Genomic DNA, 268,171 nt, shown 5'->3' on the forward strand with positions numbered 1-268,171 from the left:
ACCAGGGTTGGAGTTTTTGAGCTAACAAATATGGTAGGAAATACGTGAAGTTTTTAATTAAGGATAAAATGGCCACATACCTGAATAAATAGAAAATAATTAGATGTTGTTAGCATGAATTTTCAAGTGCACAACCTTCAATGTGTTTTTAATGAGATGCATGCATTGCTGGCTAGGCCAGCACTTGTTGCTATTCCCTCATTGGCTGGAGAAGAAGGTGGTAAAATGTCTTCTTGAACTGCTGATGAACTGAGAACCCATTCCTCATGGTGGAGATAGACTCACAATTAGGGAAGAACTTCCAGGAATTCAGTCAAACACCATGATATTATCTGTCCAAGTCAGGTTGGTGTTGGCTTGGAGGAGAACTTGCCAGTACTGAAATTCTGATACATCTGCTGCCCATGTCCTTCTAGATAGTAAAGGTTGTGGGTTTTGCAGTACTGTTGAAACAGCCTTAGTGAGGTACTGCTGTGCATTTTGTAGCTGATACACAGCTGCTATTATGCATCAATGGTGAATGGCAAACATCAGGATTGTTTGACAACAGATATATTAAAGTCAGTTGTAGTCAGAAAGTAACAAAATAAGGAAAACGCTGGAGACTCAACTCTTTTCTGTAAAGGAAACTCTGCTGCACCAGTCAAGTCTAAAATAGACAGACAGGAGGCTGGAAGTGGGGAGGTAAAGTGGTGAAGTGGGTATAGGTGAAGACAGGTAGAAGGTACGACCTGGTTGGTCAACGGGAGGAATGGTGGTTGGGAGGAGTGGAAGGGAGGGAGAAGAACTGGAAAGGGAGGTTATTTAAAATTGGAGAACTCTGGGCTGTAAGCTACCCAGGCGGAAGATGGGTGTTGTTCCTCCAATTGCACTGTGGTTCGTTTTGGCAACGGAGGAGGCCAAGGATACTGATGTTGGCGGGGGGGGGGGGGGGGGGGGGGGGGGGCAGAACTGAAGTTGAAGTGGGCGGTTTCTGAGAGGTCCAGCCGGCCCCTACGGACCCGGCTGCAATGCTCGGTGAACCTGGATGGAGGTGAGGGGGGTGGTGTACTGACAGACTTTGCATCCTTTCCGATTGCAGAAGAATGTACCTGGGGGCTCAGTTGGTGGGGGAGGGGGCGGGGTCGGTTGTTGGGAAGAGTACACCAAGGACTGTCGAAGGGAACAGTCCTTGTGGAAGGCAAGAGGGCCGGGAAGGGGAAGATGTTCTTGGTGGTGGGGTCTGGCTGAAGTTGGCAGAAGTATTCGCCATATTCGTTGCACCACCTCCATTCCATGTTCCACCACTCCAAACACCCCTACTCCCAATGCAATAAAGCCAGAGGCCCCCTTGTCCTCACTTACCATCCCACTAGTCTCCATATCCAATGCATCATCTTTAAACACCTCCGCCAACTCCAACTAGATCCCACCACCATGAACATCTTCCCCTCCCAACTGATTTTTGCCTTCCACAAGGACCATTCCCTTCAACAGTCCTTGGTTTGCACCACTCTCCCTACCGACTCCTCCGAAGCCCCAGGTACCTTCCCCTGCAATCGGAAAAGATGCAAAATCTGCCAGTACACCACCCGCCTCACCTCCATTCAGGTTCACTGAGCATTGCGGCCGGGTCCGCAGGGGCCGATTGGACCTCCCAGTCACTGCCCATTTCAATTCCCCCAACCACTCCCTTTCTGACATGACCATCCCTGGCCTCCTCCATTGCCAAAATGAATCACAGTGCAAATTGGAGGAACAGCACCTCATCTTCTGCCTGGGCAGCCTTCGGCCCAGAGAAGTCAACACTGAGTTCTCCAATTTCAAATAACCTCCCTCCCATCCCCGACTCCTTTCCCAGCCCCTCGCCATCCCTTCTAATGCACCCTGCCACCAAACAAATTCATTCCTCCCATTGACCAACCAGGTCATACTGCCCACCTGTGTTCACCTATCCCCACTTCACCACCCTGCCCCCTTCCGCCCCCTTTATCTGCAGATCCCCCTACACCCAATCCCAGTCCTTAAGAAGGGTTACACCACAAACGTCAACTTCTCTACCTCCTCATGCTGCCTGGCTTGCTGTGTTCTTCCAGCCTCCTGCCTGTCTATTTTGGATTCCAGCATGTGCAGATTTTTCATCTCGCACCAGTCAAGTCTAGCAGTGTTCAGGCTCTGACCAAGAGGATGCCTTGACTCAGTGGGAACATATTTGATACCATGTTTTGGAATGATGTGGAAGTGCTGTTGTTGGACTGGGGTAGACAAAGTTAAAAATCACACAACATCCAGGTTATAGACAACAGATTTATTTGGAAGCACTGGCTTTCAGAACGCTGCTCCTTCATCACATAGCTTGAGGAGCAGAACTCCGAAAGCCAGTGATTCCAAATAAACCTGTTGGACGATAACCTGGTGTTGTGATTTTTATCTTTTGGAGTAACAGAGTCACATGCTGTCTCCTCCTTCAGTCACTTTGCTAATATCATTCAATCAGTCAACGCCAATGCTGAGATGTTGTACTGTACAATCAGTGTATCTAAACCTAAGCTGGTCAAGGCCATCCTCCAAGATCAATATATCTTGTCCTTAACAAAAGCTCAACAGATTTGGACAAGGGGGCTTTTGCCCGAAACGTCAATTTTCCTACTCCTCGGATGCTGCCTGACCTGCTGTGCTTTTCTAGCACTACTCTAGATTAGAGTAGACTCTGGTTTCCAGCATCTGCAGTCCTGATTTTTACCTAGATTTGCACAAGCTCCAGTCACTGAAGCAGCAGTTCATTGGAACAGTTGGATAGAAAACCACAAGATTTGCACGAAGGACTTCAACAAGGTGTTTTTGGTCAATTTTGAGTCAATGCTGACATTTTTAATAAATTTGGTTTTTTTTAGATTTTGTTTTAGATCTGGCATTTTTCTCATCTTACCTGCACCCTCATCTTACCATCTCATTTTACCTGCACCAACAGCAGTTTTGTCATTAAATCACACTTAGCTTCAACTCTTTTTATTTTTCACCTCACATCTGCACTTTAATAGTCTTTTATAGCTTCAGCTTCTTTATGCTCTGTTGACTAAGAATACTGACTATTTCTTTCTCCATTGTTGCTTGCTGAGTGTTTTCAGCAGTTTCTGTTTGCTTCGGTTTTGTTGTATCCTTAGTATTGTGGTTTGTTACAGGGCTTCTGCTGGGACAAAGCTTGACAATAATAATCAAAAAGCTGTCAACCTTATCTGAAAATGCTCCACAGTGTAACTGTTACGTGTAAAGGTTTTAAAGGTAAATTTGAGTTGAAATTAGAAGGATAGAATTTGCACAAGGCAGTCATTAACTAATAGAACGGCACAAGCCAAGTGCTGGAAAATGAGATGAGAATTGATGGATACTTGATGATTCGTCTGAATAAGATAGACCAAAGAGACTTTTTTCGTCCTGTAAAAACTGTTTTGCTTGGAGCAGAGAAGCATTTTCACTTTTCCTTGCTACCCTTTAATCTTTCATATCTTTATGGATTTAAACTATTTTCATTAATCCATTGTGGAGTACAAATTATAGAGGAGAAGGTGAGGACTGCAGATGCTGGAGATCAGAGCTGAAAATGCGTTGCTGGAAAAGCGCAGCAGGTCAGGCAGCATCCAAGGAGCAGGAGAATCGACGTTTCGGGCATGAGCCCTTCTTCAGGAATGAGGAAAGTGTGTCCAGCAGGCTAAGATAAAAGGTAGGGAGGAGGGACTTGGGGGAGGGGTGTTGGAAATGCGATAGGTGGAAGGAGGTTAAGGTTGTGACCCATTGTCTCAACCTGCTCCTGCCCCACCGAACTCATCTCTGCATACCTCGACATGGTCCTGTCCCCCTTAGTCCAAGAACTCCCCGCCTACGTTTGGGACACGACCCACGGCCTCAACCTCCTCCATGATTTTCGCTTCCCCGGTCCCCAACGCCTTATCTTCACCATGGACATCCAGTCCCTGTACACCTCCATCCCCCATCATGAAGGACTCAAAGCCCTCCGCTTCTTCCTTTCCCGCTGTACCAACCAGTACCCTTCTACTGACACCCTCCTTTGACTGACTGAACTGGTCTCTAAAGAAGGAGGCCATCTAGTGTGTTCTATGGTGGAACTGGTCCTCCTGGGAGCAGATACGGCGGAGGCGGAGAAATTGGGAATACGGGATGGCATTTTTGCAAGAGATAGGGTGGGAAGAGGTGTAATCCAGGTAGCTATGGGAGTCGGTGGGTTTGTAAAAAATGTCAGTGTCAAGTCGGTCGTCACTAATGGAGATGGAGAGGTCCAGGAAGGGGAGCGAGGTGTCAGAGATAGTCCAGGTAAATTTAAGGACAGGGTGGAATGTGTTGGTGAAGTTGATGAATTGCTCAACCTCCTCGCGGGAGCACGAGGTGGCACCAATGCAGTCATCAATGTAGCGGAGGAAGAGGTGGGGAGTGTTGCCGGTGTAATTACGGAAGATCAACTGTTCTACATAGCCAACAAAGAGACAGGCATAGCTGGGGCCCATACGTGTGCCCATGGCTACGCCTTTGGTCTGGAGGAAGTGGGAGGATTCAAAGGAGAAATTGTTAAGGGTGAGGACCAGTTCGGCCAAACGAATGAGAGTGTCAGTGGAAGGGTACTGTTGGTGACGTCTGGAGAGGAAAAAATGGAGGGCTTGGAGGCCCTGGTCATGGCGAATGGAGGTGTAGAGGGATTGGATATCCATGGTGAAGATAAGGCATTGGGGGCCAGGGAAACGGAAGTCTTGGAGGAGGTGGAGGGCGTGGGTGGTGTCTCGAACGTATGTGGGGAGTTCCTGGACTAGGGGGGATAGGACAGTGTCAAGGTAGGTAGAGATGAGTTCAGTGGGGCAGGAGCATGCTGAGACAATGGGTCGGCCAGGGTGGTCAGGCTTGTGGATCTTGGGAAGGAGGTAGAACCGGGCAGTGCGGGGTTCCCGGACTATGAGGTTGGAAGCTGTGGGTGGGAGATCTCCTGAGGTGATGAGGTTCTGTATGGTCTGGGAGATGATGGTTTGGTGATGGGGGGTGGGGTCATGGTCGAGGGAGCAGTAGGAAGAGGTGTCCTCGAGTTGGCGTTTCACTTCAGCAGTGTAGAGGTCAGTGCGCCAGACTACCACTGCGTCCCCTTTATCCACTGGCTTGATGGTGAGGTTGGGATTGGAGCAGAGGGATTGGAGGGCTGCGCGTTGTGAGGGTGAGAGGTTGGAGTGGGGGAGGGGGGAACGACAGGTTGAGGCGGTTAATGTCCCGGTGGCAGTTGGAAATGAAGAGGTCGAGGGCAGGTAATAGGCCAGTGCGGGGTGTCCAGGTGGATGCAGTGTGTTGGAGGTGGGCGAAGGGGTCCTCGGAAGGTGGGCGGTAGCCCTGATTGTGAAAGTAAGCTTGGAGGCGGAGGCGACGGAAGAATTGTTCGATGTAACGTCGTGTATTAAATTCATTGATGCGTGGACGGAGGGGGATGAAGGTGAGTCGTCCCGCCACCCCACAAACCTTCGCATCAACCAAATCATCCGCCGACATTTCCGCCACCTCCAAAAAGACCCTACCACCAGGGATATATTTCCCTCCCCACCCCTTTCCGCCTTCCGCAAAGACCGTTCCTTCCGTGACTACCTGGTCAGGTCCACACCCCCCCTACGACCCACCCTCCCATTCTGGCACTTTCCCCTGCCACCGCAGGAACTGTAAAACCTGTGCCCACATCTCCTCCCTCACCTCTATCCAAGGCCCTAAAGGAGCCTTCCACATCCATCAAAGTTTCACCTGCACATCCACCAATATCATTTATTGTATCCGTTGCTCCCGATGCGGTCTCCTCTACATTGGGGAGACTGGGCGCCTCCTAGCAGAGAGCTTTAGGGAACATCTCCGAGACACCCGCACCAATCAACCAAACTGCCCCGTGGCCCAACATTTCAACTCCCCCTCCCACTCTGCCGAGGACATGGAGGTCCTGGGCCTCCTTCACCGCCACTCCCTCACCACCAGACGCCTGGAGGAAGAACGCCTCATCTTCCGCCTCGGAACACTTCAACCCCGGGGCATCAATGTGCAACAGCTTCCTCATTTCCCCTTCCCCCACCTCATCCTAGTTTCAAACTTCCAGCTCAGTAACTGTCTCCTTGACTTGTCCGACCTGCCTATCTTCTTTTCCACCTATCCACTCCACCCTCTCCTGTTGACCTATCACCTTCATCCCCTCCCCCACTCACCCATTGTCCTCTATGCTACTCTCTCCCCACCCCCACCCTCCTCTAGCTTATCTCTCCATGTTTCAGGCTCACTGCCTTTATTCCTGATGAAGGGCTTTTGCCCGAAACGTCGATTTCGCTGCTCGTTGGATGCTGCCTGAACTGCTGTGCTCTTCCAACACTACTAATCCAAATTATAACCAATTTGTGTAATACCAGAAGGACAGGTATTTGATGAGTTAGAATCCAGCACACCTGGCTCCAGGTGAGGGCGAGGCGTCGGCGGGATGGCGTCAGACCTCAGCAACGTCACACAACCCCAATTGGACACCTGTGACGATTGCAATCCTGAATAAGGGATCACTGTTAGCTCTGATTTTTTTTCCACAGATGCTGCTGAGACCTACCTAATCTTGCAGCAATTTATGTTTTTGTTTCTGATTTCCAGCATCGGCAGCTCTTTCCGTTTTTTGTGACGCCCCCATCACCCAAACACGGTTGACGTGGTGACGTCACGTAAATGCAACGTCGTGAATCCCCGCACCTCTGCGCGGTGACGTCATACACCTGAAACGTCCTTTGGCTCCACCCAACCCCCACCAACTCTGCGCGGTACCGGCACGTATCGGCGACGTCATTTTGATTCCACCCCCCCTCCGTATGATGACGTAGACAACCACCTGAGGAAGGAGCAGCGATCGGAAAGTTACTGCTTTCAAACAAACCTGTTGGGCTATAACTTGGTGTTGTGTGACTTTTAACTTTGTACGCCCCAGTCCAATACCGGCATCTCCGAATCGTAGTTTATCGGTGACCTCACGTATCACCCCCCCCCCTTGTTGCAACAACGTCACGTCTCGGAGGCATCACACGAGCCTCTGTGCGGTGACGTCAGGTATCTTCGACGTCACATTGAACTCCGCCCCGCTGTGACGCGGGGTGGCCTGTGATGTCAGAGGGCACAGCCGCGTCAGCCGGGACGATGGTCGAACTGAGCCGGTGTCCGAGCGGAAGGTGGAAGGTGTGGTGAGACTACGGAGCCGCTCCGGTCCGACAGCAATGGTGCTACTCTTGACTCTCCTGCTGCAGTGGGGGTTGGCTCGCGCTGCTGGTAAGGCCTCTTTTAGGAAGCCGTCGGGCTGTAAGGTGTCCCTCGGTATGTCTCAGACAGCGGACAGGTAGCATCCCAGCAGCTGGTCATTATCCAACTGGTCCGAGGATCACATCTGATCACCTCGGGGCCTGGTTCACACCCTGTATTCCCTGCGATCGTAAACGCCATGGGAACAAGCTAACACCTCGGATATATAATACTCCTTATGACGTTATACAGTGGAATTCGGTCGTATATCCTAACAGAATGGCTGATAGAATTTTAGATTGGTGAAAATTCCCGTCTCCTTGGGCAAACTACTACTTTCCTGAGGTAAAAACAATGACTGCAGATGCTGGAAACCAGACTCTGGATTAGTGGTGCTGGAAGAGCACAGCAGTTCAGGCAGCATCCGAGGAGCAGTAAAATCGACGTTTCGGGCAAAAGCTCCTCATCAGGAATAAAGCAGTGAGCCTGAAGGGTGGAGAGATAAGCTGGTGGAGGGTGGGGAGAAAGTAGCATAGAGTACAGTAGATGAGTGGGGGAGGGGATGAAGGTGATGGGTCGGGGGGTGGGGGGAGGGGAGAGTGGTTAGGTGAAAAAGAAGATAGACAGGTAGGACAAGTCATGGGGACAGTGCTGAGCTGGAAGTTGGGAACTCTGGTGAGGTGGGGGAAGGGGAAATGAGGAAACTGGTGAAGTGATGTCTCAATTTTACTGCTCCTTAGATGCTGCCTGAAATGCTGTACTCTTCCAGCACCACTAATCCAGATACTACTTTGCTGATACCTTTGCCTAAATTGTGGAATTCCTAAAATAGAAGTGAATACAAAAGCAAAATGTGCTGGAAATTTGATATTAAAACAAAAGAAACCCTCGACGATCAAGTCAGAAAAGCAAAGTTGTGTTTCCAGATCTCCTGAATTTTTTTTTTCTCCATAGATGGTGCCTTGTGAGTTTTCCAGCATTTTTGTTTTTAGCTACAATAGAGCTACATAAACTTCAATCAAAGCTTAGCTGTTTAACTGCTGAGTTTTGGAAAAATTGAATGAAAATTTGCTCTTCAGTGCAAACGTTTTTATGTTTTGCTGCATTTAAAATAATTGGAAAGTTTTTCTGATGAATCTATAATTTAGGTAGTAATCTGCAATCCTTCAGACAGGGTTTGTAAAAAATGGTGACCTTAGATGAAAACCGATTTGAATAATAAACTTGTTTGAACTTTCCCTTCTTCAGCCATTGAGTGGTGTTTCTCCAACCCATGTCTAACTCTGCTGCAATTTCATCTTTGATCTTTTTCAATTCAGTTCCTGTTTGATCAGACTACTTAAACTGCAGTTGTCAAATGTATGTTCTCAATGGCTATGACTGTGTTATGTTGTCCATTCTTGTTGTTATGGACCAGTCTGTAGCATTTAACACCAGTGAAGGCACCAACCTCTTCCAACACCTTTGTTGTCCAGCCATTATGACTACCTTCCCCATTGTTCAACTCTTACTCCTGTCCAGGACAACCTGAAATGTCTTCAGTCAAATGCTGGGGAATTCAAAGTCATTGTCTTTAGACTAAAACTGGAAAATGCTGGAAATAGGCAGCAAGTAAGGCAGAATCAGTGGTGATGAATTGAATTGACATTTCATGTTCAAAAATTGAAATTGCTGAGTTTCTCCAGTAATTTCTGTTTTCAGATTTCCAGCATTTGCAGTTCTGTTTTGTTTTGACATTTCAGGTTAATTACTGTTCATCAGAACTGCTTTCAAAACTTTGATGTATGATCATTGACCTGAAATGGATGATGGGTGAATAGGATTCTTAACTCGTGCCAAATCCTATTCACCCATCATCCTTATACTCACTGCCCATGTTGGCTTTCAGTCAGTGGTTTGATTTTGTTATTTTCATCCTTGAGTTCAATTTCCAGCAACACCCATCTCCTTTCTTCTCTTAAAGCCTTCGCCAACTCTGTAAGCCAGCTGGGATGTATGTTTTTCTAACTCTAGCTTCTTGTGTATTCCACTTACTTAGTCTTTCCATTGGTGGTTCAGCCTTCAGCCATCTTGATCCAGTACTCAGGAATATCCTCCTCAAATCTCTGCTTGCCACCTCTTTGATTTTTTATTTTTTGTATTTCTCCAGAATGGGGGAAAACACCCGAGTGGTCAGTGACAAGCACTGCCCTTCAAACCAAAAGGCAATGCTATGTGAAGCTCCTCTGTTAATTTTTTTTTTCCTCTTGCTTATTTTTCCCCAGCACCCATGGTGTGTGTGTGCAGTTGTGAGACACAGTCAAAAGACACAAAGTGCACGAATCTTTATTCAATTTCCACCACCAGGAAGATAGGAAAAACGCCAGAGTGGCTCGTGACAAGCACTGCCCTTCAAACCACAGGGCAATGCTGCGTGATCAAAACAGTGAAGGGGAGGGTAGGGACTAAATCAAAATAGCCACCTCTTTGATCAAACATTTAGCTATGTTTTTATTGGTTCCATCTTTGATACTATATTTATGTCTCATTGTGCCTCCTGAAGATCCTTAGAATGTTTTGCTATTTTAAATGACAACTTGTATTTATATGGCATATAGTGCAGGTTTTTATAAGAGCTATCCAGCGTCTACCCCCCTGCTTTTTCCCTTAACAGTTTTTCCTTTTCAAGTATCTAATTCCCTTATAGAAATTACTGTTCGTAGAGTCATAGACATGTACAGCATGGAAACAGACCCTTCAGTTCAACTCCTCCATTCAGAACAGATATCCTAAACTAGTCTAGCCCTTGGACCATATCCCTCTAAAATCTGAATAATTTTCAATACATTCCAGATCATAATAAATTGAAAGATGTTCATATAATTGTTGGTTTTTGTATTATGTGTTAGTTAAGTCTACCACTTGCTCTGAGGGTAATATTGTATGAAGATAGCTGGCCAAAGCATTGGGGAGCAAAATGCTGTCTAAGGGGAGGAGGTGCAGAATAGAGAAGTTATGTGCAATTTTTTAATTGGAGGGAATATGGCATTCTTTTCAATTAAATGTGAGGGACCCTAAATGATATGCTGTCAATGTAAGGAAACAATTAGAAAAAATTCTAAGGGACAGAATTAATCTCCAATTGGATATGCAAGGAATCATCAAGAATACTCAGCATAGCATTGTAAGGGGCGGATCATGACTAACAAATTTGGTTGAATTTTTTTGAGTGACTAAGAGTGCTGATGTGGGTAGTATAATTGATCTCAGTAAGGGGTTGACAAGGTGTTGCAGGGTAGACTATAAATTAGGCATGAACGTAGGAGGTATGATTGATAAAGTTCATAGGTGATACAAAAATAGTTTCTGTGGGAAATTGTGAGGAGGAAAGCTTTAGACTACAGATTGATATAGTTAAGCTGGTCAGATGGACCTAACAGTGGCAATGGAATTTCAGCTTAAAAAGTGTGAAGTGAGTCATTTTGAGAGGACAACAAGGGAAGGTGATGCACGTTGACTGGTAAGACCTTAGAAAGTACAGAGAATCAGAGGGACTTTGGTGTGCATGTTCTTAGATCCTCGCAGACAGCAGTTCAGGAAGGTAATGTGATTAAGAAAGGACATAAATACCTACCGTTTATTAGTCAAAGCATTGAATACAAGAGAAAGGAGGTTATAATGGAACTGGGGATAATGTTAGTTAGGACACAGCTGGAATACTGTATAGTTCTGGATGGGACAAAACAAAGAACTGTAGATATGTCAACAAGATGGTGGTGGAGTAGGGTTCTAAGTGCAATTTTTTTTTTTTGCTTACCTCTTGTCCTGAGCTCAGATTGCACAGCAGCTAGCATGGACTTGAGGTGCCTCGTGCGGATCATGTGGCCAGTGGCGAGTGGGCCCCTGCTTACCTTTTCAGTCTGTGCACAAGACCTGGCATTGGATTTTGCAGAGGTGAAAGATGGTGCCTGAGGATTGGTGACTGCATTGTTAGTTGGGTCTGACGCTGGCGGCAGCGAAGCAGTGGTGAAGGGCATCACAGTGACTTTGAGGTGGGTTAGCGATGTGACTCTGATGTTGGTTAGTCTGACGCAGGTGGTGACAAGGCAGTGGCAGAGGAGCATCAGCCCAGCAGTGAACAATAGTGTCTGAAGAATGGCGACTTCAGTATCTGGTATAGGTGGCGGCAAGATGGTGGAGAAGGGACGGTATCATTGTTGATGAGTTGGCTCAGAACAGATGGACTTTCCTTAAGCTACATCTTTCTATTTTATTTTCTCATTCTTAAAACTGGTCAAAATGTCCCCGGATCATGGTGACAGAGGAAAGGCTTTTCAAATGTTTTGCTGTTTTTCTCACTAAAATACATGTGACAATAAAACCATTGATTCATACTGATAATCTGAAAATAAGTTAGAAATTTCTGGAGAAGCTGAGCAGATAGGGCAGTGTCTAAGATGAGAAAACAATGACCCTATTTCAGAACTGATAGCATCAAGAAGAAACTGGTATTTACACTAATGACAGGGGGTGGCAAGGGGAGAGGATTGAGCGGACTGGAGACAGAGGGGAAAAAAGAAAATAAAGCACAGAGGGATTTTTGAACAGTAAGCTAGGCAAGAAGAAAAGCGAAATAGGTGATGATGGAGTCTATTACTGGGTGAAAATGGATTGGCTGTGCTGAAAGCAGCCCATGTCATGACAGAACCTGGGTATGGGGATGGGGATGGGTAAAATTGAGGTGTTCAGGCGATAAAATGATTGAACTCAATATTGAGTCCTGAAGGTTGCAAAGTCCCTAAGCGGAAGATGACGTATGCATCCTCCAGTTTGTGCTGACCGTTGCTGGAGCACTGATGCAGGCATAAGACAGATATGCAAATACAGTAGTGTTTGGAAATGGCAGGCAACTGGAAGTTTAGGTCATTTTTATAGAATTAATGTAATCAAAAACTGAAAAGGGGAGGTGAGGATATGGTTATTGTAATCCATGTCAGACACACGAATGAACAGAGAAGAAGACAATTAGATGAGTGTCAAGCGTTAGGAGCTAAATTGAAAAGCAGGATTTCTGAGGTAGTATATCATCTTCATTTATCCATTTCTCAGCTGTTGAACTGCATAGACATATTCAACAATGAGTCAACATCTGGTGATTCGATTGCTCATCAGCTGTGCAACAGGAAGTCTTCTGTGTGTCTCTCAAAGAATTACTACAGAAACCTAACAATCGAAGAATTAGGAGCAAGAGAAAAATGCAAATTAATAGTTAATATGAATGATCAGAGATTGGATATAGTCATAGAAAAAAGATTAAATTAAAGCAGTATCTGTTTTCAATCGTTCGCTCAGTGGTTGGCCAGGGTCAGGACACAATTCCAGTCTTGGGTAACTGTCTGGAATTTGCACCATCTCCCCATGTCTGTGTGGCTTTCAGCTGAGTGCTTCAGTTTCCTACCACAGTTGAAAGATGTGCAGGTTAGGTGGGTTGGTCATACAAAATTGCCCCTCGTGTCCAGGGATGTGTAGGTTAGGTGGATAAGCTGTAGTAGATTTAGGGTAATGGGATTTTGGGGGGAGTGTGTTGCTGGATCAGGGTGGAATGCTCTTCAGAAAGTTGGGGCAGACTAAATGAGGTAAATGGCCTCTTTCTGCAATACAGGGATGTTGTGATTCTATGAATTGTAGAAGGTCCAGATGTAATCAGGATTGCTGATATATGGCTATGTAGCAGACATAGTTGAAAACTAAGTATTTTAGGACATGCCATACTTTGGTTCTTTACAGGAAGTTTAGTTCCAATAACATAGGGAAGAAAGGCTTGCATTTTTTTGTACTGTTGGATGCCCCTCAGCATTTTATGGCTGATTATGTACTTATGAAGTATAGTCATCATAAGAATGTAACAAACTGAGAAGCCACTTTGTGCATAGCAAGCTTCCGCAAGCAGCTTCTGCACCAGTGAACCTCTTTGTGATTCTTATTCACTGATAAATATTGGCTGAGATACTGCAGATAGTTCCATGCTATGGAAAAGTTTTACTGCAGCTATACAGTGCCTTGCTGAGATCATGTGCAGAACAGTGACTGCAGTTTTGGTCTCCATATTTGAAGAAAAATGCAATTTTTTTGAATGGATTTCAAATAAGTTCCATTCATTCAACACATATCTGGAATGAAGGACTTATGACAGATTGGGCCTTTACCCATTGGAGCCTAATGGAAAGAGTGGTGACCGAATTTCAAATAAAAGATGCTGAGGAGATTTCCTGTTATGAGGAAGACTAGAGCTACGCGACACAGTTTATGAATAAGAGGTCTCCGTTTTGTTGTGGTAAATTGCCACAAGTTACCTTCAATTTGGCTACTTATTAAGAAATCTTACAGGCAATCAAGTACTGAAATAGTGATTTGAACTTGATTGCATGTAGCGACCAAAATAAGAGCCCTGAAGTAAACACATTAAGTCTCACAACCCAACTTGGTTATTAACCCGTTAATGCTGGAACTTGGTCAGATTCCACCAACAGTGTGTCTCTGGAAGTATCCGGGTTCGATCCTTGGATGGTATTGTTCTTTGAAGTTCTGCTACTGATTTATTCTAGTGAGGGATTCTTGTAAAATTTTCTCTCTTCCAAGTTTGTATTGTGATAATATTGATTCATCCTCAACATTGATTGCATTTCTAGAGACTTCAGGTCTGTAGCTTGCTTTCTTATCAGAAGTAGCTTCTTTGTTCCTGGCCTTAACTGGCCATTTGAAGGCACAGCCCTCCTACAGTTACTCCGTAAATTCTTCTGCAGGGCAATCCTTGTCCTTTTATGGCAATAAAGCACCCAGTTTATCAAGCAGGTGTCAAAGCAGTTTCTTTCATGTAGCTTCCACTCCATCTTTATCCAGACATGGCTGATTTCTTTCAATTCCTATATAAGTTTGTTCTTGATCCTTAACAGCTTATCTCAAGCACAGTCATGGCTGTTTCTTTCTACGTTTAACAGTTTTCTTTTGTTGATTCATTCAATCCACAAACAGTTATTAAACTTCTGAAATCCTTAACTCAGGGAGCATTTTTTTGTTCCCTGAGTATCGTTAGTCTAAGTTCTCTCCTGCAGAAAATATTTGAGGCTGGGTCATTGAGTCTGTTCAAGGCTGAGTTGGGTTTTTGGTCAGGAATGGAAAGTTATGGGGCAACCAGGGAAAGTGGAGTTAAGACCGCAACCAAATATGGTACAATACAGCCACAACACTCATTTTCTGCAGGGGTTTGATTGGCCTCACAAGCCTGACATTTCAATCAGTGTCAGGTATAGGCAAGATGAGCAAGCCAGATAGCTTTTAATGACATTTAGTAGTTTTACAGTTACTAGTCAAAACATTGCATTTCAGATTTACTAATTAATTTAAACTTACCCAGATGTTCTGGTGGGTTTGCAAATGTTTGTGGGATGTTAATCCAGGCCTTTTATGAGTGTAGTAACATTACCACAGGTGTTGTTTTTATGCTATTTAAAAGAAATACACTGAAGCCTAGAAGTATGAGAATTGAGATGACTGCTATCAGGCCAGGAAGATATTAAGAGCAGAGCTAGGTCATTGTATCTGCTCTGCCTGATGACCATTGCTGATAAGTTTCTCAATCCAATTTCCCTACCTTCTCCCCTAACCATCGATCCCCTTACCAAACAATTAAATATCTCTGCAATAATTTTTCTCAATGCCTAGGCCTGCATTGCCTTCTGTGGCAATGAGTTCCACAGATTCACTACCCTCTGGCTTAAGAAATTTCTCTTCCTCTCAGTTCTAAAGGGTTGACTCTTCACTATGAGGCTTGGATCCCTGCCTGTCCCAGAAGTGGTAACATCTTCTCCATGTGCAGGGTTCTCAGTAATCTGTAAGTTTTGATCAATACCCCTCATTTTTCTAAACTTTGAATGCAGATCCATTATCCTGAACCACTTCTCATATGACAAGCCCTTCATTCTTGTGGTTATTTTTGTAAAAAGGGAGAGTTGATCTGGATAGAAACAAAGACTTGAGGGTAACATGATAGAGTTTTTAAAGTTCTAAATGGATTTGAAAGCATTTCCTTTGGTGAGGGGTAATCTAAAGCTAGCAGCTAGAAATGCATGATAATTAATCCAGAGAGGGAAAGGGAAACGTTTACTTCGTCAATATCTAGGTTAGAGTCATTGATTGTGGAACCTGTCTCTCAGTGGTTGAGGCAAACAGCTTGGATGCGTTCAGAGTAAATGGAGTGAGCGCATATAAGAAAAATGGAGTAGAAGGGTTTGGAGGGATATGGGCCAGGTGCTGGCAGGTGGAACTAGATTGGGTTGGGATATCTTGTCGGCATGGACGCGTTGGACCAAAGGGTCTGTTTCCATGCTGTTCATCTCTATAACTCTATAATTGTATGTTGAAAGGCTGAGAGGAGGCACATAAAATGTGGGGAGAGCCTTGGCATATTAGCACCTATGCAGGACTTGTTGGCCAAATGGTTAATTTTGTGCTTTTTTTTTGTCAATGAAATGCTTGATAATGCCCTATATAATTTGAAATACCTCTAAATTCTCACCATACTTTTGTTTGCTCTGAAGAGAACAGCCCTAACTACTTGAATCTCTCCATTTAACTGAAGCATCACTCTGAATATCCTCTGCACCCTCTTCAGTAGTCTGAAATCTTTTATGAAGTGTGCATAGAATTAGGCAATACTTTAGTTGAGGTTTAACATCTGACTTATTAATGTTCATCTAAATTTTTGTGATGAACAAGAGTGAGGGTAGGGCAGATTAGGGATAGTGGAGGGAACTTGTGCCTGGAGTCACAGGAGGTAGTGGAGGTCCTTAATGAATACTTTGCTTCAGTATTCTCTACTGAGAGGGACATTCTTGTTTGTAAGGACTGCTTGAAACCAGCTGATCTGCTCGAACAGGTTGATGTTAAGGAGGATGTGCTGAAAGTTTTGAGAAACATAAAGAAAGATAAGTCCCCTAGGTCAGATGGGATATACCTTAGATTACTACAGGAAGTGAAGGGAGACATTGCTGCATCTTTGGCGGTGATCTTTGTGTCCCCACTGTCCACTGCAGTAGTGCCAGATGATTGGAGGGTGACAAATGTTATTCCCTTGTTCAAGAAAGGGAATGGGCATAATCCTGTGAATTACAGAACTGTCAGTTGTATGTCTGTGGTGGGCAGATTATTGAAGAGGATTCTGAGTGACAGGATTAATGATTACTTTGAAAGCCATAGTTTGATTAGAGGTAGTCAGCATGGCTATATGAGGGGCAAGTCATGCCTCATAAGCCTTATTGAATTCTTTTAGGGTGTGACAAAAAACATCGATGAAGGTAGAACAGTGGATGTGGCATACATGGGTTTTAATCAATGAGGTAAAAACAATGCAGATGCTGGAAACCAGATTCTGGATTAGTAGTGCTGGAAGAGCACAGCAGTTCAGGCAGCATCCAAGTAGCTTCGAAATCGACGTTTCGGGCAAAAGCCCTTCATCAGGATGAACGGCTTTTGCCCAAAACGTCGATTTTGAAGCTACTTGGATGCTGCCTGAACTGCTGTGCTCTTCCAGCACCACTAATCCAGTACATGGGGATTAACAAGGTGTTTGATAAGGTTCTCTGTGGAAGGCTCATTCTGAAAGTAAGGAGGCATCGGACACAGGTTTGGCTGTCTGGATAGACAGTTGGCTGGCCCAGAGAAGACAGAGGGTGGTAGTAGGTGGAAAGTATTCAACCTGGAGCTCGGTGACCAGTGGTGTTCTGCAAGGATCTGTTCTGGGACCTCTGCCTTTTTGTGATTTTTATAAACAACTTGGACGAGGAAGTGTAAAGGAGTTTAGTAAGTTTGCTAATGTCATGAAGGTTGGTGGAATGGTAGATAGTGTGAAGGGTTGTAGGTTGTAATGGGACATTGACAGGATGCAGAACTGGGCTGATATGTGGCAGATGGAGTTCAGCCTAGAAAAGTGTGAAGTGATTAATTTTGGAAGGTCGCCTTTGAATGCAGTATACAGGGTTAAAGGCAGAAATCTTGACAGTGTGGAAGAACAGAGGCATCTTGGGGTCCCTCAAAGTTGCCACCCAAGTTTATAGAGTTGTTAAAAAGGCGTTTGGTGTGTTGGCTTTCATTAGCAGAGGGGTTGAGTTTAAGATCTGCGAAGTTATGCTGCAGCTCTATAGGCCCCTGATTAGACCACACTTGGAATATTGTGTTCAGTTCTGATCGCCTCATTATAGGAAGGATGTGGAAGCTTTAGAGAAGGTGCAGGGGAGATTTACCAGAATGCTGCCTTGGACTGAGGGCATGTCTTATGAGGAAAGGTTCAGGGAGCTAGGCCTTTTCTTATTGGAGCGAAGAAGGGTGAGAGGCAACTTAATAGAAATGTACAAGACCATGAGAGGCATAGATAGAGTGAATAATCAGAGATTTCTTTCCCAGTGTAGACATGGCTATCACAAAGGGCCGTAAAATGATTGGAGGAACCTTTAGGGACGATGTCAGAGGTAGGTTCTTTCCATAAAGAATTGTGTGTGCATGGAATGTACTGCCAACGGTGGGGGTAGAGTCAGATAAGTTAGTGACATTTAAGCGACTCTTGGATTGGCACAAGGATGATAATAATGTGAAGGGTATGTAGGTTAGTTCATTTTAGAGTAGGATAAAAGATTGGAACAGCATCAAGGGCTGAAGGGCCTGTACTGTGTTGTACTATCCTCTATTCTATACCTTTGTGACTTATGTGCCTTTTGCAACTACTTTGTAATGGCCATGTTGGTTTCTCCTGGCACCTTTGCAGATCTAGGAATGTGATTCTCCAGGTCTTTTGCTTTCTCCCCCCCCCCGGCCTCCAACTTTTACTTAAATGATGCTGTTTACCTTTTATTACCTCCTCTTATGAGGTAATAAAACTGTATTTTACGTTGAATTGTATTTGTGTTTCTGCCTTTTGGTGTCTTTTATATTTTTCATGGCTTTGGTCTACTGAGTTGGTGAGTCATGAAAGTTAAAGAATACTTTGAGCACAATAAATGCAGAAAGCATAAATTCTTGGGGCAAGTAATTTATAAAAATAATCACTTGCTGACTGCTTAATTCATTAAGTGCTACAAATGATGGATGACTTTTTGATGAACTAATAAAAATTGCTATCCCTGTAGCTGTGATGCAGTGCTTCTGTTAAATTGAAGGATATGATGTTTTTATAATAACATCAATATCACATAATGCATTATATTTGATTTATCTTCAGTGTTTTCAGTTTAGCCCTTTCCTAATCAACTTAAAGAAATGGTCTCATTTAAAGCTATTTGTTAAATGGGTACAGCTGTGCTTTAACTTAGTCTGCCTCTTTCCAACAACACAGTCTAAGTGAAAAGAGCACAAGCCTTCTGTCTCTTCAGGCTGTTCTACACAGGCAATGCTGAGAGTAATGATTCCTCAGCAAACTTGTTGTATTGTACTAGGTTCATACTAGTTTACTGTCGAGAATATAGTGCTGGAAAAGCACAGCAGCTATCTGACCTGCTGTGCTTTTCCAGCATTACACTCTTGACTCTGATTTCCAGCACCTACAGTCCTCACTTTTTCCTCATACTAGTTTACTCCTGAACTTGTTTTACACTTCATGAAGGTACTTGACCCTGAGAAGTACAAGTATGAAATATATACATTGTTGTGAGGCTTAGAGATGTGACGGACAAGCTATGTATTTTTCCATGTAAGGTATGGACTATTAACTGTGATGACTATGGAAAGATCTGGATTGTGAGGGCAAGTGAATTAGAATTAGAGACCCTACAGTCTGGAAACAGGCCCTTCAGTCCAACGTGTTCACAATGCCCCCCCAGACACACCCAGACCCATTACCCTACATTTCCCTTGACTAATGCGGCTCATGTCCACATCCCTGAACATATTGGAAATTTAGCTTGGCCCATTCACCTAACCTGTGCATCTATGGACTGAGAGGAAACTGGAACACCCGGAGGAAATCCACACAGAAACTGTGAGAATGTGCAAACTCCACACAGACAATTGCCTGAGGCTGGAATTGAACCCAGGTCCCTGGCACTGTGAGGCAGCAGTGTTAGCCACTGATCCACCGCACGCTGGAAGGATGAAGATAAATTCAGTTTTTTTTGTTTTTAAGTTACTTAAGGGAAGACTTGATTTGAAGTTCAAGCCTTCTGCGTACTTGGCATAACTGACTTTCGATTGGAATTAAGCTACTTAACAAAATTAGTTTAATGTGGTTTAGGACATGTGATGAAATTGTTTAAAAACCTCAAATGCTTGTGAAAACTCACTGACTTACCTGTAAATAGAACTTCTACTGCATAGCAGTTTTCAATATACATTGCACAGCAGATGACAAAGGTCATGGATGGTCTGAGGGGAAAAATTCAAAATTCATTGGAAAACGAAACTCCTTGAAAGAGATAGGTAGTGAGGATTTTTAAAGAACTGACAGAGTTGGGAGCTTGTCGAACATGCAAGGATTGGGAAGGATTGAAGATAAAGGAATACTTGCAGAAAATATACTCAGGTCAGGAATCATCCATGGAGAAAGAAGTTAGCATTTCAAGTCTGTGATCTTTCATAGAACAGAAAAGTTTTAAGGTGTAATGGTTTTCAAGCAAATACGGGAAAGGAAGTGAGGCATGAAGGCAAAAAGATAAAGAGAGTTCTGGAGAAACTGTTCTGTTCGTTATTCATCTATGTTAGCATTAAGTAATTCCCACAAAACCAAGTAAATGCTGAGACTAAAGCATGAATTTAAATGTGCTCCAAGATCTTTAAAATTTTAGGTAAGTTAAGAATTGCATCTTTCTATTTAAAAAAATACATATCCAATCACTGTGCCTGTGTTGCGAAAATATTTGCTGGAGATTTAAAACAAGAACAAAATGCTGGAAACACTCAACAGATGTCACAGCATCTACAAAGAGAGGACCCTTTATTATTTTGAATTCAAAATGACTTATTTGGAACTGAAAAGGGCAAAATGATGCTTTTATGCTCTTGACAAAAGTGGAGGAGGACCAAATGGAACAGATAGTGAGTATGCATTGCGTAAAAGAGAGTGCTAATGAAAAAGGGTGATTATAGCTGAAGAATGCGTTTTATTTATGGTAGAAAATAGGACAGTTATGCTAGGAGCAAGCCCATGCAAACAAGACACTGGTGAGGGACAAGATGTGTAATCAAAATGGAAAACCGTGTTGATGGTCTGAAGTTAATGAACTTGATATTGAGCCTGAAGGCTGTAAAGTGTCTTAAGAAGAAAGTGAGGTGCAGTCTACAATTAATTTTGTCAACATAGAGGCCACACATTAGTGAAAACAAACAGTAGACTAGATTGACAGAAGTGCAAGAAAATTGCTGCTTCACCTGGCAGATGAATCCTTCAGGTGATTGGGATGTAGAATTGATTTGGGTGGCGAAGAGGAATAGTAGGGGAAGAAGTCACTAGTGTGAATGGGTTTACAGGCCTCCCAGCAATAATCACAATGTGGGGCAAAGCATACAAGAAGAAATGTTGGGTGCTTATGATCAAGGGGTGTGAGGAATCATGGGGACGTCAAATAAAATTGGCAGTAGTAAGCTGAGTGAGGAATTCAAAAAAGGCTTTGAGAGAGTTTCTTGGATGAACATATCTTGGAACAAACCAGAGTTGATAATATTAGACTAGGTATTGTGTATTGTGACAGGGTTAATTAAAGACATCACAGTTAAAGAGCCCCTAAGATACAGTGATAACAATATGGTTGAAGTTTATATCTGGTTTGACAGAAGACAAGTGTTTTAAACTTCTTAATGTCAACCATGTGGACTTGCAAGCTGAATTGAGCTGCTAGGCTATGGAATAGGTCAATAGAGACACTGGCAGACTTTCAGATCGATATATCACAACACTGGAACAAATGTATTCCTACTATAAAGACAGGTTTTAAAAGGAATGAATCTTTCCAATGCCCAACAAAATCAGGAACCAGCGCCAGTAATGTCACTGATGTATTGGAGAAGAAATTTAGAGAGCCGGTTGCAATGGGTGTTCATTATTTGGAGGGGAAATTGGCAGTGTTAGCCATGCTCAGTGATAGAACTGTTCCAAGTCAGAAGATTTTAACAGCAGTCTCACTGCTGATGCTGTTATGTTATATTGAGGGAATGTTGCCATGTTATAGGTGATTTTTTTTTAACCTACCAGATGTTAAATCAAGGCCTTGTCTGCCTCCTTGGACCAAATATAAAATGTTTAATGGTACTGTTTTGAAGAAGTTCTCCCTAGTATCCTCACGAATATTTATCCCACAAACGATATCACTTAAAGTTTTATTATCTTAGTGCAATTAAAAGTAGACAATCATTTGTAGGACCTTACTGTATTCAAATTGTTTGCAAAATTTCCTACACTGCAATATGAATGCATGCCACTTGTATTGTGAAACATTTTGGGACCTTTTTGAGGTTGTGAAAGGTGTTGTGTAATTGCAGCATTTTCCTTTGGTACTCTGTCCATTTATTACTTTTGTCCATGTAGGTAATAGATGTCTGGGGGTTAGTTAGTTGGCTTGACAGCTGGTTTACGATGCAAGGTGAGCAACAGGTCACTTTCCAGACTGGTGAGGTTACCATGAAGGATTCTTCTCGACCTCTCCATTAGTTCTCTCTTCGTAATGAGAGAGCAACGCAATAGTCTAGTAAAATTATAGCAGCTCTACCTTAGTTGTAGATTTGGGAGCCAAATAAATCTTGTGATTTCTGCAGTTCAGCCTGTAGATTCATCACTGTCGTCTGGTACACCTGTGATAGAGAATAAGTGTTTAAACTGGTGAATAGATGTTGATCCAGTACAATGTCCTTTTTCATAAATTGTTCAATTTATTTGTGTATATATATAATCTGTTTACTTTGTCTTATCAGGTCCAACTTACATATCTGAATATTACTCTCAAACTCCTCAAAAACTTTCCTTGTACAGCTGGTATGGAAATGCACGTCTGTTTGTCTTCCAAGTGCCAGAAAATACAGTGCTCTTGAAGTGGATTTTGCAAGCCTCGAAAGGAAAAGGGCCAGAGTGCCAAAATACTAACATTACTGTGTATGTGGACTTTTACAAATTTGGATGAGTAAAAAGCTTTAAAAGAACCAAACAGCTCCGTAACCATTGAGTGTAAGGATAAAATTCAGAGTACAGTAAGAAAGTAAATAGCAATATATCTTATTAGTAATTACATGGATGAATAACTTCAGACAACTGCCTAGAAACTTAATTATTCTATTGTCGATGCAGCTTAAAACATGTTTTAAAAATAAAATTTGCTTTATAGTCAGTCTATTGGCAAATATGGATAATCTATGGTTAATTCTTGTATGGCCTTTTTGGTCTAATTTGCTATTTTTCTTTTCAGTCATTTTCGGGCAGGCGCCCCACCAGTAATCAATCCATTACAAACCAAGTTTGGAATAGACACGGTTGTTCTTCCTTCATTCAACCTCACTATCCCATTGACATCTGCAGTGCAGAGTAGTACGACTTTAAATATTTCTAATCCTGTTTCGGGTGATTGGTTTGTAGCTGCACATCTACCAAAAGATGATGGTAAAATTGAAGTGAAGGTAAAAAAATGTATTAATTAATGATGTTGAACCCTTACCTGAAAAAATGTCTGATTGCCCTTTTTTTGCCACTTTAAAAATGCTTAATACATCACTGCTTATGGATTTCTCACTAACCATTCTACTAAAATGATTTCCCTCTGCATTGTGTTTTAACATTAAAACTTGTTCTTTTTCTGTTTATTCTTATTGCAAAGATTTTTGAGGATGCTGTGTGTTGATTTGTCACGTTGTGCTTCTTCAAAACTAGCCTGTTTAATAACTAATGTTATATGGCAATCATTCTGCAGCTTTTTGCTATTGATTTGTAATGCCAACATTTTGATTTTTGGAATTAAGCACTTACCTAATTTTCTGAACACCCAAATGTATTTCTTGACCATACAAGACTACTGTTTCTTGATTTGTTGAAGTAAAGCTGAAGTGCTGAATACAGAGTTATTTATATGTTGTATATTGTATGAATATAGATGTATGTTCCTGCATTTTAGCAGTACCTGCATTTATTATCCACCCCTAGTTGTTACTTGACCACATTGAGAGAGATTAGAATTGCCTGTAGACCAGACTAGCAGGTTTTGATCACTAATGGAAATCTGACAGCTTGTGCTGAATTTAATTTCACTTTTATTTCGAGAATTTTGGACCTGTATTCTCTAGTTTATTAGTCCGGGTCGCTGGATTACTGGTTCAGTAGTCTAACAGTTTGCTGATGCATATAATTATTGATGCTTGAGTACATTGGATTTATGGGTATATCCATTTGATCTTTCTCCCAGGGCTTCTCGACTAAATGTTCCTACATATTTCAACCTCAGATGCTTGTTCAACGATTGATTAATGTGCCTGTTCTTGAACCAAGCACTTCACTTACACTGATGCTTTCTTCTGTTGATCAGGTTTCACACTTGAAGTAAGTCCCAGTCGGTATTCTTAAAAGATTACTTAAAATGCATTGAGTTGTGTATAAAAACGAAATCTATTTTGGCTCTCCTCAGAATTTTTATTCCTGAGCACACTGTGGAACTGACCATTCATCTTAAAAACTGTGCTGTCGACACACGACCAGTGGAGTCTTGTCCTGTCTTCCTGTTAATAGGATCAAATGCATTACCTAACTCACACTTGAAGATTGTAAATTGCAGTGGAAGTTTAGTTTGCAGAGAAACACTGGATTCTCCACCATGGATGAAATGGATGCAACTCACTGTTCAAAGTAGCAACCCGAACTGGACCATCACCTTTGAGATTGAAACTTATTTAACAGGTGTGTTTTGTAATTGATAAATTCTGTGTTAGTGAGGTACAGACTATTGTAAAAGGAAATAACTTTCAGTTCCAATAATTCCCAATAAATTTATGGCTCAATTATTCTGAATGAAGGCACATTTAATGCTGCAACATGTACTGCAAAAAATTGTATCTTGGCCTGATCTGACAAGATTATCACCTACTATTAACTGAGATTGCTTAAATTCAGTTCACTCTGAACTTTTGCAAACAGCATTTATTTTAGCTGGATTTGAATTAAAGTATTTAACTCGCTGAATTTTCTAGTCCCCACCAAATATATTTTGTATGTACAACAACCTCTATTCACATAACACCTTTTTAATGTAGACATTTCAGTGAGATTTCTCGGGGTAAAAACGCATTCATTGACAAAGGATGGAATATTAAGAAAATCAAATCTTTAATGTAAAAGTGGGTTTTATTGGAAAAAAGGATGTGTTAGAGTTTGAGTGGAGGAAATTTTGGAAGTTGAGGCCTTTGTGGCTTAAAGTGTAGATGAAAAAATGAGGGAGAGAAGAGGGATGCAGCATATTGGAATTGGTAAAAATGAGTAGTTCTGAAGTTGGGGTTGGCCTTTAGACGTCTGAAGTTATAAGAGATGGATAAGATTCACAACCAGAAATAAGAATTAGAACTTTGAATTTGAAGAATTGGGGTAAACAGACTAAGTGTGAGCTGGACTTTGTGAGAGATAGGACTAGATATTGTATGCAGGAGAAAGTGAGGACTGCAGATGCTGGAGATCAGAGCTGAAAATGTGTTGCTGGAAAAGCGCAGCAGGTCAGGCAGCATCCAAGGAGCAGGAGAATCAACATTTCGGGTATGAGCCCTTCTTCAAGATATTGTATGCACCAAAGTATGCAGAGAACGGTGGAAATGCTAGGTTAATTCAGCATTAAAATAATTCAGCCTAAGCATAGTAAAGGAGTGTATGTAAGGTTGGGAGGGATATGATGCTACAGATGTGAAACTAGTTTTTCTTTAAACAAAGATTGTGCTCAGTTGCTAATTGAGTTTGCTAGCATTAGAAACTGTTTGAATCAATCTGAAGTAATGGTCAAGAGAGTAATAGAATTATTGCCAAAGTTACTAAATTTCCGTTCTGAACGGAGTGGGGGTGAAGACAATGTCTTGGTCTTTATTAACATTTACTTTTTGTGACTGTGAGGAGTCTTGTGGGTATCATCAGCAAATCCTGGAATAATGCAACTAAGATGATGAATTTTCAGGAATTGTGGTAGAATATCAGTTCTCATCAAATTTGTGGTAAAATATTTTAGCACCACGTTATTCCTTTTTACTAATCTCTATTCAAGTAAAATTTGTTTACGTACCAATAACCTACTTACTTTTTGAGAGGATCGATTGCTCAAGTTTGAACACTTTGCTGTTGCATCACACTACTTTTGAACTAACTGCAGACATTCTAGCATAGGATGTACTCTTCTGACTTGCAAAATGAACTTTATTTTGCTGGTTCTTTTTTTCAAAACAAGGCATTCCAGAGAATAAGAATGTTTACATTTTGAAAAGACATTAAATATAAGATTTGAATCTTCTATCTCTTACAGTATGTGAACCTGTCAATGCTGGATCCTTTCTTACTTTGTTTAATAACTTCACTCTATCGAGCAATGATACAGTCATCAAAAATCCAGATATGTTGGGAGTGTACGTAAAACCAAATAACACTGAACTAAATAGCAGTGGCATATCATGTTTTCGTAATCAGCCAGTTCTTCGAGAAGATGTGGATGTTGTCTCTGTGAGATTTTTTGTTTTGAATGGACCGGATACTCCTGTGACCTCTGAATATCCAATAATTCTTCTGCTGAACTTGAATACAGGAAGGGACAACGGTGGAACCATCATGTTGAATTTGCAATTAAACAAGGTATAGTTTTATATTTGAGAGTACCTTCTGCATATGACATTTTGGGGTGTCATATCAGGCTAATTATGTTCAATACTAAATTTGAACCTAATGTTGCATTTGCATCAATACCTGTAATGAATGTATTCTACTATGTTCTTCAGTTTCCCTGAATAATAGAGACTTTGGTAAAGTTTATTTTATAGTCTGAATGAGAAGTGCTGGCCCTTTTTTTTTCTCTCCGAAGTTAGCTGTTCCTGGAGACACAATCCGAGAGAGAAGGAGAAAGCTCATTTTGTTGAGCTACAACTTCCTGCCAATATAGTACTGAAACTAATACTGCCCAGGTAGTCCTGCAGCACCATTAGGTTAGCTTCATCATTGAAATACATAAAGTTGCTGTATTTGCATGGTCATTCCAAGCTAAAGAGTTAAGTATTTTTTAAATGCAGTCTAAGTAACCTTGAGTCAGAGACATTAGGGACATTTAAGCGGCTTTTGGATAGGCATGGAATATAGTACAATGTAGGGTACATGGGTTAGTTTGATCTTAGAGTAGGATAAGAGGTCGACACAATATCGAGGTCCAAAGGGCCTGTACTGTGCTGTACTGTTCTATGTTCTTTGTTCTGTATAAATATGTGCTAAGTATTCATGATGTTAGCCACTTCTTTGGCATTAAAATTAGCTATTACTAGTCTGGTGTCTTATTTGTTCTGAGTTCACTTGTTAGAAATTTCAAGATTTTTATTACTTTGCTTTTCAATATTGCTTTCCTTCCTGCTATTTTATTGTTGATTTGATTATTAAATTCATCAACTTGAATTTACACTTCTTTCACAGTCCTTGTAATATTCATTTCACAATTCTTCACTCTGGTTATGCAGATGCACAGTTCCTTGTCCTGTTTGCTCAGGAGTCTGATGTCCTTGATATAATAATCTTCCTTTACATTTTCAACCACTTGGCCCACTTGTTCCAGTAAACTGTTGCTTTACAATTAAGCAGACTTTGAATAATTTAAATATTTGTTTAAGACTTTTACCCTTACGTTCCCTTTAAACAATGTTGACTGACGTTTTGCAATCTGCCTAGGGTCCTTTGCGCCATTTCCATACTTTAACTTGATTAGTGCTTAAAGCTTCCGTTTGTACTATTTCATTGATGAAACATTTCCCTTCAAAAATGTGACCTAATCCAAACTTTCGTATTATACTGAGATTAAAAATTCATATTTGAATTATTGGTCACAATGTCTGCATCTGAGTACTGGGATTTGAAAAAGAATTTTAAAAATGGATTACTTATCAGGTGTGTCAGCACCTGTGGAAATGTTGAAATTTTGGATTCTAACTCTCCCTCAGAACCAGCTTTCCCTGTCCTCTTTTAGATTTCCAGCATTTTTTTTTGTTTTTTCATACTGTAACAAAAAATGTGAAATATTGTTATTTTTGATATTCAACTCACTAACTCATAAATTGATGACTTATTGAAGTTTATTCAGCAACTAACAAGCTCTTTAACAAGATTTTATTGTAGTTTAAATAATCTCAACGATGTTGACTTTATTACCTTGTTACTCCAGGAGGTGATCACAAGTTTGGTATAAAGATGTTTCCATCTGTTCTGGATTTACTTTCTGCCTGTCCCTAGTTATGTCATCTGATCCTATTTTGTTACTAAACTTTGAAGTAACTTTTAAGTTTCCCTTGTCAGCCTTTTAATTTTTTATATGTAAATGACATTCTTTATTAACAGTCTTTTTTTCACACAGTGGTGCATACCCATTGTATTGAGATCAGTCTTATTCTGATATTTAATATCTGAAAGTACTAGGACATATTTCCAGCTATACCCTGTGTTCATATTTTGTTCTTTGTAGAAGTAAATGGCTTATTATTGAGGGACGAGTAAGAAAATTGTTTCCAATCTTTTAGACTTCGTTATCCAATGAAAATGCAACCGTGTTTGCCTGTTTAAGTGCTGGGTCTCCTGTGATGTCCCTAGATGTCAATTCCCGAAGCTGCGGAGAAGGTACACATTAATTCACAAATGCAATGAAATTCCAAAAATTATCTAATGTACTTTGTTTTTGTTTTGAACTTAGAGTAAATTTTCCTTGATTGAAAATCTAACTTTAGAAATGAATGAAGCTCTCTGAAAATTATATAAATGTCTTGTCAAGTTTATATTGCTTTTAGTTGCTTCAGTGCTGCTTGTGCAAAACTTGAGTCTGAAAAGCATTTGCTTTGTTCTTTTGCGTTTCCTTACTTTGTTTATATTAGCTTGTGACATGTTTTAAAATTTTATTTTCAATATTATGATTTTTCTTCCTTTTTAATGCAAGTTGAGCAACTGAACATTATAGGATGCATTTTCATCTTTTGCATTCCGGCATATGGAGTTTTTGATCAAAAATAAAAATTTACCTGACTTCAGCTATAGAAAACCTTTTCACTCTTTCAATGCCCCTGATTCTGTCAATGTCCAGACATACACTAGACACTGCCAACAGGTAGACTGTGTACCTTTTGTTTTGTTGTGGAATTTGTGGGACCTTGGGCATTCCACTCTTGTGTCTTGCCTCAAGCCTCCCTCTGCTTCATTCCAGAACTCTGGCTGCTCTATTGGTGGTGCTTCCTGTTGCCTGAACTGCAAAATTTTATCAATTTTTCTTCAGTTTCCACCCTTCAGTTCCTTGACTACAATTCCTTTCACCCCACTCATGCAAGAACTGTGCTCCATTCACCAGGTATAGATCCATTGCATTTGTTGTCACAATGCCATCTTTCTTACCAATCCTTCAAATTTGTCTATCATATCCCAAACCCTCTCCATTCCATTTACTGCAGTTATTTTATCACTTCTTCCACTCCAGAATAATTCTCCAGTCCTATTCTACATGCCTTTAATCCACCAGCCTTTGTCATTTCGATCATTTGAAGCACATTTTTCTTTTCAAAGGAGCATTATGGAAAGATTATTCTCTTTGCAGTTCAATGATCACTCATGCTTTACACTTTCTTCCCTTCCTATACAAGTGCGGGAGATGCAACTCTTGCTCTTATATCTCTTCTCTTCCCAAAATCATAAATGCTGTTTCCATGTCAAATAGTCATTTACCAGTACTACTTCCAAGTTAGAAAACTGTAGTTGCTGCTTAGTGTAGTGTATCGCACTGGCGAGATCAAATATAGCTTGGATGAGCGCTTTTCATTGTATTTCTCCACCCACTGCCATTCTGACCTCTTTGTCTTTGGTCATCTACATTCTTCTTCAGAAGCTTGAAGATTAACACTACTACTACTTTTTACTAGTGGGCACAGCTTATCCATTCTTGGTTCGACTTCAGTGCCTTGATTGCAGTGCCGTCCACCCAAATCTTGTAAGAACTGTTCTCAGTTCTCCAGGTTTCTTTGTCCATTGCATTTGTTCTCCAGTTTTTGTATCCATTTGGCGACCTATGTGCTAAGTGGAAAAATTGGTTTTCTAATTGAGGGCAGATTAATATGATTTGTTTTATGGTCTGAAGTTCATGACACCAGTTGCATTTCCAGTTGTTGAGCTGATGGCCACATAGGCAATGCCCAATGTGAATCCAGTTGCGTACTTTACTCAGAGGAGACAGGGACCAGTTTATAGTCCTCCAGATGCAACATTGAATTTCACTATTTTGGATCATAACCACCCTACCTCTTCTTTTTTGGGCAATTGATGTTATTGACAATTGGGCTGTTGTCAGTCAAAGCTTTTCTGCTTCTTTACTTGTCTTGGGAAGGTGCCCTTTTGCCTTGTGTCATTATACATTTCTCCTGTTCTCACCTCCTCACTTCCTTGCCTGTATATTTGCTTAAAATTTATGATGTTTCTAATTTCTTGTTCTGATGCAAAGTTTTTGGCTTAAAAGATTAACGCTATTTCTTCACAGGTGCTTCCTGATAAGCTGAGTATTTGCAGTACTTTGTTTTTATTTCAGTGTTCCAACAACTTATGTTTGTTGTAACCAGAGTTTATCATTGAAGTAATCGCCATGGGCCTGGTTTAGCTCAGTTTTTGCATTCTAAAGGTGAAAAGTGACACGGACACTAAATTCAGGGGAGAACCTTCCCTGGCATTTCTGTTTAAGTCCTAGAAATGAGACTGTAATGGACTTATAGAATATGCATATATTTCTTTTTCAATGTGTATGATGTCTGGTTATCAAGGATCCAGGTTCTGAAGTTTTTTTTTCAGGCTAGAAGGATCTTGGGCTAAATACATATTTCAGTAAACTAGGAATAAAGTTTAATTCACTTTTTCTATATGGAAAGCTACCAAGTATGTAGGAAAGTTCAACTTAATAGCTTTTTTCCCGGATAGACTTTTTAAAAAATCCCCATAAACAAAAATCCATATCTGACTCATTTTGCATGCTATATCTGTGTGCTGTTTACATTGGTTAGTTCAATTTACTTTCTATGATTATTCCTGTTTAAAAATGGAACCTAACCTGAGCATTGATCACCTGAAGACTTTTGACATTTTTATAAAATGATATAAAAATTGATTTAAAACGCATTACTTGTTATTTATTGCGAAAGTGCTCTGAGCTGTTCTGAAAACTTAGATCTTCAGGATTCCCATATCATTATAAGAAGTATAGATAGAGTTAATTGGTATTTGCCTTCTCCCTAGGATGGGGGATTTCAAGACTAGGGGGCACATTTTTAAGTGAGAGAAAACAGATTTAAAAAGGACATGAGAGGCAGTTTTTTTTTACAAAGGGTGGTTCATGTGTGGAATGAACTTCCTAAGGAAGTCGTGGATGTCGGTACAATAACAATGTTTAAAAGATATTTGGATGAGTACGTGAATAGGAAAGGTTGAAGGGACGTAGGCCAGGAGCAGGCAGGTAGGACTGGTTTAGTTTGCGATTAAGTTCGGCATGCTCTAGTTGGACTGAAGGGTCTGTTTCTGTGTTGTATGACTGTATGCCTGTGATTGTGTGGAAGAATATTTGCTTCTGTTTTGAAACGAAATGTATAATTTCCGAAGACAAAATTCACTGGCTGCCATACATTTTATATTCAAACTTGTATATTAAAGACATGTTTTTCATATTTTGGTTTTATATTTCATGGTATATGCTTTTCATTTCAAAGCTTTATCTTGGGGATACTTGCTTAAAATGAATTCTTCCGTATTATCAAGATCCCTTCAAGTTCCTTACCCAGAAACTGATCATTGGTATCTCACTTTGCAAATCCTTTGCTCCAGTCATAAAAGGTGAGATCATTGTTGATGATAAGGTAATAAATTTAAAATCAGTAGTTTTTAATTGATTTAAATAAATGACGTGTATGTTTGTCTAAATTTGTTCAGTCAGATAGAGGTAAATTGAATAGATTTGTCTAGAATAATATAAAATTCCTGCCACCAGAAAGTAAGAGGAATCAGATTTTGTTATTCTCCAGGTTGTCTGAAGATGTATGAGAATGCTTTTTTAATAACTTTTTGGAATGCAAATTCTGTTGTAATGAAGGCAAAAATGACAGTTGTTTTCACAAAATGGTAGAGCTACAACTATCAATGAAATAAATTTACCAGATAATCTGGTTTCAGTGGCATTTATTGATAAATGAAGGCTGACCAAGACAAGTCTCTGTATTTTTCAAATAGTGCTAATGACCTGAAACCTGTCTCCCTTTCTGCCACCACCTCCGGCACTGGACATCAACTGATGGATCCTGGCTCTGAGTCGACCAGCGGGGTCCCAGCTCGTCTTCTGACGTGCCACCAGAGATGGAGGGGGACTAGAAACAGAGGCAATTGATTTCAAAAGGCAGTTGAAGGAAGTAAATTTGCAAGACTAGGGATAGACGAGAGGAATTGCTCTGACTTGATTGACCAAATGACTACTTTTGTGTCATAATGATCGAGATCCATTGGATATATGGTCTTTTATGTTCATTTCAGAGAACAAACACCATTTAAAAATTTATCCCAAAATCTGTGCCTCCATCAGTGCAGTCGTCTGCAGTATTTCATTGAAATGTCAACGTAAATGTTGTACCTTTGGGTTCAGGCTTGAACACACACCATCTAACTCTGGCATGAGTCCGACCATTGAGCTGAGGTGTGTGAGTGACAAATTATGAAGTATTTTAAGTATGGATTAGACCGATTTCTTCTGGAAAAGATTGAAAAACAGAGTTACAGAGTTATTTGGTAAGAAAGGTGGGTAGGTCAGTAAGTTGTCAAGTGGCCGTAAAAAGTCTGCACAGGGATTCATATAAATTTGGTCAGTTGGAAGGTGGATGGACTATGAAGTGCAAAAAGTGCATACTTCTGCTTTTGTGGGAAGAACAGCTCATGTGGCAGGTTCTGCTGCATGCTCATGGCATCATCATTATCTTTTCAGCTTGGTAATTTTTTATTGTCTTGACCTCCTGGGGGAGACCGGGGCCCTGTGTATCCCCCCCCCTCCCAACCTCCATGTCGAGTGGCACGTTACAAGACCCAGGGCCAGGATCTGTCAGTTGATGTTCAGTGTCGGAGAAGGTGCAGGACTCACATGACCATCTGCAGTTTGGAATCTGTGGTGCTGGTGATGGCAGAAAAGGAGCACGTTGCCAGGACCCCAAGAATGTTGTTGGACAGTGTCGATGACTGGATGAGCAGAGCGGGAAAGATGAACTTTTGAAACTGTTTCAATTTTAGTAATATCAATTTAACTTATTCTGTATTTTACCATTTATATAATTTATTCAGTAATTTATTCTGCAATCCAAGATGGCTCAGAACATGGCAACATTATCTACTTGGTAAAAGTGACAATATTAAATAAATCTAAATCTAAAATCTGAGAACAGAAAAACTGTATTAGGTACAAATGGATCTGTGTGCCTTGAAACATAAAGTTAGCATGCAGCTATAAAGGTGTAATCAGCATAGTCCCAGAGGACCATGGGACTGCTCTCTCATTTTAGAGAGACATTTAGTGGTGAGTGTAGCTTGGGGCTAACCATGCCTCAGTCAAGGACAAGGCTGAGAAGGGGGGATCTTCATGGTGACTATGGGAATCGAACTTGCACTGTTGACATCACTATGCATTGCTTGAAATGCAACTGAACATTTCAAAATTCTGCAGTGTGTGAACTACATTTGATAGGCCCACAAACACAGAATAGTAAGACAAATTCAGCTAAAACTGATGATTCAAAAAAAAACTGAACATTTCCAAACCAGGAAACCACTGCTATTGTTTTAAGTTTAACAGTTTTATAAACTTGATTGATAAAGTAACACAAATCATACTGATCTTCATGATTACTCTAGCTGAAATTTTTTTTCATGAAACAGGGAAAGGAAAAAAGTAATTTTTGTATCCACTGCTGTACCTGAATATATAATCACATTTTATTATCTTTTAGCAATCAAACCTGTGGCAAGGTTTCTGCTCTGGTAACTGTATCAGCTATTTTGAATCCCTGTGTTGGGGATTGTGGTGTATATGGAGAGTGCAGACTTCTTCAAGCTCATGGATATCTTTATGCTGCATGTGTTTGCAAAGCCGGTAAGTTTAACTCCTGTAGAAGAAGAGAGTGGGTCACTAATACTGAAGCTAAAAACTGCGGCAATTTTGGACTAGTAATTCCATGGCCTTTCACTGAAAATCAAAATCCTCCTTTCCTTAGCCTTTAAAACTGATATTATATTGTCCATTAGAAAATGCTTATTTCAAACTTTGTGCAATCCACTTTTGGCTTGTGCATTAAAATTCTAGTTTATTATTATTTTGTAACTTGGTGTCTCAGGATTTGTACTTCGTTTTGACAGATCACTGACCAAGTAGCTCCCTGTCCAAGATACCTGGTCAAAACTGCCTCATTCCAGTAAAATGTTATTCTTGACTTATGGATTCCGTCTCTTCATTCGCCATTTTCTAAAACTTTGTTAATTTAACAAGTGAATGTAACTGGAAAACCACCATTTCTACCAATACAAAATTGCTATGCAATCCCTCCTGAAAATTACTACTAAATATGTGATCAATCCTCCTTTTGATAAATTTAATTTGGCAATTATCTTTGGGAGTGTGCTAAACTTAATTCTATTAATGAAATATAATTTTTAACTTGAATTTTAAAAAATATTCTGTTATGCGTTTTTGTTTAAATTTGTTGAGTTGCTGGCATTTTGAAGGTGAGTAAAGTGCTTTTAGTACAGCAAGAGGAAGCTACAGCAATACACCAATTTGCCAAAATTGCTCAGGTGCAGGACATCCTCAAGTCATCTATAAATTGCTCTGTTGAACAGGCTGCCTATCTATTCTCTGGCTATTATGTATTGCGAATCTCTCTTGATGCGTTCTGTGCCAGCAGCATAGCAATGCACCATGATTGTAACTGATTAGCAAAGACAGATGGGTATGTGTAGCTATTGATGGTAGATTTACATCTGCAGCAGTGAGTGATATTTGCAAAATCTTTAAATGATTTTAGTATGCATGTATGTTATAATTATGAAACTTTATATGAAGCTGTATTTTGTATTAGTCTATGCAGTACTGCTTGCTATACTGCTTTTGTTCATGCATTGTCCATGCTTTATTATTCCTTTTGTGCAGAATAATAATATTTTTCTCATTTATAACTTCCTTAGGCTGGAATGGATGGAGCTGTACAGATGATACCAATGCTCAGTCATATAGCCGGCAATTGCTGGCAACACTCTTGTTGAGTTTGAGTAATCTCATGTTCATCCCACCGATTGTGGTTGCTGTACATCGCTATTATTTTGTAGAAGCTTCCGTGTATTTCTTCACCATGTTTTTTTCAACGGTAAACTGAAGCATTTAAGTTCCTCACTCTTAATAAATCTTAATTTCCAATTGATAGATGTGTTCAATATAATTTGTTTAAATGTTGCCTTTATTGTGATTACATTATAGGGGGTCAGTCCTACAGCAGGAAGATATTACTTCTGTAACCAGCATCTGACATTTGCCTTTGGAAAGTAGTGTCCATCAATGTGCTGCCCCAACTTTTAAATTTGTTAACAGAACGAGAGAGTTGCTCCTCCTTAATTGCACTTGAGACTATATGAAACCACCACCTTGAATTGCTACAGTCAGGGTTGTGTAAGCACACCTACCTCCAGTTTAATATCCAGAGCTTTAACTTCATGAGGATAATGGAATGATAATTTCTAAGTCAATCCAAGTCAACAATGTATGATGTGAGAGAACTTGAGTTAGTGATGTTCCCTTGGCCTTGCTGTCCTTGTCCTTCAAATTGACAGAGGCTACTGGTTTAGAAAGTGCTGTGACAAAATCTTTGTGGGGTGGCACAGTAGCTCATTGTTTAGCATTGCTGCCTCACAGTACCATCGTTCCAGCCTCTGGTCTGTGTGGAGTGTGCAATTTTTCCAGTCTCCATGGGTTTCCTCTGGTTGCTCTAGTTTCTTCCCATTGTCCAAAGATGTGCAGGCTAGGTGGATTGGCCATGCTAAAATTGCCTGTAGTATCCAGGGATATGCAGACTGAGTGGATTAGCCATGGGAAAGGTAGGAGTTTAAGGTGGGTTTGGTGGTGGGTTTGAGTGGCTCTTTAGAGGGAAGGTGTGGACTTGATGGGTCAAATGGCCTGCTTCCACACTAGGGATTCTATAATTCTTAATGAGTTGCTACAGTTGTCTTCTAATGGTGCACATAAAGATCTTTAAATATGTAAATGAGGGGAATCAATGATTATGGTAAAGGATGTGGTGCTAGTCAAGTAGACAGTTATATCCTGGATGATGTTGAGCTACTTGAGTGTTGCTGGTGCTGCATTCAATCAATGTAGCCTTATAGCTTGTAGCTGGTGTTAAAGTTTTGGGGATTCCTTGCTGTGGAACACCTAACCTCTAAGCTGTTCTTGTCATCACAATAATTATGTTATTTTATTTGGGGATTGTATTATTAAATAAGGACTGTTTTCTGATTTGGAGCTCAATTTTTGCTGTTGAATATGTCATCTTAGATCATCCATCATCCTATCATAATTCATCCATATCATCATATTATGTGCTGCCTGGCCTGTATGTTTTCAGCACTTTCAGTTCAAGTATAATATTTCCAGCATCCATAGTATTTTGCCATTTTATTAATTACACCCTCTGCACTCATTGAAACTTCCCCAAAAAGGCACCTGAAAAGTCCATTTTCTATGCCAGTATTACTTTCAAACCTCTAAACTTGTGATTTGGGTGAATATGACATGAGCCTCCCCTTTCGTCAGCTAATCTTCACTGGGCTGTAGTGAACTCTTCTTTTTCTGAACTAAGCAACATGTCTACTTTGTTAAACTAATATAAAGTTAATGAAAAGTTAAGAGGTTTGAAAGTAATACTGGCAAGATACAGATTTTAACAGGTTTATACAAGGAATGGGTGGGAAGTCCAGCACTATGTCAAACTAGAGTTGGCATGAGAGTGTCTATATTGTGATATACTGATCATGACAACTAAATGGTATTAGTGAGTTGGACTTGTGGGGGCTTTTCCTGTCTATCATTTTGATATGTCAGGTTATAAATCAATCGTGTAGTGAGAGTTTTGGATAAAAGTATCTTATTTTGTTCACAGATGAGACAAATGAATGTTTGAATTCTGTAAAAATCCACCTTCTTTCATGGTTACTTCTGTTAGTAGCCTAGAGATAACCAGGTTTAATTAATTCTATTTCATACACTTATCATGGTGGAATTTTATCTTGAGACTCTGGAGTTCTGGTCTAGGACCATGTCAATAAGGCTACTGTATCTGTTCTGTGTTTATAAAGAAATAATAAAATGGTGTGAAGAAACTGCTGTTTAAAGTGTATTATTAGAGTGACAAATTTTGAACCACCTAATGAATGACAATTTTAAAAATTATTCCTTACAGTTTTATCATGCATGCGATCAACCTGGAATTGCTGTCATGTGCATTATGGAGTATGACACACTGCAATACTGTGATTTCCTTGGTTCGGTTGTATCTGTGTGGATTACAATTCTGTGTATGGCGAGGTTAAGATCCCTCCTTAAATATGTAAGTATTAACAATGAATTTTCATAGGGGTAGTTTTTGGAATTTTTTGACCATTTTTGATGTTTTAAGTGTATTAAAGCTTAGCTGTTCAAGACTATTTTGAAAAAAACTGAAGAGTGTATGAATTAATAATACTAATGAAATAGTATTGTTTTCCCATGGGCAATGACAAATAAGCAGCTGCTTATTTGTAAGTCACCAAATACATGCTTAGTTTGTCTTCAGAGAGATTGAAGAAGCAAAAGGCATGACCGTTCACCTCAGATCCCAAGGGGATGTTATTTTCACGTGCCTGGATGGCTTGTATGAGCAAGTGTATGATAATGCTGTAAAATTAAGCTATTTTTGTTCTCTTACTGAAGTAATTAAATACCACTTGAGGGAGTAACTGCAACAAACTTCAAAGAAATGAAACTTTGATCCTGGAAATTCTTCAAAAGTGTAGTTCAATTATTTAGGTTAGCAATGATATCTTAATATTAAATATTTCATTTTAAATGTGATACATTTACACTATACTTTTTATTATTAAAGGTACTTTTTATTCTTGGATCCTTATTGATTGCCATGTCAATGCAACTGGACCGCCGTGGTCTTTGGAACTTATTGGGCCCATGCCTTGTTGCCCTGTGCATCATGATAACTGCATGGGTGAGCATAAAAGTACATAATAAGTGGCTGTTTTAACTTGTATCATGCACAAACCCGAGTATAAACTACTACATGTGGACTCGTGTCAGTGAATGAATAAGCAAGACCCTGCAGTAATTTTGTTCCAAAAGATCTTATGACTTGCAAACCAGGCTATTCCCTGACCCTTACCTCTGATCATATTCTCGATTGTCATATTGATGTCCTAACAACCTGCTTCATAAATGGTGAATCTGTACCCTTTTCTAAAAACCCTCTGCCAACCTGTAGTTTCCACCACCAACTCCATCCAAACTGCTATTGTGATGGTGTTGTCTTCATTTCCATATAATTCTAAGCCAGGATGGTGAGTGACTTGGAGGTGGTAGTATTTCTATATAGTTGGAAGTGGCCTTGGGTTTGGAAGATGGTGTCCAAATTTCACCTTTGGTGAATCTCTACTGTCCATCTTGAAGATACTCCACACTGCTGCTACTGAATATCAGTGATAGGGGGAATAGATGCTTGTGAATGTGGTGCCATTCAAGTAGACTGCTTTTTCCTGGATGGTGTCAAACTTCTCGAGTGTTGTTGAAGTTGCACCTATCCAGCCAAGTGAGGAGTATCCATCACAATCCAGAAATTCACCAAAGATCCTTAGACAGCACCTTCCAAACCTACGACTACTTCCATCTAGTAGGACAATGGCAGTAGGTACTTGGGAACACCATCACCTGCAAGTTCCCTTCCAAGCCACTCACCATCCTGACTTAGAAATATAACACCGTTCCTTCACAGTTGTTGGGTTAAAATCCTGGAATTCCCTCCTTACTAGCATTGTGGGTCAACCCACCGCAAGTGGACTGTGGTGATTCAAGAAGGCAGCTCAACACCACCTTAAGGGCAAATAGGGATGGGCTATCAATGCTGGCCAGCCAATGATGCCCAAGTCCCGCAAATGAATTTTTAAAAAAAATTCTGCCTTGTTAGATGGTGGACACCAGGAGGTGAGTTATTTTCATTTTTCTAGCCTTTGACCTGCTCTTGTGGTCATGGTATTTATGTGGATCGTCCATTTGAGATTATGATCAGTGGTAACCCCCTGGTTATTGAGAGTGCTGACATTGCCATTGAATATCATGGGGTAATAGTTAGATTGTGGTCATACATGGTCATTGCCTGGTGTTTGAGTGGTGCAAATATTATTTATCACTTTTCAACCCAAGTCTAGATGTTGTCCAAGTCTTGTTGAATTTGAACATGGACTGCTTCAGTACGTGAGGAGACTCAAATGGTGCAGAACTTTGTGCAACTATTTAGCCAAATCAACTGCTGGAATCTTCAATTTCTTTTTCATCTACAAACACAACTACTTAATTGCTTTTGCTCAGTTTCCAATATCCAGTGCTCCACAAACCTCAGCTTTTACAACATACTGCAACATGTATCCTGTTTTGTACTGTCCTTAAAACACGAAAAACCTATCTCTTTACTTTTGGCTATTCTTTCTAATCTTTCCTCTTTTGTATTGACATCTGTTTATTCTTGTTCTTCAAAACACCTTGCAATATTTTTACACTGAAAGCAAGTTATTTCAGTTATTCAAAAGGCATTTCATATTTTTGCATATTTACCTTATAATATTGAATAGATGCAGGTGATAGTTTTAATTTCCCACTACCCTTAGGGATTCTAAGAAAGACATTTACCATTTGCTTTCAGGTAATATCAGTTCTGTCACAAAAACAGAAACTATTGGAGAAACTCAGCAGGTTAGGCAGCATATTTGGAGATGTTAACTTTGCTTTCTCTCCACAGATGCTGACAGACCTGCTGAGTTTCTGCCGCAGTTTGTTTTTGCTTTTTTAGATTTCCAGGAGTTCTTTGTTTAATGATATCAGTTTTTCCTTCTTTGCTAGATTTTATCTAGAAATGAATCTAGGTACAAATTTTGTTGTGCGAAAGTGAGGACTGTAGATGTTGGAGATTAGAATCGAGCGTGTGGTGCTGGAAAAGCGCAGCAGATCAGGCAGCATCTGAGAAGCAGGAGAGTTGACGTTTCGGCAAAAGCCCTTCATCAGGAATTCCTGATGACAAATTTTATTCGACAAAGCAAGATTTAATTTTACAGTTAGATAGTTACCAGCAAATCAATAATTTTGTTTTGTTCTTTCAGGTGTTTCGTGGCGTGAAGCGACGCCATTGCTATCCTCCAACATGGAAACGCTGGGTGTTTTTCTTGTTACCAGGAATAGGTGCAGCGTTAATTGCTATTGCTGTGTATGGATTTCTGGAAACTAAGGAGAACTACTACTATACACATAGCATTTGGCATATTCTCGTAGCAGGAAGTGTGGTATTTTTGTTGCCACCAGGTAAAAAACACATAAACCTCTGGATTTGGAAGCAGAAATTTACATGCGGATACCAGCTTTGCTCTGATGTAAAAGAAGACTTGTACATTGTTTGTTGAATTAAGCTAGTTTAGATAGACGAACCTAATCTGAGTAAACAGATTATTTTTATACAAAATATCTAATATGGGTGAGCGTCTTCTTGAGTTTCTGTATTGCGCTTTAAAATAATTGATTTTAGAAAAAGACCACGAAACACTGTAAAGTTAAGTGACATCTACTTCAAACTTATTAAGATTTTATCTGCTGAGAGATCCTATGCAAATTTGATAACTAAAGAAATGGACGTTGAACTTTTTTAACAACAACTGATGCATTTATTTTGTCTTTAATTTAACTTGACCTTAATTTTAGTTTCTGTTGCTCAGGCTAGAGTAAATAGGTCCAAAGTGGTTATAGCACTGAAGGGAGATCATTCACCCAAATGGTGATTGGTGGCAATCCAAAGCTTATTTTTGTTTAACCAGAATGGCACAAGAAATTTTATGATAAACATTTAAAGGACAACTGCATTTAAATTATGACAAGTGATTTGTTGCCCTAATTAATGGGCCAGTTTATTTGTGCGTGACTTTTGCTACACTACTCCACTTTTTTTTTTAGAAATGAAGCATCGTTCCTGAAATTGGTTGATCAATTTAGGAACAAAATGTCCTGATGTATCTTTGCATGGATTTAGTTTCTGATGGCTGTCTGGCTAAATTTTGTCCAGTAAGGCATGGTTACAAAGATGCCAAGAATATTCCAAGTGTGATTGATGATGTGTTTCGAGTTGTCTGAGCTGGCAATGGTTTGCTACACTTGACCTCCATGTTCTATATTCCTATTGAGGATTGATTGAGCCAGACTTAAGTACCTCTGACAACCTATGCTTTGGTTTGTATATGTAGTATACAAAGTTCCAGAAATACTCAGGTTAGGCAGCATTTGTAGGGAGAGATATAATATAACATTTCATGTTGATGTCCTTTTACCTCACGCACTTTGAAATTACAATGTTCTCCTTTTGCATGTAGTCATTTGATGGAGTTATTAGGGAGTTTAAAATGTTCATGAAACTAAGTTGCCTATAGTATATAATAGTAGAAAATTGCAAGCTTTGAATGGAGATGAGTGACTTCCATTGCAATTGTAAGATTTTGTTTTCATATTTAATTGGAACAACTAGGAAACTTGCATGTAAAAGTAAGAATAGTTTTTTTTTAAAAATTGGATTTTCTTGAATACAGTTGCAAATGTGAGGAATTTTTCAGCAGATGCTTTAGATTTTGGCAGTAATAGATACCCACCTTGATAGAAACCACCTTGCAGCTGATTTGTGTTTAATCAAATTCTAATTAAGGAACTGCCACCACATTGCAACTTCACCAATATTAGTACTCAGCTGAAGTATTGTTCACAACTGAGTATTAAAGACAAACAAGATTGGTTGATAGACTATTAGATAAATTGGGGAAACTCAGTCCTATTGTCTGAGTAGTTAAATGTGCATATTTATATTTAATGTCATGCAGTAGCACTTACCAAAGGCTTGTCATCAAGTTATGCAAATAACTTAATGATTTAACTCTTAGAAAATGGGCTTGAAGGGCTAGAATCCAAGATGATTGATGAAAATCTTTATTTCCTCAAGTGTTTTCAGACCATGCAGGATTTTCTTGATTTTAGTCTCTGGTCTATGATCACTTTTCTGTAGTATAAAATCAATATTTAGCCAGTTAGATCTCATGGTATAATTGTTGCTGAATGAATGTATTCCGTAAGAGAATTGTTTTGCTCTGCACCATTATCTTGTGTTAACAAGTAAACATATACACCATTTTGTCTTGGAAAAGGTGCTAAATCCTTATACTATCTAGTATATTTTCAAATGTTGATTTTGTAAAAGCCTGACACATTGTGGGGTATAACTGGGTCTTCTCGATAAACTTACCCACATTTGCGTTGAAGGAAGGATCATCGAGGCAAGATAGATTTTCTGGTTTGAAATACTTTTGTGCTAAAATTGAACGTAGAAAATCTAAGGAGGATAAAAATGTCCAGTTCTTCAAAACAAAACCATCATGCTTGTTCTATGGATACTGCAATGATACTTATATGCATAGTTAAAGGATATCTGTTTCAGTTGTTGGTTTTGTCTGACACTTGGTGGACAAAAATTAAAACCTTTCTTTGGTTTCATTCTCCTGTTAACATGGAAAATGTCTTGATTTCCAAAAAAACATGCAACATTTTAAAAACAAATGCAGGCATTTGTCCTCATATGAGCCTTGTAATTTTATTGGAAACATTCCTCATGCCTGACATATTTTGTCTTTATCTAAAATCCTTTTCAATTATTGGTGAGTAACAGTATGCTAAAATAATTGAGTTCCTTACAAATGTTCATCTATAATAAGCCTAAATTAATTACATTGCCAGAGATAGAATCCTCTTCACCAGCGTCTATGCTCTGTAATCTAGTTCATGATTTCATATTAGGTCACCTTTGTTTCCTGAGCCATACTTCATGTTTTTTCACCATCACCTTCAAAATAACATAGTGCTTCATATTACTAATTGTCTCTCAAATTCACAGAATGGATTTTAAAAACTAAAGATACTTGAAATGTTGTACTTTACTGTGGTTTTGATGCTAGTTTAATTATTACGGTAATCATAATAGTTGATCTACTTTTTAGAACTGTGGACTAGAATATGCAACCAGTTGCAGAAGTTGCTACTTTTAATTCAGCAAGGTGAAAAAAACCAGCTTTTTAAAAAAAATGTTCTTAAGGAACAATGGAGATTATGTGGAGATATGTTATAATGATATATTGTATGTATATTATGATAAAGATTCTATGTAAATTGTGGGTGGAAAAGGTTTCTTATTAAGCTGTCTTAATTTATTCTGATATATAACACATATTTTATTACATTAAAAATAAATCTAATGCATATAACGCTGTGCACAGTTAGGTTGCCTTTAATGGGAATATATATATTTTGGAGTAATTTATTTTGGTTTAAAGTTGTGCATGAACATGATTTAATGGTGGAAGCTTTCTATCATGTAATTTATAAAATAAAATGCCAGCTTGTAATAAATCTTATTTTGAAACCGAAATATGATAATATTTTAATGGATTTACTAAAATTTTAAATATGCTCTTGTTTTGAGGTGGATTAATAGCTAAAACAATTGAGAAGTCAACTTCCAATCAGGCCATATTCACAGCAGGTAGGAACAAGAAAGGGCAGAAACAGCCCTGTTGGGGGGCATCCAATCTGTAAGAAAGCAAACTTTCAGATATTAAAGTTGATAGTGCTTTGGGGAGGCAGTATATGGAAAATTTGAAGACATTGTTTTAACAGACGAGTGTACATTTATTAAAAGACTGGATTAGTGTGTTTAAATCATGTTTGCCTTCCCATAAAACATACACAGAAGTAGGCCATTTGGTCCATCTACTCTGTCCTGCGATACAGTGAGATCTAGGCTGATCTGATAATCCTCATTGCCATTTTCCTGCCTTCTCCCCATAACGCTTCATTCCCTCACTGATTAAAAATCTGTGTCTAAGCCTTGCATATTCTTAATGACTCATCTTCTACTTTTCTCTGCAGGAAAGAATTCAACAGATTCATTGCCCTCCTCATTCTCCAATTTCCTCCTCATCTCTGTTTTAAATATGCAATCCTTTCTGCTGAGATTCTGGTCCTTGATCCTCTCAAATGGTTTAACCTCTTTGCACCTATCCTATCAAGCCCCCTAAGCACCTTTTTATGTTTCAATATGGTAATTTCTCATTCTTCTAAATCAAATGAGAACTGGCCCAACTTCCTCCCAATCTCACTTCAGAAGACAATATCTCCATATCTGGGGTCAACCTAGTAAATCTTCAGTGGACCGCCTCCAGCGACAACTCACTTTTCTTCAATAATGGGATCGAAACCATTTATGGTATTTTAGGTATAGTCTGACTAGTGAGGTAAAAACAATGACTGCAGATGCTGGAAACCAGATTCTGGATTAGTGGTATTGGAAGAGCACAGCAGTTCAGGCAGCATCCAAGTAGCTTCGAAATCGACGTTTCGGGCAAAAGCCCTTCATCAGGAATAAAGGCAGTGAGCCTGAAGCGTGGAGAGATAAGCTAGAGGAGAGTGGGGGTGGGGAGAAAGTAGCATAGAGTAGGAAATGACCTGGGAGTTGCAGTGGGAAAGGGACTCCCTGAGATTCTTGAAGAGAGAGGAGGAAAATTTCTTCAAGGCAGGCATCCTTGCAAGAGGATTTGCAGTAGGGTTAAAATCAACGAGGTAAAAACAATGACTGCAGATGCTGGAAACCAGATTCGTGGATTAGTGGTGCTGGAAGCATCTGCAGCCATTGTTTTTACCTCATTGATTTTAACCCTACTGCGAATCCTCTTACAAGGATGCCTGCCGTAAAGAAGTTTTCCTCCTCTCTCTACAAGAATCTCAGGGAGTCCCTTTCCCGCTGCAACTCTCAGGTCATTTCCTACTCTATGCTACTTTCTCCCCACCCCCACCCTCCTCTAGCTTATCTCTCCACACTTCAGGCTCACTGCCTTTATTCCTGATGAAGGGCTTTTGCCCGAAACGTCGATTTCGAAGCTACTTGGATGCTGCCTGAACTGCTGGTCTGACTAGTGCCTTGCATACTTTTAGCAAGACTTCTCTATTTTCATACTTCATGCTCTTTGAAATAACATGCTATTTAAGCATCCTGTTATCTGCTGAACTTGTGTGCTTGCATTTTGTGATTCATGGACAAGGACTTCCAAATCCCTTTGTGCTGCAGCTTCTTGCAGCCTTTTTCCAATTTAATAATATTCCACTTCTCTATTTTTCCTGCCAAAGTGTATAACTTCATATTTAACTACATTATATTCCATAAGCCAAATTTTTACCCATTCTGTGTCCCCTGTATAATCTGTCATCCTCACCACGTGTCATCCTCGCCATTTGTCTTCCCACCAATTTTTGCCATATGCACACTTGACAGTAGTACACTCACTTCACTATTCCAGGTTATTAATGTATATGATAAATAATTGTGGCTGAAGCATTGATCCTTGTGACTCTTCACTAATTACAGGTTTCCCTCTTGAAAACGATTCCTCTTTGAACTCTGTCTTCTAAGAGTCATCCAATCCTCTTATTAGTGCTGATATGCTACTTCCAACATCATGGACTCTTAAAATAGTCTCATATGTGGTATCTTGCCTTATGCCTTTTCTAAATACAAATATGTTACATCTACTGATTCACCGTTATCCTATTTGTTACTTCTTCAAAGAATTCTAAGAAGTTTCAGGCATGGCTTTCAATTCAAGAAGCTATGCCGACTTTGAATAATTATATTTCTGAATGTTCTGCTATTATTATCTTTTATAAATGGCTATTAATTTCCCAATGATGGATGGTAAGCTAACTGGCTTGTGGTTAGTTGTTTCTCTTTTTTGACTCCCTTTTTGTATAAGGCTTACATTTTTACATTAGTACATTTTACATGTTAGTTTTCCTCATCTATGGATTCTTGGAAGATTATTAACAATGCATCCATTACATCTGTAGCTACTTTCTTTCTTATCCTAGGGTGGAACATATTATTGTGGTGCTGGAAAAGCGCAGCAGGTCAGGCAGCAGCAGAGGAACAGGAGAATTGACGTTTTGGGTATAAGCCCTTCATCAGGAATATAGTAGGGTGGGTGGGGAGGAAGGATTTGAGAGATAAATAGGAGAGTCGGGGTGGAGGTAAGATAGCTGGGAAGGTGATGGGTAGATGGAGGTTTTGGGGTGATGGTGATAGATTGGAGGGGAGGGTGGAGCTGATAGGCAGGAAGGAAGATGGACAAGTAGGACAGTTCAAGGGTAGTGCCGAGTTGAAGGGTTGCATCTGGGGTGAGATGGGAGTGGGAGATGAGAAAACTGGTGAAGTCGATATTGATGCCGTGTGGTTGGAGAGTCTCGAGGTGGAAGATGAGGCATTCTTCCTCCAGGGGTCAGGTGGCTTGGATTTGAGTGGAAGAGGCCCAGTACTTGCATATCCTTGGCAGAGTGGGAGGAAGAGTTGAAGTGGCAGCCACAGAGCAGTGCGATTGTTTGGTGCGTGTGTCCCAGAGATGTTCCCTGAAACATTCCGTTTGTTGGCATCCTGTCTCCCCAATGTAGAGCAGATCATGTTAAGAGCAACGGGCACTGATGAGATGTTTTGATAAGCAGGAAAATCTCTGCCGAATGTGGAAGGATCCTTTTGGTCCTGCAAGGATTGGAGGGTGGATTGGTGGGGGACGTGGACCTAACGTGGAGTCGAGGTGGGGGGGGGGGGGGGGGGAATGGTCTCCATGGAATGCTGATAGGTGTGGGGAGGGAAATATGTCTCTGGTGGTGAGGTCTGATTTTAGGTGGTGGAAATGTCAGAGGATAATGCGTTGTATCTGGAGATTAGTGGGGTGGAAGATGAGGACTGGAGTGGGGGTGATGTTGTGTCTTGTTGCGGTTGGAGGGATGGGGTTCCCCTGGTAATTTTCTTTGTCTTAATGTATAGCTTTTGTTAGAAGCCTATAGAGTTCTTCCATCCATGTGGATTTTGCATTGTCTGATCAAAATCATTTCTTGCTATTCTACATATTCTGTCTTGTTTTAAAATACCTACCCAACTGTGTGCTTTTATTCCCCACTAACCATAGTCTGGATATCATTAACTCCAGTTGTAACAATGGGATAAACTCAATGATATATTATTACAGCAAAATACTCTGCAAAAGAAGCTATACCATAGTCTCAACCATAAGTTTACATTGACCTGTCCAAGAATCACCTTTATACCTTTCCATACAGTCTCTGAGAATGTCCAATGTCCAGCAAATGAGCAGTTTGATCACTGATGGGTATCACAAATGTGTCAGCTAGTTTGATAAGTTGATCTTTTAACATTTCTCCCCAGAGAGAGGCTTATTGATTGGACCCTTTTAACAAATGTTTATGTCAGCTTTGCTTGTTCAGGCTTCTCATAAGCTTTCATTTATTCACTCAAACCTGGATGTCACTGACTGAACCAGCATTTATAACAAATCCTTTGTTGCTCTTGAGAAGGTGGTGCTTAGCGGCTGCCTTGAACTGCTGTAGGTAGAACCATAATGCCTTTGAGGAGGGAATTCCTGTACATTGATCCTGTAACAATGAAGGATTGGCAACATATTTTCAAGTCAAGATGGTGAGTGGCTTGAAAGGGGACTTGCAAGTGGTGATATTGCCATGTATCTGCTACCGTTATTCTTTTCAATGGAAGTGGCTGTGGGTTTGGAAGTTGGTGGCTGCGGGTTTGGAAGGTTGGTGTCTAAGAAGCGAATTGGTGAATTTCTGCAGTGAATCTTGTATATGTAGTACACAATGCTGCTCTCCTCACTGTCAGTGGAGGGAGCAGATATTTCTGACATGGTGCCAATCAAGTTAGGCTGCTTTTTCCTGGACGGTGTCACTGGAGTTGCACCCATCCAGGCAACTGGAGAGTATTCCCTAAAACCCCTGGTTTGACCCTTGTAGATGTTGGGCAGGTGAGTTATTCCTAGTCCCTCAGTTGCTCATGTAACCACCTGTATGAATAGCTATTTATATGGATAGTCCAGTTCAGTTTCTGGTCAGTGATATCCCCCGGGATGTGAATTGGGGGGTTCAGTGATGATAAAGGGAGTCATACAGCATAGAAATAGACCTGCCATGTCTATGCTGACCAAGAAGCACTAAACTATGATAATCCCTTATACCTGTACTTAGTCCATTGCCTACTATGACCTGGCATTTGAAGTGCTTGTCCAGGAGATGCTTAAATGTTGCAAGAGCACCTGCTCCACCACCCCCTCAGACAGCATATTCTGTATTTCTACCATCCTGTGTGATTTTGTTTTTCCCTCTGGTCCCCTGTAAACCACTTACTCCTCACCTTGAACTTGTGCTCTCTGGTCTTAGATATCAGTCATGGGGAGAATGGCTCTAATGGTCTAATCTATTTATGCCTCTCATAAGTGTAAGAGGCAATGGTCTAATGGGATTATTGCTCGACTACTGTGTCAGAAACTCAGCCGACATTCCGGGGACCTGTGTTCAAAACCTGCCATGGTCGATAGGAGGATTTGAATTCAATTAAGTATATGGAATTAAGGGTCTAATGATGACTATTGTCGATTATCTGGTTCACTAATGTCTTTTAGGGAACAAAATCTGCCATCCTCACCTAGCCTGACCTATTTGTTATTCCAGACCCACAGTAATGGGGTTGACTCTTAATTGCCCAACGAGCAATAAATGCTGGCCAAGCCAGAGAGACCCACGTCTCATGAGTAAAAATAAAAGAAAACTGCTTACATTGATCAGATCTACCCTCTATTTTTGTCTTTGCAGAAAACTAATCCACCCTATCCAGTTTTCATGGGGTAAACCTTTCTGCTTAATTTAAACCAGCAACACAGAAAAGACTTATACTGTGCAACAATTTGTGAAAATTCGAGAGGCCACAAACTGTTTAAAGTAAAAATCAACAACTTTATTTCTTAAAGCATAACAGAGAATAATTAACTAACAACTATTTATAACTCCGTCCTCTAACCTATCTTTTACTTTTCCTTCTACAATACTAGTCCGATAAAACCCCCGATTAAGATTTACCAAAATTCAACTGTTCAAAACCAGCCAGATTTCTTCTTCTTGGGGATTTCTGTTTCACAGGTTATTGATCGCTAAAGGTACCTTTTTATGGGAGCTTTTTTTTGGGCAGTCTGTACACGCTGGTGGCTTGGCAGTCCTCCAATGAACTGTTCAAGTTTTCCCGGCCTTATACCCCCTAAGCATCGGGTTGTGTCATTGGCTTTTAAGATTGTCAATATGCTAAATTCAAAACCTTATTGGAGTTTGGTATTTTTCGGGGTATAATTTAAACTGATTGGCCTAATTCAAATCTCTTTTGTTTCCAGGCAACCAGCTACCCTAGCTACTGGACCGAAAGGTTACATTTTGTCTTGTACAGAATACTTAGTGCTATCAGGTAGTTCTGCTAGCTTTTAACTGTCTTCAAGGAACAGTTTTAACAATCTTTAAACACATGACCCTAACATACCGATAACTTTAATCTAAGTTCGCCTTAACTTCAAAACATTAAATAAATACAAATCTCATCTAAACTTTATCATTTAAATCTGCGATAATGCATCTGTGATTACATTCTTATGACCTGCAACATGTATGATTTTTAAGACTTGAATAAAATGGTTTCCTATTCTTGTCTTTAAAGCGTTCTAAGATGTAAGAGAATTGTGATCCGTGTACACAACCGTCTTGGACACATTGTTCATGACATACACATTAAAATGTTGTAAGGCCAGTACTAAACTTCAATAATTCTTATCGATTGTGGAGTATTGCCTTTTGGTGGATGTGGATCTTCTTCAAAAAGTAACCAACTGGCAGTTCAATCTCATCCTCCCCTTCCTGTAGGAGTACAGCACCAACGCCTATGTCACGAGCATTGAAGGCGACTTTAAAAGGTTTTGAAATGTTTGGAGTAGCTAAAACTGGTTTGGTGGTTTTCAAATGGTTGAATGCTTCCTGGCACGGTTCTGTCCGCCGAAACATTGTGTTCTTCAGTAAATCGGTTAACGGTGCCATTACACTGCTGAAGTTTAGAACAAACTTCTGGTAGAATCCGCTGAGTCCTAAGAATTGAAGCGCCTCTTTCTTCGGTGTTGGTCATGGAAATTCTTCGATGGTCTTTGTCTTTGCGTTCCATAACGTCAACCTTCCATGACCAATGTTATGTCCCAAGAATGTCATCCCTGCTTTTGCGAATCCTGTTATATTTAAGTTTATCACCAGTTTTGCTTCTCGTAGTTGTTCAAAGAACTCTGCCAACTGTGATCTTTCAAGGACTTACTATAGATCACTAGGTCATCCAAATAGTCTGCACAGTTTGTTTACCCAGCTATAACTCTGGTCATGAGTCTTTGGAATGTGCTGGATGTATTCTTCATTCCAAAGAGCATCACTTTAAAGTGATATAGCCCATTTGGGATTACAAATGCAGAAATTTCTTTCGCCATCTCTGGTAAAGGTACCTGCCAGTAACCACACATTAAGTCCAACTTGGTGATGTAACTGGCTTGTCCGACTTTCTCTATACAGTCCTCCAATCTAGAAATTGTTTGAGTCCGATTTTGTAACTGAGTTGACCTTTCAATAATCCAAGCAGAATTGTTGAGTCCTGTCCGGTTTGGGAACTAAAAGGGTCGGCGAACTCCACTTGCTCTGGTTAAGGTCGATAATGTCCTAGTTGAGCATGGCCTCCACCTCCATCTGAACCTGTCTGGCTTTGAAAGGATTAAGCCGATAAGGGTGTTGTTTTATGGGAACAGTGTTCTCTATTTCTACTTCATGTACAATAGCATTAGTCCTCCCCATCTGATTCTTACATTTGTCCTTGTACTGCAGTAACAAAACTTTCAACTACGTTCTATGTTCCTGCGGCAGTTTACTAACCTATCTCACTCGTCAAGGGCTTCTTCATTTTTTAAAATCTATTATGAGGCACATCAAAATCCACATAATCTGGATTTGATTCCTCACTCTGAGGGGTAGTAACTAACACCTGTTTCTCCAGTTCTTCCGCTCTAGTATAATACAGTTTCAACATGTTCACATGACATCAATACCTTTTTTTTCTATCTGGCATCTTTCTGAGAGAGTTCTCCTGACTCAACTTTTTCACAATTTGGTAGAGACCACTAACGCTGGCTTTGAAGGGACCTCCCATCAGTGGTAGCAGTACTAACACATCATCCCCTTGGGAAAATGTCCAATTCTGAGAGCTTCTATCTGCCACCTGCTTCATTTTATACTGTGCCCTGTTTAGGTGCTGTTTAGCTAACTCACCTACTTGATCTAATCTCTCCCTCACCTCCAGTACATAATCTAACTGGGAGATGTTCAACTTTGGTCTGTCGATTTTTCTTCAATTAATTTGAAAGGACCTCTCGCTACGTGCCCAAATATTCATTTGAAGGGAGTGAACTGAGTAAATTCATTTGGGGCATCTCTAATGGCAAACAATATGAATGAGATACCTTTATCCCAGTCATTTGGGTAATCCTGACAGTATGTTCTCAACATGGTCTTCAGGGTCTGATGCTGCCTTTCTAAAGCTCCCCGAGATTCAGGATGATACACACTGGGTTTAAAGTACTGTATACCTAAGCTATCCAGAACTTCCTTAAACAGTCTAGCAGTAAAATCTGACCCTTGGACTGACTAAATCTCTCTGGGTAACCCTTACTATGTGAAGAAAACTACTTACTCCTCTACTACCCTTTTTGCCTTTATATTCTGTAATGGAATCTACTCTGGGAATCTGGTAGACATATCCATTATGGTTAACAAGTACTGGTTCCCAATTTTAAGTTCCCTCCCAAGATCTACACAATCAATTATAACCCGCATGAAAGGTTCTTCAAATATGGGAATTGACAACAAAGGTGCTGATTTTATTACCATTTGTGGCTTGCCTACCGTTTGGCATGTATGACACATTTGGCAAATGTTAACCACATCCTTGTGCATTCCAGGCCAATAAAATGTTTTTGCACCTTAGCCTGAGTCTTTCATACCCCTAGGTGACCTCCTCCTACAGGTAGTTTATGTGCTCCCTGTAACAACACTCCTCTGTATGCTTCTGGCATTGCAATTTGATGCACTTTGGTCCATTTCTCCTCTGCATCAACCTCCCGTGGTCTTCGTTTCAGTCTTAGGATTCTATCTTTCAAATAATAATCCTCTGGAATATCCTCTGCCTCTTTTTTGGAGTACCCATTCAGATAGGTGTCTTTTATGGTCTTGTCTTGCTTTTTTTTGCATGTCTCTTAGCCTTTCAAGACTAAACACTTCTGTCTGACCTCTGCAAGTTTTTCCTGTACCATTACGTCAAACAGGGTATCTGCTAACTGAACCTCAACTCCTTCATCTTTCTCTTTTTACTTTTTGCTTTGTGCTGTGACTTGTCAACATGCAGACTGGGAAAATACCAGGATATTTCTGTTTTAACTCCTCAGTTTCTTGATCTTCCTTGGGCTTCTCCATAACAAGGGGTGACACTCCCATCTTGGATCCTGCCAAATAATTCTCAACAACAAACTGAATTCCTGGACCTGACACGCTGTCAGTCACTCCCACTGTAACTTCCCCAGTCTTAAGTTGGCACTCCAACCTCATCTTACATAGGGGGATGCTAAATTTCTGTCCCTCTATCCCACAAATTACCACAGTCATGGGTTACAGATCAGAAAGGGTGCATATTCGCTTATCCCTTACTATCGGCATTTGGTTAGATCCTGTATCTCTCAAAACTATAACTTCTTGTCCTTCTCTCCCTTTTTCTTTCTGAGTAACCTTTACCCACAGAGGCAAATTCTTTGTAGAGATCAGGTACTAACTCCATACCCAGTCCCTGCCTCGGCTGTGCACTCTCCTGCAGCTTCTCAGTTCTTCTTGGAATCTGCTTTACCACCTTCACTAATGCCACTAGCTTAGCTTCTTTTACCACATCTTTTCCCACAGTGCCTTTTTTTAACGACCAGCACTGTGACTTTACATGTCCCACTTTACCAGAGTGGAAAAACCTGAGGTCTTACACCTCCTTTCCACCTTCTTGGGCTTCTTTTTTATCCTGTGGCATATTCTTACCAGTGCTCTCAACTCCTTGCTTTTTAGTCTAGGATCTTCCCTTCCCCCAACTTCTATCCCTCACAGGATGAAATTATGGCTGGAAGCTTGTCATATGCATCATCATGTATTCATCTGCTAATTCTGCTGCCCTTCTCCCTGCCTGAAGTTTCTGTTCCTCCACGTGAATTATTAGAATCTCTGGAAGTGGATTTTTAAACTCCTTCAGCAGAATAATCTCTCTTAGAGCCTCAAAGGTCTTATCTATATTTAAAGCACAAACCCATTGATCAAAATGACTGTTTGTTTAATTCTTTCGAACTCAACACAAATCTGACCTGTTTCCTCCTTTGTGTTTCTGAACCATGCTCTATATGCTTCTGGTACCAATTCATAAGCATTTAAAATAGCCTGTTTAACCTCTTCATAAACTCTTGACCCCTCATCTGACAGTGTGGCCTGACTAGCTCTGCCTACCAGTTTAATCTGAACTAGCATTCCCCATAAATCCTCGGACCATTCCATCTGCCTAGCCAATTTTTCAGATGTAATAAAGAAGGCTTCAACATCTTTTTCATCAAAATGTGGTAAGAGCTTTGACATATTGTATACATTACCAGCTTCTATTTTAATCTCCATCCTGTTGACTTGGCTGACTAAGTTGCAATTTCTCAAATTCAAATTCTCATTTCTTGCTCAGCTAAGAACCTTCTCTCGCGCTCTCGCGCTCTTTCTCTCGCGCGCTGTTTGTTCTGTCTCACTTTGCTCAGCCAAGAACCCCCCCTCTCTTTCTCTTTCCTCCTCACTTTCTTCTCTCTCACTTTGTTTATCTTCTAACTCCATTTGCCTAAATTGTAATGTAAGTTTTTCTACGTCTACTGCACTTACCTGTTTCTCTGACACACCTAAGTGTTTGAATAACTCACTTTTGTCCTTGGTTAAACTCAAATCTAACTTATTTGGTAATTCTAAAAGTATGGCATTTTTCTTTCCTTCTTAACTTGCTTGGCAAATTTGAGAATCATCAAATCCCAGAACCTCTTTAGCAATATTAAGAGCCATTTCTCTCACTTTTAATTTAATCAGCCACAAGTCACCGAAATTAAACAAATTGTCTCCCCTACATTTTATTTAAAGATTTAGGACACTAACCTGCAAGTGTTTAAATCTGCTGGGATTTTTCGTATACCCAAATCTATTCAAATCTGTCTAAACCTGTTCAAATTCCAAATCCAAGGCCCAAACTGTTCAAATCATGGACAAGAGCTGCCAAACCATTCAACTCCCAGCAATGAGCCCTCAAACTGTTATGTCATGGGTTAAATCCTCCTACTTGTTTTCTGTGTTGCTGGTTTAAATTATGTATCCCGTGTGAAACTTCGAGAGGCCAAGAACTATTTAAAGTAAACATTAACAACTTTATTTCTTAAAGCATAACAGAGAATAATTAACTAACAACTATTTATAACTCCTTTCTCTAACCTATCTTTTACTTGCCCTTCTACAATACTGGTCCAATAAACCCCCCCCCCCATTAAGATTTACCAAAAATTCAAATTTTCAAAACCAGCCAGTTTTCTTTTTCTTGGGGATTTCTTTTTCACTGGTTACTGATCGCTAAAGGCACCTTTTTAAGAGAGTTTTTTTTATTGGGCAGTCTGTACATGCTGGTGGCTTGGCAGTTCTCCTCTCAACTGTTTAAGCTTTCCCAGTCTTATACCCGCTAAGCACCAGATTGTGTCATTGAATTTTAAGATTGTCAATATACTAAATTCAAACCTGATTGGAGTTTGGTATTTTTTTGGGGTATAATTTAAACTGATTTGGCCTAATTCAAATCTGTGTTGTCGTTTCCAGGCAACCAGCTACCCTAGCTACTGGACCAAAAGGTTACAGTATATCTTGTTCAGAACACTTGGTGCTGCTAGCTTTTAACTCTCTTGAAGGAACGGTACAGACATATCTTCATAACACCAGTCTCTCCTTATAATTGACACCTTATCCCAGGCAACATCCTGGTGAATCTCATGTATTCTAATCTTTGTCATGATATTCTATTTTTAAATTGACTCATTTTGGTAGCTCTTTGACCTCTAAGTCAAGTCCCTTTTTTATTGATTTGTGAAGTAGGAATTCCACTGGTAAGGCTAAGGTGTATTGCCCATTCCTAATTATCCTTAAAAAGGGGCTGTGAGATGCTTTCTTGACCTACTACAGTAAAGTATCGCTACTACTCAGCTATTTGTTGTTAGCTAAGAACATCTGGAATTCTGATCTAGTGTTGGTAATTTACAGTCCACGGAGATTGAACCTCAAGGGCGGTTAGGTTAAGTTATCTCTTCTACCGGGTGCTGTCTCGGTCCTGGGAGTATGTGACTGGGACAGTATAGAGAAAGCTTTACTCTTTATCTAATAGTGTACCTGTCCTAAGAGTGTTTGGTGTGGACAGTGTCCAGACAGCTTTGCTTTTTTGGTTTAAAAGAATAGAGGAAGATTAACGTTCAGTTTACAAGAATCGAATGAGCGTTATCCTGTGCAGTCCCAGTTTTGGGAATGTTGATGGTGGCAATGCCAGAGGAGCTTTACTTATACATTCAGATTTAGAATAGAAGGAGCTTTTAATTTTCAGTTTAAAAGAGTAGATTGTTTCTTATTTGAAATGGTCATTGCCTGACATTTGTGGGATGTGAATTTATTCACTACTATTTAATCCAAACCTGGATAATGTCCAGAACTTGCTGTATTTGGACATGCTTTAGTGTCTGCGGATTTGTGAACGGTACTGAATATTGTCTTTGTGTCTGCAACTGTATGACGCATACTTATTTAACTGAAATAACCCACATTATCACACCTGCTCGCTATATCAGTTTTTAAACAGAACTTCAGCCAGACAAGACATTCTGTGACAGTTCAGTTGTCACTGTGACATTACAGTACTTGATTTAAACACATGCACACATTTCTTCAGCAGGACACAGAAGCACATTAAAAGCAGTGATCTTTCTATCATTAGATTATCACCAGGCTTCATTTTTTTTTTCTTGTTTTATTTCATTTCATCTCTGAAATTTTAGGTTAATATCTATACCTACCACTCAGTCCTTTCAATATTTAGATCCCAGCTTTAATATCCTTGTAATCATGTGTCTGTAAAGACTGAGATTATATTCATGAACCTCTTTATGTGCTATCAGTTAATTTATGTTGTTACAAATGCTACCTACATTGAAGTGAAGAGCCATTTTTCCCTTTTGGCCTTATTTGTTGCCGTTCCATTTTATGGTCGACAACTCTGTCCCTTCCAGTCCCATTCTGGGTATCATTTGCTGACTACCTGCCCTGAAATGCCACCAGATCCTTCAGACTCTCTTTCCCTCCCCTCCCTGTTTAGTTTCAAGCCTTCTGTATAGCCCTAGTTACTTGATTTGCCAGGAGACTGGTCGCGGCAGGGTACAAACAAAGCCCATTCCCTTCTGTCCCAGTACTGGTAGTTGTGTTGCACGAATTGAAGCTGACGAAATGGGGAGGTGTGAGGTAATATGACAGTTGTAGTGAATTCATTCATTAAAGGAACAGACTATCCTCTAAACTGGATCGAGTGACTTGTGGTACGTTGCCTGCCTGGTACCATCACAAATTACCTTGAGAATGTTGCAGTGGGAAGGCAAGGTCTAGTTGTTGGGATTCGTGCTAGGAGCAGCAGCATAGAGTTGCAAGAAACCTGATTTAGAGAGTATCAGGAACTAAGAGCTAAATTAAAGAACTGGATGTCAATGGTTGTATTTTGCACTCCACTGACACCAGTACTGGGACAGGATGGGACGATACTACTCTTATAAACTACAACCCATGCCCTAGCAGAATGGATCAGTAGTGGCCACTGGGAATTTAAACTAGTAAATGATGTGGAGGGATTAGTTAGAAAAAAATATGAACGTAGTAGTTGAATACAAGTGAAATTTAAGAGAGAAGAATTAGAGTCAGAAACTGTGCTTCAGTTACCACAGGAGAAGAAAACTTAGGTGTAAATTGATTAAACGGAGATTGAAATAAGCAATAGAAATAAGACATTAGAACAGGTTAAGGTTTATGGTTAAACTAAGTGATCTTTTTGGAAATATGCAGAACACAAGGCGATAGTTGAATTGCAAGTTCAACTTGGGAGGGTACGACATGGTCACTGTCATTGAGCCATTGTTGCATTGTCAGCCAGGACTGGGGACTAAATATGCCAGGATAGAAAAGATGAGAAAATAATACGTGGGGTGGAGTAGCCTTAGTAATTATGGATGAAATCACTTGCAAGGTAAGAGGGGATATAGTGAGAAGTAAGCAGATGGTATAGATTAGGATAAGCAAACATGCCAGAAAGGTGGAGGATTATTGCAAGTGTCTGGAATGGTTTTCTGCAGCAATGCATCCTCAGACTAACAAAGCATTTTGAGTTTAGAGATGAACAAAGAACAGATTTAATTAACAGCCTAATGTTGCCTGAATATTTATCTAGTAGTGTTAATTCAAATTCAATATACTTGAAAGAATGAAATGTGAAACAGTTGAGGTTTAAGATTTGGGTAGAACTGATTTCACTGTGATGAGCAGGTACTGTCCATAATAAACTAGACAAAATGAAAGATCGGAAAGCCTTTTTGAGAAAGAACTTGATGGGTTTCAGAATCAATGAGTAACGCGAAGGGCCAAGTACTCAACCCTTGTCCCATGTGGCAATTTAAACAAAGATGACTGAAAGATGCGTAAACTAAAAGACAAAGTATAGAAGAATGGGGGAAGCAAAGCACATATCCTACAAATAAGCAAGGTACCCTATGAGCTAAAAGGTATAAAGAGGCTATATGTAAAACTTGAAAGGGTGTCAAAAACAGTGCAAGCAAAATTATGTTAGGAAAAAGCTGGACATCTGTGAATAGTTCTTAGTGAAGCGACCAAATTTACTGGAACAGTACCAGGATTCCAAGAGTTAACTTGTCATGAGATTTTAAAGAAATTAGAGTACTTTTGCCTGGGATTTAGAAGTTTGAGAAGTGATTTGATCTAAGTTTTCATAGTATTAAAGATAATGGGTATGTAGGGAGAAACGTAACTATGAACGGACCGAGTGCAGTCCTACAAAGGTGGCTAACAGAGAAACATTTCTGGAGAACCATATAGTCATGTTGAAGCCTTTCAAGATTTTGAAGATGAGGAGGGACAATGTATTCAGACTGTTAGAATCTTGAATTTGAGATTTGTTTTTGCTTATAGTGATTTAATATAGCAGAGAAGTAGATCTGATTGGACTGATTCAAATACAGATTTGAAACAATGATGATTACAGATATGGCGGCACAGCTTGTTCAAGGATGTTGGAGAGTGAAGGGAGTTTGAAGATAGTGATTGTGGGGACATATTGGTCGATGTTTTGAGGTAATGGTGATTATTAGGATTTTGAAACTCAGTGGGTCAGTACGTGAGTCCAGAATAATTTATGTTATCTACTCTTATGGGAGGTCAGTTGGGAAGATCAACAAAATGGGTTTGGGGGCCAGGCATTGTGTTCCCTATTCAGCTGGGAGAGGGTATGGGAAAAATAAAGAAACCAGAGAAGAATGGAAAATCAATGACATCACCACAGGAAAAAACATCAACCCAAACGTATAAATAGAAAGCAAGAATCATGTACCCTGCTTCGCCTGAGGCCCACTAAAGATGTTACCTAGTAGGGTGATGAAACATCTGGAAATGAACCTCCCATCTCAGCGAGCAAACCTACATCCAGAACCTCAACCTAAGCTACAAATCTTCTCAAAACTCGCTAAGACCTATGGGTGTAATATGCTGAAAATGGGAAACGAATGCCATCCGACAGAGTGCTACCCGCGAACAGCTGTACTTTCTGCACAAATACCTAAGAAAACAGGTACTACCTAATTGTCTTAAACACAAACCTCCCATTAACATATGCTAGCCAAAAGAATAGCAGAGCAAAACAGCCCCAGAAAGCTTAGAGAAATGATTAATGATGCCCACAACAGACTCCATAAATACAACCGGGAAATTTTGCACCAAAGCTCTTTACTCATTCATGCAACAGACCATGAATGGACAGACAAGTACAACAAGCCATAGATATTAGACAGTGACAAACACAGAAAATGAAAAGACTAGACCTGCAGAAGAAACTAGACAAACTTGCACAAAGTGACAACACTGAAGCATGGATAAAAAATTTATCTGATCGACCCTTAACAAACACTGAAAAAGCCGTCTTAGTAAGAGGATGAAAGTACAACTGCCAGGATGCGGACAAGAAAGATTTCTTAGCAGCATTAGAAACAACACTAAAAGGCAACCAACTCTCAGAAAAAACCCAGCAAGCTATCAGACAGATAGTCGCATCAACATTAAGCAGAAAAAAAAGGAAGGAAACACACTCAACACACGGGAAAGCACTGGAAAGACTTAAAAAAACATTGTTATCCTACCTGCAGACCAAGGACGCTTGACAGTCATACTAAATCGAAGAGATTACATTGAAAAAGTGAGCGTGCTACTTTCAGATACCAACACTTTCCAACAAGTGGATAGACCCAACCTATAACTAGAGAACCAAATTCACAGCCTTACTCAAAAAAACTTCAGAAATCTGGAGAAATAAATAAGACCGACTTCCAAAAATGAAAACTAACGGATCCAACACACCATGCTACTATGGATTACCCAAAATTCACAAAACTGGAGCCTCCCTCAGACTTATGGTCTTGCCATCTGGAACCCAACTTACAGATTAGCCAAGGAGCTACACCAAAGACTAAAATGCTTAGTAGAAGGCTCACGCCACTCCACCCAAGAATTCCTGAAGACCATCAAAGACATTAAGATAGAAGAGGATGAAATAATGGTCTCCTTTTGATGTAACAGCCCTGCTTACATCAAACAACATTAACCTGGCCAAGGAAACGCTAACTACACTATTAGAAGACGCATACTCCAAATACCACTAACTTCATCAGCAAGTACAGTATCGTCAAGCTACTGGACCTGTGCCTTACCAGACACTTCACCTTTAACAACAAAACCTACAGACAAATCAATGGAACACCCATGGGATTGCCGATATCTGGGTTCTTAGTAGAGGCAGTAATGCAGAGACTCGAACAAACAGCTCTACCATCCCAACCTTCTGGGTCTGCTACGTGGATGACACCTTTGTCATCACTAAACGAAGCAAATTAGAGGAAACCTTCAAGACCATTAATGATATCCTTGCTGGCATAAAATTCACTAAAGAGGAGGAAAACAACAACAAACTGCCATTCCTAGATGTCACGGTAGAGTGAACAGCTAATGGGCAGCTTCAAACCAGCGTCTACAGGAAAACAACACATACGGACCAAGTATTGAACCACAGAAGCAAATCATCCCAACACTCATAAACGAAGCTGCATCAGAACATTATTCTAACGAGCCACCACACACTGCAGCACAGAGGAACGACACAGAGCAGCAGAAGATCACCTATACCATGTATTCAAAAAGAATGGCTACCCAATGAACACAGTCCGCCGATTTCTCAGCAACAAATTCTAACAAGCAGACAAAACATGTTCAGAAACCCGAGCCACTCTTCCCCCAACATCAAAGGCATCTCTGAAATAACTGCCAGACTACTCAGACCCCTTGGCATCATGGTAGCTCAAACCCACCAACACACTAAAACAACAGCTAATGAACTTGAAAGACCCTATACAAACAACAAGCAAAAGTAATGTCATTTACAAAATACCGTGCAAGCGTTGTAACAAACACTACATTGGGCAAACAGGCAGAAAAATAGCCAGCAGGATACATGAACACCAACTAGCCACAAAATGACATGAGTACTGGTGGTCAGGATGATGGAATTAAGGTAGAAATTTGTGCTGAGTTGTTAGTGCAGATATTTTTCTTTCATCCCTATTTAACAATCAAAGCCTCAACTTGAACAAGAGAAAGTATTTCAGGCTCTCTTGGACAGTAAATAACAAATATTGTAAAGGAGATTCTGAAAAACAATGATCGCAGGTGGTGAAGGTGCCAGAAGAGTAGTTGAAGTACAGAGGAAGGTGTGTTAATATTTTATCTTTTCTCAATTTGAGAATGTTCTGAGCACATTACAGCCAATCAAAGTAGTACTTTTAATATTTGATCATGATTTGTAATATAGGAAATGTATATGTAGGCCTCCATACCATCGCTAAGGCAGTATCCACAATTGGAGAGGCTTCAATATGAGGCAAAGTATACCTGCCATCGTCCTGCGGGTTGTTGTGGACAGAAAGGAAGTGTTTGCTGTTGGTGGCTTGATTGATTGGGCAATGTCAAGTAGGATGACTGGAATGAAGAGTAAGGTGGTGAGGTTGCCTCCTAGCTTATGGGGAATTGAGAAAGAAGAGAATGTTTGTTTGATTTCTTTTGTCCATAAGAAAACAGCAGACAAGACTTGACAAGACTTTAGAGAATGCCAAGTATGGCAATATGGCTTATTTAAAAGGAATTCAAGTCTGAAACTGTAGCAATGGAATGCTGAGGTAGAGAATTAGTGAGAGATTGGAATAGAGCTTCGTCAGAGTGGACAAAGTAAACACGTGAATGAAGTTAAAGGTGGCATGATTGGGTGATAGGGAGGGAAACTGATCAGAATGGCAACATAGGATAGATTTTTCCTTTGGCTATGTAAGAGTGCAATTAAAACAGGAAAGATAAAAAGAGCCAGAATTTGAAGGGGATGTCATGCTCAGTTTGAGCATGCAACCAACTCCTGAATATTAGCAGATGTATTGTTAATTATTAATTGATAAAATCCAAAAATGCTTAAACATTCTTTTGGTCTCGATGTACCTGAGTAACTACAAAATTCACCAACATTTAATAAGTGTGAATGGAGTTATCCACTTGGTTAATCAAAGGTATTGCATTGGCAATTACACATTGAATTGTTAACCCAAAAACATACTAGTTATATCAGGAAATTTTATATATATACGGTATAGCTATCAATGGTATGTTTTTTCAATATTAAAGTAATAAAATACATTTGGTTGTTTTGCGTGGGGAAGGCTACTCACAATTGCTTTACAGTTCTGATGATTTCCATTTCTATGTCTTCATAGCAATTGCTCGTAATTACCTGCATAATTGTCTAAACTCCATAAGTCGTCATCTGGTTCACACTGTGAGTATTCGAGCTATGTGGAAGAAGAGGGCCCTAGGTTTGATTCATGGACAGTAATGGGAATTCTGCAATTTGTGTCAGTGTTTCCAGCTTATTAGTAAACTCTATTAATGATTATTTAATGGTTTCTGCTGAATTGGATATATATGGATATTAGGTGAGGATAGTCTTGGGCATATCTAAGATGTTTCAAGGATTCATTAATCTGCTAGTAACCACTGAGATCAACATGTAACATGGCCACTTTGACAACATTTTGGAGGACAGTGACTGACAGTCATGGAATCTTTTCCCAGGAAGCAAGGCCCCTTTACTTTTGGAAGATGGAGAATGCTTAGTGTTTCTAAAATATGATCATTTCTCTGTAATAGAAAATCGGTTGTATCCTTTTCTGAGAAAAAAAATAAAAGACTGCTGCCTGAAAATTGGAAGGCAAACATTCCACGATATACATTTACTCAAATATGTGAAGATCTAAAATCAAAGGTTTGGTAGTATTTTAAAAATACCTTTTGGATCCTTCCATTCCTTTTATTCTGTCGTATATCAATTCCTAGTTGAGAGGGTGGTGAAATAATATTCCTCTCTCGAGACTGATTGAGGAAAGTTTGGGCTAGCAAATACTGACCCTCTTTTCAGTGGTTTCTTGTGGAAGTATTTTATATTTATTCAGAAGCTCTTCAGGTTAAAATAAAATGCAAAATAGTGAGCACGCGCTAATATCTTAATATTTTAGTGAGGGATGTTGTAAAAATCGCAAGCTATAGCCATAGCTATCAGGTGTTACATGGAGTTCTGTTTAGTTAAGAGTCTTTACCATTATTCAATTTCTGTTATGTCTCTTCAATTACGTTTTGTTTCATTGTTCAACTTGGATGTTCCCTTTTCTTTTTTGCAGTCCTCTTCAGTATCTTGTTCCAGGGTATCAATTTCTTGTGAGCAATCTATGGTGAAGCATGATGGATTCAAGTAATTTCCCAACCCCGTGACTGCAAGGAGCCTCGGTTAAAGGGAAACTTCAGTCTGCTCATCTGATTGTTTCTGCAATCACGTCCCCAACCCAATCTTCCGATTGTCGAATAAGGATAGGACTAGAGTAGTTCCTGAGCTCTGCTCTACAATGAAATCATCTAGCATTGGCATCTCTGTGTTGCCTCTAAATCCCTTTGTCCCCTTTCAGATTCCGAATGTTAAATTGATGTAACCTTTGTAAGCTTTGTGACTGAGAGTATTTAAAATTTCCACTATTGTTTATAACAAGTTGTATAGTGCCTTTACTGTAACAAAACATTCTAAAGCACATCACAGGGGCATTAGGAAGCAAGATGTGGCACCAAGCTACATAAGATGATGTTAGCTCAGATGAACAAAAACTTGATTAGAGGTAGATGTTATGGTATGTTTTGAAGAGGAAAGTTAGGCACAAGGCTCAAAATGTAAGGACGGTATTCCAGATTTTGGAACCTAGGAACTGCAGGTGCTGCTACCAATTGTAGACTGATTAAACTTGATGAAGTCTATAAGGGCACAACTTGAAGAGCACTGATATCTTGTTATGCCTCACTGGGTTATGTGGCATTTTATGAGCATCACTGATAAAACAGTGATATATCTCCAAGTAAGGATGGTGAGTGGCTTGGAGGGGAATTTGCAGACGGTATCTTTCTAGATGGTAGAGGCTGAGAGGTTGGAAGGTACTGTCTAAGGATCCTTGGTGAATTTCTGTGGTGAATCCTGTTAATGGTATAAACTACCGCTACAAAGAGTCAGTGGTGGAAAGAGTGAATATCTTTGTGCCAATTAAGCCAGGCTAAAGTGAGGACTGCAGATGCTGGAGATCAGAGTCAAGATTAGAGTGGTGCTGAAAAAGCACAGCAGGTCAGGCATTATCCGAGGAGCAGAAACATAGACGTTTCAAGCAAAAGCCCTGCATCAGGAATGAGGCAGGGAGCCTCCAGGTGGAAAGATAAATGGGAGGGGCTTGGGGCTGTGGAGAAGGTAGCTAAGACTGGTGGATGGAGGTGGGGATGCTAGGTCAAAGAGAGGGTGGAGCAAATAGATGGGAAGAAAGATTGGCAGGTAGGACAGGTCATGAGGATGGTGCTGAGCTGGCGGGTGGTGAGGGAGCGGCAGTGGAGGAAGCCCAGGACCTGCATGTTCTTGGCAGAGTGGGAGGGGGAGTTGAAATGTTCGGCCACAAGGCGGTGTGGTTGATTGGTGCGGGTGTCCCGGAGATGTTCCCTAAAGTGCTCTACAAGGAAGCATCCAGTCTCCCCAATATGAAGGAGAGCGCATTGGGAGGAAGGGATACAATAAATGATATTGATGGATGTGGAAGGCTCCTTTGGGGCCTTGGATGGAGGTGAGGGGGAAGGTGTGGGCGCAGGTTTTGCAATTCCTGTGGTGGCAGGGGAAGGTGCCAGGAGGGGAGGGTGGGTTTTTGGGGGGTGTAGACCTGACTAGGTGGTCACTGAGGGAATGATCTTTGTGGAAAGTGGATAGGGGTGGGGAGGGAAATGTATCGCTGGTGGTGGGGTCCATTTGTAGGTGGCGGAAGTGTTGGCGGATGATATAGTTTATGCGGAGGTTGGTGGGGTGGAAGGTGAGGACCGGAGGGTGGAAGGGGGGGTTCTGTCCTTGTTGCAGTTGGCCTACTTTGTACTGGATGGTGTCAAGCTTTTAAAGTGATTTTTGGCGCTGCATTGATCCAGGCAAATGGAGAGTATTTGATCAGACTCTTGACTTGTGCCTTGTAGATGATAGACAAGCTTTGGACAGTCAGGGCGCTAAGATACTCACTGCAAGATTCTTCACCTCTTTCAGCCACAGTATTTATATGGCTTGTCCAGTTTCTGGTCAACTGTTGCATGAATGTTACATGCCGCTTGTCAGTCCAGGCAGCATCCAAAGTGCAGCGAAATCGACGTTTCGGGCAAAAGCCCTTCATCAGGAATAAAAACTTTTATTCCTGATGAAGGGCTTTTGCCCGAAACGTCGATTTCGCTGCTCTTTGGATGCTGCCTGAACTGCTGTGCTATTCCAGCACCACTAACCCAGAATCTGGTTTCCAGCATCTGCAGTCAGTGTTTTTTACCAACTTGTCAGTCCAGCCTGGATATTGTTCAGGTCTTGCTGCATTTGGATGTAGACTGCTTGAGGAGTTGTGAATGGTGCTGATTTTGTGCAATCATCAGTGGACATGCCCCACACTTGACATTATGATGGAAAGAAGGTCATTGATGAAGCAGCAAAATAAATTTGGGCCTCAGACAGTGCCCTGAGGAACTCCTGCAGTGATGTCCTGGAGCTGAGGTGACTAACCTCGAACAACCAGAGCCATGTTCCTTTATGTCAGCTATGTGTCCAGTTCTGGTTGCCCAGTTATAGGATTTTATAAAGCTAGAGCGAGTTCAGAAGAGACTTACCAGGATGTTGCCAGGTATGGAAGGTTTGATTTATAATGAGAGGCTGGAAAGGCTAGGACTCTTTTCACTGGAGAGTAGTATTAAAGGACAGATTTGAGATGGCCTAGGGAATTCCTTATGAACTCAACCTGTAAGCCTCTCAATTCGTCCCAGAGATTGTGCCTTTAGTAGTCTGGAATAAAAAAATCTCTCTCAGACAGTTTAATTTTAATCATTCCCTTCATTTATTAATAGCGTCTCTGTTACAACATAAGTCAGGCTAACTGGATTCTAATAACCCAGGTGAGTAGGAAACTTTTTTTTTTCAAGATACCTGGCCAGATTGTACTATTAAAAACTGACTATTTTTATACACAGGTTTACAAAGGCATTACTGTCACAAACACAAAATTTAATGAAAGCACTGCATGTTCTGAACTAGACAGATAATAGTGAAGGACAATAATTCGGGAGAGAAGTTAATTGATACAGAATTTCGTTCTGAGGTCAGAATTATACATTGTTCATTAATTTCAGAAAGGAACAGCCATGAATGTTATCACTTGGTGTCCTGTTTGTACAAATTCACTGATGTTAAGGCAAATATTCTTAATTATCTTGTACTTCCTTGCAGTACTTTTTTCTAATGTGCAGCAAATGTGTTCTATAATTCAAAATTACATTTTAGTTTAAGGACAACATTTAAGGCTACAAACTTTCTCAGTAGGAGGTTGAGAGGGTGACCTGAAAGAGGTTTATAAAATCATGAGGGATAGAGATAGCATTAAAAGTAGGTATCTTTTCGCTAGGATGGGGGATTTCAAGACCAGGGGAGCATATTTTTAAGGTGAGAGGAGAGAGATTTAAAAAAGACATAGGCATTTTTTTGCACAGAGGGCAGTTTGTGTGTGGAATCCACTTCCTGAGGAAGTGGTGCATGTGGGCACAGTTACAAAGTTTAAAATACATTTAGATATGTACATGAATATGAGAGGTTTGGAGGGATATGGACCAGGAGCAGGCAAGTGGGGTTAATTTATTTTGGGATCATTTTCAGCATTCACTACTTGGACTGAAGCGACTTTTTCTGTGCTGTATGACTCTATGACTCCAACTTGTGGAACATTTTCCCCTGATTCCCATTGACTAGTTTTGCTAGTACTCCTTGATGCTGCACTCAGTCAAATGCAGCCTTGATGTCAGGGGCAATCACTTTCACTTCACCTCTGGAATTCAGCTCTTTTGTTTATGTTTGAACTAAGACTGGGATGAGGTCAGGAGCTGAGTGACCTTCGTGGTTCCTAAGCTGAGTACCATTGAGCAGATTATTGTTCTGCAAGTGCTGTTGATGACACTTTCCGTCACTTTACTGATGATCGAAAGTGGACTAATAGGATGGTATTTAGCTATGTTGGATTTGTCCTTTTTTTTTGTCCAGTTTTCTACATTGTTGGGTAGATGCCAGTGTTGCAGTGTTGGATGGACTGCAGCAAGTTCTGGAGCACAAGTCTTCAGTAGTGTTACTGGAATGTTGTCCATAGCCTTTGCAATATTGAATGCATCCAACATCTCTATGATTCTATATCACATTAACTGAATTGAATTGACTGAAAACTGGCATCTGTGATGCTGGGAATCTCTGAAGGAATCCAAGATGGCACCTGGCACTTCTGGCTGAAGATTGTTGCAAATGCTTCAGCCTTATCTTTTGCACTGATGTTCTTCCCATCTTTGAAGATCAGGAGATTTGTTGAGCCACCTTCTCCAGTGAGTTACTTGGCAGGACTGCAGATCCTATCCATTGGTTCCAAAATTGCTTAGCCCTATTTCTCACTGGCTGATTATGCTGTTTGTAATACAAGTATTACAGCTGTTTTATAGCTTCACCAAGTTAATACCTGATTTTTAGGTATGTTTAGTATTATTCCTGACATGCCCTTAAGCACTGGCTTGTAGAGTATGTTGAAATCATCAGGTTTAGAGGAGATGAAGGCAAGAATAAGGGTTTCAACAGCAAAGCTGAGACGAGGGTAAAATCTGCCAATGCTATTAAGGTGGCAAAAACTGTCTTCTTAATTGCACCGAAATGAAGCCAGAAATTCATCTCTGGATTAAAAGCAGTACTGAAGTTGCAAACAGACCTTTGGCAGCAAAGCGAATCAAATGAGTAGCTGGGGTATGAACTTTGTAGCAAGTACCAAAATGATGGCTTCAGTCTTTTCAATATTTAATTGAAAGAAATATATGTTCACTCAGCGTCGGTGCAGGGCTATGTCTGTTAAGCAGTATGATAAATTAGCAACAACGGAGGAATTGAAAGAGGACGTGGTGAGACTGAACTTGCTGGGTGAGTGTACATGTGTACATGAACACTTTGCTGTTGCTGAGGGGCAGCATGTGGGTGAGAAATATAGATAATGCACAGGGAAGGATGATTCCTTGGGAGACACCAGAAATAACGAGGCAGATGCAAGAAGTGAAATCACTAAGTGTTTCTCTGGCCATAATTAGATAATTATGCAGGTAAGGGCTATTCCACCCACTTGTTTGACAGTTCAGAAGCATTGGAGAAAAGTGACATGGCCAAAGGTTGCAGGCAGCTCATGGAGGGAAAGTTGCCACTTGCATCATCATTGAGATGTGAAACGTGCTTCCTGTTAACACTCCTGAATTATTTATGATTTGGAGATGCTGGTGTTGGACTGGGGTAGGGGTTTAGGTCAGAGTGGTGCTGGAAAAGCACAGCAAAAAGCGCAGCATGACTGGTTTCCTGATGAAGGGCTTTTGCCCGAAACGTCGATTTTCCTGCCCCTCGGATGCTGCCTGACCTGCTGTGCTTTTCCAGCACCACTCTGATCTAAACTCTGGTTTCCAGCATCTGTAGTTCTCACTTTCGCCTAGTTGGACTGGGATGTACAAAGTTAAAAATCACACAACACCAGGCTATAGTCCAACAGTTTTAATTGGAAGCACTAGCTTTCGGAGCGCCGCTCCTTCATCAGGTGATCAGTCACAACCACCTGATGAAGGAACGGTGCTCTGAAAGCTAGTGCTTCCAATTAAACCTGTTGGACTATAACCTGGTGTTGTGTGATTTTTAATTCTGAATTATTTAGTCCTTTTGACAGGAATAGTTTCTGTCCACCCTATCACAAAATTAAATGACCATAAATACCACAATTTTTCAAGGCCAAAAATATCCTTCCTGACACATTATCCTGACCTGAATACAAATCCCTAAATCAGATCTAGACTGAGCTTTATAAAATTGGAACATAACTTCCAAATCTTTGTATTTTAGCACAACTAAGATCATGTCTACCATTCTGTTTGCCATTTTAAATTATTTGCCCTTGTGGCAAGGGTTGATAGGTATAGGTGCTTTAATCTGTTAACACAAAAATAGGAACAGAAATACTTATGTTCAATTTAAAAAAAAAAGGAAGATACAACAACTACCAGAAGGCTAAATTGAAGGAAATGACTCACACAGGGAAGGGCAGCATGTTTATTATTTTAAATTGTGCAATGTCAAGTTGAACCTGATTGTTACTCAGTGTGTGTTTACTCAGTATGAAACAAAGTAATGTAAGTTGTTTTTTGGTTTGCCATTTTTTTCTTGGCTTATCTCTGAAAAGTTTTTAATGCGATACACATTGGAGCTTGTGTGAACGCAATGCATAATTTCAGAGTAATAGGCTGTTCAACCTCATCTGTCCAAGCCATTTCCCTGCAGCAGTAACTCAGCGAGTTTCACTTCCTTGTCTTTTCCTCATATCTCTGGAAATGTTTCTCTTCATTTAGCGTCATAAAGATCTACAGCACGGAAACACCCTTCTGTCCATCTCGTCCTTGCCAGCCACATATTCTAAATTAATCTGGTCCCATTTGCCAGCACATATCCCTCTTAAACCCTTCTTATTCATATACCCATTTAAATGTTGTAATTGTAACAGCCCACACCACTTCCTCTGGCAGCTCATTCCATAAACACACCACCCTCTGCGTGAAAAGGTTACCCCTTAGGTCCCTTTTAAATCTTTCCCATCTCATCTTAAACATATGCCCTCTAGTTCTGGACTCCTACACCCCAGGGAAAAGACCTTGTCTATTTACCCTATCAATGCCCTTATAGAGGTTTATAAAATCATAAGGTCATCCCTCAGCCTCTGACATTCCAGGGAAAACAACCTCAGCCTATTCAGCCTTTCCCTATAGCACAAAGCCTCCAACCCTGGCAACATCCTTGTAATCTTTTATGAGCCCTTTCAAGTTTCACAACATCCTTCCTGTATGAGGGAGACTAGAATTGCACACAATATGATTATTCAATTCCTGTTTTAAAGCTAGTATTGAAACCAAACATTCAAGCATTACACTCCAGATCTAAACCACTGGCATTGTAGAATGGTTCTTCCTGATGTTGGCTTTAATTCTTTTAAAAATTCATTACTAAATCTGTGTCCTCTGATTCTTGACCCTGCCCTATTTGGGAGTATCTACTCTGTTCAGAACATGCCTGAGCTATTTTGTCTTTGAAAGCTGCAATACATTTTTACTTGCTAATCTTTGACTTTACCGGGCCACATCAGTTCTTAGTATAATTAAACTAATCCTCTCCAGTTACTATATTTATGTTGAATTTTTTCTGTTTCCAATGCTAATTGACCAAATCCAGCAATGGCACTTTCTGCTTGGACCAGAAAAGCATTGCTCTGGAAAATTCCCCCAAACATACACCAAAAACTTCCAGGCTGGGTTTTATGGATTCTGAAAAGTTAATAACATGTTATTGAAATTCAAAATTTCAAATAAAAATCTCTCTATGGATTAGAGTTTTTTTTGTTTCTGTCCCTCTAGTAAAGTATTTGCTCAATGTGATGCACATTAACCTGGACTTCATAGGTGGATAGCATAATCACTGCCGATAAAGATTGGTGCTGGAAAAAGCACACCTTCTGTGGACTCTGAATAATTACCCTAAACTCCTAGTCTGTTTTCCACCTTGAAACCTGCAAGGTGTCTGATCTGACACTGGACCCCTGACTGCACATTCTCTAACCATATTCAGTCTCTCTCTTACCTCCTCAAAATAATCAATAAAGTTGGTCGAGTAAGATTTTTCCCTTTTGAAATCCTTCTTCATGACCGATGTCAAGCCAAAAGGCATCTAGATTTCTGTTGTTTTCCTCTTTCCTATCTTGAAAAGGATGCCAGGTGGGTGGGTGGGGGTGGTGGTACAGTGCCAGGCAGGTGTAGTGATTAGGTGTCAGATGTATGAGTGAGGGAGGGTAAAAGCTCAGTAAATAGGTGAAGGCTTAGGGCAGGTCTGTGGCTGTTAGGTTGGGGAGCAGTTGGGGGTGTAGTGTTGGCAGGAGTAGGGAGTGTGTAGAAATCAGGCTTTAGTCAGGTTCGTGGGGTCTGGGGGTTGGAGTCAGGTTCATGGAAAGTTGATGTGGGTGGAGTGGGGCAAACAAGAATTGATGGAAGTGTGATTGTTGGGATTAAGTGGTTAGTTTTACAGTTAGCCTAGTATTAGAGCAACTATTCCTGACAACTATTCAGGTAATTAAGTCAAAGTATCTGAAGCCTCTGAGTCTCTCAGAGTTGGCTCAGTTCAGACTTCTAGACACCAGGTAATTGCCCAAGTTTCAATTTCCTGGACAATCCCTGCAAATTTAGCTGCATTGGGACTTCCACCTGACCCTGATCCAAGTCCAGTCTACCAGTTAGCAACAATTATGTTCATCACTTCTACTGGGACAAAAATGTACCTGTTTTAACATGTAGATAGAGCAGTTAACCTGTCAAGTAATCTTTTACTGCCACCTACTGGATGACTTGGCATGAAAATGTGAAAGTGATTGGCAAAGAATGAGCTTTACATTTCAGCTTCGGGAGATTTTCTTCTGTGGTTAGATAAACTCCAAATCCTATTGTTGAATGTAATTTTAAATATATGCATTTTTGTGTATCAATGAATGTTTGAGTACTGAATGATTTTAAAAGCGTTATTGTGGTGGGGACGGTTTATACAATTTCCTTAAAAATGTGGTGGTTGTTAGCTGGGCCAGCCTGGCTACCCTAGAGAAGGTCGTGGCAATTTACTGTTTTGAACTGCTGCAATCCATGTGGTGCTAGAGCACTGACAGTGCTGTTAGGATGGGAATTCAATGATTTTGGCGAAAGAGGGAACTGCAGATACTGGAGATTAGAGTGGTGCTGGTACAGGTAGCATCTGAGAAGCAAGAAAATCGCCGTTTCAGGCAAAAGCCCTTCATCAGGATTCCTGATTATGAAACTGCACCTCTGCCCGTGAACCCCACCTCTTCAACCGCAACAGGGACAGACCCTCACCTTCCACTCCACCAGCATTGCATCATCATCTTCCATTTCCGCAACCGACAAATGGACCCCACCATCAGCGATATATTTCCCTCCCCACCCCTATCCACTTTCCATAAAGACTATTCCCTCTGCAACTGCCTTGTCAGGTCCATGCCACCACCAACCCACCCTTCCTTTCCAGCACCTTCCCCTGCCATCGCAGGAATTGCAAAACCTGTGCTCACACCACCCCGCTCACTTCCGTCCAAGGCCCCAAAGGAGCCTTCCACATCCATCAAAGTTTTACCTGTACTTCCACACGTCATATACTGTATCTGTTGCTCCCGACGCGGTCTCCTCCGCACTGGGGAGACAGGATGCCTACTTGCAGACCGCTTCAGAGAACGTCTCCGGGACACCTGCACCTATCAACCCCACTGCCCCGTGGCGAAATACTCAACTCCCCCTCCCACTTTGCCAAGGACATGCAGATCCTGGGCCTCTTCCATCGCCACTCCCTTACCAGCTGACACCTGCCTCATCTTCTGCCTCGGGACTCACCAACCATATGGCATGAACGTGAATTTCACCAGTTTCCTAATTTCCCCTCCTCCCACCTTATCCCAGTTCCAACCTTCCAACTCAGCACTGCTCTTATGACCTGTCCTACCTGTCCATCTTCCTTTTCACCAATACACTCCACCCTCCTCTCCTACCTATCACCATTATCCCCACCTCCATTTACCTATCTCACTCTTAACTACCTTCCCCCCAGCCCCATCCCCATCCCCCTCCCATTTATCTCACCACCCCCTCGGCTCACAGCCTCATTCCTGAGGAAGGGTTCCTCAGATGCTGCCTGACCCCTGTTGCTTTTCCAGCACCATAGTCTCAACTCTAATCTCCATCTGCAGTCCTCACTTTCGCCTAGTTCTGTTTATGATTAGGCTGTGTCTCCTGACATCAGTGAAAGGATCACGTTGTCCATGAAGAAAGTTCTGCACATGCACATTTTGTGATACACTCTGCCAGCATTATGAGTGAATGGAATGATGTCACTGGCAATATTGGCAGGAGTACTAAGCATGTGTGTTTTGCAGTATGGCTGAGAATGTGTTGTAGCTAATGATAACTCTCAGGACTTTGACATTTGGGGTTCAATGATGGTCAAACAAACATGGATTATCTTTTGCAGGAGATAATTATTGCCTGCCACTTGGGTGGTATGCATATTCCCAGTCACTTATGATCCTCAGCTGAATGTTATTCAGGTGAGAATGATGCTGTGCATTGCACAATCTTCAGTGAATAGCCTACTCTATGATGGTGGCATGTAGGCGGGTCAGTGATAAAGCAGCTGAAGGTATTTGGACCTATGACATTACCCTGAGGAACTCCTGCAATTAACTCCTGGGACTGAGATGATTAGCCATCAGCAACCACAACCATCTTCCTTCGAACTAGGTATGCCTCAGCCCATGTGACCTGTTTTCCTGATTCTCATTGAATTCAGTTTTACTAGGGCTCCTTAATGCCATACTTGGTCAATGCTGCCATGGTATCAAAGGCAGTTCTGTCACCTTACTGTCTGAGTTCAGCTCTTTAGTTCAAAAGTGAACAAAAGCTGTAATGAGAATGGTGGTTGAGTGGTCCTGTCAGGACAGAAACTGAACCTCAGCAGGAAAGTTATTACCATGTCAGTGTTGCTCCGGTAGCAGCAGCAACACCATGCATCATTTTGCTGATGCTTGAGAGTAATGGAACGGTAATCAGTCAATTTGGATTTTAGAGTACAGGTGAATAGCTGGGCAGTTCGCCCCCACCAACCTACCCTCCACTCCTGACACCTCCCCTTGCCACAGCAAGAGGTATAAAACCTGTGCCCACACCACCTCCCTCACCTCCATCCAAGGCCTCAAAGGATCATTTCACAGAGATTTTCCTGAACCTCCAAACACCTCAACTACCGTTGCTCTCGATGTGGTCTCCTGTACAGTGGGAAGACAGGATGCCAGCATGGGGAATGTTTCAATGAACATCTCTGGGACACATGCACCAAACAATCCCACCACCCTGTGGCCGACCCCTTCAACTCCCTCTCCACTCTGCTAAGTCCTGAGCCTTCTCCAAGCCACTCTTCACTACCTTATCTTTCCGCTTTGGGACCCTCCAACCACAAGGAATGAACATTGACTTCACCAGTTTTCTCATCTCCCCTCCCCCCACCTCATCCCAGATCTGACTCTCCAACTTGGCACCGCCTTTTTGAACTATCCTACCTGTCCATCTTCCTTTCCTATCTATCCACTCCACTCTCCCCTCCAACCTATCGCTATCACTCCCCACCTGCATCCACCTATCGCTTTCTCAGCTACCTTCCTCCCACCCTGCTATTTATCTCTCAGCCCCCTTCCTCACCCCGCCCCCCCCCATTCTTGATGAAGGACTTGTACCCGAAACATTGGGAAGACAGGACGCCAGCTTGTGGAATGTTTCAGCGAACATCTCTAGGACACACGCGCCAAACAATCCCACCACCCTGTGGCTGACCCCATCAGGAATGTGGTGGGGGGGGGGGGGGCGGTGCTGAGGAAGGGGGCTGAGAGATAAATAGGAGGGTGGGAGGAGGGTAGCTGAGAAAGCAATAGGTGGATGCAGATGGGGAGTGATAGTGATAGGTTGGAGGGGAGGGTGGACTGGATAGATAGGAAAGGAAGATGGACAGGTAGGACAGTTCAAGAAGGTGGCACGGTGGCACAGTGGTGGTTAGCACTGCTGCCTCACAGCGCCAGAGACCCGGGTTCAATTCCGCCTCAGGCGACTGACTGTGTGGAATTTGCACATTCTCCCTGTGTTTGCGTGGGTTTCCTCTGGGTGTTCTGGTTTCCTCCCACAGTTCAAAAATGTGCAGGTTAGGTGATTTGGCCATGCTAAATTGCCCGTGTTAGGTCAAGGGGTAAAATGTAGGGGAATGGGTCTGAGTGGGTTGTGCTTCGACAGGTCGGTGTGGACTTGTTGGGCCAAAGGGCCTGTTTCCACACTGTAAGTAATCTAATCTAATCTAACATCAACTCTCCTGCTCCTTGGAAGCTGCCTGACCTGCTGTGCTCTTCCAGTGCCACATTTTTAGACAGTTTTCAGTGCTGTTCTGTAACAAATTGGCGAAGATGATGGTTAATTCAATACCATTGCTGGAATGTTATCAGTGCCCATAGGCTTTCCAATGCCTTCAACTGTTTGGTGATATCAGACAGACAGGGAATATTTAGCAAGATGTTGCTCCTTTTTTTGAACCTGGCGACTGATCGAAGCTTGATGTATTTTTAACGAGAGCACAAAGTGTTTTAACCTCCCTGAGTGCTGCAACTATTTAAAATAGCACAATTGACAGGTTTAATTGTGGAAAAAAGATAAATAATTACCACATACTTGCATCAGTACCCAGTTAGACACACAAAGAAAATTACAAAAGATGTAGCTGCTAGAAAATCAAAACAAAAATCATTGTCACACTTGCTTCCCTTTAATCTTTTAAAAGTCGTGGATTTATAATCCCATTTTAGTCTACTGAAGAAATAAACATTTGATTTTTATGAAGGTAGGCTTACAGTATCTTATTGCTTGCAATAGCAAGTTTCTCTGGCTTCATGCCCACTGGGCTCCAGTCTAATCCCGCAGCAGAAAGCTGGTTTGGTTTCTTAATTAGATAGGCAAAGGCATGCCTGAATTCTTTGCCTTGTTGTGAATCTTCAGCAGGTCGTATGGTTGATGAGAGCTCTTCTTTGTCAGCAAGCTGCTCTTCAAAACCTATCCCACTAAATGTTCTTTATCAGAAACTTGGTTTCTCTCATGACCATTGTAACTCTTGTTCACTGTCTTCACAAATGGTCTCATATGACTGGATATGTAAAGTCCTGAGGAAGGGTTAGCAGACTCGAAACATTAACTCTGATTTCTCTCCACAGAGGCGGCCAGACCTGAGCTTTTCCAGCAACTTCTTTTTTTTTCTGACGTGTAATTTTCTGACCTGTGCTGCTGGTATGTCAAAAATGATGGTTAACCCATTGTAGTTCCTGGTAATTGTTGGAATCAAATGACAACAGACTTTAATGGGCACTGCAAACTTCAGAGACTTCTTCATTGTAACCACAATGAGAAATACTTCACTGTTCAACAGTTTCTTTTACAATCAAATGTTATTCTGAAGTGATATAGTAACAGTGAAGCCTGGGGGATCAGGCTGGGGGAAGGGATGATATGAGATTGCAGTTGCTAGATGTTTCCAGTTGGTTAGATATCACATACGTTTTATTGTAGTTTACCTAATTATTTGGACAATGATGGCTATTTATCCATTGAATAAATTTACTAAATTATCCAGCCATGCAGGCTGGTTTCCAGGCCTTGATTAGTTCAATGAAGTTGCCAGAAATGGGAAATGTCATCTGACCTCTCAACTCCATTACATTTCAAAAGCAACATGTTCATTCACCATTTGTTTTCATAAGTAACATTTAAGAGGCATCTGGATGGGTATATGAATAGGAAGGGTTTGGAGGGATATGAGCCGGGTGCTGGCAGGTGGGACTAGATTGTGTTGGGATATCTGGTCGGCATGGTCGGGTTGGACCAAAGGGTCTCTATGACTCTATGACTCTTAGTGGCTTGCTGGAACTATGAAGTCTATAAGTCTAATTGCATGAGTGTGACAATGTGAATTGTGTTGAAAATAGAACCTATCATGTTGAAGACTTCAGGAGGACATTAAGAATGAATCATCCACTTGGTATGTCTGACTGAACGTGGGTACAAGTGCTTCAGTGTTCTCTTTGACATTGATGTGCTGGGCTCCTCCATTATGATGGAGGGTGGGGCCTCCTTTTCCTGTCTGTTGTTTGGAAGTCCACCACCATTCAACACTAGAAATGGCAAGACTGCAGAATGTTGCAGTCCGATTAACTTGAAGTTGATTTGAAGTATTATTTTTAATTTCCTGTTTATGACATTGTAATTAAACTTTGAGCCTGGTTCACAAACTGGCTCAACTGATGGTTCTGCAGGTATTCCACCTGCAACAGCTACTTTTAAACAGGAAACCAGTTGTTGCTATGCAGCTGTCGGTCAGCTCAGTTGGCTGGTTTACGATGTAGCATGATGCCAACAGCCTGGGTTCAATTCCTGTATGGCCAAGGTCACAATGAAAGCCCTGCCTTCTTCAGCCTTGGCTCTTGCCTGTGGCATGGTGACCCTGAGGTTAAACTCACTGTCTCTTTCCAATGAGAGAGCAACCTACAGTCATCCAGTACAATCACAGCTTTCCTGGGGCTTTTGACATGTTAAAGGTCTTTTCTGCTTCATCCATGTTGTTCAGGTTGATTCCACATCCTGTTTTGTGGGTTAGTATCTGAGGTCCACTCAGTCTTGTCTGATGGGGAAAAAAACCCATCATGATATATAGGAAATTAATTGTGACCACTCACTTCTATTTGCTCCAAATTGAATTGTTTTTGTCCAGTATGAAACATGGAGTCAGGCAGTCTGGTAAATACAATCATTTTGTACTGACCCATCCTTAAAGAAAGAGATGTGTGAATTACTCAGATGGTTTTGGGTTTCCATATTTAATGAGGTATCTGCCTGAGACTTGATACTATCTATAGACCAAATGCCAAAAGTCACATAACTTACAACAGTCACATTAAAAATTCAACACAAACTGTTAAATATTGACTGCAAGTTCATAATGTGACACATTTGTACTGAGCTAATAGTAACTTCATTCTAATACCCTGGAGCCTGAGTTAACCGTGCTCAATACTTTGGAACAGTATTTGATAGATAAGTGTTTCTTTTGATATACACACATTTTAATTTTAAAAAGTACTTCTAAGCATTGGTTGGCTATTTTTCAATATTACCGCCCACAGGACAAACAAAAAAGTGAGCAACAATTAGTTTAATATCCACGTGTACTGAAGTCAGTAGAGATTAATCTGGGATGGGGAAAAACTGCCTGTTTATTTTCTGTTTCCAATTTTATGCTACAAAGACCAGTTCCATGCACCAGGAGTTTTATTGACATTGCGTGAATCATCTTATATAATTGTCATTTTTCTTGTGAAAATCACATACCTCAAATCAGTAATCATAAACGAACCAGTAGTATTCAAGACAACAGTACATAATGACTGAATACAAACTAAAAAGACAATGCACCATCAGCAACTAAGGCAAGTGTAAGGACACTGCATTGTCTTGATGTAAGAGGGAGGAGGTTATGATAGTATGTAAATAGTCATTTACAATCTTAAAACTAATAAGTAATTTGAGCAACTAGTCTGGGGCAGATAACCTACTTTCTGTTCTTCTTTTTAAAGTGTCAACTTGGTTGTGTTGGTAGCACTTGCCTCTGGTTCAAAAGGTTGTTGAATTCAAGACTGGTGCCAGACTTGAGTATACAATGTAGACAATTTAGCACAGACTTGATGCATTGGTGTATTGTTGGTTGGATCACCGTTTAGATGAGTACCATTTTGAGAAGAGCAGGAATCTCAATATACTGGCCAATATTCCAAATGATAATTATTCATGTTTTTTGCTGCACACAATCAGCTGTTGCAATTGGCCAGATAAGTGGCTGCAGTTTGAGTAATTGGTTTCCAAACAGCTTTCAACTCTCTCAAAAATGCTGAGATGTTCAATAAAAGTAAATTTGTTTCTCTTTCTTCTAACAAATCACTAATAGAATAACTTGATCTTTAGAATTTATAAGGATTAAATTCCTAATATTTAACATTTATGTGAGAAATTGTTCCCCTATGTGGTATGTGCAACCAGCTGTAAATCTGTTTAAATTTACGATCTGGTCAAACATGAAAATATCTCTTCACTTCCTCAGATCGACTTGTGTGTAATATTAAGATTAAAAGAATTTGAAATCTATTTGGATGTAACTTCTTTTTTGACAATTGAGAGAGAGAGAGAGAGAGAGAAGCAGTCAACCAGATAAATAATAAGGTATATCTTTGTTCTTAAGTTGACAATTTGTTTATAGCAAACTTTCACAAATTAAACAATAAATATGCCACTGTATGACGTGTAATGAAGTGCATTTACGTTCAAATATTTGATATAAAATTAGTAAAATTATTTTTAAGGGAAATATTGAAATTATGTGAAACATGCTCTAAAACTATAAAGTGCAATTTTTTTTAATATAAATAAAGGCACTTCACAATAACAAGAAAACAAAACAATTTATACTCTAGGCATTTTTTCTAACATCTTGTTGTCCATCCAAATTCATCCTCTTCAAATTCAGCATCCTTGACCTTTGACATTTCTGCACTTTCCATATTCAGGTAATCTTGAGTTTCCAGGGGGACTTCATCTGCAGTAAGAGGGAGACTAGGGGAAGCAGTGAATCCATATTATTATCTCATATTCTAATCAATGAAAAACAGTTTTGCATTTGACAATTAAAATAGCTTCATGACCTATTGTTAAACAACTGTCATTTTTCACCTTTTCTTCATCATTTTCAAATTGTACAAAAGTATAGTTTCTAGCAAGTGTCCATTAACTTACTCTCTGGATGTCCATTATCCATGTTGCATGCCAAATGCTGCATAGTGTTGTGGTCTGTGCCTTTGGATAACTATGCCGTATCCTGCATTTTTCCAACACTTCTCATACTTTATAGTTTCGTTATTTCAAGAGCACATCATGCCTCACAATCTCTACAGTGGCCAAAACATATTCCTACAGTACGTCTGCCATAAACATGCTTTGGTAGAACTTCACAATTTACTTTGAATATTATTAATCAGAATTAAATACATGTCTTAGTTATGCCTGACTCGTTTGCTCACTTTTAACTAAAGAAAAATAAATTCTTGTCAGTAACCTACCTTCTACCACTACCTCCATGGATATGTCCTTGAACCATTTTACTCTGTTGAACAGGAACTCTATATCCAGTACTTGAGCTTTATTCCCTGACTGGATTTTCATCTATACCACTGAAGGGACTTTATTCTATGACTTGGAAGCACTGAGCATTTCCAACAGCACTATTATCATATGGCAAACTTAATTTTGCAGTCAAACAGAACAAAATGTCCTGCTGCTAATCAATGATCTCTTATCCAAATGTCCATCTAAATACACATGCCCTTCCCCACCAAAAATCTAAGTTTATCAAGTTTGGTATGCTAGGTAAGTTTCAGTAGGACCATCCAGGTTTTTAGTCATCTGAGCAATTTGGATATATACCGTGTAGCTTGACGGCTTGCTTATGAGTCTCTGCCTTTTTTAGGACAGTGCTCTTATTCGGCAAACCAGTTCTGTAGCTCTGTCTCACTTGAGGCCTTTTTCATGTGTGTAGGATGAGGGGCCTGGAGGAAAGGCTAGCTGCCCATCCCAACCTGTTTAAAAACCGCAAGGTCAATGGCGGGGCTGGAGACTAGAATTCAAGAGGTTCAGATGCTCATCCTGCCTGGATACTGCAGCAGTTAGAGGTTGTCCTGCTCTCCCAATACCAGCAGTCTCTGGCTGCAAAGGACATTTTTAATTTTAGATTTCAAGAAGTTGGAGATTAAAAGGCATCCGAATGGATATATGAACAGGAAGGGTTTGGAGGGATATGGGCCGGGTGCTGGTAAACAGGATTAGATTAGGTTAGGTTAAGATATCTGGTCGGCATGGACGGGTTGGACCGAAGGGTCTGTTTCCATGCTGTACATCTCTATGACTCTATGTTGCCTCCATTTAGAAGAACCTTCTCCTTCACCCACATGCATTGGAAGTCTGCTACTGCTTTCAAGCTGTGTGGCTTCTTGCTAGTTCTCCAGCTTTGGAAACTTACCAATTGTAGAGGTTATCTGCTGTCTGCTCAGTTATTGGCTACTCCAGGGAAACTCACATTGGTTCTCGGTGTTGATTTCTGACTTTAAATTGAGCAGGGTAGCATTGTTCAGAAGCCTGAGGGCACACTCTCGTCCTTCTAGACTGCAGACAAACTTTAAATCCAACTTCATTTTAACTTATCACCATGTCAAAAAGTAGATGTCCTCCGTTCTTGCTCCTCATATTTTTGCAATTACCCATCAATGAGAAAAGATTACAGTATAGCTGTATCTTAAACATCTCTGAACTACCCATCCTTAATGCCTGCACAAAAATCCCAGATTATCTGCTGGTGTTCGTTTTTTAAAACAAAATTCAATATTTTATTTTTATAGCGAGATTGTTTCTTTGGTAGACTGATCAGTAGGACAGGATTTGCAATTTGTATGAGGTTACACCCTGGATGTATTGAAGGTGTGGCCAACAGAAAGGCAATAGCTAAACTGCACAGATGATACACCAATGTGTAAAGCAGCCTTCCATAATTATAACTGATCAATAGCGCACAGTCTTTACTTAATATTCTCAGTACCTAAGACCACTGACACTCACCTATCCAACTTCTTAAATGCACACAGTTTGGAGGTATGCACATACCTTACACTGTGAGAAAGAGAAAATACTAAGGGGCAGAATTCAATGAGCACACCTACACCATACTTATTTAAAAGCAGAAATTGCAACACACATTACACTGTATTCTATGAACGACGTTGCTATGAGGCAGATTGGTGGTTAGTGAGGAATGCATTCAGAGCATGATATGCTCAGGACAGTGGGGTCTAGACTATAGAATTGAGCACTTTAAGAGTGATTTCTTTTATGAGACGTCTTGTCATTTTGGCTGAACATTTGTTCGAATAAATGTATCATTTAACTCTTGATTGGGATCATCTTCAGTAATTAATATTTTTGGAAGCTAGTTTTTTTTAGCTAGATTTCTTTGTAGAGTTATGTCACAAAACAATGTGTGGTGATGATTTTGGGCCTCATACAGGTTGTGTTGCTGCCTGCTCCCACTCACTTGAGCAGCACCTCTTCTCACTGCAGTTCCTAATGGGTCGGCTGAGACACTGGTTGCAGCAAGTACCTTATTACTTGTTCCTCCCAGTGCTGGATTCCTCACAGCAGAGCACAGCCGTGGCTGCAGTAAATCATCCAGTTCCTCTGACTCTCCAAAAATGATTGTGCTCTGACTGCTGTTAGATGGCTGATCTACGGCAATTCTCAGAGCAGTTGTAATTAGTGTTTGTAATTCAGCATTGGTGGTAAAAGACAGGATGATAATTCTTTTGTACTCGCTGCTCAGGATGATACACTGATGAGGCCAAACCCAGATTGGGTGACCATTTTGTGGGACATCATTTGAATTCTCTCTCACTACTACTCTGACCTTTCTATTCTTGGCTTCATGCAGTTCCACGCTCAACATAAGCTTGGGAAACAGCACCTCATCTTTCAATTAAACACCTTGCTGTCTTTTGGAATCAACATTCAACAGTTCAACCATTTCTTCCTTATAACTGAATCGTCCGACAACAAAACCCTGTTGGATTGAGATTTTGTAAATCCCATTTACATCTCCTCTAGACCCAACTTTTGTTTACTTGTAAAAATAAGTTCAAAAAATGACACAGACTCACCTTATTTTAACATCTCACTTCCTGCAATGCTCATTGGCATAAACGAACTTTGTGATTTTCAGACATATATATTAGTACCATTAGTATCTTTATAGTGTAGTGACAATACCTGCCTTTAGATGATCAGTGCACAATGGCTAAGCCTAACTCAGTAGCTCCAATTTCTGTAGTTTTTATAAAAACATTATAACAATTAAAAGACAAATAATAAACAAAGTACAGGTCACAGCTTAAACTGATGAGTGACATAGCCAGAATTTTTGATAATGAAGCGAGGCCATTTTAAAGCTGAGTATTCTAAATGTTGCCCTGTCCTTTGCAGAATATTCCATTTATTCTACATGCTTGATTCATGAACACAGAAAAAGTGAACAGTCTTCTGTGAGTTTGTTCCAGTTACATTGAATATATTGTTCCCAATTGTTTAAACAATGAAAAGGTCCAGGACCTGAATTTACTACAATATCAATTGAGGCTATTGATACCCATTATTACTTGTGTGTGAACCTAACAGGAAATTCAGGCAAGTGCAAATACACAATTAAATGCAAAATTCAAAACATTTCTGTCAAGTTGTTCTGCTTCTCCTTTCGCTGCATGAAGAAGGCAACTCACTATTTGGCTCTCCATTTAGGTGTATTTTATAGTATGGTAATCTTTAACTATTTACAAACAACTTCTCTGGCCTTGAAAATTCACTTTCACAAATGCAGAGTCTAACTCTCAGTTTTTAAATGTTATTAGAGCATTTTCTTTTTAAACGTTACACAATTTATTACTCTCTTTCCATCTCCTTTCCCCTTTCTCTTCCAGCCCTAACCATCTTTCTGACTTTTTGTTGTGCTTTTGGTACCTATTTGACAATGAATTCATCACACAAAATTGCACTTCCCAGTTTAGACTCTGTTCGGCATTCACAATATTTCAGTAAAATTACTTAAAGAAACTGACAGCAACTTGGCCTGTTCATACAGGTGCAGCAGCATTTTGATTTCCCACGAACAGCAACTTATTGTGGAGAAGCGACACAAAAGTCAATCTAATGAATGGATATCTAAAGTAAATCCTGGCCTACGATATCAGATGAATTTCTCACTGAAATATCCATTTTGAACTTCAGTAGTTTTTCGATTTTGAATTTTTCTATTAAATTTCATTGTTAATGCATACAAATAATGGAACTTACTTGACAATCTGCCATGATCTGGATCTGTCAAAGTATATTATTAGGATTAAGTAACAAGTTATTAACATTGTTGATATTGTCTCTGGTATTCATTTCAATAAATGCAATTATTCAGCAGGTGGTAATATATAAGTTGCGTATAAATATATTTTGAAATTTTTCGGCAACTATTTTCTAAGATGGTGAATAATTGAAATTTATCAAATGACTTAATAGTGGATCCTAATAGTTTTACCGTTTCAATGAAAGGTGACACTTGATCAATACTTTGTACAACCCTTGGTATGTATACAAGATTTATAATATGCTGTATGTGTTGAAAATTAATATACTGTTGTTAAAAACGACTTACATCAGGTCTTGGGAATACCATGGTTCTACACTTACATTAACTAGTGAAGGAGGTTTGAATTTAGAAGAACCAAAGCACAACTCATTAATATTCTTATCACATGCTGAAAATGGAAGTGAGGAACAAACAGCGAACCTCTGAGGGTCAGTGCAGCTACAGGAAGGGGAAGTTGCAGCAGGAAGGATTCCAGGGCAAAATGAGGGAAGGCTGGAATGGGACCAGGAAGGTGCATCCTCGGAATTAATTGGGATATTTGGTCCAGTGAACACTCCTAGGTTTGCCAAAGGGTGGGAGAATCGACATAGCTGTAGGGATAAAAGAAAAGGAAAAGTATTTTGAGGTCCAGCAATGTAATAAGAAACTATTGTAAATACTAAATTGTACTGACTAATGGATAGAAAAACCTTTTTAACATTTTACATCTTTATATCCAAATATAGAATAATTACTTAAATGTGCTTTTCCTCAAACATTCTTTATATTTAAAAAAAACTTTTCTGCAGTGAAGATGTCATGCAGACAGGGAATGTGATTTTATAAATGAGAAAAAAAACACCAAGCTGTTATAAAGAATATTTATTTGTATGAAGATTTTATATGAGGATTAATACTGTAGGAACACAAAATACTTGATATGTAGGGTATAACTAAAACACAAATATGATTTTATTACAATACTGTCTAATGCATTTTGCATCATGAGTAGGAAACATCAATATTCGAGATTTTGTAAAGGAAAGTGGGGGAACATCAAAAAATTAGAAGACAATTACCAGCAATGAGGCTTTCTAGTCTGAAGCTGTCAAGGTGGGAAAGCTAATTTATTGAGAGCTCTGGATAAATTGCTCAACATCAGTGGGTTATGCCCATATATATGTAAAACCTCAAATATATGATGGCAGTTATTCTTTAGTTTTATTCTTTTTCTCCTGAGATTCCAATCGTGATGTTCACCCCAACCAAGAAACTTGCCTGGGGCCCATTTTCCATCAGCTCTTAATTCTAACTATAACAGATGTTCGGAGGACTATGGTGGCTACAGTGGGTGATTGACCTTATAATTTCTTTCCTCCTTATAATGGAATACTTGAAGACCTTCCCCAATTTTACAGCTGAGACTAGGAACTCAACAGATGAAGAATCCAGATCATAAACCATATCCTCCTACACCATGACATGTTTTTACAACATCCATATACAATATATATGTTTTCATCTTGTGCTCTTCAAATGGAACTTAAAGGTTAGCAACATTAGTGGTACATTATTTAATACTTCAAAAGGATTTCAATAAAATACTGTTAAGGGCAAACATATCACAGAACGCAAAGCAGTTGAAAACACTTTTGAGGGGTATAGCAATCTATGTGATTCCCTAACTCCGGGTTACTCAAAAATGGCATACAGATGAGTTTATGAATTTAGTTGGTTTTCAACAAGGAATTCAATTTTTACATCCTGGGATAACAAGTAACATGTAAAACTGCGATGTAAAGTCAGCAATGAAACATATCAATGATTATATATGACTCTGTGGAAAGTGTGGGAGTATTGTAAGAGATGTAGAAATATGGCAGGGTAAAGAAAAAAAACATGTTGTTAATGTGGTGTGTTTAGTTTTGAACCTGTGAAACCGTTGCATCCTTTCCTTTCCCGTCATTGTCCTTTGGGTAGAACATCTGTACAGAGCTGGCGTTGGAATAACGATGCCACCTCATGAATGGAACCATGCTATATAAACATAGATGCAAAAAAGTATATATTTTAAAACAGTTTGTGCATTGATAAAATACATAAGCCCCAGTGAATTGTTCTCTTTAATATATAGTAACAGAGAAAATTCTGCATCTACTTAGCGTAGGTTTGGAAATGTAAGATTAAAGTAGTACATGAAATCACTTTTTTCAAATTTCAGTGATAAAACGTTAAAATTAAATTTTGCAAAATGAACTGAACATGAGAGGAATATTTGCCATAGAGAGTAATTTAAATTTAACAACATTTTAAATCCTCTTTCATGAATGTACCTATAAAAAAAATTATTTTATGTAGGCTGGCATTTACATTTTGGTTGATGTTTTTGAAAAAACTAACTTTATACAACTTACTAAAATATCAGGATACATAATGTTATTTATTCTAAAGGTTGGCTGAAACAAAAGCCACAAAAAAAACTGTCACTACCTTTTAGCAAATCAACTTTTTGCCCCCAAAATATTTTCTGGACACTGCATGTAACAACATACCTTCTCTTGGTTTCCTGTGGAACAATGGATCTTGCTAGAATATTCTTGTACATATCTGACTTTAAGTAACGTGGGTAAGAATCCTGGAGTAACAATATCAACAAGATATCAATAAGTTTAAGGAGTTAGTAATATGCATTAACATTTTTCCTCCATAGGAAACACAAATTACACTGTCCTTATTAAAGAAGGCCATAAGAAACAAGAACAGGAACAGGCCATTCAGCCCCTCAAGCCAGGTCTTCCTTACCAATAGGACCCCGGCTGATCCGATGTTCCTCACGTTGACTTTCCTGTCCTTTCCCCATAACCCTACTGATCAAGAATCTGTCTCAGCCATAAATATACATAACAACTTTGCTCTCACAGTTCTCTGTGGCAAAGAGTTCCAAAGACTCAACCTTTTGAGAGAAGAAATTCCTCATCTCAATCTTAAATTGGGACACATTAATTCTGAGACTATGCCCTCTTCTCTGATCTTAGAGTCTCCAATGAGGGGAAAGATCCTCTCAGCATTTAGCCTGTCAATTCCCTTAAGAATTCTGTATGTTTCAATGACACCACCTCTGATTCTGCTAAACTCCAGGGAGTAGACTCTCAACCTGTTTACCCTTTGCTCATAAGACAATCCCTCCACAATGGGGATCATCCTAGTGAACCTTTTCTGAACTGCTTCTTATGAAATAATATTTTCTTAGACAAGGGGTCTAAAACCACTTTACAGTACTCCACATGTGGTCTCACCAGCACCTTATACAGTTAGAGTAAGACTCCTTATTCCCATACTCCAACTCCCTTGACATAAGAGCCAACATTCCATTAGCCTTCGGATTACTTGCTGCATGTGTGTGCAAGCTTTCTGTGTTTCATGCACAAGCTCGCACCCCACCCATTTCCCTTTGTGTTGCAGCTTTCTGCAGTTTCTCCCCATTTAAATAATACTCTGTTCCTTTAGTCCAAAATGAATAACTTCACATTTTCCCACATTATAATCCATTTGCCAACACTTTGTCCACTTTCTTTAATCTAACAGTGTATGTCTGTAAACTATTTGTATCCCTTTCCACCTATATATTTTTGATGTTTTTCGAAGATGGTTATGTCTCGACTGAAATATTGGAATTTTTGTTTAATTATTTTTATCTGTAATTATAAGGATAGCACAGTCTTAATCAAAGTTGAGGCTGCAGGTTTTGTAACTCTTCTGTTGACTTCTCCTTCACCAGGAATTGAAGAGTTCTCCAGGTTTTACCAGTACTAGTAATGTGAATTAGTGGTATTTGATGAAGTAAGTTGAGTAAACTGGGAACTCCAGAACCGGGGTCACTGACAAAGGATGTGGGGTAGACCATTTAGGACTGAGGAGAAATGACTTCCCCCAGAGATTGATGAACCTTTGGAATTCTCTGCCACAGAAAACTTTTGAGGTCATAATATTGAATGTTTTCAAGAAGGAAACTGATAGGGCTAAAGGGATCAAAGTGTATGGGACAAAAAGGGGAATAGGGTACTGAGCTGGATTTCAGCCATGATCATATTGTATGGTGCTGCAGGCTCTAAAGGCTGGATGGCCGACTCCTGCTCCTATTTCAGTGTTATCATGTAGTCTCTGTAGGAAGACTTCAGTTCTTGTGGCTGGACCTTTGCGGGTGGTAGTTGAGGAGTTTTGCAAGGGTTACCCAGAAGCAGGCTTTTTCCAACAGTGATCCAGGAGACAGGTGTAAAAGCACTAATCTCCTGGGTCTGCCACATCTTCCTCGATGTAGCTGAGGCTCTAAGGCACTGACAATATTGTTCATTGACGTTAAAGTTTAAAAACTGAATCACAATAGGATTCATGAATGGCTTAGAGATGGGTTTGGGTTAGGAATCTGATTTGTAAAACTGAAATACACCTCCCTGCAACATATTCAGAATCTGTCTCTTTTTTAAGGTTAAGATTCCCTGATAGTGTCAGATTATTGATCAATTACAATGCTTTGTTAGCTTGAAATAACTTTTACGTCAGTTTATAGTATGTTCTTTTATTTTGTTGATGTAAAATTAAATATTACTGCGAGCTTAATGTTTGAACTTTCTCTTCCAGCTGCGTACCTCCAACCTAGTTAACCAGTGATGTCGAAGAGCTCAGCAGGTGGATTATAATGGTCACTATGATGTAGGTTAGACAGAGCTTGATGTCCAGCATTGTGGAACTGATCTCCACATGCTGGAGTGAGTTTCACTTTTCATCCTTTTAAAATAGCACACCTTCAAAGACCAGTAGCTGCTTGGCATTTCAGAGATATTCTGGAAAATTAACAATCTAAAATATTCAGAAAATTAACAATCACCATGGGGCAGCATGGTGGCTCAGTGGTTAGCTCTGCTGCTCCACAGCGCCAGGCACCCGGGTTCGATTCCTGCCTCGGATGACTGTGTGGAGTTTGTACATTCTCCCAGTGTCTGTGTGGGTTTCCTCCAGATGCTCTGGTTTCCTCCCATCATCCAAAGATGTGCAGGTTAGGTGAATTGGCCATGCTAAATTGCCCACAATGTTAGGTGCATTAGTCATGGGTAAATATAGGGTAGATGAATGAGTATGGGTGGATTACTCTTCAGAGGGTTGGTGTGGACTTGTTGGGCTGAAAGGGCATGTTTCCATACTGTAGGGAATCTAATCTAATCTAAATTAAATTTCCTGATATCTTCAGAGATTTAAAATCAAAGTAAGTTAATTCTTGTTTAGATACAGTCTTATGATCAAAACTTCCTTGATGTATTTGTACAACTGCAGACGTAAACTGTAGACTTCATTGATTATTAAGTGTTTAAAAAGATGCCAAAAACATGGTGGTGGATTTCTGCTAAAAATAAAAGTTTAAATTTACGCACTATCAATCTGTCCACAATTCTTGAGAAGCACATCAAAAAGTGAAGGTGTCACTCATTTTATAAGTCCATTCCTGAAGTAATAATTTAAATTAGGAACTATTGTGAATAAATTAGCTCATTGCTGCAAGTTTGGAACACCTACGTGGTCTACAGGATCGATATGTTATCCACTTGTACAAAGTTTATTTAACTAGGTTTTTACTTTACCTTCTAAAGGTGGATTTCACAGAGCTGCTCTGGTGCATTGGCTCTTTGGGCATTTTGAGTTTGCACCAATTTCCCACCTTACTCTGTAACCCTGTACGTTGTTTCCATTTAAATAGACATCCAAATATCCTCTTAAATGCCTCCATTGAACCTGCTTCCATTACACTTCCAGACAATGCATTCCAGACCTCAACTATTCTGAGTGAAAATGTTTTTTTTGCCTTACATTTGTTTCTTTTGTAAAACACTTTAAAACTGAGCTCTCTAGTTTTTGGTCCAATTACAAGTGGGAATAGTTTCTCCATACCCTCTCCTCCTGGATCCATCATTATTTTGAAAACTGCTATCAAATATTCTCTTAGCCTTATCCTCTCCAAGGAAAACAGTTCCAACATTTCCAATCTTTCCTCATAACTGAAGTGTATCATCCTTGGAATCATTCACATAAACATTATCTGCAATCTCTCCAATGCAGTCCAATTCTTTCTCCAGTGTGGCACCCAAAATGCGCAATACTCCATCTAAAGTCCAATCACTTCATCAGAACTTTCCTTCTCTCTTACGTTATGCCCCTATTTGTGAATTCGAGAATACTCTACTAATAGCTCCCTCCATCTGTCATGCCACCTCTAATGTCTCAATTGCATCCGGGTCATTCTGTTCCTGCACATCCTTTACAATAAGAACCTATATTTTAGACTGGTTCTCCATGTTCTTTGTATCAAAATGCACCATCTCAGATTTCTCTGCATCTGCCATCTATTCTTTTTGTGTGTGTGAAATCAGGTTTCACAAACTTGATTGAGTTTTATGAAGCAGTATCAAGAGGATTGATGAGGACAGAGTGGTGGATGTGATCTATATGGACTTCAGTAACATGTTCGACAAGGTTTCCCATGGGAGACTGGTTTGCAAGGTTAGATCTCATGGAATACAGGGAGAACTAACCATTTGGATACAGAACTGGCTCAAAGGTAGGTGATGGTGGAGGGTTGTTTTTCAGACTGGAGGTTTGTGGCCAGTGGAGTACCAAAAGGATTGGTGCTGGGTCCACTACTTTTCATCATTTATATAAATGATTTGGATGTGAACATTGGAGGTACAGTTAGTAAGTTTGCTGATGACAACAAAATTGGAGGTGTATGGATATCTTGATCACATGGACCAATGGGCTGAGGAGTGGCAGATGGAGTTTAATTTAGATAAATAAGAGGTGCTGCATTTTGGAAATGCAAATCTTAGCAGGACTTGTGCACTTAATGGTAAGGTCCTAGGGAGTGGTGGTGAACAAAGAGATCTTGGAGCGCAGGTTCATAGCTCCTTGAAAGTGGAGTCGCAGGTAGATAGGATAGTGAAAAAGGTGTTTCGTATGTTTTCCTTTATTGGAAAGAGTATTGAGTACAGGAGTTAGGAGGTCATGTTTTGACTGTCCAGGATGTTGGTTAGGCCACCTTTGGAATATTGCATGCAATTCTGGTCTCCTTCCTATTGAAAGGATGTTGTGAAACTTGAAAGGGTTCAGAAAAGATTTACAAGGATGTTGCCAGGATTGGAGGATTTGAGCTACAGGGAGAGGCTGAACAGGCTGGGGCTGTTTTCCCTGGAGCGTCGGAGACTGAGGGGTGACCTTACAGAGGTTTACAAAATCATGAGGGGCATGGATAGGATAAATAGAGAAAGTCTTTTCCCTGGGGTGGGAGAGTCCAGATCTAGACAGCATAGGCTTTGGGTAGAGAGGGGAAAAATATAAAAGGGACCCAGGGGAAACTTTTTCACGCAGAGGGTTGTGCGTGTATGGAATCAGCTGCCAGAGGAAGTGGTGTAGGCTAGTGCATTTGCAGCATTTAAAAGACATCTGGATGGGTATATGAATAGGAAGGGTTGAGAGGGATTTGGGCTAAATGGTGGCAAATGGGACTAGATTAGGTTAGGATATCTGGTTTGCATGGATGATTTGGAGCGAAGGGTCAGTTTCAGTGCTGTACATTTCTATGACTCTATGTCAACAAATTTTGAAATTGTCTCCTTGTATACCAAACTCCACATCATTTATGTATATCAGGAAAAGCAAAGATCCCATTACCCACCTGTGAAGAACTCACTGCAAACCTCCTTCTAGCTGAAAAAGTGCTCATTCACCATTACAGGTCTTTCTTCTCACTCAACCAATTTTGTGTCCACTTGCCCTTTTATTTCGTGGCCTATAACTTACCCTACAGATCTGTTGTGTGGCACCATATTGAATGCTTTTTAGAAATTTATATACATTACTTTAACAATTTCCCCTCATCAACCCAGTCTTTTGTCTCTTCAAAGAATTCCAGAAAATTAGCTAGCCATGATTTTCCCTGAACAAATCCATACTGACCCTTCCAAATTAATTGACATTTTTCCGTGTCACTATTAATTCCATCCATCCCAAGCAATTGTTTCTTAAAGTTTCCTCACCACTGTAGTTAAACTGAGTGGTCTGTAATTTCCCAGTTGATCTTTACGTCCTGGTTCAAAATGATTATAATAATAACAATTCATTAGGTTACTTACTTACAGTGTGGAAACAGGCCCTTTGGCCCAACAAGCCCACATTGACTCTCCAAAGAGCAACCCATCCAACCTCTTACTATTTGCTGCCTAATCTTTCAATTTTGTTTTGAACTAAGTTATTTTGGTTTGACTCCAGTTGGTCTATTATTAATCCTACTTTCCCTCTATTATGAGAGTGCTACCTCTCCCTTTACTCGCATAAAGTTTCATTCTCCTGTTGTCTCTGTGCTTAGCTGATCTACATCGGTTCCACATTTAACAATGGCTGGATTTAAAACTTTCCTCCTTGTTTTCAACTAGCCCTGTCTTCCTTTCCTCCGTAATCTCCTTCAGGAGACAAGCTGAGATAGCTGCATTCATCTAGATTCCAGCCTCTCAAACATTCCTAATTTTAACTCGTGCTCCAGCCTTCAGCTGACAAGCCTGAAGTTTCGAATTCCCACTGGCTCTAAAACTGTATTCTCCTTCTTTTAACACACTTCTTTTACACCCATCTCTTTAGCCAGCCTTTTGACCGTCTTCCCTAATATAGCCTTGTGTGGTTCTGAATTTTGCTTCATTACATGCCTGTAATGTGTGTTGGGACATTTTTTGTGTGACTGGAGCAACATAAATAAGCTTTTGTTGGTGCTCAGGTCAATTACTTGCACAGCACTTTAAATATTTCAGGCATTTCACCTTACTTTCTGGCTCCTCAATTGATAATGGTAGTCCTTAGCCCAACCCAAATACCATCACCTCAAATCTCTTAGATTACTTACAGTATGGAAACAGGCCCTTCAGCCCAACAAGTCCACACCGACCCTCCGAAGAGCAACCCACTCAGACCCATTCCCCTACACCTAATGCTACGGGCAATTTAGCATGGCCGATTCACCTAACCTGCACATTTTTGTACTGTGGGAGGAAACTGGAGCACCCAGAGGAAACCCACGCAGACACGAGGAGAATGCGCAAACTCCACACAGACAGTTGCCTGAGGTGGGAATTGAATCCAGGTCTCTGGCGCTGTGAGGCAGCAGTGCTAACCACTGTGCCACCATGTAATTCCTTTAATGCTGCATTTACCAGTGACTGGTGCAAGGTCATTTTCACACAGGTCTCCTCCATGGATCACAATGTCTCTGAGCTGATATCAACCACTTCTTATTCACAAATCAGCACAACTCCATGAAAACTGTAAGGCAGGGCTTGGAAAGCTCTATACTAGTAATACAACCACTGGCTTAGCAATTGCTGCATGCTGGCTTGAGACCCATAAGTTAATCTGCACCATTAAAATATCCTGGAATCAGGTCAGACCTGCCCCTTTATCCTCATGTCTTACATGGGATGGAAAAATCCAATCCCATGTTTTTACTGCAATCTGGAATCCTTTGCAGCCAATGTCCATGTTTCTATCATTATTACTCTCTAATTCACATTCAATGTCAGAGAGAATGAAATCTCATTGGGTTGTGAGTATAAAGCAAACGAAGCTCCTGTGTTCTGTATATGCCTGACTGCTGTGAACTCACATTGTTTCATGGGGAGTCCCCAATGCTGCAGTTATACCTCAGCTCCAGGACTTCGGATTTAGGGATGACACAAATTGTTGTGTGCTATGATATTCCAAAGCAGCACTATTGTTCGTTCCCCTAAATCCAAAATTATACTAATTTCAATATTATTAATTAATCTTTCATCTATTATGCACAGCACTTAGAATCTCTCTCTCACTGCCAGCATTATGGGTTGGAATGGTCAGCAATGCTAATCCACAATGTCAATTATTAATCCTTTTTGCTGACTGCAGTCATAGAATTTACATTGTAATTTTTAACAATTCCCCATGAATATTTTGAGTTTAATGTCATTAATCCCTGCAGCAATGGTTTTACCAAATGCAAATGAGATAATACAAGTGGAATTAACACACAAAATTTACCATTCCTAATACACTGTCATTTTATCACTTCATTATCAGAATGCAAGGGCTTGTGAATAATTTATTTGATATTGAAATGTCTGCACAATGGCTTTTCATGTATTTATAAAACAATATAATGGTCCCCATTCAACAATGGAGGCAAACTTTATTGGAGTGCAGCTCGATTGCTAAAACTGAAGGCTGGCAATGGGACAGAATCAAATGGCTTTGTTTTGTTAAAAATATACACCGATGGTTATCATATTCCTCATATAGGTGTCAAAAGAATATGAAATATCTATTGAGCAGTTTGTGGTTTTGAAAATAATAGAAGTAGTTTATTTATGATTTTCTGTCCCAAGCATCTTAACTGGACTGACCACAATAAACACTGTGGAAAACAGTAAGTTAAAGGCTAGGATTTCAGAAATCATTTCTTGATTTCTCAAATCTTTTCCACCTTCTATCAAGTGGAACTCAAGAGTGAATATGAACATTTATGTTATACTGATATGTTTTTACACAAAGGCTCCAATTTAGGTCCACATACCTTTTTCATTAGCATATAAATGTGCATTTGTGCATCTTCAAATACATAGCGATGGGGAATTTGTAATCCATCAAGAGTCTTTTCCATTGTTTTACTGTCGATATTTACCCATTTGCTGGCTCCTGCTGCCAAAAACTGTCTGCAAGTAACACAAACTTTCTATAAATAATAAAAGTCAAAAGGTCAATATTCTAATACAATCTGGAGCTAACCTTTAGTGAGTCAGACTACATTGAGAAAGTCTGTCCATTTGTAATTTAGCGGGTGGGATAAACACAATTGCCAATAGAATTCACTTGACTGGGATGTGTAGGGGATAGGAAACGTATTGGATCTTAGTATTGGCAATCTCTAATCACCAGGCAGGTTGTGTAAAGGGGCATGGAGACATATGGCACCAAGAGTCCCATATGCTGTGTAATCAGGAATTCTGGACCAGCAAACGATGACATTTTTAGTTCACTACTTCATTGCTGCATTGAATGATGGAGACATTCCTCTTGGATCAAAATTACTTCTTTTGCTATCTGTCCACATTTCCAGTTGTACTTGGCTTTTATCAACTAAAATCACCTGAGGTGCCAGGATAATGTTTTGCCTCCCTGGCACCAGGGTAAAGGATATCTCTGAGTGGGCACAGGATGTTCGGACAGGGGAGGGTGAGCAGCCAGAAGTCCTGGTTCATATTGGTATTATGGAGACAGGCATAAAGAGAGATAATGTCCTGCAAAATGAATTTAGGGAGTTAGGTAGAAAGATAAAACACAGGACCTTTAGGGTTGTAATCTCAGGAATACTCCGTGTGCCACATGCCAGTGAGGCCAGAACTAGTTGAATGTGTGGCTAATGACCTGAAGGAGGGAGTGGTACAGATATCTAGGATTGTTAGGATCTCCTCTAGGGCAGAAGGGACTTGTACAAGGAGGACAGGTTGCACCTAGACTGGAGGGACACCAATATTCTTGCAGGGAGGTTTGTTAGTGCCTCTTGAGAGGGTTTAAACTAGTGTGGCTGGGGGGAGAAGTTAGAGGTTAAGTCAAGTGAGTCTAATCGGAAGAAAAGACACGGCAACGTTAATGAATATGGTAGGACTGGGAGTCTGAAGTGTATATATTTTAATGAAAAGAGTATACCAGGTAAGGCGAGTGAGCTTAGAGCTTGGATTAGTACATGGAAGTATACTTTGAAGCCATTGCAGAAACTTGGCTGAGAGACGGACAGGACCTGCAGCTCATTTTTTTAGGATCTAGATGTTTCAGACAAGATAAAAAGGGATGTAAAAAGGGGTGAAAAAAAAGGGTGAGTACTGTATGGGGCATTATGGGCAGCATGGTGGCATAATGGTTAGCACTGCTGTCTCACAGCGCCAGGAACCCGGGTTTGATTTCAGCTTCGGACGACTGTCAGTGTGAGGTTTGCAAATTCTCCCCATGTCTGTGTGGATTTCCTCTGGGTGTTCAGTTCTCCTCCCACAATCCCAAGATATGCAGGTCAGGTGAATTGGCCATGCTAAATTGCCCATAGTGTTCAGGGATGTGTAGGCTAGGTGCATTAGTTAGGGGTAAATACAGGGTAGGGGAATGGGTTTGGGTGGTATACTCTTTGGAGGGTTGGTGTGGACTTGTTGGGCCGAAGGGTCTGTTTCCACACTGTAGGGATTCTAATTCTTCTTCTAATATCACAGCTGAACTAAGAGAAGACAGCTTGGAGGGCTCACCCAATGAGGCCATATCGAGAATCAGAAAGATTCAATAACTATGACAGGGTTTTCATATTGGCCTCCAACAGCCAGAAGACAGAGGAACAGAAACAGAAGCAGATCTTGGAAAGATGTGAAAACAACTGTTGTTGTAATGAATGATTTTAGCTTCCCCAATATTGACTGGCACTCCCTTAGTGCCAGGGCTCAAATGAAGTAAAATTTCTTACTTGCATCTAAGAGAGTTTCTTGAAACAATATGCAGATTGTCCAACAAGGGAAGGGGCCATATGGGACCTTGTATTGAGTAATGGGCCTGCTGGGTGATTGAATTTTCAATGGGGGGGGACCAATTTGGGAACAGGGATCGTAATTCCGTTAAGTTTTACAATAGTTATGGAAAAGGATAAGCCTGGTCCTTGGGTAAAGGTGCTAAACTGGGAGAAGGCTAATTATAACAGTATTGGGGGCAGCTTTTTGAGTGAAAATGCACATCTGACACACAGGAGTCCTTTAAAAGTGAGTTGGTCAGTGTTCAGGTGGATGAGAATATAAGGCATGGTTAGTAAGTTTGCAGACAACACAAAAATTGCTGGCGTTTTAGACAATGAAGAAAGTTTTCTCAAATTACGAAGAGATCTTATCATAGAATCCTATACGGAAACAGGCCCTTTAGCCCAAACTGGTCCATGCTGACCAAAATGTCTGCCCATGCTAACCACATTTCTTTGCACTTCGTCCATATCTATTTAAACCTTTCCTGTCTGCGTATTTGTTCAAATACATTTTAAATGTTGTTAATGTACCCATCTCAACCACTTCCGCTGGCAGCTCATTCCTGTACGTACCACCCTCTGTGTAAAAAAGTTGTCCCTTAGGTTCCCTTTTAATATTTCCCCTCTAACCTTAAACTGATGCCCTCTAGTCCTTAATTCCCCAACTCTGGGGAAAAAGACTGAGTGCCTCTCATGATCTTCTATAACATTCCCCCTGCCCCCACTTCAGTCTCCTACGCTCTAAAGAGAAAAGTCCTAGCTTGTTCAACCTCTCCCTATAACTCAGACCATTGAATCCTGGCAACATCTTGTAAATTTCTTCTGACTCTTTCCAGTTTAATAACATCCTTCCTACAACAATGTGACCAAAATTGAACACAATACTCCAAGTGCAGCCTCAACAATGTCCTGTGTAACTGCAACATAACTTCCCAACTTCTATATTTAATGCCCTGACTGATGAAGGCCAGTGTGTCAAAAACCTTCTTCACTGCCCTGTCTACCTGTGACTCCACCTTCAGAGACTGGGAACTTGAACTCTAAGGTCCCTCTGTTCTACTAAACTCCTTAAGGCCCTACGATTCACCTTGAAACTCTTACCTTGATTTGACTTTCCAAAATGCAAGACCTCACACTTATTTGTATTAAACTGCATTTGCCATTTCTCAGCTCACTTCCCCAACTGATCAAAGTCGAGTGTGGTGCTAGAAAAGCACAGCAGGTCAGGGAGCAGGAGAATCTATGTTTCGGGCATAAGCCCTTCATCAGTAGTGAGCCTTGTGGGTCGGGGGGGTGGGGGGGGGTGCTGCTGAGAGATAAATGGGAGGGGGGTGGGGGCTAGAGGGAATGTAACTGAGAATACAATAGGAAGATGAAGGGGAGGGAGAAGGTGATAGGTCAGAGAGGAGGATGGAACAGATAGATGGGAAAGGTGAAGGTCAGGTCAGGAGGGTGGTGCCTAGTTGGAAGCTTGGGACTGGAATAATGTTGGGGGGGGGGGGGGGGGGGTGGTGGAAATGAGGAAACTGTTGAAATCCAAATTGATCCTGTGTGGTTGCCGGGTCTCAAGGTGGAATATGAGGGGCTCTTCCTCCAGGCGTTGAGGGTTTGACACTGGAGGAGACTCAGGACCTACATGTACTTGACGGAAGCCCAGATGATCAAGTCCTATTGCAATTTCTGATAACCTTCCTCACTGTCTATGATACTGCCTATTTTAGTATCATCAGCAAGCTTACTAATCATGCCTTGCATTCTCATCCAAATGGGTCAGTGGGCTGAAAAATGGCAGATGGAGTTCAATCTGGATAAATGCGAGGTATTACATTTTGGTACAACAGACAAGGGTAGGGCCTAGAGTAGTGCTGCAGAACAGAGGGACCTCGGGGTGCAGGTACATAATTCTTTGAAGTTTGCATCATATATAGACAGGGCAGTTAAAAAGGCTTTTGGTACACTTGGCTTCATTGCTCAGTCCTTTGAGTATAAGAGTTGGGAAACCATGTTGAGGTTGTACAGGATATTGGGGAGGTCTCTGCTGGAATAGTGTCCAGTTCTGGTGGCCCAGTTATAAGAAGGATATTATCAAGCTGGAGAGGGTTCAGAAGAGATTTACCAGGATGTTGATGGCTATGGAAGGTTAGAGTTATAAAGGAAGGCTGGTTAGACTTGGACTTTTTCACTGGAGTGTAGCAGGTTGAGAGGCGTCCTGATAGAAGTTTATAAAATAATCAGAGGTATAGATTGAGTTAATGGTAGTTTCCCTAGGGATGGGGGAATTTATAGACTAAGGTGAGAGGAGAGAGATAAAAAAAATGTAATTTTGTTTTTACACAGAGGGTGGTTCAAATGTGGAATAAACCTCCTGAGAAAGTGGTGGATATTGGTACAATTACAATGTTTAAAAGACATTTGGATACATACATGAATAGGAAAGGTTTGGAGGAATATGGGCCAGGAGCAGGCAGGTGGGACTAGTTTGACATGGACTGGTTGGACCAAAACATCTATTTCCATGCTGTATGACTCTGCATATGTTCCTGTGAGGAAGAAAGATAAGGCTGGCAAGATTTGGGAATCCTGAATGACAAGATATTGAAAGTTTCATCAGAAAGAAAAAAAGACACATACAGAAGTCTTAGAAAACTAAAATCAACATTGCCCTTGAGGAACATAAAGCGAGGCAGAGTGGCAGTGTCTCTACCACTGGACTGAGAGACTGGGTTCAAGTCCCACCTACTCCAGAGGTGCCTAATAAAATCTCTATTCAGGTTAATGAGGAAACAAGCTTAAATAAAATAAAAATTTGAACAAAGAGTTAAAAGGGCTAAAAGTGACTAGGAAATGTCCTGGCATGTGGGATTGAAGAGAATCCCAAGGAATTTTATACATATTTAGGAGCAAGAGTGTAGCTAGGGATACTAGGTCTACTTAAGGACAAAGGAGGAAATTAATATGTTGAACCAGAGAAAGCAGGTGAGGTCCTTAATGATTACTGCACATCAGTATTCACTAAAGTGAAGGGAATGAGTGATAGTAAAATTAGGGAGGGGTATGTTGGTCAAAGCATATTGATATTAGGAAGGAGGTGATTTTAGTTTCTTGAAAATCATTAAAGGTAGATAACTCCACAGGAAACTCTGGGAGACAAAGGAGAAGATGGCTGGTGCCTGGATCTTTGTATCCTCCGTAGCCATGGGTGAGTTCTCAGAAGACTGAAGAATAGCCAAAGCTTTTCCTTTTGTTTAAGAAAGGCAATAGGAATGATCCAGGAAATTATAGACCAGAGAATTTTACAAATGTGGTAGGGAAATTATTGAAAAGATTCTAAAGGACATGATTAACTCACACTTAGAAAACAATGGACTTATTAGGAATAGCCAGCATGGTTTTGTACAGGAGAAGCCTTGTCTCTCACATTTGATTGAGTTGTTTGAATAAATGACAAGATGATTGAGGAGGACAGTGCAGTGGATGGTGTACACATAGACTTCACTAAAACATCTGACAAGGTCAAATTGTGGTATGCTGGTCCAGAAGATTAAGTCACATGGGATCCATAGTAAGTTGATAAGTTGGATACAAAATTGGCTCGGTCATAGAAGATAGAGAGTAGTTTTGGAGGAATGTTTTCCTCACTGGAGGTCTGTAAGAAGTGATGTTCCACAAAGCTCGTGCTGTGACCTCTGTTGTTTGTAATATTCATGCAAATGATTTCGATTAAAATGTACGTGGTCTGATTAATAAGTTTGCAGATGATACAAAAATTGGTTGGTGTGTGGATAATGAGGAAGATTGTCAAATTATAGAGCAGGAAATAGATCAGTTGGGAAGTTGTGCCAAGAAATGGCAGTTGGTGTTTAACCCGGACAAGTGTGAGGTGTTGCATTTTGGAAGGTCAAATGTAAAAGAAAAGTACATAGTAAATGGCAGAATCCTTGGGAGCATTGATATACAGAGCAATCTTGGACTGCAAATCCAAGTCTCTCTGAAAATGGTAACACAAATGGATAAGGTGGTAAAGAAGGCAATTGGCGTGCTTGCCCTCATTGATTGGGACACTGAATATAAAAGTTGGCAAGCCAGGTTGCAGCTGTATGACTTTAGTTAGGCCACATTTGGAGTAACATGTGCAGTTCCGGTCGCCATGCTATAGGAAGGATGTGGAGACTTTGAACAGGGTGCAAAAGAGGCTTCCTGGGATATTGCTTAGATTTGGGTGTATTAGCTATAAGGAGAGGTTGGACAAACTTGGATGGTTTTCGTTAGACCATCAGAGGCTGAGGGGCAGCTTGACAGATGTAGATAAAATTATAAGAGATATGGATAGGGTGGATAGTTGGGGTCTTTTTCCCAGGGTGAAAATGCCAAATACTAGGGGTACACGTTTAAAGGTGAAAGTTGGAAAATTTAAAGGAGATGTGTGAAGCAAGTTTTTTTTTAACACAGAGGGGTGGGTAGATGCTGGAATGTGTTCCCTGGGGAGGTGGTGGAACCAGGTACAATAGCAAATTTTAAGAGACATTTAGGCAGATATATGAACAGGCAGGGAATAGAGTAATATAAACCATGCACTGGCAGATGGGAATAGTTTAGAACAGCATCATGGTCAGTGCAGACATGGTGGGCCGAAAGGCCTGTTCCTGTGCTGCATTGTTCTATATTGTATGATCCATGAAATATTCTGAATACCATGTTCCATCCTAGATCCCAATTAACAATGGCTGCAGCTAAGCACAGTATACTATGAGATATGCAGGACTGCCAATAACAGGCCTAACATCTTACAGACCCTGAAACTGTTTTCGTTTCCTAATGCTGTTTGTTTCATGATTTGATTAAGGAAATAATGGGCTTAATCTAGAAGAGTGGTTCATAGGATATGACTCCTTTTGTTGACGTGTGACATTTTGAAGTAGATTTGTCCAGTTATGATGCATTCCAACCCCAGAGAGCTGTTCCATGGAATGATGGGAAGTAGGTTGCTCTCAATCTGCTGAGCACAGTTGCATCCTAGAACTCCTTTGTAACCAGCTCTTCAATGTACTGAGTAGGTTTTCCATTTAAGCAATGTTTGATGCAAATAGTTAAGTATGTGCACCAAATTAATGGGTATTAAATAATCTCAGAAACAGGCAACAAAATAGGGCACAGATTTCTTTGCAAGAGTGATATCAGAAATGTAATGACTGCACAGTAGACATAATCTTTAGGGAAGGCTTGAAGTTGCAATGTTCATGGTCGATCAGCTTATACAATAATTACTTGTAATGGAAACTCATAAATTGCAAATTAACAGAAGTGCAGTAATGTCAATGTCATATCGGGGATGTTGTGAAGATAACACCCAATAAACTATTTCCTTAACCAATGAAGCAGTCTAATAAAGTGATAGCAAGAGAAATTGCTTGTAAAACAGGAAGAGGAAATGGCGTATATTTGTCATATTAGACAGAAATTGTAAATAATTAATTAATTACAAACTACAGGCAAAAGAGAAGGATATTGTAACCAAGTTGGGGATTTTTGAATTAGTTCTTCAAATGTTGAGTGAAAACATACACAAAATATCCTCTTAGCCCCTGAAACATTAGACCAGGATTAGCATTATCTTGGGAACATTGATCCACTTTGATAAGAACATTAGATTTCTTTGATGAAAAAAGACCTAGATCCAATTAGATTTCCCTCTAATATCCTGATGGTGGCATTATTCAATTAACAGTTAGCAAGGCCGACACAAAAGTGCTGCCAAGATAAATTAGATAAAACACTTTAGATCTCAATCACTGCTGCATTAAAAACACTTAGTTTCACTGGGTGGGAAAAAGGAAAGACTTGCATTTATGTGAGTGCTTTTCCCAATCATCAGACATTTAAAATGCAGTCACTGTGGTAATGCTGTTATCGCATCCAATTTGCAGCTTCCACAAACAGCAAATTGATAACCATCAGGTAATCTGTTTCAGTAATGTGAATTGAGGGAAGGGTATTTTCCAAGAAACAAGACTTAATCTCTCACTCTTCTTCACAGTAGTGTCATGGGTCCTTATACATTTACCCGTGTTACAATATTGCAGCAGTTACTCAGCACCACACTGGACTGCCAGTCTTGATTTTGGAGCTTAAACCCTTTAGTGAGGTGCCTACCAACTGAGCCATTGTTCACTTTCCAGTCATCCAAGGTTGAGTTGTACGCTAGGACTAAATCACATTGTTAACAGAGTTCTCAAACATAGGTTATAAAGTTGCAATGAGACTACTGTGCATTAATGTGTAAATCTACTTCAGTAATTTCTCTAGAGCAATTTGTTCAATGAGAACATCACAGCAAAAACAAATCATAAAAAACTATGTTCATGAATTTAGCACCACCTTTTAAACAAGCCCAGCAATTATGACATTATTACAAGGTTATGGTCAGTTGCAAAGTCATACCGAGTGAGGGTTCAATTCTTGTTCAAAACTGGCTGAGGTTACCATGAAAGATCCTCCTTCTTAACCTCTTCCATCATCTAGGGCATCGTTACCCTCAGATCAAATCATCATCAATTGTATCTCTCTCTCTCTCTCTCTAGGGGAAGAGCAGCTTTATGGTCTGGTAAGACTGTGGTAACTTTATCTTTGCCTTATTCATAAAATGAATAATAGCTGTTTGTAGCATTTATGTTCAAAATGATGAACTTACTCAAAGATGGTCTCCACTTTCTCATCAACTTTTGACTGTTCTCCATACTGGACATCTTCGCAAGCCTCCCAGAAACTAAGATTTTCAGCTAGTTTTGAAATACATACAATTAATGTTTGGTAGAAGATTTGTAGCTCGGGTGCTCGTTGTTGTGGTTCTGTTCGCCGAGCTGGGAATTTGTCTTGCAAACGTTTCGTCCCCTGTCTAGGTGACATCGTCAGTGCTTGGGAGCCTCCTGTGAAGCGCTTCTGTGCTGTTTCCTCCGGCATTTATAGTGGCCTGTCTCTGCCCCTTCCGGTTGTCAGTTCGAGTTGTCCACTGTAGTGGCCGGTATATTGGGTCCAGGTCGATGTGTTTGTTGATAGAGTCTGTGGATGAGTGCCATGCCTCTAGGAATTCCCTGGCTGTTCTCTGTTTGGCTTGCCCTATAATGGTAGTGTTGTCCCAGTCGAATTCATGTTGCTTGTCATCTGTGTGTGTGGCCACTAAGGATAGCTGGTCGTGTCATTTCGTGGCTAGTTGGTGTTCGTGTATACGGATCGTTAACTGTCTTCCTGTTTGTCTGATGTAGTGTTTTCTGCAGTCCATGCAAGGACTGCACAGAACACTACATCGGACAAACAGGAAGACAGTTAACGATCCGTATACACGAACACCAACTAGCCACGAAATGACACGACCAGCTATCCTTAGTGGCCACACACACAGATGACAAGCAACATGAATTCGACTGGGACAACACTACCATTATAGGGCAAGCCAAACAGAGAACAGCCAGGGAATTCCTAGAGGCATGGCACTCATCCACAGACTCTATCAACAAACACATCGACCTGGACCCAATATACCGGCCACTACAGTGGACAGCTCGAACTGACAACAGGAAGCGGCAGAGACAGGCCACTATAAATGCCGGAGGAAACAGCACAGAAGCGCTTCACAGGAGGCTCCCAAGCACTGAGGATGTCACCTAGACAGGGGACGAAACGTTTGCAAGACAAATTCCCAGCTCGGCGAACAGAATCACAACAACATACAATTAATACAGATACAAGTGTTAAAAATCATTGAGCTAATGATAACTTTTACAAATGGTTCTGAATTCTCAGAATTTCCTCTACCTTTCAGTAAACATAATATTAGACAGGTTTGGGTTTGGAACCAGACGTTGGGATGAAATGGTGGTCCTGATCTGACTTGCTGCAGAAACAGTAATTGACACTGGATTTGCTTTGCTTTGTCACTAGATAACGGAGAGCGGGCTCACTGTCAAATTAAGGACAGTAGCCATATTGACGAAGCTGGAAGACCATTAGGAGACACAAACTGCTATTAGTAGTAGGGGAGACAGAGACTTCGTACTTGAATGGCCCTCTCAGTACCGTAACAAATTTATAATGAAAAGTAGTAGTCAGGTCACCGTTGTGGAGAAGGAAAAGCCCTCTGGGGAAGCTTGTGACTATGATGTAGCTGTAGTCAGGATATTAGGGAAAGCTTCTAAGCCATCTTGGAGTGTTAGGATCCCAGCCTTCCAGAGGCTGTCATCAGAAAGCTGTAGTGCACCCAATGGAAGGAGAACCTTTAGGCCCACTGAGTAGTTCCAGTCAATCTCTGATAATTGGCCTTAACCTTAACAGGCAACCAGCCAGTTGAATTGACACAATTTGCCCATGTGAGCTCAACATTCGAGAGAGACAGTCCAGACCACATGATCCACTGTTCTCCAAAAATGTCAATTCTGGAAAAAAAACCTTTGATATGAAGAAACATTCTATTCTCACTTGGAAGAGGAAATCTTTGACTGTGTCACCTTCCTCTATGAACTGCAATGCTCACTCACTAGAATAAAGTACCTTTTGTTCCAAATCTTAATTAAGCCTTTGGGCTGATCTTGCTTGTTTATCTGTAATGGGAGGATACTACATTAGACCCAGGGAGATAAAAATGGGGGATGGTAGAAAAGGTAACTGAATAAATTCTAAACCCTTTATGAATAGTTCTGTAGCCAACGGTGTTTTAAACATGAGCAAATTAATTTGAGTTAGTTGTTCTTACCACTGAACTCTCTTTCCAGAAAGTATCTAAATTGTTGCCTGCCAAGGGGATCATGTAGCAATTCACTGAAATTGAATGCCCAGCGCTCTACACGTAACCTTGTTGGAATGGTCACTCTGTCAATATAGAGAAAGTCATGAACTTCAACTCTTTTGGAAACACTTTATTAATATAGAAATAATATTTTCTATCCTGATTTAGACTGTATGGCTGTACAATATCTGGTCATATGGTTGGAAAGATTCAGCAATGTTGTTTGTTATTTCAAATCCAAATATTTGGATCTGCTTTAGTGAGATTAGCGTGTCAAATAATAGTAGCAGATTAGTACTGTAATGAGGAGAGGATGATGGATTTGACAGCTGTATTACCAACATTTCTGGCATGATATTTATCCTTTTTGCACAGTAGTAGTATGGTCCAACATGATAAGTTCTGAAGGATCCAAGTGGGTATAAGTGGTCTTCATCTTGGCTGCCTGGTTAGTTCACCATTTAAGATAAATCAGCTTATAAGGTGGCTGCTTATTAAGTGGGCTACTGACTAGTTATCCACCCATTGGGTCATACTGACCAAAACCACTTATCCCCCTCCTCACCTCTAAGCGCATGCACACACTTTGTGGCAGTGCAGACCGGTGAAGTTGTGTGGATTACATCAGATACATGGTCAATTCAAGGTGGAAACAGACTAATAAAAATGTAGTCAATACATGGGTTGGTGTGTATAAACATCTGCAGATGTATGAAACTTTTCAGACTTGACTTTATAACTAATTAGAAGAAAGTGAGGACTGCTGATGGTGGAGATCAAAGTCAAAAGTGAGATGCTGGAAAAGTACAGCAGGTCAGACAGCATCCGAGGAGGAGGAGAGTTGACATTTTGGGCATAAGCCCTTCATCAGGAATGGAGGAGAGGGGGAGCTGAGAGATAAATAGGAGGGGAGTGGGGCTGGGGCTGGGGGAAAGGTACCTGGGAAGGCGATAGGTGGATGCAGGTGGGGGGGTGATGGTGATAGGTTGGAGCGGACAGGAGGGACATTCAAGAGTGTGGTGCTGAGTTGGAGTGTTGGATCTGGGATGAGGTGGGGGGAGGGGGGATGAGGAAACTGGTGAAATCGATGTTGATGCTGTGTGATTAGAGGGTCCCAAGGTGTTCTTCCTCCAGTTGTTGGGTGGTTAGGATTTGATAGTGGAGGAAGTCCAAGACTTGCATGTCCTTGGTTGAGTGGGAGGGGGAGTTGAAGTGGTTGGCCACAGGGCAGTGGGATTGTTTGGTGCGTGTTTCCTGGAGCTGTTCTCTGAAATGCTTGGAGAGTTGGTGTCCTGTCTCCCCAATGTAAAGGAGACCACATGGAGAGCAACTGATATAGTAGATGTGGTGTTTGGATGTGCAGGAAAATCTCTGCCGGATGTGGAACGATCCTTTAGGGCTTTGGACGGGGTGGGGGGTGGGGGTCGTTGTGGGTGCAGGTTTTACACCTCTTGTGGTGGCAAGAGAAGGTGCCAGGAGTGGAGGGTGGGTTGGTGGGTTGGTGGTGGTGGGGATGGGAGGCCTGCACCTAACGAGACAATTGCGGAGGGAATGGTTTCTGGGGAACGCAGATAGGAATGGAGGGGGAAACACATTCCAGGTGGTGGGAATGATGGAGGATGAAGCAATGTATCCAGAGATTGGTGGGGTGGAAGGTGATCACTTGAGGATTCTATCCTTGCTGTGGTTAGAGGGGTGAGGTTCAAGGGTGGAGGTGCAGGAAGTAGAGGAGATGCACTGGAGGGCTACGTGAGAGGGGACATTGCGGTCCTTGAAGTAGAAGGCCGTCTGGAGTGGAGTTGCTCCTCATGGGAGCAGAAACGGTGGAGGCCGAGGCTGAGGCATTGGGAGTAAGTGACAGCATTTTTACAGGAGTGGGTAGGAGGAGGATTAGTCCAGGTAGCTGTGGGAGTCGGTGGGTTTGAAGTAGGTGTCCGTGTTTAGTCGGTTGCCAGAAATGGAGATGAGGAGCTCTTGGAAGGGGAGGGAGGTGTCTGAGCTGGTCCAGGTGAACTTGAGTTCAGGATAAAAGGTGTTTGTGAAGTTTATGAACTATTCAACCTCCTCATGGGAGCATGAGGCAGCACCGATATCGTCATCAATGTAGCAGAGGAAAAGGTGGGGAATGATGCCAGTGTAACTATAGAGATGGACAGTTCCATATATCAGACGAAAAGGCAGGCATAGCTGGGGCCCATGTGGGTGCTCATGGCCATCTCTTTGTCTGAAGAAAGTGGGAGGATTCGAAGGAGAAGTTGTTGAGGGTGAGGATCAGTTCCATCAATTGGACGAATGTGTCGGTCAAGGGGTACTGGTTGGATTTGCAGGTGGGGAAGAAATGGTGGATTTGGAAGCATTCGCTGTGGTGGATGGATATGTACAGGGACTTGATGTCCGTGGTGAGTATGAGGTATTGGGGGGGCTGGGAAAACAAAAGTAATGGAGGAGGTGGAGAGCGTGGGTGGTGTCGTGAATATATGTGGGGAGTTCCTGGACTAAGGGGGACAAAAGGGGTAGCCATGGGCACCTGTAAGGGCCCCAGCTATGCCTCCTTCTTCATCAGATACATAGAACAGTCCATCCTCCGCAGTTACACCAACACCATTCCCCACCTTTTCCTCCGCTACATTGATGACTGTATCAGCGTCACCTCGTGCTGCCTGGAGGGGGTTGAAGAGTTCATCAACTTCATGAACACCTTCCACCCTGACCTCAGATTCACCTAGACCACCTCAGACACCTCCACCCCATTCCTGGACCTCTCCAGCGATGGACTTAACACGGACATCTACTTCAAACCCACCGACTCCCACAGCAACTGGACTACACCTTCCCATATTCATCCCTCTTGTAAAAATGTTAACCTTTACTCCCAATTCCTCTGCTTTTGTGGTCCCAGGAAGAGCAATTCCACTCCAGAATATGCCAGATGGCCTCCTACTTCAAGGACCACAAATTCCCCTCCCACATGATCAACATTGTCCTGCAGTGCATTTCCTCCACTTCTCACACCTCCACCCTTGAACCCCACCCTTCCAACCGCAACAAGGATAGAACCCCCCAGTCCTCACCTTCCATCTCACCAATCTCCGGATGCAGTGTCTCATCCTCCAACATTTGCGCCGCTTACATTCAGACCCCACCACCAGAGATGTATTTCCCTCCTCACCTCTATCACCATTCTGTAGAGATCATTCCCTCCGCGACTCTCATTAGGTCCATGCCCCTCCCCACCAACTCACCCTCCACATCCAGCACCTTCCGTTGTCACAGCAAGAGGTGTAAAACCTGTACTCACACCTCTTCCAAAGGATCCTTCCACATCCAAACACCTAGTCTACTGTGTCTGTTGCTCATGATATGGCCTCTTCGACACTGGGGAGACAGGATCCCAACTTGCAGAATGTTTCAGGGAACATCTCTGGGACACACACACCAAACAGCCCCACCGCCCTGTGGCCAACCACTTCAACTCCCCCTTGCATTCCACCAAGGACATGCAAGTCCTGGGCCTCCTCCACCGTCAAATCCCAGCCATCTGATGCGTGGAGGAAGAACACCTCATCTTCCACCTTGAGACCTTCCAACCACACAGCATAACGTTGATTTCATCAGTTTCCTCATCTCCCACCTCCACTCTCCCCCATTCCTCATGAAGTGCTTATGCCAGAAACATCAACTCTCCTGCTCCTTGGTTGCTGCATGACCTGGTGTGCTTTTCCAGTGGCTCACTTTTTGACTTATAACTAATTAGGCTGATTTTCCTTGTGTACATATGAATCAATGATTGTGTTCTAAATCTAAATACCCAATTATTTTGTCAAGTTGTCCAACAACTACTCATTGGTTAGACTGTCACTAGAGTTTTGCTTCCATTTCTGATCATCACACTTTAGGAAAGACACCATAGCTTCAGAGGATTTTGAAGAAATTCACTCTGTTTGTCAGGAATGTGGGAATCCAGCTATTAGGGGACACTGCAGAAGCTGAGCTTGTTCTCCTTGGAGCCAGTAATGTTAAGTGGAGATTTAATACAGATATTCAAAATCATGAAGGGGTTAAGAGGGATAAATAAGGAGAAACTGTACATGGAAAGTAGGGCTGATAATTATGGCAACTGGAAAAAGCCCAGAAATGAAACGAGGAGAAAGGTTTTTATGTGGTGAATTGTTACAACCTGCAGTATCTGAAGGGATTGTGGAAGCAGATTCCATAAAATTTTCAAGAGGGAATTGCATAAACAACTGAGGGGAAATTATCCGCCAGGCTATAGGAAAGGACAAGGAAGCATTTTCTTTCTATTTTTTTCATGGGACATGGGCACTCATGGTAAGACCAGCATTTGTTGCACCTTCCAATTGCCTTTCAACAGATGGCAGGTAGGTCATTTCAGAAGCCAGGAGTCAACTTTATTGCAGTGGGACTGGAGTCATACATAGGCTCAACTGGGTAAGGATGGCAGATTTCCTTCCGGAAAGACACAATGAGATTTTTGCAAGGTTTGTAGCTCAGGTTGAGGTTTAGGGTGTAGGTTTGCTCGCTGAGCTGTAGGTTTGATATCCAGACATTTCATTACCTGGCTAGGTAACATCATCAGTGGCGACCTCCAAGTGAAGCTTGGATGATGTTACCTAGCCAGGTAATGAAACGTCCGGATATCAAACCTACAGCTCAGCGAGCAAACCCACACCCTTCACAATAAGATTCTCCAACAATCAATGATAGTTTCATGGTCACCAATACTGAGACTAGTTTTATATTAAAAATTTACGAATTTAATTTCTATGAGCTGCCACGTCCCTTGACCATTAGCCAGGACTTCTATATATATATTGGTCAGTTAGCTCAGTTGGTTCATGATGCTCAATGATGCCAAAATGTTTAATTTCTGTACTGGCTGAGGACATCATTAAGGTCTCCCCTTCTCAGTCTTGCCATTGCCGGAGGCTGCTGTCTCACATGTTAAACTAACTACCAGTTGTCTCTCTCTAATGACCCAGCTGCCCTATGGCCCTCTGGGAGTATGATGACTTTACCTGCAATGTTACCATGCTACCACTTCCCGACAATGGGACAAATTGGACAGCGCTTTCAAAGAACTGGGCAGAATAGCTTCTTTCTTTGCTACATCATTCTATAATTGGTTATAAATCATGGTTAAACTGAGTTTCAGTGGCATGTTTCGACTTGAAGAATTAATTATTAAGAATGGATACACCTGGAAATACTGCAACATGGGGCTGAATTTTCCCATAGTCTGGCTGCGTGTCAATTTTGGAGGGCTCCCCTCTGTGAAGCCTGGTGACTTTTCTCATGCAACTCTCTGCTGCTCACTTCATTAAGCATGCACTCTGCCTCCACACTGTGCTGTTCTTGTATAATCTTGCAGTCAGCAGTGGCAGAAGAATTCGCTGGTGTTTGGATCTTATGGCATTCATGCTATATTCTAACCCCCAGGTGCACACCACTTCAACTGCTGCCACTCTCGGCTGAAGTAATCTCCTGGGCCAATGTAGTGTCCACTGTCTGGAAGAATGGGCAGCAAAGCTGCAAGAGGTCAATGACCTTTTCCTCTCCACCAAGTTAAGTGCCCCCATCTTCTCTTTGCTACCTCATACATAGTCTATCCCTTCTACCATAATGGATGCTGACAAGTTGGGAGAGTAGGAGAAACCTTCTGAGAAGGAGCATGAGGTCATTAAGCATGAGGAAGGTGACCTTCTGCAGGGCAGCAGTGTTGGGGTTAAAAGCCAGACAGGACTACTTGATACCTGACTCCAGTAGAAAAGAGCTGGGGACAGTAATCATTGACTGACTATAAAACCATTGGTGCTTGGCATGTAAGCAATTAGTTTCTGATCCAAGAGGCTAATGTAGCTTCTGATTGTTTGATTTCTGTGGGTAAAGGTGAATGCTTTGAATGGCTTGGTGTCTTCCCTGTATGCAAGGGTCCCACATTGAATAATAATATACTGGGCTGTGATGAGCATAAGGGAAAGAGCAACAGTAATGTAAAGGTGTGTAAGAGGGAATGTGGCCAAGGACAGTTAGGCTGTGTAATTAATGCGCAATTGGGGTAGTAACGTGCACTTGTATATGGAAGGTAGCGTCAGCTATGCATTTTACGTGCCATGAGAGGCATTGGGCTGTGGTTGGTATTGCTGCTACATTGATGGTTACAAATAACTCTGGACTGTCATCACTTGACTAGTTGCGAGGCTAGTGGTCAAAGTTGGTGCCAGTCTTCCTGGGTGTTCTGGCAAAGGCAAATATGTCTGCCTACAGCAAATGGCATTTTCCAACTTTGCATTGGGCGGGATGGACACCAGGGAAATGTAGCATCTAGTCAATGAGATGAGTTTGGGCTGGCTGAGTGATAGAACTCCAGAAGCCTCATGGACGGCAACCTGCTTTTAAAGTTGATGAAACTTGCACTTAGCTGTTTTCTGGTAAAATTCCTACCATAGTCTAATGAGGGCGCTGAGTAAATTAGCCGGTTTCCTTTAGCAAGTGATTAAGGCCCAAATCTGACTTCTTTTCTGTTATTTTTGGGAACTATTTTCATTGTCTTTATAATGTTCAACTCCTTTCATTGGCCTTGGTTTAGGGTGGTTGATCTACCTAGGCTGATGACAGAAAAACAGAAGTCATTGCATGGAATATTTGCCTTTCTATATCAGACTAACAGGGAATGGAGCCATATAATAAGCTGTAGTGGCACAACAAAAAGTCTAGAAGAGGGGATTGTGTGTAATCTGCAATGTCTTCATTGGATATTCTTCTTTCTGAGATCTTGACTTAGCTGTACCATGTTGGGAGGGTGAGTGAGGGAAACATATGAATCTCATACTTTCTGCTGCTCTAGACATCGTACATATCCTTGTACTCTAAACTTGGTCTATTCAGATGTACAATAAAATGCTTCCAATACTTACAAATCAGCATTCATTGTCCAGTACAAAGTGCCACTTGTAATCCAAGGGTTACTGGGAAGACAGCTAGACATAATAGGATCATGCAGAAGATATTGCTCACAGTGCTTCACAAACCTGTGAAGAAAATGTATACATTCATTGATCATAATCACAGATATTTATCAGATATTTTTATACTGAAATATTTCAAAATAAATGCCCAAAGACATTGCCGAACAGCAGTATCAATTTGAATTTGAAGTGGAATGATTCTGAACACTAACTGTGACATTGCTATATTTCATACTAACTCAGCCAGGACCAGGTGAGGAAGCATTTAGCACTGATATTTTCAAACTCCTCTCCTTTGTTCACAACAAATATTTTTGTTTCTTATTAGCAGGCAGCTATCAAACACCAATTAAAAATGTAGTTAAATAGATCAGAATGAAGGAGCCAATTACAATGTCAGTTTGAGTGGAAGAAAGATTAATTTTATGACCTACTAAGTCTGATAAAAATAATATATTGCAATATCAAACACACCCGCAAACACGGCTATTACGTTTAAAAGGGAATGTGTGCCTGGTAAGAAAGGAAGAGGAAGGGTTATGCAGTTTAAAAGCCCTTAGTTTCCTTAAAGTGCTGGATTAATAACCTGGGATCATAGTTGTTTGATGGTCGATTGGTAGCCTCTGCAGTGCTGAAGCTTGTAGATAGCCGAGTTCTAGGTGAATGTTTTTTCCTAATGTGCTTTTTGTCTAGGTACTGTCTTCTGAAATGGTGCAAGAAACAGGCAGTTGTGGGGGTGGGGGGGGGGGGGAAAGGTGGGGAGAGAAGGTGAAGAGAGAGAGACAGAGAGTCTTCCACCAGTTCTTGCTTTTTCCTTTTCTCTGCAATTCTACTAAGGAGTAACCTGAAATGTGGTTCACTACGTTTTCCTGAATTTAACTTAGTTGTTTTTCCAAGTTGGCTAACTAGCAAATGAGCCTTTTATTTCCCAACATGTGATGTTATTCATACAAAAGTAGATACAAATAGCTTGACATTGACCTAGTTACCCAGTTTCAATATCCTTTAGATAAAATAATAATTTCAGTGCAGAGGATTTTGTTTATTCCTGCTGAGTGTCCTGAACCTTCCATAATCTATGGTCAGATGATCATAACAGCTATTTTAGGTTGGTATTTGTCTTTTTTATAAAATACATTTACTCCATGCAAGATCTCAAGTATAACAATAAAATGATACAGGTTAAAATTTGTCAGTTGATATTTATCAGTATTGTAACTGTTCACCTGCTTTAGAAACTGAACTATAAACTCATTTCAGAAAATGCCTTATATTTAACAGAGTGGAAAACTTTAATATATATAGGATTTGAACTCGTTTCCAAAGGGGTTAGCTATAGCTCATTATATCACTCAATCCCCAGTACCAATGTGTTTATGAAAGTGTAGAATATTTCAAAAATGTGAAATTTCATTTGCAGGAGTCACTTTTGCATACCACTCGTACAATAGCCTAATCTAAATTTGTAGCAATAATTCCAATGAATCCCAGTCTTGTAATGCCTTTGTAATTTATCATCTTTTTAAATAGCATTTTTAACAATAAAACAGTACAAGAAGCATCATAAAATTAAGTATAATACCAAAGAAGGTGTGTTAGATCAGATGACAAAATGTATAGTCAAGCAAGGCTTCAAGTGCTGTCTTAAAAGAGCAAAGCACGATAGAGGCCAAAAGATTTCATGAGGGTTTCCAAAGCTCAGTGCCTAGACCACCAGTGGAGGAGCATTTACAATTGGAGATGCACCATAGGTCAGACACAGAGGAGGTTTGTAAGCCTGGTAAGATTGTAGAGATAGGGAGGGATTTTCAAACAAGGATGAGTATTAAAAATGAAGCTGGGACTTAGGAACATAAGAGCTGAAGTAAGCCATTGAGTCTGCTCCACTATTCAATATAATCATGGCTGGATTGAACACATATTTTACTCTCAGTATTCCCATAACTCTTTACACCATTGATAATCAAAAATGTCTAGATATGTACTTTAAACACAAAGGCCACAGTCCTCTGGTGTACAGAATTTCAGAGATTTACTAACCTCAAAGCAAAACATTTCTCCTCAACTTGATCCTATTTTTAAGCCTACATTTGACTCCCTAACCAGGGGAAACATTTTACTTATGTCACGACAGTCTAACCCTGTAAGTATTTTGTAGATTTCAATAAGATCACCACTCAGTCTTTAAATCTGTCTTATCTGGCCTGTTATCCTGGGAACGCATCTGGTAAACCTTAATTAGGAGTGGATGTAAATACAGATCAGCGAACATGGAGGTGATAGTGGATTGGAATTTTGTTTGAGTTAGGATAGAGCAGCAGATATTGGATTCCTTCAAGTTAATGGAGTGGAACTCACCAGGAGTTGATTAGAACAGTCAAGTCTAAAGTTAACAAAATCATGATTGTGGGTTTCAGCATCAGATAAGCTGCGAAAGGCAAAATTGGGAGATACTGCAGGGTTGGTAATGAGTGGTCTTAGTAATGGCACAACTAAAATAATGAGAACACCACTGTTTCCCTCAACCTTATGTGGCATGCAAAATACATGTAATGGAGTATGTTGGGCAGACAATGGTAATAGGGGCAAGTGGAAATTAGGTGGATGGGAACGTTCTGATGGCTTGTCATAGATTTGGTAGAAGACTGGAAATTGTACTTTCTGCGTTTCTGCAGACTTGTCAACCAAAGCTGTAGCAGACATGTTGGGAGGGGGGGAGGGGGGGAGAAGAGGGAGAGAAAGAGAGAGAGAGAGACAGAGAGAGAGAGAGAGATTTTCTTTCAACATCTTCTAAATATTGTTTAGCCTCCTGACTTCAGCAAATCCTTACCCTCGATCATAAAGTTATGGAAGGTGTCATCAACAGTCCTATTAAGCAGTACTTCCTCAGCAATAACCTGCACACTGATGGTCAGTTTGGATTCTGCCAGATCCACTCAGCTCCTGACATCATTATGGTATTAGTTCAACCATGGATAAAAATGCTGAATTTCAGAGGTAATGTCAGAGTGACTATCCTTGACATCAAGGCCACATATTAAAATGGCATGAAGAGACCCTCAGAGGGCAAACTCTCCACGGGTTGGAGTCATACCTGGCACCAAGGGTGTGTTTGTTGGAGGTCAGTAATCTCTGCTCCATATCACTGCAGAAGTTCCTCAGAGCAGTGTTCCAGACCCAATCATCTCCAGCTGCTTTACCAGTGGTCTTCCCTCCATCATAAGGACAGACATGGGAATGTTTACCGATGATTGCACAATGGTCAGTACCATTTGTGACTCTTTAGACAATGAAGCACTCCAGGTCCAAATGCAGCAAGTTCTGGACAATATCCAGGCTTGAGTTAACAAGTGGCACTGTTACATAAGTGCCAGTCAATAACCATCTCCAACAAGAGAGAATCCAACTATCGCCCCTTGACATTCAATATTAATAAGATCACTGAATCTCCCACTGTCAATATCCTGGGGGAGCTTACCATTGACTAGAATTGGAACTGGACGAACTGTAAGAATACTGCGGCCATAACAGCAGGTTAGAGGATGAAATCCTGTTGTGAATAACTCATCTCCTGACTCCCAAAGCCTGTCCACCATCTACAAGACACAAGCTAGGCATGTGATGGCATGCACTCCACTTGCCTGGGTAAGTGCAGCTCCAACAACACAAGAAGCTTGACACCATCCAGATGAAAAGCTCCCTGCTTGATTGGCATCACATCTGCAAATTTCCACTCCCTTCACCAATAGCACACAATAGCAGCAGTGCGTACTGTCTACAAGATATACAACAGAAATTCATGAAGCCTTTAGACAATACCTTCCAAACCACGACCACTAACATTGAAAAGGATATATTCATGGGAACATCACCACCTAGAGCTTCCTGTCCAAGCTACTCACCATTCAGATTTGGAAATATATCGCTGTTCCTTTAATATCAAAATCCTGGAAATCCACTCCCCTCTTTCTTCCCCACTCCCCCCATGGCATTGTGGGTCTATCTACATCAAATGGACTTCTGCGGTGCACGGACACAAATATATGTACCCACACATACTCACACCCACCCATGGATTCCTCGAAACAGGCCATATATGCTGGTCCCTATATCTTGTGAATGAAAGAAAAAAAAGACCTTTGGCTGGTCTCCACATCAGTCTACTCCCTGTAATCTGGGGATCATCCAAAATTCAGTTAAGGTTGCTATATAAACCACAATGATCTAAGATTTCACATACCTCAAGTACCTAACCTTTTAGGAAGTCAACATTTGCTAAATGTATTGTGATGTACATAGATCTAGCTATTCGTATAACGAAGTGCTCATTACAATGAGGTAATTAGCTTGTTGACTCAAACTAATAGGCACAAAGCAAAGGTATTTTTAACTTAATGGATCAATTAGTTTATTTGTGGCTTGGCTGAGTCATAAAGCCAAGGATGTCTCCAATTCTGTGCTGCATTGTGCTTCTGGTACAGAATGGTTAGGAGCACCACATCTCACTTTGGCAGAAATTCCAACTCAGCACAATTAGCTTCAGAGACCCCCATGTCACAAGTGAGAAAAAAAAAATCACCCACAGATTCCATTCTTAACTCATTCATTGGTTCTTGCTGAAAGTGTACATGCACAAATTTCAGGTGAGAACTAAAACAGAAGTTGTTGGAAAAGCTCAGCAAGTCTAGCAGCATCTGTGAAGAGAAATCAAAGTTCACATTTCAGGTCCGGTGACCCTTCCTCAGAACTGATGGTGGTTAGGAAAATGTTGGATTATATGCAGAAGATAGGGTGGGAGGAGGGGTTAAGGAGTAACTGATAGGTAGGGATAGAACCCAAATAGAGAGAAGAACATTTGGACAGACAAAGGAGTCAATAACGAATTAGCTGGCAGGGTGAATAGCTGTTAATGCGGGCTGCTAGTGGCTAACGATAGGTAGTGTGTTATGGCAGACTATGTGATAACAAGGCCTGGTATGCTTGTTGGGGGAGTTCAGGTGCTGAAATTATTGAACTTGATTTGGAGTCCAGACGGCTGTAGGGTCCACAAGCAGAAATGAAGTGCTGTTCTTCCAGCTTGTGCTGAGCTTCACTGGAGTACTACAGCAAGCCCCGAGAGAAAGATGTTGACAAGGGAACATGGTGGTGTGTTAAAATGGCAGGCAACTGGAAGCTCAGGGTCTTTTATGTGCTCAGAACATAAGATGTTCTGTGAAGTGGTCACCCAGTTTATGGTTCATTTCCCCAATGTAGAGGAGACCACATTGTGAGCAGTGAATGCAGTAGACTAGATTGAGAAGTGCAAGTAAACTGCTGCTTTGCCTGGAAGATATGTTTGGGCCCTTGGATACTGAAGGAGGTGGTAAATGGGCACGTGTTACACCTTCAATAATTGCAGTGGAAGGTGCTGTCGGGTTGTGGGGGGTGTTGGGAATGAAGGAAGAGTGGACAAGGGTGTCCCGGAGGGAACAGCCTCCTGTGGAAGGTGGACAGGGAGGCGAGGGGGATATATGTCTGGTGGTGGCATCTTGTTGGAGGTGGCAGGAATGGTGCCTGATGGTCTTCTGGATGTGGATGCTGATGGAATGGTAGGTGAGAACTGTTCAGCTCTGCCACCTGAAGAATAGCCCACACAAATTCTCTGTGAAGGCTGATATATGAATAATGACAATACAAAATAATAACAAAGTAACAGACATTTCTGAAAATAATTATCAAAATAAAGAATTGATAGTGGGAGAACATTACCAAGATGAAAAAGATGTACTGAAGAAAAGTCCCTGACTATGTCTATAGATGACCAAGTTAGAATTATACAATTGAATAGAGAAGAAAACATACCCCTCCAAGGACACAGATGATTTAACTCTTGATCTTGTCAATGCTTTTTTGTAATATTCAATCTAGTTGTCCAAAGAGACAGTTCACACAATTGCAGCGAGAAAGGAAACAAAAAACGTGTAATTCAATGCATTTTTCATGGTATCTTAACACCTTAGCAAATTTTAGACACACATTTGTTCTGTATGTTTTATTTTGTAGCAAGGTGCATGCTATGGTAATTCTAAGATGGTATCACTAAATAAGTGGTAGATCGTTCCTTATCACATAAATTATTCTTTATTTCCCACATTGTTTAGCAGCAACATTATTTTCACTAGGAACATTTCGAAGGTTTTCCTCTTGGCTTGTGAAAATCTCCCAATAACAGTAGAGTTTTAATACTGAGTGTAAGGATAATGCAATCGCTATATCATGTGCCAATTGGCATTGGACCAAATTATTTTCTTTTAGCAATTATTAATCTCTAATATAATTAAAATACACAGAAAATATCAGAAATGCTCTGCAGGATTCTACTATGTTGTACTATTTGTTTACAGCATGGTGTTGACATTGGCTGTACCAGCATTAATCACCCATCCATCATTATCCTTATGTAGGTGGTACCGTGCATGTCTGTCTGTATGTGTCTGTCTGTGTCCATATAATCCCAAGATTTTAATCCAGCAGAAGTGAAGGAAAGGGGTTATACTTCCAAGTCAGGATGGTATATTGTTTGGAGAGGAACCTGAAGGTGGTGATGTTTCCATGCACCTGTTGCCCTCATCATCTGAGGTAGGACATGTCATGGGTTTAGAAGGTGCTGTTTATGAAGCCATGTGGATTGCTGCAGTGCATCTTGTAGATGGTACACAGTGTTGCCACTGCGAGTTGGTGGTAGAGGGAAAGAATGTTGAAAGTGTCGAATGGGATGACATTCAAGCTTTGGATTTATTGTGGTTTTGGAGCTGCATTTATCCAGGCAAGTGGAGAAGACTCCCAATTCTGCCTTTGTAGATAAAGGAGTGGCTTTGGGGAGTCAGTAGGTAAACGTTGTGCTACAAAACTCTTAACCTCTGATCTGCTCTTACAGCCCTAGGATTTATATTGTACTATTTCAGTTTCTTATCACTGGCAAACCCCAGGATGTTAGTAGGAGGAGCTCAGAGCTCAGTGATGGGAATGTCATTGAATGCCAAGAGGCAACTGTTGCATTTTCACATGTCGGGGGTGGCCATTCTCTGGTACTTTGTAGCACGAATGTAACTTGCCACTTATCAGCTCAAACCCGGATGTTGATTAGGTCTTTCTGTTTAAAGGCAAGGACTGCTTCAGTGTCTGAGGAACAGCAAATTGGATTGAACAATGTTTACTCATAATTGCATATTGATACTTCTGACCTTACAATAGAGGGAAGGTCATTGATGAAGCAACTGAAGATAGTCAGATATAGGTCAGTACCCTGAGGAATCCTGAAGAGATGTCCTGGGACTGAGATGATCAATCTCCAACAACCACAACGATCTTCCTTTGTGCTGAGTATGACTGCAACTAGCAGAGTCCCTAATTCCCCCTACATCCTATTGATTCCAGTTTTGCCAGGGCTCCATGCGATCATACTTGATCAAATGCTGCCTTGATGTCAAGTTCAGTCATCCTCACCTCACCTCTGGCATTTAGTTCTTTTGTCTATATTTGAGTCAAGGTTCTAATGATGTTAAGAGCTGATTTGCCCTGCCATAATGCAAATTGAGTATCAATGAGCAGCATACTGCTGAGCAAGTGCTGTTTAACAGTACATTTTAGAGATGCTTCATGCTGGTTCTGACATGCCCTCCAGCAATCTTCAGTGAACGAGGACTGGTGTCCTGATTTGATGGCAATGGTTACAATAGGGTTATGTTGATTATAGTTGCATACTGTTGCTGCTGATAGCCACAATATCTTATGGATGCTCAACTTTAAATTACTAGATCTGTTTGAAAGCTATCGCAGTTAGCACCGTGGCAGTGCTGTACACTGGAGAGCACGCTGAATACGAAGATGGGACCTCATCTCCATATAACTGCATCATGATTACTACCAAGAATATTGTCACAGGCAGATGTGTCTGTGATAGATAGATTAGTGAGGAAAGGTCAAATAGCTTTTCCCTCTTTCTGGTTTTCTCACCACCACCTTAGACTCAATCAGGCAGCTATATTCTCTAGGATGCAATCAGTTCAATAATTAGTGAAACTCCAGAGCTATTCTTAGTGATGGACATTGAAGTTCCCCCATCCAGAGTATATTCTGTGCCCTTGCCCTCTCCAGTTCTTCCTCCAATTGGAGGAGTACTGATTCATCAGATGAGAAGCTAGCCTGGGTGGTAATCAGCAGGTGATTTCCTTGTCCATGTTTGACTTGACTCCATAGGATCTGGAATCAATGTTGGAAACTTTCATTACAACTCCCTCCTGACTGTATACCACTATGTGGCAACCTGTGGACACAAAGGAATGGTGATGCTGGTACCTGGCTTATCAGCTATAAAGTATAATTCTGAGTATGACTATGTTACTGTTCTAATTTTAGCACAATGTCTCAGTAAGGAGGACTTTGCAGGGTCAGCAGAGTTGGCTTTGTCATTGCTGTTACTCATAACAAGGTTAATGCTCAGCCATTAGTCTGTTTTCATTCCTTTCTTCAGATTTCACAGCAGTTTGATATAACTGAATAGTTTGTTATGCCATTTTGGAGGGCTGTTAAGATTTAACAACATTGTGGGGGTTCTGAGTCACAGTAGGATAGAAAAGACCATCCCTAAAGGGCATTAGTGAGTCAGATAGGAATTTAATAATAATTGACAAAACTATCATGGTCACCATTAGACTAGTTTTTAATTCTGATGATGGAATTTGAAACTATATTCTCAGAGTATCAGTGTGGGCCTCTGGATCACTAATCCAGTGATTTTCCCCCATGTTTTTTAAAAAAAGATCAGCTTCCATTTACACAAGGTCTTTAACATATATATAAAAAAAACAACCTGAGGCATTTACTGAAAGTGTTGCAACAACAAAACCTGTTGCTACCACTGAAACAAAACTAAGCACACAAATAGGTTAAAAGTAAATCTGATTCCTTTCCAAGTCAAAAGCAAAAGTCTAATCACTGTGCAAACAATATTTGCAAAGCTGGAATTAAATTACTCCCAAAATAAGTCAATGGGTGGAATCTTCACATGCTCTGAATGACATGGATTTTGGTGATAAAGTTAGAAAAATCATAAGAAAAGGGAGTAAAGAATTTCTCAGTCGAGAGCGAAAGTCCCATTTTCAAGCCAAACACTGGACAGTGAGACGGGGATAATCACTGGTGACAGGCAGGAGGCCCATTTGCAACATTCACCGGAAGCTCAATGATGGTGTTACCTAGCATGGTAACAAAACGTCTAAAAACAAACCTTCCAGCTCAGCAAGCAACTTACATCCAAGAACATCCTCACTGTTATGGCATCTTGCTTCATTGATATGCAGCTTCCCATTCCTCCATCCATTGCAGGGAAACTGGATGGCAATAATTCCTGACGTGAAAGTCAGAATGGTTACCTGGAGATGCCAGCTCACCAACTGATTTCTGAACCTCCGTAAGTCATCAGTGCAAGTTTGTTGCATAGTGACCGCATGCAACTCCCATCCAGCTGGATCTTGAGGTCCTTGTCAGCAAAACAGGTTGCTCTGTCCGATATGTCCAGGGGAAATAAAATGGACCTCACAGGGCAACTGCAAACTACCAGCACTTGACCGGGATGCCCAGCTAGGCTCTAAAGATTGAGCTGGTGCCAGACACCCTGGCAGTGGCCAGTACTTCCACCTGTGGTGAGTGTGGTACCATAGGGGTGTGGATTCTAAGCAATGAGACGAGTTGGGAAGATAACGTGAGAAACTTCTCTTGGGCTCGTGGAAATTTGCCAAAAATGACAGCCAATTTCAGGTAGGGTTCAGCCCAATATCTTTTTACTCAGTCACAGAAGACACACTCTCAGTTATTTAGGAATAAAATATCCAAATTTACTTTGTTTATAAATCCTTCTTAAAGCAGATAAATTTCCACACTCACTTCCTATCACTGTCACATTTCAGCTAATAATTTGATTCACTTTGAATTAAGACTTGAGAGATTACAGTGAAACTTTTGCATTTATTTCCTCGTCATGTTAACCTTGCTTTCTGTATCATGATTTTCGAATCACACTTGGATTAGCTTGGAGGAGGAACTGGCAGGTAGGGGTTAAGGTGACTGGCAAACCACAGTGAGCTGATTAACTTGGGACTCAGGAGATGCAAAGACCTCAACTCAATTAGAGATCTTTAGACAGTTGCCTATCCATAGCTGGCAGGAAGACCTATCTCACAGTCAAGGCTTGGTCTACCCTTTCACTGTCACTGGGACACTATGGGAAAACAGTACATTTTAGAAAGAGAAAAACCTGTATTTAACTTGCCTAGCACATTACAACCTCAGGTCACCTGTCACTAATCTTAGTATAGTGTCAGACACTTAGATGTATTGCCATTTTGTCCTTTCATCCATATTTACTTATATTTGACCTATTTTCTTGTGCATTGTAATTTTATCTTTGAGGTGTTCACTTGGTTTTGAGAATACCTGATTCACCCCTTTCTTACTTGCAAGTGCCCAATTCAAAGTCTGGAGGCAATAAATTATTTTTTTTTCACCTCCCAATCACCACCACAAATTACTTCCTTTATTTGTTAGTGACTGGCCTAAAGTTAAGGCCTACCATCTGCTGGACAATGCTTCCACCTTAGCTGCTAGATGTTCATCAGTATGGCAGTGTAACAAAACCTATCAAGAGATTCAGGTAACTCAAAGCATAAAAGGTCTGACACACAAATCCTTGCCTTGTATATAACTTTAATGTATGCCCAGTCAGGAGGCTAGTATTTTTAATGTTATATTATTGCATTCTAACAGTGAATATAGAACATATATCAAATGACATTTGCCTAACTAAACCAATGACAATGAATTACTGCATCTGTAGTATTGCTGTCTGCATTAAAAATTACGAGAGATATTTTGTACACAAAAAAAACAGATTTATGCACTTACCTCTCTTTTGTAAAATGCACTATTCTTTCTGTAAAGAAAATGTAAATGGTTTATTTGCAATCAGCATGGTCAATCATGCAGCTATGTTTTTGGTTGATTTAATGGACTATTTTCTGTAAGTAATTGAATTAACACATAACATCTCCACATTCTTAGTAAAAATACTCAATGCTTTCTGCTTCTATAATCACCAGCCTATGACTTTTCATGCACTAAATTAAATGAGAGGAAAATCACAGGGAACACGGAATGGAACACTTAGCCTTGCTTTAACACCTTGGTTGTAGTGTATATTTTATTTAACACAAATATAAGTCAGGAGAAAGTGAGGACTGCAGATGCTGGAGAACAGAGCTGAAAATGTGTTGCTGGAAAAGCACAGCAGGTCAGGCAGCATCCAAGGAGCAGGAGAATCGACGTTTCGGGCATGAGCCCTTCTTCAGGAATGAGGAAAGTGTGCCAAGCGGGCTAAGGTAAAAGGTAGGGAGGAGGGACTTGGGGGATGGGCATTGGAAATGCGATAGGTGGAAGGAGGTTAAGGTGAGGGTGATAGGCCGGAGTGGGGGTGGGGGGCGGAGAGGTCAGGAAGAAGATTGCAGGTTAGGAAGGTGGTGCTGAGTTCGAGGGTTGGGACTGAGAAAAGGTGGGGGGAGAGGAAATGAGGAAACTGGAGAAGTCCGACTTCATCCCTCGTGGTTGGAGGGTTCCTTGGCGGAAGATGAGGCGCTCTTCCTCCAGCCGTCATGTTGCTATGGTCTGGCGATGGAGGAGTCCAAGGACCTGCATGTCCTTGGTGGAGTGGGAGGAGGAGTCAAAGTGTTGAGCCACGGGGTGGTTGGGTTGGTTGGTCCGGGTGTCCCAGAGGTGTTCTCTGAAATGTTCCGCAAGTAGGCGGCCTGTCTCCCCAATATAGAGGAGGCCACTTCGGGTGCAACGGATGCAGTAAATCATGTGTGTGGAGGTGCAGGTGAATTTGTGGCAGATATGGAAGGATCCCTTGGGGCCTTAGAGGGAAGTAAGGGGGGAGGTGTGGGCGCAAGTTTTGCATTTCTTGCGGTTGCAGGGGAAGGTGCCATAACTGGATGTTGGGTTGGTGGGGAGTGTGGACCTGACGAGGGAGTCACGGAGGGAGTGGTCTTTTTGGAATGCTGATAGGGGTGGGGAGGGAAATATATCCCTGGTGGTGGGGTCAGTTTGGAGGTGGCGGAAATGACGACAGATGATATGATGTATATGGAGGTTGGTGGGGTGGTAGGTGAGGACCAGTGGGGTTCTGTCTTGGTGGCGATTGGAGGGGCGGGGCTCCAGGGCGGAGAAGCGGGAAGTGGAGGAGATGCGGTGGAGAGCATCGCCGATCATGTCTGGGGGGATATTGCGGTCTTTGTAGAAGGAGGCCATCTGGGTTGTACGGTATTGGAACTGGTCCTCCTGGGAGCAGGTGCAGCAGAGACGAACGAATTGTGAATCTGGGATGGCGTTTTTACAGGGGGCAGAGTGGGAGGAGGTGTAGTCTGGGTAGCTGTGGGAGTCGGTCAGTTTATAGTAAATGTCCATTTTGATTCGGTCGCCCAAGATAGAAATGGAGGGGTCTAGGAAGGGGAGGGAGGAGTCTGAGACAGTCCAGGTAAATTTGAGGTCGGGGTGGAAGGTGTTGGTAAAGTGGATGAATTGTTTGACCTCCTCGTGGGAGCACGAGGCAGCGCCGATACAGTCATCGATGTAGCAGAGGAAAAGGTGGGGGGTGGTGCCAGTGTAGCTGCGGAAGATGGACTGTTCCACATATCCTACGAAGAGGCAGGCATAGCTGGGGCCCATGCGGGTGCCCATAGCTACTCCTTTGGTTTGGAGGAAGTGGGAGGATTGGAAAGAGAAGTTGTTCAGAGTGAGGACCAGTTCAGTCAGTCGAAGGAGGGTGTCAGTGGAAGGGTACTGGTTGGTACGGTGGGAAAGGAAGAAGCGGAGGGCCCCAAGGGATCCTTCCATATCTGCTCTTCCTTTCCCACCGTACCAACCAGTACCCTTCCACTGACACCCTCCTTCGACTGACTGAACTGGTCCTCACTCTGAACAACTTCTCTTTCCAATCCTCCCACTTCCTCCAAACCAAAGGAATAGCTATGGGCACTCGCATGGGCCCCAGCTATGCCTGCCTCTTCGTAGGATATGTGGAACAGTCCATCTTCCGCAGCTACACTGGCACCACCCCCCACCTTTTCCTCCGCTACATCGATGACTGTATCAACGCTGCCTCGTGCTCCCATGAGGAGGTCGAACAGTTCATCCACTTTACTAACACCTTCCACCCTGACCTCAAATTTACCTGGACCATCTCAGACTCCTCCCTCCCCTTCCTAGACCTCTCCATTTCTATCTCGGGCGACCGAATCAACACGGACATTTACTATAAACCGGCCGACTCCCACAGCTACCCAGAATACACCTCCTCCCACTCTGCCCCCTGTAAAAACGCCATCCCATATTCCCAATTCCATCGTCTCTGCTCCCAGGAGGACCAGTTCCAATACCGTACAACCCAGACGGCCTCCTTCTTCAAAGACCGCAATATCCCCCCAGACGTGATCGGTGATGCTCTCCACCGCATCTCCTCCACTTCCCGCTCGTCCACCCTGGAGCCCCGCCCCTCCAATCGCCACCAGGACAGAACCCCACTGGTCCTCACCTACCACCCCACCAACCTCCATAGACATCGTATCATCCTTTGTCATTTCCACCACCTCCAAATGGACCCCACCACCTGGGATATATTTCCCTCCCCTCCCCTATCAGCGTTCCGAAAAGACTAATCCCTCCGTGACTCCCTCGTCAGGTCCACACCCCCTACCAATCCAACCTCCAGTCCCGGCATCTTCCCCTGCAACCGCAAGAAATGCAAAACTTGCGTCCATACCTCCCCCCTTACTTCCCTCCAAGGCCCCAAGGGATCCTTCCATCTCCACCACAAATTCACCTGCACCTCCACACACATCACTTATTGCATCCGTTGCACCCGATGTGGCCTCCTCTATATTGGGGAGACAGGCCGCCTACTTGCGGAACATTTCAGAGAACACCTCTGGGACACCCGGACCAACCAACCCAACCACCCCGTGGCTCAACACTTCAACTCCCCCTCCCACTCCACCAAGGACATGCAGGTCCTTGGACTCCTCCATCGCTAGACCATAGCAACAACGGCTGGAGGAAGAGCGCCTCATCTTCCGCCAAGGAACCCTCCAACCACAAGGGATGAACTCAGACTTGTCCAGTTTCCTCATTTCCCCTCCCCCCACCTTGTCTCAGTCAAATCCCTCGAACTCAGCACCACCTTCCTAACCTGCAATCTTCTTCCTGACCTGTCCGCCCCCACCCCCTCTCCGGCCTATCACCCTCACCTTAACCTCCTTCCACCTATCGCATTTCCAACGCCCCTCCCCAAGTCCCTCCTCCCTACCTTTTATCTTAGCCCGCTTGGCACACTTTCCTCATTCCTGAAGAAGGGCTCATGCCTGAAACGTCGATTCTCCTGCTCCTTGGATGCTGCCTGACCTGCTGCGCTTTTCCAGCAACGCATTTTCAGCACAAATATAAGTCAAACCCTTTCCAGCTGATCACAATCTAAAGGGTGATTTGAATTGGCCAGTAAGTTCGTGGCATATTTTTGATGAGATTATCAAACTAAGGACCCACATTTCTGTTCAGGCGGGCGTAAAAAAATCTCATGGGACTATTTCAAAGAAAAGCAAGGCAATTATTTACAGTGTCCTGCTCAATTTATATCCCTCAAACAACATCACAAATCAGATTATCTGGTCGTTGTCACATTGATAACACATTCATATTAAAAATATGTTGAAGGCATATGAACAGTAGTCTGTGATATTAACAAAGCCAAAGCATAAACCGAACCAGTTTAGGAAGCATGGGGTGCACATAAGTGAATTCTAGATGCTTCTATCATGGGAGACTCTGAAAGGAAACCGTATCTGAGGAGGAGGAAAAAGCTGTGGCTGTTGGTGGTAACTAGTGTTCTGTTGTAGGAATGCATTAATGGACAATTGGGACCTCATGCTAAAGCCAGATCTGAGTGTTAGGGAGATTTTTTTCCAAGACTATGGATTTTTTTTTCTTGAGATTTGGCAATTTCACACTTTAAGAAATGTTTTTTAATACTGCATTAATACTTACTTGGACAGGAATGGGTGCAAAAAGAAACAAAAAAAATTAGCGATTAGTTACAGTCAATATAGTTCATAGTAATCTTAAATGGTCGTACACATTATACCTATGGTTTATTCCTAACAAGGGGTTTGAATTTTAACCAAAACAGAAATTGGTGGCGAAACCCAGCAAGTCTGGCAGCGTCTGTGGAGAGAATGTAGAGTCAACATTTTGAGCCCAGTGACCCTTCATCAGAACTAAACTGTAGTTAGGTAAAGGTGGTATATATAAACTGAAGACTGGGAATGGGTGGGTAAAAAGAGTAAGTGAATAAATGGAGACAGAGCCCAGAGTGTGAGAAAGACATGTAGGCAGGACAAAGGATGGTTGACAGTAAGCCAAGGAAGGAGAAAAGCAGATAATGGGGACCAAAAGTTGGTGAAATAGATTGGCTGTGCTGAAAGTCACACATGTGATGACTTGGCCTGGGGTGTGGGAGTGGGTAAAGGGCATGGAATAAAATATTCAGATTCTAAAATAATTGAAATCTATATTAAGTTTATCAGCGAATCCATTTTCACCTCCTTAAGGACTCCAAGACCAAACAAAAATCCTAGACATTTGTAACATGCATTCATCATTCCCAGGTGTTCTGTTGTATTCTGTAGTTCATTAAAAAAAATAAGATCAGTTCAACAATATGAGGCACTGTTCTTTTTCTTTCTGTGCTCATTTATGTTCACAATAAGCCTTTGTGTCTAAGGCTGAAATTTACACGGCACCAGTGGGTTTGCCAATTCAACCTTATCCAACTATTTGAACAAAGGAGAATGTAACAGTGATTCCTGGCAGGTCCTGCTGTTTCTTCAGCAGTGCCCATCTGCTAATGTCTATACAAATTGTATCAGAGCATTGAGATGGGAAGATCTCACTTTGACAGATAATTTGGGTATGCAGTTGCTCCAGTTTTGTGAAACAAAATTAGGACAGCCGGACTGTTGACATCATTAAGACACTTGAGTGCTCAATTGTGTTAAAATTTATCAGAGATATTCCAATTCAGTATGACACACTTTCAGTGACACTAGAAAAAGATACACCTGCCAAGATGCCACAATATTTGCAAACATTTGCAAACTTATCACAGTTAAGTGGTTAATGACTATGTGGAACTATCTTCTGAGAACTGGGTCAGCAAAAATTCAAGTGGAAAATATTTATTGATAGCAACATTAGAGCTGACACAACCAGTGAGATTAATGGTAAACTCAGACTCAAAGCTGTCTGTGTTTATTTCTCATGTTATGGTTCAGAAGGGGAAGGGGGGGGGGGGGGGGGAAGAGGATGGTAAATATGGCTTTCTTTCTATGCCACTTTTCAACTAGCTGATAACAGCTTTTTAAACAAGTGTTTTCAAGGATAAATATTTGTTTATTGGTCAATGCTCAGTATACATAACCACATCTACGACCTCATTCATACTGATATACATATACTCAAGGAAAAGATTTGAGCATTGCTGCAAAAATACACATTTTGTCTAAGCTTTTCATCTTGCACGCATCAGGCAACTTACAAGAATAACAGTTCAAGGGGAAAACCAACAGGTCTACCTGTCATGCAGTACAAATGTTTGTTTTCCCCTTGAATTGGTATTCTTGTGAGTCGTTCTGAACTGCCGGCATTTATCACAGGAAGGGTAATTTAAATTTTAACAATTCTAAAGATATGTCCTGAGGGATTATTTGCATTTTAATAACTTTGTCAAGTTGTGAAGATTCACTGAGGGTTCTTCCAGGGAAAGAGAAGGCCACTCAAATCGATACTCTAGTAGGGAAGTATTCATTTTGAGTTTCTACCTCATAGGTTCATACTTATAATTTTTATGTTCATACTTTATGACATTACATTAAGTATGCTACCATTTGGACACAAGTAGATGGCACAATAAAATGCAATATAGGTCAATCTACTCATAGCCACCTCATTATCTCATCCATTTATGCCACACTGGTAGCTATTAAAGAGGTGTCTAAACAATTTTGTTACTAACCTGCATAATTATGTCTGTGCATTGAGTCTCCTTTTCCTCGGGTTTCGAGAAACATTTCTTAGCTCTTTCTCCCTTCAAACTTGGGAATTTTTGCCAATGGATTGAAATGATCTTTGAGCTTTGCAAAGACAGTATGAGTTTCTGTCCGGCTAATTTCTGTTCCTTTAATTGTTCACTTCCTTTTAAATTTCAATTAATGTGATTTACTGTTCCCACTTACCACCTTGAATTAATAAAAGATGTTATGTAATGGTAAAGAAACTATTATATTTTACTCAGAAGAGCACGTTTTAAAAACCAATTCTAAACGTACATCAGTGAACATTGGCCCACTGGACACACTAAGGATCCTCAGGGAAGAAGTATTCAAAAAGCTTGTAAAATAATAACGATCAATAAGCATTGGCTTAATTAGACAATATACAATTATATGGACAAATACGATGTACGTTCTGTGGGAAGTTATGCAACACAACTCTTGATGCCAAGCTGTTCACAGCAGCTCTAAACAGGATGTACTGCCGGAAGGATCGTACTGCTGGTTGAAAAGAATGAAATGCGAAGAAGCTAGACTTCCTTTCAGCACAGCTGAACATATGGTGTATTTGGCAAAGGCTTTGGTTGTAATTTAAACAGCATACTTTTTCAAAGTAGAACTAGACCTTGTTTAATATTAAGTGAATCTATGGAACCTTCCCTGAATATTTTACTTCTGTTCATTTTATTTGTATGTTATTTTGTTTGTATGTTATTCTTACCACAAAGTTTCAAAGTGGATGCTTCCATTTACTAATCAAAATCACATTGCTAGGCACAGTTTGCTATGTTTACGCCTGCTTCTTTAAGTTACATTATTTAGTAGCTCAATCATCAGAACTTTAAAAAACTTGGAAATAAAAAAGTGGTATTTTGACCTTCCCAACGATGTTCTAATTATTAGCTGTAAGTACCAATAACCCAATCTAGTTATTTAGTAGTAATACACTCTTCATATTACCTGTCATTTTCAATATGTTGTAAATATTTAGTTTTTAATGTGACTTTAATTTTTGACTGAAATTACTTTATTTGCTAATGTTATGATCAGTTCCCCAGTGTAGTTCTCTACTTGTTACAGTTTCACATGGAATACCCCACACTGCCATGATCCCAGATGAGCTGACTCTGTTACTTTCCATTCCCACTCCCTCAATTTGTCACACGATTTTAAAAAAAAGTCTCCTTCCCTGTGGATACCATTCTCCCAGACCAAATGGATTATGTTTAAAATGAGTCATTTTAATCACACTTTCTGATTTAAAGAGAGCGAGTTTATTAGTAAATAAACACAAGAAGAAATAATAATGCAAAAGACATACACAGATTAGAAATGAAAAGAGAGTCCAAAAAAGGATAAAGGTTAAAAAAAACACAGGTAAGTCTCTAAAAAATGGTTAACTAAATATTACAGCTATTATGTTGGGTGTTACTGGTAATGTAGGTGTTGGTAGTTGATTTGAGATTTTTGACTTTGTAGGCTAGCTGAAATTCTTGTGACCTGCTTTTTTTTTGATGGTGACTGGCTTCTAGCACACAGAGCAAGAGGTTATCTTGTCTTTATACCTCGTGTGGAGATGCTTAACAGCTGTGACATTTAGAACACATTAGTCCACACTATCAACCCATTAAGACACACAGACCATGGGTTACAGTTGGTTTTTAAACCCCTTTTTTATATATTCTTAGAAGAGTAAAGAAAAAAACGATGTCTTTTGACTCAAGGCCACAGTCTGGAATATAACTGTCAGGAGATATTTTCCTGCTGAGAGGCGGTAATTAGATTACCTTGTACCTCTGCCTTTTGAAGTCCCTCTCTCTTTGAAGCTTCCTTAGAACACCACAACTCACATTCCAATGGTTCTCACAGGGATACTACTTGCAGTGAGCGAATTATATTCTTAGAGGGTACATCATCAGCCGTGCTTGGCTTACAGTTTAATTTTAAAAGAGACATATCTAAAAGTTGAACATGTCTGTTAGTAACTCAGAGTTCTGATCCATCATCTTAATGGCTAAAGGTCAGAAATTACTGATTACAGACAAATTGTACCTGGGTCCTCTTCCCTCTTCACAGTTGAGTAATTTTTTGCTCAATGGTTGGAGATATGAAATAATTTTATATTATTCTTAGAGAGCAGTATATTCCAGATATTCTTCTAAGAACATGAAGAACAGCAGCCAGATTTGAGCCAATCTGCTAGTTGCATTTTCAGGCACTGTCCCAGATGAAGAATGAGTGCCAGTGTACAAAATCACAATTGAGTTCATGCAGGACAGAAGTGAGGAGCACAACAATTACAAGAGGGACAAGACAGGGGTAACCAATGATGAAACTTAGAATCATAAACTAGGAGGACAGGATGCTGGTCCAAAACCATGGAATTTTATTAAAGGAATAGATGTTTAATTGGTATATTCAACTAAGGTATGGGTGCAATTTTGGTCTTGTAGTATAAGAAAGGACATGCTTGCTATTAAGGGAGTCCAGCGAAGGTTCACCAGACTGATTCATGGGATGGTAGGACTGATATATGAAGAAAGATTAGATCGACTGGGCGTGTGCTCCCTGGAATATAGAAGACTAAGGGGGGGGATCTCAAAGAAACATAAAATCCTGAAGGGACTGGACAAGCTAGATGCAGGAAGTATGTTCCCGATGTTGGGACATCCAGAACTAGGGGTCAGAGTCTAAAAGTAAGAGGTAAGCCATTCAGGTTGAGATGAGGAATTTCTTCACTCAGAGTTGTGAACCTGTGGAATTCTCTCCCACAGAAAGTTGTTGGGGCCAGTTCATTAGATATATTCAAGAGGGAGCTGGATGTAGCCCTTGCAATTAAAGAGATCAAGGGGTATTGAGAGAAAGCGTGCATGGGATACTGAGATTACATGATCAGCCACGATTGTATTGAATGGTGGTGCAGGCTCAAAGGGCTGAATGGCCTACTCCTGCATGTATTTTCTATGTTTCTGTGATTTAAACACTAGATGCATGTTATAGAAATTACTGTTGGGTTATGGATCATGGTTAGTTCTTCAGTATACCTTTAAAAGAAATGCTCAAAACATTATGTCACCTAAGGGATGTAAAGATCTTAAACAATCTTTCCTCAGATAATTTGAAGCATGACACACGACTGGAAGCAGGCTCCTCTGTTGTCAACTAATAGTTTAATGTTTATTGAGACACTTATGTGCCTGAGGAATGTAATGTTTATACTTAACAGTTATTTGTAATACATGTCTATTAGAATCCTAAATACCACCATATCCAAATCCAATGTCTTATGTTACAGAGAGAACCCAAGTATTGCCAAATCAAGAAGAAACTCCCTGTTGGAGGCAAACTGATATTATTGTTGCAGTCATGACCATCCATAAACCACTCCAATATCTTGGTAGTAGATATTCAGAAAACTAACTGAAGATCAACTGGACAATAACTCTGGACAACAATGAATCCAGACAAAGGGAGAATTTTCCACCCTTCAGCAGCATCAGTTTCATTGAGCACAGAGTTGTACAGATCTGTAGATCGGTATTAATGACCAAGAAAAGTGCAAAAGTAGTTTAAGTCAGAATATAAGTTTTTTTCAGAAAAGATCATTTCTAATATAGCTTTAATTAAAAGGCATGAGAAAAAATGAATAAAAAGCACAAAATGTACTTTTCAACTGCAACACAAAGCCAGTGCAGTGCCATTCAGAGGTTTGGAACAAGTATGCTCTGTTCCCAAATAACATTTTCTAATAAAAGCTCCTGCAAAGTCAGTGTTCTTGAGGAAGAAGTTTTTAATCTGCATTGACAAGAAGTAAGCAACACACACCAGTGATGGTATAGTTCAATGTTTTAAAGGCGAATTATGGATAGCTGAAAGCTCATTCCAAATTATGCCATGCCATTGACATCTTACTGCGGTACAATTGTTTAAACAATGTATGCATGTCTATTTTATAAACCATAAATGTTCTGGAGAGAAGATCTCTAAAAATCATGCTTCTATTGGCAAGGAGGGATTTAGTAGAATTAACACATCCAGTCTTCCCATGGGTGTTTAAAAAGTCCAGGAAAGATCAGAAAGGTTGTTGAAGACTAGCTCAAATGAAGAATTAATTTCATTATTAATGGATTCCAACTCTTGTGAGACAGACACAAACTCCAAGAGTCTATTTACCAGTTTGTTGGAAAATGCTTCAGCAAAGAAAATAGGGATGATATTTCCAAAGGGGTACGATCAGAGAGGCTTTGTGAGTTATTCATTGCCACTACAACACTTAAAGTCTTTAGGACAACAGAAAGAGCCATTCCACTTACACATTATGTGAGGATAGACCTAAGTGCTAAGCTATATTAGCAGGCCAACGATTCCATGCTTTTGGAACCACTATGGTCAGTGAAATGCACGAAGTCAACAAACTTTGTAACAGATGTGGTTTGTTGCATTGACCCAAACCCTGTCCAGTTATTCTTGATACCAGTAAAGTTTGCGACACCAAGGGACATTGGGCATGCATATGCAGGAAATATGGTTCCAACGGCAAAGCCAAACCTCAGAACAAAACACTGGTGATCAACAAGATGGTACAACACCACAGTACTGGCAGCAAGATAAGTGTTAAGAATGAATCACAAAGGCAATCATGTCAATGAGATTCAGAGAGAATCAAGAGAAAGGTAAATTTCAGAAGATGAACAAGCCTTCTATATTGTTAAGCCCATATACCCTGTCAATGGTATAAGGCAATCAGTAATATCAATATCCTGAAAAGACAGGACAGTGGCATGGCAGCCAATGCTCTTCCTGAAAGACATGCACCTCAGTAAATGGCACTCCAGTAAAAGACCATCTCACAGCCGATAACGGAACACCAATTTCATGCATTGGCAGAATCACACTACCGTGCCATTTTGCAAGTTCATTTTGTCATGTCAAAATCTTCTACCTCATAGATATCAATGGCCCAGCAGTGGTAGGAATATCAGTAATGCACTGATCTTGGTGTTGTCACAATTGATGAGATTCACACCACACCAAACATGGAAGAACAAATGATGCAACTGAATCAGTCAACATTCTGCAAGGATATGACTTTGATGTGAGATGCAAGCCAAGTGCCAGGATGATTACATGCTGATCAGATTAATCAACCCACACAAAGACCAAGATGTTCCTCTTGATCTACACTTCCATGCTCTTGATTAGAAGTTGAAAATTTTCTTGATGTTGATTTGTTACATTTTGGCTATAGTCAGTGTAAACAGTTATAACTGGCACCTGACAACCATGAACAACCACTAGAATTGCAAAAGTTCATACCAAGGGTTGGCCTAACAGTACGAAAGAAGTACCTGAGTAGCTTCATTCATTTTGCCCAGACGCAGATGAACTTGGTATATCTCAACAAATCATTTAAAAGGGCAACAGGTCCTAACCCCAAAAACATTGTACCAAGATGTCAATGTTACAGCAGGGACATATGAGTTTTGAGCACACAAGACAGCGAGCATGTGAATCTGTATACTGGCAAGGGATGAATCTGGACATTCAATGACTTATGAATTCACGTGAGACATGCTGAGCATATCAACCCAAGCAGTGGACATTCACATCTACATCCACATGACCATTCTATCCACACTTTGGACAAATGTAACAAACTTATTAACAGTGCACAGGGAAGACTACAACCTTATGACAGATTACGTTTGTAAATGGCCATTGTTTGATGATTTATCCAATTCAACAAGCATGTTGACAACACTGGCAAACCATTTTAAGTGGAGTGGGACCCATATCACAAAGGGGAGGCAATGGCCTTGTGATACTATAGCGAAACTATTAATCCAGAAACTCAGGTAATGTTATGGGAACTTGGGTTTGAATCTCTCCATGGCAGATGGTGGAATTTGAACTTAACAATCTAGAATTAAGAATACACTGATGATGATGAAATCAGTGTTGATTGTTGGAAAAACCCATCTAGTTCATTAATGTCCTTCAGGGAAGGAACTCTACTGTCCTCGCCTGGCCTGGCCTACATGTGACTCCAGATCCACAACAATGATGGTTGACTTTCAACTGTCCAGACTCCGAAATGGCCGAGCAAGCCATTCAGTTCAAAGGCAACAAGAAATGTGCAATAAATTTGGCCAGCCAGTGACACCATGTCCCATGAGTGAATAAAAAACAAGCCATGATTCACACTGAAGCAGTATAGTAGCACCATCAAATTAATAAGGATTGAGCAACTAAACATTAATCTTGCATTGCATTGCTGTACCTCCCTGCAATACATTGGAGAAGGGATTACCATCCCCAGCACAACTTACGAACAGAAGGCAAAGAGAATGACCCTGCCAGTTAAGTTATTTTCTAACCATTCTGAGTCACAGGACTTTCTTCTTCAAAGACAGAGAAGAATGAAAGAGATACATGATGAGCAACTAGGAAGAGATCTACCAAAGTTGCGCAGTGGTCAGAGAGTGAGAGTTGGAAATATATTTTAAAATATTTGGATACCAGAAAGAGTTTCTAAAATATAAAACCAATCCAGATCATTAGTGATCATGGTGCGACATTGCAAAGGATCAGAAATCAGTTCAAACGAATGTTATGGTACACCAATTCTGCAGAAAGAGAGATTACAGAGGAACACTCTGACAGTGGTGTTTGTGTAGTGTAGTGATATTGGGTGACAGCAGCCAGCAGGAAGACATGCAAGATGTCAAACAAATGCAATAGAGAAGTGAGGTGAGTACATGATCAACAGGTTAGGACAAGTTGTCAATCTCTAAAGCATCACACTAAAATTGAAACTTTAGGCTGCTAATCATGGTTTTACCTGTTGGTATAATTATTGATCTGACAACGTATATCGATGTACACTCATGTATATATGTTTGGGATAAGTTTTCACCTTTGTAAAAAGGGTGATGCTATTGTAGTGATTGTAATGAGGTCAGTCAGGTGGACCTCATAGAATAAAAGTTTCCTGATTGGGGCTGTTAATCTTGTTCAGAGCGCTCTGGCTGACAGATATAAACAGGAGTGTCAGATATCCTGTTCACTGACAGCTGGCTCTGAGGGAGCCAGATCAGCATGAAGGACTCTCCACATGTATATAAAGGGTGACTCGGTGATGGGATATTAGGCTCTGTGGAGATATTTCAGTTATGTTATGTCTCATGTTCAATATCATCACTGCATCATAACATGTGACCTAAAGGTACAAATATTTCATACTTCATCTTAACTTGGATCATTTAAAGCATGACACTCTACTGGAAATATGCTTTTCTGTTACAAACTATTAGTTTAATATTTGACCAGATACTCATGTGCCTGAGGAATGTAAGGTATGAACCTAAATGTTAGTTTTAGTAAATGTCTTTTAGATTCTTTAATACCATGCTGCCTGGTTTCTTACATTACAGGAGATAACATATGCATTGCCACAACAGATAAAAATTTCCTCTGGAGCCAAACTCATACCAACGGATCTTCATTTTATTCATTCAAAGGAAGTAAAGCTTCAGTCATTTCAATAATGGGCACTGCTCTGCATTCGTCAGGGCAGCAAGTTGGAAATATCCACCACCCCATGAAATACGAGGGACAGAATGAGAGGAGAACAAAAGAAATGTAGCAGCCTGAATAAGAGAGAAAGGTTTCTAAAGACACGATCAGGCTGAAAAGATGATGGGATGAAATCAGAGTTTCTTACACTTTCTTTGGCGAATGTTGATTCTATTTATGTAAGCAACTGAGTTTTGATTAGGTGTTGTGATTTTAAAGATTATTTGATGCTTATGGTTATTGTTTTAAGAATCAGTATACTTGCCTGCATCTCTTGGAGGTACTGCACAACAGGTGCCAAGCACTTATGTCAGAGTTTAACGAAATGGATCACAGATCACAGTACAGTAGTATAATCTATTTTTAACCAAAGTAAATAGGAATATACAAAGCCTACCAAATGTATGGTAAGAAAAATAAAGAAAGCCCTTTTGATATCATTTTAATTTCTGAAACATCTTGCCTTTGTCAATTGTGGCATGGACTATTAAAGTGGGGAGGTCATGTCAGAGCTGTACAGAACTTTCAATAAGCCACAGCTGGAGTATTGTGTGTAGTTCTGGTCGGCTCACTGTAAGAAGGATGCGAATGCACTGGAAAGGGTGCAGAGGAGATTCACGAGGTTGTTGCTTGGTATGGACTATTTCACCTCTGAAGAGTGGCTGGATAATCTTAAATTGTTTTCTTTGGAGAAGAGAAGCTTAAGGGAGGACCGGATACAGGTGTATATGATTATGAGGGTCATGGACAGCGCATGTTCTCCTTAATTGAAGGGTGAACAACAAGGGGGATAACTTTAAGGCACAATGCAGGACAGGATTTGAGGAAAATCTTTTTCATTCCTGGGGATAGCGGGGTTCTGGAATTCACTGGCTAGAAGGATAATTAAGGCGGGAAACGTCATGATCTTCAAGAAGTGCTTGGATGAGCACTTGAATTGTGGGAAACAGGGACTAGTGGAGGTAGTGGTCTCATTTTGGCAGTACAGACTTGATGGGCTGAAGGACCTCTTCACTACTGTATGATTCAATGAGAATTGTAATGTCACCACATAAAATTATAGATTCGCTACAGTGTGGAAAGAGGCCATTCAGCAGATCAAGTCTGCACTGACCCTTTGAAGAGCAACCCACTTCTTGTTTGTCTTTCATCCACATGTGAGCTGAACTAAGTTAGTAACTGTCCTGAAGTGGCGAAGCAATCTTTGAAAATTGGAGTTAATGGCGCATTGCCTCTCACCTGAATTCGCTTGTCCATTTATTCTAATAACAGGGAGTGTCATTTGCTGACTCACAATTTTGAAAGCAAAACCTGGCCAAATTAAATTCTAAGATATAATTCAATAAGTTTTTTATGTATGTATAATATTTGGAGATATATGGGATGAGCAAATGACCCAAGTAAGATTTGTACTGAAAAGGTTTCTTTTATCAATATCTCAACAAATGAATGAGGTTTTAGTTTTGAGAAATAATGAGGTATTTATGTGACATTTAATTGGCTTCTTTCAAGTGAATATTAAATTTGAAATAATCAACATGTTGCCTTATGCACTATGAGTATAGCAAACAGATACCAGCAGGACAAGATTTTAATTACACCATCTCCTTTAGTGTTCCTCACTGTTAAAATATAAATGGTTTGACAGTGAGAGGTGAAGTGTACTTTCATGTTTCTGTCATGAAGACACGCCTTCGAGGACTTAATGTATTCAAGTTCTCCACAAATCTCTGAAGTTATTTGACATTTGTAGGCAGATTTGAGATCTGATTACTTAGGAAAGAGATCAATTATGTTATTAAGTGAGAGATTATTCTAGGTCAGAGGTACGCACTGGACCTTGAATATCATGGGACTGAGTTTTTAAGACCGCTCTCCTAATCTCCTGTGGTAATGAATCTCACTAGAGGTGAAGCCTTGAGATAGTGCACAAAAAGCTGCTTACTCTTTTTCAGGAAAACATCTACTCAAGTTTGGGTGAGAAATGAAGGGAATGTGTGCAAAACTTCTAGCGTATATGTGTTGGCAGGGCATAATTGAATAGAGAGAAAGTCGAATGTGCAAAGGACAGAGCGGAAGATTGGGTTGAAAGGCAGCAGGTAACTTGGGAGGAAGAGCTTGAGCAGTTCTATTTGTCATGGAGTCAACGAGCGCACTCTGGGAAGAGAGAAGGTTTGGAGAATTTATGGAAATAACAGAAATGTGTGAAGGCTTTGTTTTAAAATATTCTTGGTGTGCACTGACAGATTGGTCTGGGACTGGGGCATCCATCATCTGATGTCAGGAATATTTACAAGATACGTGTATGAAGGAGTACGGAGATTAATTTTAAAAAAGGTGATTAGCAGAGCATGAAGAGAAAACTGATGAAGTGGTACCATGTTTGAGGGCTTCAGCTCAGTACAGAGATTAACTATAATTGTTGTCTCTAGAGAATAGAGAATGTGAAAGGCAGAATTAATAGGTATTCAAATTATAACAAGAACAAATAGAGAGAAAAACTATCAGAACCAAAGGATACAGATCTAACAAAAATTGACAAATGGAACAGGGGAGATGAATGTTTTTCAAAATGTACATTGTGGTTGGAATTCATAACCTGTAAGGACAGTGGATGCAGATTCAATTCCAACTTCCAAATGGAATCGAATATAACGTGACCATTTTTCAATGCCATGTGCAATGTTAATTTAGAAGATAACATACTTACCAACGTGACCTTTGTTGTGTGGATGTTACTTCCTTTTGGGGTCGATTCCATGATATTTATTGCTCCAGGCTGGAAATAGATATTAATGTCCTTAGAAAATTATTTTAAATACAATGCCAAATAGCACATGCATTCTTTCAGCATCTAATCTGGGAAGAATTGGCAACAGTAAAAGAGTTCACAGAATTTTGCAAATCACAAAAGCAAACCATCAAAATTCAAAGTCACAACCTGGACTTGATTTTAGAATTTGTGAACACAAGAATTTCTAAAGCAGTAATGTACTGTTTTCAGATATAAAAGCCCCTTGAAGATCGTTCCTTTGTTAGACCCGCAGTTCCAGCATCAACTTTTAACCTCATATTGATCAAGTTTAGCTTTCCAATTTTGTAGTATGTTGCAACCCATGCCCAAATGCTAATCAATCACAACATATCTTGGGTCAAACCTTGGCCCAATATGGGGGTGAGAAATGAGGTAGGTGGGTGCAATATTTTGTAATGCTGGCCAGCAATTGATTTGTTGATACCACCCCACTCTCAGGCCATCTGCCCATAGCCACGAGTGGGAGTAGAGGGAATGACTCCTCAGTAGAGGTCGCAAGCCAATTAAGGTAAGACATAGACCGATCAAGACCAATTGTCAGAAGCCAACCTTGGATTGCCTATGAGAAACTCAAGGTAGAAGAGCTTGGAACAGGCCAGCTGCCAGGAGGACAATGGTAGGTACGGCTCTTCCTGCATTGGAGGCATTACAATGAGCACTGTGGCATTGAGAACATACCCACTGTCCTTATTTGGTGGAGAATGTGCCCTCTGGCCATTAATTGGTCAATTCAGGCAAATTCATTGCAAGTGAATGCAATGTAGTGCATGGTTGGAGCCCCATTTGATCCTGATACTCAAAATATAAAATCCTGGTCCTAAATATTGCAGAAAAATCTGCCAACTAGAAATTAGTTAGATTCTACATTTGAAAATGAGGTAAGCCTATTGCTAACATATAATGGCATATAGAAACCGGCTGTTGAGATTCAAGCAAAGTTAATGCTCATCAATCTGTGCAGTGACCACATAAATGACTTGTCCGTTTTCAAGAGGCAATATCAATTCACTAACATTTTAAATGGGGCTCTCATTGGTGTATTAGGTATTAAATACGATTTAATGTCAAATCAAGTGATTGCTAAAAGAATTAGAGGGGACAGAAAAAAACATTTTCACCCAGAGGGTAGGGAGTGTCTGGAATTTGATTCCTGATGTGGAGGCAGAAATCAAACCCTGAACTCATTTAAAGAGGTGTCTAGATCTGCAGCTGAAATGCTGTAACTGCAGAGCTAGAGATTAGGAGTTGGAAGTTGGGATTAGAATGGGAGGTTGGTTTTTCTTGGGTGCTGACATGATGGACTATGTACCTGATTTCCATGCCACAACTTTTCTACACATCTATTGGTTGAAAGGAAGTGACAAAATGAACAACACTCTAATAAGGAATAACTTCAAAACCAGAGCTAGCTTTCTGAATTCCTCACCAGTAAAAATGTTGTTGTTGGTTTAATGAGTATGAATAGCCCAGAGATTGAAAGTAATTGATTTGGTGACTGGTGCAGTGGGACAGAGGAGGTTTGTTTGACAGAAAGGGCTACGCATTACTATTAAATTGTTCCCTATGTTACCTAAGCAATGTCCTTGTTGTATTTTGGTTTGGGTTACAAGTGAGGAGCTGGAGATCTATTACATGATGCAGAATCTCCAGTCATCTGTTATATGTTTCACTTTCATTTTGGAGAAGAAAATGCTCATGTTTATTGAAAAAGGTCCTCATGTTGGTCACTAGAAAATTCCATTTCTAATAAACATAACACAGCCATTTAAATGCGAACAATTCATTCAATGTTTTGAGAATGATTCAGACAGTTAGGGAGTTTGAAACTGGAATTGTTAAAGACAGCTAATGGTAGAGGAGTATGAAATCAGGAGCAACTTTAGCAATATATGCAGTTGACTTGAACATTAATACACTGTTATTGTCAATACACTGCACCAACATAATTTTTTTTAAAAATTCATCAAAATATCCATGAAAGGAATCTAAATTATATTACTGTTTCACTTTTTTGTCCTCACTGACAGATGCTGCAACCCCAAAGCAATAATTTACTCAGTTCTTACACTTTTCACAAGAAAGATGTGACTCATAACAGAGAAGTTATTCTTTATTCTAATTAGATTGTTTCTTCTTGCACAGATTCTTTCTGGGCTGCAGTAACACCCTGACAAACCCCAGCATCTCTTTGGCAGCTCCTTTCAGTGGTCATTAGATTATTTATCAGAACTGATCACCTGGTGTCAAATACACAGTTCAGAAAGGAGAATGGTGGGCAGAAAGTAGAAGATAAGGCTTTGGCTAAATGTACCTTTATCTCCCTCATCATGTGCCCCATAGCCAGCTCATTGAAACTGAGATCAAGCACAATATTCCAAACATAATATTCTTGGTTTCGTTGTGCTGATAAAGAACATTTACAGAGATGGCTGATGTAAGGAAAAGATTAACTTTGTTTAAGAAACATAGACCAGATCTAAAAGTTGAAGTTCCAAATTGGAGAAAGGCCAATTTCGACGGTATTAGACAAGAACTTTTGAAAGCTGATTGGGGGCAGATGTTCGCAGGTAAAGGGACGGTTGGAAAATGGGAAGCCTTCAGAAATGAGATAATGAAAATCCAGAGAAAGTATATTCCTGTCAGGGTGAAAGGAAAGGCTGGTAGGTATAGGGAATGCTGGATGACTAAAGAAATTGAGGGTTTGATTTAAGAAAAAGAAGGAAGCATATGTCAGGTATAGACAGGATAGATCGAGTGAATCCTTAGAAGAGTATAAAGGAAGTAGGAGAATACTTAAGGGAGAAATCACGAGGCCAAAAAGGGGACATGAGATAGCTTTCGCAAATAGAATTAAGGAGAAGCCAAAGAGTTTTTATGACTACATTAAGGACAAAAGGGTAACTAGGGACAGAATAGGGCCCTCAAAGATCAGCAAGAAGGCCTTTGTGTGGAGCCACAGAAAATGGGGGAGATACTAAATGAGTATTTTGCATCAGTATTTACTGTGGAAAAGGATATGGAAGATATAGACTGTAGGGAAATAGATGGTGACATCTTGCAAAATGTCCAGATTACAGAGGAGGAAATGCTGGATGTCTTGAAACGGGTAAAGGTGGATAAATCCCCAAGACCTGAGCAGATGTACCTGAGAACTCTATGGGAAGTTATAGAAGTGATTGCTGGACCTCTTGCTGAAATATTTGTATCATCGATAGTCACAGGTGAGGTGCCAGAAGACTGGAGATTGGCTAATATGTTGCCTCTGTTTAAGAAGGGTGGTAAAGGAACGATAGACCAGTGAGCCTGACCTCGGTGGTGGGCAAGTTGTTGGAGAGAATCCTGAGGGACAGGATGTACATGTATTTGGAAAGGCAAGGACTGATTAGGGATAGTCAACATGGCTTTGTGCGTGGGAAATCATGTCTCACAAACTTGATTGAGTTTTTTGAAGAAGTAACAAGGAAGATTGAGGAGGGCAGAGCAGTAGAAGTGATTCATATGGTCTTCAGTAAGGCGTTCGACAAGGTTCCCCATGGGAGACTGATTAGCAAGGTTAGATCTCATGGAATACAGGGAGAACTAGCCATTTGGATACAGAATTGGCTCAAAGGTAGATGACAGAGGGTGGTGGTGGAGGGTTGTTTTTCGACTTGAGGCCTGTGACCAGTGGAGTGCCACAAGGATCGGTGCTGGGTCCTCTACATTTTGTCATTTACATAAAGGATTTGGATGTGAGTATAAGAGGTACGGTTAGTAAGTTTGCAGATGAGACCAAAATTGGAGGTGTAGTGGACAGCGAAGAGGGTTACCTCAGATTACAACAGGATCTTGACCAGATGGGCCCATGGGCTGAGAAGTGGCAGATGGAGTTTAATTCAGATAAATGCGAGGTGCTGCATTTTGAGAAAGCAAATCTTAGCAGAACTTATATACTTAATGATAAGGTCCTAGGGAGTGTTACTGAAGAAAGAGACCTTGGAGTGCAAGTTCATTGCTCCTTGAAAGTAGAGTCACAGGTAGATAGGATAGTGAAGAAGGCTTTTGGTATGCTTTCTTTTATTGGTCAGAATATTGAGTACAGGAGTTGGGAGGTCATGTTGCGGCTGTACAGGGCATTGGTTAGGCCACTGTTGGAATATTGTGTGCAGTTCTGGTCTCCTTCCTATCGGAAAGATGTTGTGAAACTTGAAAGGGTTCAGAAAAGATTCACAAGAATGTTGCCAGGGTTGGAAGATTTGAACTATAGGGAGAGGCTGAAAAGGCTGGGGCTGTTTTCCCTGGAGCATCAGAGGCTGAGGAGTGACCTTATAGAGGTTTACAAAATTTTGAGGGGCATGGATAGGGTAAATAGGCAAAGTCTTTTCCCTGGGGTTGGGGAGTCCAGAACTAGAGGGCATAGGATTAGGGTGAGAGAGGAAAGATATAAAAGAGACCTACGGGGCAACGTTTTCACACAGAGGGTGGTACGGGTATAGTATGAGCTGCCAGAGGAAGTGTTGGAGGCTGGTACAATTGCAACATTTAAGAGGCATTTGGATGGATATGTGAATAGGAAGGGTTTGGATGGATATGGGCCGGGTGCTAGCGGGTGAGATTAGATTGGGTTGGACCGAAAGGGTCTGTTTCCATGCTGTACATCACTATGACTATCTCACTGTGACTTGATCTTGCCATGAGGCTGCAAGTGAGAGCAAGATTATGTGACACTGCCTCATTTCTTGTGATGACGTACTCAGGAGTTATTAATGTGTCATCAATCAATCAATCAATGTCTTAACTCCTAATACTACATACCCCTCCAAGATTCTGATTCTACCTGTTATATTATATCTCCTCCTGAGGTTTGACTTCCATTTCTATTTTATAAGAACAACTGCTCTGGTGGTTTTACTAGTCTACATGAATGTGTTCTCAGCTCCATTGGTGGACAATTGGGTGTCTGAGACCTTTACTTGATCTCCTGCATTCTGTTTGGGCAGAAGGAGAATTGACAGATGATTCTGGTTAAATAATAGATCATCATTTGGATTTCTGGTCTATTTGTGTTGATGACTGCTGTGTAGAAGCTCCTGTTTTGTCACACTGTATCACTTTCAATGAGGTAGGTCTGTGGAAGTAGTGTCTATTCCAACATGTCCATTACGAACTTAGTCTCGAATCCAAACTGGCTCTCCTGATAGGAGCTCCATTCGATTGCATGCTTTGTGATGGTCATTATAGTTCCACATAGGAAGAGTGCTTATCTTCTTTCTCCCTCATCTTTCCAAATCACCAGCTTGGCAAGACTGTGTGTGGGAGAGTAGGGAATAAGTTTTGTCTTCTCTCCATGAGACGTTTGCATTGTTTTTGAGCATTTTGGAGTGAAGTTGCAGGATAGTTCAGAAGTGGGTAATAATGTTTTCACTCTACACACCCTTTCAGCATACTGCTGCTTTGAGGATATTGTGCTGAACTGGTAGTATGGTCAAATCTAAATGAGACTGTGAATTCTTTGAAATACTCATGAGCAAGTTGTGGTCTGACATAACAAAGTGTTGGATCCCATGTGTTGCAAAGACCATCTTCAGCAATGCAATCATTTCTTCAGGCACGTGACCCTGCAGTTGCTTGAGTTCTATCCATCTAGAGTGGCACATGGCTTCTGACCTCAAGACATTTTACCTCTGTGCTTAATGAAGTCCATCCCAAGATGTTCCCGTAACCTTGAGAGAAAGGATGATTAAATCAACGCTTCTCTTACTTCTTAAGAATGACTAGCACATGTAATACAACTTGATATCATCTCTTTCAATTTTGAGAGACAAGACTATTGAACAGAATAGCTTGTCCTGGCTTGAATTCTTGTGATACCCAAATGTCCTTGGCACAATCATTGCAGTAAATTGAGTCCCAGGCTCCTGAAATAATCAATCTTTTGTCATAATTAAGTAAATAATTCATTACACTGAGGTATCCTTTCTCTTCATACTAGTAGTTGAGAATGGGATCATGTGGTATGTATATTGGCCATCCTTTGATGCAGTTCTTGCTGGTGTGAATACATTTTTCATCAGATTTCTATGCATATTGATTCACCCAGTTAGAGTTGTTGCCAATGGAGTAGTGATTGCTATCAATGTAAAGGTTGCTACCACGTCAATGAAAACTGTATCACCTTGTTCAGGTCTTGACAAATGGAGATAGAACAAGGCATCTGCTGCGGTCTGTTGCTTTCTGGGCACATGGTCTAGCGTTTCATCAAATGTCACCATCCTCAGTCTGTTGTATTATCGGAGGAATTTGAAAGGTAGCTATAAGAACTTGCATTCATTGTTAAGAATAAGGCCAGTCTCCTCTTTCTCATTTCTCATCCACAGATGACAAAGATGAGCTTCACGTTCAATTGCTTTGTTGAGCTATGTAAATTCGGTGCAGATTCTGAACGGTCCGGGGAATCTGGTCCTGGGATCATCCTCTGAGCACCACCTTCTTGCTCCTGTTCAATGTGAAATAACTCTTGCTTCAACATAGAGTCAACTCCTTCAGTGTCTTTGGAAAGAGTGGAGAAGGAATTTCTCTGGGTGTAAATAGACACTTGAGCGTTCTTTGTCTATCATGGTGGTTCTTTGCTCAATCTAGTGTTCTCTGTAATATTCCTGATGTAGTATCTCCAGGCATCACAATCTGTGGCCTGCAATTCTAATTAATAATGGTTTATACAGCACAGAGAGGGACCCCTTCAGGGAGTTTGAAATGTTTGCATAATGACCCTTTGGGACTGAGTGATGAACCAGAAAGCTAGACAAAAGGTTGAGAAGGAATGATCCAATTGTCCTACACATGAGTATAGCTTCATTTTCCCCTACAGTAGAAGAATTTACCAGTCATCCATAAGCATGACTAGCCACCAATGAGCCTGGAACTAGTGAGTATAGCCTTCCTAAATCTGTCTGTGAAGAAATGCCAAGAGAAGATTTTGGTTCAGGAGTTACAATGATGAAGTACACTTTCTTCAGCTTTCTCAGTCCTGTGAAAGGCAGTGGGATGTCAGTTTTGATGATTTTAGGCGGATTTTGGCATCCTAGTTCCTCCAGTCTGCAAATCAGATGCAAGTCAGTACAGGCTTTCCTTTTAAAGTGGGAACAACTCTGGGTTTAGGATCATATTAAAAAATGTCAGCGATTTTTCTTTCTCTATATTGAAGGATTGCACTCTTCTGGCCCATATCATTTTTTGTAGGACAAGTGAAGAGAATTTTCCTTCAACCATGGTTTAGCATCCACAAGAACTGAAACTGCTTCACCCATATCAAATTTAAAGTATGTCTTGTTTCCCTCTACAGTACTAGGATATCAGCATCCCAGAAGTTTCTGCCTGGTTCCCTGGATGGCACCTTAACATCATTAATATTTTCTATTTCCTGAATTTTACTATCTTCCTTTTGCTTATTTTGTATAGGATACTTTCTACAACACTCAGCTTGGAAATGATCCTTGTTGCAAAAATGGCACATCATTAGCAGTTAGCTGGGGTAGTGTTGTATGTTGTTCCTGCTTCCCTGTGATTTTGTGGCCAGCTCTGTGCTTTTAACCTGAACACACTCCACTGAGTCAGTCATTTCTGGGATATGGTTCTCCCTGTCACCCCGAATCTCCGATGGATTTTGCTTCCTGACCTCAGCATGTCTGCTTGGCTGAGTTACCTTTCACGTTAAGTGATCCCTTGACTGCAAGTGATCAGATAATGCTTCGTTTCTGACTCTGGCAACAATTCTGTCCCTGATTAGTTCTTCTTTCAAGCTGCCATTTTCACAGTTCTCCGTCATCTGCACAGATTTTTGATAAAAATATCAATACATGCCCCTGTTGCTGGGTACTCTTATTAAAGTTAGCCCACTTGATAATGGTAAATTTTTCGCAGATTGGAGTAGGCATCAAGTGTTTTATTAGTTTCTTGTATGTAGCTTTTTCTTCGTTGATCCCTGGCCTGACTTTTTAGGATATCACTTGCACAGCCATCATTGCATACAAGAGCATACTGACCTGCTCACTGACTGGCTTCACAGGGGGGCCAGATGCAGTGCGATACTTTGTAAATATTCGGCGCCACTTCCGCCATGCTTCTGCTTGATTGGGGCCTGCAGTCTCCTCGCAGCTTTTCGATAATGGTGGAGACTTTTCCATATCGCTCCTTCAGTTGCTGCCACCATATAATATTCTGGGTCTTGTGCTGCTAAAGAGTATATACAGAGTCTGCTGAGGTAAGGAAAACATGAACTTTATGTAAGAAAAGTCTTGCTGCAGCTTAATTGTGCCAAGAGTCTGCAAGAGAGAGCAAGATCATGTGACATTGCATCACTTCCTTTGATGATGTATTCTGTGCCATGTTAGCATATCACACATTCAAGCTTAAATCCTTACAGTATATTAACTGCCGCCCTGCTAGAGTTCCGTGAAAGTGGAACCTTGGGTGGAAGATTGAGCTGTGAAGAGGATGCAGAGACGTTGCAGTATGGTTTGGATCAATGCTGAGTCTGCAAATGCATGGCAAATATAGTGAAATGTAGATAAATGTGAGTTTATTCACTTTGGTATCAAAGATAGGAAGGCAGATTATTGACTGGCTGTGGTTTGAGAGAGGGGATTGTTCAACAAGACCTGAGCATCCTCATGCACTAATCGCTGAAAGTGAACAGACAGGTGCAGCAGGCAGTAGAAAAGGCAATCTGTACATTGGCCTTCACAGCAAGAGGATTTTAGTACAGGAACAAGAATGTCTTACCAAAATTATACAGGGCATTGGTGAAGCCACATCTGGAATATTGCGTGCAATTGTGGTTTCTCCTTATCTGAGGAGGGATGTTATTTTTATAGAAAGAATGCAACAAAGGTTTACCAAGTTGATTCTTCAGATGGCAAGACTGACACATGAGGAGAGATTGAGTCAGTTAGGATTGTATTCATTGGAGTTTAGAAGAATGAGGGGAGAACTCATGGAAACATATAGAATTCCAACAGGAGCAGATAGGATATTCCCAATGGCGGGAGAGTCCAGAACTAGGGATCATAGTTTAAGAACAAGGGATAAACCTTTTAGGACTGAGTTGAGGAAAGATTTATTCACCCAGAGAGTGGTGAGCCTATGGAATTCACTATCAAAACATTATGAGGTTTCAAGAAGGAGGTAGATATACCTCCTGTGGCTAAGGGGATCAAGGGATATGGAGGGAGGGCAGGTTCAAGGTATTGAGCTTGATGGTCAGCCATGATTATATTGAATAGCAGAGCAAGGTCAAGGGGTCAAATGACCTCCTCCTGTTCATATCTTCCATGTGGATGACGGGTATCTTTATCCAATAACTAATATCTAATGGCTGTCTTTCACATTCCTTAAACTTGAAATCTTCCATAATGCTCCAGTTTGCACTAAATCATCTATAAACACTGCAGAATTTTACAGCTCCTTTTATTTTCAAATCCCTCAATGGCCTAACCTCTCCTCATCTGTGTAGCTTCCTCTGGCCCAACAAACCTCTGCGACCTCTGTGCTGCTCCTCCACTTCTGGTCTTTCTTTCGGTTTCAACTTTAATCATTCTCTCATTGGACCGACAGTCATGTTTTCTGCTTTCCAGGCCTTAAACTCCAGAGTTCTTCCCTGAACCTCATGGCCTTTCTATGCTTCTCTCCTTCTTTAAGATGTTCCTTAAAGCGTTCTTTCTTTCAAAGCTTTTGGTCAACTCTTCTAATGCCTCATGACTCCATGTCAAATTTTTATTCAATAACGTTATTATGAAGTACCTTGTAGCGTTTGACTATGTTGAAGAGTAGCATTAATATTTGTTTTCTTTTCTAAACATGTTAACCAATGTAAACAACCGATGATCTTTCAATGATCCTTGGTCATGTTGATCAAGCCTCTTTCTCATCTCAAGTCAAAGAACAGTAGCAATTGTGCAGGCATGCAATTACATTGCTATAACCTACCTGATGCCATAATCAAAATGCCCTTCAGAACTTCACTGCCTTTGACACAATTTGGTGACATCAACAAATTTTAATGTTACTGCTGAATCCTTAAGTCCAGGCCATTTATTTTGCAGTAGGTAAGAGGCATAAACCTTTGTGAATTACCATATGCCTGATCTTATTAGTTGTTGAAAATTTATCCTTCCAACCATTTATTTAGTAATATGATCAGCATAACAACTTAATAAATGTTTCTTTTTAATCCATTTAAGCCACATTCTAAATCTATCCTCCATAACCTTCTGTTTGAGAATCTATGTTGGCTGTTCCTTCTTCACTCCTATTTCTCCAAGTGCTTCATAACTTCTTGCCATAGTATGAACTATAAGCATATAGAAATAGCTGTGGTCTCATTCTTTATGATGTATTTTCTTCATTTTTAGAAATAAAAATGATGCAATTACCAGCTACTCTATAGATCTCTGTATAATTTTCCTCAGTGTAAATTTGGAAAATTACAGTCAAACTTTATTATTTCTTTCTCGTTTCACTAATGATATTTTGATACAATATATCATATTCTTGTAAGTTATGTACCTTTAATTCAAATAACTTCCACAGTGCTTGAATAAAAGGCAAAATACTGTAAATGTGGGATACGGAGCGAATGCTGTAGAAACTCAGCAGTTCTTGCAGCCTCTGTGGAGTAACAATTAACTTTGAGTCTGATTTGACTCATTCTTGTTCTCAGTCATTGAGCCATAGTGACTTTTGTTTCACTTTTCATTACCTCCTACATTACAACCACCTTTGTTGAGTCAAAAAAAAAATCAATATTTTACGCTTGTTCAGGCAAATCTTGATCATGCTCTCTTACTAGCATGTCTACAGAAAGTTTTTTTTTGCATTTTTGCTAATATTCTCAACTCAATTTTTAACATGCTTTAGAGTAATTTTCCTTATTCAGTATTTTCCCACATATTCTTTGCCTTATAAGTTTTAAACATAATCTAAATCTAAACCCTGCCCTTCAATACTCCCAATCCCCCTGACTGAATTATCTTTGACTTTCATTTGCAGTATTACAGCTGAACAAATATTGAATCCTTGTTGCAGTGACAAAGTATCAATTTAAAAAAATCCCTGAATACATTACCAAACAATAAAACTTATGTTTGGCCTGGATATTTTTGTTTAGAATTCTGTACCGAAACTGCTGTTGAAGCAGCTCTTTTCAAAGGCAACTAGGGCAAAACAATGCAGATGGGGAAGGGGTATAAACTCCAATTATCTTACTGAGGGTGAAAATTACCATGAACTTAGAGCAAGTAGCCAGAGGTGTCCGGTGTAGATTTCAAAGGACATAAACTCAAAGTGCACATCAATGATCTAGTTTTATAGATTGACAGCAAGTTGATGTTCACACATTATCAAAATAGACAGTGAATTCATTGACTAGGGAGAGAGTGGACTAAAGAATGGTAAATGGAAGTCAATGTCAGCAAGTGAGATAAGATCCTTTGCGAAAAACGTGAGATGCTTAGCAATGACTAGATGTTGTCGAAGACGTAAGAGATTTGAGGTTCCAGTCCTTCAAACATGAATGACAGGAACATAGCTATATCAGAGGCCTATCAAACTAACAGATTTCTAGATTTTGTCGTAAGAGGTGTCCAACATAACAAACAGACAATAAAGATTAGCCTTTATAAAATCTTATTTAAACCTCAGTCAGGGAAGTGTGTGTGTTATTGGTATCTACACCACAAAAAAAGCATTTGAGTTTTAAGAGTACAGCAGAAATTCATTTATATGTTACTTGGTATAATAAAGTACAAATATTTACAGATGAAAAATGCTGTCTCTTCATTAGAAATTCAAACTATAAGGTGAAACATTGAAAGTGCTTAAAATTATACAGGGACAGGATAAGGTCGATAGAAGCAGGCTATCATGAAGGCTCTAACACTATGGACCAAATATGCAGGAATAATTGTAAGGGATTTGGAAGGAGATCAAGAGCAATGTCTTTGCATAAAAAACTGAGGTTGTGAATTTCACTTTCAGTCTGTCAGAAACTATGGAAGGATTCAAGATGAGATAGATGGATAAAAGAAAATGATGAAAGGTGTGGCAGTGAAATTGCTAAACATAATTAGAATTATTTGATGCTAGTTGAGTAAATGCCAACATAGAGTATTTGGGTTCAATGCTTCCATGTTCTGACTTCCATGTACTTGCAGAGAAAAAAAATTGCAGGAATTCAATGGGCCAAATGGTCTACTTTTACATTCTGTGATATTCTATCATTCACGTAGCAGTTATGAAACACTGAGTCTTTGTTACCGTATGGTACATTTTCTCTGTAGTTTCTCTTTACAAAGCTCTTATGATCACAATGCAATTGAAATCAAAGTATGTTTCTGTGAGGTTGTATCAGGCATGAGATCTAGTATTGTAATTCATTGTGCAATGTAGCTAACATGTTTCAGAGAAATAAAGCAGAAAAAGGTCATTTACTAATGCACAATGCAATATGAATTTTATTTTGTCCATCTGTCTTTTCTCAATAAACATAAAACTACAGTGTATTGGGTGCTGTTCTAAATTACAAAATTTATCTATAACAGAGCCCAAGTTGCAGATTTATCTGGATATATCACAAATATTTTTTGTCAATCGATAAAAGTGTTAGCTTTCAGCATGAAAGCAGCTTACTTTGTTCCTCCAGGGACAGCTCTATGTCTTTATGCCAGCGCATTCAGGCCGTTAATCTGGTGGCTCTTGATCCATTACCACCCGTTGGGCAATGTAACCTATTTAGCTGTGGATAAAAGCTGCTTTAATGCTTTCAGTTTTTTGGCCTGAAACTAGGAAGCACTGTATTAAGGACGTGACCCTCAGAACCTTTATTCAGTTCTGTGAATAACCACAGAGGAAACCATATTGATCTGAGTGCCTGTTGACGTCCATATTTTCTATTCTTTTGTATAGTTTTTGTTCCTAAGATTTGAAATGTTAGGTTAACAGATTCTCAGGTGCAAGGAAATATCTGATACCAGATACTTGAGCAGTACATTGCAATATTTGTGAGATTCAAGGTGGAGATGTTTTATAAATTAAATGCAGATTAATATCTTCATTAGTTAATGAATGTAATAGGGTTAGTTGTTGTTTTCAGGTCTAAATCGCTTAATTTACAATGTACCTCTAATCCAAATAGAATTCAATTCTCTGCTTGTATACTTATTCTCATCTCCAGATGCAAATTTGGAAGGATCTAGCAATGACAAAAGTAAAAATCATGGCCCAAAGTTTTGGCTGGAGAGGCAGGAAGCATGAGTGAGGAAACTAGTGCTGGAAAAGCACAGCAGGTCAGGCAGCATCCGAGGAGCAGGAGAATCGACCCCTGAAGGGCTTTTGTCCGAATCACACGCTCAACCTTTCCAGCACCACACTCTCAACTCTGATCTCCAGCATCTGCAGTCCTCACTTTCTCTTGAGGGAACTAGTGGCCTGCAATTCCCAGAAGTAGACTCTAAGCAGTCATGAGGATAGGAAAGTGAACAGGTTGCCTGGTTAGAAGGTCCACTTGGTTCTTTAGGACTTCATCACAGTTGCTTGAGGCACTATTAGATCTTCAGGCTCTCACCTCTCATGGCCCTTCTTATCATAATGTTGCCACCATGCCAACTTATGCTCAAACACAAAAGATTCAGATCATGACACTCAAACAGATTTTATCCCCCCTACAAAAGCATTTACATCTCGGGTATAAAAATATTACCCCCACACTGTTGGTTCAGGCCCTTGCTACAGCCAAACTGCAGTCTGTTTGAACTCAGCCTTTTAAAACTCCAGCAAGCCTGTGTGAGAAACCTGTATACCTGTTTAAAAGGTACTCTTGCTGGGATCTGTCCAGGCTTCTGCCACCAGATGTCCAATAATGTGGTATGTCCTACTGCTCCTATTTTAACATTTGTAAAATAGTAGAAACAAACAAATTGCTCCAATGTCAATATCTGAACCAATTTTATTCTCCTTTATTTTTTGTATTTTTTTTTAAACAGAGCAATTAAACTTCTTCAAAGATGCAAATCTTTGATAAAGGTGTTTTTTTAAAATAAAACAAAACTTGCATACTGATAGAATTTTCAAAATTTAGACAAAAGGGTCTGCAGTTCAATCACAAATTCCTAGTTGCTGATTGTAATCTTTCCAGGATTTGACTGGAACCCCTGCAGAAATAGTGTAAGATGCTGAAATCACTTTTTATTCTGTTTCTCTGGGTGCTCTGCCAGCCTGTCACCTCCTGAAATTACATGGACTGAATAGGAAAGACCACATGCACTCAATAGCATTCAGTAGTATTTTCTCTTTTTGCTTTTGGGCTTACCCACTGCCGGATACCATTCCTAGTCAAGAGGATATTTTATATGTTCTTTTGCCAATATTGTTCTGTTGCAAGTGTGAAATAGTCCTCGTGAGCCCCTGCTTCTGATTTGGCTACAGCAGCAAGACTAAGCTCTTGATTATTGTTGCAAATCTGTGCCTGTCACTGGTATAACATGCTCCAATGCACACACTAACAGTCCGTTAAGTCTTGGAGTAGATATCAGTGTAAGGCCCCCTTGCTTTTAGCCAATGGGACTCATTACAATTGGTGGGTTGTCCACAGAAAGCATATTGGTGCTGGGATAAGTTACCCACTTTCAGGGCTCAGTTCCAGTAGGTAATCTGCAGAGTCCTGCTTTCCCTAGGCATTAGGAAAAAGCAGTTACAAAAGGTGAACCATTTTTCAGGGAGCAGATTAGGTCATGTTCACCTGGTAATTCTGCATAACATATTGCAGGATAGTGAAAGAATATTAGTTTAAATACATTTACATTTCTACACATCAGCAGCCACCTGCAAAATAGAACAAAATTTAATTGACAGTGAAGATAACCCAGGTTATACTAAATAAATTATCAGCTAAGTGATGAGCATAGTATTCCAAATTTTGAGGAGATTTTTGTTGTTTGTGGTACACTTTTAAGACTTGAGTGGCAGTTACAAAGATTATTTTTTCAGAGTTCAGTGCATTTTGTCAATATGAGATACCACTTCTGCTGTAGACTGAAACACCCAGCCAGATAAAGTGAGGTTAAGTAATGTGATAAGATTGATAGTCTAGGTTACTTTTTCTGTCTTCATTGTTTGGATTCTAAGCTACAATCTTCCACAGCCCCACCTTACTGACAAGTTCCCAAGAGAATGTAGGAATGCCAATTCTTACTCACTGGAAAATTGTCACCCAATCTACAACTGGACACACTCAAGGTTGTGACTTTACAGAAGAGGAAAATCTCAGCATCTTGCCATCACAAATCAACAAAAACGGTCTTCAGAATAACGTAATTGCTGGTAAGTAAAATGACTTACTGGAGGTCTGTTAACGAGCCAATAGGCCTGCTCCTGACAATCCAGTACAACACGATCAGACTTTCTCCGTTGCTTAGCTGCCCTGTTGATTTACATAGAAAAAAGAGAAATGAATTCATTTAACAGCTTAGCTGTATCTGAGCACATACATTACTCAGAATTTACAGCACCGAAAAGGCCATTCGGCTCAAGTGGTATGTACCTGTGTTTATGTTCAAGCTTAGCTTCCTACTATTCCTCTTTATCTAATCTTTCCTTTTTTTCTACTTCTCATAATTGTTAAACTTTTGCTGAAACTTCTCTCTGCTATTCAACAGCATATTAAGCAGGAACTACATCATGCAACATAACTTGAAAGAAAAGCATCCAGGAAGCATATCTGAAACACGCATTAGTCTCTTTCAATATGAAGATGGGTGGGGGGAGGGGGGGGGGGGTTGGTTTAGCTCAATTAGTTGGACAAGCTGTTTGTAAAGCAGAGTGATGCCAACAGTATGGATTCAAATCCTATACCAAGTGAGGTTATCATGAAGGACTCTCCTTCTCAACCTCTTTCCCCTCCCCCCCCCACCATCTGAGGTGTGGTGACCCTCAGTTTAAATCACCACCAGCTCTATGTCTCTGTCTCTCTGTCTCTCTTTTTCTCTCTCTCACACACAAGAGAATGCTGACAGACTATGGCAACTTTACCATTACCTATATATGAACATTATTGACCCAATGGCCGTCTGAGGTCCCCACTTCAAAAACATGTTGCTCCAAATAAGTCTGTGCTGTTCTGCTGCACTCAGTAAAACCAAACCTTGAGATTGGCTGCTACTTCCAAAAGCAACTTTTCACACCCAAATGTCTTAGAAGAGCAAGAATGCCACTTCTGACCGCTTCCCGACCACTGATCACTACAAACCCCGGATTCCTTTCCAAACTGATGATCTTCTTCCCCTCCACTCTATTCCCCTCACCAAACCCAGCCCAGCCTTGAATACTTCCCTCCCACCCTCTGATGCTTTGTCCCGTCTTCCATTCAGATTTGGAATCCAAGCAAGGTCGCATAATGAGTAAGTATTGATCACTGTTCTACCTACATACGTCCTGTATTTACTCTGGTCTGTAGATGCCTAGCAATGGTTGGTCTAGCTGTTGGTTGATCTTGCCACTGTCAATGCTGTTCTTTGTAATCTGCTCACTCTCTCCAACAAAGACATATTTGAACAGTGAGGGAAGCTTTCTTCCTCCCTGAAGTTAACCAGGATAAAAGGTTTCAAAGAAAATCAAACATTAAAATGATACAGCATCTTGTGTTTACTTTGCAAGCAATTAGGTAAGCATTAGGAATGGTATATACCAGTGGTTGCTAAATCCTTTAGATTGATGGTAATTCTGAGTAAGGATGCACATTCTGTGAAAACTCTACAACAAGTTATTTTTAAACTGCTCCTCTAATGACCAGGCATTTTAAAGGTTATTAGAAGATTCACATTACAGGTGATATACATTCTATAATAATTCTTCACTTATCATTACTGAGATGGATCAACTTGTTTTTAGGCTCTTGAAGTTGGGAGAAATAAATGTTTCAAAAATCCCTCTCTGCCCAAAACCATTATTCACTCAGCATCACTCTTCCCAAATCATCTCCTGACTCAATCACTCAGCAACCCCAATCTCAAGCCCTCTCCCGAACTGCTCATCACTCAGCACCTTCTCTTCCCAAACCCTCCTCCCAACTCAGTCACTCATCAATTCCATTTTCCCAACATTCCTCCCTACTCAGTGAGCCTCTTTCACAATGCTCCTTCTGACATATTCAGCACTTGTGCTGCCTACACCCACCCGCTAGTCAGTCTGAACTGCCTGTCACCAAACTCCCTCTTCCCCACTCACTCATTTAGGACACTCTTTTTCCTACACTGATGTGGCCACCCTAGTCCCTCATCCATATCTTTGGGAGATGGCACAACGAGGGCCCGGCTGACTGAGACCAGCACATGCCCACCCACTCATTGCCTGACCCGGGGTGAGGCAGGTGTCACTCCCACTTGGGTGCAGTGTTGTGGCCAGCAGCAGCTGCTGTTCTCACACCCTGTGGTGTCAGTGCCTCGCCATCTCGACACAACTGCATGTGAGCAGCAGCAGGCCTGGCACAGCAAGTACCAAAGAGTTGAGGAGCAGCAAGCAGTGGAAAGGATGAGGGGCAGGGTATTAGCCTAAGCACCAGAGACATTTTAATCCAGATGGGATTAAAAATGATATCTTCAATCCTGACTATTAGGAATATGACAATGGGCAATTGAAATTAAGTGGAAAAGTACATGGAAAGCAGGCCTAATGCAAAAACAGCCTGAGAGGCAACCATGTGTTATTGACCAGCCTGTGAGAACTGTCTTGTTGAGCTGTCACACAAAGCCACCTGAAGATGTCTTTCTATACTATGGAATGTCTGGAAACATACTGAAAGTACCACAGAATGGTGATGTAGCATGGAATCTTAGATTCAGAGTAATACTAGTATCAGGAACTTTGACCCATTCATTGGCAGTGAGACCTGTTGTGTTACGTACTGTCAGATTTCATCTCAGGCCATATCACAAATGATGTAGGAGTTCTCCAGACCAGCCATTGTGAAGCAGGGTCCCGATGGGCTGAAGGGTCTGTGATTCGTCAACATGGATTTACTGCTTAATATACAGTTACTGTTTAATATAGAAATTTGCTGTTGAATATATTTACTGACATAATATATTTAAATATATTATGATGACTATTAAAGGTGTTAACTTGGATCACATAATCTGAAGAGGTTTTTTTGATTACATCCCACCAAATTTATTCTCTAACTTCAACAGTCACCTGCAGTTGAGAGCCTAAGAACCAGGGAGAGGCACAGCTCAGAGAAAAGGTCTCACCCCTGAAAATTCTCCATTGCACAATGAAGAGGGAAATGCCCCAGGAGACATGTGGCATATTGTCAGGTGTATATGTACTTGTACCTCACTTTAGACTTGCTGGGTAGGCGGTTTTATAAAAGGGAATTACCAAACAGCTCCAGATGCAGAGACATTTTGAAGCCAGATAATTGACTTTAATAGAAGAGAGAATATAGAACTTTACAGCGCAGTACAGTCCCTTTGGCCCTCGATGTTGCACCAATCTGTGAAACCAATCTGAGGTGCATCTAAACTACACTATTCCATTCTTGTCCATATGCCTATCCAATGACCATTAAAATGCCCTTAAGGTTGGACAGTCTACTACTGTTTCAGGCAGTGTGTTCCACACCCCTACTACGAGTAAAGAAACTACCTCTGACATCTGTCCTATATCTATCACCCCTCAATTTAAAGCTATGTCCTGTCATTCTAGCCATCACTATCTGAGGAAAAGGGCTCTCACTGTCCAATGTATCTAACTCTGATTATCTTATATGTCTCAATTAAGTCACCTCTCAACCTCCTTCACTCTAATGAAAACAGCCTCAAGTCCCTCAGCCTTTCCTTGTAAGACCTTCCCTCCAAACCAGGCAACATCCTAGTAAATCTTCTCTCAACCCTTTCCAAAGCTTTCACATCCTTCCTCTGATGTGGTGACCAGAATTGTATGTAATACTCCAAATGTGGCTGCACCAGAGTTTTGTACAGCTGTAACATGACCTCATAGTTCCAAAACTCAGTCCTTCTACCAATAAAAGCTAACACACTGTATGCCTTCTTAACAAGCTTATCAACCAGAGTGGCAGCTTTCAAGGATCTATGTACCTGGACACCAAGATCTCTCTGCTCATCTACACTACCAAGAATCTTACGATTAGCCCAATACTCTGCATTCCTGTTACCCCTTCCAAAGTGAATTAGCTTACACTTTTCTGCATTAAATTCCACTCGCCACCTCTCAGCCCAGCTCTGCAGCTTATCTATGCCCCTCTGTAACCTACAATATCCTTCGTCACTATCCACAGCTCTACTGATCTTAGTGTCATCTGTAAATTTACTAACCCATCCTTTAATGCCCTCATCCAGATCATTTTTAAAAATGACAAACAGCTTTGGACCTAAAATAGATCCTTGCGGTACACCAACAGTAACTGAACTCCAGGATGAACATTTCCCATCAATTGTCATTCTCTGTCTTCTTTCAGCTGGCCAATTTATGAACTAAACCGCTAAATCACTCTCAATCCCATGCCTCCCTATTTTCTGCAATAGCCTACCAGGGGGAACCTTATCAAATGCCTTACTGAAATCCATATACACCACATCAACTGCTTTACCTTCATCCACCTGTTTGATCACCTTCTCAAAGAACTCCATAAGGTTTGTGAGGCATGACCTACCATGTTGACTATCCCTAATCAACTTAGTCCTTTCTAGATGATTATAAATCCAATTTCTTATAACCCTTTCCAACACTTTACCCACATCCAAAGGAAGGCTCACTGGTCTATAATTACCAGGGTTGTCTCTACTCCCCTTCTTGAACAGGGGAACCACATTTACTATCATCCGGTCTTCTGGCACTAATCCTGTAGACAATGATGACAAAGATCCAAGCCAAAAGCTCTGCAATCTCCTCCCTGGCTTCCCAGAAAATCCTAGAATAAATCCCATCTGGCCCAGGGGACTTATCTATTTCCACATTGTCCAGAATTGCTAATACCTCCTCCTTGTGAACCTCAATTCCCTCTAGTCTAGTAGCCTGTATCTCAGTATTCTCTTCAACAACATTGTCTTTTTCTAGTATGAATACTGACAAAAAGTATTAATTTAGCGCTTCCCTTATTTCCTCGGACTCCATACACAACTTCCCACTACTGTCCTCGATTGGCCCTAATCTTACTCTCGTCATTCTTTTATTCCTGATATAGCTATGGAATGCTTTAGGACTTTCCTTGGTCCTATCTGCCAATGAATTCTCATGTCCCCTTCTGGTTCTTCTTAGATCTCTCTTTAGGTCTTTCCTGGCTAGCTTGTAACTCAAGCGCCCGAACTAAGCCATCACATCTCATCCTAGCATAAGCCTTCTTTCTTCCTCTTGAAAAAGAAAGAGATTCAACCTCCTTTGTAAACCACAGCTCCCCTGCTTGACAACCTCCTCCCGGCCTGATCGGTACATACTTATCAAGGATCTGCAGTAGCTGCTCCCTTGAATAAGCTTCACATTTCAATTGTGCCATCCCCTGCAGTTTCCTTCCCCATCCTGTGCATCCTAAATCTTGCCCAATTTCATTGTAATTGCCTTTCCCCAGCTACAACTTTTGTCCTGTGATATGTACCTATCCCTTTCCATCGCTAAAGTAAACAGAACCGAATTGTGGTCACTATCACCAAAGTGCTCTCCTACCTCCAAACCTAACACCTGGCCGAGTTCATAACCCAGTTCCAAAACCAGTGTGGCCTCGCTTCTTGTTGGCCTGTTTACATACTGTGTCAGGAAACCCTCCTGCACACATTGGACAAAAATTGACCCATCTAAAGTACTTGAACTCTTGTATTCCTAAGGTTAGGTGCGTTAGTTAGAGGGAAATGGATCTGGGTGGATTACTCTTCAGAGGGTTGGTGTGGACTTGTTGGGCCAAAGGACCTGTTTCCACACTGCAGGGGATGTAATGCAATATTTGAAAAGCTAAAGTCCCCCATAACAACTACCCTGTCTGTCTCACTCCTAGCAAGAATTATCTTTGCTACCCTATCCCCTATGCGCTGGAACAATTTGGAGGCCTACAGAAAACTTCCAACAGGGCGACTTCTCCTTTCCTGTTTCTAACCTCAGCCCACACTATCTCAGTAAACGAGTTCTCAAACATCCTTTCTGCAACTGTAATACTGTCTTTGACTAACAATGCCACACCTTCCCCCTTTTAACATTTTCTCTGTTCTTACTGAAACATCTAGGTCCCAGAACTTGCAATAACCATTCCTGTCTCTGCTCTACCCATGTCTCTGAAATGGCCACAACATCGAAATCCCAGGTACCAACCCATGCTGTAAGTTCACCTACCTTATTCCAGATGCTCCTGGCATTGAAGTAGACACACTTCAAACCAACTTCTTACTTGCCAGTGCCTTCTTGCGACCTTGAAACCTTATTTCTGACCTCACTACTCTCAACCTCCTGTATACTTGAACTACAATTTATGTTCCCATCCCCCTGCTAAATTAGTTTAAACTCACCTGAAGAGCATTAGCAAATTTCCCACACAGGATATTGGTACCCCTCTGGTTTAGGTGAAGACCATCCTCTTTGTAGAGGTGCCACCTATCCCAGAATGAGCCCCAATTATCCAGGAATCCAAAATCCTTCCTCCTGCACCATCCTTGTAGCCACGAATTCAACTTCTCTCTCTCTCTCTCTATATTCCTCGCCTCGCTAGCACATGGCATGGGCAACAAACCAGAGATTAGATTAGAGTGGTGCTGGAAAAGCACAGTAGGTCAGGCAGCATCCGAGGTAGCAGGAAAATCAACGTTTCAGGTAAAAGCCCCACAAACCAGAGATAACAACTCTTTGTTCTAGCTCTAAGCTTCCATCTTAGCTCCCTGAATTTCTGCCTTAAATCCCTATCTCTCTTCCTTCCTAATGTTGTTAGTGCCTGTGTGGACCACGACTTGCAGCTGCTCCCCCTCCTCCTCAAGGAACCCAAAAACACGATCAGAGACATCGCGAACCCTGGCACCTGGGAGGCAACGCACCAACTGTGAGCCTTTCTCATTCCCACAGAACCTCCTGTCTCTCCCCCTAACTATGGAGTCCCTAATGACTTAATGCTCTGCTCCTCTTCCCCCTTCCCTTCTGAGCAACAGGAACAGACCTGTGCCTCATTGCTTACCCCTGGTAAGTCATCCCCCCAACAGTATCCAAAATGATTTGCTTGTTGTTCAGGGGAATAGCCACAAGCACTACCCGCCCCATCCCTTTCCGTCCCCTGACAGTCACACCTCAGGTAAAAGAACAAGGTCGATGGGTTACAATCTCCCTGTAACTCCTCCCAATAACCCCCTCTGCCTCCCAAAAATCTGAAGTTCATCCAGCTCCAGCTCCCTAACGCGGTTTTCGAGGAGCTGGAGTTGGGTGCATGTCCTGCAGATAAAGTCAGCAGCGACACTAGTGGTGACCTTTACCTCCCACAGTCTGCAGGAGGAACATTCAACTGCCCTAACCACCATTCCCACTATTCTAAATGTCCAATGAGGCTACTGAAAAACTAAAAAAAAAACTAGTCACCTTACCTATCTGGTGCACAGAACCTTTTTTTGGGTTAGAGGTGGCAATTCAGGTGGGACACACTATCCAAGTAGTGTTTCGGGTAAAGCAACCACCCAAATATAAAGCCTCACTTACCCAGCAGTCCCGTGTCTAATCCTGCTCAGTGTGCGCTCTGCCTATACACAAGCTAAGCTTTTAGAGTCAGAGTCAGAGATGTACAGTATGGAAACAGACCCTTTGGTCCAACCCATCCATGCCGACCAGATAGCCCAACCCCATCTAGTCCCACCTGCCAGCACCCAGCCCATATCCCTCCAAACCTTTCCTACACATATACCCATCCAAATGCCTCTTAAATGTTGCAATTGTACCAGCCTCCACTACTTCCTCTGGCAGCTCATTCCATACATGCACCACCCTCTGCATGAAAAAGTTGCCCCTTAGGTCTCTTTTATATCTTCCCCTCACCCTAAACCTATGCCCTCTAGTTCTGGACTCCCCAACCCCAGGGAAAAGACTTTGCTTACTTATCCTATCCATACCCCTCATAATTTTGTAAACCTCTATAAGGTCACCCCTCAGCCTCTGATGGTCCAGGGAAAACAGCCCTAGCCTGTTCAGCCTCTCCCTATAGCTCAAATCCTCCAACCTTGGCAACATCCTTGTAAAGCTTTTCTGAACCCTTTCAAGTTTCACATCATCTTTCCGTTAGAAAGGAGACCAGAATTGCACACAATATTCCAACAGTGGCTTAACCAATGTCCTGTACAGCCGCAACATGACCTCCCAACTCCTGTACTCAATACTCTGACCAATAAAGGAAAGCATACCAAATGCCTTCTTCACTATTCTATCTACCTGCGATTCCACTTTCAAGGAGCTATGAACCTGCACTCCAAGGTCTCTTTGTTCAGCAACACTCCCTAGGACCTTACCATTAAGTGTATAAGTCCTGCAAAAATTTGCTTTCCCAAAATGCAGCACCTCGCATTTATCTGAATTAAACTCCATCTGCCACTTCTCAGCTCATTGGCCCATCTGGTCCAGATGCTGTTGTAATCTGAGGTAACCCTCTTCGCTGTCCACTACACCTCCAATTTTGGTGTCATCTGCAAACTTACTAACTGTACCTCTTATGCTCGCATCCAAATCATTTATGTAAATGACAAAATGTAGAGGACCCAGAACCGATCCTTGTGGCACTCCACTGGTTACAGGCCTCCAGTCTGAAAAATGATCCTCCTCCACCACCCTCTGTCTTCTACCTTTGAGCCAGTTCTGTATCCAAATGCTAGTTCTCCCTGTATTCCATGAGATCTAAACTAGCTAATCTTTATCTCTTTTAAATGGATTCTTTTTGAATATACTTCCTATTCAGTCCTCTACCTTAACAACATTAAACATTCTGTGGTAGACTATCACTGGAAAGGAAATTTATAAAACTTCTCTAGCTCCTGAACAGTACACAAGAACATCAATAACTTACAGTACATTGTAACCCCATCAGGTCAAAAAGCTAAGCACACTAAGGCCAAAAACAATGATGATAGCAAGACAGCCACATCCTTCCTATATTAAATATTCTATCTCAAATATTACTACATTAATTCGGTTTGCATTTCTGTGACCCTATCTACATACAGAGTTAATCCTGCAAAACTGCACTTTCAGCCCACCAAGCTTGGAAGTGATGATGCTCGTAATTTTTCAGCAGCCATTTGAAAATTTTCAATTTCCTTTAACTTGACCCCAGAGTTTGTATCTCCTGCAGCTTTGACATTACCAAAGGGTGCTCTTGTGACCCAATGGTTAATGTCTGTAGCTCTAGGCTAGAGGTCTGGGTTCAGATCCCACCTGCCATAGAGGTGTGTTCTTACAAGTTGATTAAAAACATTTTAAAGTTACCAGAAGTATCTATCTCCATGGTATTCATGTATGGTGCAATCATGATAAAATCCAGATGAAGCACCCAGTGGAATTCCTTTGGTATTTGTCCCTAATAATGCATTTCCCATTTATCAGCACCTTTAAATTTTACCAGCAATTCTGCATGCATTGAGCTTATTTAAAAGCTCCAGGTGTGGACTTATGTCAAATTCCAGCAGAACCTTTGTTTTCTGGATATTCCTCACCCACAAATTTAGTTAATCAATACATTACCAGAGAAACATTCAGCCAACATGAGGCGGTTAACAAAGCATATCAGATCATTGGCTGCATGTTAACAGCATTTTATTACAACTCTAAGCAGAACACCCTCCGAGGTAGCAGTGATTGATGAGGCAAGGGAAAGTTACAATGTTTGTTTGTAGGGACAATCACCACTCCCTAGGATATCACTGTAGAAACCCAACATGTAACATTCTCCAGTCAACTGTCTCCATCTAGGTCATTGATCACTTTTCCTTTATTCTTAAGGTCAGATATGGGGTGGGGTGCTGACAATTCTACAACTTTCTGTTCTATTTTCAACTCTTATCACACTGAAGCAATGAAGCGTAATGCAAGATCCAACCAATATCCAAACTTGGGATGAGAAATGGCAAGTAAAGACACATGATGTAGCCAGATACAAATAGAATTTGGATAGGGACTCAACTAGGGGCTTACTTCCCATTCTCTGCGCCTGTACTCCATCCACATAAATCTCCATTTTATTCCCGTAAAATAGGCATGGAACCTACAACTTTCAAGACCAATGAATTCAATTTGGCTCTCTTTTAACTGTTGGGTCCTGCCTTTGCTTATCCATTAGTCTGACATAGGAGACATCTGATGCACCCCAAACATATTAACAGTATTGACGTAATATAAGAAGATTTTCATGTGTTTATCGTTGCAAAGGTGACCTCTTGGTGGATGTCTATGCATGTGAAATTAGTCTTTCTACTTTTACTGAGTGAAGTCCCGATGAATACATGCAACACTGTGCTCTGCAAAAATAACTGATGTTTATATTGGGCCATTTTCAGGATATCCCAAAGAACATCACATCCATGGAGGCACATTTGTAGCGTAGGTACTGATGTCATGTGGGTAAATATGGCATCCAATTTGTGCACATCAAGTTTCCAAATTCAACACTGTGGTTAAGGACTGGGTAAAATTGTTCTGTTGATATTGAATTAGAATTTGTTGAATTAGAAGTAGAATTCGCTTTATTGTCACCTGTACAAGTTGTAACCACAGCACCATCTTAGGTACAAAGTTACCTCGGTACAGTTTCTTCAGTTACAAGATTAGTTACAGTCTAACTATGGAGGGATAAATATTCACAGGAACAGGATGGGAAACTGTTCTGCTCTTCAAGTAAGGCCATGGGACCTTTCAATATCACTTCAATAAAGACAAAAGGTTCACTGAAAGATGGAGTCTCTGAAAGAACTGTAATAGAATGTCAGCCAATATTAATTCTACAAATTCTAACTTGTGTAACACCTGTCTTGTGCAATTGGTCGCTACTGTCTTTCAATGTAATAGCACTCTAGATGTTGGGATAATGTCATTGAACTGTGCTTTCAAAAGGTATGTCCTCCACTGTTATGGGTCTTCCACACCAATAATTTCAGCCATTTCAGTTATGAAAGAACTACTGTTACTAAGGATCACATGAAGCAATTCTACAGGTTTACCCATCAGAAGACACAGTGTTGCTATGATTTAATTCAGGGCTGGTATTGAGATTATTGATCTAAATATGTGGCTCTCTCTGCAAGCACATGGTATGCCGAAATACAGATTCTGTCCCGAGACTAGGCAGCAAGGTTCCATTGTCAGTGAGGAGGGAGAAGTCAGTTCACCCCCATGACCATCCACTGCAATGCAAGTGGCGAGGGTATCAGAAAAGTTATTGATTGGAGCTGAGGGCCAAGAGGTGGGGGAAACATGGGGCTAGGAAGCACAAGCCATTCTCACCGGACTACTAAAAACCAAAAAGAAATTGAACTTACCAGAATTCCGTTGGACTCTAGACCCATCTAATGAAGTTGAAACAGCGTGGAATAAAATTGAGTTGCTGGAAAAACTCAGCAGGTCAGACAGATCGACATCTGAGGAGAGAAACAGATTTAACATTCACTGCCCAGAAATGTTGACTGTTTCCACAGGCGCTGCCGGATCTACGGAGCATTTCCAGCACGTTATTTCCGATTTCCAGTACTTGTGTATTTTGCCTTTGAGTGTGTGTGGACATCAATTGGTCTGAAAGGGCAGTGTGCACTCTAGTGATGTGACTGCCATCTTGGATATTCCCTAATGTGGAGTGGGTTGCTGCACATTCAGTGTCCGACTTCAGCGATGTTAAAGTTGTGGGGAGGTCAGTCTTGACTGGGTGGAGTTTGCCCAGCTCCTGAACACCACGGACAAGGGCGAATCAGTTGGTACAATATAACCAGATCAGAAAAGTTAGATTCAAGAGGTTAAGAAAAGAAGAGTCTAATTTTCCTGCCAAAAACTTATTGGCAAGACAAAAATCTCACCAGTAAGCTGCAAAAGGCATCTTGTTATTATGCATTGTCACCTCATTTATATCCATTTTGCCTTTCTTCCATGCAGTAGAGAGAAACGAGATTGTCGTCATTTCAGGTAATTAGGATCTGAGCGATGGTACCTGGTGGCTTAACTCACCACTTTCACCTTCAAGCCTCCATCTTGTCCAGCATTTTCCAACATCTCAGGGTAATCCTAAAAACCTCTATAAACATATCAATTGGAAATGGGTGGTAAAAGAGGAATTGAACCAATAATGGACCAAAAAGGGGACTTAAAACATCGAGGCAAGAGGCATGGCTGAGATATTAAATGAATAGTTTGCACCTGTGTTTACCTCTAAGCCTGATCCTGCACACGCCACGGTGACAGAAGGAAACCCAGTCACCAGAAAGTCTCAAATTGATCAGGAGGCGGCACTGTCAGTATGTCAATTTGATCAGGCCATGGGACCAGAGGAGATGAGAGCACAAGCGTAATTAATAAATTTAAAGTGGAAATTGCAGAGGCACACCTAATTTTCTTTCAATTTTCCCTGGTTTTGGAAATGCTGCTGGTGTTACATTTCTGTTCAAAACAAGTTGTAAAGATTTCCTTCCCAATTACAGACCAGTTAACTTCAGCGGTGGGGGACCCATTCGAGACAATTAAGTGGGATGGGTAGAGTTAATAGATGGGAAAATGTGGATTGATTTCAAAGAGTCAGCATGTATTTGTTAAGGAAAATCGTGTCTAACTTAATGTGCTAGAGTTTTTTTGAATAGGTAACAGAGAAGGTTGATGAGAGGAAAGTTATGTATGTACAGCGCAGACTTCTAAAAGGCATTTGATACAGTGTCACACAACAAACTCCTGATGAAAGTTGAAATAAAAATACAAAAACCTGAGAAACTCAGCATATCTGGCTGCATCTGTGCAGAGAAAGTAGAGTCAATGTTTCAGGTCCAGTGACCCGTCTTCAGTTTCAGATTTCCAGCATCTGCAGTTCTCTGTTTTACGTTTGAGGAAAATTATAGACTGTTGAATAAAAAAGGGCAGTGGAAAAGTGGAAACAATTGTCTGAAGGGGTAGGAAACAGAGTAATAGTTAACAGTATCTTTTGAAAGTCAGGCTGGTAAAGGTTTGTAATGGAGTTCCTGAGGAATTGGTATATGGAGCCTTGCTTTTCCATAAATTTATGAATGATCAACATTTTGGTATGCAGGGGACAATTACAAATGTTTGTTGACAACACAAAACTTGAGAGGTTTTAAACCCTAAGGACAGTGTAGAACATCACTTTGACATATTGGTGCAGTAGGCGATTAGGTGATGGATGAAGTTTAATGCAGAGAAATGGGAGGGGAGGCACAATGATCTGGATGGCAAATTTTGACCAGGCTGGCAGAGTCTGATCCTGTACACTCCTCTGGTAGTCCTGGGCAAAGAGGATAGCCCTCTTTTCCAACATCTGCTCAACTCGCCATCCAGTTCCAAGCTGGCGAAGCAGGGTACCAGTTTCCCTTAATCAGCCACATGCTTTAGAATTGTGCAGCAACACAACAGGAGTGGCAGTTCCTGCCTGGTGCACAACCAGAACTTAAATATGGCACCAACTGCATAAATCCCCAAAGACCCAGGCTGTGGTAAGCATTTACTCTGCTCCTGAAGGTGAGATACTGTAAGAGTGCACCATGGGGGCATGGTGCAGACATAATGACCAGAGCGGTGGAAAATTGCAGGCAATATCTCATTACAGTGCAAGAGAGAAACCAAGGCAGTGCAATATGGCCAGCCAATTTTCGATAAAATTCAGCACACTGCACCACATTGTCCAAAGAAACTTTTGAGAGAGACAGCTGGAGCTAAAGAAAAGAAAACTTAAGTTGTGAATTCATGGCGCAGGCTCATTTAAAATGAATCTTCCATTGTTCCCAATTTAAGAGAACAGGACAGATTAGTGGCAAGGGGGCTCTTGCAGTTATTGAGAAAGATTTGGATCAGTGATAGTAATAATAAGCAGGCCCTTGAAAGATTTACAGACTCTACAGACGGTGTGATGATCATCAGGAAGAGGCTTGTGCAAGAGCCAAGAGCTGAACAACACCAGGATGGTGTCCTGCAGTCAAGAGCATTTTTTCACACAGCTCTGCCTGTGGCTGTGAAAGTTACTGTCACTCAATCTGTTTGCCACTTGCTGATTTGCAGTAGCCATGAGGATTTTTATACTGGCTAATAAGCTGCAAATACCACTACTAAGTGACTCGAAGAGCATGGGGTTGCACATTTAGATGCTCAATGTCATTCTTGAGTAACCAGGAACAGCTACCAGGCTCAAAGATGGCACTGCTGGAAGTTCTGAGGAAAATAATTTCTGTGGAAGTGGTGTATTGTAATCTCCACGATAATTACGGTGTTGTTTCTACAGCTTCACAATCAGGAGTCTAATGCTAGAGTGTACATTAGAACACAAGGGCTTTTGTTAGTGGCACGGTGGCTCAGTGGTTAGCTCTGCTGCCAAAGAGCACCAGGGACCCAGGTTCAATTCCATCCTCAGGCTACTCTGTGTGTGGAGTTTTCGTGTTTTCCCAATATCTGTTTGGAATTTTTCCAGGTGATTCGGTTTCCTCCCAAAGATGTCCAGTTTAGGTGGATTGACCATGCTAAATTAAGACTAGAAGACATATGAACAGAAATTAGACCATTCGGCCCCATTGAATCTGCTCTGCCGTTCAATCACGGTTGATAAGTTTTTCAACCCCATTCTCCCGCTTTCTCCCTGTAACCTTTGATCCTCTTAACAATCACGAACCTATCTATCTCTGTCTTAAATATACTAAATGACCTGGCCTCCACAGCTTTCTGCGGCAATGAATTCCAAAGATTCACCCCCTCTGGCTGAAGAGGTTTTTATCTCATTGCTGTTCTAAAGCGTCCTCTCTTTACTCTAAGGGTCTGCCCTCGGCTACTAGTCTCTCCTGCCAATGGAAACATCTTCCCAACATCCACTCTATTCAGGTTGTTCAGTATTCTGTAAGTTTCAATCAGATCACCCCTCATCCTTCTATCCATTGAGTATAGACACAGAGTCCTCAAACTTTCTTCATACGTTAAGCTTTTCATTCCTGGGATCATTCTTGTGAACCTCCTCTGGATCTACTCCAAAGCCAGTATATCCTTCCTGAGATACTGGGCCCAAAATTGCTCACAATATTCTAAATGTGGTCTGACCACAGCCTTATAAAGCCTCAGAAGCACATCCCTGCTTTTATATTCAAGTCCTGTCAAAATAATTGCCAGCATTGCATTTGGCTTCCTAACTACCAACTCAACCTGCAAGTTAACATTAAGAGAATCCTGGTCTAGGACTCCCAAGTTCCGTTGCACTTCAGATTTCTGAATTTTCTCCCTTTTTAGAAAATAGTCTATGCCTCTATTCTTCCCACCAAAATGCATCACCTTACACTTTCCCATGTTGTATTCCATCTGCCACTTTGCCCACTCTCCTAATCTGTCTAAACCCCTCTGCAGCCTCCTTATCTCCTCAATGCTACCTGTACCTCCACCTATCTTTGTACCATCTGCAAACTTAGTCAGAATGCCTTCAAGTTCCTTCATGGTCACACTAGCATGTACAGACTGCCTGAAAAGTAGCTCTCTTAAAAGGTACCTTATTGATCAGTAACCTGAGAAACAGAAACCCCAAGAAAAGAAGACAGGAATACAGAGAAGAACTGAAAGTTGCCTGGTTTTGAGATAAGAAGTTTTGTTTTGTAAACCTTAATAGGGATTTTTATCAGACCAGTATTGTAGAGGGAAAGTAAAAGATAGGTTAGAGGAAGGAGTTGTAAGTAGTTGTTAGTTAATTATTCTCAGTTATACTTTAAGAAATTAAAGTTGTTAATTTTTACTTTAGATAGTTCTTGGCCTCTTGCATTTTCACAGATTACTACATGGGATAAATCTTTTCTGTGTTGATGGTTTAAATTAAGTCAGGGAGTTTACACCGTGTTGTAACACTATAACCCTGCATTTAACAGGCCTAACCCATCTGTCCTGCACGTCCCTGAATGCAACAGATAACTTAGCATGGTCAATATATCTAATCTTCATATCTTTGGACTGTGGGAGGAAATTGGAGCACCTGGAGGAAACCCACACAAGACAACATGCAAACTCCACACAGACAGTCACCCGAGGGTGGAATCAAACCTGGATCCCTGGCGCTGAGAGTGCTAACCACTGAGCCACCATGGTAGAAAAATCTATTTTCGCACTTGTGCACTCAACAATGAAAAGATTAGTTATCTGACGGCACTGCTTGAGAGGCCGGGTCTAACCGATGCTACCAAGCGGTGAGTTTAAATTGCCTAATGATGCACACAGCCAATAAGCAACAAAATTAACAGTAAATGCCCACACAGAAATCATTCAAACTAGCGGGAAATAAGAAGTTGGTATGTTTTCCATATTGCACTAAGCAGTTAATTGTGCAACATAATTCGTGCTGTTTGTTCTGGATTGTCTAATTTATTCCCTCACATCTTTTTTCTGTGGTATTGCATATCTATTTGGTATAGACCTTTGTTTTGTCTCTTCTTCTTACTTGGTGTAAAGTTTATAGCAATCCTTCCATTTCTGCTTGCTTTCAATGTATCATTAAGCAATTTTGTGCCTTTTTAAAAGTGAATGTGATATCTAATGTATATATAATACACTTAGTTTTTGCTTACAGTGAAAACCTTCATTCAATTCCTCCCCAAATCAACTATAAATGGGGAAGACAGTAATTTGGCATTTTGTGTCTCGATGCCTTACTACTGTGATGTCATAAGTTGCTGCTTCCTTGTTTTTAAAACAAAAAAAACCCCATAAAATAAAGAAAAACATTCTGTCCATCAACAATAAAAATAATGAGACTAGTATACTCCCTGCATCAACAAATAAAATAAATGTTGAAGTCACTTCTACCCTGACCACGTGACACCCAAGCTGGATCGGCCATCTGTCACGATTTGCCCTCATGTCCCACTGGCAAAAGGAAAATCAGGATGAAAGCAGCAAGCAGCAATAAAACAGGAGGGAAGAATAAAATACCGAACTTGGCAATATTTATTGGGTTTAAACTGGTAATAATAAATACCAACAGCAAGATCATTACATAATATTTGTGTTCCAGTCCTCAACAGAATCTATTCTCTTTGACGTAACAAAAATCACCTTCATTTTACTGTTATTTGAACAGAAGTCTACAATGCACAGAAGTCTCCAAATAGCAATATTTAGACTTAAAACTACTTGGACCCAGAAAGTATAGCAAACATTCTGATTTAGCTGTCAGTGATATGGTTTCTTGCTTTAGTAAGCAGTAACCACACAATAGTTCCATAATTCAAAATCCCAGACCCCAGCAAAGATGATAGGTGGCTAGCAAACAATTTTCTTACTGTGCTGTAGGGCACAAAAAGAAATTCTGACTTCTGATCGGCACTGTGTTAATAGGAAGCACTTCATTATTTAAGCATTAGCAGGCGAATCTACTGCTTTTTTCCCCTCAGGTACAACTTTCATAACTTTGAAAAATAATCCCCTTGAAAACAGAATTTTCTGACGAGATGTATTCTCACTTTCTTGGATCAGATCCTGCAATCACACTGTTGCACAATGATGTTCCAAAGCACAGATTCTCTAATACAATCCTGCAGGGTGATTTTTAATTTTCTCCTAATGTGCAACCACAAATCCCCCCTGCTGCCAATTCTTTTTCCCTTTCACTCTCCTCAGCAGATACAAGAAATCGCAAAAACTATTTGCCAATTTTGACAGAACGTTATTGTACAGAGCAGAACAAAGTGAACATATGCCACATCTGAATGTATTCTTCATCTTACACAACCACACACATCTAAAAACTTTAGCCTTGAACCAAGATCAATTTTGAATTAGAATAAAAATTGAAAAAAATAATATTTTCCATTATTCATAATTTTAGAGACACATATAGTTAGTACAATATTAGAAAATAAAAAAAGACTCAGCACAATGATAAATTATTTGATACATGTTTAAGTTAAGACTTTACATTTTTGACTCTATGTTGTTTAAAAAAAATGCAAAGCATACAAAATGTGGTTTACCTAATATTTTGTTATTGAGTTACGCCTTTATAGTTCTGCATCTATTTATAGTGTTATGGATTACCATATGTTCCTTAATTATTCATAGCAATGACATGTTAAACCTGCATGCTAAACACATCAATATAAGCACAACAATAAATCTGTAACTATTCCAGTTTAAAGTATTTTGTATACACTAAACCAACGTACCTTTACGCTGGTAAAATACAATTAAGCTTTTCTACTAGCATTTTTCACAAAATCTGATCCAATAACTAAAAGTAGGTAGAATTTATAAAAATATCATTTAGAACTACATGTACAGTACAAACAGGCATAGTATAAAGCATAAGCAGTGGACTAACCTGAGCTGTTCTCTGGCTTGCATTACCACAAAATCCCAAGTATGATTGATCCTCTTGTGCAGTAGATTGTAACTGTCCTGTAGGAATTAAACATTTTGAAAGGGATTTAAAAAATTATTTTCTAAATCAAAGCCTGTTTGGATAGAAATGATGCATATGCAGTTGTGTACTGCTTTTGATTTAAAATGAAATAGTCCTGGTATTGCTAACAGTGAGATCCTTTGTGAACATGTGCCCAATTACACTGTACAACTAGAATGCAAAGGGAGGTTACTCAACATTATGAACACGTCCTTCTCTAGAGAGCTTAGGATAGGCTTGCAGCTTGTTTCCAGAAGATAAGGTACAGTTAAAAAAGAGACGGGTATTCCCTAGAGGTGATAAAACAGTTGACAAAAGATGAAGTGACCTATTTTGTTTTATATGTAAATGTCTTCTCATTACCAAAATAACATAACAAATGAATAACCAGCGAAATAAATTATTATTTACTTTACTGATAGGAAATTCCAGAAGTCTGTACTTTCCTCACACTTTAGTTAAATATTCAATTCAATTTTTGAATAAATTGACTGAAAGGTAATTTTATGCCATTGTGTGAGTGGCACTGAACCTCCCCTCTGGGAGCTCAGATCGGAAATTCAAGCACATACTATACACAATTTCTTTTGTACCACGTGCCTAAATCTCTGAGATACACAACAGACGAGCAATGCTCATCGGAAAATTACCTTTATTAATCAGGTCTACACTAATCAGATACGGCTCTGTACTATCTTCAGGTGATAAATAAGACGTAGGTATTTCTGGTCACTTTAGTCTCACCATAACTAGACAATAATTGTACATATTGAAGGCTAATAATCAATTAGATTGACACTTAAGGCCAGAACAGAACCCAACTCTGGCAAATTCTGACATTCAATTAGCAATGAAAATGCAACGATACTTTGAAAGTTAGTCAAATTGAGAGGTAATTCCCCACAAACCTTTATTGAATATGCTGCCATATTCGCTCCTTGGTGCTTGTTAGAGATGTAAGGTGCAGAGTAAAGGAGGTTAAGCAGGTAGTTGGTAATAAAGAACACAAGTTTTCCATGATATTACTGATGGTGTGAACATTTTTGTCAGAGCTGAATGAGTCTGAAAATAATTTTGTGTCCTCATATTGGGTTTGATGCTGTATGAGTGAACCAGTTATTCACTAGGTACATTCCTGTTGATAACCTTCAGACTTCAGCAAGTGAAGCTGACGGCCATTCTAGAGGAAATAACAGGGATGAACAATAGTACAAATATTGTTGGAGATGAGGGTATTGAAAGTAATATCAATGCGAAGATATATTTGTTATGAGGCAGAAGAGAATGGTTTGGCCCATCATGTCTATACCAGCTCTCTGAATGATCATAATGATTCAATGACATTCTCCTGACTTTTCCCTCTAAACCTGAATATTCATTTTCACGTATATTATGACCTAATATCCTCCTGAATGCTCCAACTGAACCTGCCACTACCATTCTGCCAGGCAGTATGTTCCAGTCTCTAATTACTCAGTGTGAGAAGTGTTTTCTCACATCAATTTATTTATTTTGAAATTAGCTTATATCTGTGCCCTTGTTCTCAATCCTTTTATGAAAGCAGTTAGTTTCCTCCTATTCAGTCTATCCAACTTCATTATGATTTTGCAACCATTTATCAAATCTCCTCTTGGCCTTCTCCTTCCAAGGAAAACACTTCCAATCTATCTTCATAACTGAAGCTTTTCATTCCTGGAATCATTTTCCTAAACCTCTCCTGTGCTCTCTTCAGAGCATCCACCGACAGGAGCTACCACTGTCCACAATACTCCAGATGAGGACTACCAAGGATTTTATACAGGCTCAGCATACCCTCCTTTCTCCTGTACTCTGTGACCCATGAATAAAATCTAGGATATTATATACTTTATTAACTACTCCTTCCATTCTAAAAATGTTTCTCCTTTATTCAGGCTTAGAAAGCCTTTGCCTTTAAGTTATATGTGCCTGACTGATCAGTAACTGGACAGTTATTTAGGAGCATGCTACACCCAAAGCAGGGATGAATGGCTTTTAGATAAAGACAGCAGAGTGTAACGTAATAGTTATAGATTCTCATTTTAGTGACCTAATTTCAGGAGAACATCTCTGTTAGCTGCACTAATCTCCACATAAAATTTCCATTTAGAGCACAATGGGTAAACTGTGCTTCTGCTCCAACTTGACAAAAACTTAGCTATAAGCAATATTTTGAATGATATTCATACTTGATTCATCTTTCAATATGTATTTAATTTTCCTGAATTATAATGCCTACACCATTGAGATTTTTTGAACAGTTAATAAAATTGTGACAATAGCCACACACATACAAAAGACATAAATATTTGTGACACAGAAAATGATGCTGCTCAAATTCAAGTATTGTTTTCTTACCTTCTCGTAGTCAACTAAGTCTCCCTGCCTCTTTATGTTCTTCTTAGTCAAATATATAGCTAAAGAGCAAAAGATTCACAAGATACAATGTGGTAGCTTAGAGGATTGAAAGTGTTACATCTTCATGATGTTATGTCCCACAAAAACAAAATATAAGATCTTTTATGAGTCTGCCCAATAGATCTAATTTTCCATAACAACCTACTGTAAAGTTTGGTTTTCCAAAACTTTCAAAATTTTGATCACATCACAGAAGGAATTATATTTAGAAGGATTTAACATAACTCTCATGTAATGTTGGTTTTCCCCTTGAATTAGAATTCTTGTGAACTGTCCTTATAAAACAAAGTGTGTCTTTTTTCAGCAATATTTCTTAAATGTAAAATATCTTATTTTTATTGAAAAATACTTGACAATCAGAATATTCCTTTTAGAAACTGAATGGACCTTGATTTTTCTTGTTCGATTTTATGTTGCACCCTCGAACACTCAATAAAGGATACACCCATCTTTGAAAAATACATGGTATTCAAAACTGCTGTAAAATGATTTATTACTCCAATTATTGCACCCTTCTGGGATTAGAATATACCACTACCAGTGCTACCCATTTCTCAGTTTTCCCTTGATCCTTGTCCCACTGCTGCATGTTTAGAATTTGACTCCTAAAATTTCTTTTCTCAAATCTTTTTTTTTGCTCGTTGTCACCTTCTGTCCACATAAAGCATTTTATTTACTTAAATGAAGAGTGCTATATAAATGCAAGTTATTATTGGAAGTGTACTTTAAGGTTGTAACAATGAACATTAGTTGAAAAGGTATGCTTTAAACTTGTTAGAATTAAGTCTGCTATGTTTAGTTACAAATTGAATGTACACTTACCATAATCAAGTTCTGTTGCAGGCCATTTATATGAAGTCCAGAAGTAAGGGGTCTAGAAAGATGAGACAGGAAATAGATTACTTATAATGAGACCGGTAGTAAATCTCATGAGATTTTATACAGTTGGGTGCTTTCATATTTAGCTGTCCTTTATTTCCTCCCAAATGACAATTTCACTTGATAATACTAGTGCCAGTATCCAATAGCTTGTGGTACCTTACCACACATTCAGTAATGCCATATCTGAAAACCTGTGCTTGCCCTTAATATAGTTTGAAAAATAAAGCAATTTATATAAAGTGGTGTCTCTGTACACCTGATGGATTTAACTGATAACTTCAATGACAGTGGTCAATGTAAAACTAATGTGCAACAGTTTGCTATTACATTACAATCCCTTAATTGGTACGTAAATGTTGAGATGCATAAACATTGCTATAGTGTATAATCAACTAGGAGAAAGTGAGGACTGCCGATGCTGGAGATCAGAGCTGAAAAATGTGTTGCTGGAAAAGCGCAGCAGGTCAGGCAGCATCCAGGGAGCAGGAGAATCGATGTTTCGGGCATATTCCAGCAACACATTTTTCAGCTCTATATTGTATAATAAATTAAACTGATCAAATTACATAACTATCCCACCCACAACCCGCCACCCGAAGGCAGCATCACACAGTGCTATTGGCCTGCTTCAAATCATGATCATATTTTAGTTCAACCATGTAGCAATTTAAAAATATTTAGTAGTTTTCTTACACTGTTGATCATATTTCCAACTAATGGTGAGATCACCTTCTGTTCCATTTTATTTTCACAGAAGCAATATAAATAACAAGGATGTTTTAGTGCATTATTATAACACAATGTGAATGCTTGTGTATATAAAAGGGTGATAGGATTAAACATCACAGACTGCAATTTAATATACTGTTGTTAAAATTGAAAGTAGCTTAGCATGGCAGGCATAGGTCATTTAGTCTTTTTTTAAACTAAAAAAAGACACAAAAAATCCTTATACATATGAAAATTGCACCATTTTGCCCATAGTTGGCTATCTTAAACACCATAACAATTAAATTTATAGCTTCATATGAGCATTACATCTAGTGAACAGAACTGTCTCATAGTATGCTTCTTAGTAATTAGTAACAGACTTATTCATAGACAAATGAGTTTCATGAACATCAAGCCAACTAATGTTAACATTGTTTGATCACACTGCAGAGAAATACATTTTTTAGTAACTCCTGGTTCCATTGGGTTATTGACATAATGCGATGCAATTCTTTCTTAACTAGTAAAAGACAAAACGGTTGCTTTAATTGTATCACTGTATTTTGGAATATTGTTATCCTTTGGGAGCACCACCATTCACGAACTACAGAAGGAACTGGTGCTAATTTTGCACAGTTGGTATTCCTCAGAGAAGTGAATTTTCGTGCCAAGGCAGACTGATCTATTCCAAAATAACACAAATAAACAAGCTTCCGTGATGGCTAAGTGAATAAACACAGTGGCCGACATGGCATTGAACCATACAGACAGAGGAGATTCTGCTGAAACCACTGTGTGGTTGTTGGACTGAGGGGTGGGGAAGGGAGCATGAGAAAAGCAAAATGAGTTCATTGTCTAAGCATCAAAGCAATTCATTGCAATATTGTGTTTTGAATCGTATTCAACACTTACACTACTTTTGGGATTTTGATCTGTCAATTATTTTCAATGACGTTTGCTAGTCTGCACTATCTAAATATCACTGAAATTGGATACTGAGTTCAGATTTCTTAATTAAGAATCAAGAGAGCAGTTTAAAACAAATACCCAAGACATGTAAAATTGCATGAGATAAGTCACTGGAGCTCAGAGAGAAACCTTCCATGAAATGCCCCAAAATTGGCATTTGGCAGACCTTTAATAAAATGTATCTCTGGGAGTCAATGTTTCTCCTCGATTAAAACCTGGCATTAACTAGCAAGGTTCCCTGGTCCCACTACCTTTTACAAAGTTTGGAGATGCTAGTGTTGGACTGGAGTGTACAAAAGTTAAAAATCACTCAACACTGGGTAATAGTCCAACAGGTTTAATTGGAAGCACGAGCTTTTGGAGCACCGCCCCTTCATCAGGTGGTTGCCTGAAAGCTAGTACTTCCAAATAAACCTGGTGTTGTGAGATTTTTAATTTTTTAAAAAGTTTGTCTGAGGAACCTCACATTTTTCTTTCGACCTGTCACCCCAACAGGGCAACTTTGCAAAGGCATTATCAGCAATGTCACCAACCTTGGAGCATGCAGTGCTACCATTCACATATCTTCCTTTTGCAGATATTCTTGTACAAATATTTCCAATATCTGATCCAGGCAGAATGCAGCTCTTGTGTAAATGTTACATGTTGGGGTATGACCTTGAACTCCTACTGAGACTCTAAACACTCAACAAAATATCTAGTGCTGGGCTACAAACAGTTATCATGAAAAGAAAGTGGTGTAGTGGACTGGCAATCCAGAGGCTCAGCTTCATAATAGGATTACATGGGTTCAAGACTCAGAGCAGCTGGTGGAATTTAAATTCAAATAATATTCCTGGAATTTAAATCTAGTTCCAGTAGAGGTTACCATAAAATTATCATTTTCATGTTGAAAAACCCTATCTACTCCTCAGTAACATGCAGGGAAGGAAATCTGCTGTCTTAAGTGTGTCTCCACAGCCACAGTAATGTGGTTGATTCTTAACTGCCCTCCAAAATAGCCCAGCAAGCCACTCAGCCCAAGAGTAATTAGGCATGAGCAACAAATGCTGGCCTTGCCAAGGATGCCTACATTCCATGAGAAAAAAAAGAAAATTTAGCAGGCAACCAGAGGTTGGCGCACTGCTTGCATCAGAAAGAATGAGTATGCTTTAATCCAGCATTGTGATCCCGAACGTTCACTGTCGAGACCTAGCCAATTTAGCTGAGGAAGCCAATTTTGAGCAGCTGATGGTGAACATGCTGGAGACCCTGTGGAAAGATGCAGGAAACTTTGTGTCTCACTCAGGAGAAGTTCAATTTCGCTGCACTGAAACTTTGCTTCAATATGCCAAATATGTAGGGAGATCGCAGATGGGTCTAAGAATAATATGGTTGTAATAGTTGGGGATTTTAACTTTCCAAACATAGAATGAGACTGCCATAGTGTTAAGAGCTCGGATGGAGAGGAATTTTTAAAATGTGTTCAGGTAAACTTTCTCAATCAGCATGTCGATGACGGTACAGGAGAAGGGGGTAAAACCCGACTTCCTCTTGGGAAATAAGGCAGGGCAAGTGGCTGAGGTGTCAGTGGGGGAGCACTTTGGGACCAGTGATCATAATTCTATTAGTTTTGAAATAGTTATGGAAAAGGATAAGGCTGGTTCACAAGTTAAAGTTCTAAACTGGAACAAGGCCAATTTTGATAGTATCAGCCAGGAACTTTCAAAAGTTGATTGGAGGAAGCTGTTCACAGTAAAGGGACATCTAGCAACTGGGAGGCTTTCAAAAGCAAAATAATGAGAGTTCAGGGCCAGCATGTTCCTGTTAGCGTGAAGGGCAAAGCTGGCAGGAATTGGGAACAGATGACTGGAGAAATTGAGGCTTTTGTCAAGAAAAAGGAGGCATGGGTCAAGCATAGACAGCTGGGATCAAATGAATCCCTTGAGTACAGGAGCACAGGAATACAGGTAAATCCAGAGGGCAAAAAAGAGACATGAGATACCTTTGGCAGATAGGGTTAAGGAGAATCCAAAGAGACTCTACAAGTATATTAAGGCCAGAAGTGTAGCTAGGGAGCGATTAGGACCCCTTAAAGATCAATGAGGCGGTTTTTGTGTGGAACCACAGGAGCTGGATAAGATCCTAAACAAATATTTCTAGTCAGTATTTACTATGGTAAAAGACATGGAAGCCAGGAAATTTGGGGAAAGAAATGGTGATATCTTGAAAAAAGTCCACATTATCAAAGAAGACGTGCTGGAGATCTTAAAATGCATAAAAGGTAGATAAATCCCTAGGGTCTGATCAAATGTATTCCAAGATACTATGGGAAGCTAGGGAAGAAATTGTGGGCCCCTAGCAGGTATATTTGTATCATTAACAGCCAAAGACAAGGTGCTAGAAACTGGAGGGTGGCTAATGTTGTGCCGATATTTACAAAAGATTGAAAGGCAAAGCCTGGGAACTACAGACTGTTGAGCCTATAGGAATGGGCAAGTTGTTGGAGGAGATTCTGGGGGACAGGATTTGAATGTATTTGAAAAGGCAAGGATCGATTATGGATAGGCACCATAGCTTTGTGTATGGGAAGTCGTGTCTTACGAACTTACTCAAGGCTTTTGAAGAGGTGATTAAGAAGACAGATGAAGGCAGTGGGTCGGCGTTGTGTACATATGCTTTAGGAAGGCCTTTGACAACTAGTCCACATGGTAGAGTAGTTAGTAATATCACACGGGATCCAGGCAGTGTTAGCCGTATGGATTCAAAATCGGCTTTACAGTAGGAGACAGAGGATGGTGTTAGAGGGTTGGTCAATCAGTTTGAGGCCTGTGGCCATTGGTGTGCTACAAGGATTTACGCTAGGTCCACTGTTCTTCATCATTTATATAGACGATTTGAATGTAAATATAGCAGGCATGGTTAGTAAGTTTGATGATGACACCAGAACTGATGATATGGTGGACAATAAAGAGTACAACAGGATCTTATTCAACTTCTGGAGTGAATTTTTAGATTAGATTAGATTACTTACAGTGTGGAAACAGGCCCTTCGGCCCAACAAGTCCACACCGACCCGCTAAAGCGTAACCCACCCAGACCCATTCCCCTACATTTACCCCTTTATCTAACACTACGGGCAATTTAGCATGGCCAATTCACCTAACCTGCACATTTTTGGACTGTGGGAGGAAACCGGAGCACACGGAGAAAACCCACACAAACACGGGGAGAGCTAACCACTGTGCCACCCAAGAACTTCCAGAAGAATTGATGGATTCTGGTACAGTTACAACTTTTAAAAGATATTTGGTTAAGTAAATGAATAAGAAATGTTTGGAGGGATGTCAGTCACTGCAGGAAGGTGGGCTAGCTTAGGTTGGGATGATGGATGGCATGGATTGTTTGGATTGAATGGTCTGTTTTTGTGCTGTATGACTCTATAATTGTGCTATTGGGCTGAGGAATGCAGATGGAGTTTAATTCAGGTAAATTTGAGATGTTGCATTTTGGTAAGACAAACCAGGGCAAGACTTATACAGTTTATGATAGGGCTCTGGAAGTATTATCAAACAGGAAGATCTAGGGGTGCAGTACATAGGTCCTTGAAAGAGACTGAGAAATGGGTGGCAAAGAAAGTATTTAGCACACTTGCCTTCATCAGTCAGAGCACTGAGTACAGGAGTTGGGACATCATGTTACAACTCTACAAGACGTAAGGCCACATTTGAAGTAAGATGTACAGTTCAAGTTGCTCTGCTATAGGAAGGAGGTTATTAAATTGAAAAGGGTGTAAAAAAAATTTCAGGCTGGAAACTTTGAGTCATAAATAAAAGCTAGATAGGCTGGGACTTTTTCCCTGCAGGGTAGGAGGCTGAGAGGTAACATGTAGAGGTTTATGAAATCATAAGGGGCATGGATAGAGTGAATAGCCAAAGTCTTTTCCCAGGGAAGGTAAGTCCAAAACTAGAGGGCACAGATGTAAGGTGAGAGAGGGAAAAGATTTTAAAAAAAGAGACTAGAGGGTAACTTTTTCACAGAGGGTGGTGTGTATATAGAATGAGTTGCCAGAGGAAGCGGTTGAGATGGGTACAATTACAAAATTGAAAAAACATTTAGGCAGGTTCATGGATGGGGAGGTTTAAAGAGAAATTGGCCAAATGGAGGTAAACGGGACTATTTCAGTTTAGGAAATCTGGTCAGCATGGATGAGTTGAGCCAAAGACCCCATTTCCATGCTATATGACTCTATAACCCTATGTCCATTATATAATGCTTAAACCAGCATCTGTTTGCATGCTGCAACATGTCCGCCTATAAGCTCGTAGCAGAGGAACACCCCTTCCAGGACCCAGAAAGTGCATTTTTAGGGAAATTAACCAGTGGGATAGATACAGCCTTTTATGAATTGCTTGCTTCACTCAGAGCTTTTCATGTGTAACGTGTTTGATCATCTTGCTTGATGAGACTGTTGTTATTCCTTTGCTTCTTCTGGCCATTCCTCCAAATAAGGCAAGGATTCAAAATTAGCTGACAGGAGCAGGCAGTCAGAATAAGAGCAAAATAAACCAGAAGTAAAGCAGATTATGAAAGACAGTCTGAAAGCTCAGAATGGTCTTGGAAATCCATTAATCAAAATAGCACATGAAACTAATGTTAGTGTGCCAGCAGCTATATGCCCTTTTAAATTCAGTTTTTAGTCATATCAGTCAGTTTATGAACCCAATCCCACAAGGTTTTATTCTGCAGGACTTTTATTCATCAACTTGTTAGCATTTGTTTGGACTCAAGCCAAATATGCAATCAAGTGCTTGCAGGCTCTTGCAGCATTGAAAGTTTACATCATTTTTAAAAATCAGTTTTAAACATCTCCAGAATGACCAGGGTACAAGAGATACATTTCAATTATTTACATTTATTTATAATATATCCAGCATGAAAATTCAAAACAACGTCACCAAATAGGTAGATTGAAGTTACTTAAATTTCCTCCCCAGGTTATACATAGAATTGGACAAATGGTCAAATGTTGATTTATTTGTGTTTTTCACTTAAAATACATTAGCATGATATGCAACTGAGAAGTAAATTCTGACTCTTAGAAATTATTGCAATTTCATACACATTACATTCACTGGCACACTCTCATAGTCCATGCTAACATTAAGCTGTTCGGTTACAAAGAGCAACACATTTCCTCAGCATGTCATGCTTCAAGTTGCCCAAGATGAAGGCTGAGGCCTTTATACCCTCAGGTCACATGCCATGACACAATAAGCATATCCCTTAAAGGCATACTGACAACATTTTCTGTACTTGATTGAACATTAATCTTGTTTAATAAATATTTTAAAATGTTGAAATTCAGTCTTTTATAGCTGATTAAAGCTGCGTTTATTTTATCTTGAAGTCCACCCTTATACAGTAAATCATTTTACATGTAAAGTCAGAATGCTTTCTGATTTTATATTGATATATATTCATTAATCAACAGGTAAAGACAATGGCACAATTTCCCTGTTTGTAAAGTTATTAAGTTTACAAGGTCTTACCTGAAATCGATAAGGAGAATCATCTGCCCGGAGAACAAAATTCTTTGGATCCTTTAGTGGGTAAATGTAGCCATACTTTACTATTAGATCACCAAGATGAAGAGACTCTGCAATACAAAAATAAAACTTCCCAATTAATTGCAATTCACTAATGATACGAACGGTTAGCCGGAAATACTCAAGACAATATATATGTACAATCACTGTGCTTTGGATCAAACTGAAGGCCTATCATTTAATCAGAGGCAAAGGTGTATTTTTTTAAAATGAATCAATATATTTGTTAAAATAGTACAAAAATAAATGTATATTAATGTGTGAAAATTTGTATGATAACATCCTGTACAATAAATTTCCAGATTTTAACCAGAATTTCACATTTGCCATATGATTTCAATATTTTTCTTCATAATTGACTGAAAAACACAACATTTACTTGACAAATATTTCTTAAATGATAACTAATTATAGCCGATTTTCATTTCAGCTTTCATTGATAGGCTTTTCATTTTCTAAGAAAAGGAGTACATTTCCTTTTTTTCTAAAAGTGAAGACTGGAAAATATTTCTAATTTTCCCAGAATGCTGAAATACAAAGCAGTATTTGACAAAAATAATTTTTCTACTAAAGCAAGATGAAGGCTTGAGCCTGAAGTATAAATTATGAATCAATATCATTCAAAGTTAAATTATATTGAAGTCAATTCTAACTTTCCCTGGACTTTGAAATAGGCAAGCTGGTGAAATACAAGAATAGAAGGGTTAAAATCAGCAATGGTAATACAATTGAATGTCTTAGACAATTAGATTCTTTATTTTTGAAGATGATCATTATCTGAATCTTTAATGGCACTCAAGTAATTTATAATTCTTAGAATAAGAAGCTCCCTCAGTCCTGTGTCATATGCAGCAAACAAACACATATTCACATATATTATTATAGCTGTAGTTTCCTGGAACAGGTCACCAGCATTTTGGCTAAGGTTACAGTTTAAAGAGTACCACTGTACATCAAACATGGCTGACCAGGAGACCCTCACAGTCTGCCAGAAGCATATTGGAAGGACTTATAGGTTGATATTTGGCCAACTTTAGTGCTCTTTCCACAGCCATCAAGTCCTAGAACAGGAACCCAGAGGTTCTACCTGAAAGGTATAAGGGAGCCAACCACTGCACCACAAAACGTCTCCACTTATCAATCCGAACCTGAATGGTCTCCAGGTCTTGTACCTTGTGGAGATGGTCTGCATTAGGATCTGACGAGTTACAAATGGAATTAAATAATGAGCAATCAGAAAACACCCCCTGAAATGAGCTCATTTTGGAGGGAAGGTCCTTGACGAAGCTCAGCCAAAAATGAGGAAGTCATACGCTGATTCCCTGCAGAACTCCTCCACCAATGTTCTGGAGATGTTTTGACTGACCTCCAACAACCACAAACATCTTCCTTTATACTAGGTATGATTCCAACCAGTGAAGAGTTTACCATTCACTTAAGTTTTGCCAAGGCATTTTGATATCACACTTGTTCAAATGTTGCCTTTATATCACCTCTTTCCCATTAAGCTCTTTTGTTCATACTTGGACCAATGGTTGCATTGAGATCAAGAGGCAGGTGGTCATGGCAGAACCCAAGTAGACTATCAACGAATAGGTTCCTGATGAATAACAGCTACTTTATCCCACTGTCATTAACCCCTTTCATCACTGTATAGGACTGTTGATCAAGTACAGGTTGATGAACAGTAATTAGCTTGATTGGATTGTTAGGCCTTTAGTAGGTAGGACGCACCTGGGCAATTGCCCAGAATACTAAGTAAGTGCCAGCATTATAGCAGTACTGGATCAGCTTGACTATACAGCATAGCTAGTTCTGGAGTATATCTTCAGCACCATTGCTGAAATATTGTCAGGGCCCATAGCCTTTACAGTAACCAGTGCTTTTTGCTGTTGATTTGTCATGTAGAATTCATCAAAAATGTTGAAATCTGGCATCTGTGATGCTGAGGACTTCAAGAGGAGGTTGAGATGGATCATTCACTCAGCACTTCCAATGGAAGATGGCTGCAAATGTTGTAGCTATGACTTTTACACTAATGTGTTAGATTGGATTACTTATATAGTGCAGAAGCAGGCCCTTTGGCCCAACAAGTCCACACCAAACCTCCGAAGAGTAACCTGCTCACATTTACCCTGCCTAGTGCATCTAGCACTAATAGCAATTTAGCATGGCCAATTCACCTGACCTGCACATCTTTGGACTGTGGGAGGAAACCCACACAGACACAAGGAGAATGTGCAAACTCCACACACAGTCACCCAAGTCATTCCAAGGACTGGAATTGAACCTGGGACCCTGGTGTTGTGAGGCAGGTGTGCTAACCACTGAGCCACCGTGCCACCCCAGGTTGAGCTGCCCCATCCTTGAGGAGGGTGGTGTCTGTGAGCTGCCACTCTTATTGTTTAATGGCCAACTATCCTCCAACATTCATGACGAGATGTGGCAAGATTGCGGAGCTTTGCTTGATCCATCGAGTCTCTGATCTGATTTTTCATGCCTATACTTTAACAACCATCTTTCATTTAAACATGTTCGAGCAACATTTTTGAGGGCTCAAAAATAAGTTTTAGAATTTACAAAGTAAAGAAATCCTGCCAACACATTCATACTTCTGTTTGTTGTGCCTATAATTATATCAGTAAGCTGGAATTTCTCAAGTGCATCAAGATTTCTAAAAATCGTAAGGTGTAACAGATGCTTTTTCCTTGAGTCAGATTAAAGTTTTCAAAATGTTTGCAACGGAAAATTAATCACTTCTGTCGGGCCATAAAGGTTGCACTCAAATATTTTCCAATTAATATAGAAATCTCAAATGCGTACAATGTCAAAATAAACATCAATTCTAGCGAAGTAATTTCCACTCCCTTTAGGGTAAAAATTTAAAATTAGCTAGATTAAATGTTTGTTTTTACCACACTGTGGCACTTTGGAACATTTTGATCACTTTCCTTCAGGTCCAGTAAAATATTACAACAAACCTTTCTGCACATAATAGTTTTGTGCTGCCAAGGTCTGTTCCTGGGTAAAAAATGGAACAACAGCAGTCATTCATCTAGTCAAACGTTCATTTACTTGTACTTCTTTCAATCTACTCAACTGTATTCGCTCCTCCACGCTGGCATGAGCACTTTACAGAATGCCAATACACATTTCAACCTTCCGGTAGCAGGCCATTTTAATACATCATCTGTGCTCAAATTTTGGTCCTAGATTTGCTGCAATATTCCAGCGAAGTCCAACGCAAGCTAGAGGAACAGTCCCTCATTTTCTGCTTAAGCACTTGACAGCCTTCTGGCCAAGATTAAGTTTGACAAATTCAGGCCATAAACTCTATCCTCCATTTTGTTCCCTTTCCAGCATCTAATTTTCTTAGTTGAGCACAGCCAACTTTTTTTCTGTTATTAACATAGAACATAGAACAAAGAACAATACAGCGCAGAACAGGCCCTTCAGCCCTCGATGTTGCACCGACCTGTGAACTATTCTCAGCTCGTCCCCCTAAACTATCCCATCATCATCCATGTGCTTATCTAAGGATTGTTAAAATCTCTCTACTCTACTCTAAACCTATCCCATTTCTCTATAATCATGACAACTCCCTTTGCACTTTGATCGGTGTCACCTGGGCACTCCGATCTTGCTTACTCTTTCACTTATGGGATTATAAAACCCATCAGCTTTCCATGTCTCTCTCTTCAGTTCGAAAAAGAGCCTTTTAACTTGAAAGATTACTTCTGTTCCACTCTCCAAAGATTCTGCGAGACCTGCTACATCTCTCCAGCATTTTCTGTTATTACTTCAGATTTCCAGCATCTGCAGTATTTTGCTTTTACTTAAATGATACATCTACAATGTTTCCAGGTTTTACATGGATGAATTCCTCACTCACAGTTGCTTGATGTGCACTGTTTAGCTAAGTTAATAAAGTTAAAATCGCAGTTTTGCTTTTCTACTGTTTAAATGATTATGCAAAAATAATCTGCAGAAATGGCAGATTCTTCATTTTCTATGGCCGATACCTTGTGATATAATTACAAAGAAGTCTTGTGGAGAACTTTTAAACCATTATGGAGAGTTTTATGTTAAGACCAAACACAAATTAGATTAAGCATCTTGAGCGACTGAATTAGATAAATCACCTCAGTTTGAGCAATGTTGTTCTTTGAAAAGCTCCAAGCCTGTCTGTCTGATGATTGTTTCCGAGCAGAAAGAGAGCTATTAATTAAAATGGTGTTCAATGCTCATTATTGGAACTCAGGGGATGTCTGTTTCTCCAAAACATGATAGCTCACAACGATTATCAGACACAAGAAGGAATCACAGAGAAATGACTCACCTTTTCCTCCCCTAATCAGTTAAGGAAATTAGGTAGTTGGTAGAAACACTTCCTATTAAGTCTGAGAATAGATATTTTTCTTTGCTGTCCCAGACACTACCTGAAAATTTTTATGATCTGATAAACCGGTGCTAATCCATATTCCAATTCACTTCCTGGATAGTACTGCATAAAATTATCTATTTTGTCGCAGCCTCTGCTTTTGCACCAGAGAGTTCCTCTAACGGAGACAAACGCAAATCAGTCCTAGACAGCTCATATGGGATTATTGTGCTGCAGCTCTTTGAATTGTAATTTAGGTATAATCGGTGTTAAGGAAAAGGTTAGTATTGCTCAGGAAGGCCTTTGAGCTGAGGTTTCTTTTGGGTATCAGAACACTACCATCAGAATCATTTGAGGTGTCAATGTCCATGATTGTTGCCAATTAATATATCACCTCACTGTGTCTAATTAAGGACAGTGAGTAGGCTGAGTGGTTTGTAGGGCCAATGAGGACACAGGGAGTTTTGGCTGATCGGTACTCACATTAGGAAAGGTGGGCTATGTCGATATAGGCAGGGGAATTGCAAGTACACCTCAACATGGAGCTGTCCTCTGGAAATTTCTAAAGTTGTTCCAAAGTAAATGTGGCCATCATTTTGTAAGGGGGAACCCCTCCAACAGAATGGCCAGTGGCTGAGAATGTTGCCCTTGTGATTTTTGCAGGTTTGGGCAGAGGGACTAAAAAGACCACCAGTGGTCCACTGGTTTTCTGTGAGATGGCTACCTGCTCCCCCACCCTGGACAATGAACAGTTCATCCAACATTTCCCCAATTTGACCCCATTGTCACTTAATTAGCCAGCTACTATTACCAAGTGGGTGCCAGATGCTCCTCAGATGCCATCTCCTGAAAGATTGCTTAAAGACAGGGTCCCACCAGGGCACTGTTGCAGTGCAAGATTCTTTATTTATACTCCGTTTGCTTCCTCCAAACTGGAAAATCCAGCCCTTTATTCCTGACCAGCTGAACTTTCATTTGATTATTTTTACTGCTCCAGCATTGTTAAAAATTGCTGTTAGTTATTTCCCTTTAGAAAGACAAAACAACAATGCAGATTCTGCCCTGACTATGGATAAAATCCTGTCTTGAGGGCTGATGATTAAAAGCTCTGTCCCAGAAGCACCAACCAGAAGTAGTGGCCATTACTGAACTGCAGGCAATCCCATCAGCCCAAGGAGCCCAGGATCCAGAGCCCCAGTGAGACAGAAGTGGGAAGCTAGACTTAAGAGGGCAGGGAGGGGTAGGATTCAATAACTGGCTGATCTTGAGGAGGGTGGAGGGTTGCCTCTAATGTGGTCAGATGTTCAATTCAAGAGGTTCCCACCTACTTGCCCAACACTAGCCTGTCCATAAAGCTGCCAGGCCTCCCTCATACTGTAGGCTCCCTCACTGTGGGTCAAAGATCAGTGGCAGTTAGATGAGATCCTTAAGTGTGAATTGGACTCAGTAGGCCCATGAGCAGGTGGGCCAGCTGACATCTCCCCTTCTCTGTAGGTTTTGAGAAAGGTTGGATGGGGAGACAGGCCATTCACTTTACTTGCCTAGTTGCCACCTTGCGTTCAAACTCACTGGGGAACAAACAACACAGACCAAACGAAGACATTCACTCATCATGCTTAGATTAGTTTGTAGAAAGAGGTCTCCTGCTGGTCTAACACCTCTGCTCTTTCCCCATTTCTCTTGCAAATGTTTTCTATGGTATGATCAGCTCTGGGTTGCCGATATCAGGTCAGAAAGGACATCTCTGAATCCTTAACTGATAATCTATTGATGGATGAGACAAGCCATACCTCAGCAAGCTCCACTGAACCTATCGACACCTGCAATAGTTGTTTCAGGGTAAAGAGCCTGGAGATGTTGCTCTTCTACTCTAACTGCTCTCCCAGTAGTGCATCAATAGTATACTATTTGGCTTTATCCACAAGAGCTTTTCTGAAGGGTTTTATGTTGTTGAAGCAATGATCAATTCCATAAGCCTTTCAGCTAAGTTAACTTTGGTTGACTTTCATACAGTTGCATTAACACCCATCTATAAATTGGTCAGTCATTTCACTTGGCTGTTGACAATATGGAACGAACTGAAGATTGTGAATCCTGAAACTGACTCAAACTTTAATTCAATCTAAAATCCAAAAAATGTTGTCAAGGATCCTTGCAATCACAATAAGAATAAATGGAGGATTTAATTATTCCTTAATCCTTTAGTGTCCAAAGTAAAAACAATCTTGACTGCCAGCCTTTGTCAGTTATCTGTTGATCCAGGAAATAAAGACCAATTATTTCTTTAAATAACGTAAATTCTGACAGAATATCATTGAATTGTCAGTCCACGGTGAGATGTTTGCTTTCCACAATCAATTACAGTTTTTAAAATTGCAAGTGAAAATGTACATTGCAGTGTGGTATTTTTGGTATTATTGTTGGGTTTCGCTCCTTTCTGATATTGCAGCATTAAGAGTTGTTTTTGCACACATTTATTGTTGCTGTAGCATTAAAATTATCAGTTGACTTCTTTCTTTTGTTGTTGTGGCTTTAAAAGGTGTTTTTTAAAATTTCTTGACGCACCTTTAAAAGCTCCAAGCTTGTAGGAGTGGGCTTTTGCCTTTAGGTGGTGCTGCCACCAAAAAGGGAGTGATGATTGCATGCAGGCTTTTTAAAATCTTTACACAAATTCAAAAAAAGAAATTGGCAGAACTGGCTGACGGCTGAACACAGAAAAGGCCTCATGAGTTTAGAAAGCATTTCTTTCAATGCTTGTAAGTTGGTTTTTTTTGAGAACTGCTTTAGAGCTATAATTTTGGAATTATTTAAAACTCCCGCTTTTTTAATGGGATCAGCAGTAGCATACTATTTCCTTTTAAAGACTATTTCCTTTTAAAGAGAGATAGCTAGACAGACAGAAGGTAGAATACCTATTGTGCTTCAGCCTGAGCTTCAATACATATTGATAGTCTTTAATTTTGATCACAGCACATTAGTCTTGGTTGTAGTTGTAACTTCAGTTCTGACCTTGGGCAGATTGACTGACAGGTTACCATTAGGAAAAAGCTTTTTACCTTTCATCTTTTAATGTCCACTTATTACCACTAACAATCTGTACGAATCGCTTTTGGTCTCCACTTGTGACAACATGACACCATTTGTCATTTACCATATGTTAGCCTGTGCAAATCCACCACTAAAAGTCAGGATCTTTGAGTCAGATATCTTGAAGTCTACTTTTAACACTCACTATTTACAATGCTGCAATATCATGGATTATACACATAGTCTACGTTCTGTGGTTAATAATGTTACTGTACATTACATAAACATAACTTCCTACACTCAATCCACTGCCCAAAGTGAGTGAGTGAAGGTGAGGTGATTGCCTTTATACTGGAACATCACATGTTGTGATGCCATGTAGCTGTCTAAAAAGTATAGGCCTAAGTGGTAAATATAAACCATAATACAACTGAGATTTATTGGAAAAGGCATTGCGCTTCATACTAAGGGGATCCAGCAAGGAACTGTTCTGGGACCAGAAGAGATCCCAAAAGATAAATTTAATTGATAAATTTGATGTGTGCAGTTGTAAGGACAGGAGTATCCCTCCAGAGACTGTTGATTTGAACCATAATTAGCAACTGGCCTGAAGTAAAGCAGTGCTCATTAAGTAATGTTCCTTAGGGATGAGTATTGTGTGTTGTCTCTTGAAGCAATAGATTTCAGTTGATTCCTATTTTATCCCATATCAAATCAAAGCAAATTCTAAAAACTACCAAGAATCACTTTTGGTTCCAGGAATGGATTCTGACAAATATTGGTATTTAGTAAATATTAGAGAACTGTCATCTCTGGTTTTAAACTGAAAGCCTAATCAGGCCACAAATGATGCTGGACTATTGGTAATATGCTAGACAAATGGGGTGCAGCAATCTAGGATCCATTCAATTCTCAGGATGCATGTAGGATTAACCCACTGTGGCAATTCCATAAATTATTCAAACTTTGACAGCTTGGTTTATTAGAATAATTGCTCGTGTAGAGAAGCAAATCAATATTTGGATTGACATTAGTATGCATGTGGTTTTATAACTGAAGAGCGCTTTTACAAATAAGAGATTCCAAAAGTAACAATGCTACATCACTGTCGAACTTCATGTTCAGGTTTTAGGTTGATAGACATTATGAATGCCAATTGTATGGCACCTCATGTCTTTACAAAAATGAAGGCTGGTGACAGGAACCCTCCAGGCAGAACACAGATACACAAATACCAGATAGTCTGAATCAAAAGCACAGGCCATCCCAATTCCAGAAGCTTTCAGCCATCCAATATACTTTTCACAATTCACTGAAGACTGGTTCGTAGATTTTCAGGAGGTGCTTTGCAATCTATGCGAGTTGAAAAATGTGGTGCTAGAAAAACGCAGCAGGGCTGGCAGCATCCAAGGAGCAGGAGAATCGACGTTTCGGGTATAAGCCCTTCTTCAGGAATGAGGCTGGTGTGCCCGACGGGCTGAGATAAAAGGTAGGGGGGAGGAAATTTGGGGGAGAGGCACTGGGAATACGATAGGTGGAAGGAGGTGAGGGTGAGGGTGATAGGCCGGAGAGGGGGTGGTGGCAGAGAGGTCGGGAAGAAGATTGCAGATCAAGAGGGCGGTGCTGAATCCGGGGGTTGGGACTGAGATAAGGTGGGGGAGGGGAAGTGAGGAATCTGGAGAAATCTATATTCATCCCATGTGGTTGGAGGGTTCCTAGGTGAAAGATGAGGCCCTCTTCCTCCAGGCTTCGTGTGGTCAGGGTCTGGCGATGGAGGAGGCCAAGGACCTGCATGTCCTTGGCGGAGTGGGAGGGGGAGTTAAAGTGTTCAACCAAGGGATGGTTGGGTTGGTTGGTGCGGGTATCCCAGAGGTGTTCCCTGAAACGTTCCGCAACTAAGCGGCCTGTCTCCCCAACATAGAGGAGACCACATCGGGTGCAACGGATACAGTAAATGATGTGTGTGGAGGTGCAGGTGAATTTGCGACGGATATGGAAGGATCCATTGGGGCCTTGGAGGGAGGTGAGGGGAGAGGTGTGGGAGCAAGTCTTGCACTTCTTGCGGTTGTAGGGGAAGGTGCCGGGAGTGGAGGTTGGGTTGGTGGGGGGGGTGTGGACCTGACGAGGGAATCGTGGAGGGAATGGTCTCTCCGGAACCCTGATAGGGGTGGGGAGGGAAATATATCCCTGGTGGTGGGGTCTGTTTGGAGGTGGCGGAAAGGACTGAGGATGATACGATGTATCTGGAGGTTGGTGGGGTGGAAGGTGAGGACCAGTGGAGTTCTGTCCTGGTGGCAATTGGAGGGGCTGGGTTCAAGGGCAGAGGTGTGGGAAGTGGAGGAGATGCAGTGGAGAGCATCATCAACCACGTCTGAGGGGAAATTGCGGTCTTTGAAAAAGGAGGCCATTTGGGTTGTTTGGTAATGGAATTGGTCCTCCTGGGAGTAGATACGGCGGAGGCGAAGGAATTGGGAATATGGGATGGCGTTTTTACAGGGGCAGGGTGGGAGGAGGTGTAATCTAGGTAGCTGTGGGAGTCGGTCGGTTTATAGTAAATGTCTGTGTTGAGTCGATCGCCCGAGATAGAAATGGAGAGGTCTAGGAAGGGGAGGGAGGAGTCTGAGATGGTCCAGATAAATTTGAGATTGGGGTGGAAGGTGCTAGTAAAGTGGATGAACTGTTTAACCTCCTCGTGGGAGCATGAGGTAGCGCGAGGTCAACATAGTAGTGCCTCAACAAAATCAAATGATAGTATTATGTTATACAAATAGCAATTCTTTTCTGAAGCTATTTGTGAATCTTTATAATGCTATCATACAGCAACTCTGTGATATTGTCGAGGAAATCCCAATTAGTTTATTTGCATTGTAAAAGGTTTGCTACACTGTACAGGCCACTGGTGAATCTGCATCTAGAGAGCTGATAGTTTTGGTCTCATCTTTTGTAAAGGGATATACTTGCAATGAAGGCAGGTCAGAAACATTTCCAATAAAACCAAAGAACGAAACCCAAAACATTAACTCTGATCTCCCTCCACACATGCTGCCAAACCTGTTGAGTTTCTTGAGTAATTTTGTTTCAGAAAAAATGACACTAGGTTAAATCCTGGGAAAAGATTTTGATTTATCAGGTTGCTTCTAGTTGAGAAGAATAAAGCCTCTGCAGAGACGTTTGACCTGAGATTTGAGCTTCCAGTTATTAGCTGAAAAAAATGACATTTCCACATTTTAAAATATTTTACTGTAACAAGCCACTAAAATAAACAATTTACTTGACCTCATTTTCTTTTCCTTGGGTAGATTATTTAAGCTGCAGGAATCAGGAAGAAAGCAGCAAATTCCCAAAATGCTGTCTATTGAGTAGGAATTTTGAATGACAATCTCAACATGCTTTCTGAAATTTACAGGAAAATTCATTCAGCACAGAAAAAGTCATCTTTCTCACTGGCCTTCCAGAATGAATTTCTTATAATCCTTAGAACGCTATTAATAGAGTCATGATCATAGAGATGTACAGTACGGAAACAGACCGTTCGGTCCAACCTGTCCATGCTGACCAGATATCCCAACCCAATCTAGTTCCACTTGCCAGCATTTGGCACATATCCCTCCAAACCCTTCCTATTCATACACCCATCCAGATGCCTTTTAAATGTTGCAATTCTACTAGCCTCCACATTTTCTTCTGGCAGCTCATTCCATACACGTACCACCCTCTGCTTGAAAGCATTGCCCCTTCTTTTATATCTTTCCCCTCTCACCCTAAGCCTATGCCCTCTAGTTCTGGACTCCCCCACTCCAGGAAAAAGACTTGATCTATTTATCCTATCCGTGCCCCTCATGATTTTGTAAACCTCTATAACGTCACCCCTCAGCCTCCGATACTTCAGGGAAAACAGCCCGAGCATGTTCAGCCTCTCCCTAATAGCTCACATCTTCCAACCCTGGCAACATCCTTGTAAATCTTTTCTGAACCCTTTCAAGTTTCACATCGTTCTGATAGGAAGGAGACCAGAATTGCATGCAATATTCCAACAATGGCCTAACCAATGTCCTGTACATTTTGTTAGTGTAATTTTTGTTAGTGTCTTTTTGTGTAGGTGTATGAAATGAATTAGTGTTGGAAAAAGCAACATTTTTTGCTTCAAGCACTTTCCACTTCACATTATTGCAAAGGACATTATTGTCCTGTACAGCCACAACATGACCTCCCAATTCCTGTACTCAATACTCTGACCAATAAAGGAAAGCATACCAAATGCCTTCTTCACTATCCTATCTACCCGTGACTCCACTTTCAAGGAGCTATGAATCTGCACTGCAAAGTCTCTTTGTTCAGCAACACTCCCTGGGACCTTACCATAAAGTATACAAATCCTGCTAATATTTGCTTTCCCAAAATGCAGCACCTCACATTTACCTAAATTAAATTCCATCTGCCACGCCTCAGCCCATTGGCCTATCTGATCAAGATCCCATTGTAATTGGAAGTAACCCTCTTTGCTGTCAACTCCAAACTTACTAACTATACCTCTTATGCTCACATCCAAATCATTTATACAGATAGTGAAACATTGTAGACCCAGCACCGATCCTTTTGGCACTCCACTGGTCACAGGGCTCCAGTCTGAAAAACAACTTTCCACCATCACCCTCTGTCTTCTAACTTTGAGCCAGTTCTGTACCCAAATGGATAGTTCTCCCTGTATTCAATGAGATTTAACTTGCTAACCAGTCTCCTATGGGGAACCTTTCGAATGCCTTACTGAAGTCCACATAGATCACATTTACCACTCTGCCCTCATCAATCCTCTTTGTTACATATTCAAAAAACTCAATTAAGTTTGTGAAACATGATGTCCCATGCACAGAGCCATGTTGACTATCCCTAATCATTCCTTGCCTTTCCAAATACATGTACATCCTGTCCCTCAGGAATCCCTCCAACAATTTGCCCACCACCGACATCAGGTTCACTGCTCTATGGTTCCCTGGCTTGTCCTTACCACCTTTCTTAAATAGAGACACCACGTTAGCCAACTTCCAGTCTTCCAGTACCTCACCTGTGACTATCATAAGACCATAAGACATAGGAATGGAAGTAAGGCCATTCGGCCCATCGAGTCCACTCCACCATTTAATCATGGCTGATGGGCATTTCAACTCCACTTACCCGCATTCTTCCCATAGCCCTTAATTCCTTGTGACATCAAGAATTTATCAATTTCTGCCTTGAAGACATTTAGCGTCCCGGCCTCCACTGCACTCCGTGGCAATGAATTCCACAGGTCCACCACTCTCTGGCTGAAGAAATGTCTCCGCCTTTCTGTTCTGAATTGACCCCCTCTAATTTTAAGGCTGTGCCCACAGATCCTAGTCTCCTCGCCTAACGGAAACAATTTCTTAGCCTCCACCCTTTCCAAGCCATGTATTATCTTGTAAGTTTCTATTAGATCTCCCCTTAACCTTCTAAACTCCAATGAATACAATCCCAGGATCCTCAGCCATTCCTCGTATGTTAGACCTACCATTCCAGGGATCATCTGTGTGAATCTCCGCTGGACATGCTCCAGTGCCAGTATGTTCCTCCTGAGGTGTGGGAACCAAAACTGGACACAGTAAACCAAATGGGGCCTAACCAGAACGTTATAAAGTCTCAGTAGTACATCGCTGCTTTTATATTCCAACCCTCTTGAGATAAATGACAACATTGCATTCGCTTTATTAATCACGGATTCATCCTGCATGTTTACCTTTAGAGAATCCTCGACTAGCACTCCCAGATCCCTTTGTACTTTGGCTTTATGAATTTTCTCACCGTTTAGAAAGTAGTCCATGCTTGTATTCTTTTTGTCCAAAGTGCAAGACCTCGCATTTGCTCACATTGAACTTCATCAGCCATTTCCTGGACCACTCTCCCAAACTGTCTAGATCCTTCTGCAGCCTCCCCACTTCCTCAGTACTACCTCCCTGTCCACCTATCTTCATATCATCGGCAAACTTCACTAGAATGCCCCCAGTCCCTTCATCCAGATCATTAATATATAACGTGAACAGCTGCGACCCCAACACTGAACCCTGTGGGACACCGCTTGTCACCGGTTGCCATTCCAAAATAGAACCTCTTATCCCAATTCTCTGCATTCTGTCAGACAGCCAATCCTCAATCCATGCCAGTAGCTCACCTCGAACAGCATGGGCAGCCTCCCGTGTGGCACCTTATGAAAGGCCTTTTGGAAGTCTAGATAGACCACATCCACTGGGTTTCCCTGGTCTAACCTATTTGTCACCTCTTCAAAGAATTCTAACAGGTTTATCAGGCACGACCTCCCCTTACTAAATCCATGTTGACTTGTTCTAATCCGATCCTGCTCTTCCAAGAATTTAGAAACCTCATCCTTAATGATGGATTCTAGAATTTTAACAATCGAGGTTAGGCTAATTGGCCTATAATTTTCCATCTTTTGTCTTGATTAGGCTAGGACATCTGGTCAGCATGGACTAGTTTGACCAAAGGGGTTGTTTTCATGCTGTACATCTCTATGGCTCTGCCCTGGCATGAGCTTCATCATTCACAGTGAATGGGGCAGATTCACTGAGCACAGGGGTTGGGGGCTATTCAGCCCATTGGGGCTGTACTCTCTCCCTCTGTAGATGGTGCCAGTCTGTCTCAACTCACCTTCCATTTTCCTGTAGTCCTCCAAATCCTTCCTTTAAAAAAGCTAAATTGCAAATTTGTTTTGACAATAACTACTGAATCTGCATCCAGCTGTCGTTCAAACTGTTCCAGATGCTCAGACCTTACTGAGTAAAATAATCTTCACATTTTTAACCTGCATTATTTGCCAATTACTTGAAAGTAGTTACTAAAAATTGTGACATTAATAATTTCTCCCTCTGTCTCTCTGTAAATTAAATATCCTGGAAAGAAATCTGTTCCTGGTTTAAATCACTGCTTAACCTTCTGAGCTCCAAGGAGAATTATCCGACCTTCTGCTAACTCTCCACATGGAGAAACTTATCTTAAATTTTAATTTATTGGTGTTATTGAGGTGTACAGTACAGAAATCAACCATTCGGTCCAACTTGTCCATGCCGACCAAGTGATAGAAATATCTCAATAAACTGGCTTTCCCAGATTCCCACAGAGTTCTAGGGTACACCTGATCAGGTCCTGGGGATTTATCCACTTTTATGCGTTTCAAGACATCCAGCACTTCCTCCACTGTAATATGGACATTTTTCAATATGTCACCATCTATTTCCCTACATTCTATATCTTCTTTGTCCTTTTCCACAGTAAATACTGATGCAAAATACTTGTTTAGTATCTCCCCCATCTCCTGCAGCTCCACACAAAGGCCTCCTTGCTGATCTTTAAGGGGCTCTATTCCCTCCCTAGTTACCCTTTTGTCTTTAATGTATTTGTAAAAACCCTTTGGATTCTCCTTAACTCTATTTGCTAAAGCTATCTCATGTCCCTTTTTTCCCTCCTAATTTTTCTCTTAAATATAGTCCTACTTCCTTTATACTTTTCTAAGGATTCACTCGATCTATCCTGTCTATACCTGACATATGCTTCTTTCTTTTCCTTAACCAAACCCTCAACTTCTTTCATCATCCAGCATTCCTTACACCTGTCAGCCTTTCCTTTCACCCTAACAGGAATATACTTTTTCTGGACTCTCATTATCTCATTTCTGAAGGCTTCCCATTTTCCAGCCGTCCCTTTACCTGTGAACATCTATCTCCAATCAGCTTTTGAAAGTTCTTGCCTAATACCATCAAAATTGGCCCTCCTTCAATTTAGACCTTCAACTTTTAAATCTGGTCTATCCTTTTCCATCACTATTTTAAAACTAATAGAATTATGGTCGCTGGCCCCAAAGTGCTCCCCCACTGACACCTCAGTCACCTGCCCTGCCGTATTTCCCAAGAGTAGGCCAAGTTTTGCACCTTCTCGAATAGGTACATCCACATACTGAATCAGAAAATTGTCTTGTACACACTTAACAAATTCCTCTCCATCTAAACCCTTCACAGTATGGCAGTCCTAGTCTATGTTTGGAAAGTTAAAATCCCCTACCATAACCATCCTATTATTCTTACAGATAACTGAGATTTCCTTACAAATATGTTTCTCAATTTCCCTCTGACAATTAGGGGGTCCATAATACAAATCCAATAAGGTGATCATCCCTTTCTTATTTCTCAGTTTACCTAAGTAACTTCCCTGGATGTATTTCTGGGAATATCCTCTCTCAGCACAGCTGTAATGCTATCCCTTTTTCAAAAATGCCACTCCCCCTCCTCTCTTGCCTCCCTTTCTGTCCTTCCTGTAGCATTTGCATTCTGGAACATAAAGCTGCCAGTCCTGCCCATCCCTGAGCCATGTTTCTGTAATTGCTATGATATCCCAGTCCCATGTTCCTAACCAAGCCCTGAGTTCATGTGCCTCCCCTGTTCGGCCTCTTGCATTGAAATAAATGCAGTTTAATTTATCAGTCCTTCTTTGTCCTGGCTAGCCCTGACTATTTGCTCACCTTTGTTGTCAACTGTACCAGTCTCAGATTGATACCTTTCCACACTATCTCCCTGGGTCCCACCTCCCCCCACCTCCCCCCACCTTCCTCCCACACACACCCCATGCCCCCCCAACTAGTTGAAATTCTCCCGAGCAGCTCTCGCAAATCTCCTTGCCAATATATTAGTCACCTTCCAATTTAGGTGCAATCCGTCCTTCTTGTACAGGTCATTTCTACAGAAGAGATTCCAGTGATCCCAATATGTGAATCCTTCTCTTGTACACCAGCTCCTCAGCCATGCATTCATCTGCTCTATCTTCCTATTCCTGCCCTCACTAGCTCGTAGCACTGGGAGTAATCCAGTTATTTCTACTCTCAAGGACCTGCTTTTTAAATTCATGCCTAACATTCTCTAATCTCCCTTCAGAATCTCAACCTTTTCCCTTCCTATGTCCAATTACCTCCTGCTGGTCCCTTTTCCCCGTGAGAACATTCTGCAGCCTCCCTGAGACATCCTTGATCCTGGCACGAGAGAAGTAACACACCATTCTAATTTTTCACTGCGGGCCACAGAAACATCTGCCTATACCTCGGACTAGAGAGTCCCCTAACCCAATCGATCTCTTGGAACCCAATGTACCCCTCATTGCATGACAACCAGTCTCAATACCAGGAACTTAGCTGTTTGTGTTACATTTGATGCTTTCCTTTATCTAATGACCATTTCCCTCCCTCATCTGAGTACAGTACATCACAACTTCTCTCCACTGACCAGTAAAATGCATTAACTTTCAATTATGGTAGCACTGTTAATTAGTTATTTGTGACCCCAGCTTTATATCAATATTAGAAGTAAAAGACAATTTACAGCATCACTACTTGCAACATGGTACCTCCAACACATTTTTGGGACTATGGGAGACTTTAAGTCTCTGCATTATAAACCCTCAGGATGGGTAAATATTGTGTCTGAGCGTAATTGTCACACATCATTTTCTTGGTTGAAAAACATCTAAGTCCTTTTTTGATCTCTACCAATCAAACTACAAAGGCTTACTCTCAGGCAAACTGCAGAACATATCAAATGAACTTCTTCACTTGCCTTACATTTAAAGCTATAATTCCAAACTGTACTAATCTTATAAAAATCAATTTGAAATCATATTGGATTGCGAAGGGCTTCAGCAGGCTAGATGCTGATAATCTAGAAATAGGAGGCATGGTTTCCGAATAAAGGTTTCCCTTTAACACAGACATGAGGAGAAATCTTTCTCATTCAAGTGTCATTAATTTTTGGAAAACTCCATTCCAGGCATTACTATGGGCTAGGTCATTGAATAGATTCAAGTCAGAGTTACACAGATTTTCATCCACAAGACAGTCAAGGTGTTATGGTGAAGGCAGGGGGTGGTGGTTGTATATTGGTATAAGAGTCTGAGAAGGGTAAAACTGAGGAGGGCCTTAAGCACTACCTATTATGAAGATATGATATGAATATTTGAGGGAACAGCATAGGATCTTGGAGGAGTTAGATCTAATGTTCCAAACCTTGTCATAGATTCTGTAACAATGGTCGGAATTTTATTCAAAATTGGTTAAGTGTCAATTCTGTCAAGTTTCATGAAGGGTTTCTCCTTGGGACCTGGCAAGATTTCACAAACTATTTTCTGAGACTTGCCTCATTTCCTCTAGCAGGCAATAGTAAGGACTGCAAATGCTGGTAATTAGAGTCAAGATTGTGGTGCTGGAAAAGTGCAGCAGGTCACGCAGCATCCGAGGAACAGGATGATGGGCTGATGAAGGGCTTTTGCTCAAAACATTGATTTTCCTGCTCCTCGGATGCTGCCTGACCTGCTGAGCGTTTCCAGCACTACACTCTTATTTCCTGTAGCACCCCACTCATTGTCTTTGCCTTTATGCCACAGATAGAGGTATTCATTACTGCAGAGCCCCCTGGGATTCCTTGCATTGGCACCATCTTTAAAAAAACAACCTTGCACCCAGTCAAATGCTGCCAGCCAGGCATTGTCCTTCCGTATGCATTCTCTCAGTGGGGTGGGGGGGGAATCAAAAACAAATGCTGCTTGGGGTGCACAGGTGGTATGGTGGCACTTCACTGCAGGTACAGGTGCACATTCATGCAGTATTGCTACTTGAAAACTAAGGTACACAGTTTACCCGTCCTTAGCATTATCCATCTTAGAGCATTGCCAAAAAGGAGTACTACACTGTCCCCAGTGCCTAGGGTAGCTCAACATCCTCTCATGGTTCAATGTGAGACCATTACATACCGATAAGCCTTTAAACATTTGAAAAATTCACTTTTATTATGCAATAGCCAAACAGAACAATTAACAAACAAAATCGAAATCCTGTAGTCCTGGAATTTTAAAATAAGATAGAAAGCGCTGGAGGCTTTCAGTATGCCGGGCAGCATCTGTGCAAAGAGAAACAGAGACTACATTTCAAGTCCAGCATGACTCTTTTTCAGAACTGAAAAAAATGTTTTTCATGCTGTAGACAGAAGGGGGAGGAGGAGCAAGTGGGGCAGATAGTGTGAATCCTCTGAGTAAATGACAAAGGAAGTGACAATGGTTGTAAAGGAGTGATAGATGTGTAAAGCGAGTGGCCGTGTCAACTATGAAAAAGAAGAAAATGGGTCCGCTGTGCCGACAGGAAAGCCAACAAGACACAGGCTAGGGAGTGTGTGAGATGTAAGAAACATAGTAGTACAGAGGTCATGCTCTGAACTTTTGGAACTCAATGTTGAATCCTAGAGGTTGTAACAAAAGCAGAAATTGCTGGAAAAGTTCAGCAGATCTGGCAGCAACAGTGGAGAGAAAGCAGAGCCAATGTTTCAGGTCCCAGTGACTTTTCTTTGATTAGGGACTCTCTATTCTTTGTCCTAGAGACAGTAAAGTGCCTAAGCAGAACATGAGGTTTTGCTCTTCCAGGTTGTGTTGTAACACTGTAGCAGTCCAAGTGGGTGACTGACCATGTCCAAGCGCATGAGACCCTTGACTTCCTGTCCTTGGACCCCCCCGACCAAGGATTGTCTCCCTTGATCAGACTGAGGTCTACTGCCTTTAGACTTTGACAGGTAGCCATTTTTCTGAAGCACATGCAGCATGTGTTTGCCATTTATGCTGCAGGCACATAGTGCAGGCGAGAGGCTGACGTAGCACAGTGTGCTACAGCAACAAGTCCATCCACTTGACAGATGACTAGAGACATCCATGACAAGATTTCTGCCTTTGTGTCTGTGCTAGGAGGCAAATTGAAACTGGAGTGCTGTGAGCCTTTGAACATTAGCTGAGGGGGTAAAGTGCAAAAAGGCAAAACAAGGATGTTCAGAGATACTATGCACATCCAAGCTGGCACTAAGAGACCAAGTAATAAGCCCTGAGGGGTACCTCTCCCTCTGTGCCATGTGTTCTGGCAGCAATGCTTCAATGAAAGCTACAAGTGTACTGCAAAGGCCACCACTGAAATGCAGGTCCATACTGTAAGTGGATTAGAGGTGTGCCATGAAGGTAAAATGAAGCTAATAGGTAGCTGCTGCCGATATCTGTGGATGGGGTTATGGATAGTTGCTGCCCATCGTGCTTGTGCTGAGATGTTGGTGACTGCTGTCCAAGATTGAGGTCTGGAGGAGCAAGCAGGGTGACAGAGTTGCCAGATCATAGAGTCATAGAGATGTACAGCTTGGAAACAGACCCTTCGGTCCAACTCGTCCATGCTGACCAGATATCCTAACTTAATCTAGTCCCATTTTCTAGCATACTGGATTAGTGGTGCTGGAAGAGCACAGCAGTTCAGGCAGCATCCAATGAGCAGCGAAATCGACGTTTCGGGCAAAAGCCCTTCATCAGGAATAAAGGCAGTGAGCCTGAAGCGTGGAGAGATAAGCTAGAGGAGGGTGGGGGTGGGGAGAGAGTAGCATAGAGTACAATGGGTGAGTGGGGGAGGAGATGAAGGTGATAGGTCAAGGAGGAGAGGGTGGAGTGGATAGGTGGAAAAGAAGATAGGCAGGTCGGACAAGTCAAGGAGACAGTTACTGAGCTGGAAGTTTGAAACTAGGATGAGGTGGGGGAAGGGGAAATGAGGAAGCTGTTGAAGTCCACATTGATGCCCTGGGTTTGAAGTGTTCCGAGGCGGAAGATGAGGCGTTCTTCCTCCAGGCGTCTGGTGGTGAGGGAGTGGCGGTGAAGGAGGCCCAGGACCTCCATGTCCTCGGCAGAGTGGGAGGGGGAGTTGAAATGTTGGGCCATGGGGCGGTTTGGTTGATTGGTGCGGGTGTCTCGGAGATGTTCCCTAAAGCGCTCTGCTAGGAGGCGCCCAGTCTCCCCAATGTAGAGGAGACCACATCGGGAGCAACAGATACAATAAATGATATTGGTGGATGTGCAGGTGAAACTTTGATGGATGTGGAAGGCTCCTTTAGGGCCTTGGATAGAGGTGAGGGAGGAGGTGTGGGCACAGGTTTTACAGTTCCTGCGGTGGCAGGGGAAAGTGCCAGAATGGGAGGGTGGGTCGTAGGGGGGTGTGGACCTGACCAGGTAGTCACGGAGGGAACGGTCTTTGCGGAAGGCGGAAAGGGGTGGGGAGGGAAATATATCCCTGGTGGTGGGATCTTTTTGGAGGTGGCGGAAATGGCGGATGATTTGATTGATGCGAAGGTTTGTAGGGTGGAAGGTGAGCACCAGGGGCGTTCTGTCCTTGTTACGGTTGGTGGGGTGGGGTCTGAGGGCGGAGGTGCGGGATGTGGACAAGATGCGTTGGAGGGCATCTTTTACCACATGGGAAGGGAAATTGCGGTCTCTAAAGAAGGAGGTCATCTGGTGTGTCCTATGGTGGAACTGGTCCTCCTGGGAGCAGATACGGCGGAGGCGGAGAAATTGGGAATACGGGATGGCATTTTTGCAAGAGATAGGGTGGGAAGAGGTGTAATCCAGGTCGCTATGAGAGTCGGTGGGTTTGTAAAAAATGTCAGTGTCAAGTTGGTCGTCACTAATGGAGATGGAGAGGTCCAGGAAGTGGAGCGAGGTGTCAGAGATAGTCCAGGTAAATTTAAGGTCAGAGTGGAATGTGTTGGTGAAGTTGATGAATTGCTCAACCTCCTCGCGGGAGCACGAGGTGGCGCCAATGCAGTCATCAATGTAGTGGAGGAAGAGGTGGGGAGTGGTGCCAGTGTAATTACGGAAGATCGACTCCCATAGCTATCTGGATTACACCTCTTCTGTCTCCTTGACTTGTCCGACCTGCCTATCTTCTTTTCCACCTATCCACTCCACCCTCTCCTCCTTGACCTATCACCTTCATCTCCTCCCCCACTCACCCATTGTACTCTATGCTACTCTCTCCCCACCCCCACCCTCCTCTAGCTTATCTCTCCATGTTTCAGGCTCACTGCCTTTATTCCTGATGAAGGGCTTTTGCCCGAAACGTCGATTTCGCTGCTCGTTGGATGCTGCCTGAACTGCTGTGCTCTTCCAGCACCACTAATTCAGTATTTGGTTTTCAGCATCTGCAGTCATTGTTTTTACCATTTTCTAGCACTTGACCCATATCCCTCCAGACCCTTACTATTCACATACCCATCCAGATGCCTTTTAAATGTTGTAATTGTACCAGCCTCAATCGCTTCCTCTGGCAACTCATTCCATACACACATCATTGTCTGCGTGAAAAAAGTTGCCCCTTAGATTCCTCTGACTTTCATGTTGGGAAACATTGCTGTCCAATTTCTATATGGAGGGTGGGAGAATGGGAAACTGTATATTGATTAGGTGAAGTTAACTAACAATGAGATGTCAATGTATGAAAGTTGATAAAAATAGGCCTCTCTGTGTGCATGGTGAGCTATTGGCCTGGCATGGCTGCCTGAAACATGTTCCAGCCTCATGATCCTCAAGTTGAAGTGTGGTCTGGAGCCAGGGCCTGGAGCACACTGGATGCTGGATGCCAGCATGGTCTGGGTTGGATGACCGTTGTTCTGAATTTTTATTTCTGCAATATTGGATATTTTATTTCTCTATTGTCTAAGATTTTGTAACTGAAGAAGCTGTACCTTTGTACCTAAGATGGCACTGTAAGTGACGACATGTAAAATATTCGCTGTACTCATTGAGTATCTGTGACATTAAAGTTAATTCTAATTCTCATCTCACCATTCATTACTTGGTTGGAGAATCGTACTTTGTGATCTTAATGTCCAGAATTTCATGACTGACAACCTCACCCTTTTTTTGCTTGCCAATGCCCATGTCATTAAGAGGCAAGAAATTTTCTGCTCAATATCTGTCAAATCAATGTAATCTATAACTAGTTACAAACATATAATAAACTACTTCTTCGGGCATATTATTGTCTCTTCTAGTTAGAACGGTTAGTGGCTTTCCTCCAGTATACTAGACATAGAAGGCCTTGTCGATTCCTATGTCTGAAGTGGATGGTGGAAATACATGTACATCATAGTGAGGCACAGACACAGTTGAACTGCATATACAATACTGTCAGCAGTGGTGCCAATCCCATTCAGTTGTCTCATTCCACATGCTGGCAGTAGTGGAGGTCTGAAAATTCAGTCTTTAGATTGAAAATTGAAAATTCGCTTCATGTCATCTGCTATTGCATTCAGTCATCAGCAAGCAAAGAGCTGTACATTTAACATCCATACAGATAGGAGAAAAACCTTTGTGGCAAATTCAACATGGAAAAATCTCTAGAGTTGAGAGTGTGGTGTTGGAAATGCACAACAGATGAAGATCTTTTGCCCGAAACGTCAATTCTCCTGCTCCTTGGATGCTGCCTGGCCTGCTGTGCTTTTCCAGCACCACACTGTTGACTCTAATCTCCAGCATCTGCTGTCCTCACTTTCATCTGGAAAAATCTCTAGTCAATGGTAAAGTATAGGGACCCTGTTCCTAACAAATCCATACTGAAACTTGAATGTGTTGGTAACTAAACTCAAACATAATCTGATAAAGACAGTTAATTCAACCAGTCTCTTTTATGTTTTGTCAAGCACCCAAACTCTATCAAGATTCATCACCATAATAGAATAAATAGGTGTGAAAAATAAAGGGTGATTTTCTACAGGAGTTCCAGTTGTCTCTGCTGGCAGACGCTATACTTTTGTAGTTTCTGTGAATGCTCAACTAAAGTTACAGTGGAAAAGTAGAACATCTTGAAAATTCACCTCAACCTCACTGCATTTGGTTGAAAAGAGTGAAATCCTTATTATTATTCCACCCAATAACACAAGGTAGGAACAGACAATATTAAAAACAGCAATTTTCTATAATGAGAGGTCAGTGACAAAAATCAAAAGAAATAACTCATGGACTGAAATTCTTCATCAGGCCATTGCTATCCAGGCGTGCAGGATTGACCCGACATCATTCCATTGTTAGCAGAAAATCGCCAGAAATGGTTTCTCTTCCAGCCACTGCACTGCTATCTCTGGACTCCCCTAAAGATCTACACTTGCTGTTTCTGACCCATTTCCCACCAAGTTGTCCCTTGGTGATGTCAATGGATGGCAGGACATCAGGTTTCACACGTACACTGATATCATGAAACTTTGCCTATTTAAAATGCCTCCACTGCTCCAGATTGATTGCTTGCTTGGCATCCACTTCATGACCAACCACAACTTTCTTCACTTAAACATTGAGAAAACCTCTTTCACTCTGCCACCGATTCTATCTCCTTCCCCCAACTCACATGCTCCCAAATTTAGCATCATATTTTACCCTGAAGTTGAGAATCTATTTCTTTTTCATCACACAAACCAACCACTTTCTAGTCACCCATCTCTGCCTATTTGCTCTGAAATTGTCATCGCAACTTTTGTTACCTCCAACTTGACTTTACAATGCTTTCCTGTTTCCTACCGTCCATTCTCCATAGACCTGAACTTACCAAAAACTATACTGTCATATCCTAACCTGCTCAATCCCATTTCATGTTCATTTCTGTGTTCGCTAAACTGCTAAAATTAAGTTGGAACAATTCCTGCAGTAGCAATACATTTAGTAACCTGGACCATTTGTACCTTCTTTCAAATGCCTTTTTTTTTGCATTTTTACATTTAATTATAATTAATGACCGAACATAGTAAAATGATTGAATGTGCCCAATTGTGCAAGCAATTAAAAAATTTATAAATATTAGGTCAAATTTAGAAAAATAATGACATTTTGGAGCGACTTGATGATATTAATGTATAAATTGAACAGAAAGCTATGGCCCATTATAAATCCCAACATCCCTTGATGTGGATAAACACAGACATACACAAGTGATTTGCAGAATTCTGTAACACTAATTCCTGAAAATAATGTGTTAATTCTGCCAGTCTTCAAATCACTTGAAGTTGTTCTGAACGGAATTGTTCCAGTTAATATGATCATATTCAAAGTTTGAAAAATTAATACTGAAATAGAGCTAAAACATAGCATAGCAAAAAAAGCATTACCCAGCTTTCTGCAGGAGGTATAACACATTCTGATTACCAGCATGCTATAAGTTTATTTAATGTAAAATTTTATCAACATTATAAATGGCTCTATTAACTACAGAGGCCAGCTGCAAAGTGACTAGATAATTATAATTATCAACACTGATTCACAGTGAATTTAGCAATGTAGCAGCCCTGAATTCCTGAACCTCTGCTGCTATGTCACCATGTGAAGTGCTTCTGACAAGGTTACACAGATGCTGAGACCAGAAGTCTGAGGAGATTCAGGGACATCATGTACCATGTTAGACAATTTTAGAATGTTGTTAGTTATAACAGAAAGGGGGTGGATAAAGAAAATGAGAACTGATTTATTTAAAGTATTCATAGCATGAATTATACAAAGCAATAACCTAAAACTTTAAAGAAAATTGATTTGGCTTAATGCTTCACAGAAAGACAATCTTTTAAGTAAGAAATCATACATTCATCTACCTGGTTTTTGTATCATTAGTTTTTTGAGCACTACAACTCATCTCTATTTTAAGATCCCTGAAAAGCACCTTATAGTGACTAGTTTCATGTTTCTTTTCCCATTTGCTTTCTTTGAACAAATATCTCATCTACAGTCAATTGCTTCCTTCAATGATCCAACTGAGTTCAGAAAATTCATTACAAATAGAACTACAACTGCAGACTTTCATTTTACCAATGCCTTGGGCAGCTTCATTAAAGTTTCATGGTGTGACTTGTAACATACAACATAGAAGTTATAGAGTCATAGAGTTATGCAGCACGGAAACAGAACCTTCAGTCAAACCTGTCCAAGCCAACCAGACATCCCAATCTGACCTAATCCCATTTACCAGAATTTGGCCCATCTCCCTCTAATCCCATCCTATTCATATACCCAAACATGATATCATACACAAGGCTTTTCAGTAATAATTTATATTCAATCAGAAGAATCAAATTCCAGTCCAATCTTTCAGAAAAAGAAAGAATGTATCAAAAGCAGAAAAGCAATTTCCCTTACCTTCTTCAGATATAGAAAAGTTTTGAATAAGCCACTCGACAATATCATTGCCTGATTAAAAAAAAAGAATGAAAATGAAGCATTTTCACAATAAATACAAGCATCAATGACTGGATAGTTTTCAAAATTAAAATAGTAGATTTACAAATCATAAAATATGACTGTATATATTCAATTATATTTGATATAATTGCTTTGACCAGAGTTAACTTTATACTGCGCATTTTAAAAGTCTCAGCATTATAAAGATAACAATTTACATACAATAACATTCCTGTAGCATTGTCTAACTATTATTGGTATTATTTATAGGCCAGTTTCCCAAAGGTACTCTCAGAGATTGGCTTTGTCACTGGTAGTATGTGAGATCTACATTATTAGCAATAATCAACCCAAGATTCAATTCTTGACTCCAAGGGGCCCACAAAATTATACAGTCAACTTAGATCTCTGTCATTGTGGTCAACTCAACCAACCAGAATAATCACTCCTAACAAGCAGAAAGAAAGCAAATCAAGCAATAACAAGCATCTTGAATGAGACTTGTAATCATAGCGGGCAAATTACAACCAACTATTTTCTGGATGGAAAGCTATGGAACCCTTAGCACATGCCATTTACCACATTTGCCAACACTCTGATGAAATCAAACTATTGCTGAAAATTGATGGAAAAAGCTACACAAAGCATGGTGGGCTGGATTTTCCATTGCCAGTGTGGTCTGTACTAGGTTCAGGGCATGATTTTAAAATTGTGTTTCCAGAAGCAGTCTGTGGATCCAAAGACTTTTGCGTCAGTCTTCAATTTTCAAAGTTAGAGTGTGGGGTTGCAGAGGGAATGGAAACCCCACCTACCTGCAACTAACAGCTCCATTAGGAGCCTGGCAATTGTCTGGGGAGATCAGAATTTTTCACATTAATAGAGATTTTAACAAATTTGAAAGGTCTGATTCACACCAATGCACAGTTCATTATGGTGTGAAAGGACAGTTTCTTTCTAGGGTTTAAATGATTGGATCCTTTACTGCCTGATCAATGCACCTTTACTTACTTGTACTCCATCATATGTGTTTATGTGACTAGTCTCTCAGGAAAGCAATACAGCCGTCATTGTGTCTTCCACTTGCCTTTGACACTGACACCAATAAGCATCACCCACTTGGCACCATTAATTAGACCTGACCAATTAAAGTATTCAAATTTAGCAAGAGTTACATGTGCAGGGCTCTAACCTTAACCCCAATCCAGAATTCATCTAGGCATTAGGGCTCTGTCCAAATATGAAAATCCAGCCCGCGGTGACATATTAATTCACTTAACCAGGGAAGCTCAGAGCTGGAGTAGGACCTTAAAGTTCTTGTTCCATCATTCAATATGATCATGGCTGATCCTCTATCTCAACACCATATCCCTGCTTTCTCTCTATACTCCTTGATTCATTTTGTATCTAAAAATGTATTTATCTCTTTCTTGAATATACTCAATAATCCTGCCTTCGCAGCTTCCTGTGGTAGCAATTGCACTTATTGATTATTCTCTGAGTGAAGAACCGCTTCAACATCTCAGTCCTAAATGGCCTACCCTGTATCCTGAGATTGTAACCCCTGGTTCTAGGTTCTCCAATAAGGGGAAATATTCTCCCAACATTTAATCTGTCTAGCCCTGTTAAAATCTTACATGTCTTAATAAGATACCCTTTGAGTCTTCTAAACTCTAGAGAACACAGGCCTAGACTCACCAGCTTCTCCTCATGTGACAGTCCTTCCATTCCTAGTATCAGGCCTAATGAACGTTTGCTGGACTCCCTCTAGGGCAAGTAAATTATCTTTTAGATAAGGAGATCAAATTGCTCACAATACTCCAGGTGTGGTCTCACTCAAATCCTGTATAACTGCAGTAGGATATCCTGACTGCTGAATTAAAACCCTCCAGCAATGAAAGGCAACATGCCATTTACCTCCCAATTACTTGCTGCAGCTGCCTGTTTACTTTCATTGATTAGTGTACAGAAACACCCAGATTGATTTATACATCCACATTTCCTAACATAGCACCATAACTAATACCTTGCCTGTTTTTCAGACTGAAATGTATAACTTCACATTTATTCATGTAATAGTGTTTCTGCCATAAATTTGCCCACATGCTCTATTTGACTAGATCTCCCTGAAGCCATCATGCATCCTCCTCACAATTCACAATCCCACCTTGTTTTGTCTCATCAATAAACATGGAAATATTGCCTCTTGCCGTTTACACTTCACTTAAACTTACCACGAATAGGTGGGGCTCAAGTACTGTTCCTGGTGAGACAACACTAGTCACTGTCTGCCACTGGAAGGAAGACCCATTTATTCTCACTCCTAATCTATCAGATTTGTTAAAAATCTGTCAATGAATTTTCAATCAATACCAGTATATTACCCTCAATTGTATAAGCTTTAATTTTGCCCACTAGTTTCTTATGTGGGACTTTATACAGAAACTTTTTGAAATCCAAATGCACCACACACATTGGTTCTCCCTTGTCAACTCTCCTAGTTGCATCATCAAAAAATTCCAATAGGTTCCAATAGTTGGGCGGCACTGTGGCACAGTGGTTAGCACTGCTGCCTCACAGTGCCAGAGACCCAGGTTCAATTCCTGCCTCAGGCAACTGACTGTTTGCACATTCTCCCCGTGTCTGCGTGGGTTTCCTCCGGGTGCTCCAGTTTCCTCCCATAGTCCAAAGATGTGCAGGTCAGGTGAATTGGCCATGCTAAATTGCCCGTAGTGTTAGGTAAGGGGTAGATGTAGGGGTATGGGTGGGTGGCGGGTCGGTGTGGACTTGTTGGGCCGAAGGGCCTGTTTCCACACTGTAAGTAATCTAATCATAAACCCATGATGACTTTGTCCAATCCCATTAATGCTTTCTAGGTGTTCTGTTTTCACTTCTTTTACAATAGACTCTAGCATTTTCCCCACTATTAATGTTAATTCATACCATTATCCTAAACTTTGTAGAGAAAAGTTGCATGTTTTCCACTGAACAGTGGCAGATATTTGTTCCATAAATATAAGTGTAAAGCATATTTACCTGAATTGCATTTAAGACTTTTTGTTTTCCAAATTATGAGACACAATAGCTATGTTTTTCAATATTCAAAAATTTCTATTAGACAACCATGAACTAGGGTGAAGTAGATAACTTTTTATGCGGTGAGTATTAGTGAAAGTAGTCAGTATTGGCTGTTGTGTATGTCATATCTCAGTCTACACAGAGATGACATCAGTTTCCATATGTACAGTAACTTTATTCATAATAGTCTTAAACAAAGTGTACATTGGGAGAAAGTGAGGACTGCAGATGCTGGAGTTCGGAGTCGAAAAGTGTGATGCTGGAAAAGCACAGCAAGTCAGGCAGCATCCGAGGAGGAGAGTTGATGTTTCAGGCCCAAACCATCCACTCTTCTGCTCTTCGGACGTCGCCTGACCTGCTGCACTTTTCCAGTGTCATACCTTTTGACACAAAGCTGTACATTGTCCACTACAGGCTTACAGCTCTGGTTTCCAGCTCTTTCTAAAGTCTGTGTTCCTGCAGTATAGCCTTAACTTAGACTTCATGACTCAAATCAAAGAGTATCAATAGTAAACAGACTCAATCACAGAATAATTAAACACTAAAATAAAAGCAAAGTACTTTGAATTCTGTAAATCTGAAATAAAAAAAAGAGGAGGATTTGAGCTGTAGGGAGAGGCTGAATAGGCTGGGGCTGTTTTCCCTGGAGCGTCGGAGGCTGAGGGGTGACCTTATAAAGGTTTACAAAATTATGAGGGGCATGGATAGGATAAATAGGCAAAGTCTTTTCCCTGGGGTGGGGGAGTCCAGAACTAGAGGGCATAGGTTTGGGGTGAGAAAGAAAAGATATAAAAGAGACCTAAGGGGCAACGTTTTCATGCAGAGGGTGGTACGTGTATGGAATGAGTTGCCAGAAGAAGTTGTGGAGGCTGGTACAATTGCAACATTTAAGAGGCATTTGGATCGGTATATAAATAGGAAGGGTTTGGAGGGATGTGGGCCGAGTGCTGGCAGATGGGACTAGATTGGGTTGGAATATCTGGTTGACATGGACGGGTTGAACCGAAGGGTCTGTTTCCATGCTGTACATCTCTATGACTCTATAAGTGCTGTAGAAACTCATCAGGTCTGGCAGCATCTATGGAGAGAGAAACTGAGTTATCGTTTTAAGTCATACTGTTTTTCCATAGATGAAGCCAGACCAGTTGAGTTTCTTCAGCATTTTTTGTTTTTAATCACAGTGAAACACTACATTGGGGTTAGGAATAACCCAGGAGGTCCTCTCTGGGCTGAATAGGACAGTGGTATGGACGTCAGGGACCCAGTAGTAGAAACAAAATCCCAGGCTGGATGGTCTCAGTTCACATTGCATCAGCACTTTGTAGTCTATAATGGAGTGTGGCCATTTTCAGCAGTGCCTCTACACCACTGAAGTCAAGCACCAACTCACTGTCCCCTCGCCCACTGTCCCCTCGACCATGACCTCACCTCCCATCACCAAACCATCATCTCCCAGACCATCCACAACCTCATCACCTCAGGGGATCTCCTATCCACAGCCTCCAACCTCAGAGTCCCAGAACCCCACACCGCCCGGTTCTACCTCTTACCCAAAATTCACAAACCTGACTGCTCTGGTCAACCCATTGTCTCTGCCTACTCCTGCCCCACTGAACCTATCTCCTCATATCTTGAAACCTTCCTGATCCCCTTGCTCCAGGAAGTCCCCACATACATTTGGTTCACACTACACATGCCCTTCACCTCCTCCTTGATTTATGACTTCCTGGCCCCCAACGCCTCATCTTCACTATGGACATCCAGTCCCTATACACGTCCATCCACCATTACAAAGCCTCCAGTATTGTTAGTAAGTTTGCGGATGACACCAAAATTGGAGCTGTAGTGAACAGTGAAGAAACTTACCTCAGATTACAACAGAATCTTGATGAAGTGGACAAATGGGCTGAGGGATGGCAGATGGAGTTTAATTTAGATAAATGTGAAGTGCTGCAAAACAGAACAGGACTTATACACTTAATGGTAAGGTCTTGGGGAGTGGTGCTCAACAAAGAGACCTTGGAGCACCGGTTCATTGTTCCTTGAAAATAGAGTCACAGGTAGATAGGATAGTGAAGAAGGTGTTTTGTATGCTTTCCTTTATTGGAGAGAGGATTGAGTACAGGATTTGGGATGTCATGTTGCGGCCGTACAGGACATTGGTTAGGCCACTGCTGGAATATTGCATGCAATTCTGGTCTCCTTCCTATCAGAAAGATGTCGTGAAGGTTGAAAAGGTTCAGAAAAGATTTACAAAGATTTTGCCAGGGTTGGAGGATTTGAGCTATAGGGAGAGGTTGAATAGGCTGGGGCTGTTTTCCCTGGAGTGTTGGAGGCTGAGGGGTGACCTTATAAAGGTTTATAAAATCATGAGGGGCATGGATAGGATAAATATACAAAATCTTTTCCCTGGGGTGAGTGAGTCCAGAACTAGAGGGCATAGGTTTAGGGTGAGAGGAGAAAGATATAAAAGAGACTGAAGGGGCAACTTTTTCACACAGAGGGTGGTACGGGTATTGGAAGAGCTATCAAAGGAAGTGGTGGAGTCTGGTGCAATTACAGCTTTTAAAAGACATCCGAATGGGTAAATAAATAGGAAGGGTTTAGAGGGATATGAGCCAAGTGCTGGCAATGGAACTAGGTTAGGTTAGGATATCTGGTCGGCATGGACAAGTTGGACCGAAGAGTCTGTTTCCGTGCTGTATGTTTCTATGACTCTATGACTCTAAGCCCTCTGTTTCTTCCTCTCCCACTGACCCAACCAGTATCCTTCCAATGACACACTCATTTGATTGGTGGAACTGGACCTCATCCTCAACAACTTCTCCTTCGAATCCTCTCACTTCATTCAGACCAAAGGGGTAGCCATGGGCACCTGCATGGGCCCCAGCTATGCCTGTGTCTTCGTCGGATATGTGGAACAGTCCATCTTCCACAGTTACACTGGCACCATTCCCCACCTTTTCCTTCGCTATATTGATGACTTTATCAGTGCCACCTCGTGTTCCCACGAGGAGGTTGGACAGTTCATCAACTTCACAAAAACCTTCCACCCTGACCTCAAGTTTGCCTGGACTATCTCGAACACCTCCCTCCCCTTCCTGGACCTCTCTATCTCCGTCTCCGGTGACCAACTCAACATGGACCATCTACTTCAAACCCACTAATTCCCACAGCTACCTTGACTACACCCCCTCCCAACCCCCCCCCCCCCTTTAAAAACGCTATCCCTTACTCCCAGTTCCTCTGCTTCCAGTAAATCTGCTTCCAAGAGGAGCAATTCCACTCAGGGACATGCCAGATGGCCTCCTCTTTCAAGGGTTGGAATTTCCCAACTGATGTGATCAACAGTGCCCTCCAGCACATCTTCTCCATGTCCTGCACCTCAGCCCTTGAAACCCACTCCTCCAACTGCAACAAGGATAGAACACCCCTGGTCCTCACCTTCTACCTCACTAATCTCTGGATACAGCATTTATCCTCCGCCATTTCCACCATCTACAGTCAGCCACCACAAGCAGAGATTTCTTTCCCTCCTCACCCCTGCTCGCATTCTGCAGAGACCATTCCCTCCGTGACTCCCTCGAAAAGTCCACGTTCCCCCATCAACCCACCCTCCACTCTTGGCACCTTGCCTTACTGCCACAAGAGGTGTAACACCTCCTCCCTCACCTCCATCCAAGGCTCAAAAGATCCTTCCATATCTGGCAGAAATTTTTCTGCACGTTCAAACACCTCATCTACTGTGTCTATTGCTCTCGATGTGGTCTACATTGGGGAGACAGGATGCCAACTTGTGGAACATTTCAGGGAACACCTCCGGGACACACGTACCAACCAACCCCACTGCCCTGTGGCTGACCACTTCTACTCCCTCTCCAACTCCACCAAGGGCATGCAAGTCCTGGGCCTCCTCCACTGCCAAATCCAAGGTACCTGATGTCTGGAGTAAGAATGCCGCATCTTCCACCTTGAGACCCTTCAATCACATGGGCATCAATGATGCTTTCACCAGTTTCCTCATCTCCCCTGAGCCACCTCCTCCCAGATCCAACCCTCCAACTTTGCACCACGCCATCTTGAACTGTCCTACCTGTCTATCTTCCTTCCTACCTATCCGCTCCACCTCCCTTCCATCTATCTATTGCCTTCCTAACTATCTTATCCCCAGCCCCACCCTCCCCCTTCTATTTATCTTTCAGCCCCCTTCACTGCCCCATATTCCTGATGAAGGGCTTATGCCCAAAACATTGACTCTGCGGCTCCTCAGATGCTGCCTGTGCTTTTCCAGTGCCATACTTTTCGACTCTAATCTCCAGCATCTGCAGTGCTCACACTCTCTCTCTCTCTCTCTCTTTTTACAAGAACAGCCCATGGACAGAGCCTTCACAGCTTAAGTGGAAGTTCAAGTGAATGCTAAGCAGAGTGTGGGTTCAAAGTATCGGTATCATCAGTTGTGCTCTTCAGCAAACTGGGAAGAGCCTGTCGTGGGTATGTTAAGGGCACTGGTAATGTTTCCTCTAGCTGTGGCACTGCACTCTAAGCAGCTCTGAGGTTCTGGCTTGTGGGTGATTAGGAGTACCCCCTAAAAGTATGGTTAATGACCCCAGTGCACAATCCTCAGGCTGATGCGAAGTAGCGCTATAACACTGCTCAGACATCTACGAGGGTCATCTTAGAACAGATAATTGGTCTTCTGAAGGAACACTTCCATCACCTGGCTATGCAGAAGGTGTGCTCCAGTACTCTGGACAGGGTGTATTGACTGTTTGTTCAGTACTGCAGAACCTAGCACAACAACGGCATTTGAATGGAAAAGATGGGGAGATGGAACAGCCACCCATCTCACTCAGTCATGGAAGAACAAGAGTCTGACAGAGATGCTGTTGAAGACAACGCTGGTGAAAAACACAGTAAGAAAACCAGCGAACAGTGAGACAAGCCAGATAGGTCCAAGAGAACCTGATAGCAGCTAGACTCGAAGGTGAATGGCCTTGCATTAACAGATATGGATAATCCGGTTTAGATGCCAATCATAGCATTTCTGCCGTCAAGGGAATACTTGGTTTATTTTCTGATTCAGTATGTGGATGTACCGACCAGAGAAGGTGCAAATCTTGACCTACTCTTGGGAAATAAGGCAGGGCAGATGACTGAGGTGTCAGTGGGGGAGCACTTTGGGGCCAGCGACCATAATTCTGTTCATTTTAAAATAGTGATGGCAAAGGATAGACCAGATCTAAAAGTTGAAGTTCTAAATTGGAGAAAGGCTAATATTGACTGTATTAGGCAAGAACTTTCAAAAGCTGATTGGAGGCAGATGTTCGCAGGTAAAGGAACGGCTGGAAAAATGGGAAGCCTTCAGAAATGAGATAATGAGAATCCAGAGGAAGTATATTCCTGTCAGGGTGAAAGTAGGCAATTTGTTCCCTTTACACCAATAATCTTCTGCTAGCTTTTGGTCAGTGGTGGGTGTTTGTTGGAGGGAATTCTGTGTGATAGGATTTAGAACATAGAGAACATAGAACATAGAAAAGTACAGCACAGAATAGGCCCTTAGGGCCACGATGTTGTGCCGAGGTTTAATCCTAATGTGAAATAACTTAGCCTATGCACCCCTCAGCTCACTGCTATCCATGTGCGTGCCCAGCAGTCGCTTAAATGTCCCCAGTGACTCTGCTTCCACCATCACCGATGGCAACGCATTCCATGCATTCACAACTCTCTGCTTAAAGAACCTACCTCTGGCGTCTCCTCTATACCTTTCTCCTAATATCTTTAAACTATGACTCCTCATACCAGTCAATCCTGTCCTGGGGAAAAGTCTCTGGCTATTGACTCAACCTATTCCACTCATTATCTTGTATGCCTCGATCAGATCTCCTCTCTTCCTCCTTCTCATTTACATGCATTTGGAGAGGAAAGGACTGGTTAGGGACAGTCAGCATGGCTTTGTGCATGGGAAATTATGTCTCGCAAACTTGATTAAGTTTTCTGAGGGAATAGCCAAAAAGATTGATGAGGGCAGAATGGTAGCCATTGTCTACATGGACTTCAATAACAGCCTTTGACAAGTTTCCACATGGTAGACTAATTGGTAAAGTTAGATTATGTGGGAGGGCTTGCCAATTGAATACAAAATTGGCTTAAACGTAGGAGTCAGAGGGTGGTGGTGGACAGCTGTTTTTTTGGATTGGAGCCCTGTGACAAGTGGTGTTCCATAGGGATTGGTGCTGGATCCGCTTTCGTTTGTAGTTTACATAAACAGTTTGGATGAGAATTTAGGAAGTATAATTGGAAAGTTTGTGGATGACACCAAAATTAGTGGTGCAATTGACAGTGAAGAATGTTATCTAAGATTAGAATGGGATCTTGATCATTGGGCCAAAATACCAAGGAGTAGCAGATGGAGTTTAATTTGGATAAATGGGACATATTGCATTTAAGTAAAACAAACAAGGGCAGGACTTATGCAATTAAGGATAGGGCCCTGGGTAGTGTTGTCAAACAGCGAGACCTAGGGGTTCAGGTACTTTGAAATTTGTATCACAGGTAGACAGGGTAATTAAGAATGTATTTATCATGTTTGTCTTCATTGCTCGGACCATTGAGTACAGGACTTGGGAGGTCGTGTTGAGTTTGCACAGGACATTGGTGAGGCCACTTGTGGAGTATCATGCACAGTTCTGGTCGCCCTGCTATGGGTAGGATATTATTACATTGAAGAGGGTTCAGACAAGATTTACCAGTATGTTGCCAGGATTGGAGGGTTTGAGTTATAAGGATAGGCTGGATTGACTGAGACTTTTTTCACTAGAGCATAGAAGGTTGAGAGGTTTATGAAATCATGAGGAGCATTGATAAGGTGAGTAGTAAATGTCTTTTCCCTAGGGTAGGCAAGTTCAAACCTTAGGGGCATATTTTTAAAGTGAAAGGAGAAAAATTTAAAAGGGACCTGAGGGACAACTTCTCCATGAAGCAAGTGGTTCAGAAGTGGACTAAAGTGCCAAAGGAAGTAGTAGATGCAAGATCTAAAGAAACATTTGGACAAGGACATGAATCAGAAAGGTTTAGAGGGAAATGGGCTAAATGCAGGCAAGTGGGACTAGTTTAATTCGGCAAACCTGGTCAGTGTGGGTGAGTTGGACCAAAAGGTCTGTTTCCATGCTGAATGACTTCATGACTCTACAGTTATAAAAAAACAATTTGGTTCGCTAATGCCCTTTAGGGGAGAAATTGCCAACCTTACCTGGTCTAGTCTACATGTGACTCCAGACCCACAGCAATGACTCTTAACTGCCCTCTAGGCAATTAGGGCTGGGGAATAAATGCTGGCCTAGCCAGTGACGCCCACATCCCGTGAATGAATAAAAACACGGAAGAACAGTGTGGAAGTGGTGTCCTGGTCAATATTTATTCCTTAAAGATCACAAAATATGATGATGGTGATGAGATTGCCGTTTGTGCAATTGGCTGCCATATTTCCTACTTGTTGAGAGTAATAATTGAATGTAAAACGCGTTGTCATATCGCAGGACAAAAAAGTGCTACATAAATGCAAACCCGTAATTTTTTTGACCAAAGTGCGGAAGGTAAGATTCACTCTCCGGAACTGAGATAGATTTTAGACCAGTTCCAAATACTTAGAAAACACGGTTATGTTTACAGTTCCTCAAGAAGGTGGTATAACCCAACTATTGTCTTAAAAAGCTCCTTAATAATAAACCAATACAGTTAACGCCGGATTTCTAGACGCTCTTACCAGTGACTGCATGGGGGATGCCTGTAATTATAAGTTTTTGGTATTTCATCTTAATGCCTACGTCAGGGTCTTGCATTGCTACGATCACTTTCTCCATCTGCAAGGTAACAGTAAACAGAGATTGAAAAAGACATCTGTAAAAGAGTAACTCCAATACATCATTCCGCTGGTGCGAACAGAGTAGGATAACAAATGGTTTCCTTACACAAACAGTTCTCTGCTCCAAGTTAACAACTGGATAGGGTGAATTCTACAGGCACTGTCGTCCGCGTCCAACTCATTTACTGCATGGATTTAGTTGGGAGTGCGCATCTAACCTCCAATTTTAAACTACTATTTCTGTTTCATCCAGTGTATGGCTTAAATTATGTCAGACTGGTGCATTAGACCAGCTCTTTCTGCTTATTGTAGTTTCATAAAAATATGAATGCTGCTAACGTTCTAGCATCTTTTAATCCTCCAGGTGAATATAATATTTCTCAACATGTCAATGCAGGCTACACTCTCTTTACACTGCTCAGAAAAGTACCTGCGTTTTTACTTAAGCGTACAATAGCCTGTTCAGCAAGCACTTACCTTAGCCAGGCATGCCATCTGTATTTTGGTTGTGTGAGTCGAACTGGTGTGTATTGTCATGGTGAGAGCGAGATGGGCTCAGCGGTGTACCGCTTCCCCTAGCCTGCTCCACAGCGGCTCCCTGAGATTCTCCTGGGATAATCTGACGCCTCCTATCGATGTGTTCGGCAGCTGGAAGCCCCGCCTCTACCCCGGCACCAGAAACACCAGGGATACTCAGAGCTTGTTGACTATTAGTGCAGCCCTTATCAAGTCATTCCGATCTCTGCACAGCGCTCCATTTTATGTTTAAAGTGCTTCTTCATTTATGAGAACAAATATTTTCAGAAAAGTCATTACTTCAGTAATTTGCTCTGGGATCACACCTGCGAATAGCAAGGTGGACGTTAGGGGCCTGTATAGTTTTGCAATCTTGGCTCACCACCAGAAATGAAGTAATCTATGAAAAGCCCTTCCACTTCATAAGGGAAGTTACATATAAAATGACCCAAACCCTCACCTTTGGCCAGCATGTAGAACAGGTGGAAGCTAGTAAACTATATGTTGAGTATCTTGCCCAACTTGTTTTTTCATTGACCAATACAGAGTTAGAGTAGTTCACTAGATCCTCCAGTATCTCAAGCTTCCTTTCAGAATTCTCTGTTCTTTTGATTCTTGCCTCATGTGCATCCTCTCACATTGCCCACAATTGATAGTGAATGACTCAATACCACTACCTTGAATTTCCACATTTTTACACATCGACCACTTACTGTCTGTGAACAAGAGCACCTCTGATAACCAAGCTTTGCGATAATTTACCTGATATTTCCTTTGGTTAGGCATCTATTCCCTCTCCCATACCCCCTGTCCCTTAGAGTGATTTTGTACACTTGTATTTCAGACTTCCTGATGAAGGGCTTATGCCCGAAATGTCGATTCTCCTGCTCCTTGGATGCTGCCTGACCATAAAACTATAAGACATAGGAGTGGAAGTAAGGCCATTCAGCCCATCGACCGACTGTATTTTTCTACCACCACACTCTTCAACACTTGTATTGAAGAAATGTTGCAGTTATTGATGGAAGAATGAACAAGGACTAGCATAGTAGTTATAAATTATTAAAAATGGCCAGGTGGGTTGAGAAAGCAGCTAATAAAGCATATGGAACCTTGGGGCATTATAAAGTAGGGCATTGAGCACAAACATGAGAAAGTTACAATAAACCAGCTCAAAACATTGGTTCTGCCTCAACTGGAGAATTGTGGGCACAATACTTGAGGTATTTGAGATGGTGCTTAAAAGATTCAGAAGAATGACTCTCGAGATGAGAGATTTTAGTTCCATTGACAAAACTGAGGCTGTTCTCCTTGGGCATCAAAACATCAAGAGGTAATCTAATAGAGATGTTCAAAGTCATGAAGAGTCTGGTCAGAGTAGTTGGGAGAACCTGAAAGAGCACGCTCTTCCAGCACCACTAATCCAGAATCTGGTTTCCAGCATCTGCAGTCATTGTTTTTACCTAGTTGGGAGAACCTGTTCCAGTTTGCAGAACCATTGAGAATGAGGACATACCAATTTAAGCTTTTATTGGCACACAAGGCAACTGCAATGGGAAGAAACTCTTTTTATACAGCAAGTGATTAGAATCTGAAGTGCACTGCCAGAGATAATGGTAGAGACAGATTTAATCAAAGTTTTCTGAAGGGAATTGGCTAGCTATTTGAAGAGAAAAGATTTGCAGGGCTTCTAGACAAAAGGCAGGTGAGCAGAATAAGTGAGATGCACTTGCAGAGGGCTTGCAAAAATCCAACCAAAAAGCCTCTTTCCAAGTTGTAAATATTCTATGATTAAGATCAATAAAATAAAGACAAGGAATGGAATGAGAGAATGGATGAGGCTAGAGGTGAGACAACTAACACCAATATAATGAAATAATCCAGGGTGCAAGAGAGTTTCTGCAGGAGCGGATATGAAAAGTTAATAGCTATTGGGAACATAGCAAGTAGGATCACAGCTAGGTCATTCAGCCCCTCAATCCAGTCCCACTGTCCTATAAGATCATGATTGATCTGCTCAAGGCCTAAATTCCTGTTTCAAACCTCTCTTCATGATCCTCAACTGTCCAATATTTCAAAATCTATCTACGTCCTCTTTGAATACTTTCAATGATCTAGCCTCCACAACTCTCTGGGGTAGAAAATTTCAAACATCCATTACTCTCTGAAAGGGAATCCTTTGTGGCTTAGTTTTATATGAGTGCTGCCTAAGTCTGTAAATGTATCTTCTGGTTCGAGATTCCCATTCCAGTGGAAACATCTTCTCGAAGGTCTCACCTGTCAAGAGGCTCAGAATTTTGTATGTTTCCAAAAGATAATCACTTACCTTCTAAATTCTAATAAATAACTGACTAAACTGTTTAGCCGTTTATGATAAGTCATCCCTTCATCTCAGGAATCAGCATAGTGAATTTCTTTTGAACAACCTCCACTGCCAAGATATCATTTCTTAAATCTAGGAACCAAAACTGTAAGCAACACACTGTCCAATTGTAGAAAGACATCCCAGTTTTTAAACACCAATCCCCTAGCAATATAAGCCAAAATTCTATTTACCTTCTTAATTACTTGCTGTACCTGTATGCTAATTTGTTTGTTTGTGTAAAAGAGGACCCAAATGCCTCTGGGCTGAACTTTTCTCAGGTCACTCTCCATTTAATTAATAATTTGTCTTTTTAATCTTCTTATCCAAAGTGCACGACCTCACACTTTCCTACATTAAACCACATCTGCCACATTTTTGCTCACTTATTCCAATATTTCATCTTTGCTCACTCACTCCAATTCTCCATCTTTGCTCATTCACTCCAATACTCCATCTTTGCTCACTCACTCCAATACTCCATCTTTGCTCACTCATTCCAATTCTCCATCTTTGCTCAATCACTCCAATACTCCATCTTTGCTAACTCACTCCAATTCTCCATCTTTGCTCATTTACTCCAATGCTCCATCTTTGCTTATTCACTCCAATTCTCCGTCTTTGCTCATTCACTCCAATTCACCATCTTTGCTAACTCACTCCAATGCTCCATCTTTGCTCACTCACTCCAATGCTCCATCTTTGCTCATTCACTCGAATGCTCCATCTTTGCTCATTCACTCCAATTCTCCATCTTTGCTAACTCACTCCAATGCTCCATCTTTGCTCACTCACTCCAATGCTCCATCTTTGCTCATTCACTCCAATTCTTCATCTTTGCTCACTCACTCCAATTCTCCGTCTTTGCTCAATCACTCCAATACTTCATCTTTGCTCACTCACTCCAATTCTCCATCTTTGCTCACTCACTCCAATGCTCCATCTTTGCTCATTCACTCCAATACTCCATCTTTGCTCACTCACTCCAATTCTCCGTCTTTGTTCATTCACTCCAATGCTCCATCTTTGCTCATTCACTCCAATGCTCCATCTTTGCTCATTCACTCGAATACTCCATCTTTGCTCATTCACTCCAATTCTCCATCTTTGCTAACTCACTCCAATGCCCCATCTTAGCTCACTCACTCCAATACTCCATTTTTGCTCACTCACTCCAATTCTCCATCTTTGCTCACTCACTCCAATGCTCCATCTTATCTCACTCACTCCAATACTCCATCTTTGCTCATTCACTCCAATTCTCCATCTTTGCTAACTCACTCCAATGCCCCATCTTAGCTCACTCACTCCAATACTCCATTTTTGCTCACTCACTCCAATACTTCATCTTTGCTCATTCACTCCAATGCTCCATCTTATCTCACTCACTCCAATACTCCATTTTTGCTCACTCACTCCATTTCTCCATCTTTGCTCATTCACTCCAATACTCCATCTTTGCTCACTCACTCCAATTCTCCATCTTTGCTCACTCACTCCAAAACTCCATCTTTGCTCATTCACTCCAATGCTCCATCTTATCTCACTCACTCCAATACTCCATTTTTGCTCACTCACTCCAATGCTCCATCTTTGCTCACTCACTCCAATTCTCCATCTTTGCTCACTCACTCCAATACTCCATCCTTGCTCATTCACTCCAATACTCCATCTTTGCTCACTCACTCCAATTCTCCGTCTTTGCTCATTCACTCCAATGCTTCATCTTAGATCACTCACTCCAAAGCTCCATCAGTGCTCACTCACTCCAAAGCTCCATTTTTGCTCACTCACTCCAATGCCTCATCTTAGCTCACTCACTAGAATACTCTATCTTTGCTCACTCACTCCAATACTCCATCTTTGCTCACTCACTCCAATTCTCCGTCTTTGCTCATTCACTCCAATATTCCATCTTTGCTCACTCACTCCAATTCTCCATCTTTGCTCATTCACTCCAAAACTCCATCTTTGATCACTCACTCCAATTCTCTATCTTTGCTCACTCACTCCAATACTCCATCTTTGCTCACTCACTCCAATTCTCCGTCTTTGCTCATTCACTCCAATACTCCATCTTTGCTCACTCACTCCAATTCTCCGTCTTTGCTCACTCACTCCAATACTCCATCTTTGCTCATTCACTCCAATTCTCTATCTTTGCTCATTCACTCCAATACTCCATCTTTGCTCACTCACTCCAATACTCCATCTTTGCTCACTCATTCCAATTCTCCATCTTTGCTCAATCACTCCAATACTCCATCTTTGCTAACTCACTCCAATTCTCCATCTTTGCTCATTCACTCCAATGCTCCATCTTTGCTCATTCACTCCAATACTCCGTCTTTGCTCATTCACTCCAATTCTCCATCTTTGCTAACTCACTCCAATGCTCCATCTTTGCTCACTCACTCCAATGCTCCATCTTTGCTCATTCACTCCAATTCTTCATCTTTGCTCACTCACTCCAATTCTCCGTCTTTGCTCAATCACTCCAATACTTCATCTTTGCTAACTCACTCCAATTCTCCATCTTTGCTCACTCACTCCAATGCTCCATCTTTGCTCATTCACTCCAATACTCCATCTTTGCTCACTCACTCCAATTCTCCGTCTTTGTTCATTCACTCCAATGCTCCATCTTTGCTCATTCACTCCAATGCTCCATCTTTGCTCATTCACTCGAATACTCCATCTTTGCTCATTCACTCCAATTCTCCATCTTTGCTAACTCACTCCAATGCCCCATCGTAGCTCACTCACTCCAATACTCCATTTTTGCTCACTCACTCCAATTCTCCATCTTTGCTCACTCACTCCAATGCTCCATCTTATCCCACTCACTCCAATACTCCATCTTTGCTCATTCACTCCAATACTTTGCTCACTCACTCCAATACTTCATCTTTGCTCATTCACTCCAATGCTCCATCTTATCTCACTCACTCCAATACTCCATTTTTGCTCACTCACTCCAATTCTCCATCTTTGCTCATTCACTCCAATACTCCATCTTTGCTCATTCACTCCAATACTCCATCTTTGCTCACTCACTCCAATTCTCCATCTTTGCTCACTCACTCCAATACTCCATCTTTGCTCACTCACTCCAATTCTCCATCTTTGCTCACTCACTCCAATACTCCATCCTTGCTCATTCACTCCAATACTCCATCTTTGCTCACTCACTCCAATTCTCCGTCTTTGCTCATTCACTCCAATGCTCCATCTTAGATCACTCACTCCAAAGCTCCATCAGTGCTCACTCACTCCAAAGCTCCATTTTTGCTCACTCTCTCCAATGCCTCATCTTAGCTCACTCACTCGAATACTCTATCTTTGCTCACTCACTCCAATACTCCATCTTTGCTCACTCACTCCAATTCTCCGTCTTTGCTCATTCACTCCAATATTCCATCTTTGCTCACTCACTCCAATTCTCCATCTTTGCTCATTCACTCCAATACTCCATCTTTGATCACTCACTCCAATTCTCTATCTTTGCTCACTCACTCCAATACTCCATCTTTGCTCACTCACTCCAATTCTCCGTCTTTGCTCATTCACTCCAATACTCCATCTTTGCTCACTCACTCCAATTCTCCGTCTTTGCTCATTCACTCCAATACTCCATCTTTGCTCATTCACTCCAATTCTCCATCTTTGCTCATTCACTCCAATGCCCCAGCTTTGCTCACTCACTCCAATACTCCATCTTTGCTCACTCACTCCAATACTCCAACTTATCTCACTCACTCCAATACTCCATCTTTGCTCACTCACTCCAATACTCCATCTTTGCTCACTCACTCCAATGCTCCATCTTAGCTCATTCACTCCAATACTCCATCTTAGCTCACTCACTCCAAAGATCCATCTTTGCTCACTCACTCCAAAGCTCCATCTTTGCTCATTCACTCCAATGTTCCATTTTTGCTCGCTCACTCCAATGATCAATAGCCTTCGCAGATTCCCGTGTCCTCATTGCATCTGCCCTCACTCCTATTTTTGTATCATCACTAAATTTGGATATATTGCACTCTGCCACCTCCTCCAAATCATTGAGCCTTTCTAAATGTTCTATTATTGCTTTCTTGATAATGGACTCCAGTATTTCCCAGCAACAAGCATTTGACAAAATGGCTTATAGTTTCCTATTTACTATGAACCTCCCTCTTGATCTGGATTATCACTGTAGTGATTTTCCAATCTGCTGGAACTATCTGGAATACTTTGGAGTATTTTGACTAATGCCTGTACTATCCCTGCAGTAACTTCCTTTCAAAGTTTTGGATGCTGGCATTCAGGTCCTAGTGACTTGTCTACCTTCAGTCCCATTAATTAGTCAAATACTTTGTCCTTCATTACACAGACTGTTACAAGGTCTTACTTTCCATTAGCACCTTGCTTATCTCAAAAACATATAAAATAGGAGCAGGAGTAGGCCATTTTACTCTTTGAGCCTGCTCCTCTGTTCATTATGACCATGTTGATCATCCAACGAAATAACCTGTACATGCTGTTCCCCATATTCTTTGATCCCTCTAGCCCCAAGGGCTGAAGAGTAATAAGGGCAGAGTATTTCCTCAATGGAGAGTGACCATACAATTGTAAGGCTGAGAGGGATCCAAATGTTTTGGTGCATGAGTCTCTAGTGCATTAGTAATTAAGAAAGGCTTATTGAATAGTAACTGTTAATATGCAAAGGATTGAATGTAAAATAAGAATGTTATACTTAAGTTATGTAGGACTTTGTTGAGATTGCATCTTGTATACTATGTGTAGTTTTGGTCTCCTTATTTAAGGAGGGAAAGAAATGTATTGCAGGTGGTTCAAGGAGGTTCATTGGATTGATACCTGGAATGAGAGGATTGCCCAAAGAAGAAAGATTGGAAAGGCTGGTCTTGTTTTCACTGGAGCTGAGTAGTGAGATGATTAAGTTTTAAAGATCCTGAATAGTTTTGACAAGGAGATGTGGAAAAGAATGTCCCCTTGTATGTGAGTCCAGAACTAGGGGGCCTGTTTTAAAATTAGGTGTCACCCTTTCTGACAGAGATGAGGGGAATTTCTTTTTTCCCAGAGGGAGAATTCACGTGTTTATACAAAATTCATCACATGATAAAACTAAGATTTATCTAATGATAAAGTCAGAGATCGATTGTGGTTACAAGGTTTATTAAGTAAAGTTTCACTGATATTTTGTGAAACAGACTTTTCCAGGTATATTGGTTGTCAATTCTGATGTCATTATTAAAATTGAAAAGTCATTGAGTAATACAGCTCAGAAGTAGACTCTTCAGTCCAAACACTCCATGCCAAACATAATCCCAAACTAAACTGGCTTGTTCCTGACCCATATCCCTCCAAACCTTTCCTATTCATGTACTTATCTAAGCATTTAAGTTGTAACTGTGCTCACATGCACTACTTCCTCAGGAAGTCCATTCCACATGTGAATCACCCTCTGTGTAAAAGATTTGCCACCCATATCTTTTTTAAATCTCTCTCCTCTCATCTTAAAAATATGCTCCCTGGTCTTGAAGTCCCCCATCCTAGTGAAAAACACCTACCATTAACCCTATATATACCTCTCATGATTTTATAAGCCTCTCTAAGGTCACCTCTCAACCTCTTAAACTCCAGTGAAAAATGTCCCAGCCTATCCAACCTTTTTTTATAATTCAAACCTTCCATACCCAACAAAATCCTGGTAAATCTCTTCTGAGCTCTCTCTAGGTTAATAATATCCTTTCTATACAGTGTTTCACAAAGGTGAAATAATCACGTGCTGTGTATTTGAAAGTTTTGAAAGTGTAGGTCTCCATAGCCCTAGAGGCAGCTCTCTTTTTAGAAACAGAGAACTCATGATGAATTTAGTGTGAGCATCACCACGCCTCATTTAAGGAACAGGGTTGAGAAGGCGGTGCCTTCATGATGAACTCAGCAAGTACAGGAATTGAGCCCCACCTTTTGGCACCACTCTGTGTCACAAACCACCATCCAGACTACCAACATGTGAACCAACTGAGAATATCAGTAAGATAAATGTACATTCAGTGGAGGTTACGAATGGATGAGACATGTTTGCCAATATTATTCATGACCAGGGGATTTTGCTTTCTACAAAAGCCATTAATTCACATTACTTCAAAACAAGTAAGCCAAATAGAGGTCTTAGTTATTTTTTAATTGCACTTTCATTTGGTATAAATCATGAGGAATTCATATAGCCAACACTAAAGGTAGCAGATATTTATGAATAAATTGTATGAAGTCCAAAACAAGTTTGGTCTTTTGCAGGACAAAACATTGTGCTGGAAACAACACTGGCCACTCTACTGGCTGTACTGCCACAGTAAATTAGTTAATTAATTGAAAGAAAACACTGCGGATGCTGGAAATCCCAAAAAAATTACAGAAAATGCTGGAGAAACTCAGCAGATTTGGCAACATCTGTGGAGAGAAATAGAGTTAAGGTTTCAAGTTTGTTATGGCTCTTCTTCAGAACATACTAGACTCTATTTCTCTCCACAGATACTGAATTTCACCAGCAATCTCTGTGTTTGTTTCATCAATTAATTACATTGGTATTTTCCTATAATTGTAATTAATTACATTGGTATTTTCCTTTAATTGTAAATAATTACATTGTTATTTTCCTGTAATTTTAATTAATTACATTGCTATTTTCCTATTTAATTGTACTTGCTTCTAGAGCTTCAAGGAGGTTCCAAACCTTATATTGGGAATTCTGAATGGCAGGACATCAATAACTGTATTCTAAAAATTGACACTTATATAAAAAAACCTTTAAATAGCTGACTAATCCAATTAAACTAGAAAATAATTGTGTGTGTCTTTTAAAAGTCACGTTTGCTGATTTAAGAGTGGTTTACTGACTCATGCAGGATTAATACTGATGAAAGAAGCTTTTAGACACCTTGTTGTCTATATTTCTTGTATCTCTCTACCAACTTACCTGTGAGGAAAATGCTTGAATTCTTCATGATGTTTCTGATGAACTCAGTCTGAATTGGTAAACATAATGTCCTTGTTTACTAATTCTGAAAATGTTGTGCAATTTTATGTATACATATAAAATCAATAACTGATCACGCGATCTTCAAGCAAGTGAGGTGTTATCCCTGGAGAGCGGATGATTCTGCGGCAGACTTATTGTGTTTATCTCTAACTAGTTTTAGATATTTTTTCAGATATGTATCACAATATTCAGACCTGAAGCAAGCCAGCATGCCTGGCCCTTGTGTGAGTGGCTGCTGTGTATTTTATAAACATTTTCATCTGTGTATAATCAACTGTTGAATTTATTTCAAAATTATATCATTATAAAGGTTTAGAAAATTATGAGGGGCTTGGATAGGGTGAATAACCATGGTCTTTTCCTGGGGGAAGGGTGGAGTCCAATAGTACAGGGCATAGGTTTAACCTGAGAGGGAAAGGTTTAAATGGGACCTAAGGATCAACTTTTTCACACAGGGGGCGGTACGTATGTGGAACAAGCTGTCAGTGAAAGTGGTGGAGGCTGGTACAATTACAATTTTGAAACAACATTTGGATGGATATATGAATAGGAAGGGTTTAGAAGGATATCAGCCAAATGCTGGCAAATAGGAGGAGATTAATTTAGGATATCTGGTTGGCATGGACAAGTTGAACCGTGCTGTATATCTCTATGACTCTATGATTCCAAGTATGACTGGAAGGAAGCTCATGGGTAGACAGAGGGAATTGGTAGTGGACACATTTCTGGGACCCCACAAGAGGCTTTAAAGAAAGATTTGATTGCTGTATCTCCTATTGTTGGGACACAGCACTGCAAGTAATTGTGAAAACCATTAAAATATTATTGTTCATTGTGAGAGAAATTTTAGAAGTGTGGAGGTTATGGTTCAGTTATTGAGTGCATTCTTGAGACCACATCAAGAGTACTGTGCCCTATATTGGTCTCATTAAGAAACATTTAATATTTTTAATAACTAATGTTCAGCTGTGTTAACCAAGTTTTAGCAGGTTATTATAAATTATTTGATCAATAACGTTTTAAGCAAACTGTATTTATTTAAAAATATACTATAAAACAATGAAGAATTGCACTGATTGATGGCAAATTTTGGAAATGAAGAAATTTGAGGGTGAAAAACTTTACAAAACGAATGGTTCAATTTTATTTGAAATTATCATTAATGACTAAAGCACAGAGTTTATCCCTGGAGAGTCTTTAAAGTCACAACCACAGAGTATATTAAAAAGAAACAATATTTATCTCCAGTATACTTGAAAAAAGTAACCTAAATGCAATTGTTGTTGAAATCCTTACTACTGTGATGCTATAGCAATAATCTACCATTACTTTCGTGATGTTCCAACAAGTTCTCTCTACACCAGGGAATATTCTCAGCTGAGCTGGGATTTGTTTCAGAGGATCTAGGTACTGCTGTAATATATTGGGAGACAGGCAAAATTTCAAAATGGGTAAACAAAGGATCAGGTGGGAGTTGTAGTGGTTACAGGATCTCTGGAGGCAGGTCGCAACATGGATGAAACTGAAACCAAACCTGTGGAGCAAAACAACATCCTTCAGCATATATTGTAAATATTTCATTTATACTTGAGCTAGCAAAGTAGGTAAAGGATAGGTCAACAGAGATGCAATGACAGACATTGAAGGGAATATTTCAGAATTCATAGAATACAATCCAACAAGAAAGGAGAACCACTGTTCATGGCTAACTGGTACTATATGTAAATGTTTACAAAGTTAAATAAAAAGTATGTAATTGCATAGAGATGGGTGACAAATCAGAAGATTGGACATAATATATTTTGAAAAGTCAAAAATGATAAAAAGATGAATAAGGACAGAGAAAGCTGGTGAGAAACAAATGCTAAGAGATTGTGCAGATACTTTTTAAAAGAGATTTAAAGTGAGTGTTGGTCCTGTGGAAAGTGAATCTGGGGAATTAATGGAAAATAAGGAAATGACAGATGAATTGAACTCTTATAGTCATCACTATAGAAGATAAAAGTAAAATAAATTGTGAAAACTGCAATTATTAGGAAAGTGTTATTGAGCAAATTGTTGGAGCCGAGACTGATGAGTGGCTGTGCCTAGTGGACTTTCTCCTAAGGACTTAAAAGAAGTGACTAGTGAAACAGTTGATGCATTGTTTTTAATTTTCCAAAGCTCCCCCTACTCAGGAAAAGTTACATTACATTGGAAAATAGCGATGTAGCTCCTTTATTCAAAAAGAGTGGGAGACAAAGCAGAAAACTACACACCCATTAGTTTACTGTCAGGGTGGGTGGACTGGCCATGCTAAATTGCTCATAGCATTCAGGAATGTGTGGGTTAGATGCATTAGCCATGGGAAATGTAGAGTTATAGGGAAAGAGTAGGGTGATGAGTCTGGGTGGGATGCTTTTTGGAGGGACTGTGTGGACTTGTTGGGCTGAATGGCCTATTTCCACACTGTAGGGTTTCTATGGATTCTATAGAAGAAATGATAATAGCTATTATTAAAGAAGCTATAGCAGGTCATTTAGAAAAGTTTAAATCAATCAAGCAGAGTCAGAATGAATTTGTGAAAGGGTGATCAGATGGTAGGCAGTGATGTAGTGATAATGTCACTGGATTAGTAATCCAAAACCCAGGTTATTATTCTAGGATATGAGTTCATGAAGCAGAAATTATGCCTCAAGCTTTATTACATTTCTTTGAAGAGGTAACAAACAGGACAGATGAAGTGAAATCTGTAGATGGAATATATTTGGATTTCTGATCATAAGGCTGCTCAATAATATAACAGTCCATGATATTGGGCTAGTACATTGGCATGGATGAAGGATTGACTAACTAATAGAAGACAGAGAGTTGGGCTAAGAGGGACATTTTCATGCTGGAAACTTGTAATTAGAGGAGTGGCACTGGGATCGGTTCTGGGGCCACATTATTTACAATGTATATGAACGACTGGGATATTGGAAATGAATTCACTATCACTAAGTTTGAGTGGCACAGTGGTTAGCACCGCTGCCTCACAGCGCCAGAGACCCAGGTTCAATTCCTGCCTCAGGCAACTGTCCGTTTGGAGTTTGCACATTCTCCCTGTGTCTGTGTGGGTTTCCTCTGGGTGCTCCGGTTTCCTCCCACGGTCCAAAAATGTGCAGGTTAGATAAATTGGCCATGCTAAATTGCCTGTAGTGTTAGGTGAAGGGGTAAATGTAGGGGAATGGGTCTAGGTGGGTTGCTCTTCGGAGGGTTGATGTGGACTTGTTGGGCTGTAGGGCCTGTTTCCACATTGTAAGTAATCTAACCTAATCTAAAATAGGTGGGAAGGCATTTAATGAGAATGACACATGGAATCTAGAAAGGAATGCAGATAGGTTAAGTCAATGGGCAGAAACTTGGCAGAGGAAAGTAATGTGGGAAAATGTGAGATTATGTATTTTGGCAGGAAGGAAAAGACAGTTGAATATTATTTAAATGGTGAAAAACTGTGGAAAGCTGCCGCACAGAGGGATTTTGGGGTTCTGGTACATAAATCACTAAAAGCAAGCACAAACGTTCAATGAAAAAATAGAAGGCAAATAGAATTTTGGCCTTTATTTAAAAGGGAATGGAGTATAAAACTATACAAGGTATTCGTGAGATGTCACATGGAATACTGTGAACATTTTAGTCTCCTTATCTAAGAAAAGTCTCCTCATCTTGGAAGCAGTTCAGAGAAGGTTCATTAGTTTGATGCTGGTTGTGAAGGGATTTTCCAATGAGAAGGGATTGAATAGGTTGGTCTTGTACTTACTGGAGTTTATGAGAGGAACTTTTACTAAAGTGTGTAAGATTCTTAGGGGGTTTGATAGGGTAGATGTTTCCCTTTTGGGAAAATCTAGGATCTGAGGGCATAATCCTTCATAAGGGGTCACCCATGTAAGACAGATATGAGGAGGACTTCCTTCTCTCTGTGGAATTATTTGCATCAGAGGGCTGTAGAGACTGGGTTGTTAAGTGTATTCCAAGCTGAGATAGACACATTTTTCATTAGTAAGAGAATCAAAGGTATTGTGGATAATGTAGGAAAGTGAGGTTGAGGGTTATCAGATCAGCCATGATCTCATTGAATGGTGGAATAGAGTCAATGGGCTAAATGGTCTACTTCTGTCTGTATATCCTTTAGTCTTATTGTCTTAGAGATGGTTGGTCAGCTCCATGGAAACTTTCTCACTTGTTGGAATGTATTTGTTCTGTGTATTCTAAAATATATCTTCAATGTCTACCACTGCATTCCTATTGATCTATTTCCTTCTATCTCTTAACATAATTTGTCACTTCACTTCAACACACGCATATATACATTTTCACCTTCATTTACACAATGTACTCCTTATTACAATTTATTTGTTCATTACAATTTAGCCTTTTATCATTGGAAGCACTTAAATCAAACCTCCTCAAAGTCAATGGTTTCCTAAAGCTCAACAAGGATGTGTCTGAAGTGGTAATAAAATGTGGGAACAGAATGAGAGAGGCACTATGACAGGAAGTGGTTGCATCAGATCGAGCAATAGATGTTTGTTCAATTTTGCCATAGGCTGCAGTAGTTGGATTTGAGATCACAACAGGCTGTGTCATTCTGGGTGAATGTCGGGGTGAACTGAAGTACCAGGAGGAATCAGAAAGGACAGGAAATCTCAAACCAAAAGTAAAATAACAAGCGACAGGTAGTGTGGAATGGTAAGCAACTTATTTGAAATAATACAGAAGATGAGAACATAAACAAAGTTACCAAAATAATTAGGGATAGGCTATTATTACTTGGGTGACCTAATGATAACTATAGGGAGCAACTTTGAACATCTTTCATTCCCCAATCAATATTAAAGTGAAGTTATAGTAAGAGGTTTAATCAGTATTAGGTATAATGTTTGCAAGCATTTCAAGGTAATCCTGCCCACACTTGGCAGGTAGCTGATACTGCAGCAATTAATATTCTTTATATTATGCCAGTGAGGTGTGAAACAACATATTTCAAAGTAGTTTATCACAGGTTTGGCAGTAAAGAAAGTAAACAACCTACTAATACTGGAATATGTTTACATATCCAATGGACAAGCCACACTCTCACTGGGTAATCACTTAAATTGATCTGTCATGTTGACAGAAAATACTTTAAATGTTATTCAGCCACTGACATTGTGCTATAGTGTTTAGCCATAATCGAGGTTTCCATGTACCAAGTAAAGAAATTGACAGACATGTAGCCAAAATATTCTGTCTCATGTTCACTTTGTACCTCTAATGGTGGGTATTGGTACAGTATCAATGAGTCCTGGTGGTCCAATGTAAAAGTATGGAACTGTGTTCATTTGTAATACTTACTACACATTTGACAATTAGATCAGTATTAGGTATAATGTTTGCAAGCTACTTTAACTATTGGCAAAAACAAATGCCTGGGTTATACAGGCAATGGGCGCAGTATCAATCTTCATTTTTACAGAAAAGGCTATGGAAAGATTGGAGCCAGTGCAAAAAAGATTTGTGAACTTCTTATCAGAATTAGGAGATTATATCAACAGGAAATGCTAAACAGCCTTGTGCTCCTTCCTCCTAAAACAAGAAAAGGAGACTGAGTCACGACAGGTTTAAAATTACAGATAGGTTCAATAGAGTAGACATAGAATCAATTGCTTAGATTTTTGTCTGAGTCAGATATGCAGAGTTGGGGGAATTCCAGGCTGCATGAGCCTGAGGTTCAAAATGGCTGCCTGGGTGTCAGATGATATGTCTGCAGGTGCAGGCTATGTTAGTAACTGGGGAGATGCCAAGTGGGGAGGTGGGCTGGGCTCGGTAGAAGCCCCGCCTTGGGGTTATACCCTTAGGTCTAAAATTATAAAATAAAAAATAAAACATAAAACATCACCAAGAGAGCAGTGAGCCTTTGGAATTCACATCCATAAAAAGCAGTTGAGGTCAAAACATTGTATGATAACAAGGAAGAGTTGGATATAGCACTTGGGGCTAAAGGGACCAAAGGACATGTGGAAAAAGCAAAAGCAGGCTACTGAGTTGGATGATTGGCTGGAATCATACTGAATGGTGTAGCAGGTTCAATGGCTGATGTCTGTTCCTATTTTCTACGTTTCTATTCATGGAGCCTTCACCCCGCACCCTCCCTTCACTCATGCCAACTCATGCCTTACACTCATCCCCTTGCCCCCTAGACTTTCCAAATCAACCTGTGCCCTATGGCACATCTTGGTCCCTACATAAGCTTATCTTCCCGTACCCACCCCCAATGGGTCTTTATTTGCCCCATGCCAATTTTGTGCCCTGAATGACAACCCACATGTCCAATTACCCATTACCCTTTAAAAACCAATGAAATGCAGATGCTGTCAATCAGAAACAAAAATAGAGATTTCTGGAAAAGTTCTGCAGGTCTAGCAGCATCTGTGAAGCGAAATCAGAGTGAATGTTTCGGCTTGAGTGACCCCTTCTCAGAATGGTTCGGAGGAAGGGTCACTGGACCTGAAACATTAACTCTGATTTCTCTCCAAAGATGTTGTCAGACCTGCTGAGCTTTTCCAGCAATCTCTATTTTTGTTAGCATTACCCTTTGCCTTGACTGCTACCAAACCAATTCACCTACTATTTTTCATGGGCAGATCTCAGAATCCTTGTAGAGGTCAGATAACGTCATGTTTTATAATATAAAGTTCTATTGGTCTATTGTGTACTTCACTGTTTAACAAAAAGCTCATTCACAAGAACCCATTTATTACATTTATATTCCTCCAACTGCAGCTCTGGAGCTGAACCGGTGCCTGACCTCTGGCAATCCTCTGAGTGCCAGCAGCCTGCAGCATTTCTTCCTCAGCCATCTGTAGAATTGTCACAGTGAGGTGCTCACCAGATCCCACACTCTCCAAACCTCTTGTTGCCCATAGGATGCCACTAATAGAGCTGGTGAGGGTGCAGGAGGTAATCTTGGCATATCCTCTGAGGCCTTGGTAGGATAGTCTCAGACCATAAGCCCATAAGAAATAGGAGTGGGAGTAAGGCCATTTGGCCCATCGAGTCCACTCTGCCATTCAATCGTGGTTGATGGGCATTTCAATACCACTTACCCGAACTCTCCCATATCCTTTAATTCCTTGCGAGATTAAGAATTTATCAGTCTCTGCATTGAAGACATTTAATGTCTCGGCTTCCACTGTGCTCCATGGCAATGAATTCCACAGGCCCACCACTCTCTGGCTGAAGAAATGTCTCCTCATTTCCATTCTAAATTCTAAATGGGCCTAATCAGAACTTCATAAAGTCTCAGTAGCAGATCACTGCTTTTACATTCCAACTCTCTTGAGATAAATTGACCCCCTCTAATTCTAAGGCTGTGCTCACGAGTCCTAGTATCCCCACCTGACGGAAACAATTTCCCAGCGTTCACCCTAAGCCATGAAGTATCTTGTAAGTTTCTACTCAATCTTCCCTCAACCTTCTAAACTCTAACGAATACAATCCCAGCATCCTCAGCTATTCATTGTATGTTAGGCCTACCATTCCAGGGATCATCCATGTGAACCTCTGCTGGACACACTCCAATGCCAGTGTGTCTTTCTTGAGGTGTGGGGCCCAAAACTGGACACAGTATTCTAAATGGGCCTAATCAGAACTTCATAAAGTCTCAGTAGCAGATCACTGCTTTTACATTCCAACTCTCTTGAGATAAATGACAACATTACATTTGCTTTCTTGACCATGGACTTAACCTGCAAGTCAACCTTTAAGGAACCCTATACAAGCACTCACAGATCCCTTTGTACTTTGGCATTATGAATTTTCTCACTGTTTATAAAATAGTCTGTGCCTGTGTTCTTTTTTCCAAAGTGCAAGACCTCACATTTGCTCATATTGAATTTCATCAGCCATTTCCTGGACAATTCTCCTAAACTGTCTAAATCTTTCTGCAGCCTCCACACCTCCTCAGAACTACCTGCCTGTCAGCCTAACTTCGTATCATCAGCGAACTTCATCAGAATGCCCCCAGTCTCTTTGTCCAGATCATGTATATATAAAGTGAACAGCTGCAGCCCCAACACTGAACCCTGTGGGACACCACTTGTCACCAGCTGCCATTCCAAAATAGAACCTTTTATACCAATTCTCTACCTTCTGTCAGTCAGCCAATCCTCAATCCATGCCAGGAGCTCACCTCAAACACTATGGGCCCTCACCTTACTCAGCAGCCTCCTGTGAGGCACTTTATCAAAGGCCTGTTGGAAGTCTAGGTAAATAATGTCTATTGGGTTTCCCTGGTCTAACCGACTTGTTACCTCTTCAAAGAACTCAGAGGTCAGGAAGGCAGCTTGTAGGGCAGTTGGGCATTTTCTCCATAGAGGGTTTGGGATGGCTGACGAGAACCTATGAGACAAAAGAGGGAGAAATCATCACAGCCAGTGTTAGAAGTAGTGTGCACTGATTGAGAGTCACCTAATTTGAGAGTTGCTGTTGAATGAAGATTAGTACATTCTGGTTTGGAAGGATGTGAATGTTTTGGCATCCTTGCAGCAGTGGTCTCAATCTTCTCCGGCAAGGAGTGGGATTCTCTTCTCATAGGGAGGAGGTGAGTAAACAATGTTGGGCTCCCTCCACCCCTCTGGGCTCTCTCTGCCCTGATATGGGCTGAGTTCTCCTGTTAGTGAGAAACAGGGGATCACTGAGTGAGGGCATCTCGAGAGGCACAACTATTACTGCTGATGCCAGTGGGGAATAGGTGGTGAGAGGAGGTTGGGGGAAGGTGGTTGGCATGAGAGAGACTGTGGGAGGATGTTGTGTGCAACAGTGAAATTGGCAGAGCTGGATTCTTGGTGGGAGGCAGGTGCAGTAGTAGAGAGCGCGGTGGCAGAGACGAATGTGGCACTTACTCGGGTGGAGTGGAGACGGCCATTGACTTTCTTGTGGCACTGCTGGCCATTCCTTCACAGCCAGGAGGTGGCACTGACCCGAATGGCAACTTCAGAGCAGGCTGGCAGGGTCTGGTGGCACAGCCTACTCTGCTGGTCCTCCAGGCAAAGGACCCCATAGGAGTAGAATTAGACTATTTGGCCCATCAAGTGTGCTCCACCATTCAATTGTGGCTGAGATGTTTCCCAATCCCATTCTCCTGCCTTCTCCCATAATCCTTGGTCCCCTTACTAATCAAAAAACAATCTATCTCTGTCTTAAAGTCACTCAATGATTCTGCCTCCACAGCTCTCTGTGGTAATTAGAACCACAAATTACACATCCTCTGTCTGAAGAAATTCCTCCTCATTTCAATTCTAAAGGGTCATCCCTTTACTCAAAGGCTGTGACCTCTAGTCCCAGATAGTCCTACAATTGGAAGTATCTTTTCCACATCCACTATATCCAGGCCTCTCAGTATTCTGTAAGTTTCAATCAGATGCCCCCTCATCCTTCTAAACTCCATTGAGTACAGATCCAGAGTCCTCAACCACCCCTCAAATAACAAGCCCTTTATCCCTGGACCAGGGAATGCTTGTTATGTTCTTCACACAGTCCCCTGCCCCTGCTGGGTTATCACCAATGACCAAGGGATAAAGTGCTCAAATGAGTATTAATTAACCACTTAGTGGCCTCAACTGGAAGCAAGGCAGAACAGACATTGTCCCATGGGCTTAACAGAAGTGGATGCTAGGAGTTTCCTTCCCATCTAACTATATGCAACCACCACCAAACTCAACATGGAGTAGGGTACATGATTCCACTCATGAATTTAAACCTCTGTGCTCGTATTACATTTATTAAAAAAAACCAAAACCATCTACATTGCCCCTGCACCATCAACTTTTTGCCACTTAATTACTCCTGCTGCTACCCTATATCACAGATCTTCCTCTTTGTGTATTTCTGTTTACTGTGATTTCAAGGAGTTAAAATGGTGGTGAATGAAGACCCACTAGACTCCTGTCACATGTTTGAAAACTCTTGACATCATTATATCCCAAATGCAATTTATTCAGTGCATGGGAAATCTGCTCTGCCTTGTTCTGATGGCCAAAGTAACCACCAGACCTTCCTAATCCAGTCCCCCTCTGACCACCTCACTTGTTCTTCCCACCATAATCTTAAAGTTATCTAAAACACTTCATTCACAACTCAAACTGCCCAGCAGATGTCAGAAAAACATTTGAAAAACAAAGTCATTTGATCCTAATCCGTTTAGTTGTATTTTGTTTTTAAAGTCATGAGATTTCCCAGCAGTCTCCTTTGGATTGGTTATGTTAAACTGATTCCCTTGATTTTTTTTTTGCAAAGGGAGAAGTTTTGCAGCAAAAATAAATTCCAAGATTGTTCCATTTGTGGTATTTTGTACTTCCTCGAAATAGCAATGTTATAGACACAATCAGGCCCATGTTGCTCTGTAACCTTTGTACTTCTGCTGGCTCGGCTGCTGGAGCATTTCCACAAAGATGCAATAGCTGGAGGCCTTCTGAGATTCAGGAAAAACCATGTCAAGTAGTGTAGACAAAACCATGCCCTTCGTTACCTCATACCAGATCTGAATTTGGAGTGGACACTCCCATCATTGGGTCAAAATAGTCGAAAAAATATTTAATTTCACAATACCCGCAGCCCTCACCCTGGATACTTAGTATTTTCCTAAAGGCAGAGGGAGGGTAAGGAGGAAGATGGTGGGTTGAGGAAATTTAATTGATATGGCGGATTTATTTCTAAAATTCTGCTAACCTTGAAATACAAATTGACATACATAAACCATACCATTTCTTGTGTTTAGATGCTATTTATTAGTATTGCTGCTGTCCTATATCTGTAATTTCTTACCTCAAACTTTACTATCAGCATTTGCAATAAATTACTGTTCTGAGTCTTTACAACTGAGTACAGTAGAACCTCGATTTTCCGAATGAAATGGCAGGGACTATTTTGTTCGGATAATTGATTGTTCAGATAACTGGAAACAAGTGGTAATTTATGGGTGCCGGTTATCCGAACATTTGTCGGTTATTCGCCAATGCAAGCGATAATTTGAGTGCTGGTTATCGAACACTTCTCGGTTATCCAGAAATGCATGCCATAGTGCTACTTAACTGATAACCGAATGCTGAGTTGCTTAATGCCATTTTTACGGGACTTTGAGATCTTGTTCGGATAATCCAAAATTCAGATAATTGATGTTTGGATAATCGAGGTTGTACTGTATTCCTTCAGATTCACTTCACATTATTGGGACGGTAGGTTAGGTTTGTTGATACCTATGACATTAAACATTTACTCACACGTGTACCAGCATATAGATGGAAGTCTTGATGCAAAAAATTCTGATTTGGTAAAGATTTGATGCCAGCTATTGATACATATGTATGAACAAGCAAATATACAGCTTAGGAGCAGGAGTAGGCCATTTGGCCCCTCAAGACTGCCTGCCATATAATAATAGTGTAGCTGATCTGATTATTTCACATCCCTGCCTATCCCAATAGCTTTTGGCCATCTTGTTTATTGATAATCTGTTGAGCTCTGGCTTAACAGCATTCAAGGAGTCTACTTCCAACACTTTTGAGGAAGTAAAGTCTAAAGACATAAAAGCCTCTATGAGAAGCGTTTTCTCCTATCTCTGTCTTAAATAGGAGACCCCTTATTTTTAAACAGCGATACCTAGTTCTTGATTCACCCACAACAGGAAACATGCATGCTGTGAGGAACTCTCAGGATCTTATATGTTTCAATCAAGTCACTTCTTATTCATCAAAACTCCTGTGGATACCAGCTGAGCCTGTCCAACCTTTCCTCATCAGATATACCGGGAATTGCTTATTGTAATACTGGGTAATCAGTCCAACATAGACTGTTGCAAAACGGTTCATTAACTTCCATTTCTAGCTCTTCAAGCACATCATGCACATTGACAGGAATGGGGGACTGAAAATTGCAAATTCTTCTTCATGGTGTCTGATTTCAGATCATTTTTATTGAAATCCCTTTCTCAGTTCGATAATTTTGCTTATTTATTACTCCGTGGTGACAGCTCATTGAATTCCAACTGTGTTGCTCATGACTCCAACCAGGGAAGATGTGCCAAATTACTTCAGGCATATCGCATTTCCCACAGCTGGACTCAAAGGTTTCGTATCAAATGTTGTTTATTTTTTTTCTGTCTATCTTGTTTCTTTTATTAAACTGGTCCAGGTGCTCTCACCTCCTGACTCCCCAGATCATTACCTTATTTACAAGGTGCAAGGAGTGTGGTGGAATACTCTCCAGGGCAGAGGTGGGTACTGCAGATGCTGGAGATTAGAGTCAAGATTAGAGTTGCGCTGGAAAAGCACAGCAGGCCAGGCAGCATCCGAGGAGCAGGAAAATCAACGTTTCGGGATTTTCCTGCTCCTCGTATGCTGCCTGACCTGCTGTGCTTTTCCAGTACCACTCTAATCTTGACTGGAATACTCTCTACCTGGTTAACATCACTTGAGAAGTGCCTCGGGATGTTTTATAGTTTTAAAGGATGTATACAATTGTAAGTTGCTGCAGTTTTGGTTTATGTAGTAGTCATCAAGAGAGTAAGGGTTTGAAGCCATTCAAAAATAGCTTTCTTCTTCTACTCCATGAACTATTGGACCTTATCACCCAATTCTGAAAAGCAATCCCTTACTTAGCCTCTGCACTGAATACAACTGAGTTCATAGTGATTTCGAGAGCCTTCCACTAGCTGGTTAAATTGCTGGTGGTTGAGACTTATTCCTCTAAAAAGTGACAGCTTTAGTAGCCACATACATAACATGATTCATTTTTAATGCTTCAGTTAAACTATTTGATGGAAAATATAGCAATAACTAGAAGACATTTGGTTTGGGCTAGTAAAAGACAATGCAATCTTTCATTTTATCACCGTTCGAACTTTCCTGCCAACCATGCATGGTGCCTCATCTGGCTTTGCATTTTTTGTCCAATAACATCTAGAGGTCCAGAATCATTAAAAAGATTAATTGTTGATGTCTCTGATCCATACCAATTATATGAACTAACTAAAAAAAAGATTAATGGGAAGTCTGCTGTCAGAAGTGCTATTAAACGGCACTTACTCAGCAATAAGCCGCAGTTGGTGTTCTATCAGGGCCACTCAGCTCCTGACCTCGATTCAGCCTTGATTCAAGTATGGATAAGAGAGAATAAGTAGTCCAGAGGTGAGGTGAGAGTGATACTAAGGCAGTATCTCACCTCATGTGGCACCAAGAGGTCCTGCCAAAGTTGAAATCAATGAGAATCAGCTCCAGGACTTCACTGTAAGGTCAGATATTGGAAAGTGCACAATTTTACAGATGAATGGAGTAGCTAGTGCTCACAGCAAGACCTGCAATAACATTCAGGCTTAGCTTAATAATGGCAACTAAGATTGGTGCCACAATGACCATTTCCAGGAGAAAAAAACCCTGAAAGAACTGAGGATGCTGAAAATCAGGAATAAAATCAGTAACTGTTGGAAATCAGAAATAAAATCACTAATTGCTGGAAAATCAGCATCTGGAGTGAAAGTTTTCCAGTGACCCTTCTGTAGAACTGATAATCTAAAATGTTAATTTTGCTTTCTCTCCACAGATCCTGCCAGACCTTTGCAGTTTTTCCCGCAATTTCTGTTTTTTTGCAGGAGAGAGTCTAATTAGCTCCCACTGACGTTCAATAATATTGCCATCATCAATTCCCCCTATTGATATATAGGAGTGACCATTGACCTGAAGTTTAACTGGTAACCATATCCATACTCTAGGATGGCTGACTCATTTCTCGAGTTCTGAGAATCTACTCCATCCACACGGTACAAGGAACATGGTGGAATACTCTCCACCAACTTGGATGTGTATAGCTCCAACAAAACATACGAAGCTCACCTTATCTCAGACAAAACAGCTTATTGAGCAGCACTTCATTCAGCACCGGAAATAGTAACTCCCTGCACCACCAGCAGCATTTAGCTGCAGTATGCACCATCTACAAGGTGGACTGCAACAACCCCTTTGATAACATCTTCAAAACCAATTACCCTACCAACTGAAAGAGCAACTGCAATGTGCAGACTTCAAATTCTCTGCAAAAATTACGTCCATTGTTATCCATTGGAATATACTTCTGTCCTTCACTGTTCCAGTATGAAAAGTCCTGGAACTCTGCACTGTGGCGTAGCTATACCAGATGGACTGCAGCAAATCATAAAGGTGGCCCACCTTTGCCTTTACAAAGGAATTAAATGCCAGACTTGCAGGAGGTCTACATGAAGGAATGAATATTACAAAAGCACGATATTATTACTTATATATTTTAGACTCTGTGATATTCTGACCAGTCTACATACTAATGGACAGACTAACTTCCCATACCTTAGTTTACATGGAAAAACATTGTTCCATGAAACTGTAATGGTTGTATTGAGAATTCTCATGTGGAAATAATTCTATCAACATCCACTGGGTGGTGCTGTGATTACTATGTACCTGGGATCTGTAAACTTCTTGCCAATCTCATCTTCACAAGCAGTTGGAAAGTTCAGGGCTCTGAGAGAGAATCAAATACTCTCAGCGTTCTTGTTGAAATTGGCTTTTACACCAGAGAAAAAATTTCTAAACACACTTCCTCAAAAATAGAATTAAATTCACAAAGAAACACTGCAATTTTTGCCCATGAATTAAAACCAACGAAAAGTGTTTTAGCAGATGAATACATTTATAGCATTGTTCACATCGTGACTTAGGGTAGAATGAACAGTGGTTGATGCCTATGATGCCCATTGGATTGGACATTTACTTATTCATAAAGTTTTCTACTTTCTTGCATGATTTTGCATATTTGTTAAGGTAGAGCTAAGATTGAGTGTCCTTCAGTCTGTTGAGTCTTAGATTGGACTCAGGCTGCCAAGGGGCATGTTTGAATATTTAGACATTGAGATAGACATCACCAATTCTTTACCTCATTCCTCCTCCAGCTCATGGAGATTTGGGGTGCCCTGAACGCACTCCAATCTCCTGTACCTATGTATTTTTTTGCTTTTTTTCTCCCTGTCTCCCCTGTCCTTTGTTTTTATTACTGTCCCCTTTCTCTCTGTTACACTTTCCTTACCCCCTACTCCTTCAGCTTTTGCAACTCTCGCCATCTGTATTTTGTCTTGTGATCAGCAAGAGTTGCTTTTACCCTTGACAATCCCTCACAATGTGACTAGAGTTACAAATGGAGGTGAGTAGGAAGGAATGAAACACTTGAATTTAAATAGCATCATTTATTTATTTGTGACTTCAGCACATCTCAAAGCATGTTACAGTCCTCAGCCCAGAAAGTACTGCCATTGTTGTGATGTAAGAAACATGGCAGCCAATAAGCAGCTCCCAAGGGACGCCAGTATCTTTGTGATGTTGATTGAAGAATTGGCCAGAACACTAAGGATACTTGCTCAGCTCTTCCTCAAAGTTAGTGCTCTGGAACTAATTTATGTCCACCTGAGAGCAGTTGAGTCTCAGTTGAACATCCCTTCTGAGAAACAGCACCACCAACTCCACGGCACTCTCTCACAGCATTGTACTAGAATCTCAGCCCTATATCTTGTGGCCAGACCACATTTGGAGCATTATGTTCAGTTCTGGGCACCTTATTTAAGGAAGGACATTAAAGCCCTGGGCAGAGAGTGAAGGAGGTTTACGAGATTGATGCCAAGAATGAGGAATTTTAGATACAAGGAATGATCAGAGCATGGAAAACTATTTTCCTTGGAGTACTGAAGATTAAGCAGTGACCTTGTTGATGTGTTCAAAATTATGAAGAAATTTAACAGGATAAAGAAGGATAACCTGTTTCCACTAGTTGGTATGTCACTAAGTGGGGCTCATAACTTTATGAGCTGGAAGTAAGATGAGGTGAAACTTCTTTACTCAAAGAATTGTCAGGATTTTGAAAAAGCTGTCTTGGGAGAGTGGTGAAGGCAGATTCCACAATAGGTTCCAAAAGAGAGCTGAATATATATTTGAAAGTGATTAATTTAGAGGGCTACGGAGAATGGGACTAGCTGGGTAGTCCTTTTGGGATCTGGTACAAACACAATGATTTGAATGGCTTCCTTGTAGTAGACTCACCAACTTTAAAGACATTTAACTGATCATTTGATAAACATATGGATGATAATGGAATAGCGTACGTTAGATGGGCTTCAGATTGATTTCACAGGTCCTGAAGAGCCTGTACTGTGCTGTAATGTTCTATGTTCTGTACTGTAAAATTCTCTAAAACTTTATGAAGACTCTGCCATATCTATTACCAGTCACCTTTAGCCAGTGACTGCTAAACACAATGGGTGTGAAGAGGTAATTGTTTATAATGTGCAAGGAGTTAACATCAAAGCTAACTGAACGATAAAGATTAGCAGCTGCTGCAAACTTAAAGAAAAGCAAAAATGCTGAAAATATAAAGCTTGACAGGCAGCATCTGTGGAGGGCAAATTAATATTTCAGATAGATGGCCTTACATCAAATTATTTACAAACTTTGATTAAGTCACCCCTACGTCTGAGTTTCTGTTAAATTCTGAGACCCAATACTTTGATCTTATTTGGCTAACCAAGATGCTTTACATTGCAAAATAATTTTGTGGAGTCCTTGTCTGTAACAAACCCACCATATAAGGAAAGCAAAATTGAACCAGTGTTCTAAATGAGGCCTGAGAAAGGACTGTTAAAATAAACTGGTGTGTTTAGATATATATTGAATTGTCTTGTAAAGATATCTTAGCATGTCATTAAATTTAGCCATTGTGTGAATATCTAGTTTTTAATTCATTTGTTTAGAATATATCCAATAGTTTTGGGAGTTAAAGTTTTAAGTATAGAAAATGGAGGCCACTATTTAATTAGTTAATGCAAAAGTATCTTTTTTTAAGAATTGAATTAACTGCCTGTTAACTAATGTTTAGTCAATGTTGATTTTAGTTTCTGTGTTTCAACAAAATATTTTAAAATGTGATAGCTTGACCTTTTAATTATTTCTGTCAGTCACCATAAGACCATAAAGCATAGAAGTAAAAATAGGCAATTCTGTCACTAGGAAATTAATCTTTATTTAAAAGTTATTGGGCTCTATGGGGATTGTAACACTTCACACATATTCTCTCTTTGCCAGTCTTAACAGATGGATTATTTTGTGAGTAAAGATTAAACAGACTGGACCTTTGTTGTCTGGCGTTTAGAAGAATAACAGGTGTTCACACTGAAATATCATAAAATTCTTACAGGGGTCAGCAGAATAGATGTGGGAAGGATGCATTCTTTAGATAGAAGGCCTAGAGCCAGGAGACTCAGAACTAAGACAGGCCATTTAGCATTGAGATGAGGAGGAATTTCTTCACTTGAAGAATGAAGAAGCTTTGGAGTTCTCTGTGCCAGAGGGCTCTGGAGGTTCATTGCTGGATTCAAGTCTGAGATCAATAGATTTCTACATATTGAAAACAGCAAGGGACACAGTGAGAATGCAGGAAACAGGATTGAAGGAGAAGATCAGCCATGATCTATCGAATGGTGGGGTGGGTTCAAAGAGCTGGATGGCCCACCATTGTTCCTTTTTCTTATTGTCTGAATGATAAATGGATATTCTAGTTTTCATATTGTGCACTTTAACATAACTACAAAATGAATTACCCATGGGATAGTGCTGCTAGTTCTCTCTAATCCCAAACCATGAGAGGTATATTGGCAGAGTAGTCCAGTTTAAATGTTTAACTAATTGCTGCTAACTGTTCTGATTGTCCAGTCAGAGGTAACCTTGCTTCTAGTTCTTAGGTTCTTGTTTTCCTTTTCACTTTTTTTTTCAATATATTGTACTTGGCCTGGATCTTGCTCGAAAAATGCATCTGACAGATAGAGAATATGATGAACAAAAAGTATACTATCTCCCTCTTCATCGAAGGGAGGCCTGTTTTTGATGCACCTACCTCTTGCCTTGTAGGTACCTTGGCTGTTCCTGAAATTTGGTCTGTTACAGTTTTTCCTCTCAAACTTTGGTTCCATTTTATCTTGGCTGGATTTCCTCATTCCACAAAGGTTATCTGTCTTCAAATTTAGAAATTTTACTTTTGATTGTTCCTTGCTTTTCTCCCTTACTCATCTAAGCCTTATAGTGAGCATCCTTAGCCAAATGTTTTCCCACAGACAATTGATTCTCTTCATTTCTGAGCAAAAGATCCAGCAATGCCTCCGTCCTAGTTGGAACAAGACCATATTTATCAAAAAGGTCCTGCTGAACATATTTCAGAAATTCCTCACCTCCTTTACCTTTAACTTTCTCCTGGTCAGTATTTTCAAGAGGCATGACCATCACTATCTTCTCAGGCTAATTAAGGTGGGTAATACAATGCACCAGCATCCATATGTGGGAACAGATTTTTAAACTTGCAGGAAGACAGCTCAGCCATCCACATAATGATGTAATTTCTTGAAGATCAATTTGGGACCGCAGACATTAGATTAGATTAGATTAGATTAGATTAGATTACTTACAGTGTGGAAACAGGCCCTTCGGCCCAACAAGTCCACACCGCCCCGCCGAAGCGTAACCCACCCATACCCCTACATCTACATCTACATCTACATCTACCCCTTACCTCACACTACGGGCAATTTAGCATGGCCAATTCACCTGACCTGCACATCTTTGGAGTGTGGGAGGAAACCGGAGCACCCGGAGGAAACCCACGCAGACACGGGGAGAACGTGCAAACTCCACACAGTCAGTCGCCTGAGGCGGGAATTGAACCCGGATCTCAGGCGCTGTGAGGCAGCAGTGCTAACCACTGTGCCACCGTGCCGCCCACATTCTATTGTGACTGCCACTAGGATGCCACAGATACCACCACAAAGGCTAACATCCCACTGACACGCTGACTTTCATGTAACTTTTGTAACTAAGACAGGTTTAAGAGGTGTGTGAAGGTATAGGCACACCAAAAAAGAACAGCACCTATGTGTGCATAGTAGAAACACTTTGTGATTTGTTTTTTGCAAATGTTTTAAGTTTACATTGGAACAGGATTCATCGCTCCTGCAGTGCCTTATCTCTATAATCAGATCTATTCTAATATATTTTCATGGATTGGTGTGATCTGTAGACTCTGTTGTCAGGATATCTCTTCCAATTTGGCGCTGTGCTAGTATGTGTGTCTCTTTCAACTTGTTCTGCTGCTCCTTCCTTTCCTTCACCATAAGGACACGAATGAGTTAGTTCAAATTGAATGCCATGATAGAAAAGCAAAAGAGTTTGCAGCCTGAAATGGCTGATAAGCAGTTTCCAGAATCATTTCTCAACACGAGACTGAGAAAGAATCTTTGCAGCTGCCCACACATGTTATTTCAGACTAAGATTTACACAAAATTCATGAATTCAATTACTTCATAGTTTAAAAAATCTTGCAGACTGTTCTTTGTTTCGACATGCTTATGCCAATTTCAATTCAATTACTTGCCTTGTCATTTGCAGAACTGCATCTGTTTGGGAATGGCCTCATCTTTTCCAGCAGGCAGTTCTATTGGAATTTAGAATGTTCTTTATTATGATGTAACTTTGACTTCTTACTGAAATTCTCACAATTTGCATTGAAACTCCATTATCATTGTTCCCTACAAATCAAAATCAAAGATTAGATGGATGAGTCGTTTTTAAGTTTTGATTTACAATAACAAGCATTCTTAAATCTACCGCATAAAATTGCTCTGCATGAAAATTATGTGAGAATTTATTTGATGAATAATGTGAATGTTTTATATTGCAATTTGGTATTACCGTTAAATATTAATTTTGATAGTGATGGCTAAGAATGAGTTACAGTACAGGTCCTTGAACCAACTTATCCTACTTGCCTTGCGACTCAAAGCAATGTATCCTGAGCAGGTTGCAGTATCTCAGCCCTTGTGGCTGGAGCACAGCCATCTGGGTTTGAGTTTTCTTATTATATTTATAACCACCATCCATTACTCATCCTTTGTTACCTACCTGCTTGTTTTAATTTTGATAGTACTAACTCTTGCCTTATTTGATTTTAAATTTAAAACACTATTCATAAGGACATCAAAAGGTACAATAAACTTTACAGCAGTGTTACTATAGCAACACTATTAATATTCAGTTCTAACACTCCAGCAGAAAGAAAAAACCTATCAGATCCAATCTCTTTGTATTTTAAGCCATAGCTTTGTAATTTTAGTGAAACATTAAACATTTATTTCAAATACTGTAACATTTGTAATGCAGGAAAATTTCCCTGGTATTAACAGTGAACATTTTGACAATGTTCTCAGTTATATATATCGCAAATCAGCCCAACATCTTGTGATTCTTGACACTCCATCTAATACATTATTTAGTTATTGACATTAATTGTTTAAAAACAAATCTATAATTTACACTCTTTATTATGAGGAATAAGTCTCAAAGATGACCTGCTGAGAGATAGTTTTTGTGTATGATACATATCCAAAGTGATGTGTCACCATTGTCTGCTATTTGGCATTTGTGGATGCCATTCTTCAGCAAATGGTCATAAAGATCAAGCAGCTGTTGATGACTATTTGACACACCTAACGTATCACTCCAATCATAGAACACCATATTTACTTCCACACCTCCATCATAGCATCATTTGCCTTCAGTGATAACTTTTGAGATTTTGCCATCAAAAAAAACATAGATATTAATACTTGCTACTGTGACCATAATTCTGTAAGCTTAAGTTCCTTATGGATAAGGGTGAGAGTTGTCCTCTAGTGAAAGTACTAAATTGGGGGAAGGTTAACTACCACAAATAGAATCAAATATCCTTTATCCTTTATTGTCAAAGTTTTTACCATGGCTGCCTTTAATGGCACCATCTTAGGTCCAATAGTGGCAGAAATTGGGGAATGTAGTTCGCGTGTGTGTGCGCGTGCGTGTGCATGTTTGTGTGATCTCGATTAGAGTTTAGCATCAACATGTTCCTGGGAAAATGAAGGAAAAGGGTGGAAAGATTCGGGAACCTTTGATCACAAGAGAAATTGTGAGCTTAGTCAAAAAGGGAAAAATTGAATATGTAAGCTTTAGGAAACTGAAGACAGACATACCCTTGAAGAATACAAAAATAGCAGGAAAGAACGCAAACAAGGAATTAGGAAGGCAAAAAGGAGCAATGAAATATCTTTGGCAAATAGGATTAAGGCAAATTCCAAGGTGTTTTATATAGATATAAAGAACAAGAGTGTAGCTTTGGAGACGTTATGATCACTGAAGGACAAAGTAGGGAATTTATGTGTGGAGCCAGAGGAAGCGGATAAGGTTATGAAAAGCATTGAGGTAGATAAGTCCCCAGGACCTGATGGAATCTATCCCAATATGCTGAGGGAGGCAGTTGAGGAAATTGCTGGGGGCTTGCATGAAATTTTTCTATCCTCTTTAGTCACAGAAGAGGAACCAGTGGACTGGAGAATAGTCAGTGTTGTTCCTTTGTTTAAGAAGAGTAAAAGGATATTCTGCGAAATTACAGGCTGATAAGCCTTATGTTAATGGTAGGGAAATTATTGGGGAAGATTTAGGGATAGGATTTACTTAAATTTGGGAAAATATGGACTTATTAGCAGTAGGCAATGTGAGCGGTCATGCCTCACAGATTAGATTGAGTTTTTTGAGGAAATGACAAAAACGATTGATGAGGGCTGTGCAGCAAATGCTGTCTATATGATCTTTAGCAAGGATTTGACAAAGTCCCTCATGGCAGGCTCATACAAAAGGTGAAGTCACATGGGATCCACAATGAGTGGTAAGATGGATATAGAACTGACTTTGTTGTAGAAGACAGAGAGTAGTGGTAGAAGGGTATTTTTCTGACTGGAGACTTGTGACCAGTGGTGTTCTGCAGGTATCAGTGCTTGTTGTGTGTATTATATATAAATGATTTCCAGGAGAATGCAATTGGCCTCATTAGTAAGTTTATGGATGCCACAAAGATTGAAGGAGCTGCAGATAGTGAGGAGGCTATCCAGAGGCTACAGCAGGATAGATAGGAGAAATTGTTAGAGTTTTTTATTCTGGACAAATGCAAGATGTTGCATTTTAATGCAGGAGGGAAGTATATAGTAAGTGGCAGAACTCTTAGTAACATCAACACACGGGGGATCTAGGCATGCAGCTCCATACTTCTCTGAAAATAGCAACATAAATGGATCAGGTGGTCAAGAAGGTATATAGCACACTTGGCTTCATCTGTTGGAACATAGGGTAAAGAAATTGGGAAGTTGTGTTGCAGCTGTGTAGAATTTTAGTTAGGCTACATTTGGAATATTATGTCCTGTTCTGTTCATCACACTATCAGAATGATGTGGAAGCTTTGGAGAGGGTACAGAAGTGATGTAACAGAATGTTGCCTGTTTTTAAGGGTGTTAGCTATTGGACAAACTTGGTTTGTTTTCACTTGAACACCAAAGAATGAGGGGGCTACCTAATGGAGGTTTACAAAATGATGAGAGATGTGGATGGAATGGATAATCTGTGTCTTTTTCTCAGGGTAGAAATGTTCATTACCTAGAGGACATAGGTTTAAGGTAGAAGGGAGTAAGTTTAAAGGAGAGATGAGAGGCAAGTTTTTTTTTTAACCTGGAATGTGCTGCCAGAGGAAGGGATGGAGGCGAATACAACAGCAATATTTAAGAGGCATCTTGACAGATATATGAATAGGCAGGGGTTAGAGGGATACAGACCTTGTTGAAGTAGAGGGTTTGAGTTTAGAAAGGTGTCATGAAATAGAATCATACAGTCATTGAGACATACAACATGGAAACAGCCCTTCGGTCCAACTCGTCTATGCCAACCACATATCCTAGAAAAATCTAGTCCCATTTCCCAACATTTAGCCCATATCCCTCTAAACCCTATCTATTCATATATCCATCCAGATGCCTTTTAAATGTTGTAATTGTACCAGTCTCCACAACTTCCTCTGGCAGCTCATTTTATACACGCACCACCCTCTGCGTGAAAAAGTTTCCCATTAGGTCGCCTTTAAATCTTTTCCCTCTCACCTTAAACCTATACCCTCTGTGTACAGAATTGCACATAGTATTCCAAAAGTGGCCTAACCAATGTTTTGTACAGCTGACCTCCCAACTCCTATGCTCGATGCACTGACCAATGTTGGCACAAACTTGATAGGATCTGTCGTTGTGCTGCACTGTTCTTTGTTCAAAGAAGAATGCAAAAGCCATTGAACTGTGTTCCCCTAACATTATTTTCTCCATGCGTTAACATCTCTTTTCATTTATCTATAGCTGTCTGCCTGTGTGTATGGCAGAATTTAAGAAGGGGTCGTGTTTCAATGAGACAGTTATAAGCTGTCATTCATATTTTGTTTGTCTGTTGTTAGAACTGATTTATTTGTAATGGATAATAATTTCTTGTTAAGTTGGAAATCAGATTGGTATTTTCAGTTAACCTGAGCTTATCAGACAGGAGAATTGGGAATTTGGAGTAACGTTTGTGATGATCCTGGGAGCGGTGGGATTCAAGCGTCAACACATTTACTCAGGACGATTATGACAATTTTAGACACTTATTTCAATGCTACAGTATGTAGTGACATCCATGTGTGTAAGTAAGAAAGCCATAAGGCAGCAATGTGTTGGATACCTAATTCTTTGGGAAAAATTAGATCTACTGAAACATCTTCTAACACAAACAAACCCATTGCTGTTCACACTTCCTAAAACTCTTTCTCATCAGCTGGATCACTTAGGCATAAAAATCACAAGTTTATCTTCATTTCATACAAGAAACCTGGTTCCAGACATCTTCCCACTCAATAGAGGAATATTTAAAAAGAAAAGTATTAAAATTAGCAGCAAAATGACAGCTTATATAAAAACCAACAAAAAGGTTTGGAAATATGATAATAAACAACACTATTCCTTAAAAATGCTGGTTCCCTCTACCATGCAATAACAAAATACATTATTGCTTTTAATAATTCTATGGTGCTGTCTATTCCCAGGGAAACTCGTTTGATCAAGACATATAACACTGAAGTCACGCTGGTGAAGAGGGAATTGCCGTATGCTCTTTCAAAGTTCAATGGATATGTGGATGCCAAGAATACAACCTTGGGCTGGCATGGTGACTCAATGGTCAGCACTGCTGCCTCACAGCGCCGGGGACCTGTGCAATTCTGTTCGTGCAGAGTTTGCACACTCTCCCTGCGTCTGCGTGGATTTCCTTCGAGTGCTCTGGTTTCCTCCCACAGACCAATGGTGTGCAGATTAGGTGGATTTGCAATGGGAACTGCAGGGATGGAATGGTTCTGGGTGGGATGCTGTTTGAAGGGTAGGTGTGGACTCAATGGGCTGAATGGCCTGCTTCCATATTTTCAGGATTCTATGATTCTAAGAGTATGACCTTCTTGATGCCCTAGCACTGTACTATTAAAATATACTATGCAGCCTGCATCTGGCTCTTAGGTGTCGGTGTTTAACTTTCTGTCTACTTTTGCCTCAAGTAAAATTAACTCAAATAAATTATTTAAGAATACATATACTGTAATGGAAGCATTTGCTTCCTTACTTCAAGCCAGATATTATAATTACTTATTCATGTGCACATTTCTGTGAAAATATTTAAAACCACATGTTGTTATTATTGCTGTTGAGAAATTCGGGACTCTTCAAGAGATCCAATTTCTCATTAGAAAGATCTTCATGTTATCTCAGTAAATTGTATCTGTGAAATGCTGTCCTAGTTTCTAATGATTAGATCCATATCAAAGTATTCTGAATAACTTAAGTCAGATTGAAAATGCTGCTTACTATTAAATCCAATTTACCCTTCAGACACTGCTGGATGTAGGGAATATTGTTATCCATGCTGAGAGAAAGCACCAGTTACAGCCCAATTTTTCAAAAGCCCAGTGGTGCATGATATAATGTACTTGCCAAAAGTTATGTTTGTCAGAAAATAATTGAAATTTATAATTTCTTAAATATGGCAGTGTTCTTCTTTAAACAAGAAACAGTGGTTAAACTGACTTGTCATAACAAGTGCAAACGCAAAAGGAAGAGGTAATATGATATGATGATTTTTTTTTCTGAAAAGGATCATATAACTCACAGAACTAAGTAACGAAACAGCACAGAGGAATTCCCTTTGGTAAAGCCAACAGATTAATCCCACAGTTCTTCTGTCCTTCCCCGCCCCCAGTTTGCATTTCTTTTCATCTCAAATGTTAGTTCAATCAATCTTGAAAGTACTTCTAGTACCATTTCAAGCAGCTCATTAGCTATCAGAACAATTTACAGCATAAACGAGCTTCCTCAATTCACTTCTGCTCCTTTCCACAATCAACTTAATCCTGTACCTTTTGGATGACTGGCCTTCCTGTCACTGGAAACAGCTTCTCTCTATTTACAAGAGATCTGGGTGTTCCGATACATGAATCATGAAAAAGCTAGTCTCCAGGTACAGCAAGTGATTAAGGAGGGAAATGGAATGTTAGCTTTTATTGCAAGGGGAATGGAATATAAAATAGGGAATTTCTATGGCAGAGTCTTGGCTAAGACTGCACCCGGAATATTGTGTTTAGTCTTGGCCTACTTGATGGGAAAGGATCAAATAGCTTTGAAGCAGTTTGGAGAATGTTCACTTATGAAGCATTGGATGGTATCTTCATGGAACTTGAGGCAAACCTTTGTGAGATGATAAAATTTCCTACCTCTGAGCCAGGAGGCCTACATTCAAGCCCCATCTTGCTCCAGTGTGTGTCATAACATCATTGAACAGATTGATTAGAAAGCATCTACAAGATCTTTGAGTGGGTGTAATTGGGTGGATAACAAACTGATGTTTACTCTTGAGGACAAATGAGATTTAGCGGTCACAGTTTTGAAATAAGAGCTCTCCCTTTTAAAATGGCGATGAGGATGTTTTTTTCTCTCAAAGGGTCTTTGGTCTGTGAAAATCTCTTTTCCAGGAAGCAATGGGAGCACAGTCATTGGATTTATTTGAGATGGAGTTTGATAGCTTTTTGATAGACAATGGGCATGAGGGTTATGGGTGGTCAACAGGAAAGTGGAACATGACTCTGCTACAAGATCAGCCATGATCTTATCAAGCAGCTGGACAGTCTCAGATGGCTTAAGGCCCACTCTGGTTAAGTGTCACATTTCCATACACTCAACATAATCATCCATGACTTTGAATATCTCCTTCAAGTCTCTTTCCAACTTTCTTTGATCTAAGATGAGTAACCCTAGCTTCTTCTTCACTCCATTTAACAGAAGTTCCTCAGCTCTGATGCCGCAATTGCAAAGCAAGGTCTTCACATCCTTCATGGGTGGCACGGTGGCTCTACTGCCTCATAGCGTCAGGGACCAAGGTATGATTCCAGCCCTGGGCGACTGTCTGTGTGGAGTTTGCACATTCTCTCCGTGTCTGTGTGGGTTTCCTCCGGCTGCTCTGAATTCCTCCCACATTTCAAAGATGTGCAGGCCAGGTGAATTGGCCATTCTAAATTGCCCATAGTGTTAGATGCATTAGTCAGAGGGAAATGAATCTGGGTAGGTTACTCTTCGAGAGTTGGTGTGGACTTGTTGGGCTGAAGGGCCTGTTTCCACACTGTAGGGAATCAATCTAATCTAACCTTCATAAAGCACAATCCCGAGAACTGAACAAAATGGGTAGAATTTATTGGCCGACTGGAGGTGAATTTGAAGGTCGAGTGGCATTTAAACAGGTGAGAAGGGGTGCTTTTGGGCATCTACCACTTTTCTGCTTCCACCCACTTGAGCCTGCAGTGTGGATGACTCTCCTGCCCAGATTCCAACTGAGGTCCTTCAATGGGCAGTTATGGAGAGGTTTTTTGGCACAATGACAGTGAATCCAGACATTGAGGCTGATGCTCTAGGGACTTAGGTTCAAATCACACCATGACAATGCTAGAATTCAAATTCATTTAATAAATGTGGAATTGAAAACTAATCTCAGTAATGTTGACTGCGAAACTGCTATCAATAAATTGGTCAAGTATGATTTCCCGTTCACAATCATTCTGATTCTCTATGATAAACTTGAATTTAACCACAACTTCTTTAATAATAGTATCAACATTCCCTGTGATAGATGTTAAGCTGCACTTCCCTGCTTTTTCTGTTATGGAAAACCCATGTGGTTCCCTAATGTTCTCTGGGCAAGAAATTCACCATCCTTACCGATACTAGGCCTACACATGATTCCAATGTGGTTAACTCTGAACTGCTGGCCTCAATGCCCTCATCTCATAAATGACTCAAACAAAAATTAGCTGAAGTACTAATGAAGAATAGATTCCTTCTCATTTTATCTTTCGAACACAATGAGAGAAATGCTTCTGCCATCCTTACTAAGCCACTGTATTGTGAAGAATGACCTTAATTTAAAATAATTACAATCTCTTAGGGTTAACCTTTCCTCTATTCATTATTTTTACTGGAAGTATAGATGCAATGGGAGTCACTGCTCTATAGTGAAACACAAACTGAAACAACAGCGTCTTTGAGAACAAAAGCCAGGTTTTTATATCAACTTAATATATTTTAAATACTGTAAATTCATCCACTGAAGCAGAAAAGGTGAAGAGGCAATTTCAAATGATGTAAAGCTTTTGAGAAAGTAAAGAGGAACAGGCTATTTCCTCTGAATCAGTAGTTTATAACATCAATTTATGATGTCATTAGGAGAACAAAGAAAGAGATTCAGGAAAATCTATTTACAAATGACATTGTTAGAGCAGGGAATATTTTATCACAATGATTAGTTTAGGAAGGGATCTTTGTTTAAGCTAAAACTTTAGCATTTTGTCGATGCAGGGCTGTCAGGAGGAGCAGGGAATTCCAGGGACAAGTCAATATAGAGATGATGGTCTGAATAACTTCCTTCTGTAGTGTATATGCCTGTGATTCATCAAGCATATCCTTTGGCAAGAGACCGTTTTATATTTATTTGCTTTGTTTATTTATTTCATAAACATAACTTGTTGCTAGATATTGTCAATGAAGGAACATACGAGACTGCTATTGAATGATCCTACTAAATGCTCACAGCATCCCTGCTTTGCCTTGCCTTGCTTTGCGTGGATTCTCCCAGGCATTGCGACTTGCTTCACAATACCTCGGACTTGCAAAACTGTTTAGCACAGAAGCACAATCAGGAAACTTCTTGTTGTCAGCAGTCCTTTTTTCCATTCGGCCACTTGTGGGTCAAGGTACTCTCCCCTGTGTAGTGTTGAGGGAAATGTTGAGTGGCAAGATCACCCATCTTGGCTCTTTCTGCCCTGATGTGGGCTACTTTCTCCTGGAATGAGAGAAAGGGAGGGATTGAGTGAAATGAAAGTGAGCGGCACAATCATTAGTGAGTGAGTAGGTAATGCAGAGAGCATGCTGGGTTAGGAGGTCAGTGTGGTTAGGGGTGAATTGGGAAGATGTTGCAGGCAATGGTGGTAGAACATGAGTATTGGTCAAAGTGGGTGCAGTATCAGTGATAGACTGAGTGTGAGGTAACAGAAAGAAGATGGAGGAGGTCATTGATTTTCTTCCTTCACAGTTGGGCATTTTGTCAGAGACCAGAGATCACATGACATAGGTGGCAACATCGCACCAGGCTGACAGTCAGCTGGAGAGCCTCCTGTGTTAGGCCTGGAGGAAGAGAAAGTCTGTCTTTGGTGCCACCCCGTCAACCAGGACCTCCTGCAGCTGCCTGACTGCAATGCATGGTGCCAATTTACTCTTCTCTGCCCTGTCTGGGGCAAATGTGATGAACCATCAGGGCAGCTCTAGACTGGTAGTTCTTGTCTAGGAGCACAAAATTGTTATGGATCCCAGGAATGCTGGTCTTTTCTGTCAGTGGCAAATTGCTTTGGGTATGGTGAAGGTTAGAATTGGGCTGACGTCAGATATGAGGAGCACCATAGGGCTGGTGTTGGTCGTTAATGAGGTGAGTTTGAGATGATAGTTGTGAAAAATCTCAATAGGCCTCATGGAAAGAATCTCTCCATGAAGCTCAACAAACTCACCACTTAGTCAAAAAGGCATAACATTCTGCCCACTGTTTTAAAGGATTGTATACAATCTTTCTCATGGCCTTCATTTCAGCTTTTAGCTAAGCCACCTTAGGAAGCCATGATTTTTGAAACCTGTTCGAATTATTTCTTTCAATGTTTACAGCTCAACTAACTGAACCACAGCACAAGCTGTCCAACAGTAACAACCTTGTCTGATAAATTGAGAAATGAAGCATTTCAGACGTTTTGAGGTAGATGCAGTTTAAAAAAGGAAAAATAGAAACAGATTGCTAATAAATTCAGCTGCACAGTTAGATATTAGATTCTGCATTGATCTTTTGATCTTACATGAAAATGTACCAATTAAGATTCTGCATATTTATCAAAATATTCATGACCTTTCCTCTGATTAGCACATTGGCTTTTATAATAACATTTTTAAACAGTTTGAAATGGCTTTTAATTGCATTCTAAATGGCTTACATATTTTGTTCCATAGTACAGTAAACATTAACCGTATTTAACAAAGTACACGTTGGGTTTAGAATTGTTATAGTGAAAAACAAAATATAGGCATGGGAGAGTTCAAACCTTATTCCTCATGAACATGCTTCTGCTAATGTTACTGTGCTGATTTATAACTGCAACATTCTTAAGTTGAAAACTTAAAGTTTGATGTCTAGAAGGATGCTGCTACAATTCCTCTTTCCTTGACTAGGTCTAAGGGCCTATTTGGTTTACAATGATAGGGGAACACTCGTAATAAGCCTTAATTAGATATCATTCATTGCATGATCACAATTAGGTACAAGTAACATTAGGTATTTAGACATTGTTATTAAGACTATTACAGACTGAGATGGCACATCTGTCCCTTCTGTGAATCCAATTAATCTCCCAATTTCCTTAGCGAAGACTGTATGAGATTGTCTGATCAGGTGAACTAAATACAGTCTTTAACTTGAACTCTTACAGAGTTGTTATCTTGTGGAGCATCTGTCATCTGCAATAGGATGTCCTGTGTGCGAGACTTGAGTTTGACTTTATGCACAGACACTTATTGCATCAGATAGTCTATATTTATTAAGGTAAAGACAGCCAAAAAACAAACATGAGTCCCAGCACAAGTAACCGTGAAATGGCACAAAAGTGCTGGGAATCGATCTCAAACAGGAAAGAAAGGTGAACTGTGCTGACATTTAAAGGCAGATCCTTTGAAGTCAGAGGTAACCATCAGCATCTGGATTAGTGGTGCTGGAAGAGCACAACAGTTCGGGCAGCATCCAAGTAACTTCGAAATCGACGTTTCAGGCAAAAGCCCTTCATCAGGAATAAAGGCAGTGAGCCTGAAGCGTGGAGAGATAAGCTAGAGGAGGGTGGGGGTGGAGAGAAAGTAGCATAGAGTACAATGGGTGAGTGGGGGAGGAGATGAAGGTGATAGGTCAGGGAGAAGGTGGAGTGGATAGGTGGAACAGGAGACAGGCAGGTAGGACAAGTCCGGACAAGTCATGGGGACAGATACTGAACTGGAAGTTTGGAACTAGGGTGAGGTGGGGGAAGGGGAAATGAGGAAACTGTTGAAGTCCACATTGATGCCCTGGGGTTGAAGTGTTCCGAGGCGGAAAATGAGGCGTTCTTCCTCCAGGCGTCTGGTGGTGAGGGAGTGGCGGTGAAGGAGGCCCAGGACCTCCATGTCCTCGGCAGAGTGGGAGGGGGAGTTGAAATGTTGGGCCACGGGGCGGTGTGGTTGATTGGTGCGGGTGTCCCGGAGATGTTCCCTAAAGCGCTCTGCTAGGAGGCACCCAGTCTCCCCAATATAGAGGAGACTGCATCGGGAGCAACGGATACAATAAATGATATTAGTGGATGTGCAAGTAAAACTTTGATGGATGTGGAAGGCTCCTTTAGGGCCTTGGATAGAGGTGAGGGAGGAGGTGTGGGCACAGGTTTTACAGTTCCTATGGTGGCAGGGGAAAGTGCCAGGATGGGAGGGTGGGTTGTTTGGGGGCGTGGACCTGACCAGGTGGTCGTGGAGGGAACGGTCTTTGCGGAAGGCGGAAAGGGGTGGGGAGGGAAATATATCCCTGGTAGTGGGATCTGTTTGGAGATGACGGAAATGTCGGCGGATGATTTGGTTTATGCGAAAGTTGGTAGGGTGGAAGGTGAGCACCAGGGGTGTTCTGTCCTTGTTACGGTTGGAGGGGTGGGGTCTGAGGGTGGAGGTGCGGGATGTAGACAAGATGCGTTGGAGGGCATCTTTAACCATGTGGGAAGGGAAATTGCGGTCTCTAAAGAAGGAGGCCATCTGGTGTGTTCTGTGGTGGAACTGGTCCTCCTGGGAGCAGATCCGGTGGAGGTGGAGGAATTGGGAATACGGGATGGCGTTTTTGCAAGAGGTAGGGTGGGAAGAGGTGTAATCCAGGTAGCTGTGGGAGTCGGTGGGTTTGTAAAAAATGTCAGTGTCAAGTCGGTCGTCATTAATGGAGATGGAGAGGTCCAGGAAAGGGAGGGAGGTGTCAGAGATGGTCCAGGTAAATTTAAGGTCAGGGTGGAATGTGTTGGTGAAGTTGATGAATTGCTCAACCTCCTCGCAGGAGCACGAGGTGGCACCAATGCAGTCATCAATGTAGCGGAGGAAGAGGTGGGGAGTGGTGCCAGTGTAATTACGGAATATCAACTGCTCTACATACCCAACAAAGAGACAGGCATAGCTGGGGCCCATATGTGTGCCCATGGCTACCCCTTTGGTCTGGAGGAAGTGGGAGGATTCAAAGGAGAAATTGTTAAGGGTGAGGACCAGTTCGACCAAACGAATGAGAGTGTCAGTGGAAGGGTACTGTTGGGGACATCGGGAGAGGAAAAAACGGAGGGCTTGGAGGGCCTGGTCATGGCGGATGGAGGTGTAGAGGGATTGGATATCCATGGTGAAGATAAGGCGTTGGGGGCCGGGGAAACGGAAGTCTTGGAGGAGGTGGAGGGCGTGGGTGGTGTCTCGAACATATGTGGGGAGTTCCTGGACTAGGGGGGATAGGACAGTGTCGAGGTAGGTAGAGATGAGTTTAGTGGGGCAGGAGCATGCTGAGACAATGGGTCGGCCAGAGTGGTCAGGCTTGTGGATCTTGGGAAGGAGGTAGAACCGGGCATTGCGGGGTTCCCGGACTATGAGGTTGGAAGCTGTGGGTAGGAGATCTCCTGAGGTGATGAGGTTCTGTATGGTTTGGGAGATGATAGTTTGGTGATGGGGGGTGGGGTCATGGTCGAGGGGGCAGTAGGAAGAGGTGTCCTCGAGTTGACATTTGGCTTCAGCGGTGTAGAGGTCAGTGCACCAGACTACCACTGCGCCCCCTTTATCCACTGGCTTGATGGTGAGGTTGGGATTGGAGCAGAGGGATTGGAGGGCTGCGCGTTGTGAGGGTGAGAGGTTGGAGTGGGGGAGGGAGGTAGACAGGTTGAGGTGGTTAATGTCCCGGCGGCAGTTGGAAATGAAGAGGTCGAGGGCAGGTAATAGGCCAGCGCGGGGTGTCCAGGTGGATGCAGTGTGTTGGAGGTGGGCGAAGGGGTCCTCGGAAGGTGGGCGGGAGTCCTGATTGTGAAAGTAAGCTCGGAGGCGGAGGCGACGGAAGAATTGTTCGACGTCACGGCGTGTATTAAATTCATTGATGCGTGGACGGAGGGGGATGAAGGTGAGTCCTTTGCTGAGGACTGATCGTTCGTCCTCAGTGAGGGGGAGGTCTGGGGGGGGATGGTGAAAACTCGGCAGGGCTGGGAGCTGGGATCTGGTGTGGGTGTAGAGCTGGGAGTGGGGGTGGAACCTGTAACTGGAGTGGGTGTGATGGTGGGGGGAATGGGGGTGGAGTCATGAGCAGGGGTAGTGTTCCCCTTGGGGTTCTGGGGGGTGGGGATAGTGACGGTGGGGTCTGTGGGGGGCATGTCGGCAGAATGCAGGTGAGTGGCGCTGGTGGGGGTGGAAGTGGTGGTGACCACGGCAGTAGGGGTGGCGGAAGTCACTGAGCATGTGGCATCAGCGATGATGTGAAAGGCAGAAGTGATGTCAGGTGTGATGCATGAGGAATTGTGAGGGGTGGAAGTGGTTGTGGGAGTGGCCATAATGGGGTCGGAAGTGACATCATCAATCAGCGTGGGGGTGGTATCTGCATCAGCCACATGGCTAATGGTGGAATTGGTTCCGAGGCCAGGGGAATCTTCTGGAATGTTTGAGGAGCGCTGGTTATGGGGGTGGGTGGATAAAAGTTTGTTGTACTTACAGCTTTTGATGTTTGAGATGGAATTGAAATACTGTTTGTTGAGAGTATGAATTCTCCTGAGGACGTAGTACAGAGTGGGTCCTTTGCAATTCTGAGAGAGTGCGGCCCTCAGCTGAGGCAGGGCTGACTGGAGAGATGTTAGGTGCCGACGCATTGCTGCAAGCGTGGAGTGGAGGATCTTGAAGTTGCTGGTGTTTTTGAATCTGTAGTGTGTACTGTTTGTCCTGTTCGGGTCCGAACTCTGCTGGTTTAAAGGTGGTCCGGAGTCCGCGTGGGATGAGTTGGCTATGGAGGCAGGCACTGAGGAAGCAAATGTGGCTGTGGTAGCAAGTTTGTTTCATGACATGGTTGAAGAGCTTCAGGGCAGAGGAAATGACCTGGGAGTTGCAGTGGGAGAGAGACTCCCTATCAGCAGCCAAGGAATGGTAACAGAGAGCATGAGCAAATGGACAATCATGTTAGGGGCATGAATTGGACAATCAGATAAGGCACAGGAGCATTTCAGTTCTGGGGTGAGAGGGGACTATCCCATTTGAACTATTTGGGGGGAAACAGCATTGGGGATAAATGAAACACTCCTAACAAGAAGGATATTCCTGTATTGTCATGAAAGGTTCAAACATTTAACAAGGGCAGCAAATGGTGCAATAGCAGCTGAGGACAATAAAGACTAATTAACGCCTTACCGCACCAGAGGAAAATTGTACATTGCATACGTAAGTATTCCAACATTACTCTGTGGGATATCACCCTGATCAAAGGCTTAACAGCTGCAGTTACTGCATTTATGCATGCATGCCTAACATCTTAGAAGTCACCTGTTATACACAGGAAGAGTGTCAAGAGTTGATGCAGTGCCACAGGAGAGATTAAAACATTTAAAGGAAAAAAGACTGGGTAAATTTGCAAATACAACATTGTAAGCTGAAGCAGTCCATTTAATTCAGGCTACTGATAACAAAATAAATTCAAAAAAAGACTAGAGCAGGCTGTGACTTGGATGTCTCTCTGACCAGACATTTCTACTGGCATAATGACTAAGAAGTCCTTATGGGGACCCTGAGGAATCCCATTCATAGCACACACTGAAGCAATTGCCTGGGATATTGAGTTTTCCATTGAGCAATTCCTCTATTCATGGAACCCTCTGACCAAGTTTTCATTTAAATTGGAGACTTTGGATGGTTCTGATAAAATTATGTAAAATTGTTGTTCTGGAAAAGTTAGACTATTAAGTCCAATTTATTAATTTCTGGGCATCTATTAAACTAACCCCATACATACCTCACACACACCCCAACTACACTTCCTCCAGGCCAGTTACACCCTTAGACCCTGTGCTGTCATGATCCTGGGATCCTCCTCCCCCATCCATTTGGATTGGACTGGAGAAAACCTCCTGTCATCAGAACCAATCTGAGCCATTCACTGCCCCACTCACCACCCCAAGTTAAACCCTGCATATCCTGTAGTCAAACTCCCTCCACCCCCACCACTGAGTATGGCATCTCCTCACCCTGCTAGACTTGACACATCTTTCTTCCCACCTGGTCACAAGTTTCTCACTGTCAAAGTGAATATTAAATTACATCATGTTATGATCACTACTTCCTAGGGCATCCTTTACTTGGAGGTCATTTACTAAATCTACCCATTTCCATGTCCAGGATAGCTTGTTCCCTTGTTAGCTTCATGACATGTTGTTCTAAAAAATTTTGCTGATGTGCTCTATGGATTGTTTGTTGCAACCATCCTTTCCAATCTGATTGTTGCAAACAACATGAAAATTAAAGTCACTCGTAATTATTGATCTATTATTTTTACATGCTGCTATTATTCATTGATTTATGGACCTTGTTTGGGAGGTCTATGCATGAATTTTTCATTGTTTTTATTTTCTTTCTCATTTCTGATTTGGAAATGCAAACTGAAGTTGAGAAGTAAGCTTTGAACTTTGAACAGAAGCTTGTTTTTAAAAAAGAGAGCAAACAAATTGGGAATTGGCCTAGAAAATTAATTTCAAGTTAGTTATTGTTCTAAGAAGACAGCAGACCCTTTTTGGCACCAGAGTATGTTATGCTGAAGGACTGGAATCTGGTTGGATGTTGAATGGGTCAATAAAAAAAAGTTCTGGAGAAACTCAGTAAGTCTGCTGTAATCTATGGAGAGAGAAAAACCGAATAAAGATTTGAGTCCAAAGTGACTTTTTTTTGGAACTGAAGAGACAGTTTACAAAAAGTTTTTATGTTGTTGTAAATGATTGGGAGGAGAAAGTGGAGCAGAAGGCAGGGTCAGGGAAAGATTAGAGGTGAGGGAAATTCATGATCATGGTGTCAAGTTTTACCTTTTAAGACATTTGCTGTAAAATCCAAATGATGATCAACATTGACTAAACATTAAAATAAAACAAGGGATCTGAAATAAAAACTTTAGGTGCTGGAGATACTTAGTGAGTCATTTGGAGATTTAAAATGCTCTTTATAAATTAGCAGCCATGTGGGGATCGTAATAAATTATAGCTAGGATTAGGGAGGAGGTTCTTTGATTGAGTATCAAAAATTTGGGAAGTATTTTCAAAAGCATTTGAGAGCAACAATCTCCAGAATATTGCCCACATCATATGCAAATAGACAAAAACCAGTGGAATAGGAGAAGTAACACAATTATTGTGAGTGGAGGGGAAGGAAAGAGGGATTCCTTTGCATGGGACAATGGAACTAGTTATGCAAAAGAATGGAGCTGTATTGATGGAATGAGTTCTACCAGAAGCAGATGGACTTAGTGACCTGCTGGAAAAGGTAAGTAAAGAAGTGGTAGTGGCTTAAACTGATAAAATGGTAGGAGGTATGTACAAAAATTGAAAAAAGGCTAAATATAAGGGAGACAGGAAAGAGGAACATAGGATGGATGATCTAAGATGGACATAAATGATCAGAGAATGAATACAGTCATGGAAGAGGATTGTAGAAGTATACTTACAGTTAAAATGAATGGAACTGCTATTAAAAAATAAGTTGTACAACAATGCATGTAGTGTGTAATAAAACAAGAGAACTGAGCTATTATGTTGTGAACAATCAGATGTGATGCAGATTAATGAGGCATGCAGAAAAATCAGGACTGAGAATTATACAGTCCAGGTTACAATATAATGAGAATATACAGAGAGGCAAAAAAGAGGGATGTAGAGTTGAAATACTTATTTCAAGCAACACAATGGCATAGAAAAAAGTGCCAGAAGACAGAAATAGAATCCACATGAATTGAGATAAAAGTTAAGAATGGAGAAGCACACAAACAGGGGACAGTCTGCAGGCCACCAAATAATGGAAGTAAAGTGGAAGACATGGTCACAAAACTAGGGAAATGAGAAACATTCCATAGAATACTAATCACAGAGGATTTCAATTAATTACTCAGACAGGGAACATAAAAGAGGCAAGGGAATGGAATTTCTACAATATGTACTGAACTCTTTTCTAGTGCAGTATATAAGAAGGCCAACATGGCAGGATTCACAACTGGATTTAGTAATGGGAAGTAAATCAGGCAACAGCAGGTGCAATTTAATCTGGTTTAAAGCAATAAGTCAGAGGGCCATAAGCATGACAAAGACCAGGGTAATAACTGTAGAAAAGCAGAATTTGAAGAATTGAAAAAATAATTTGGGAAAATAAAATGTACAACAATGATGGCAAACAATGATATAGAACAGCCATGGGAAACATTTAAAATGGTATTCAATAGAGTCCAGGATATAAAAGATATTGTGCTAAAAACAATATGAATCTAAACACTGATAAGACAAAATGAATGAATACATAAGGGAAACATTGAAGCAGAGGGAAGAGGCACATGCAAAGTACAGCAGAGCAGAGCGTGAAAATGGAGAATAGGAAGCGATAAAGCAGAATGAAAAAAAATAGTCAGTTTGGCAAAGAGGAACCATGGCATTCAATTATCAAAGACAATAAAACAAAACAGTCAAATTGTCTGCAGGCACAATCATTGTTTTAGAAAGAGTTTTGGAGGTGGGACTGACAGTACAAAGTCACATGCAGTGATAGCAACATGGCAGAAATAGTCAACAATTGTTTTGTTTCATTATTTGCCAGGGAAATATATCACGTAGGAATGACATCAAAAGATCAGTTTTGGAATGATGTAGCCACACTTAAAATAAAGATGAGAAATATGAAATAAATTGATCCAACTCAAAGAGGATAAAATCATTAGGTTTATCAGATTGCATTTATGATTTTTAAGAGAATCTGAAAAAGAATAGCAGAGGCACCTTGACAAACATTTGGTAGAAAACATTTGACGTGGTGTCAGAAGGCTAACACATGGATAACATACAGCTATATTGAAGAATTGTTCCAAATTTGGACACCACAGGTCCTGACAAATCTGTACCGCTTATTCTATGTGCAATCTCTACATTTTTGGAAGTGATTCCACTCTCCAGATTTTCTGCCAGTTTTTGTACTGAGCCATTTCCATGTATGGAGAGAGAATACAATTTTAAAGAAATGCAGCACAGAAACAGACAGTTGCTTTCCCTGTGGGAATGTTGTCATTCCATGATTTTGATAGCTTCAGATGCCTTTAAACTTCACAGGCAAATGGCAATGCATTTTCCCTCCTTAGTAATTTTGCTCTGTGATGTAATCATGGTGATCACTCACTATTTAGAGTCATAGAGTCATAGAGATGTACAGCATGGAAACAGACTCTTCGGTCCAACCCGTCCATGCCGACCAGATATCCCAACTCAATCTAGTC

At 40.8% G+C, this 268,171-nt stretch overlaps 3 protein-coding genes across 3 annotated transcripts; 2 read left to right on the plus strand and 1 right to left on the minus strand.

Moving 5' to 3' along the window:
- The first annotated feature begins 6,853 nt into the window (after window positions 1-6,853).
- On the plus strand, window positions 6,854-43,244 carry pgap6 (post-glycosylphosphatidylinositol attachment to proteins 6). Its single transcript, XM_072559611.1, has 13 exons — window positions 6,854-7,299; window positions 22,195-22,372; window positions 22,683-22,890; window positions 23,670-23,803; window positions 23,889-24,157; window positions 25,755-26,077; window positions 27,994-28,090; window positions 31,198-31,321; window positions 33,469-33,611; window positions 34,700-34,878; window positions 36,964-37,110; window positions 37,645-37,761; window positions 39,917-43,244. Exons 1-13 carry the CDS (start codon window positions 7,248-7,250, stop codon window positions 40,211-40,213), a joined length of 2,268 nt encoding a protein of 755 aa, XP_072415712.1. The 5' UTR covers window positions 6,854-7,247; the 3' UTR covers window positions 40,214-43,244.
- Window positions 43,245-77,564: 34,320 nt separating this feature from the next.
- rgs11 (regulator of G protein signaling 11) lies at window positions 77,565-220,709 on the minus strand. Its single transcript, XM_072559612.1, has 19 exons — window positions 220,615-220,709; window positions 220,039-220,135; window positions 209,160-209,210; window positions 183,671-183,777; window positions 176,400-176,451; window positions 175,518-175,576; window positions 173,061-173,137; window positions 154,910-154,991; window positions 139,436-139,504; window positions 122,903-122,926; window positions 117,803-117,864; window positions 111,911-112,024; window positions 104,943-105,058; window positions 102,888-102,975; window positions 94,226-94,364; window positions 86,142-86,224; window positions 85,521-85,626; window positions 84,031-84,200; window positions 77,565-79,214 (listed from the first exon to the last, which is right to left on the minus strand). Exons 1-19 carry the CDS (start codon window positions 220,672-220,674, stop codon window positions 79,085-79,087), a joined length of 1,686 nt encoding a protein of 561 aa, XP_072415713.1. The 5' UTR covers window positions 220,675-220,709; the 3' UTR covers window positions 77,565-79,084.
- Window positions 220,710-222,484: 1,775 nt separating this feature from the next.
- Window positions 222,485-226,971, plus strand: LOC140464796 (uncharacterized). Its single transcript, XM_072560282.1, has 3 exons — window positions 222,485-222,500; window positions 224,315-224,770; window positions 224,828-226,971. Exons 1-3 carry the CDS (start codon window positions 222,485-222,487, stop codon window positions 226,969-226,971), a joined length of 2,616 nt encoding a protein of 871 aa, XP_072416383.1.
- Window positions 226,972-268,171: the final 41,200 nt, after the last annotated feature.

Source organism: Chiloscyllium punctatum, chromosome 40, assembly GCF_047496795.1.
Source record: "Chiloscyllium punctatum isolate Juve2018m chromosome 40, sChiPun1.3, whole genome shotgun sequence".
Taxonomy (NCBI): Eukaryota; Metazoa; Chordata; class Chondrichthyes; order Orectolobiformes; family Hemiscylliidae; genus Chiloscyllium; species Chiloscyllium punctatum.

Bases quoted from the DNA above. Each gene is read 5' to 3' on its own strand.
- pgap6 (XM_072559611.1), top strand. From the start codon at position 7,248: ATGGTGCTACTCTTGACTCTCCTGCTGCAGTGGGGGTTGGCTCGCGCT. The intron at 7,300-22,194 runs GTAAGGCCTCTT...TTGTCTTATCAG, and splicing joins GGGGTTGGCTCGCGCTGCTG to GTCCAACTTACATATCTGAA. The intron at 34,879-36,963 runs GTAAACTGAAGC...TATTCCTTACAG, and splicing joins TCACCATGTTTTTTTCAACG to TTTTATCATGCATGCGATCA.
- rgs11 (XM_072559612.1), bottom strand. From the start codon at position 220,674: ATGACAATACACACCAGTTCGACTCACACAACCAAAATACAGATGGCA. The intron at 220,136-220,614 runs GTAAGTGCTTGC...GTTACCTTGCAG, and splicing joins AGATGGCATGCCTGGCTAAG to ATGGAGAAAGTGATCGTAGC. The intron at 86,225-94,225 runs GTATGTGGACCT...TTGTTACTCCAG, and splicing joins TTTATATGCTAATGAAAAAG to GATTCTTACCCACGTTACTT.
- LOC140464796 (XM_072560282.1), top strand. The intron at 224,771-224,827 runs GTGCTCACTCAC...GCCTCATCTTAG, and splicing joins CTCACTCCAAAGCTCCATCA to CTCACTCACTAGAATACTCT.